This window comes from Syngnathoides biaculeatus, chromosome 16, assembly GCF_019802595.1.
Source record: "Syngnathoides biaculeatus isolate LvHL_M chromosome 16, ASM1980259v1, whole genome shotgun sequence".
NCBI classification, from domain to species: domain Eukaryota; kingdom Metazoa; phylum Chordata; class Actinopteri; order Syngnathiformes; family Syngnathidae; genus Syngnathoides; species Syngnathoides biaculeatus.
Genome location: NC_084655.1, coordinates 20368414 through 20612206, shown reverse-complemented (window position 1 = coordinate 20612206; position 243793 = coordinate 20368414). Strand labels below are relative to the sequence as shown.

Sequence of the window (243793 nt, the reverse complement as noted above, 5' to 3'; positions counted from 1 at the left end):
AGTGTTTCTGGTTTTTAGGAATAGAAAGAAGCTAAATGTTTCGCTTTGAAAAAAATATTGAAAAAGCAAAAAATGTTCATCTTATCATCATAATGTAAATCTTGCAGACAGTGCCAATCCATTCTTTTATAGTTGCGGATTCTGCTTTGGACCGTTTTCATGTGTAGGACTTCCTACTTGTTGCCAAATGTATATGAATCATTACGTCATCATTAACATTCTACTTCTGATGTAGTGAATAGACAAAATACATAAACACATTCCTTTAACGTTTTTTTAAGTCTTGGGTGGGTGGAATATATCCCATTGAGTTCCTCGCGGGGGGGGGGTTCCAGGCCGGGACAACGAGGCACTCCAAAGTGGTGACGCAAGTGCGAAGCCCCGGTCTCCACACTGGCTCAATAGCTGGAAAATTAAAATGCTGGGAAACAGTTTAACACTATATCTCTACAACTGAGTACTAAATACTTTTCAGTTTTATCAAGTCTTTTCTGGAGGTATCTATCTTCCCAAAAAAAAAGTCTCTCAATTCACGGTACAGGTTCACTATAATTGGAAACAGCTCGATTCCAACAGATAGATCACTTGTAACATTCCTAGGAAATGACAATGTCCCATCACTGATGGCTATTATTAGATCAGGCGTGGAGGCGATTCATGTGGTCGACGGCGCTGTTTTGGTGACATTTTTTTTTTTTTTTATCAGTGTAAGGATCTTTGTCCGCCGAGGTCTACTAACCTGGCAACACCAAACGGTGCCTTGACACCATTCATCCCTGAGTCCTCAGGTACAGTTTTTCGGTCTCGGAATGTTGCGACGGCACCGGCGGTGACTCACTCGCGAAACACAAACAAGATGTCGCCGCGGGCCTTCCTGAGCAGTCTGACGACTCCCAGGGTATCCCTTCCATGGGAACAGCCCTGAGCTCATGTTCTGGAAATAGCGGCGAGGGAAGGTGGGAGGGGTCCTCATAGAGGAGGTATATTGGCTGAGAGGCGACCGCACGAGCCAGAAGAACAAGCCCAAGTAGACGTGCGTCCAAGTTCGGTTTCCCGTCCACAAGGTCAGCCTGATGTCCCGACACGCGGCGCTGAGCAGCCTCTTTGGCGACGACCCCTTCTTCACCCAGGGGGGGCTCCTGTGGCCCCTTTCCTCGCTTCGCCAGGACCTCCTCAAGCGCAAGGCGGAGCTGGCCGACACTTTCTTCAAGGACGGACCTCGACTCTTGAACTCACCTCTCATGGGCTCCGCTTTCCTCAGGTACGTGGTGGACGGACAGACGTAGACGTCAATAGGATGGGCGGACTAAAAGATGATTGATGAATAAATTGGATGGGATGGGGAGAGGAATGTCTGGGTGGATAGACAGATGATGGACTGATAGAAAAAAGGATAGATAGATGAATGGATTGGTCTGATTTATATGCCTACACGTCTGATCTAGACAGATTGTGATGTACCAGACAAGAACAGAACCAGCTAAGTGAAGTTACTTTGAATTTCTTGTCAATGGTCATCAGAATGAACGACCAAGAAGACGCCGAAGAAGAGGAGACGCAGCGGGAGGTCCAGAGGGCCTCGGCGCACGACGACCTCTTGGTGACCCTGGACGCCCGCGGCTACGCCCCTGGCGACATCAGTGTCAAACTGGACGGACGCAACCTGCTGGTGATGGCCACCAAGCAGGCGGGCGCCCAGGAAGCTCACTCCTGCTCCTCGGCGTCCTCCCGAGCCTCCTTCGCCTCCTCAGCTGCCTCCCGCGTTGGCTTCGAGCAGAAGATCCACCTGTCGCCACACCTGGACCTGTCCGGTCTGTCCTGCTCCCTGATGGAGGACGGACAGCTGCGTATCCACGCCCCGGTCGCTAGACGGCCAATCACGGAGGACCGCAAAGAGCCACTGGAGGCCCCCAAAGAGCCAATCACGGAGGAGGCCCCCAAAGAGCCACTGGAGGCCCCCAAGGAGCCAATGACGGAGGAGCGAGAGGAGGCCCCTCCTCTTTTCAGGACTTCCCTGGAATTCCCTGTCACTAAGGAGCAGATTGAGGCCTAGCACACAAATACACACACACACAGCCTTAAGTCAATGAAAGACCGAAAACTCCACTCTAAAAACGTCATTAGAGTTGCACTACGTTTCTTTTGCATGTCTTGTATTACGGTACTTTTCTTACATCCAAGTCCTGAAAAGACTTCATGTAAGATTTAGAGACATTTTTGTATTCATTGACAAAGTGTTGTCCCACCCCGCCCCCTCCCCGCCTTTTTTTTTTTATGTACAGCACAAAAGTGTCCACTAGAGGGTAGTATAGTTTAAGAAATTTGAAGTCAACCGGCCACTAGGGTAAAGTCAACAGGGAGTGGCTCAGCTCGTCCAACCATAGCAAAAGTGCATTTCCATCCATCCATTTTCATCACAGTTTCTCAAACTGGAGTCAAGGCACCCTTGGCGATCCTGGAGCTTTTTGATTTTCTTACATTTTTTTAAAAAGTGCATACCCGTATATGGGGACCAGCACACTCATAAAACAGGTCGAATCGAAAGCTCTTATATGAGTGTGACGTATCACATAAATGTAACATATCCTTATTATTGCGAGGATAAAACTGTTACTTTCAAGAATAAAACATTAAATATTCTGAGTAATAAAACTTAAGGTAGAGGTGGGACTGCATCAGGGATCCGCTCTGAGCCCCTTCCTGTTTGCGGTAGTAATGGATAGGCTGATTGATGAGGTTAGACTGGATTCCTCCTTGGTCCATTATGTTCGCAGATGATATTGTGATATGCAGTGACAGCAGGGAGCAGGCGGAGGAACAATTTGAAAGATGGAGGCACGCGCTGGAAAGGAGAGGAATGAAGATCAGCCAAAGTAAAACAGAATGTATGTAAATGTTTTGGAGACAAGGTTCGAGAGAGCAGACTCCGATGGTTTAGACATGTCGGGAGGCGAGAGAGTGATTATATTAGTAGGAGGAGGCACCAGATGGGCTTAGACGGACGCTGTGGTGACCCCTAATCGGGACAAGCCGAAAGGCAAAGAACAAGAAAACTGTATTTTTTAAAAAAATGGGCAAGGTAACTTATGACCCCCGCCACCTTGTCAAAGTCTTTTTCTTGGAGCAATGCAATTTTATTCAATTTTATGAAGATTACTTTGAGTTTTAGTTACATGATGGCTTCATTTCTCAAAGCTTTGCAAAGTTTTGTTTGCGTTTTAACGTTTATTTCGGGGTACACGTGGTGATTGTGTTAAACAGAGCGTGACGTTATTCATTTTCCCAATGAATAAAGTTTACATTCATTCTTAATAAATACAAATATTGGAATCAATTATTGTTGTTTTTGCCAGTGCGCGAAGAAGTGCGTTTGCTGCCTCGAGAGGAGAGTTAAATTCTTATCAGATTTACGTTTTTTTTTTTTTTTTAAAGTCTCGTGCGTGTAAGCTGATAAGACATTGCGGCGCGCCTCCCAAGTGTTTGTGTACTCGACCCGCTGCGTTGACGTTCTAGGTCGAAACTCAGAATTGTGAGGCAAACATCCTAATTGCCCGGCTGCTGTGATGCCGAACCGTTTTTTAAAATAATTTATTGAGACGAAAAAAATAGTGGGTTGTATATTGCACCTTAAATCCTATTTTGACATTTGAGAGCAAAATATTTCCTTCACCCTGAAATTTAATAACCCGAAGCAATAGTTGTCAATTTTATTTTTCATTTATTTATTTATCTATTTTTTGCAGTGCCCTCCTTTTTTGGAGATGAAATTTCAACCAACAAAAATATGAACAACAATTGGGTGTTAACTTAATAATAAAAATTGTTTTCCCTTTCCCTTCCAACATTTTTCACTTTTTTTTTTATATATTAAGGATATTTAAAATAAAAAACCTTAATCCATCAGGGAAAAAAAATATGAGGACAATTTTTTGGCCAGGTACAAATTGACATATATTTATGCTTAGTCTTGGTATGACTTTTTTTTTTTTTTTTTAATTTTGCTGATTTGGTGGGAGTGGACTGCATCGCCTTCAGGCGGCACCGTTTGGATGCCATCCAGCAGGCACGCATCATATCTGAGATGTGCCCATGCGCACGTGCCACACGATATATAAAGGGTCGATTTCGCCCAAGTAGCAGCACTGAACCCTCAGGCTAACCATCAAGATGAGTCTCACCGACAAGGACAAGGACACAGTCAAGACCTTCTGGAAGCTAGCTTCCGGAAAGGCCGACATTATCGGGAGCGAAGCTCTGACCAGGTAAAATACGAGAACGGCAAAGACGAGGCACGCGTCACTTGACTCTTCCTTGACGAAGTCTTTGTTTTTTGGGTTTGTTTTTTTTTTTTTTGCATTGGCAGGATGATCTTCGTGTACCCCCAGACCAAGACCTACTTCGCCCACTGGAAGGACTTGAGCCTCGGTTCGGCTCCGGTCAAGAAGCACGGCAAGGTGATCATGGGCGGCGTCAACGAAGCCATCGGCAAAATCGACAACCTGACCGCGGGTCTGCTGAGCCTCAGCGAGCTGCACGCCTTCACCTTGAGGGTGGACCCCGCCAACTTCAAGGTGAACGCTCTGTCTGTGCACACCATTAAGCCGGCGTTAGCGCGACACCGCCCCTCGACCGAAGGAAATATGTATCCTAAAACAAGAATTGAGGAATAAAACGCCTTTTCGTGACTGTGTTGATAGTCACAGTTCACGGTTCTGAAAAATACTTCAGAACCACAAACAGTTTCAGATGGGTACTCCAAGAATGACTGAAGCTTAGAAGTGCCTTTTCGATGTACAAAGAAAATAACCCAGATTGAAGATCTCAGCCTTGTTTCTTCTTTCCGGAGCTTATATTCAAGAAATTGAAACGTGAACAAATGAACAACGCAACTAAAAACGTATTTTCATCCCCGACCCAGATTCTGTCCCACTGCATCCTCGTGGTGATGGCCATGCTGTTCCCGAAGGACTTCACCCCGGAGGTCCACGTGAGCATGGACAAGTTCCTGGCCGCCCTGACCCTCGCCATCAGCGAGAAGTACAGATAAACGACATCAAGCGTGCCCACACAATTCGATTCCTTTCTCTCACTCCGTGTTGGGCTCACCTTCAATAAATGATCAAATGCATTGATGAACGTCTCATGTTTTTGTTTTTTTTTTTTTTAGATTTGCATGATTGTGTTAGCTGGTGGACCTTCTGTAGCAAAGAGTGAAAAAAATAGATAACTTTTGATCGACAATGTCCTTCAGTTTCGAGCGGAGCGTGTTTTACAAGACAATATGAAGACAATATTGTATTTCCATCCGTGTTACAAAATGTTTCACTTGAATTGCCGCAGTGCACGATGGGACGGATTGACCATCGGTCGTTCACGATCTTCAAAAGTTGATTCTGAGATACAATTTGAGCGCGATACGTACTGCAGGAGATACAACACATTGCGACAGCACGACAAAATGGCAAACCCGCGATATCGAGGATACGTAACGCACTTGTGATTTCAACGCTCTCGTGTTATTTTCGGCGTCTCGCATTAGCGGAGCTGCAACGTTGGAATCATAGTCACATCACGGATGTACAAAGTGGCTTTCAAGAGCCACGCTGACGCTTCAGGATGGTGGGAGTGTGCTGTATCTTCTGCGGGCCGCATCATTTGGGTCCCATCCAACGACGGTGGCACACATCGTATCAGGGGTGTGCCTCGGTGTCATTGCTCCACTGTATAAAAAGGCTTCATTTTGACTGCTTTGAGGCATTTGGTTCTCAGCCGAAGCATCGAGATGAGTCTCTCCAGCAAGGACAAGGACACAGTCAAGACCTTCTGGTCTCTGGCGTCCAAAAGGGCAGACCTCATCGGAAGCGAAGCTCTGACCAGGTAAACACGAGTACGGCAAAAACGAGGCGCTCTTCGCTTGACTCTTCCTTGACGACAGGTTTGTTTTTGCCCTGGCAGGATGATCTTCGTGTACCCCCAGACCAAGACCTACTTCGCCCACTGGAAGGACTTGAGCCTCGGTTCGGCTCCGGTCAAGAAGCACGGCAAGGTGATCATGGGCGGCGTCAACGAAGCCATCGGCAAAATCGACAACCTGACCGCGGGTCTGCTGAGCCTCAGCGAGCTGCACGCCTTCACCTTGAGGGTGGACCCCGCCAACTTCAAGGTGGGCCCACTCTTCACTCTTGTTGCTTTCGTTAGCCATACCAACTCTGACTGATGGGTTGCCACGTTTGCACGTACCGTACTACGCAAAAAGCGTTTTTTTCCCTGGGACAAAAAAAGTTGCACTCTCTTGTCAACGACAACAAAAATGTTTCCATCAAGGCTCACAAATAAATAGTCAAATTGAGTCTTTTTAGCAGGTCTCAATTCCTAAAATTGGAGACCGAATTCTGACAAAAATCAAGTCAAGAGACTCAAGACTCAGATTTATATATATTTGATATAATATTATATTCATATTTATTTGTTTGTTTGTTTATGTATTTATTATACTGTCCCAATCATTTGTATTATATACCATATTACTGCAGGATTTGTCATTACAATATATTGAAGATGGCCATATCTCTACTAATATAGAAATACAAATAAATTTGGGTGTGCGTATATGTGTATATATATATGCGTATATACACACACCTACATAAAATTAATTAATTAGTTTTGATTGATTGATTGATTACAAATTACATTTGTGTTGTGGCTAAAAGCAACATTTACTGGAAAACTATTAAAATATTTTGGGGGATATGACCACACAAGAATGTTTGTAATCCTGTATTTTTATGACACTTGCAGTTACTAAACTAATTAGGACGAGACATTTGACATAATCCGTTGAGTATTTTCCACACCCAGATCCTGGCCCACTGCATCCTGGTGGTGATGGCCATCCTGTTCCCCAAGGAGTTCACCCCAGAGGTCCACGTGAGCATGGACAAGTTCTTGGCCGCCCTGACCCTGGCCATTAGTGACAAGTACAGATGAACGGCGAGAATCCCACCAAAGGCGCAACCATGGCGACAGAATGGCATTCAACTACCTCAATCTCTGTCAGGCTCAAAATGCAATAAATGATCAAAAGCTATTTGTTTTGTGTCTTTTCTCAAATTATTTAGGGTATCTTTCGGCCTGCTGCAAGGGAATGGGAAGTCTGGGGGTCCCTGCAAAGGCTAGATGGATGGATGGATGGATGGATGGATGGATGGTGGATGGATGGATGGATGGATGGATGGATGGATGGATGGATGGATGGATGGATGGATGGAGGATGGATGGATGGAGGTGGCGAGGTGGACATTGGAGTACACCACCATTGAGCAACCAACAATACAGAAATAGATCATTCCTCTCTAGAAAGTAACGACGCTGGATTTAGTTGATCCATCCATCCATTTTCTTCGCAGCTTATCGTCACTAGCATTGCGGGGGTGCTGGAGCCTATTATCCCAGGCCGGGTACACCCTGAGCTGGTTGCCAGCCAATCGCGGTGGATTTAGTTTATTAAAATTTCATTAATATACGGTTTACCGAAACACAGGCGGCGTGTTTGCGAGTTCTTGTGAAATGAAGTATCCAGATGGGTTATCTATGATGAGTGGTACAGTTTATAGCCAGACAACCAACTACTTATCCAAAAATTACCGAATTTGTATATATATATATATTTTTTTTTTTTTACAAAGTTCCGATTTGTGCGCATGCGTAATGTTGCTCTTGTCCCTGTTTCGAGCCGGAGGTTTTATGGGGCACACTAAACAATCGTTAAGGCGGTTATTCTCAACCAGTGTGCCGCAGGAATGAATCAAATTTCACTTAATTGGTAAGAAATAAAATGTATTTATGAAGCGTAATGGATGTTTGTTGAGCTAACAATGAATGAATGAATGAACAAGGAAATGCTGTTCTCTTAGATGTGATAAAGGGGTATCATTTTTTTTTTTTTATAGCGTTTTAGTTTCTTGGTGTGCTGTGAGGTTTTTCCAAATACAAAAATAACGCCTTGGCCCAACAAAGGTTCCAAAATCACTGCGTCAAGGAAACGTGACAATTAATGAGTTTTAGAAACCTATGTCGAAGCAGCGTTTAGTAAGTATCGTGAAAGGCTTAACTCAAAAACGATAAAATTGTTTTATTTTGTTTTTCTTCGTGGCGACAGGTGTCGATAGTGTCTCAGCTATGCTCGCTCCAATGCAAGCACGATGCTCAACCCATCCGCAGGTAACCAACGAAAATCGTCAATCGTGCAGCCGAGAATCGGCTTGTTTGGAGACCAAAAATGGGGACACAAGACCAGTCCCATAAGTGTCGTCTTGGTGAGCTCTGGCAGCCATGGGAACAAGCTGCTCTGGCTTCTGCTTCCCTTTCCAACGAGCTGCCGAGTGTGCGTCTTCGCACGCAGGTAAACATTTGCACAACATCTCAACAAACAACAAAAGAAGTCCTTGGGTGACGGCATAAATCTTTGACACTGTCCACAAGTAGCAAAAAGTTAAGGTGAAATGTGAAGATGAGCAACAAATGCACCTTTGCTTATGTTAAACTTGTAAACGCCCATGTGAAAAGATAAGTGGTTACTGTGATATTTGAAGATGAACATCAAATGTAATGCCAAACAAAACTCAGTGACAGTTGAGACTGACTTCAAATTATGGAAACATGGCCCTATCCAGAAACATCTGCATTTATATTTTAAATCCTTTGAGGGTTTGCATGTTCTCCCTGTGCCTTCGTGAGTTTTCTCCAGGCACTCCGGTTTCCTCCCACATCCCAAAAACATGCAACATTAATTGTACACTCTAAATTGCCCTTAGGTGCGATTGTGAGTGCGGTTGTTTGTCTCAAGGTGCCCTGCGATTGGCTGGCAACCAGTTGAGGGTGTACCCCGCCTCCTCCCCGTTGACAGCTGGGGTAGGCTCCAGCACCCAGACCCAGAAAATGGATGGCTGGATGGAAATCCTTCAGCGATAAATACTTTGGCATTTAGAAATACTTTATGTAACGTGCAATTGGCCATTGTGTTACCATGTTTGTTTGCTTGCTTGTCCTCTTGTTTTGTTTACGCCGCCATTCCCGTTCCAGAGAGCCATCCTCACTCACTGATGAACAGTTGGTAGCGGGGTAAAACTTTGGAACTCTCCCAAAGCACCTTTTCCTTTTCTTCCATCATTCGCAATCTTTGCTTACATTCCTGAGTGGTGTGTCACTGATTGATTTGTTAATTTTTAACTTTGTAACGCGTGACATCGTTCTTGTGCATATGTCCGAGGTGGAAACGCGTGTTGATGAACTGCCCAATGTTACGACTGTACTCTGCTTTGTTGTTTAAAATTCGAGTGGACTCAATACACATGCAGCATCTCCACCTTTCCACAGTGTTCTGATGTTGTCTTGAATCGCCGTGGGGTAAACCTGGCCTTTCCATCTTACAGGGTTCTCCGACAGCATTCTGGCCACCATCCTGGCCACCATGTCGGACATGTGCGGCATGAAGTTTGAGCTGAAGATCGACAATGTTTGCTTTGTGGGACACCCGACTCTGCTGCAACACCCTCCCGTCGTTCAGGTCAGCGAGGAGTTGCCCTCCTGTGCTTCTTGTGTCCATGCAAATGTACAAAAACGGTCTGATTTAGCTATAATAAGATACTGTCTGCTTCAAATTGTATTTTTGGGTCCTGTGAAACCAGTGAAAACTGAATTTTAAGAAAAATCCTTATTTACAACGGGTTTCCTTTAAGAATAAACACTATAATATAAATAATTACATTTAAATGAAATGAAAAACAACATTTTGTATATTTTCCTCCTGTTGACACCATTTTCCAATTTGGGGTCAAGCAAGCAATTTCTTGCTGAATAAGTGGCTACGAACATGGATGCATGAATTCTGAGTTTCTGAAAGTGATGATCATTTGCATATTGCATTCCAGTTGAGCAAATTATTGTTTCTCTTTTTCTCATTTTTTGTTTTTTGATTAAAACAGAAAATTAATGGCACATCAGTTATACTGAAACAGAGTTACAATTTCAAGTTTTTTGAAAATGTTTTTATTGCACAATTACTGTATATAAAAAAAAAACAAAACCAATAAAAAGTAGAAACACTGCATTTATCGTGACCAGGTACAAAAAATGTGTGTGTGGCGTACAGTATATATATATATATATATATATATATATTATATATATATATATATAGAGAGAGAGAGAGAGAGAGAGAGAGAGAGAGAGATAGAGAGAGAGAGAGAGCTCTCTCTCTCTCGCTCTCTCTCTCTCTCTCGCTCTCTCTCTCTCTCTCTCTCGCTCTCTCTCTCTCCTCTCTCTCTCTCTTCTCTCTCTCGCTCTCTCTCTCTCTCTCTTCGAAGAGACTCTTAATGATGTGAATTTTTCACGTTATGGGTGGGACAAAAATGTGCGTTTGTTTGTATATATGTTTGTGTGTGTATATACATATGATTGTGAATTTTTCATGTTATGGCCAGGACAGAAAAATGTGTGAGTGTTTGTATGTGTGTTAGTTTGTGTGTGAATGTATACATATATATAGATATATATATATATGTGTGTGTGTGTGTGCACGCGCACACAGGTTACACTATTTTAAAACGAATGTGAATTTCCAATATTAATAGCATTTGTAATGAGTCTCCTTATGGGTGGGGGAAAATAAGGGAGGGGTGAGGGTGAGCTGTGTTTGGAAGAGATAAAATCCCGGCGCTCGCTATCTGTGGCAGCATGGGGGGGGGGGGATCAGTTTTGCATGTTACTTCGTCTCGGCTGACGAAGCACGCTGCCTGTTCCTTGCCCTTGCTGAGTCACGGTCAGCTGTTCAGGGGGTGGGGGTGGCTGAAAGAGGCTGAGTCATGTTTTGGGTGGCACATGGGATATTTCCACTCCTTCTCTGTGAATAAACATTATTATTTATAGTATCAGTAGATGGGCAAGACGAGATCACCACCGTCAGTGAAAGTGAGACCCCGCCGCCCCTGTCAACACGAGAAAAAAAATCTGGGGTGGGGAAATTCCATTTTGCATGTTTCATCGTCTTGGCTGACAAGGCACACCGCCTGTCGCTTGCCCTTGCTGAGTCACGGTTAGAGGTCCCCTCAGCTGTTTATGGGGTCAGGGGAGCTAAAAGAAAGCCATCTTTTGGGCGAGAACTAGGATGTTTGCACCCCATCGCTGTGAACAAACTTTATTATTATTATCATCATCATTCATAGTATCAGGAGTGTTACTGTACTATAACTTAATAAAGACCACTGGAAAAAAAAGTAGGTGTAGTAACAATTGCATTTGAAGTTTAAGATGGGGTCGATTCTGAATTGGTCACCATCCCATCCCAGGAGAAAAATGTAAAATATGAAGAGAAAAAAAAATCTATAGCAAAAATATTTGAGAAAATAATCCAAGATACTGGACAAAAACGACACAAATATTTTCAAAAAATATTGTAAAATCAGAGGAAAATTATTGTATTGCAAATGAACGTATTTTGGAAAAAAAATCACAATCAAATCCCTAAATATGGAAAACATAACATAATTGGGACACAAAATATACACATGTTGTAAAGTAATAGAAGAAAACAGTTGCAAATATTACAAATGCAAATTTTGAAAGAAGACAAACCAAAAACAATTTGCACATCACTCCCCTCAGTTACGGTGATGAGCCGTGCGTATTACTTGTACTACTAATTGTACTACTGAAATGGGGCAGGAATCTGTTTGTAGGGCAATACCCTCATCTAGTGGTGTTTTGTAGATATCGCCAGAATTAATAAAGCCTTGGGTCAAAACAGAGCTGGGCGAAAGGAATCCTGATACAGGTAACCTTTAAAGATAGATAGATAGATGGATAAATAAAAGATTTTTGTTGTTGGTGAGCTAGTTGGGTGTTAGCTAGCTAGATAAGGGGATAGGCTGACCTTTAGCATATGGCTTTGAGTACACTATATTCCTCTACTCAAAAAATGAGGTTACATATTAGATGAGAGGCTATTCTTAGTGCCAACCAAATCCCTGATGGCTGTGAATACCCAGGACCTGGTTCTTTGGAACATTAGCATGCCAAATGTCAACCTGCTGAGCTCATGGCTGGAGATGGCGGCAACGAGGCCTTGTAAACAAAATTAGTTGTGCTAAAGTTGTGTTTGGAGGCTATTAGTCACTTTTGACAGGTGCTCTCCTCACATTTCTTTTAAAATTAATATTAAGATGTCAATGGAGTGAGGAGAGTGTTTGTTTTTTATGAATAGAAAGAAGCAAAATATTTCGCTTGACATGACGCAATTAAAACTACACTGCTTTGCTTTTTTTTTTTTTTTTTTTGAAAGTTTCCATTTAAATTGCTTCATTTATTTTGGGAGAAAACAAAATGAGTTATCAGACGTTCTTTGTCATTCCGACGACATGAAAGGAGATGGGAGTGAATTCATGTTAATGGCATTTCAATTCAATTCAGATTTGATTGTATAGAATTTAAGTTAAAATCATTTTCAGTCAAAATGTTCCGCATTTCCATTGTGTAAATCCCGTCGAGCACAAGAGTCAAACTCACGCCCCGGGGGCCAGATCCGTTCCTTCACTTGATTTTTATGTGGCCCACGAAGGGAAATCAAGTGTTTCAACTTTCATGATTCTTGTTAAAATTTGGACAAAAATTTCAAATTGTCATACCATAAATGTAAACATTGAGCTATTGCAAGTATTTACCAAACATCTACAATTGTTGAATCACCCATTACCCTTGATTTCTGATTCCAAAACAAGTTCATAAATTTGATATGGAATTTTCAGTCATAACGGTCGTCTGAGGGAAACCGTAACTACAACGTGGCCGACGACAAGAATGAAACAAAATCTGTTCTTATCAAAGTGCTGAATGAAATACTATTGAATACTTCAAAGCTTCAAACAAGTGCTACTTTACTGCACTTGTTTTTAGTCTTTGGCTATTGCTGCCCACTTTGCTGTTCCTTTGTCACGTTATACTCCTTGAATGTGGACATGAGCAGTTTTGCAACAGGGCACGACTGCCAAAAAACGCTAGTTCTGTTTTCCAGTTGCACTCTTACCCATATTTAGTGTAATATATGGTGACTTTGGCATTTTGTAGTGTTGTTGGAAAGTGGTGTAAGTATAGGTTGTCTCCAACACTCTATAATGGACTCAAAAAGTATCTCAGAATGTATGTTTGAAAGATCGTGAACAACTGATGGTCAATATAGTAGCAATTTAACTGAAAAAAACAAAAACATGAATGGAAATCCAATGTTGTCTTTGTATTGTTTTTTTAAAACATGCTCTGATCAAAAGTGGAACGCATGTGTATCTACCTATGTGTGCTTGTCCTCGATAATGACGTAGGCACATCACATTTGTTCCCGCAAGTAAACCCACAAGCTAGCGACGATATCTGAAAAACAGACGGCATTGGACAGATTTTTACGGATAAAGGGCTACCTAACCAGGGGAGCAGCCTACTACCTCGAAGAAAACATCTTTTTGTCGCAACTTTTGCGCTTTGCATAATATTGTAACCAAAAGCTCGCAAATGAGGCAATGAAGTCTTCAAAGCTGTTTTGCCACATAGAGGCTAAGAAGCCTGGAATAAAAGATAAGCCGTTGGAATTTTCTTGAAAGAAAAAAGCACGAGCACGAAGGACAGAGACAATTACTGAGGGCCACCACATTCACAAATGCACCGAGAGCATCATACCTCGCGGCGAACCGGCTTGCTAAGGCCAAGAAACTATTCACGGTTGGAGAAGAACTTATTATGCCTGCGACCAAGGATATTTGCCGTGAAGTTTTAGGAGAGGCCGCTGTTAAAAGGGTTGCAAAGGTGCTTCTTTCCGCATGCACCGTCACAAGGCGGATTGATGATTTAGCGGAGGATGGAGGAGCAATTGCTGGAGAGAATGAAGAGGTCACCGTTGTACGCAATTCAGGCGGATGAGAGTCATCATCGATGCACGTGCGCTCTACTCCCGTGTGTTCGAGCAGCTTTGTGAGGAGATGGACACACAATGCACAAAGGCCTTCTTTTGGACACAGAAGTAAGATGGCTATCCAGAAGGAGATCACAGGCCAGAGTGTTTGAGTTTACGAGAGCCGCCGCAGTGATTTCTCACCAAAAAAAAAAAAAACAACAAACAAAAAACTCGCCACTGGCGGCTGATTTCTGTGACAAGGAATGGGTCATCAAACTCGCTTACCTGTGCGACATATTTAATCTGCTCGATGAACTCTGTTTGTCACGTCAGGGGAAAATGACAACAGATAAAATAGCCGCATTTCAAGCCAAAGTGGAATTGTGAGAGCGCCGAGTGAACGGAGGGATAGTTGACATGTTTCAGACATCACCTTGACGAGCCTTCTCCCAGCTGGTTCGCAATCACCTATTTCTGCTTTTACAAGCGTTTGCGCGCTACTTCCCAATCACGAACCGCAAAGGAGTGGATTCGTGACCGGTTTTTGTGACTAAATCGAGCGAATCGAGCACGTCTGTGCAGCAAGAGGTTAAGCTAGTAGGAATCGTAAATGGCGGCAACCTTAAAGGTATAATTTAGGGGAAATGTATTTTCTTTGTCTATCATACAAATGCAGCTCAAATTTCATTTAAAAAAACATTTTAAAAAATTCTCAACACAACAGAAATAAAATAAATTAGCGTCAAAGTCAGTCTGAAGATTATGTTCGAAATGTCACTTAGAATCGGCAAGTTCCGTAACTCCCCGGAATGTGATGTCACGTGACGACAACAATTAGCCAGAGAGAGAAAAAGCTAGCAAAAATGGTGAGGAAGTGTGTCGCGTACGGCTGTTCTGCGTCAAACGCCGATGGAGTAAGCTTACACGAATGGCCGAAAGATGAACGGATAGGCAGGTTATGGACCAGGTTTATGAAGACAAAGCAGGCCCATTGGACTTCCAAATCAAAGCGGACAGCAATATGTTCCAAGCATTTCACTGAGGACTGCTTTGAAAACCCGGTGCAGCGTTCACTTGCCTTCGGTAGCAAGTAAGTACATGCGTGTTCACTTGTTTAGTATTGACAAGTATCAAGTACCTCGTTTTAACTGACATATATATATGTCAGCTAATATCTATATCCATGTGATGTTTAGGAGGTGACGAAATTTGGACACTATAAAGATAGTGTGCTCTTGACGCTGAGTTCTTCCCGAAATTCGACTACGGCGGTGTGTGCTCTCAAGCGTTAGGTGCATTATTTAAAATACGGGCTAAATGCATGTGAATAATGCGAAGAATGGGTTATAACCTGTGATCTTTAAACGCAGAACGATCCCGAAGGTTTTGATTTTTGTTTTACGCCGACTCAGTCGCTAGTACAACAACAAACGACTCACTGTTGTGTGCAAGCAGCATCAGACGTTTAAAAGTGTTTGAATTAGATGATTTCGTCTACAAGATGTACGTAAATTTCTTGAGGCACTTACCGGTCTGTGCTTTGGGTGCGAAGTTCCACGTCAACTTCGTCAGGTCTCGCCGAATCCCGTCCTTGTGTTGCATGCGTCAACTCCGGTACCAACGTATATGGTTGAATTCCAACCGCAACTGCATGGGATGTTTTTCGAACACGGGAAGAATAAGAAAATTTCTCCTCTTCAGAGGATTCCATAAAAACGTCTTCACGTCTTATCTCCTCGAGGTGCCACTCACAGCGTGTATGATTGTCTGTGTAGGAAGCCATTTTCTTTTCTGGGGTCGTCTCGGCGTGACGTCACACAGCTTCAACAGAGCCTCGGTTTCAAACCAATGTGCACATTGGCGCTAATTTATTTCATTTCTGTTGTGTTGAGAATTTTTTAAATCCTTTTTTTTATAATGAAAAATTAGCTACGTTTGTGTGATATATAAATAAAATATCAGTCCTCTGGATTTGACCTTTAAAAAAAATACGTTTGAGACAGCAACCCTGCTGAGGTTCTGGATTAAAATCATTCCGGAATATGATGGCATCACCACGAGAGCTCTGAAAACCCTGCTACCATTTCCAACGTCCTATCTGTGTGAAGTGGGCTTTTCTGGAATGACAGCAAGCAGGACAAAATTCCGGCGCAGACTGGACACACTACGGCTCTCGCCGTCTCCCATCAAATTTAGATTGAACCATGTGGTCTCATCGAAACAAGCTCAGGTCTCCCAACCGATTCAGCGTATGGTGAATTACATTTTCTCTGCACTTAACATTCGTTTTTAAGCCCCGTCATGTTATTTTATATTTGCTGCAGTTTTTCTCCCACACAATGCCAGTCCGAGAAACAAAGGCCCACACGACACCGGTCCGAGGGGCAGAAGAGATTTGGGACCTGTGAGCTACAGGCAAAAAAAAAAACAAACCAAAAAACAAAGCTGATTTGTTTATTTTCTTTGTACATTTAAAAGGTCATTACATGCTTCAGTCAATCTGGGAGTACTCATCTGAAAATGTAAAACCTGTTCATGGTACTGGAGGACAGCTACATGGTGAAAAGTATTTTTCAGAACCACTATCAATACACTCTCGAAAATGTGTTTATCCTTCAAAATTGCCCTTTTAGAATGCATATGTCCAAATCTTTTTTTATTTGGTTGAGTGGGGGTGTCGTGCTACGCTGGCGTGACTCGTGTGTAGCTAATGTTACGAATGAGCGCGTCGATGGCGCCCACCAGTCAGATTCCGGAAGGCCTTGACCTTGTCCTTATCCTTTTCGGAGAGACTCAACTTGGTGCTTTGACTGACAAAATCAATCCTTCGTATATGGTGTGGTGAGTGGCCACAGGCGTTCCCCCATATGTGATGTGTCCTTGCAGCACCCTCCCTCCCACCTCATCAGCAAAACAAGTGGGTGGGGAAAGGGGTCATATGAGGACCCGGCCCAAGAATAACCTCATATTTTTCACAGATGTTTTTCTTTTAAACGTGCTGCACAGTAAAAAAAAAAAAAAAAAAATAGAATAAACTGTGCAAATGTGGTTGCAAAACAGACTATTTGGGACTACTCCGAGATCTTTCTTCATTATTATACTGTCGTTCCCCCCCCCCCCTAAAAAAATACACACATTTGTGGCATGTGCAGTTTCAATATTTCAACTGTTTCCTTGATTCAACGCACACTTTAATTCCCCAGTCGAATTTGAGCCACAATAGCCTGAAGTTTACGCATCTTTTGGTGCATTTGTACATAATGTTTCATTTTTGTGTATTTTGGGTCACTTTAGGCTATTAGATTTCCGGGTGAATGATTTTGCGCTCATATGTCAAAGTACGATTTAAGGTTCAATACAAAACGCACTATTGTTTGTCGAAATTATTTCAAAATAGTTCAGCAGCACAGGAGACTAGTGGTTAGGGCGTCTGCCTCACAGTTCTGAGTTTCGCCGTTCGACTCAAGACTTTTGGCCCTGTTTGGAGTGGGCAGCTGATGATGACGACACAGTAGATCTTTACTCTGTAAAGCTGCAATTTATGGCTTTCGCGTGCAGCGGAATATTGATCTTTACAAAAAAATATATCCAATTTACTGAATTTAGCATGTTGGTTGAAATTTTGTTACGTGCCGCGGAAGTCAAAACCTGGAGCGTCAATGCAGTGGCCCGAGGACACAAACACTTGGCAGACGCACAGCAATTTCTTATCAGCTCAAATGCACAAGACTTTATCACAAAAAATGCACATCTGATAAGCAATTGTGTTTCTCTTGAGGCGGAAAACATTTTTTTAATGCACCCAGAAAAGCAACAATAATTCATTGCAATACTTTGATTTAATATGAATGAATGTAAACTTTCATTCATTGTGGAAATGTGCATTTTATTCAGATTCCAACCAGCCACTCCCTTGTGACTGCTCGCACAAAGTCACAAAATCCATTATAAGAGCTGTTTCAGTGGAAAATCTTGAAACTGGACATGCCACAAATTGTTTTTTTTTTTTTTTTTTTGAGACAGTAATATTAATATTGAAGAGGGATCTTGAAGTCGTCCCAAATAGTCTGTGATGCCACCACATTTGCAGTTTTCATTTATTTTTAAAATTGTATTTATTATTATTGTACAGCACATATAAAATAAAAAGCTCAACTAATCTGTCAAAAATATGAGGCTATTTTTGGGGCCATGTCCTTATATGACCCTTTTTCCCTCCCACTTATTTTGTTCGTATGGTGGGAGGGTACTGCAAGCCCACATCATGTCTGGTGCACGCCTGTGGCCACTCGCGACACCATATATAAAGGATCAACTTCTCCCTAATAGAAGCATTAAACTCTCACCCAAAGCAGCAAGATGAGTCTCACCGACAAGGACAAGACCACAGTCAGGGCCTTCTGGAATCTGGCTTCTGGAAAGGCAGACTTATTCGGAGGCGAAGCCCTGACCAGGTAAATGCAAGAACGGCAAAGACGAGGCGTGCATCACTTGACTCTTTCTTGAGCGCGGCTTTGTTTTTGTCTTGGCAGGATGATCTTACTGTACCCGGGGACCAGGGCCTACTTCCCCGACTGGAAGGACTTCACCCCCAAATCCGCTCCGGTCAAGAAGCACGTCAAGGAGCTCATAACTGGCATCAATACGGCCATCGCCCAAATTGACAACCTGAGTGAGGCCATGGCGGATCTCGGCAACTTACACGCCAAAGTCTTAAAAGTGGACTTCGTATACATCAAGGTGGGCGCTCTCGCCACATTCCTTTGCGACGTTATCTGCACACGAGTTGCGTCAGCGTAGCACGACACCGCCACGCAGCCAAATTAATGATTGGGTATATGTATTCTCAACAAATGTAGTAAAATGCATTTTCTCCCTGACCCAGAATATGAGTGACTGCCTCCTCCTGGGGTTGGCCGTCGTGTTCCCGAAGGAGTTCACCCCTGAGGTCAACATGAGCATGTTCAAGTTCCTGGAAGCGATGAATGCCGCCATCGGCGAGAAATATACATAAAAAAAAACATCAAGCATGCCCACAGGATTCAAATCATTTCTCTCTCTCTCTCTCTCTCTCTCTCTCTCTGCTGGCTCAGTCTCAATAAATGATCAAAAGCAATGGTGGATGTGTCATGTTTTTGTTTTTGAAATGTGTAATCGTTCACAACTCCCTGGGTTTTCACATCAAATTTACAGTCCATCCGTTAGCCAAATGACCAAAAATGTCCTGGATTTGGAAGATGACAACATTAGCTCTCGTAAATACTGAACAAATAATTTAGCATACACAGTTGTGATCACAGCTTGTTTTACAAATAATACAAAGACAACATTCTATTTCCATCCATCCATTTTCATTGCCGCTTATCCTCAGGAGGGTCTCGGGGAGTGCTGGAGCCTATCCCAGCTGCCAACGAGCAGGGGGTGGGGTACACCCTGAACTGGTTACCAGCCAATTGCAGGGCACATAAGAGACAAACAATCCCACTCACAATCACACCCGGGGGCAATTTAGAGTGTCCTATTAATGTTGCCTGTTTTGGGGATGTGGGAGGAAACCGCAGTGCTCGGAGAAAACATGCGAACTCCACACAGACGGGCCAGAATCGAACCCGGGTTCTCAGAACTGTGAAGCCAACGGTTTACCAGCTGAGACACCGTGCAGCCTCTATTTCCGTCCATGTTAGAAAATGTTGCTCTCGTATTGTGTTTTTTTTTTTATATATATATATATATATATATATATATAATTCGCGCACTGCATCATGGGACATATTGGCCATCAGTCCACAATCTATTAAAGATGCATTCTGAGAGCTTTATTAGGAGGTAACCTCTACTTACAATACTACAAACTACCAAACTCATTATATAGTGCACTAAATAATGGTAAGAGTGCAACTGGAAAACTGACCCAGCCTCTTCTGGCAATCGCGCCCTGTTCGAAAAAACTGCTGATGTCCATATTCAAGGAGACAGAATAGCGTGACGAAGGAACAGTAAAGTGGGCGGCGATAGCCCAAGCTCCAAACAACGTAGCAGTTGTCTGAAGTTTTAGAATTGGCCTATAACTTTTTTTGCGGTTTACCTTTGCAAGTGAATAAGAAGAAGTGAAAAAGGTAGAAAATGAATTTGTAGTGCAAGAATAAGAAAATGATGTGCTGGATAAAAAAAAAAAATGTACAAAATGTGATCATTAAATAAAACAAGAAACAACATTCACTCGTGATGTACATGAACAGATGTAACTGAAGCATTTTGACTGACATGAATTGAGAGGAGCTGGACCCAAGAGCAGGCAGAGGCACATGTAGTATGAGAAACAATTTATCGATGACAGTTAAGGATGTGATCCAGGATGTGTTGGCAGCCGGCGGAGTGGACAGAACAGGCGGCTGGCTTGTTGGCAAGAATGACACGGGACGGGAACACCAGGGAGTACTGAGAATGAGGAGACTCAAAGGAACGTGGAAGAGTGAGGCTAACTTGAGTCCGCCGGGCAGTAGTACCACTCGGAGAGGCTGCGATACTTTGGCGTCGTACCAGGCAACATTAATAGTGATGGTTGATGGAGAACAGGTGCTGGGAGAGAGACGGGAGGGGGAGGGAGAGCACAAGCATACTGTGGGCCAGTACATGAGACTGACAGCAATCCATCCATTATCTGAGCCGCTTATCCTCATAAGAGTCGCGCAAGTGTTGGAGCCTATCCCAGCTGTCGACGGGCAGGAGAGGCGGGGTACACCCTGAACTGGTTGCCAGACAATCGCAGGGCACAGAAGAGACAAACAACCGCACTCACAATCACACTTAGGGGCAATTTAGAGTGACCAATTAATGTTGCAGGATTTTGGGATGTGGGAGGAAACCCACGCAGGCACGGGGAGAACATGCAAACTCCGCAGCGGAGGGGGGGCTGGGATTGAACCCAGGTCCTCAGAACTGTGAGGCTAACGCTTTCCAGCTATTTGTCACTTCAGGGGAAAATGACAACAGATAAAAATAGCTGCATTTGAAGCAAAAATGGAATTGTGGGAGCGGCGAGTGAGCCGACGGATACTTGACGTGTTTCAGACATCACCTTGACCAGCGTTCTCCAGCTGGTTGGCATATTTCTGTCAGGTGTGTGCCCTGGGACACAACTGCATTGTATTGACACTAATTCGGCGAGGCTTGTAAGCCTTGTGTTTGTCATTCTCAGTTGCCGGTTTGTTGTGCATTCTGTATTCTGTGTGATTATACGAGCCTCTCGTTTTGCTTTCGCCTCATTGTTACGACCAGCGTTCCTGTTCCACCACAGCAAATTCAAGTCTTTTTTTTTTTGACTAAAAGTAATCCGACCTCGTTTTCATGTTTTTGGACCTTGCCCGTTGACACGTGTTTTTGTGCCTCTGCCTTTTTTGGACCGCTTATCTGTGGATGACCTCTGCCTGGAATAAAACCACCTTCAACATCATGTCCCTGCCTCGGAGTCCTGCATTTAGGTCCTAACTCGTGTCGTATGCCTATGACAGAACAAACTGGCCATACGTGGACCCGGCGGACTCAGACACCAAAAACGCAAAACCTCAAGCTCAACGGGATAAAGAATTTGCTGTCTTCAATCTCCGTTTCAAGGATTGGTGTGAGCAGAGGAATACAATGATGAATGAGTTGGTCTCATTGGTTGCCGTTCTTGTGGACGTTCGCCATGAGTTGCACCGTAGTGACCCCGGTGCTTGGCGTCCTAGCCGACCTCCTGAAGTACTTAGCCGACTCACTTTGGGTGCCCCTCGACTGACACGAGACAGACCGGGGCGGGGGTTTGGGTGCGTGTCTTTGCAGCACCCTCCCACCTCATCAGCAAAAAAGGTGGGTGGGGAAAGGGGTCATATGAGGACCCGGCCCAAGAATAGCCTCATATTTTTCACAGATTAGTTGAGCTTTTTCTTTGAAATGTGCTCTACAAAAACATAAAATGGATAAACTTTGCAAATGTGGTTGCAAGACAGATTATGTGGGAATATTTCAAGATCTTTCTTCAATATTATACTGTCCTTCCCCCCTAAAAAGTACACATTTGTGGTGTGTGCAATTTCAATATTTCATCTGTTTACTTGATTCCACACACTTGTTCATTTAAAATCCATTTTAATTCACAAGTCAAATTAGACTCACAACAGTTCAAGTTGACCCAACCTTTGGTGCATCTGTACAATGTTTCATTTTTGTACATTTTGGGTCACTTTAGGCGATTTAAATTTACAGGTGAATGATTTTGCTCTCATGTCGAAATATGACTTAAGGTGCAATACAAAACACAAATTATTTCAAAAAAATTGTTCTGAGTTTCGCCATTCCACTCAACACTTTTATCCCTGTTTGGAGTTGGCAACTGATGATGGTGACGACACACTAGCTGTTTACTCTGTAAAGCTGCAATTGATGAATTTTGCACGCCCCGAAACATTGATCTTACTGAATTTAGCATGTGGGTTGACATTTTAAGTGCCACGGGAGTCAAAACCTTTTAGTGCCCATGTTATATCAGCTCAAACGCACAAGACTTTATCAGAAAAAATCCATATCTGATGAGCATTTACGTTTCTCTTGAGGCGGAAAACATTTTTTCATGCAACAATCATTCATTCCAATGCTTTTATTTAATAAGAATGAATGTAAACTTTCATTCATTGTGGAAATGGACATTTCATTAGGATACCAACCAGCCACTCCATTGTGACTGCTCGCAAAAAGTCACGAAATCCAGTATAAGATCTGTTTCAGTGGAAATCTTGAAACTGCACTTGCCCCAAATAGTATTTTTTTTTGAGACAGTAATATTAATATTGAAGAGGGATCTTGAAGTCGTCCCAAATAGTCTGCGTTACCACCACATTTGCAGTTTTCATTTATTTTTACAAATTGTATTTATTATTATTATTATTGTTGTACAGCATATATAAAATACAACCCTCCACTAATCTGTCAAAAAATATGAGGCTATTTTTGGGCCACATGCTCAAATGACCCTGTTCCCCTCCCACTTATTTTTCTGGGATGGTGGGAGGGTACTGCAAGCCCACATCATGTCTGGTGCACGCTTGTGGCCACTCGCGACACCATATATAAAGGATCAACTTCTCCCTAATAGAAGCATTAAACTCTCACCCAAAGCAGCAAGATGAGTCTCACCGACCAGGACAAGACCACAGTCAGGGCCTTCTGGAATCTGGCTTCTGGAAAGGCAGACTTATTCGGAGGCGAAGCCCTGACCAGGTAAATGCAAGAACGGCAAAGACGAGGCGTGCATCACTTGACTCTTTCTTGAGCGCGGCTTTGTTTTTGTCTTGGCAGGATGATCTTACTGTACCCGGGGACCAGGGCCTACTTCCCCGACTGGAAGGACTTCACCCCCAAATCCGCTCCGGTCAAGAAGCACGTCAAGGAGCTCATAACTGGCATCAATACGGCCATCGCCCAAATTGACAACCTGAGTGAGGCCATGGCGGATCTCGGCAACTTACACGCCAAAGTCTTAAAAGTGGACTTCGTATACATGAAGGTGGGCGCTCTCGCCACATTCCTTTGCGACGTTATCTGCACACGAGTTGCGTCAGCGTAGCACGACACCGCCACGCAGCCAAATTAATGATTGGGTATATGTATTCTCAACAAATGTAGTAAAATGCATTTTCTCCCTGACCCAGAATATGAGTGACTGCCTCCTCCTGGGGTTGGCCGTCGTGTTCCCGAAGGAGTTCACCCCTGAGGTCAACATGAGCATGTTCAAGTTCCTGGAAGCGATGAATGCCGCCATCGGCGAGAAATATACATAAAAAAAACATCAAGCATGCCCACAGGATTCAAATCATTTCTCTCGCTCTCTGCTGGGCTCAGTTTCAATAAAGGATCAAAGGGAATGGTGGATGTGTCATGTTTTTTTTTTTAAAATGCGGAAATGTTCACAACTCACTGGGTTTTTACATCAAATTTACAGTACATATCGTTGGCCAAATGACAAAAATGGATTTGGATGATTACATCATGAGCTGGTGGACCATCTATAGCTCGGGTCTCAAACTTGTGGCACGCGAGATGATATTTCGTGTCCCCCACCTCAATATGAAAGTATAATGGGTTTTGTACGGATGGCACTTTTACAGTGTTGTGTGCGGAGCAGACGAGCCGACCAATCACAGTGGGGTAGAATGCTCTCACGGGTGTGACATCGACCAGGCTTGACGCGAGCAGAGAGACCATTTTCAATGAGAGAAATTTACAGCAGCGTTGCCAAGTGCAACTGCAAAGTAGCAGTTGTTTGAAGGTTTAGAATTAGCCTCTGACATTTTGCATTTTAACTTTGCAAGTGAATAAGTAGAAGTGAACACAGATTAGAAGAGGAGGCTGCGATACTCTGGCGTCGTACCCGGCAACATTAATAGTGATAGTTGATGGAGAACAGGTGCTGGAAGGGGGGGGGGGAAGAGCACAGGCATACTGTGGGCCAGTACATGAGACTGACAACAATCCATCCAGCCATTATCTGAGCCGCTTATCCTCACAAGAGTCGCAGGAGTGCTGGAGCTTATCTCGACGAGAGGGGGGGTACACCCTGGACTGGTTGCGAGCCGATCGGAGAGCACATGGAGACAGACAATAATTGCACTCACATTCACACCTGTGCTAATTTGGGACTCCACCTTTTGATGGTTCTTCCGGGGGATGTGGGAGGACACCAGCGTGCCTCGAGAAAACCCACGCAGACACAGGGAGAAGATGCAAACGTCACAGTGGCGGGGCCGGGATTTGAAGTCCGGACCTCAGAACTGGGAGGCCAACGGCGGCCGTGCTGCCGTCGAAAAATTCCCATCTCATCAATTATGGGATGCAACCCGGACTGCCCGGAGAAAACCCACGCAGGCACGGGGAGCAAATGTAAACTCCACACACAGGCGGGTCCGGGATTGGACCAGCCGATCCACCGTGCCGCCCCGGAAAATACAGTAAAAGCGTAATTTTACAAAGTGGCTTTCAAGAAAACCAAGGATGGTTTTTCTTTCAGTCAGGGTGGTGGGAGTGTGCTGTATCTTCTGCAGGTTGCATCATTTGGGTGCCGACCAACATGCGGGCACACATCATATCTGGGGGTGTGTCGGTGGCCCATTGCCAAGCTGCATATAAAGGCTTAATTTTAACTTTATCGGGGCATTGAGCTTTCAGCCAAAGCATCAAGATGAGTCCCTCCGACATGGACAAGGACGCAGTCAAGACATTCTGGTCTCTGGCGTCCAAAATGGCAGACCTCATCGGAAGCGAAGCTCTGACCAGGTAACCCTAAAGCTCGACAGCTAATGTTTTTTTGCCTTGGTAGGATGATCTTCATGTTCCCCCAGACTAAAACCTAGTTCTCCCAGGACTGGAGAGGACTTGAGCCTCGGTTTGGCTGCGGTCAAGAAGCCCGGCAAGGTCATCATGCGCTTGTGCGCTGTTGAACCCAGGTTAGGCAGCGATCACTGATCGTCAAGTCGAGTCTTAATAGGTAACATCATCCCCGGTAAAACTGGAGGAAGGGAAGGTGAAAATAAAACTGCGAGAGAGCAGAAATCAGAATCTAGAGCAAGGAGGACCGAAGCGTCGCTGGAACACAGGAAAAGTGAGAGGTGATTTTGCAAAAGTGAGTGAGCGCTCTCACTTTATTTATTTCTTTATTATTATTTTTTTTTGATGTGCCCACAATAATAATTTTACGCCCCACAATATTATTTTTGCCTCTTCAGTTTTTTCCCCCCGCTTGTTTCTACGTACAGGTGAAGTGAGGTGTCGTGTTGCTGATAATGACATGATGCCGTAGGAGACCCCTGCTCTAAACGCATAAGATGTGGAATGACCGGGAAGACGAATATGCCTTCATGTGGCACGATCCCCATTTAAAATGGGTTTCATTTTAGACTCAACACTTTTCAATAATTACATTTAAATATAATGAAAAACGTTTTGTCAACTTTTTTTTTTTTTTACTGGATGACACCATTTTTAAATTTTAGGTCAAGAAAGCAATTTCATGCAAAATAAGTGGCTAAGAACGCGCGTGCACGAATTCTGAGTTTTTGAAAGTGCTGTTTATTTGCTTGTTGCATTCCAGTGGAGCAAGTTGGGGTTTTTTTCTTTTTTCTTATTTTTTTTCTTTTGATGAAAACAAAATTAATTGCACATCAGCTATACTAAAACAGAGTGACAATTTCAGTTTTCAAAAAAACGTATTTATTGCACAACAATTACTCTATAGAAGTAATAAAAACAAAAGTAGAAACATGCCGTATGTATCATGACTAGGTCAAAAAAATATATATGTGTGTGTGTGTGGTGTGTGTGTGTGTGTGTGTGTGTGTGTGGTGTGTGTGTGAGTGTACATTTGTGTATTTGAAAACAAATGATTGTGAAATTTTCATTTTATGGATGGGACAAAAAGAAGGGAGGGGTGAGGTTGAGCTGTGTTCACAAGCGATAAATCCTGGTGTTCGCTATCTGTGACGGGGGGGGGGGGGGTATCAGTTTTGCATATTTCATCGTCTTGCCTAACAAGGCACACCGCCTCTTCCTTGCCCTTGCTGAGTCACGGTCAGCTGTCCAGGCGGTGGGGGTGGCTGAAAGAGGCTGAGTCATGTTTTGGGCATTTCCACTCCTCCTCCGTGAACAAACTATGATTATTATTCAAAGTGAATGTCAAGTGAATTGAGTTGTTACTGTCATAAAACTTAAATGTACAAGCTATGTTTTTTTGGTAACATTTTTCTTTACATTAAAAATATATATTTGCACGATTGGCTTTACATTGCACTGACTCAAAAGTGTCTAAATAAGTCAATTATGGTATCATGAAACTAATAGAGCAGGAATCTGTAGGGCAATACCCTCACCTAGTGGTGTTTCGTAGATATCGCCAGAATTGATAAAGCCTTTGAACAAAACAGAGCTGGGCGGAAGGATTCTTGATCCAGTATATATAAAACCATCACTTTTAGAAAACCTTGAAAGAATGAAAGATAGATAGATAGATAGATAGATAGATAGATAGATAGATAGATAGATAGATAGATAGATAGATAGATAGATAGATAGATAGATAGATAGATAGATAGATAGATAGATAGATAGATAGATAAAAGATATTTGTTGTTGTTGTTGGGTGGTTAGCTAGCTAGCTAAGGTGGATAGACTGAGCTTTACCATATGGGTTTGAGTATACTATATTCTTGTACTCAAAAACTGAGGCAAAAAAATGATGTTACATATTAGATGAGAGGCTATATTTAGTGCCAGCCAAATCCCTGATGGCTGTGAATAGCCACGACCTGGTTCTTTGGAACATTAGCATGCCATATGTCAACCTGCTGAGCTCATGCCTGGAGATGGCGGCAACGAGGCCTTGTAAACAAAATTAGTTGGGCTAAAGTTGTGGTTAGGGGCTGCCGGCTATTAGTCACTTTTGACAGGTGCTCTCCTCACATTTCTTTTAAAATTAATATTAAGATGTGAATGGAGTGAGGAGAGTGTTTGTTTTTTATGAATAGAAAGAAGAAAAATATTTCATTTGACATGGAGAGAGAGAGAGAGAGAGAGAGAGAGAGAGAGAGAGAGAGAGACTGTGGTACTGCAAGTCCAGTGTGGCAGAGAAATACTGTATGTTAGAATAGTACAGATTATCTATGAGGGCAGCAGAACAGCGGTGAGATGGGCCGTAGGCATGACTGCATCAGGGATCCGCTCTGAGCCCCTTCCTGTTTGTTGTAGTAATGGATAGGCTGACAGATCAGGTTAGACCGGAATGGATTGAGCAGGTTGGATAGGATTATAAATGAGCTCATTAGAGGGACAGCCAAAGTTGGATGTTTTGGAGACAAGGTTAGAGAGAGCAGACGTCGATGGTTTGGACATGTTCAGAGATGAGCGAGTGAGTATATTGGTAGAAGGGTGCCGAGGATGGAGCTGCCAGGCAAACGAGCGAGAGGAAGACCAAAGAAAAGGTGGGTGGATGTTGTGAGGGAGGGCAGTGGGTGTTAGAGAGGAAGATGCACGAGATAGGCTTCGATGGAAAAAGATGACACGCTGTGGCGACCTCTAACGGGACAAGCCGAAAGGGAAAGAAGAAGAGGTGAAGTCCTTTGGGAACAGCATGGCCAACACCAGGACTATGCCGTCAGTCATACCCCAAATCAAGGATAAAATACATATTAGCACAAAGGAGCCGGAAGACGAGAACCTCGAAGAAAACGTCTTTCAACAGACAATACAAAATATTGGTTTGTCGCAACTCTCACACTTTGCATATATGGCCAAAAGCGCGGGTTCGCCATCACCTATTCCTGCTTTGACAAGAGTTTGAGTGCGACTTCCCAATCACGAACTGCAAAGGAGTGAATTTGTGACCTCTTTGTGACTAAACCAAGCGAATCGAACATGTCTGTGCAACAAGAATAGAACTCGTAAATGACGGCAACCTTAAAACGTACATTTGAGACATCATTAAAATCATTCCGGGATATCCCAAAAGTGGTTGGAATACAGACTATTGGGGACTACTTCAAGATCCTTCCTCAAAATTATACTGCCCCCCCCCCAAAAAAAAAAAAAAACATACACACACTTGTAACGTGCTTGTAAATTAAAAATCCATTTCAATGCACAAGTCAAATTTGAGCCACAATAGTCTAAGCTTACACAACGTTTGGTGCATCTGTACAAAATGTTTAATTTTTGTGTGTTTTGGGTCACTTTAGGCGATGACATTTACGGCTTTTACTCTCAAATGTCAAAATGTGATTTCAGGCGCTATACAAAACACACTATTGCTTGTCAAAATTATCCATCCATCCATCCATCTATTTTCTTTGCCGCTTATCCTCACAAGGGTCGCAGGAGTGCTGGAGCCTATACCAGCTGTCAACGGCAGGAGGCGGGGCACATCAAGACAAACAGCCACACTCACAATCACACCTAGGGGCAATTTAGAGTGTCCAATTGATGTTGCATGTTTTGGAGATGTGGGAGGAAACCGCAGTGCTCGGAGAAAACCCACATAGGCACGGGGAGAACATGCAAACTCCACACAGGGAGGCCTGGGATTGAACCCTGGCTCCTCAGAACTATGACGGCAATGCTTTCCGGCTGCACCACTGTTCCACAATGTAAAAATGAATTATTTCAAAAATAGTTCTGCAGCACAGTAGACTAGTGGTTAGAACGTCCGCCTCAAGGTTCTGAGTTTTGCCTTTTGACTCTCAAGACTTTTATCCCTGTTTGTAGTTGGCACTGGATGATGACTACACAGTAGATGTTTACTCTGTAAAGCTGCAATTTATGGCTTTCAGAAAAGTATATACAATTTACTGAATTTAGCATGTGGGTTGAAATTTTGTTACGTGCCGCGGAAGTCAAAACCTGGAGCGTCAATGCAGTGGCCCGAGGACACAAACACTTGACAGACGTTTTCACAAAAAAATGCATATCTGAGAAGCACTTGTGTTTCTCTTGAGGCGGAAAACATTTTTTTCATGCACCAACAAAAGCAACAATAATTCATTGCAATACTTTGATTTAATAAGAATGAATGTAAACTTTCATTCATTGTGGAAATGGGCATTTTATTTGGATTCCAACCAGCCGCTCCAATTAATCTGTCAAAAGATGAGTAAATTTTTTTCCCACGTCCTCATATGACCCTTTCCCCTCCCACGTATGTTGCTGGTATGGTAGGAGGGTTCTGTAAGCACACACCCACTCACCACACCATATAAAAAGCATCAACTTTTCCCAAATAGAAGCATTAAACTCTCACCCAAAGCAACAAGATGAGTCTCACCGACAAGGACAAGACCACAGTCAGGGCCTTCTGGAATCTGGCTTCTGGAAAGGCAGACTTATTCGGAGGCGAAGCCCTGACCAGGTAAATGCAAGAACGGCAAAGACGAGGCGTGCATCACTTGACTCTTTCTTGAGCGCGGCTTTGTTTTTGTCTTGGCAGGATGATCTTACTGTACCCGGGGACCAGGGCCTACTTCCCCGACTGGAAGGACTTCACCCCCAAATCCGCTCCGGTCAAGAAGCACGTCAAGGAGCTCATAACTGGCATCAATACGGCCATCGCCCAAATTGACAACCTGAGTGAGGCCATGGCGGATCTCGGCAACTTACACGCCAAAGTCTTAAAAGTGGACTTCGTATACATCAAGGTGGGCGCTCTCGCCACATTCCTTTGCGACGTTATCTGCACACGAGTTGCGTCAGCGTAGCACGACACCGCCACGCAGCCAAATTAATGATTGGGTATATGTATTCTCAACAAATGTAGTAAAATGCATTTTCTCCCTGACCCAGAATATGAGTGACTGCCTCCTCCTGGGGTTGGCCGTCGTGTTCCCGAAGGAGTTCACCCCTGAGGTCAACATGAGCATGTTCAAGTTCCTGGAAGCGATGAATGCCGCCATCGGCGAGAAATATACATAAAAAAAACATCAAGCATGCCCACAGGATTCAAATCATTTCTCTCTCTCTCGCTCTCTGCTGGGCTCAGTTTCAATAAAGGATCAAAGGGAATGGTGAATGTGTCATGTTTTTTTTTAAATGCGGAATCTTTCACTTGTTTACAACTCACTGGATTTTATCTTAAAATTACAGTACATCCATCAGCCAAATGATTAAAAAAAAGTACTGGATTTCGGTGATTACAACATTAACTGGTGGACCATCTAAAGTAAATCGTGAACAAATAAATAATTTAGGATACACAGTAATGATCACAGCTTGTTTTACAAATAATACAAAGACAACATTCTATTTCCATCCATGTTATAAAATATTGCTGTTGTATTACTGGTACGTTTTTCTGTTGTTGTTGAATTAGTGCACTGCATGATGGGGCATATCAGTATCATGGAACAGTGAGGCTTACTTGTGTCTGCCAGGGAGTTATACAACTCAGAGAGGCTGCAATACTCTGGCGTTGTACCAGGCAACTTTAATAGTGCTGGTCATGGGTGATTTAGAACAGATGCTGAAAGAGAGGACAAGCATACTGTGGGCCAGTACAGGACACTGACAACAATCCACCCATCGATAATCAAAATCCGAATTAGCTTTAATGGCAAAGTGTGTAAAAACACACAAGGAATTTTTCTCCGGCAGTCTATGGCTCCCCTGGTACAACATTCAGAACAAAGAACAAGGAACAACATAGCAACAAGAACAAAGAACAAGAGACATATTTGAGCCGCTAATCCTTACAAAAGTCACGGGAGTGCTGCAGCCTTTTGGCGATCTTCGGGCAGGAGGGCACAGTCCATCCTGAACTGGTTGCTAGCCAATCGCAGGGCACTTGGGGTGACAGACGACAGTCACACACTCACAATCACACCCAAGGCCAATTTGGACTCCCCGATTGGTGGTTGTTTTTGGGGATGCGGAAGGACACCGATGTGCCCGGAGAAAACCCACGCAGGCAAGAGGAGAAACGTGCAAACTTCACTCAGGCGGGGTCAAGATTTGAACTCCGGACCTCAGAACAATGAGGCCAATGGTCTAACCCGGGCGTGTCAAACTGAGTTTGGCTCTGGGGCCGGATCGGGACTTTCTGTTCCCAGGTGGGCCGGATCAGTAAAAGAATGTCAACTCCCAATACTTAGCTTTGTCCTTCAGTACTATGCTTTAACATTCAGCGTACATTTGGAGCCTAGCCTACATATTATCATCACGGATGATCTAAGCACTACACATTTATTCACAAACAATGGGAAAAAAATGATTTTCATGTTTGGCGGTGAATGTGTTCGCAACTGGTTTAATTTTAACAGTTGGGTGAATGCAGTTTTACCCCTGAACCAACTCACCAGACTGAACAAACTCAAACTCAAGAGCTATGAAGAAAATATTTTCGCATTTCATCTAACTTGGACTCCAACCAGTTGCGCCGACGCCATGCGATTTACCGATCCGACCTTCGATCACTGGACTGAGCGTCCCGGCTCTCATCGGTCGTCCGTCGTGCCGCTTGCGACAACGATGGTTCATGCAAAAAGAAAGATTGTTGAATAGTTCCACAACCGTGAATAGTTAGTTATGTTGTGCAAAAGCTTATTCGTCGAGAAAAACAATAATACTGAAAATAAAGACACCCAAACATTGTACTGTGTTTATCTTACTCTGTTTTTCACGTTATATTGTACCGCGCACCAAGGAGCTATGTTGACATGAGGGAAGGAGCTTCAATTTATATCAGCTATTGGCCTGTCAAATCGAAAAATTGTGGCATGTTGTTTGTTGTCATTTGAGGGGAATTAATTTTTCTCTTTTGATGAATGTTAATGTTCGTATGGTCAAACGGCACAACTAGACGCGTGCAAATATCCCATCCAACCACCAACACAAGCTCCTCAAATGTAACTCAATTATGTTTCCATTGTTCTTGTGTTATTTTCATTGTCTCCCAGCAGCAGAGCTGCAGTGTTATAATCACAGTACCATATGCTCCAAAACTAGCGTGCACCGGATTAATCATCGCATCCACTCTGCATAGTTTTTCCCAAAACCGAGCCGCACCCGACTATACGCCGTGGATATATACGTACGTTGCGAAATTAGATATTCGCACAGAAAGAATTTGCAAATGTTTATTTAAAATAACTCCTTCACAAATAGTGACACAGCAAGAAAAAGGCTAAAACGTAACAGAAAAGTCGGAGTTTTTATTCATCGATCTCTTGTTCTTCGAAATCACTGAAGTCGTCGTCTTCAGCATCGGAGTTGAAGAGCCTCAGAAAGTCTCCGCTGACTTCGCAGTGCTGCTTTGAAAGCACGATTCACATGACAATCAGTGGCTGCAAAAACTTGATTGGACCTTTCGGGCATCAGGGCTGAAATTGAGTTTGATATCTTGATGTCTGTTTTTACGTAATCAAAACAAAAACTGTTACGAGATCAACTTCCCACATTATGTAAAGCTTGTACAGTCCCTTTACCCGTTTGCGGTTCCCGTAATAGACCAGTGCAATGACAATAGTGGAAAGGGAGCAGATTAAAGTGACGAATCGTGCGACAGTCTACAAAAATGAATTCACAATACTGTTATTGATTGGATCAGCAGAATGTGAGTGTGCCAACAATGCCACAAGGCAGGAAATAGTAAATTTGCTGATTGAGAATGTAACAAGTTCATTGCCAGAGGGAAAAAAAACAGTTTGAATGCCTGCCAGTTTTGACTTGCATCGATCTGTAGAGCTTTGCTGACAGAAGGAGCTGTTGGAGCTGGTGTCAGGATGTGGAGGATCTGAAAGAATCCTGACCGAGTTCACGTTGCATGCAAGTCCTCAATAGTGGGTGGAGTGGTGCCAATAATCTGTTTAGCTGCTTTGATTGTTCGTTGGAGTCGTAGTTTGTCCTTTTTTGTGGCGGCCCCAAACCAGACTGTGATGGAGGCACACAGTACGGATTAGATAACCGCTGTGCAGAACTGAGTCAGCAGCTTGCGTGACAAACCGTGCTTCCTCAGAAGTCGCGAGAAATACATCCTTTGCTGGGCTTTTTTGAGGATGGAGTTGATGTACGTCTCCCACCTCAGGTCCTTTGAGACTGTAATTCCCAAGAACTTGAAGGTCTCGACAGTTGCCACAAGACAGTTGGACACTGTCAGGGGCAGCTGTGGTGAAGGTTGCCTGTCCACAATCGTCCAGACATTTATACTTTTTAGACATTTAGACTGTCAATGGCTGATTTTTGGGGGACAGACATGCGTGTTGCAGATTTCAGGCAGGAGGGAATGGTTGATTGTTGTGGAGAAGTGTTGAAGATTTTTGTAAAAACACTGGTCAGCTGATCAGCACAGGCTTTCAGTACCTTCCTCGGCACTCCATCTGGGCCAGCAGCATTCCTGTTGTTTACAGTCCTGAGGACACGTCTTACTTCATGTTCCTGAAGTGTCGTGTGTACTGCTGATGGGAGGTGGTGAGACTGAATTTGGTCTGTCGGTCTCAAAACAGGCAAAGAAATGGTTTAGTTCCTCTGTCTGCATTTCCATCACACATTTGGTCATTTTTGTTGTAGTTTGTGATGTGTCGCAATCCCTCCCACATCTTTTTTGAGTTATTTGCCGTGAAGCACGAGGGTCAACAATCCAGAGCAATGGAGAGTGTGGTCAGGAAGTGAAGAAACGGCTCCAAGCAGGTTGGAACGGCTGGCGGAAGGTGTCTGGTGTTCTATGTGACAGAAGAATCTCTGCTAGGATGAAAGGCAAAGTTTATAAATTTAGATTAGAGACGGTGGCGCTGATGTGACAACCGGAAGCAGAACTGGAGGTGGCAGAAATGAAGGTGTTGAGGTTCTCGCTAGGAGTGAGCAGGATGGATAGGATTAGAAATGAGCTCATTAGAGGGACAGCCAAAGTTGGAGGTTTTGGAGACAAGGTTAGAGAGAGCAGACATCGACGCTTTGGACATGTCCAAAAGGCGGGAGTGAATATATTGGTAGAAGGGTGCTGCGGATGGAGCTGCCAGGCAAGAGGAAGACCAAAGAAAAGGTTGATGGATGTGGTGAGGGAAAACATGAGGGCAGCGGGTGTTTGAGAGGAAGATACGCGAGATGGGCTGAGATGGAAAAAGATGACACGCTGTGGTGACCCCTAAAGGGACAAGCCGAAAGGAAAAGAAGAACTCCTATATATTCTTCCTGTAGATTGCCTTGGCCACTTTGATGCCTTTCTTCAAGTCAGCTCTAGCAGCGCTGCACTGTGTCTTGCCCCGACTTGGGAGGAGTGCCTCAGTCCAAGGTTTTTGGATGGGGAAAACCTGGATCCATCTAATAACAGTCACAGTGTCGATGCAGATTTTGATTTCAGAAAGAACTGGAGGTTCTGGTGTTCAGATAATTCCCAAACAGTGCATGAAAAACAGTCCTCTAGCTGACAGCGTGCATTCTCAAGCTACGTTATAATTGTCATTGTGACCTTGTTCTTTTTGAGGAATGTGTGTGAGGGTTGCACAAACATGATTGGATCCAGCAAGATGGGTTGGGGGGGGTGGGGGGGGCTGGCCCTGTATGCATGTTAATGTTGGCGTAAACATGATCCAGGGTTTTGTCTCCTCTGGCGAGACACTCCAGATACTTGACGAATTTGGATAGTGCAATCTTTAAACACACTTGATTGAAGCGCTGAAAAAAAAAAAAAAACTTTTGCCAGAGCCACAAAATGTGCAAGCCCTTGCTGGAGAGAACGATATACTCACATGGCTTGTGAGTGGTGAGGCCTACAGTCAAAACAGCAACTCTATTGCCCCCCCCCCCCCCCCAAAAAAAAACATTGCGGAACAAAGAAGTGAGTTGAAAAGTTTCTACGCATGCGTACTATTGCTCTGTTCTTTGTTCCGAGTCGGACACTTACTGGGTTACACAAAACAATCGTTGAATTACGAAGGTTAAGACAACGTGACGACTAGGCCTGACATTAAGGAATTTGATAAAACTATACCAGCTTTTAGTAAGTATCGTTAAAGGCTTAATTTGACACTATAAAAGTATTATTTTGTTTTTCTTCGTGGCGACAGGTGTCGATAGTGTCGCAGCTATGCTAGCTGCAATGCTAATATGATGATGCTCAACCCATCCGGCGACGGCGGCTCCGCAGATGACCAACGAAAATCGGCGATCGTGCAGCCGAGAATCGGCTTGTTCAGAGCCCAAAATTGCGGACACAAGACCAATCCCATAAGTGTCGTGTTGGTGAGCTCCGGCAGCCGTGGGAACAAACTGCTTTTCCGCTACCCTTTCCAACGAGCTGCCGAGTGTGCGTCTTCGCACGCAGGTAAACATTTGCACATCTCAACAAACAACAAAAGAAGTCCTTGGGTGACGGCATAAATCTTTGACACTGTCCACAAGTAGCAAAAAGTTAAGGTGAAATGTGAAGATGAGCAACAAATGCACCTTTGCTTATGTTAAACTTGTAAACGCCCATGTGAAAAGATAAGTGGTTAACAAAACAGACGGATACTTAATTCTGAAGCGTTGAAAGTTCAATATGTTCAGTTTAAAAATGCGCAATAAACCCACTTTTAAATGTTATCGTGCATTTGGGCATCATCGTAAAGTTTCACTTGAAAGCCTGTTACCCTGAAAGTTTTGTGCATTGTTATATTTCAAAAAAAGGATTTAATACAAACCCTGTATCTTCTCCCCACAAGCAAAGCAGCGCAATCGCTACGCTGTGTATACAACTGGAGAAGTTGAAGATCAGGATGGAGATTCCAGGTATTTTCTTCGAGTTCTGAATAATGTTAGGGCTTCATATGCTCAAATGTTTGGACAATCCTGCAAGGCTACAGACCACACATGAGTTCCTTCTTCCATTGTCAACACGTATTTTTCCATTTGATCCGCGCCAATCAACATAAGACATAAAGCAGCCTTTCCGTTTATGTGAGCAAAAGGGAAATGCATTTCACTGGCAAATTCTCAGCAGAGCTGCAGCGTTATCATGCCGATCAAGACTGACTTCAAATTATGGAAAGCTTGTGAATTTTTAATGTATATTCATGGCGGGGGGTACATTAAAAAAAATTCAAATTGAAAATACGTGATGTAACGTGCAGTTGGGCATTGTATTGGCATTTTTGTTTGCTTGCTTGTCCTCTTTTTGTTTTGTTTACGGCCCCATTCCCGTTCCAGAGAGCCATCCTCACTAACTGACGAACAGTTGGTCGCGGGGTAAGACTTTGGAACCCTCCGCAAGCGCCTTTTCCTTTGCTTCCGTCACTCGCTGTCTTTGCTTACATTCGTTGGTGATGTGTCACTGATTGATTTGTTAATTTTTAACTTTGTAACACGTGACAAAGTTCTTGTGCATATTTCCGAGGTGGAAACGCGTGTTGACGAACTGCCCAATGTTACGACTGTACTCTGCTTTGTTGTTTAAAACTGTGATTCAAGTGGACTCAAATCAACCTGCAGCATGTTGCACGTGTGGAATTTGGCTGTCTTGTAATCTTTTGCAGAATGTGTAGCCACACACAAACAAGGATAAATGTGATTTCTGTGACATATAGCCCAGATCACTAGAAGTGGACGCTGTAATTAAGTCTTTCTTTTCCCCGCTAGAAAAATCGTCCTTTCCAAAGTGTTCTGATATTATTTTGAATCACCTTGGGATAAACCTGGCCTTTCCATCTCACAGGTTCTCTGACAGCATCTTGGCCACCATCCTGGCCACCAAGTCGGACATGTGCGGCAAGAAGTTTGAGCTGAAGATCGACAATGTTTGCTTTGTGGGACACCCGACTCTGCTGCAACATCCTCCCATCGTTCAGGTCAGTGAGGAGTTTGCCCTCCATTTCTTTCCACAGTGCTTCCTTTTTTTTTAGAACTAGTTATACTTGTGTACAAAAAATGTACAAAAACTGATTTAGCTATAATTACAAAAATAAGTGGCGAGGCCCTGTAGCTCAGTGGTTAGAGCACTGGTTTGGTAAACCAGGGGTTGTGGGTTCGTATCCCACTGGGGCCTCCACTCCCTGAGAAGGGTTGCGTCAGGAAGGGCATCCGGCGTAAAAATTGTGCCAAACATATGTGCGTTCATCTGAGATGACACGCTGTGGCGACCCCGAAAGGGACAAGCCGAAAGAAACTTACTTACTTACAAAAATAAGTGGCGACGAACACGGATGCATGAATTCTGGGTTTCTGAAAGTGATGATTTGCTTATTGCATTCCATTTGAGCAATTATTTTTCTCTCATTTCATTTTTTTACTTTTGATTAATCGCACATCAGTTATACTAAAACAGTAATAATTTAACGTTTTTAAAATATATATATTTAATGCATCATTACTGTGAGTGTGTCTCCTTACAAGGTATTTTCCAAAATGTATAGATTTGTTCGCATTTTTATTTTACATGCGTACAACTGGGTTGTTGTGGTGCCTCTTAATAGAGTGTCAAATCATTTCCATTTTTTTTTACGTTTGATTTCAGATGTCTAAAACGGATCCTTCGCCAAAGAGGGAGATGCCCACCATGATTCTATTCAACATCGTCTTTGCTCTGAGGGTATGAAAATTCTTGCATGTACTGGACACTTCATCAATTCAAATGTGCACAATGGACATTTGGTAATAATTTCAATTTTTATGTGTTAGATTACATACACTACTGAGAGCTATTTTAAATATTCTCTCCCTCAATGTCTCCAAGATAATATACCTTAATTTCTCGAAAATAATGCACAATTTTTTTCCAAAATTTAAGTTCATAGAGCGTATTATATTTAGGGATGAATGAAAAATAAAAAATACAATTGCGTAGTTAGTATAGTTCTATACATTTAGGTAGAGTGGTAAAAAAAAAAAGGTATACATATACATTTCGATATGATATTTGATGTCTTATGCTACACATTTATATTTATTTCGGTATTCTGCGCCCCCAACCTGAGCTCTCAGAGCTCCTCCGGGAGCTTGCATTTTACGATTGTTAGCGTAGCATGTTTGTTGCTACTGCACCACCACTGCCCGTGAGTTTGTTTTACCTTAAACCAAGATAAAAAATGTCGACTACAACGGCTAGTTGTGCAGCTGCTTTTAAAAGAAATGTATCATCTCTTGTGCCGGTGACGCTGCCAACCCGAAAGTAGCGTCCCAGTCCGAAACAACGATAGCTCGCCTCAATGGCTTCAGGTAGGTATAAAAACAACGTGAGCTCAAAGTACGTAACACGAGCATCATGGGCACAAAAAAACGGGAGCGCACACATTTGAAATGGTCGCTTTTTTTTTTCTTTTTATTTTAATGTGCCCATTACCCTCATTTCTACGTAGTTTGAGCTCACGTTGCTATGATAGCCACTCGACGCCATAGGAAAGCGATGGCGTCCGGTGGGCGAGAGGCTGCGGTGCGGAATCAAAGCAAAAAAAAAAATGTTTCCCCACAAACGCCATGGATGGCACAGAGGACGACATGCTGCGCGAGCAAAATAGGATCACTGTTCATGAATTCAGGAGGCACCAGAACTGGACCAAGTTACCAAAGGTAGCTACGATGGGTATTTTTCAGATTGGAGATGAGCCAGATGTTGCTTTTGAAGTCTTGGCCAAGGATGTGTAATGTAGGTGATAAACTGCACTCTGCACAAACGTTTTAAGCACGAATATTTCGTGCAAAACATGTTTACGTCAAACAGTGTTACATATTTATTTAAGACTGTAATATGTGTTATCAACAGTATTAATAAAATGTTATATTTATTTTAGTTGGTAGAGGGATTGCGTTCTGACAATTGCAGGGACCAAGACAAGCGTCTCCTGTAACCTGTCCCGAGATTATATTGCAGCTACATCACCACGTGCACAATGATGATTATTATTAATGATTGTTGTACAATCCTAACAATATATAATATAATTCCCAATATTTTGAGCAAATGGGTAAAAACAAATTGGTGGTGTACATTGGTAGAAGGGTTTTCCAGATTTTTTTTTAGGTCAACTTTGAAGGTGCGCATTATACTTCAGGACGCATTATACTCGAGAAATTATGAGAAATATCTCTACATAAAAGCATTGACTTCTCTCTCACTCGCTCTTTCTCTCTCGCTGTGTATATATATATATTTACATGTGTGTGCGTGTATATGTTACGCCATTTCAAAGCAAATGAATGGGAACTTTTAATGTTTATATCAGCATATGTAATGAAAGAGGCTAAGTCATGTTTTGGGCGGGAACTGGGATATTTCTAATCCTTCTCCATGAACAAACATTATTATTATTTATAATATAATAGATAGGCAGGACAAGATCAGCACGGTCAACGAAAATGAGACCCCGCGGTCCCTGTCAACACAAAAAAAACGTGGGGTGGGGAAATTTCATTTTGCATTTACATGTTTCATCGTCTTGGCCGACAAGGTTCACCACCTGTCCCTTGCCCTTACCGATTTACTGTCAGCGGTCCCTTCAACAGTTTGAGGGGGAAGGGGGGTGGGCAGCTGAAAGAGGCTGAGTCATGTTTTAGGCGGCAACTGGGATATTTCAACTCCTTCTCCGTGAACAAACATTATTTTTATTATTATTACTGTTATTCATAGTATCAGAAAACAGGGAGGACGAGATCAGCACCGTCAGCGAAAGTGGGACCAACCGCGCCTGTCAACACGAAACAAAAAAATCTTTGTGCTGGCAGTGGAGATTCAGTTTGGCACGTTTCAACGTCTTTCCTGGCAAGGCACAGCCCCTGTTCCCTGCATTTGCTGAGTCACGGTCAGAGGTCCCCTCCAGCTTTTCAGGGGGAGGGAGAGGCCGAAAGATGCCGAGTCATGTTTTGAGTGGCAACTGGCATATTTCCACTCCTTCTCCGTGAACAAACATTATTTTTATTATTATTATTGTTATTCATAGTATCAGAAAACAGGGAGGACGAGATCAGCACCGTCAGCGAAAGTGGGACCAACCGCGCCTGTCAACACGAAACAAAAAAATCGTTGTGCTGGGAGTGGAGATTCAGTTTGGCACGTTTCAACGTCTTTCCTGGCAAGGCACAGCCCCTGTTCCCTGCATTTGCTGAGTCACGGTCAGAGGTCCCCTCCAGCTTTTCAGGGGGAGGGAGAGGCCGAAAGATGCCGAGTCATGTTTTGAGTGGCAACTGGGATATTTCCACTCCTTCTCCGTGAACAAACGTTATTTTTATTGTTATACAACGAATTAGGAGTATTACTGTGCTATAACCGAATGAAGACAACTGGGAGAAAGTAGAAGTACAGTCATAACAATTGCATTTGAAGTTTAAGCCATGCGTTTAGTCATTGAAAAATACCAAACCGACCTTGAACTTGAAGCGTCACTGACCTGAAGTCGCCCTGCCCGGCTGAATTTCAGGCAGCAAATTGTAGTCGGTTCAATCTCGGGAGAGTGAAAATATTGCATTTGAGTTTTCAAGGTTGAATGTTTTTGTATGGCTAATGTGTTAACATTGTAAAGTTAAATTCTTATACCGCTCTTGAGAATGTGATCACTATGAAATAACAGTGAATTTTAAAACGTGAAATTTTCAGTGGCATTATTAATTCAAATCCTGGTGGCACATATTTACTTCCATGGGCACGTCCTCTTCAAGTATTTTGATATACGGAAACCGATCCTTGATCCCTGGTATGCGATGAATAGGCCCAACAGTCCACAAAACGACCCTCCATTTCTCTTGAGCTCAGTTGATGTGTTCTTTGGCAAATTGCAGCGTCTTCTGCGCATTCCTTTATTTTTTTAACAGGGGGGGCTTTGTGGAAAATTATTGGAAACAGATTACCCTCAGACAGACGTCTTCTCACGGTCACAGTACCAGTAACTCCACACTGTTTTTCGATCATCCTTGAGCTGATCATTGGCCGAGCCTTTGCCATTATGGTTTTCCTGCGACCCACATCGACCATTTCTTCCATTTTCTGCCTTGTGTCTCTGGTTTTGCTTTGCTTTGCTGGTTTTTGGGATTAGAGATCATTTTAGCTGATCAGCCTATAATTTTGTGCACGCCTTTGTCAAGTTTCCCTTCTCCAATCACACTTATAATAAAAGTACACTGTTCTTTGGAGTAATGTGTTGAACGGCCCATTTTCCTCAGGCTTTCAAGGAGAAATGCATGTTCAACAGGTGCTGCTTCATCCTTAAAGGTCTACGAACTCGTATGCCACGATTTTTAGGATGTTTTTAATTTTAAAAAAAAGGCAGCTGGAATGGACCCATAGGTTTTTTCATCACACGTCAGAATGGATTCACTCTTTACACATTTCCAAAACACCCAGTTCGTCGTGAAAAATGGATTGCACAGGTGCAAAGGGCGAGAGCTCCGTGGGTTCCAAATGACAGGTAGGTGTGTATAGAGCTATTAAAAAGAAATTTTAGTTGAGGGGGGGGGCAATGTAATCCTCTCAGAAGTAACAAAAGACATCGTCATAATAACTTAAAGTACGTAAACCAGGGGTGCTAAATGTGTTGATGTGCGCGGCTGCGGCGTTGTCGCCCCCGCGTAAGCGGATTGGGCAGGGAGGTGGTTTGGCCGCGTGCGGGAGGAGAAAGGAGGCCCCCCTCCACCGGCCAGTGACTTCGCCCGGTATGGATCTTCCTGAGTATGCTAAATACTGTCATACGTACTGTTGGGGAGTCTGTTACAAGTGGTCCGCATATCATCGAAATATGGCTCGAAATGATTCCCAATGCCCTATTGCACAACCTAAGAGTGTCCGTGTCTATCATGAGTGCCAGGTCTTTTTGGTTTTCCGAGAATCTACTACACCTACTGGTAACTCGTTTGACATCTACCAATGGAAACGATCCTGGAAACATGGATTAATCTGGTTAGTCACATTAAAATAATAGCAGTCCTATTATTTTGTACGTTTGTACAGGCCAACGCGGACCCTTCGGTTATCAGCTGCATGCAAAACCTGTCGCGCCGCATCGCCATCGCGCTGCAACACGAGGAGCGGCGTTGCCAGTACCTGACCAGGGAGGCCAAGCTCATGCTGGCCGTACAGGACGAAATCACCACCGTCAGCGAAAGTGAGACCCAGCCGCCCCCGTCCAAAAAAATACAAAATCTGTGTGTCACTCACTCTTTATGTTGTCAGCGAGCCCACAGTCGCCATTTAGACAAATTCTGCCCAAATGTAAGCTGGCCAAGGACCTCAAGGAGGCATACGAGAGGTGAGCGAATGTCAATATTCATTGCCTCAGACTGTTTTACCAACCATGCGTTTGTCCAGCCTGTGCACCACTGGCGTGCTGCGGCTGCACATCAACAACTGGCTGGAGGTGAGCTTCTGCCTCCCGCACAAGATCCACCGCGTCGGCGGCAACTACATCCCCCCCGAGGCCTTAGAACGCAGCCTGAAGGCCATCAGGTGCGCCCTCCTTGCCTTGTGTACCATTAAGTACTCCCGCTGAGCGTCTCCAAGATCTTCTTATTGGAGTTAGCATAATTTGGCTTGCTTCAGATATTGCACAAGTCTACGCATTAGGTACACTTTCATACTGTGTGTGTTTTTGTGTCTGTGTAAATAAATTGGAGAATACAATACAAAATAACATACCGTAATTAATCCGCACAGTTTAGAAGCAAATTCTACTTACCTAAACATACACAACGATGGTTTAATAAAAGAAAAAAAATATATGACTGGGGCTAAACATTTAAAGAAAACTGCAGAGTCAGGATCTACTCTGACCTGGTCGCCACCCAATCCCAGTAGAAAATCGTAAAAATAGATAGAAAATAATCCAAGATACAGGATGAAAAACTACACAAATATTGGAAAAAAAGTATTTTATTATAAATGCATATATTTTTTGGGGGAAAATGACAGTCAAATCCAAAAATAAACAAATAACATTAAGTATAACATGATTGGATGAAAAGTATATAAATAATGCAAAAAATCCAAAATACCAAAAACAGAATACACAAGTACAGTGGTACATCTACTTATGAACATCTTTAATAACAAAAAATTCGGGTTACGAAACGTCTCCTCGGAAAAATAGTGCCTCTGGCTACGAAGGAAAATTCAGGATACGAACAGCAAACACAGGCGCTGAATTCCCCAAATCCCACCGAACGTAAACAACCTGTATCTTGATTAGATAGAGGCACGGTCGAGCAGCTCTCCCATTGGCTATCGCTGTAGCATCTTCCTGCTATCCCATTGGCTAGAAGGGATGCCAATCTTTGCCCATGATGGTTTTCGTTTAACTTGGACACTCAAGTGTCACGCAATCAGACGCTGTCACAAACTAGCACACACTGGTAAAGTTTATCTTATTTATTTGTTTTTTTCTTCGTTTGTGTTTTTGGCAAGTTTATTAATCTTTCGTCACCATGTACCCCAAGAAACTTAAGAGGAATTAAATTGTGTGCGTGCGTACGGATGTTTTCTCTCAGCACTCAAACTTTTGCCTCCTCTGTTCCCTTTGTTACGTTTTGCTTTTCACTCTCCCTTCTCTTCACATAGTCACCCGCTGTCAAAGGTAAATGAACATGTTTTATTTATTATTTTTTACATCATGTACTTTGAATGCTTATTTTTTGCCAGGGGTGGGGCGGGCCGTGTTCTTGGAACAGGATTAGCCCAGGCACGTCAAACTCAAGTGTGGCCCGAGGGCCGGATACAAACTTTGTGTTCTCAGGTGGGCCGGATCAGTAAAAGAATGTTAACACCAAATAGCTGGATTTGTTTTTCAATACTGTACTTTATCTTTCAGCCTTCCCAACATATTGTAATTACGGATGACAAGGGATCTTTTCTAAGCACAACACATTTATTAACAAACAGTGGGGGGAAAAATGATTTTCATGCTTGGTGGTGAATGTTTTCACAACCGATTTATTTTAACAGTTGGGCGAATGCCGTTTTTAGACCTGAACCAACTCACCGCAATAAACAAACTCAAGTGGGAGTTGTGAAAAAAGCATTTTCGCATGAATTGTCATACCGCTTTGAAATAAATAAAAGAAATACAAAATAAAATAAAAAGTGAGAACAGTGCATGGGCAGTAAGATTAGACTACTGTACATCAGATCAAACAACTAGGCTGGTCCTTTTGAAGCTGAGAATATCCATCCATCCATTTTCCTATCCGCTTATCCTCACAAGGGTCGCGGGAGCGCTGGAGCCTATCCCAGGTGTCACCGGGCAGGAGGCGGGGTACAACCTGAACTGGCTGCCAGCCAATCGCAGGGCACATGGAGACAAACAGCCACACTCACAATCACACCTACGGGCAATTTAGAGTGTCTAATTAATAATGCATCTTTTTGCACGTTTTTTCTCTCTCTCACTGCACTCTTGCAGTCTAGTTGCTGTTGCTGACTCCTGAAACTTTTTTTTTTTTTTTTAACCTTCACAAGCGCGTCGATATTAGGTGTGAAATCCTGAGTAGGTGCACATTTAACAATGTCATTCAAGTGTTTATTTGTTGGCCTCGAGCGCTGCTTTGTTTTATTGTTGTTCGTTACAGAAGATAAGTAGTCCCAAGCATGGATAGCAAATTTGCAGCCACGGCTGTTAGTTTGGGGTAACCTGGCATGAGATATTGATAAAACGTACCCAATACCACGGACCCAAATTTATCTTTCATAGCAGAATCACACTGCAAGTCAATAGAGCTCGTGCACCGATGTCATAAAATCAGGTAACTTTTGTTTACGTCGCCATATTGCCGGTCAAGTTAAGCATTGCTCAATGCTAAACCGGTTGGAGACGACACGGAAATATGTCTTGTAGCACGACGCCCAGAGTCTTGTCCGATACCGTCAGTCATTTAGGTGAAAATAAACGACGGTACATGGAAAAATTAGATAAACTCGGCATAGAGGACCCGTTTTCAATGCCGAAGTCGATGTTTTCGCCGATAAGAAATTGGACTGTTAACTTCCGCTTGTCTTGGACTACTGGATCTACACATGGATCTGGTGAGTAAGTTGTCGAGATTTACACAGAAAACTTTGAAAGCGTATAAAAGTTTACTTGGTTGCTGGATCTGTTCTCATCAGGAATTAATCCCACATAGTGACAGTTTTGAGGGCTCGTGAACTTGGAAGTGTGTTCAGCGACATGTTAACTTTTGCCGGAATCCATCGATCTTTTCAGCGAGTAATAAATACAAATACCAATATTTAAATAAATGACCCTTTTTTTTTTTTTTTTGCACAAACTCGCATTCATTAACTCGGATTGGGGGGGGTCGGAGTCGTCTCCACGGAACGTACACGGAAGCGATTGCGGCCAGACTTAACTTCTGTAAACCTCTGCGACAGTTTTTTTTATACGCATTGTTCTCAAATAAGCCAACTTGGCATTATAAATACTTTTTGGTAATTTAAGATTGAGAAGCATAATTCCTACCAGAAATGAAACGATCGCAACACAGGGGTGTGTCTATTTTGGTTGGGCGCCATCCATCACGTTTAATTGCCGAAATCCATCGATCTTTTCTGGTCTTTTCCGCTGGTATTCCATAGAACAACCTCTTTAAATATCTGTCTCGTCTGTTGTGACAACCAACAGCACAACAGGTCTCGGGTATTGTAAATTTTCTCCTCCGGTTCAATGTCAAGCAGCAAATCTGTTCTGTTGTATTTATATATTTCGTACGCACACCTTTAAGACGAGAGAAATGCGAGGTGTCACCGTTGGGATAGCTGCGACTCCCACTGTGACATTTTCGTCTTGAACGCACTTATGCTGTCGTAATATTGAGTGATGACTGTTACGGGCCTGCAATGTAGTGTGGCGCCGAACACTGCAACTTGCTGATTACATACCAGGCACAATGGTTTTGCATTCGCTATTGTGAATAAATACTTCTCAGTCCATTTTTTTTTTTTTTTTTTTTTTTTTTCCTGGAAAACCACACTCCGTGTCCACATATCCTTTTTATTGACAGTGCCATTTTGGGAAGTGTGTTGACCTTGTTTTGTAGCAGTGAACGGTGAACCAAGATTGCTGGTTTTATTTTTACTTGAACATGTTTATTTCCTGTGACTAAGTTATGTCAGTGCCGCAGGCTGGACGTGAACGCTTTTACACATTTACTGCCCTCTAGCGGCCGCAGGAAGCATTTGATTTGTATTTAAAAAAAAAAAAAATCTTAATTATTGATAGAATTGAGCAAGAGACTTGCTTCTTTCTTTGACATACTCGGAAATTTATGCCAGGCCAGATTAAATCACCCAATGGTCTGTGTCCGGCCCATGAGCCATATGTTTTACACGCTGTATCAGCGTATTTACATGTAAAAGGCGATTCTACTTACAAAAAAAATTCACGTTACAAAACGATTTCCAGAACCGATTAATTTTGAAAGTAGAGGTACCACTGCATTGTAAAATAATACAAGATAACGGTAAAAATATTACAGATGCACATTTTGAAAAAAACGACAAACATAAAAATATTATAGAAGGCAAACCAAAAACTAGAGATCAATATTAGGACATATTGTTGTGGAGAAAAATATAAAAATAAAACAACCACATCACACAAAGAAATACAAAAAAAATCTTACATTTTTAGGAAAAAATCTAGAGAGACAAAAATGGGTATAAAAATAAAATTTTTAAATATTAGAAAATAATAGAGACAAACATAAAAATATGACTACAAATACTGAACAACTCCAAATATTTTTTAATGATGGGATAGTAGCGTTTACAGGTCTACCTAATGTTGTGTCCAGTCCACTTTAAGGACGAATTCATTGACTTATTTTCTAGTCTTTTATTTCATGCCTGTGGTCTCTATAGCTTGTCTGCGCTGAACTGATAACAAGCACTCATTTAAGGACAACGGGTGTTGCGTGGGATACACCGCCCCCTGGTGTTCGTCCTGAATCATTCTGACCTGAAATGCCCCCAAGGCCCAACGCTGTTGTTTGCTCAGAATTCATTTTTTTTATATAACGAAGGCCTTCATTTTCTGGATGTGTGCTTTCGTCCAGGCCATATCACGCACTGCTGCTCCTGGAAAGCGAGAAGGTGCTCCTGGGCCAACTTCCTGTGGACTGCTCGCCTGCCATGATCCGCCTCATCAAGACGTGCTCGGCGGTGAAAAACCTCCAGCAGCTCGCTCAGGACACTGACCTGGCCCTGCTTCAGGTGAGGCTGCTGCTGTTTCCTCGACTTCGTGACGGATAGATCGATTTACCCAGAAAATGATCAGCACGAGGCAGTCCCAGTTCTCTTATTTCTATGTTTAATTGGAAGTGAAAAGAAGAGCAACGTGGCGCTCAGAGAATCTCGACCCCTGCCAAGGTTGGAAAATGTGGGTCAGATTTGAATTCCACTCATATGCGCTATGATGATCGGATCCAGATGAAAGTTGATCGACCTCGAAGCTTCACAAAGTCTACATTGGCCTCAAAAATTGTTGAAGCTCTAAATGTTGACTCAAATCATCATTTCAGCTTTTATTCCCAGTGTGAACATCTTGATGTAATGTCAACAATGTGAACAGATAGCAGCTATTGTTTGAAGCAGCCCATTTATTCGGAACAGATGTGACATTAATAATGATGATTTTCAACAATGAATAATTTTGAATTTAACTTGTGTAAAGTACGTGTACACAAGTGTAACATTATGAAACGGTGCAGCTCGGTCAGCTTTCTGTGAACCCAAAATTCGGCACCATGACCCCCCCGTCCAGTTTGAGAAAGCGTTTACGATCATTTCTTCCGGTCAGTGGTTCTTAACCGGGGTTCGATCGAAACCGAGGGGATTGGTGAGTCCGTCTCGGGGTTCGGTGGAGCCTTTTCCGTGGAGATCGAGACATCTATACGAGTATATACGTGATGACATGCCCCGCTTGGTCATCACTGGCTGCAGATGATCACGTGACATCGTGCAAAAGTATGGCGCTGGTGGGCCTTGACCTATCCAAGGCGTTCGACGTCGTCAGCATTGCCCAAATTACCAACGATCTTCTCGGCCTTTTGCTACCAAACCAGGTCAAGCCGTGGTTGGCGTCATACCTACGCGAACGGTTGTCTTTCGTGGAACTCAGAAACTGTCGCTCACGCTGCCGGCAGATGCGAATGGGCGTGCCTCAGGGTGGTGTTCTATCCCCACTCCTGTTCAATCTATATATGTCAAAAATCGCCACGTCGCCCGCCGATGTCGCTCTCACGTCGTATGCCGACGACCTCTCGATCTACGCGTCCGACAGCAACATTAATGCCACCAGTGAGCGTGTGAACTACCTCGACACTGTACATCAATTCCTGGTCGAACGTGAACTCAGTCTGTCCGTCGAAAAAAGTACGACCTCTCTGTTCACCACTTTCACGGCCGAATTTCGGACGAACCTAACCTGCCGATCTTAACTGTCAACTGCCCAAAAATCCTGGGCATTGTACTTGACGCCATGCTCCCCTTCGGTCCTCACGCTGAGTACACGGTCAAACGTGCCAACCAACAAACCAACAGACTCAAAGCCATCTCCGGCTCAAACTGGGGCCCGAGTGCCGAGACGCTCACCGTGACGGGCGAAGGTCCGTCCTCAACTACGGCGCTCCGGTGTGGTCTCCCTCGCTCAAGCCATCGCACTGGCAAAAGCTCGAGACTTGGCAGAACGCCGCACTCAAGTGTCATCACCCGCTGCCTGGCCATGGCTGGTTTAATTGCTGAAATCCAGCGATCTTTTCTGGTCTTTTCAGCTGGTATTCTGGAGAATGATCTCTTTGAAGAACTGTGTCATCTATTGTGACAACCAACAGCACAACAGGTCTCGGCCAATTTGAAAAATCTGCTCTGGTTCAACGGCTCCCACACTGCAGAGCAGCTTGGCTTGACCACCAAACTGAGTCACGTGGATGAGCTCTATACCATGTAATTGCTTCATATTTTAATCCATGCTAACTATATCGAGGAAAAAAAGACAGTGGTCGGACGAATATGAATATGGATTCTCATTTATCACGGAACGGGATGTGAGTCAGCATCCTATTTGCATGATTTGCAATGCCAAGTGGAGAAACTCAAGCCTCGCACTGACAAAACTAAAGGAATACTGCATTTAGATGGGGAATATAAGAACACAACAATTATTGAATTCAAGGTGTAGAGAGCCAGATTCGATGATAAGGCCACTGTACCTGCTCTCCGAGGACCATTTTCTTCCTAACATTAACTTTTCCAAGCGCACACTACTGACAACCAGTATTGCGAAACACTTGTAAAACCAGCTGCGGTAAAGATGGCGAATCTTATACTTGGAACAGCGGCCAAAGGTAGATTATCCCAAATTCCTCTTTAACATTACACAATTAGCAAGAGGCCGTGAGTGAAGACATCTTGGCTCAAGTCGTCGCACATCTGAGTTCTGCCCGGAAAAAATCCGCATTCAATTCGACAAAACCAAAGACGTTCCTAATCTAAGACAGCTGGCTGTTTTTGTGCGGTATGTGGAAAAACAACAGGATGAAAGAAGAGTTTTGATGTTGTAAGCCTCTTACAACAACAACAACAACAATTAAGGCAGCCGATGTGAAGAAGCTTGTGGATGAGAAATTGTTTCTGCAGTTTGTATGGACGCAGCTCCAGTCGTGCCGGGAAGAAAGTCTGGTTTTAGTCCGCGAGTAAAAATACAAGCCGATGCACCACACATCATTTTTACGCATTGTATTCTACACAGACATACGTAGGCTACAAAAGCCTTGCCCCCCATGAGAGAAGTATTAAAAACTGTAGTGGAATATGTGAACTATGTGCAAAATTTGAATCTTCAGAGAGCTGTGTAAAGAAGCGTGCGCTGGGTTCGAAGTACAGCGAAAACTCGATTCTCGGACGTCCCAGACTTCGAACAAATCGGAGTTTGAATGAAAATTTGGAGATTTATTTTTTTTCTTTTTTGCTTCGGATTTCGAACGAAAATCCGGATCTCGAACGCCCCCGAAGAAAGTCGGAAATAATAAAAGTGCTTAAAAGACGGCAGAAACAAGTGACACGAGATAAGTTCTTTGAGTAAAGAAAAGAACTACTTGGGGCTAGTCACCCCCACCGAAGAGATTTGATAATTGGTAGTTTTGCATTGCTTTTTTTCTTATGAACTTTAATAATGCTCTATTCCATTAACATTTCTGCATTTTTGTTTTGTTTTGAAGATTTCGTTAAATCGAGTTACGAGTTAATGTTTTTGTACGTTATTTTTTTTGTAAAAATAAAACATTTTCTTTGCTTTTTTCCCCCTCACTATTGCGTGTTTAAAGTTATTCTGCACTTTTGTTAATTAAAAAAAAAAAGTTTACAAGGCTGGGAGCTGAATTGCTACAAATACGGCAATGCACTCCCAGTCTAGCCTACTACTAAAGCTTACATTTTAACCAAAACATAAGTATATTTCTTAAATGATTGCCTTAAATTAATCATTTAAACTATACATGTATTTCTACTATGCAGTTTATGATCAGGAAAAGCTAAAAAAAAAAAAAAAAAAAAAACATGCTTTAAAAAGTCTTTTTTTTTTCAGGCTTGGGACGCATTATTCCTTTTTCCATTAATTGCAATGGGAAATATGGATTTGAATTTCGAACAAAACACTTCTCAAGCCACCCTTCTGAAAGTTGTTGTGGACGAGAACCGAAGCATTTCTGTACTTATGTACCATTCTAATGTTTGAAATGTAAAGTGATCTCATTTTCAATTGTTAGATTTCAGTGTAACTTTTCAATGTTAACAATTCGCTGTCTGAAATTCACAGTCTGTGCCACCACTCGGGGTTACTTTAGGTCTGACCCGAAAAGCCAGCCAATTGCAGTTACGCTTTCCGAGTATGTGATGTCACGTGACTATGAAAGCGTAACTGTGATTGGCTGGCTGTTCAGTTCTGACCTGAAGTCACCCCGCCTGGTGGCACAGACCGTGAATTTCAGACAGCGAATTGTAGCTAGTTGAATTGTTAACATTGGAAAGTTACACTGAAAGACAACTATTAAAAATGTGATCAATTTACATTTCAAACAGTTGTAGGCTCTGTGCATTCCTCTTTTTCTTCTGACGACGAATCCAGTTTCCTCCTCTTTTTTGTCATTTTTTCTCTCAGATCTTCCAAATTGCAGCCCACCTGGTTTACTGGGGCAAGGCCATCATCATTTTCCCTCTGTGCGAGAACAACGTCTACATGCTGTCACCTCACGCCAACATCTACATGTGAGTCCCACGTTTGGTCATCGCCACGGATACGCCACTGCGTATGTCCAATTAAAGCGCGACCTCCGTCTCTTTCTCTTTTTCTTTCTCTACTCACTGGACAGACACTCGCCTCACGCCGAACAGTTTACACAGCAGTTTCCGGGTCATGACCTTCCTTCTATGTTGGCCAAGTTCTCGCTGCCCGTCTCGCTGGCCGAGTTCAGGCACCCCCTGGAAGCTCCTGCGCAGGAGGTGCGACTCCGTCACTAAGACATTTTCCATTCTTTGCCTTTTTGTTTCATTGCAGGTTGGCTTTATTACGTTTTCCTCTGTGATTACAGTTTTAGTGTTTATTTTACCTTAGAAAAAAAAACAAAACCGACCTAACCAAAAATGTCCTTAATGATCTGTACATATGTACACTGATGTAAAGCTCATTTCAGAGGACATTTATTATATTCAGTGTGTAGTGGATAAAAACTTGTACCGTAATTCCCAGCCTACAGAGCGCATCTGGTTACAAGGGTCATTTGTAAAGGAAATACCATTTGGTACATACATAAGCCGCGCCTGTGTAAAAGCCGCAAGTGCCCACATTGAAACACGAGATATTTACAAAGAAAGACGGTACACAGAGTTTAACGCTAGCGCCGCCACGCTAATGATAACACTGCGCTAACAGGGCCGGACCGGTAAAAGTCACTTCCTCGGCACATATATTCCACCGGTCTCACTCTTACCTTTTCCGCTCGAGTGTCCCCTTGTGGCCTTTATGGCCTAATTGACTTTTACCTGTTCAGCCCTGTTCGTGCAGCGTTAACAGGGCCGGTTTTAAAAAAAAAAAATACTGGTAAAAATCATTGAGACATGGCAGTAATACTGCCGCTACACGCTAGCGTGGCGCTAATGCTAGTGCGGCATGAACAGGGCCAGTGAAAAAAAACAAAAAACATACCGGTAAAAATCACTGAGACATGGCAGTAACACAGCCGCTACACACTAGTGTGGCGCTAATGCTCGCGTGGTGTTAACAGGACCGGTTAAAAAAAAAAACATACCAGTAAAAATCACTGAGACACGGCAGTAACACAGCCGCTACATCCTCGCGTGGGGCTAATGCGAGCGCGGAGCGACCTGGGCTGGTTAAAAAAAAAAAAAAACATACCAGTAAAAATCACAGAGACACGGCATTAATACAGAATCACCGCGCTAACGTGGCGATAATGCTAGCGCGGCGGGAACAGGACCAGTAAAAAACAAACAAACAAGCATACCGGTAAAAATCACCGAGACACGCCAGTAACAGAGCAACAACACGCTAGCACAGCGCTAAGAGGGCCGGTTAAAAAACAAACACACCGGTAAAACTCACTTCCTCCGCTCGAGTGCCCCCTTGCGGCCATTAGAAAAAAATAGCACAAATTAGCCGTATCACCGCAGTGTTGAAAGCGTGTGGAAAAAAATTGCGGTTTAATAGGCCTGGAATAACGGTACCAACATTTAACAACAGTTGAAGTATTATTTGCTTGACTCCGGGGAAAAATGTTTCAATGGAACGAGTTGGCCTATTAGGGAAATATTACATCATAACAAGCCATGTTGAGAACATGATGACATGTTGGCAAAATGTCCATACCGCACACAAGGGTCGAGTCTGTTTTCACCACATATGGCTGACAGTCTTAAGGTTCTGGGTTTGAATCTCGGCACAAAGCTTCTTGCGTGGCGGTTCGCACGCTCGGCCCATACTGGCGAGCGTTTTTCCCTCTCCGTCTCGTCATATTTGCCCAGTGACCGACTCTTCCCTCACCTGCCCCCGCCGAGCAGGCTCAGCTGATCCAGATGGTGGTGTGGATGCTGCAGCGCCGCCTGCTCATCCAGCTGCACACGTACGTCTGCCTCATGGTACCGCCCGCAGAGGACGAGCCCGCTTACAGGGACGACGAGCTGGCGCCGGCCGCTCGGGTCGCCGGCGGGAACGGACGCGGTCTGAGCACCCCGAGCGCCCTCAGCTTCGGATCCCCAAGTATGCCACCGAGTGCGCTTGTGTGACAGAATGAGAGAAACAGAAAAACCGATCATGTGACCTTGCACGTGCCCCCCCCGACCCCACCTTCACACCTCGCCGTGCAGCCAGCAGCGACGACATGACCCTGACCAGCCCCAGTATGGACAACTCCAGCGCAGAGCTGGCACCCGGCGGAGACGACTCCCCCCTCAACAAGAGGATCTTGTTGACCGAGACCCTCCTGGCCAGCCTGTCGGACCACGAGAGGCAGTTCATCCTCAACGTCCCCGCCGCGCAGAACCCGGAGGACCTTCGGATGTTTGCCAGGTCAGTTGCTCACATCACGGCGCTTTACACTACAACTACCTCACGCCAGTTTTTTTTTTTTTTTTTTTTTTTACATTTTTGCACCCAATAATAGTCATGTAAAAATGATAGTTTCCAGCAGTGGCGTCACATACTTAACCGGTATAGATTTATCATCTTCTAATCTTACTGCAGGTTTAAAGGTCAAGTGTCATCCCTATAAACATTTTAAAATAGATGTTGAAATGAAAAGTAAATATAACATTAGTCACTTCAATGTCCATATGAAAAAATAAATGAGCGGAGAGCGCGTCATCCGTGCTCAAAGTTGCGGAAGTGTCATTCGACATCCAAGCGGCCGCCATATTGGTTGCATCTTCTGTCCGTGACGTCACGCTGGGACATTCGCCGTTGAAAACACGCTGTGGCCCCCACTGTGGGAGAAAACACGCCCCTTCTGACACGGAAGCTCTTTTCGAAGAAGAGAACATCTCACAATCGAGTGAAGTGACCGGGGCAATATTACCCTAATGTTTCGAGCTATATTTAGATGATATGCGGATTACGTCTAACAACAGACTCCCAGACAGTATGTATGACAGTATTGAGCACCCCTGTCATACGTACACGGATGTTTTGTTACATTATGAGAGATGGATTACGTGGTCCCCCCACCCCCAAACTATTTTTTTTTTAGTAGCCGTATACACACCTAGCTGTCATTTGGAACCCACGAAGCTCTCGTCCTGTGCACCCGTGCAATCCATTTTTCACGACGAACCGGGTCTCTTGGAAACTTACAAAGGGTAAATCCATCCTCCCGAGTGTTCGAGCAATGTCCAGCGACGCAACGAACCGGCATTTTGGCCAACACGAAGGAACAACGAGTTACCATCCCGCAGGTAAAACTAATAGAAATAAACGAGTCGGCTTGAGGGCGCACCTGCCTCCAACGTCACTTCCTGCTTCTTGTCGAAAACAAATCCCTCGAGAGGGTTTTCATGGCGGGAGTTACAAAAAGCCATATACGTCAAAATCAGGTTTTGTGGTGAAAATACGGATGGGTCCATTCCGGCTGCCTTTTTTTCATTATTATTAAAAACATACTAAAAATCATCCTTTTTGTGTCATTGGACCTTTAATTAAAGTGCAACACAACTGTTATTAGAGCGATTCATTACCAGAATTTTCACAGACATCATTGTATGTATGACTTCCGGTAACAAAGTGAGGACTTAAGAGTTATTTCCTCTCATTTTACAAAATAGGGATGCACTGAAAAATTCACTTTTTTGATTTCAGATCATTACTATTGCGATTGAATTCGATTCAATATTGATTTAAATGCTCTGGTAATTCACCTATTATTAAAAATACAAAGAGTATTTTGACATTTAAACAAAATGCCACGTAAGAATGTCACCAGATATTCGGCTGTAGTTTTTTTCATTAATGACATCCTAAAAAAAAAAAAAATCATCCATTTCATGACACTTGACCTTTAAGGAGTCACAGTAGTCATGAAAGTTTTTTGTCTTCATGACTTTGGTTATACTGCCCCCGAGTGGCGACGTCGCGCAACGTTGTACTTAACATGATGGCAAAAACATGCAACCTCTGAATTTACCCCTTGGGGATCATCATCCATCCATGCATTTTCTTTGCCGCTTATCCTCACGAGGGTCACGGGAAGTGCTGAAGCCTATCCCAGCTGTCAACGGGCAGGAGGCGGGGTACACCCTCAACTGGTCGCCAGCCAATCACAGGGCACATTTGAGACAAACAGTCCCACTCACAACCACACCGAGGGGCAATTTAGTGTCCGGTTAATGTTGCATGTTTTTGGGATGTGGGAGGAAACCGGAGTGCCCGGAGAAAACCCACGCAGGCACGGGGAGAACATGTAAACTCCACACAGGCGGGACTGGGATTGAACCCGGGATTTCAGAACTGTGAGGACAACGCTTTACCAGCCCCGGGGGGATCATAATGAGATTATGTAATTGCATTTTTTCCAATATATTTTTTTTTTGTACCAAACACAAAACATTTCCCCTCCATTTAAAAACGAAAAAAAAAACCCCTCTCAGGTTGCTGCAGTACTTCCGGGGCCACCACCACTTGGAGGAGATCATGTACAACGAGAACATGCGGCGCTCTCAGCTCAAGACGCTCTTGGACAAGTTCCGCTGCGTCCTGGTGGTGACCAATCACGAAGATCCCATCATTTCCATCTTTCAGTCTCCCACAGAGTAGAAGTATCGCCAGCACCGGTCGGAGACGCCGTGTTGCCGAAACCCTAAAGATAGAAAAATGGTTTATTTATGTTGCTTTACAACATGGAGAAAAATTTATTTGTGATCGCTGATGACCCAATTTTTTTAAATAAATTATTTTGTGCATACTAGAGAGAGGCCCGGAGTTTTTCGATCAGGGGAAATGACGGGGGCGGCGCTCGCCGAGCAACGAGCTTTCCAGACGGATCCCGGAGGCGGGAAGACGACCGAGGACATCGGGCGGGCCGCTTTTTGCGCTTTGAAGGGGGAGGCGAGGGCGGTCCGAACATCTGCGGATTCAATGAGAGCCCGGCCAGAGTCGATCGCCACCACCAAAACACCGATATATATATATATATATATTTTTTTTTTAAACTTGCACTTCCATGTTTTTTGTTTTTTTTTTTTCGGGGACAAAACTAAAAAGTCAAATAACAAAATACGGCGTTGCTACCCCAGAATTCCCTATTTTGATGCTGGACAAAAGTCAACCAGGACTTTCTCTTTCCGTGTGACGGACTTCTTCTACCGCCTTCACCCGACCGAGAACATCCTGTATGTGCCCATTTCTGAAAAATGTATTAATAATTTCTATTCTTACCCACTGTTAACATTTTTTGTGAGAGTTATTTCCACAGTAATCATCCCCGCAACATTTCTACGTCTGAGGACCTCGAAGCTCACCCGGTGAAGATCCCGAGTCACTTTCAAGATTGGCGGCACGGCAAAGGTATCGACACGGTGGTGGGAAGTTCGTGTGTTCGGTGACCTGAACGTGCGCCACATACACACAGTAGAGTGTATGAAATGTGAAGTCCGTCTGTCCTTCCGTCCGCCCACACATACACACACATTGGTCTGTCCTCCAAGTTGAAGCCTTTGCCTGCTCAGTCTCTCAAATCCACTCATGGTCGTCATGGTAACAAAATTCTGAGTCTATTGGCCCGTGGTTGACAGTTGCTCAAAGGCTTCAGATGTGTGCTTTGTATTATTTTGCTCACATTTTAATTAAGTTATGTACCATGTTGACAACAATGTTACAGTGGCTTACAGTGTACTTTTTAGGATAAGAGTTGCACTTTTTGATGAACATTTAGGCATACTATGCTGCTGTACTTTGTTGGCATTTTACAAAAATGTGTTGATGCCAACATATTTCAGTGACAGGCAGAACAATTCAATGCGCTGCCACTAGATGGCGGAAGGTACAAGTAATGTGTTGCCACCTGGAGCCGTCACTGGATAGCGCATACACATCGAGCGGTAAGTCGATTGGTTGAAGCCATTGGTCGCCATCTTGGTACTCCTAAAACGTCCGAAGGGCATGGTTTACAGTGGGGTTTTCCTCAAAGTTTGGCATGTAGAATTAAAACTGGTCGTGTGAACTTTACATTTTTTTCAGTTCTGGTAACAAAAAAGGCTAAGTGCAAAAGAAAGAAAACACCGTGACGACCAAGAAACCTTGCATATTACCTCGGGCCCGATTTCCGTGACATTTTAACTTTTCCCAAAATACGCTGTGAAGCACTATCATCATAACATAGCAAAAAGCTAAGCATTTTTTTTTCGTCATAAAAACGTTACATTTTAAGTCAATCAGTTCAATATGTTTTTGGAAATAAGGATTCGCAATGTGAAAATATGTTCATTTGTTGTCTGTGCGACGTCCTATTTCAGACAGAAAATTTTAATTTGTTTCCTCGCATTTGAAAATCAAACTCAATTTGCAGAGTTATGTATTATGATATTAATCAAAAATTTCACAGAAAATTTTGTTTTCTTGCTGATCCACTGATGAAGTTTGGGAAAATACATCGCTTTTCCGCTAAAAAAAACATTACCCTATAAAGGTGAAGCAGAGTGAACAACAAGAACCGTAAACACAACTTTGTTCAAGTGAATTAAGTTCATCAGAAAGAAAAAAAAAACTTTATAACCAAATTTTAAGTGTCAAAAGTTAATCTTTCTAATTTACCTGTGGAATGTTTTCTCACATCCACAAAACTGGCGATTAACGCTGTCGCTGCACAGGTCGGCATGGTTGTTTTGGGAGTATCAAGATGGCGGATGGCGACTTCAGTTTCGGTGGCCAATCAGCCATACATTTATTTTTTTTTAGATCCGTGGTTGCCGTTTATACAACTGAAAAAGGCTTTATGTGCAACTAAACAGGCCCTTTTTTCCTCACACTATGTCAATTTGGGAGCAGATTGATTGAAATAGATATATAATACTTTGTGAAATTAATGTTTTTTTTAATTATTTTTTACCAGGATGTAATAGAGCAAGCTCAAAGGTTGGAAATTCAGGTTTAAAGTGACCCTCACCAGAAAAATTGAATGAATTGATTCAGCATCTGCGTCTCAGTACTTTAATCCTTTTGTGTACGGTTACATAAAGTTTGACAGCGTAGGTTGGACGGATTCTCTCGTCTTTCCGCCGCTTTATCCAGCACGCTAACGCAGGCGTTCCCACGGATATAAAAGCGCAGCGGCTTCTTGGCCCACTCCCCGTGGGACTCGACGCCGACACGCGGCGCCTCCACCACGATCCCTTCGCGGGCGGCGACATCCGCGTCCTCTAGCCACACCTCCGGGTCGGACGCCAGGTCCCGCCGGTCGAAGTGGCGCGGGACGTCCAGGGCCTGGCACAGTTTCGAGGGGCCGTTGCAGAGCTCCTTGTCCTTGAGGGCCCGGGCCCCGTCTTTGCGTCTGGCGGCCCTCAGCTGCCTCATGACGGCGTGGCCCTGCAGCGGCTCCAGCGAGCGCAGCAGCACGGCGGCGCCATCGCCTACGTGAGAGACACGAGACCGTACGTTAGGACTGACGGCTCCACTCCGTCTCCTTCCGCTTGGCCTTTACCGTACAACACGTTACATCAAGGGATTTTTTTTTTTTTTTTTTTTGCTTCTGGAAGCCGAGGAGTTTTTTCCCTTCGTAATCCTAACGCCAATTAAACATAACTATGGTGAAAATGCCACAGGAATTATAAAGTGGACAAAAATACATAAAGGTCCGACAATGAATGGATTTATCTAACGTGTAACTATTTTGAGATTAATGGACTTAAAATTGTCATAATCCTCAGAAATGGAGTTTCTCAACAGTAAATATTCTGAGATTGCTGTAGTCCTACATGGAAGTACGTAATCAAAATACTGCATTTACAAACGTCTTATTTTAATTTGGAAAATGATGAGCAACGTTTTTTGCTCATTTTGTAAAATGTTACGGACCAAAGCAGCAACTGAGTCAATATTAGTTCCTTTTGATTGATTCAGTCATAATTAATTGAAATTAAAAATGTGCTCATTGCGGCCCGGCGGCACAGTGGATGAGCTGGTAAAGCGTTGGGCTCACAGTTCTGAGGACACGGGTTTGATCCCGGCTCCACATGTGTGGAGTTTGCATGTGCTCCCCGTGCATGCGTGGATTTTCTCCGGCCACTCCCGTTTCCACCCACATCCCGAAAACTGGGATACTGCTGGGATACGATCTAAGAATAATTTTGGCAAAGGAATTTCATAAATTCAACTTCACTCTTATTCATACTATTTTGTCTTTTATACAGGAAGGACCGCTCTATTCCCAAAGGTACTGAAGTGAACCCCAACTATTTGCGTGGTTGAAATCCGTGACTGGCGCCCTCCACAAAAGGTTTGTAATTGCATCTCTGCACCACAAGGTGTCGGTAATGCACTTTTTCGTATTAGCCAAAGCTGTGGCCTGACAAATTGAAACTCCTCCGTTCAGTTCAACAAAATGCTAACGGCTATTTTGCCACAGCAGATTTTTTTTTTTTTTTTTTTAGCCTGGGGGCCCTCAATTACTCACAGATTTTCATGACTCAGGGCAGGTCCCGATCCAGCACAAATAGCGGCGGTTCACCGTATATGGAAGCTTTACAGCGACCTTCACTGGACACGTTCATGCAGAGGTACACGCCGTAGATGGGGTACACGTAAATGGTGCCGGGCTTCATGAACATGGCCGCGTTCCTCTCCGTGCGCTTGCCACCCGCCGAGTGCGACGCCTCGTCCTCCCCGCCCAGGTAGGCTTCGGTCTCCACCACGCGGCCTCTCAGCTCCGTGCCGTCCTCGCGCCGCCGCACCAGCACCTGAAAACGAGGACGCAGCAGAGACGGCACAAGTAGGTGAAATTCTTTGTATCTATTCTGAGCCGAAACATTAAATTAAAAAAAAAATAAAGTGACAAATTTCTACTCTTAACATCTCATTAGGCACAACTGGAACAATGTAATGCGATCCAATTATATCCAAAATATTATGAAGGAAAAAACCCTTCTGGTTTAGTCTGACATTGCAACATTATCCTTAAATTATATGGTAATATTCACAATGTGATTTTGTTGTGCGGTGGAATAAAAACTCTGATGCACAATTTATGGTGTCAGAGATTTCAACATGTGCTTGAGATCCCAAATTTCATGTGGTACTTTGCAGAAGTTACGACCCAATTACCGTAATTTCTCAAGTATAACGCGTCCTGAAGTATAATGTGCACCACCAAAGTTGACCTAAAAAAAAAAAAAGAATTAGGTAAACCCTTCTACCAATGTACAATACCCACCACCAATTTGGTGCTAATCCATATGCTCAAAATATTAGCAATTATCTGTAATTCTATTTTGCAAGGTTTGCACTTTTATTCTTTGTATTTGTATTGGTTTTCAAAAAATCGTCTGTACAACAATCATTAATAATAATAACAATCTTTGTGCATGCACTGATGCAGCTGTATTATATATCTTGGAGGGAAAGAGGAGGTCAGAGTTCAGGTTGGTGGCATACATTACTGTAATAACTATAACTGTGTAACATGAGACATTGAATATGATATCGAAATTTAAATGCATACCTTTTTTTTACCACTTGATGTACCTGTATACGACTATACAGTGTGATTGTATTTTTAATTTATACTCGGAATATTAGCAATTATCTGTATTTCTATTTTGCTAGGTTTTTACTTTTATTGTTTGTACTTGTATCACTTTTCCCAAAAATTACATGTACAACAATCATTATTAATAATTTTTGTGCATGTACTGATGCAACGGTAATATATATCTTGGAGGGCGAGAGGAGGTCAGAGTTCAGTTTGGTGGCGCACATTACCATAATAAATATAAATGCATAACATGAGATCTAATATGATAATGAAATTTATATGTATACCTTTTTTAACCGCTCTATGTACCTGTATACGACTATACAGTGTACACTGTATTTTTAATTTTTTTTCCCATACCTATATATAATGCGCTCTATTGGGTTTTTGAAAATATTTTTGCGCATTATTTTTGAGAAATTACAGTACGCTTTTATGGTGAATCAAAAGACATACGTTGGGATATATTTCGGTCATGCATTCATTTATTTTAGGAGGTAAATATGCACTTTAATACGAAACCCATTATACTGTACATGTAATGGTCTTCATTATAGATTGTCGAATAGTGTAGAAAAAAATTACAGCACATTTAAAAATGCTGCACCGCTGTCTCGATAGTTCCAGCCAGCAGGTGACACCGAAGTTACCTTGCCGAGGAAAGCTTTGGCCAAAGCGACGCAAGGTTGTGTGAAGAAATCCTCCCCGAGTCTCCTGCTGGGCTCAGCATTGCGACCGCCACCGAAACAAACGCTTAGCACCGCCGTCCGCTCGTCCTGCTTCCGTTGTTTGGGCTCAACGGCAAGCTCGCCTTCACTCGCGCGTTGATTTGCTTTCCGCGACGGCACTTTTCTTTTATTCTCTGTCATTGTGCGTCGCATAGACGTGACATTTTCCTTGTTTGGGGAAAAGTAAAGCGTTATTTCCCTGCTGATCTGTTACGATTAAGGATAATTGAACGAGGTGGTTCAAACCCGGAAGTACATACAGGAAGTATGACAAAAACGGTTTGCTCTTAAAGGGACCGCGCACCATTTCACCGGTTGTGCACTACCAATAAAGTGAAAGTGATCTTTGGTCGTGTTTTTAGGGCGACGACGTTATAGAGCTCGTGCACCTGACGTCATCATTTTCACGGCGCCATATTGCCGGTCAAAAAGAGCTGCTCGATAGTGTGGGGGACGTTGAACCGGAGCAGAATATTCACAATGCCCGAGACTTGTTGTGCTGTCGGTTGTTACAACAGATGAGACAGATATTCAAAGAGATTATTCTATAGAATACTAGCTGAAAAGACGGGAACAGATCGATGGATTTCGGCAATTAAACGTGATGGCTGGTGCCCAACCAAAATATGCACATGCCTGTGTAGCGATCGCGTAATTTCAGGTATGAATGATTCTTGTCAATCTTGAATTCCCAAGAAGTATTTATTATTATTTTAGAACAATGCTTTAAAAAAAAAAAAAAAAAAAAAAAAAAAAAACGACAGGACGTACACGGAAGCGTGTGTCGGCCACACGTTAAACTTCGGTAAACCTCTCCCCGAGAGATGTTTTTTTTTCTTTTTGTAAATATGCATTGTTCTCCAATGTGCATTTAAAAAAGAAAATGAACCGTCGGTCATACAGAGATTTACGTAGGTTAACGTGTGGCTTCAAGACGCTTCCGTGTACGGGGGCTGAAGTCTATCCAGCGGTTTATTTTCTTTTTTTGAATACGCATTGGACTCATTTGAGAACAATGCATATTTTTTTAAAAAAAAATTCTGTCACAGTTATTTTTCCCCAATCATAGTTAATGAATGCGAGTTTGTGTAAAAGCAGGGGTCATTTATTGAAATATTGGTATTTGTTGTTGAAAAAATCCGAGCGGCTCCATCACTATGTGGGATTTATTCTTGATTGAGAACCGATCCAGCGACGAAGTATTTGCACGCGACCGGACTTTTCTCCGCTTTCAAACTCTTCCGTGTAAATCTCGACTTCCTCACCAGATCCATGCGTAGATCCGGTTGTCCAAGACGAGCAATTTTTTATCGGCATTAAATATGGGTCCTCTATGCTGACTGTCTCTAAATGTTTAATCGGACAAAACTCTGGGCGTCGTGCTACGAGGGGGATTTTCGCGTCGTCTCCAACCGACTTAGCATTGAGCAACGCTTTGTTTGACCGGCATTTCCGCCCAGTCACGTGACTTTGCTGACGTGGGTGCACGAGCTCAATAGTGACAGGGGGATTATTAAATATTTTTCCACGAGATGGAAGAAGGTCCAGTTGACCCGTGGATCTCTCTGGTGCTATTCAAACCACAGATAGAACACGCGCAGTGAATTTGCGAGTAAATTGACAAGAAGAGATCATCATTATTTCAGATTTCAGGTGTTGTTGTTGTTTTTTTTTTTTTTTTTTTTGCATTCTCCATGATTTAAAAAAAATGGACCAAAAACAACAACCCATTTTATTCCGGGCAATAAAAGTGCCTTTTTTTTTTCTTTTTTTTTTGAGCCTGCAGCGTGGCAGCCAGATAGAAATGTGCTGACCGCGTCCAGTCGAGCGGCGCCTCGCGTGGATTGTTGACTTTTTTCCGAGGCGGCTGTTTGCTTTGCGCCTCTCGGCAGCCTCCGATCGCCCGCGGAGTGAAGTCCGAGCCGGGCTCGTCGTCGTGATCGCAACCGAGTTGCGCTTTGCGTCATCTCAGAGATGCTTTTGGAAAAGAAAAATGTCTGGCAAGGCACCCGGACTCTACCCGGTTTCAACGCCAACGTATGAAGTCCGTTACCGTGAGGACTCAGCGTTTGATGCTTTTAATGATTCATGGCGTGCGATTAATGATTCATGCGGATCGCTAATGGCCTGCGAAGGTGTGGCGTGCGATGCGCAGGTGGTCTGCCTCTCATTGGGGTCAAACTGCCATGTTTTGAAAATGTTTTTAGCCCACGTCCTTGACACCGACACGAAGCAAAAGAGGGTGAGAAAAAAAACCTTCTTTTTGCACCTTGAATGGGGTCCACTCCTTTGGGAAGACTTCGTACGAAATATCTACGTCCGCGGGGAACTATTTACTTTGTCATAAAGGTTTCACGCCGCACGGTGGAAAAGCTGGTAAAACGTTGGCCTCACAGTTCTGAGGACCCCGGGTTCAATCCCGGCCCCGCCTGTGTGGAGTTTGCATGTTCTCCCCGTGCCTGCGTGAGTTTTCTCCGGGCACTCCGGTTCCCTCCCACATCCCAAAAACATGCAACATTAATCCAACACTCTAAATTGTCCATAGGTGTGATTGTGAGTGCGACTGTTTATCGTTTGTCTCGATGTGCCCTGCGATCAGGTGGCGACCAGTTCAGGGTGTACCCCGCCTCCTGCCCGTTGACAGCTGAGATAGGCTCCAGCACTCCCCGCGACCCTCGTGGGGATAAGCGGCAAAGAAAATGGATGGATGGATAAAGCTTTCAAATGTTTGACCATAGTCAGGGAGCATTTTTTTTTATTGTTTTCCAGGCCTGTCCAAAACTGTCATTTGGTGTCCTCTTTGATTTTTGTTTTGTTTTTTTCCAAACATGGACACTCATTGAAGCATGCGATGACCGAAAATTCGCTCTGTGCTCCTCCAAGACGTGATCTCTCTTCCACTTTGGTGCTCGGTCAGAGGAAAGAGGAAAAACGTCTCTTAATTCTCGTTTTCTTTATGTGCCGCTCTACCCCGACGCTCAAGCCCGTTTCTCAGCGTATGATAGGTGAGGCTCCAGGCGGGCCTTGAGTGCCGCTTAAGGTTCCCGAGTCGCTTCCTAAGTGCAGCTTTTACCTCGGTGGCCGTTAATTTGCCCCACCGCCTTCATGCTTTTTATCAAACGCGGACTCGCGGGCAGTCAACGCGCCTTACGTGGCTCAGCGCATGTGAAGTCGATTGTCCGGTCAAGTCTAATTAATGGAACCCCCGTGGTAGATGTGCGGCACTTAGTGGCTCATTTCGTCGGATATCCTCACATTTAGGTTAACGTTAGCCACGTAGATGGATACATTTGTTGAAAATGCTCCATTTTTATTCTAATATTTGTGGGGGAAAGGGAATTTTTCATGCATAACAATAATAGCTGAGTATAATTGTACACGATGTCCAAGTAAACATCCATCCATCTATTTTCCTTAGCCGGTGCGACGGTCTGAGCGCTCCTTGTGCGGGAAAGTCTCTTTGTGAGTAACGTATATTTTGTAAACTTCCGGCCAGTCTGAAACATCCCCATCCACGCTGCAACGTGTGCCGTCGCAGAGTGTTCATGTCCGCTGTGGACGTCTCAGAAAGACGAACACAGCGAACGTACATATATGTGTATATCTTTTTTTATCAACTTTTTTCTGGTTAGGATATAACGTATGTTAGCTCCCTCTTTGTAGAAGAAGCGGAGCAATGAGACCGGGGGATTTCCCAGTATGCGTCGGCTACGTACTCAGAGTTCCCCTGATAGTAACGCATGGGCATTAATCACAAGGACACTTTTCAGCACGGGGGGAGCGCTCAGACCGTCGCACCGGCCCTCCCTGTGTGGAATTTGTATGTTCCCCTCATGCCTGTGTGGGTTTTCTCCGGGTGGCCACTCCGGTTTCCTCCCACATCCCAAAAACATGACACATTAATTGGACACTCTAAATTGCCCCTGTTGTTGGACTTTGGGCAGGATCAGCGTAACTGACGTAAAATGCCGCAAAACGTCCGACCGATAAACTGTCATCATGATGTATTGTAGTTGACATCGCCGGGTCATATTTGTTCATAAATTTTGCATGGGCCGCAGAGGGTGTGAAAAAAGTTGTCCACCCTCCATTCGTCATCGCGCATCATTATTCACAAGTCGGGGAGAAGTTCGGCAGTGTGTTTGTTTTCTCCGCCATCTGTCAAGTTGGTTCAGGCTACAAAATATAAGCTATGATCAGATGTTACTGGCAAATAATATTTTCTTTTGAATATATGATTCCAGGATGCATTCTTGATTGCAGACAGACCATGCGGCATATATATATATATATATATTTTTTTTTTTTTTGGCAATTTGCTTATAAGTCCAGCTTTACGCACCAATCCCAGTGAATTAGCCGTCCAATGCAGGAAATCACAATTATATTTCTATATGCATGATTTGTCTCGTGACCATTCTATTTCCTTCTTTTCATTTTGTTTGCTTCTGCAAATTCAATAATCCGCTCAAAAAAAAAAACAATCAACGAGAGGCTGCTGATTTGCGAATGTGCGGCAGACTGATTGTGGCGTCCATTCACGAGAAAATGATTGACATTGATATATCGGGTCGCGCCTTCTGCATAAACAGCATATGATGGGCTCCTCCTGTCATTTTAAGGCATTATGGGCACAAGGTGGGGCCAGAGAGGGATAATTTTTCAAAAGATCGTTGAAATAATATTCTTCTATCAGGTCATACGAACACGTTCAATGTGACTCTTTGGCGGTTGCAAAAAAAAAAAAAAAAAATAGGACAAAATATGTAGTATGAACACAAAATCCAAGAGGTCAACGTTTTAAATTTTGTTTGATTCTCTTCGACATTAGCAGATTAAAAAAAATCATCACAAACGCAAATTTGGGTGAAAATTGACATTTGAATGTTGAATGTTGAAATTGACATTTGAATGTTGACACAATGTTCGAGTTAGAATAAGAAATAAATTATATATATATAAATATATAGATTTTATATATATATATATAAAATTTAAATATATATATTATTTATATTATAAATTATATATATATATATATATATTTCTTATTCTAACAAACATTGCGTCAACATTCAAATGTCAATTTTCACCCAAATGTTCTTGTATTTTATATATATATATATTTGTTTGCAGTACGATCCCAGTGGAAACGTGTCTCAGCATTCAGTATTTATTTATTTTTGTAAGTATTATTGCTCCACTGGAGCTGGGTGAGAGCGGCGTTGCGGTTCGTCACCCGTGTCAGTGGGACGGAAGCCAGTTTCGGTGGCGTCCACTCCGGATGAGGACGTCGCTTAGTCACCGGCGTGGAGAACGCAGAGGGACGGAGGGAGGGAGGGAGGGAGGGAGGGGGGAGGGAGCGCCTCCCCGCTCACGCGCCCATTGGCTGCCGCTAATCGAAGGCTCGCCCCCCCCCCCCCCCCCCCCCCGCCCTTCCCCACAGACGGTCTCCGAGCCCAGGGCGGGGCTCACGCGCTCAAACCCGGCTCGAGAAAAACTTGGGCCCGGGTCGACGCATGGAGCAGTGTGGGAAGCCTGTGTCCGTCGGTGGGGAGCTGAGACGCGGACGGCCGGGTTCCTTCCTCCAGGAACGCCGGTGCGGTTGAGAAACGCGGCCGGATTTTGGCAAGGCGGCGCTCGGGGAAGGATTTGGTGGCGAAGCCGGAGGAGGAAGGAAGGAAGGAAGGAAGGAGCCTGGTGGTGCTCGGTGGTGGTGGTGGTGGGGGGGGGTCGCATACGCCACCGAGAAGAAGCGTTCGTTTCCTGCGAGTACTTGTCAGGATGATGTGACAAGTCCCGAGGGAGAACGCGGAAACCAGATTTATTCCCCCGCCGCCGGAGCGCACCCGTGCCGCCGTTTTTGAAGGGTGAGTCGCGGCTACCGTTCCGCCGTCGCTGGTGCTCACGCGTGCGGAAGGTCGCGGAAGAGGAGCGAGTCTCCTCCTGCTCCTCCTCAGCCTCTTCCAGCCCGATGGTTTGTTTATTTATTTCTCCGGTGTGGGATGTGTGGACTTTTTCCACAGTGGAAGTAGTTGCTTTAATTGACTTATGATTATTTTGTTTTACTTCGTGTTGGAAAAGTGTTATTTCATGATGAGTCAGTTTTGGAACTTTTTTCTTGGGGGGGGGGGGGAGATGAGGGGAATGTTGTGTAAAGGAATGAGGAATGCTGCTGAATAATCATCACGGGGTGAAGTCACGCCATCATCATCATCGTCGTCGTCCTTTCCCTCCCACTCCACCATCACCTTCCTCCTTCTTCATCTTCCTCATCATCCTTTTAATGTCAAACTCATTTTTTGTCAAGGGCCACACCGTAGTACGGTTTCCCCTCAGAGGGCCGTTACATTAGATTGCCTCGAACCGTAATATTGAATTGCCTCGTCGTATTTACACGGGAAATTCGTGAACTAGTTTTGAAATCAGAAATCGGGGGTGGTTCGTTTTTCAGCTACTGGCGATGTTTTTGGCAACACAAAAATCCTTGTAACATCTCGACGTTATCATTTATGACGTATGGCGATTAGAGATTTTGGTACAGATATCCACAAGAATCACGGAAGCTGACACTGTGTTGGCTTTCATGGGCCACATAAAATCATGTGGCGGCCCGGATCTGGGCCCCGGGCTTTGACTTTGACACCTGCGCCTTTATTTACATGCGGGACCCTGGCTAAAGATTTTCTATTGAATTTGCACAGAACAACTTCTTCTACAGAACTTTGGCTTTTATTTTCTATAAAATTTCTACAGAACAATAGAATTTCTATGAGACTTGGGTCCTAAAGTTCTACAGTTCTTTAGAAATTCTTTAGAAATGTTCTATAGAATTTTTTTTTAGCAGAGGAAATTTAAAAAAAAAAATGCATCTATCCGTCTCAAAACAGAAAAAATGGATAGCCGGGTCAATTAAGATTATTTTGCGGGTAAATGTTTGGACCGGTGACGTGACCTCGGATCATTTCCCGCGGCCCACCTGACGATCGCTCACGCCGCAAAAACCGCCGGCTGGCATGTGAAGAAAAAGCGGCCATGTGCTTCCCAGATTGCCGACCCGCCTGAAAACTTTTTTTTTTTTTTTTTTATCCCTGCTTCGTTTTTTTCGAATTATGCTTCCAGGTGGGTCACGCCCCCCAGCCCAAACGGCCCCCCTCCCTCGCGGCCGCCGTTTATTAGAAACTGCTGAGTTATTTTGGCAGACGTGACACAGGAGCACATGGGGCTGAAACCTTATCACACGCAGGAAGGGGTGGGCGCTCATAGCTGGGCATGATGTAACCCCACCGATAAAGCCGAGCGAGTCCTGGACCGCTGCGCTTGAGGTCGGGGGGGAGGGAGGTGGGGTCTACGTTGATGGCGGGGCGTCCGGGCCTTATGTTGACTGCCTGGAATGTGGGTGTTGTTGTTTTGTTCCGGGGTTCTAGCTTGCGAGTCGCGCCCGCATGGCTGCTTGGCACGCCGTCCGTCACGCCAAGTTCAGCCGACAATTTTCACCACGTACAGTGTGGGCTGGTTCAGTTCACTTTGGTGCGGAACACGATTGTTTCTGTCAGAAGCGTTTTGTACCGTACAAAAAGTTTTGGTTTTTGTTCGTGTTACTGTTGTGTCCAAACAAGAGTGTTACGGAATGGTCACTTGTTGCCGTCTTCCAAGTATTTTCTCCGTCAGGTGCCTAATTTTCTGATTGCGTGCATTTCTAATCCTATCCAACCTGCTCACTCCGAGCGAGAACCTCAATAGTGTCATTTCTGCCACCTCCAGTTCTGCTTCCTGTTGTCTCTTCAGTGCCGCCGTCTCTAATCCGTTCATCATGGCCGACCTCACCGCCGTTTTATGGACTTTGCCCTTCATCCTAGCGTAGACTCTTCTGTCACATAGAACACCAGACACCTCGGACCCGTTTCTTCACTTCCTTACTAGCCAAAGTTGGACGTTTTGTTTTAAATGCCGGGTTATTGCTGTAATGCGGCAACTTTGCCCGATTTCTGCGTGAAAGCGGCTTCTCTTTTGCTCCCAACCTGAAGGTCGAATGCCTGGTCTGGTTCGGTTCGCGGTGCTCCGTCGGACGCTTGAGTAAGATTTGTTACCGTGAGGCGGCAATTTTGTGGGATTCATGTGCGAAAAGAAGCTTGTTGTTTGGTACCAACTAGTCTGTCTGTCTGTCTATCCCCGGTGTCTGGTCCGGTTCAGTTGGCTTTGTCACAGTACACAGATGTTTTCATTTCCATTGTATAAGCTTTGAAGGGTATTTCAAAGTAGCAATTATCCCAGATTTATGTACAAAAAAGGGCTTCTTTTTGTCAGTACCAACCATATTCTGCTTTTCTCTTTGAACGTCTGGTCTGCTTCAGTTTATTCTGTTTTATTGTTTTTTGTATTTGACGCGAAGGTGACTTTGGGTCATCAATGGCGCCATTTTTTTTTTCTTCCAGTCATCACAAGCTGGCGCATTTTCTCTCGCCGCAATTCTCGGTTGCACAGGCCACGCCCACCAACATGTTCATCCAATCACAGTCCGATACCTTCACATCCTCGCAGATTGTCGGAACCTTTAGAATTCGACGGCGAGTTCGTGTAAAGCAACTGCAAAGTCTGAACTCGGCACAGTGCAGTATGTACAGTATGAATAGTATTTTTATTTTAAGGGACAGAAGGAGGAGATTTTCTTGAGCAATGTGTTGTAGCAAATCTGAAGTTATGTTACGTGGCTTGTTGGATAAGTTTTATGAGATAATTTCTGTGATTGTGATTGGATGATTGACTTGACGGTAGGTTGTTGGTGGACAAGGTTTGCAAGCGTGCGTTTGTTTGTGGGATGACGGCTGACTCTCGACTGACTATGAGAGTCGAAGAGTCATTTTCTGGTGCCGTTGTTATATCTGAGGATAAACTTGCATATTTTGCTGGTGAGCCTGTGTTACATTTTTTGGGTTGTCAAAATATTGCAACACACTTGAAGTACCGCAGCTAGTCGGCCGGGTGAACCCGCCAGCTGTTGATTTCAGAGAAGCGCAATTGGTTGTTGCCAAAACCCCTGATTGGGGATTAATCGACTTTAAGCGAAATGATTAATTTCAGATTGGTCGACTAGCGAGTTCAACCCCTACTAAATGTAATCTGCCGGTCTTGGCGAGGTTTTTTTCACATTTCTTGACATGATGTAATAATCTGGTTGAGTTCGCTTTGGTGCACATTAAAAAAAAAAAAAAAAAAATTAAAATAATAATAATAATTTTAAAAATAATGCGCAATTTTTTCCAAAAATATTTTCAAAAAGTCAGTAGAGCGCATTATATTTACTGGCTGGAACTATTGAGACAGCAGTGCAGCAAATTTATGCAGTATATTTAAATGTACTGTAAATACTGTATTTTCTAGATTATCCAATAATCTATAATGGAGACACTATTACTTGTACAGTGTAATGTATTTTGTATTAAAGTGCATATTTTACCCCCCAAAATAAATGAATGCATGACCGAAATATGTCCCACCATATGTCTTTTCTCAACACAAGAGCGTACCGTAATTTCTCAAAAATAATTTGCAATTTTTTTTCAAAAATATTTTCAAAAAGTCAATAGCACATTATATTTAGGTATGGATGAAAAATGAAAAAAATATAGTCACACTGTATAGTCGTACACAGGTACATAGAGCGGTTAAAAAAGGTATACATATATTTTTCGATATCATATTCGATATCTCATGTTACACAATTATATTCATTATAGTAACGTGCGCCACCAAACTGAACTCTGACCTCCTCTCTCCCTCCAAGATATATATTACGGTTGCATCAGTACATGCACAAAAATTATTATTATTATTATTAATGATTGTTGTACACTGAATTTTTTGGAAAAGTAATACGAGTACAAACAAAAGTAAAAACCTAGCAAAATAGAAATACAGATAATTGCTAATATTCTGAGTATATGGATCGCACCAAATTGGTGGTGCGTATTGTACATTGGTAGAAGCGTTTTCCTGGTTGTTTTAAAAAAAAAAATTAGGTCAACTTTGGTGGTGCGCATTATACTTCAAGACGCATTATACTCTGGGAAATTACGGTAATTGTCTGCATGTCACCATTTGAAAATGCACTCACAGTTACACGTGTACACACACGCAAAAAAAAACCCCGGCAACATCCATCCATGATCTTTATCCACCGCTTAACGTTCTTGACTTTCGGCAGTGCACGTCGTTACGTGGCACTGCGGACCACATCCGAAAGTGATTTTGTTGCTCAAGAAGATCCACCTCGGTGCATGCTGATAGGCGACCTAATGTCTTCAAGATGACGACTCGCCGGAATTGTCGGGCTTTGGCGCGCAGGTCGCGATATGACGCAGTCGTCATTATTGCAAATGGGATTCCGGGAATTAGCTCTTGGAGGTCCTTCTCCAGAAACAGTTGTGTGATTGCCGGTTCTGGATCAGAACCGTCGCATGTGTGCTACACGTGCATCAAAAATAAGCTTAGACCGCGTTCCCGGTTTGTTTTTCCCGTGGTATTCATCCATACATTCACTACTCAAAATATGTATACTGTAGGTGCCACTTAGAGTTGTTGGAAGAAACTCCAGGCTACCAATTTTATGCACACTTCTGGAATTTGGCGACCAGTTCGGGGTGTTCCCCGCCTCCTGCCCGTTGACAGCTGGGATAGGCTCCAGCACTCCCCGCGAGCGACCGTCGTGAGGATAAGCGGTAAAGAAAATGGATGGGTGGATGGATTTAAATGTCTTTATTTTATTTTATTTTTTTAGACCACTCAAGTCAGCTCGCTTTGTTTTTGTGATAAAAATCACAAAATTGCCTGCACATTTTAGTGCCATATTAATAGTAGCATCTACACTAACGTGGATACTGGCTGTTCCACCAATAATAATTTTTTTTGAGTGGCGGGGTGTGGGCATTACATAAATCATCCGGGATTGCCTTGGCAACAACAGAAATGCCCGTACCGTGTATAGAATCAACACAGTTTTGAAGCCGCTATTTGAATGCCAAACTATTCCATTCCGATGCTTTCATGAGCGTTCAAATATCTCTTCGCACATTTTCGATCACTGCACATTTCATTCATATTCCCAACTGAGACTCGATTGCAATTGTGAGTCGCGTGCGCGAGTTCTTCTCATTGTCGTTTTTGTGATGTCACAATTCGCAAATGCGCGCGCGTGCGGAGAAGTCAGACATGTGCACCAACTTGTTCTGCCGCCTACTACTGCTTTTCCCACGTCTCCACAGCTTTTTACGCTGCCTTCATCGCAAGCGAGCGAATTATCAGCGTGTGCTGAAGGTCCAAGTGCCAAATTGTGATTTAATGACTATTTGTGATGGAACTCTTCATTTATTTTTCCCTCTTCTATTTCCATGATTATGTCATATAAGATATTTGTGCTTCTTGGAACCGTGTTTACACTGATGCCTGGCACGAAACAAAGCGTGAAAATAACTCAACACCAGGAAGTAAACAATAATACGTAGATAAATGTAAATCATAACATTACATAACATTTAATTGACCTATACTGCCACCCCCATCCCACCCCACCGCCCACTTATTTAAAGGGGAATAACAACCAAATTTCTCCTCTGACTACACTCAGCAATTATTTTTCTTATGAAATGATGGACACGCCTCTATTGTATCATATTTTCAACACATTGATGAATGTTTTCCCTCTAGATCAGATTAATCCTTTTTTTTTTTTAAAGTGTTTATTTATATTTACTGGGCAGCAAGTGTCAAGGTCCACTGTATTCTTTTTATTACCATATGATTCCGTATAACACTGCGGCTTACTGAGTTACATAGTTGTGAAACTCATCTTTGCTGTTTTCTGTCTGTATTATACTGCCCCTGGTGGTCAAGCAATGCACACCAGAAGGAGCATAATTAGGGTGCAAACTTTTTTTATTCTATTATCATCTGTTTAGATCCATCTATTTTCTTTTGCCGCTTATCCTCATGAGGGCCGCGGGGAGTGCTGGAGCCTATCTCAGCTGTCAACGGGCAACAGGCTGGGTACACCCTGAAGTGGTCGCCACCCAATCGCAGGGCACATAGAGACAAACAGCCGCACTCACAATCACACCTAGCGGCAATTTAGAGTGTCCAGTTAATGTTGCATGTTTTTGGGAGGCGCGAGGAAACCGGAGTGCCCGGAAAAACCCACGCAAGCGGGGCCGGGATCGAACCTTGGGTCCTCAGAAGTGTGAGGCCAACACTTTACCAGCTGAGCCCACCGTGCTGCCCTGTTTACGTTAAATAAAAATATTTTGACAGTATGTTTTTATCAAGAAAATTGTGTGTTTGTAAAAGCTAGCGACTGAGTCATAGTTGAACATTTCTTTTTTTTAATTTTCCACCCTTAATTGATAAAATTTTCATCCCCATTTATCTGGAAGATCCCTGATTCTGATCGGACGACGTCCAATTCCGTGCGTTGGTTTCTTTACGCTGTACCACTTGAAAGCAAAAAAATCGGAATTGTGTCACTCGCGGCGTCGGTCCGGATCCTGCCAAAGTTTGGAACAAATTGGCGGAACAATAGCGTGCGACCGCTGCGTGTGTGCTACTCAATGAGGAATGTAAACAGATGCTTTTTGCCTTGTCCTCGCCTCTTTTAATTGCACGGAGAGGCTTTTCCTTTTCCTTTTGAAGCCAGTGCGCATTAGCATTCTACGGCTGCCACCGGCTCTTCCCGGAATTACACTTGGCTCGGCCCAAGTGTCCCTCTCGCGGGTTTGTGACTCACAGGCGGCGGCGGCGGCGGCGGCGGCGGCGGCAGCGGCGGTGACGGCAGCCGCGACAGTGGCTGTGATGTAATGCGGGCCGAAGCGTGGCTATTTTCAGGTCCACCTCTACCACCTGCAGCTTGCGCTCCGCGGGCAGTTCCTAGCTAACTTTGCCGTGATCGCTTATTTGATTTTTAAGGAGACATTTTATGCATTTTCAGAAATGGGCGGAAAACGATTGACTCGGTTGCGAGCAGGCACGCCGTTGACCCCGCTATTCGGACACAAGACAAGTCAATTTTCCGGAATGTGTCCTTTTTAAGCTAACGTTTGCGGAGAGGAAGGCATGTCATTACGGTGGTTGGGCCGCCGGGAGTTTTGGGTGCCGGCGAACTGACAGGGTTGACGTCTGCAGTCGTTTAACCTCGGGGCACAGCTCGGTTTCGGGCTTGTGGGAAGGCTTTGTGTTTTTTTTTTCCCCAGAAGGAGGCGACGACTCCTTCAACTTTGACAGCCGAGCGGCGAGGGCGTGTGGGCTGTAGATTAGCTTTATTAGCTGCCTTTTACCTGACACCTTGGGACAGAAATATAAATGTAGGCCATGTTGCAACTGCACATGCCGTACGTGGCTGAAATCCCTTTGACGCGGGCTCGCGTTACGGGGTTCACACAAGCCTCCGTTACGCCAGCGTAACTTGAGGGTGAACTTGTAAACAAATCGCTGTGGTAAAACCGCTTTACTAGCACCGCTCAGGAAAGTTATGCAGGGGCAGGAGATGCGGAGCATTGCTCATTTCTGTTCATAGTATCATGTTCTCGTGAGAATTTTCCATGGAAATTTGAGCAATTTTATAGAAAGAAGCATTTATTTTAAATATGTTAAAGGACAAAGATCCGTATCATATTAGCGTAATTCCCGGCCTGCAGAGCGCACCCGGTTATAAGCCTCACCTAGTACATTTGTAAAGGAAATACCATTTGGTACATGCATACGCCGCACGTGTGTAAAAGCCGCAAGTGCCCACATTGAAACACAAGATATTTACAAAGACGGTACACAGAGAGTTTACCACTACCGCCGCTGTGCTAACTCTAGCGCTGTGCTAACACTAACGCTAGCGCCGCGCTAATACTAATGCTAGCACTGCGCTAACAGGGCTGGTTAAAAAAAAAAACATACCAGTAAAAATAACTGAGAGACGGCAGTAACACTTGTGTTTCAATGTCGGCACTTGCGGCTTTTACACACGCGCGGCTTATGTATGTACCAAATGGTATTTCCTTTACAAATGTACTGGGGGAGGCTTATACTCAGGTGCACTCTGTAGCCAGGAATTACGGTGTAGGAATAAAAGCGTGGCAAATGAGTGTTATCTGTCTGTTGAGTTCTAGGCCATCCTTCTTGTGTACATACATGCTTTGGCTACCAGGTAGCGGTTTAATTTACACGTTCATGTACAAACGAAGAAGACGGTCACATCTTTTCAGTAAGCTGCATTAATATTCAATCATTTTTCGCAGAGCATACGAAACGTATGCCTGTGAGTATTGTTAAATGTTGCCTGTGTGCATTTATGTTCAAAAACCGTTTCAAGGTTTCTACCAACCGTATAGCGATGCTGGTTCTGATAGCACGTCTACGATATTTTGCATTGTGTTAACTTTAAGCTAGCTGACGTTCGTAAGACAGTTTTGGCTCGGCAAATACAGTCCTCTTTGTTCACATTTTGAATTTGACAGTAACTTTGAACTGTGAGTGGCAAGAAGCAGATTCATTTGGCCCCGATTTAAAGAAAATTTCTCAACCTGCCAAACTTCACTCGGACCCTTAATGACATCAGACACGGGGTCGTATTAGAAAGGCTGGGTCGGAATTAGGCACGGATAGGCACAGTGCGGATTAATAAGCCTCAGCGGAGCAACGGCAGCGCACGCAAAGCCGTCTGGTCCTACCCTAGCGTCTCGTCTCCTCTGTTAATGGCATCCATGTGTGTTGTCTGAACGGAGCAGCAGTACACAGGAGTTATATCTGGACCGCTCCAGCGGCCCCACCAGCATCGCATACCACGCACCGCACTCACTCCGGCGGCCTTCCCAGAAACCAGGGTGTGTTTTGGACCCTCGCCGCTCCGTCTTTAAAACACACGAGCGGGCCGCACGCTTGGAATACTGCGCTTTTTTGCCACTGTCAGTTAATCCGTCGGAGTGTGATGAATGTTTTGTCAGTCAAGACGCGGCGAGGTGGCCTCGGGCCAGGCGCTGCCGGCGGATTTTAACAAGCACCTGAGCCCGGAATCCAACTTTCCCTTTCCCCGCCCCCCTCCTCCTTCTTGTGGTGCCAGTTTTTTTTTTTTTTTTGATCTCCTTCTCGCACTTTGACAGGCAGGGTGGAAAATGATGTCAAGTCTCTGTTTTATGGTGCCCTCCTCAGTCAGAAAGGCGTCGCTGTGAATATGGGATGAAAATAAACAAAAGTTGTAATGTCAGGAGTTGTCCTCCCACTTGACGAGCACAGAAAAGTCTTTTTGTTCGCGTCTTCCCTCCCGTCCCCTTGCTGACGCCGTCTTTCCCGACTGCTCGGTGCCCCCGCCGCACGACGACGATTGCTCGGCTGCCTTACCGAGTCGCTCTTCAAGGGGGCCCTACCCCCGTCCTCGCGTTTTGCCCCGTGGCGGTCCCAGAGGACCTGCTCGGGTCTTCCCGGTCTTCCTGTGGTTTCCTCGTAGACTTTTCCACAGTCTATCTCTCGGTCCAGCTGTGCGCCTTCACCCCGCCTCCCCCTCCATCCTTCCTTTGTACGTGACCTCTCTGGACTTCATCTTGGTGACACCAGCGAGCCGAAATGTCGGGGACTTCCGTCTACAAAAAAAAAAAAAAAAGTTTTCCCATACATCACATTCTGTCTGTGCAGATTTAGCATTTTTTTCTCATGCTGAGAATATTTTAATGATCTGAAATGACAAAATAAAAGTAAATCATTGATCTAGCTTTTGAATGACCCGCTAGTTGTAAAACAAGCTCATAAACAAAAGAACTTTATAATTGATTTTAAAAATTTGATTTATTGGCAAAATATATCAATTATATATAATGTAGGCTATGCACATAATGTGAAATTATTTAAAAATTGAAATATTCAGATCAGAGGTGGCACGTTGGTTCAGCTGGTAAAGCGTTGGCCTCACAGTTCTGAGGACCCGGGTTCAATCCCGGACCCGCCTGTGGGGAGTTTGCATGTTCTCCCCGTGCCTGCGTGGGTTTTCTCCGGGCACTCCGGTTTCCTCCCATATCCCAAAAACATGCAACATTAATCGAACACTCTAAATTGCCCGTAGGTGTGATGGTGAGTGCGGCTGTTTGTGCCCTGCGGTTGCCTGGCGACCAGTTCAGGGTGTATCCCGCCTCCTGTCCGCTGACAGCTGGGATAGGCTCCAGCACTCCCCACGACCGACCCTCGTGAGGATAAGCGGCAAAGGAAATGGATGGATGGATGGATGGATGTACAAAATAAAAGTAAATTATTGATCTGGCTTTTGAATGGCCCGCGAGTTGTAAATGTCTTCAACAAGCTCATAAATAAAAACATAAAAACTTGACAATTGATTTTAAAAATAGTAACATTTGATTGATTAGCAAAATATATCATTTATGTAATGTTGGATATCCAAAGTTGGCTATCACACATTCTGTGAAATTAATTAAAAATTGAAATGTTAAGACAATTGAAAAATAATATCAAATACGGAATCGCTTTGGAGGAAAAAATGTCATTCATCTAATGTGCATATATTGAATCTAAGTATATGTAGTTTCATAATATGAATTTTTGATTGTAAAAGTAGGATGAAATATGTATGTATATAAGTTTGTTTTAGTCGGTTTGGACGCAGAAATAATGTAAAAACAAAGTGACTTAACGTTAGCAGATGTGTTACATCATCGTAGAGCTGGCCCCGCCCCCCGATTGACTTTCGCTCATGATTGGTCCGCAATCCAAGTTCTCCAACCACCACGAAATGTTACATCACAAATATTCCGTACAGTTTCTGGCGTTATTGCTCTTGCTTGGTCGCACGACATCAAGAGTGGCCTGCGCGCTCGTCAGACGGCGATTACGATCGGCGCGCTTCCTCCCTCCAGAGGTCATGTGGATGCTCAACCCTTCTTCATTTAAAAACCGCTTCCTCTCTCGTTTGCTTGCGTAGCACATAAAATGGATCCAAATGGCGGTGGCGCATGAATCACATGACTTAGTTTGAATCAGATGACCCGGTTGTTGCAAAGGAGGAACGGAAACCTGAAGATGAGATGATTTGAAGACAAACAAGCCGAAAAGTAAGTACTGGACTCTTCGTTTAGGCTTGTCTTTCCAGCACATAATCGCACTCATGTGTGACTTTGGACGTGTTCCTTTCCACTTAATTGCTAAAGGCTGTGCACACCAACGTGTACGGTTGAGGTGTGCGTGTGTGTGTCCTTGTGTTGAACATCAATGGAGCCGATCAATGCGTTGCCTGGGATGCAAATCCGGCAAGATGTTTTTACTATTCTTGGAAAAAGCGCATGATTGGTTTAAAAAAAAAAAAATGAAGATGATAGAAACCTTTGTGTGGCTGTAAAGTGGTCTAATCTAGGAATGCCAAATGCTCGGGATGCATAATTATCTTTATTTGTTCCATTCAGCTATCCATTTTTTTATGGCGTTTGTTAGATGTGGCTGCGCAGCGTGGAGTCGTTTTGAGATCAACACAGCTTTTGAGTAGAAGATAAAGATTAGGCGGCAAACCTCTGCTTGTCCACGTTGATCACGAGGAAGAGGAATGCTAACGTGTCGAAAGTCAGGCAAATCGTGGCGCATGTTAGGGTAAAAAGCAGAAAGTGTGTGGCGTGATGGAGTAAATGATGAACGCCGTGTAAAAACGTCGGTGACGGACTCGAGGCGTGCGTCGTTCGTGGCGCGTTTCATAGTTGCATATCTGTGAATTAAATTTAATCTCATTTTGGTTTTATACAGTGGTGCCTCGGTTCTTGACTACAATCCGTTCCAGAAGGCCGGTTGAAAATTGAAAACCGAACTGCGTTTTCCCATTACAATGAATGGAAAATGAAATAATGCGTTCCAAGCCTAAAAAATAGATATTTTTTTTAGCTTTTCCTGATAATAAACTGCATAGTAGAAATAGGTGTATCGTTTAAATACTTTTATATAATTAAATCATTGAAGAAATATATTTATTTTTTGCTTAAAATGTATGCTTTAGTAGTAAAGTATGCTCGGCTGGGAGTGCATTGCCGTATCTGTAGCGACTCCGCCCCCAGCCTTGTAAACCTTTTTTATTAACAAAAGTGCAGGATAACTTTGAGCAAGCAGCAACAAGCAGACAATTTGTTTTTTATTTGCACAGAAAGTATGTAACATGTACAAAAATGTTTACTTGCAAACAGAGGTAGGGTTAATCGAGCAAAAGAAAAAAAGCAATGCAAAACTGTTTCAAATGTCTTCGGTGGGGGTGACTCGCCCCTTTTTGACAGAGAATCTAGCGTAGACTGTTTCTGCCATCTTTTGAGCACCTTCCTGATGTGGCTCATAACGTCATTATAATTTTGTAGTGTTCTGCAACATTCTGCTTCGTTAGGGTGATGGAGTTCGACAAAATTATGGATGTCGTTCCATTTGGCGCAGATAACTTTTATATCGGCACGTGAGACATCCTTCCTGCCATCATCCTCATCAGAATACGAAGCAACTTTTCGACTTCCTACACGATCTGTGGCCTCCGCTTGCCCAACACGGTTGCACCTTTAGCGACATCGCTTGCTTTGAGGGCATCCTTTTGTTTCAGGATGGTGCTGATCGTCAATTTCGCCGCGCCGTACTTCTTCGATAGCTCAGAAACACGCACACCAGATTCCATGCGGCTAACAAATCCTTCTTGAAGTCGACAGTTTTACGCACCACTTTTCTTTTTTCAGCACCAGGAGTTTCACCTGCCTTCTTTGGAGCCATGATTGGGGGTCAATTGGGGGGAAGAAAAAGTCACTACCGGGACACATCCGCGTCATGGGCGCGTTCGAAAGCACAATTACAAGTCGTCGTGGGTCAGCTGGTCGGGGCGTTCGAATACCGATTTTCGGTCAAAAACCAAAGCAAAAACAATCTTGAAATTTACGTTCGAAAACCAATTTTGTACGAAAACAGAGACATTCGAAAACGCCGTACTTTGCTGCATCAGATGAACCAAAAATATTTGCATTAAAGTCGCCATTCTGCTTAACGTAAAAAAGATGGTTTCTCTACTTTTTGATTGGAAACTGATGTTTTTGGTAAAAACCAATCCGTGTCCAAGTGCGGATTACTAAAGAACGGAAAAAGCTAAAAAAATGATTTTTTTTTTTTTTCTGGTGAGAGAAGAGGGTCTATTCTTTCATTTTGGTAGGCTCGGTGTTTGTGTTGTCACGGAATTCAATATTCTGTGGTTCTTGTAAATTGAGTCAAAAGTGCTCTAAGATGAGTGGCGGTCCAGGGAGCTCAGCTTTGAAAAGATTAGTCTGTCCGCCACGAATAAAAAAGCCCGCCCCTCGAAGCTTTCCAAAAAAGTTGTGAGCGTAATCGTCGCGACGACACCAATTCCTAATTGATGAGCGCTCTGATTGACGGGCGAGCCCCAGCGAGCGGATCTGAAGTTGTCATATTAAATCCGAGTTGCCCTCTAAAACTCCTCTCGCGCGTTGACTTTGGCGGGCCCTTCTCTCTCGGCCGCGCTCGGCTAATTCCTCTCCGCGAGCGGTCGCACGGCGGCACGGGATATGCGTGCGCGTCGTTTCCGCCGTCGTGTGGACCGGACGTGTTGAACGCATCCCGTCCTGCTTACGTGTTTACGTGTGTCTTTCCTGCACCCCCCCCCCCGCCCCCCTTCCAACCGTGCCCCCTCAACCTTTGCTTCCTTCCCTCCAGTACTCCCAGTAACCCGAGCTCCTCTTGTTGGTGGTCTCCCAGGGAGGAAGCGAGATGACAGAGCCGACGACTCCTTTTGTGGTGTATTTTTATTCCCGTTGAGCGATTTGAACGCGAAGCCGAGCCAGAACGGCGTGTGTTGACGCTCTGGATGCAATAATCTCGTTGTACGCTAACAAATAAAACAATAACCGCAGTGGGAATTTACTCGGCGCGCCCTTTCCAATAATCGGAAGCTCTGCAGCTCACGCGTCATTTTGTTTTTTATTTTTTCATTTTTTTTTTCTCCCCGCCGCCGTCTTCCAATCACGAAGCACAATGAGCGTTGTTGAGCGTCAGGCGGCACAATGCGGGCTTTTGTGGCCTTGATTCAGGCTGATATCATGCTGGAAACTATTCCGATGGCTATCACATGCTGTTTCTCCTCTTACTCGCTTTAACGAGAGAATGTCAAACCTCTTCCAGACAATCACCCGCCTGTTTCGGCCCAATTTAAGGTGCAGAAAGTCCTGGTTTTTTTTGAGTTATGTCTTTTTAGCAGGGTGTGTAGACTTTCGGGACAGGTCAGCCCTGTACTTTATTGCCGGATTCCCCCCCACCCCCTTACATCGGTCTTTGGGGAGAAATTGACCCTGCAAATTTTGTCACAATGATCCCTTTCGACACAAATGACCTGCCCGACTAACGAGTTTTTTGAGAAACTAGACGCATTGTTCTGATTTGACTTGCGAGCAAAAAAAAAAAAAAAAAAATCAAGATACTAGTGCTACTTGGTGGCACTAAACTCTGTCACAACTCCCACACTTGATAAAAATCAGTGCCGAAAATCTAGGCAGATATTTATTTTTTGTTATTCTCGCCGGCAGGATACTCTGCCCTGTCGTGACCGTTCCATGCGAATGCTGCAAACAGACTTTCATCTTTTGCTTTCATTGTCTTTGTTGTCAACTTCCGCACTTCTGCATAGTCGTCGCCTTGAGTCTGAAGCAAAACACTCCAAACATCGCTTTATCTCCTGCTTTCGCTGTCCTTTCGAATTCCTCATATCAAGCCGCATGACATACTTTGTTGTGACCTTTCTGTCATGTTTTTTTTTTCATCTTGGCCTTTATTTGTTTGTACATTTGGACCAAAAAAAATACATGTTGACAATTTAAGCAGAGTTGTCTTTTAATATGTCAGTGAGCAGTATACAGAAGTGAAATGTGCTGTAGGTGTGTCAGAATAATTTAAGGTGGAGGTGGGACTGCATCAGGGATCCACCCTGAGCCCCTGCCTGTTTGCGGTAGTAATGGATGGGCTGACAGATGAGGCTAGACTGGATTCCCCTTGGACTATGATGTTTGCAGATGATATTGTGATCTGCAGTGAAAGCGGGGAGCAGGGGGAGGAACAATTAGAAAGATGGATGCACACACTGGAAAGGAGAATAATGAAGATTACCCGAAGTAAAACAGAATATATGCGCGTGAATGAGATGTGTGAAGGGGGAAGAGTGAGGCAACAGGGGGAAGAGATGGCGAGGGTGGAGGACTTCAAATACTTGGGGTCAACAATCCAGAGCGATGGTGAGTGTGATAAGGAAGTGAAGAAACGGGTCCAAGTGGGGTGGAACAGTTGGCGGAAGGTGTCTGGTGTTCCATGTGACAGAAGAGTCTCAGCTAGGATGAAGGGGAAAGCTTATACAACAGTGGGACGGATTAGAGACGGTGGCACTGATGAGACAACAGGAAGTAGAATGGAAGTTGGCGGAAATGAAGATGTTGAGGTTCTCGCTTGGAGTGAGCAGATTGGATAGCATTAGAAATGAGCTCATTAGAGGGAGAGCCAAAGTTGGATGCTTTGGAGAGAGCAGACGTTGATGGTTTGGACATGTCCAGAGCCGAGAGAGTGACTATGTTGGTAGAAGGGTGACGAGGATGGAGCTGCAAGAGGAAGACCAAAGAAAAGGTTGATGGATGTGGTGAGGGAGGACATGAAGACTGTGGGTGTTAGAGAGGAAGATGCACGAGATGGGCTTAGATGGAAAAAGATGACACACTGTGGCGACCCCTAATTGGGACAAGCCGAAAGGAAAAGAAGAAGAAAAGGCGAGCAGTATAACATGCACAGAGGTTACTGTATTACCATTTTGAGTCAAAATGAAACCGAGTAGCTTGAATAAATTGAAGCACTTCTCTTTTCTGTTCCATCGTCATGCCCGCATGACGCCTGTTCATCTTCTGGTGTTTTTTGTCCTTGTCACCGCTGGATGCATTTGACGTATTACGCATGACAGGTCCAGTGATGAATCGTAACATTTGGCTCCACATTATAGCGCAGCTTCGTTGCCGGTTTCAAAGCGCTGCCAACGGCTGTCCGTTCACATCTGGCCTGAGGTCAGTTCTTGGGGAGTGTCACGGTCCTGTTGAATTTCATGAATCGCCCTGAACAGTCAGCCCCGGGCGGGCTCGGGTACTTTTCTCCCGCTGTATGCTCGCGGTGCATAAACTCTCTGTGACCCTCTGGGTGCGCGGTCCCGCAAGACCCCGGACACGGAGTGCAGGTGGAGATCCAGGCGCCGTAAGATAAGCCTTCGCTGCAAACAAAGCGCTTTCAGGTGGCTCAGCTGGAGTCGCCGGGGTAAAATTAGCCGTTTTATCAGCGGCTCGAATTCACAGAGCACGCCGGGCTGATTTAACGGGGTGTTCCCTCATCTCAAGTGTCTCACTCGCAACGTTTCCAGCCTGCGGTCATCTGCTTCCTCGAGATTACAGAAACAAACAAGGATCGCGACAGAGAGGGAGAGATGATGAAGATTCACTAAGTGACTCGTGTTTTCCCGCTGATGCGGCGTGAAATTGTGCCCTGCAAGGGTGCTCTCAATAGACGGCTTCTTTTCGCAGTGCCGTAATGACCGTTTGCAACTGATTTTTCAAAAATGGGAATGAAAAAAATCTCATTATATGCATCATAGAAGGAAATATTTTATATTAATGCACTATATAATGGAAGAAACATTAAAGATGTAATTGTTTATATTCATTATGCATCCATTTTGTAATATGTAATTCGTACACTATAGTGTAAATATAGCCTTTTACATACCGTAATTTCCGGCCTACAGAGCGCACCTGATTATAAGCCTCACCCAGTACATTTGTAAAGGAAATACCATTTGGTACATACATAGGCAGCAGCAGTGTAAAAGGCGCAAGTGCCCACATTAAAACACGAGATATTTTCAAAGACGGTACACAGAGGGTTTAACTCTAGCGTTGCCGCGCTAACAGGGCCGGTTAAAAAAAAAAAAAAAAAAAACTGTAAAAATCACTGCGACACTGCAGTAACACGCTAGTGCAGCGCTAACAGGGCCGGATAGGTAAAAGTCACTTCCTCGGCGCATATTTTCCACCGGTCTCACTCTTCCCTTTTCCGCTCGAGTGCCCCCTTGCGGCTGGTTAAAACATCTGCCCCACAGTTCTAAGGACCCGGGTTCAAATCCTGGCGTTTTCATGCCGTCCCTGTATCTGCGTCGGTTTTCTCCAGGTACTCCGGTTCCCTTCCGCATCCCCAAAACATGCGTGCTAGCTTAATTGAAGACCCTAAATTGCCCGTAGGTGTGAAAGCGAGTCCGAATGTTGTTGTTTTTTTTTCTTCTTTTCTGTTTTAATTTGCCCTGCGATTTGCTGGCGACCAGTTCAGGGCGTACCACGCTTTCTCCCATAGGCTCTGGCACGCCTGCGACCCACATGAGGATAAGCAGGGTAGAAAATGGATGGATGGATAGTAAACCCCACATCAAAATAAAACAAAGTGAAATAAAAACAATACAATAATATCATCGAGTATTTAGTTCAGCCTTCCCATTTTGCTACATTTGTGTGATTCATGCAAGTTAAGAACAAAAAATAAAATGGGAATAAAAGCTGTCTGTGCCCTCCTATGATGTACGCGGTGTCAAAGCGACCTGTGTGCAAAGGGTCATTAAAACAACAAAGCTAGTGCAGTGGCCTTTTTGCACGCTCGCGTTCACACTTATCTGCACTCGAAACAAAAGTGAGATTATATAGCTCCGTGTTGCCAGTCGCAGCGGGTAAATAATTAACCCGCGCAGTTTAAATATTTCAAACCACTGAGTCAGCTTCGCGTATAATCATTTGTGTCACCCAAATGCACTTTCATGTTTGATTTCCTGCGCAGAATATCGACCGCTCCTCGGTACCGAAATACTGCAACGCAAAATTTCCTGCCGTTCCCCCGTTGCTATCTCGATTTTGGGAGCAGCGAGGTAGCCAAAATGTCAAACACGATCAGATTTTAGAGGGAAACAAAGTGGCATCGTGGGCCTGTTGCTCGTTTTCCCTGCAAGCCGCCGCCTTTTTTTTTTTTTTTACAACCGCACTAAGCAGCACATTTGAAATTCACATCTATAAATACACTGCATGCCGAAGGCCCGCTTTGAGAATGCCATTTATACTTTCAGGAGCTATTCATATCTCGAGCGCGAGCCACGCTGTCATTTGGTAAACACTCTTGTGAGCGCGAGGCAGTCCGGGAAAGAGTAAGTAACCCCCCTCCCGTCAGTCGGGAGGGTTAAAGGTGGATTCTGTCGGAAACCAAGCGCTGATCTGTGGGAAAACGGTTGAAACAAAATGTGGCGTACGCGGCGGATGTCTGGCCTGGGCCGTGCCCGGCCGCGATGCCCCGCCGTCGAGCCCCTCTGCTCGCCGTGACACTTGATCTCGTCTCGGGGTCAGCTGCGCGGGATATTTCTGCTGCGTGTGTGTTTTAATGTCGTAAAAGGCTGGACGGCCACGACGGCCTGTCACATATCACCACGGCCCTTCCCGATGACAGCAGCTCCGCTGGAACGCGGCAGCCACCCCCGTCGCCCAAAGGTTCGGGGGTGGGGGAGGACAGTTTCATCTGATTTCATGAAATCATATGTTTTTGATTTAGAATCATGCTTTCATTGCAGCTATCTAGCAACATCTTCTGTTGAGCTTTTTAGTTATCCATGGTTCTATCAAGCAATGAATGTATCATACTCCAGAGAGTCCTCGGGTTAAGACGGTCTCGACCGAAGACGTTTCGACTTTACAACGCCCGTCCCCCGTCCGCCATTTTGTCCGGCTAATGCTTGTGCACCGAGAGTATTTTCGCATTTTTCGCCCTCCTTTTTAGACATTATCGCCCCAAATAAGAGAGCTGTGTCTTCGAGCAATGCTTCTGCAGCCAAAAGAAAATCCATTACCATGGAAACAAAGCTCAAGATCATAAAAACATTGGAGAAAAGAGAGACACCAACAAGGTTTCAATCGGTCGATCGTGGTGACTATTAAAGACAATGGTGGAGTCCGACTCGAGTCGAAATTCGAGTTAAGTCGCGACTGTAGGAAGGGATCTCAGTAGTAGACCGAGGACTCTGTGTTGCAATATCAGCGATGAAGCTTAAGTATCTATCAAGCCACCTATTAAGCTATCTGCTGAGCTACAATATTGAAGCTAGCTGTTGATTTATTTTTATGCTATCTATCGATCTCTTGACCTATTCATACCATCAGTTCTTAGTGGTACAGGGAAGCTAGCTAGCTTACTTGGAAGCTAGGATGTGCTTAGCTAATATCGATTTGAGTAATTTTATCTTATAAGGTTTTAGCTTCCAAGCCGCAAAGTAGCTCCTCAGCCACCCATCACTAATAAGGTAGGCAGGTGTTTAGATACATCGTGGTACAGAAGCAGTATTTACTACTACTGTAATGAAAAAAAAAATTGCTAGCTCATAAGCTAGGTCATGTATTGGAAGCGAGCTTTAAAAAATGTGGACGTTAGGACCTTTTAAGTTGACACTATTTCTATTTGTCTAAGTATGTATCCAAAAGAAGGAGAATAGTGTAAAGAGGAAGGATTGATTTTATGAGCGTTACTTCTTTATCTGTATTTGTGGGCATTGTCTGGGTTTGTTTATGTGTGATTATGGAAAAATAGATAATAATAAAACAAAAATGTAGCCCTTTCCCATGAACTTTGCGTAGTGCGTTCCAAGAAAGAAACCATGCCAGGGTTTTATTTTAATCATCACTGTGAGCTCGTTTAGGGAGATAGTGGGTTCTCAAGTCGTCGGGCAGTTGTCCATAACGTGAGTGAAATATAAAAAAAACAAAAAAAGCAGTTTTTTTTCCTATATACCAAGGTCCTTTATATAGTATCTTTTCAGTTGTAGGCAGACGAGGGGGAAAACCAAAGTCTGAATTGTGTCATTTCCTTGTATTGTTCCCAGCATCAAGCCCAGAATCCAACACAGAAGACAAAACAATGGCTCATAGGTGCATGTGTAGTAAATGACTGCTTTCAACGCGCTGGCCTTTCCATGCCTGTTAAGGTCAGACATGTTGTTGTTTCCAAGTTGTACAGTAGTACGATGTGAGGCTAAAATGGTGCACAAGAATAGCAAGTGCATAACGGAACAAGCAGAGGCACGGAGGCCCGAGGCCCTGCAGCGTTGCAGCTCTCGCCAGTGAGCTAGCCGGACTTCTCACTCGCCACATTAATGAGGTCGTACATCAGAGGAACCACTTCCTGCTTCCGACTGTCCGCGGATGCCGCCTCTGCTAAGCCTTCCCTTCAGCTCCCCCCCCCACCCCCCCACCCCACCCCCGCGCTAGTGCGGCCGCAGCTGGAATACACGCTGTGTCCGGAAACCAGACCGCTCCTGTCCATGTAGCGTAGATTTGATGTGGTTTTTCTGCTAAAGGCATTTTCTTTTTCTTTCTTTTTTAATTATACTTTTGTTTTTTTCGCTGCATGCTAAACTTGTGGAATGTGAGAATGGCATGCGTCATAACCAGGGCCATTTGGAAAAGGATTTTCAGCAGACCATCCTAAACATTCACACTACCTCACTGTATTGTGCACAAATATCGAAGGGTATTATAGTCGTTCAACCTCACAATATACATCGTTATTTCTTTCAGGACTGCAATGTTTACAAAACAGCTGCTTTAGCTCTGGAATTGTGGCAGGATCTCCGTAATTTCCGGGCTATAACCCGCGACTTTTTTCCACACAGGTTCAACCCTGCGGTTTGTGCGGTGATGCGGCTAATTTGTGCATTTTTTTCTAGCGGCCGCGAGGGGGCACTCGATTGGAGTAGGTAAGAGTGAGACCGGTGTCGAGGAATTGACTTTTACCGGTCTGGCCCTGTTAGCGCTGCGCTCGTGTGTAACTGCCGTGATTTTTATCGATATGATTTTTTTTTTTTTTTTTTTTTTCCGGCCCTGTTACCGCGGCGCTAGCGTTAGCATTAAACTCTCTGTGTACCATCTTTTTTTGTAAATATCTCGTGTTTCAATGTGGGCACTTGCGGTTTTTACACAGCTGCGGCGTATGTATGTACCAAATGGTATTTCCTTTACAAATGTACTGGGTGAGGCTTATAACCAGGTGCGCTCTGAATTAGGATATTATTATTTTTTTAATATTAGACAATTGTTGCAGAATGATCATGATCTAATTGGTTAATTACATATAAACACATAGGTTATACCTTTAATGACAGAAGCAGACTCTGACTATACAATATTCCGATTTTAGTGTGGTAACAGATGTCCTGGTTACATTTTATTCCACCTGAATCCAACTCAAGTCACATGATTGTAAGTGTCGCCTGAGTCAGAGTCCGATATCTTCGCATTGCATTACATTAAGACGTATGTCGGGATGTATTTGTCATACCGTTTCCTCCTGCGGTCGGTGCGGCTTTTTAGATTTACTTTAGTTTTGTTTGGTTTTTTTTTTTTTGGTCTTTCGACATGCCGTGCAAGCAAAATGTTTCCAGATCTGAGTCTGGCTCTCTTTACTTAATGAACTGCAGACGAGCACCTAGTTTAGGTTTCGGTGGCAGAGGCGCCCCCCACTCCAGAGCATTGTGGCTGCAGCGCAGACGTACGGACAGCTGCATGTAAACAAATAATAAACGGGGACATTTACAGATTTTCAACAAATCTCACCCAAAAAGATGTCCTGTCTTCAAAATAAGTTAACCACTCCTAGTCGTCAAACGTCCATCGTCCCGTGATCTGTAGCGTTTTTATGCTCTGATCACAGATGAGTGAAATTGGGGTCCATAATTTCCCACGTTTATTGAATGCGGCAAAAGTTGTCCCTCATTCCTTTTCCTGTGGCGAGGACTTTTTACTGTAAGTGAATTGAAACGTTCAAGTTGGTTTTGCGCTTGGCTGACTCCAAGGTTGTTTCAAGGGCTCCACCTGTGACACACAACAGTGCCTTTTTGCGCTTGACTGGATCACGATTTCTTTGAAAAGATTCTGTGGTCTGTGCGCGCTCAATAATAACAATAGCTCACGTCCAGGCAATTTGTTCTGCCTGTCAGGCTTCGTCGGACCGGGCCCGTTGGACATTTGTGCACCTGGAGAGATGTCGGCTGCGTGTTTTCTCTATGTTCTCCCGGTGCCTAATAGGTGCTACATTTCAAACGAGCCACGCAAAGCCCCCTTCAGTGTCCGGATTCAGGAGGAAGTGCGGTTTTTGGCTTAAAAGCGTGTCCCTGTGAAGTCAAAACAAATCCTAACTTGATGAAATCATGGCGCTGTGAAGAATGCGACGAGGAACGCAAACACGCCGCCTATCAGTCGTATAAAACGCACCTCGCCTTGAAAATGAGATTACGACTCCAGCGGGGCAATTGAGTGAAATCATCGGCGGGGTGGAAGCAGCAAGGCGGTTTTAAGAGTTTTTCTGGTGTGTGAATGTGGCCGTGAGATAGCAGATAGTGCACCCTCGCTGATGAAAGAGGCTAATCCTCCAGCTTGAGCGAGTGCCAAACCCGTTCATCTGCGGCTCTCCTCCACAGCAAGGACATCGCTGCCGCTGGGGGGGGGGGGGGGGGGGGGCGGGGCCGGCCTTGAGGGCCACCGATTTCAATTTCTACCATAAACGGACGGAGAAACAAGGAGAATGATTTGCAGGCTGGTGCCAGTTGATCCGAGATGTTGAGGAGGACAAGATCGAGTCAGCAAATTGGGTCGTTTATCAGAAATGTTTACTGTACCAGCAGTACCAGTACCACATATGCATTATTTGCCTTGAGGATGCTTGTGGAAAAGTACAGAGAAGGTCAGAAGGAGCTACATTATGTCTTTGTAGACCTAGAGAAAGCCTATGACAGAGTACCAAGAGGGGAACTGTGGTACTGCATGCGCAAGTCCGGTGTGGCGGAGAAATATGTTAGAATAGTTCAGGACATGTATGAGGGCAGCAGAACAGCGGTGAGATGTGCCGTAGGTGTGTCAGAAGAATTTAAGGTGGAGGCGGGACTGCATCAGGGATCCCCTCTGAGCCCCTTCCTGTTTGCGATAATAATGGATAGGCTGACAGATGAGGTCAGACTGGATTCCTCCTCGGTCCATGATGTTCACAGATGATATTGTGATGTGCAGTTAGAAAGATGGAGACACACACCGGAAAGGAGAATAATGAAGATGAGCAAGTAAAATAGAATATATGTGCGTGAATGAGAGAGGTGGAGGGGGAAGAGTGTGACGCTCTGGGGAGAAGACATAGCAAGGGTGGACGACTTCAAAGACTTGGGGTCAACAATACAGAGCAATGGAGAATGTGGTAAGGAAACGGGTCCAAGCGGGGTGGAACAGTTGGCGGAAGGTGTCTGGTGTTTTATGTGACAGAAGAGTCTCCGCTAGGATGAAGGGCAACGTTTATAAAACAGTGGTGAGGTTTCAGTTTTATAGGTTTTATTTTAATTGCGAGGAACTGTTTCCACAAAACGGGAGCAAGTCTGACTTTTTGATCTCGATCGTTGCATACCGAGTGAAGCGGCCTAACGCCTCTGAAGTAGACCCCCAAAAACACTATTTTTCAATGTGTACGAAGCAATTTGGCACCACATCTTAAGGTGAGCTCGGGTTTTAAGAGTCCCCATATTACAATGAATGTAGTGGATAATTTTTTTGATTGAACCATAAAAACTAATTATCAAGAAGCGCATTGCCACAGAGTGCACGTGGCGATAATAACGGAGAGTAAGGAAATTTTTAGAGGACGTCGACTGCGATCGGCTGCCCCATTCGCCGACTGCCTCTCCCCGTGGTGTACGTTGCCCCCCCTTCAACAGAGATGGGGGTGAGCCCAGTTAAATGACTTGACTCACGTTGACTTAAGTTGCCAGTTTTACGACTGGCTAACAAAAGACTTGAGTTTAGACTTCGTACACGAGAGACTTGGCGTTAACTTGAACTACGTACATATTATCCGACAGGAAACATTTTGGGTTGATCCTGGGGGGGGGGGGGCATGTCTTGCCAACCTGGCAACACAGTCTGCATTGTTGCGCACTTTCCTGTGTGAAGCAGCCGCCCGCATGGCCAACAATGGAAGGAGCTCCAAAAATAATGATCCGGATTCACTTAATTGGATGATTAAACATTTGTTTGGCTTCCCAAAACGTTTTACTCATGAGGAGAAGTGGTGTGTAGTACAGAGTAACAACTAAAATATAATCCCAAGCGCTGAATCCAGAAGAAGTGACGTGGCTTTGCTAGCACCCAGTTGCGCAGATTGAAAATTAAAAAGGGGAGTGGCTAAAGTTGCGGGCATGACGAAAGAGCCGGAGGGACATCATGGTTCGGCTGTGTTGGATCGCTTTGCAATACGATCACGGCGTTAAAAAAATTGTGTGAATATAATTTTCATACCACTGAACGTGTTTATTGATGTGTCACGGTTTGAATGTCAATCGTTGTGTGGGCTCCGTGGGGAAATATTTCAGCACTATTTTTTTTTTTTTTTTTGGAGACCACAGCATATGAAATATCACCTTTAGATCTAATGATAATCAGATTCCGTGCTTAAAAAAAAGACTTCAGTGTCTTAATTAAAGCAGTGAACACGGGGATTTTTATGTTGTGAATTATTCCCTGAATTATTAATCTTAATTCTCCATTAGTCCGTTGATGTACAAATCAAATTGTATTTTTCTCATTATAAGAAAGGGCTGCACAGTGGATAAGATGGAAAGCGTTGGCCTCACAGTTCTGAGGTCCCGGGTTCAATCCCGGACCCGCCTGTGTGGAGTTTGCATGTTCTCTCCGTTGCCTGAGTGGGTTTTCTCCGGGTGGCCACTCCGGTTTCCTCCCACACCCCAAAAACATGCAACATTAATTGGACACTCTAAATTGCCCATAGGTGTCATTGTCAGTGCGGCTGTTTGTCGCTTATGTGCCCTGCGATTGGCTGGCAACCAGTTCAGGGTGAGTCCCGCCTACTGCCCGTTGACAGCTGGGATAGGCTCCAGCCCTCCCGCGACCCTCGTGAGGATAAGCAGCTAAGAAAATGGATGGATGGATAATTGTAAGAATGAATTTTTTAATGGTGTTCTCTAAAGAACCGTAGGAATTACAAAACTCTCACCACAAAGTAAGCATCATAGCGTTTCCAAAAAAACAACTTTAATCATCGTTGTTGTTCATTTCACTTTTAAATGTGTGAATATTAATCTTTCCACTCCAAGATTCTGTGACTTGACTTGCGACTTGGTTAATCAAGCGATGACCCGACCCGACACGCTTGATTCTTTTCCCGCCGTGAACCGAGGACTCGTCGGAGATTCGAAGCTCACGACTTGAGACTTGCTTGTGACTTGCAGACTTGTGACTGACTCCCACCCCTGCCCCCCCCCTGACACCCCCCCCCCCCCCACCCGCCCACCCCCCACCCCCAATGCCGCATGCAGATTTACACAAGACGTCCCGGCCCAGGACAGTGAAGTCGAGGAGAAAAGCCGCTAAACTCTCACGAAAGAGTGCCGCGCTCAGGCCGCCGCAAATCAACTTCATTGTTGTTGTCTGGGATTTAATCGTCCTACATGAGGTGCACACAAAGAGGCACAAATGGCAGTTATTCCTGGCAGAGTGGAATACCGGAGCCCGGGTTGCGGGAGGGGATGGCTTAAGGGGAAGAAGCCTGACACAAAAAGCACAAGAGTGAGTGCAGAAGAAGAAGAAGAAGAAAAAAAAACGAGAAAAAGAACCACCCAGTTTTGCCAGGAGGCAACACCGATCATTTAAAACGGCAAATCCTGAGCGGCCAAACTTATCTATTATGGAGGGAAAGCATCAGGATGCGCCTGCGGAACCTTTTTAGCTCGGCCCAGATCCGATTTGCCCAATCAGTCAACTCTTGTTTGCGTGAATGATGAAATCAAATTAAACGGCGGGCAGGCTGCGTCACAGCTGCGTGACAGTGACGCCAGAGCGAGCATTACTATATTATTAACTACCAAAGAAGACACGGGCGATGAGGCTGCAAAATTAATCGACCTTTGTAAAGATAATAAAGTTGTTTAGACTGATACTGAGCAAGCAGGATACATAGAACTCTGATTTTTTTTTTTTTTTTTTAACAAATCTTTTAAATTTATTTTTAAAAACCCAATTAAACAGTGATCAACATTTGAATTTCTCCCAATAAAATCCAAACGCAGCGGCACGGTGGATCAGCTGGTAAAGCGTTGGCCTCACGGTTCTGAGGACCCGGGTTCGATCCCGACCCCGCCTCTGTGTAGTTTGCATGTTCTCCCCGTGCCTGCGTGGGTTTCCTCCCACATCCCAAAAACATGCAATATTAATTGGTGTGGGTTGCGTTAAAAATATTTTTGTCCCCTCCTCAAAATGTTAAAAAAAAAAAAAAACAAAGTCTGGCTGACAATTACAAATGTTAAACCTGACTCAAGGACGCGGGTGGAGATATTCTTGTGTGCGCGGCTTGCGGTCTCGCCCATATCGAGAACCGGACTGTGTTTGCGCACCTTTAAAAAGTGCGTAGAATATTAAAAATCGGTTCGCCAAAACTCAGTTTGGCAACAAGTTCATAACACACATCAACCGCAGCTGCTAATGTAGGAGGTCAGGAATGGACCGGTGCAACATTTTGTGGCCTCGGCTAATTTAACAATGGGTTTTATTATTTTGATTGCCCGGGCGTCACGGTGGATCGGCTGGAAAGCGTTGGCCTCGCAGTCTTGAGGTCCCGGGTTCGATCCCGACCCCGCCTCTGTGGAGTTTGCATGTTCTCCCCGTGCCTGCGTGGGTTTTCTCCGGGCACTCTGGTTTTCCTCCCACATCCCAAAAACATGCACCATTAATTGGACACTCGAAATTGCACCTAGGTGTGATTGTGAGTGTGACTATTTGGCTCTATGTGCCCTGCGATTGGCTGGCAACCAGTCCAGGGTGTACACGACCTCCTGCCCGTTAAAAGCTGGGTTAGGCTCCAGCACTCCCCACTACCCTCGTGAGGATAAGCTGCTAAGAAGATGGCTGGATGGATTTTGATTGCCCTTAGAAGTGGCTGCATCATGTACTATGATGTAATAAACATATTTTTAAATATGTTAAAGGTCAATCAGGAATGGGCACTTTTCTTTTGTATTCGATTTTGTGTGTGTAGTTATGTAGGTTAGTCCGAGGACGTGAGAAGTATCGTACTTTTTAGTCTTTGGTTTCACTTTTGCCGCTTGTGTGACATCCACCCGATTGTCACTCGGTCGAAAAGAGAAGTTCAGAAGCTTGCGGTGAGTCTGAATAATAGCGGAAAAGCAGATGTGGTCTAAATGAGGGACACGTAGCGTAGCGAGGACGTGACCGACTCCGCAAGCCGCGCCGCGATGTCGCCGACTTGAAGGACGAGTCCATCCATCCGCTTGTTGTCATCGGGCGATATTGAAACGTTATCCTGGCTTCATTTGGGGCAAAAACTGCAGGGACGCTCTGGACTGGCTGCCAGGAGCGTTCATGCCATCTTTTTGTCAATTTCAGAGGGACGTCAACGTCTTTGTCATGCCAATGTTGTGCCGTAGTTCCTCCTTTTCACATCCCAAACTATACAGTGTGTAGTGAGGCACACTTACTAACCACTTCCACATCTGCTGCTGAAATATTTCCATCTCAAACTTTTTTCTTTTCTTTTCTCACTACACATGTACACATTTTTCCATAAATAAAAAAACACACGCGGAGTATTTTTGCGTCTTTCTCCGCTGTGCCAATGAGAGGACCGTTTTTGCAGACGTTTACGAGTAGGCGACAGGAAGTAAAACATGCAGTAAAAAGGAGGCCATGAGCTTTTATTGCGCACCTCCTGTTGTCAACAGGCCTGCGGGGGGGGGGGGGGGGGTGTACTCACACTTGTTGTGAGGCTCTGGAAGTTGTCCAACATTTAGTCTGGAGCGGAAGATGTTACATTTGCAAAAAGGCGCTCTGTTTTTCTTCTATTTCCACTTCCTGTGCGCGGAACGGGGGTGGGTCCACGAGAACATTCCCAGGAACTAAATTTCGGTCCACACGAGCAATTTCTAATTTCTGCGGCTTGCAAAAATCCTGCACAGCGTCCGCAGCACCTTCTTGTGGACTCAATCTCTTCTGCAAGCCGCACCGTTGGCCCTCTTTGAGATTTGATGCTTGCAATGACGCATTACGTAACGTTCTGCTGTCTCTCTCCTCTGGTGTGCGTGTGCGTGTGCATGTGTGTGTGCAGCTGGCAGGCCTGTGGTGGAGACACACAACATGGCAGAAGCCCGGCGGGAGAGCACCAGCAGCCTGCAGAGGAAGAAGCCTCCGTGGCTGCGATTGGACATTCCCGCAGTTCAGACGTCGCTGGACGAGCCGCCCACTTTTGTTCAGGTGAATCCTAGGATCCCTAATAATAATAATAATATGACAATAATATGCAGTTATGATGAATTTGACTGGGGCACAAGCGGACTGATAACAGAAGCTCCGTGTACACGCGGTGGAAGTCGGGCATTTTCTCGTTATAAATATGTGAGCAAAACCCACGGAATCATGAGGAAAATCAAATGAACCTTTGAGTCTTGGTAACTCAAATCATCGTTATTATTTTTTTAAATCATCCAACGTGGCTGGCATACAGTGTTATATTTTTCAAAACAATACTGTTATCGCTGGCTTGTTCTAAAAGATTTCAACTATACTCCGATGGTTGACGACTTGAAAATTATGACGAATGTCACCAATATTTAGGAAAACCAGAGAGGAATATTCATCCATCCATCCATTTTCTTTTGCCGCTTATCCTCACGAGGATCGCGGGGAGTGCTGGAGCCTATCCCAGCTGTCACCGGGCAGGAGGCGGGGGACACCCTGAACCGGTCGCCAGCCAATCGCAGGGCACATGGAGACAAACAGCCGCACTCACAATCACACCTTGGGGCAATTTTGAGCGTCCAATTGATGTTGCGTGTTTTTGGGGTGTGGGAGGAAACTGGAGTGCCCGGAGAAAACCCACGCAGGCACGGGGGAAAACATGCAAACTCCACACAGGCGGGGCCGGGATTGAACCCGGGTCCTCAGAACTGTGAGGCCAACACTTTCCAGCTAAATCCACCGTGCCGCCCAGAGAGGAACATGATTTGTATAATCATTTGGTAAGCAAATGTTCGCCAGTCATAAAGGTCATAGTAACTGTTAAAATTGGAAAATGCATCCAAAAATGTTCACTCCCGCTGACCATGTTCAAGTCCGTGGAAAGCTGGAGTCTAAATCCAGCCGAAGGGAGCCTGCACCCTGGAATGTTCCCGGGCCAATCGCGAGGCAAAATTTGGAAAACGTGAACGACGTACAGTATTTTGACATATAATATTGTCCCCTCTCGCAGCCGATAAAGAGGCAGGGCTTCCTGCGCAGCATCAGCATGCCGGTGGAAACGTCGCACCTCCAGTCGCCGCCCCGGGACTTCTTTGACAGCCGGCGGCCGGCCTTGCAGCGCCAGTCTTCCATCACGCAGACCATCAAGAGGTGAGACCGCCATCTTTCATTTTTACGCCTCCGTAAGAAGAACCTTTTACCTTTTCCCGTTTCCTTCTTTTTATGCAAAATCGCATGGCTGGTTTCGATTGACCTTACCTGCGTGCTAACGCGGTCGATATGTGGCTTGCTTAAGCGGGGTAACACGTTTCCCGGCGATCGGCACCCCCGCCCCTCGTGCTCAAAGTCGGCAAATGAAATAATCGTATCAGATCCTGTCCTTGAAAGATGATCCTATTTATCCCTACGGCTGCTAGTTACAATGAGTTGCACTTCCTCTGCAAGAGGTCAAGTACAAATGATGACAAACAAATGCATAAAAAAAAAAAAAAAATTGGTACGCTAATTGCTACGACTACAATTGGTACTCAAAGCGCAGACTGGCTAGCATGAGCTAACAACAGCCTCCGACCACACTCTCATTCGTTGAGGCGCACGTCACTCACCACGACAGACCCCGCCTTTTAAACACGCGCGTTCAAAGTCACACATAATACAGTGTAGACTGCATGGCAGGGGTGTCAAACTCTTTTTTTGTCACGGGCCACATTCTAGTTACGATGTCCCTCAGAGGGCCGTCATCATATTTACGCATGAAATTTTATGAACTAGTTTTGGAATCAGAAATCGAGCGTAATGGGTCACTTCTGGTGACGCAAAAATGCTTATAATACCTCAACGTTATCATTTATGGTATATGACACTTTGAAATGTTGGGACACGTTTTCACAAGAATCATGGATTTTGACACCGGTGATTTGCCTTCGCGGGCCACATAACATTATTTGGCCGGCCAGTTCTGGCCCCCGGGCCTCGTGTTTGACACCAGTGCTGTAGAATATGCGGATTGAAAAAAAAATTAGAAATGTGTCTGTGTATGTATACCTGCACCATGCATGCTTAATTTTCTTCTAAGTATTGCGCATAAAGTTTGAAAATGTAGATGTTTGTCGATATATCAGGAAACCAAGTACTGCTGTATTTGACCCCCCCCCCCCCCCCCCCGGATTAAATCAGCTTTAAGCCATTTATTTTGGACATCCAAGAATTTGGCCTGTCCTTACTCGCATCACACGGGAGGCGAAACGCTCGCGTCCGGCCCCCATCGTCGGTACCCCGCTCTAACAGTCTGCTTGCATGGCGCCTCCCACCACTCGCACTCTTGCTTCTCACTTTCTGTTCTTTCTGTTTCCCTCCTTCTCCTCCTCCTTCTCTCTGCACCCTCCTCCGCCCACCCGCCCCGGCGACAGCAGCAGGAGGGTTCACTTTGAGCGGATTAACACGGTGCCCGTCAAGGGCCAGCGAGCTGCCCGCCGCAGCGCCAGGAAGCACCACTCGCTTTCCAGAACCCTGCTCAGGTATGCAGGGCGGACCCCACTTGTCGGAGGCGCACTTTTGTCCCCGCTGGGTTCGTTTTTAAACTCTCACTTGTGCACATCCGGGGTCATATATTTTTTTTTTTTCTATCTTAAGAAAAATGAGTTAGTTAGTGTTTGAGAAAGCGGGCGTATAAAGCAGTAAGTTTTGGCCGGTGAGTTGGTTTTCACATACATCATCCGTTGTCTGTGGTTGACTGGGTCAATGTGGGTGTGTCAGTCAGACTCTTTTTGTGTTTCTGCACACAAACGTGCCCGGACTTGTTCCCTCACACGACAATTCCGGCATGCAGGAAAAGTGTCGTCCTCTTATCATCACGTCTTACCACGCGTGGCGTCGTAGTTTGCGACTGTGACCTGACCGCCGGCCGCTTGTGGCGTCAGGGGCACCGCCGACTGGTTCGGGGTGAGCAAGGACGGAGACGCCACCCAGAAATGGCAGCGCAAGAGCCTCCGCCACTGCAGCCTGCGCTACGGGAAGCTCAAGCCGCAGGTGATCCGCGAGATGGACCTGCCCAGCCAGGACAACATCTCTTTAGCCAGCACCGAGACGCCACCGCCGCTGTATGTGCCCTCCTCGTCGCATGGCATGCAGAAGGTAAACAAAATGCGTCGCTGCGTCACTTTGGCACATCGTCAAAGTCAAACACAATCCAGGTGATAGTTGCTCATTTTAACCCTCGGGAAATCATATCAATTGAATTAAAGGTCAAAGGTGGGTAGTAATGCACACTTTTCAATATCGTACAGTATACAGTTGAAGCCAGAAGTTTACATACACTGCAAAAACACACATTTAATTTTTTTTGTCTCACTGTCTGAAGTGAAATCAGATGAAACCGCTCCTGTTTCTGGTCACTCAGCTTCACAAAAATTATTTAATTTTGTTTCATGCCACAATAATGAGTGAGGTAATTTTAGATTATTATTCTTCAAGGTCAAAAGATTATATACATAAAAAGTACTGTCTTTAAAGAACACGGGGAAGGAATCGATGCTCCTCTATTTTTTTTTTTTTTTTTTTTTTATTAAATCATGTTTAATGTTAATGTGACTTGAGTCAAATTAAATTAAGGTAATATGAAATGTACGTTTAGGAATAATATTTCGCTGAACACTTCGGCCTTATGTATTTTTGAGGCGGTGCTCGGTCTAAAAAGTTTTAGAACCACTGGCAAAGAGGCTGCACAGTACTTAACGTTACGCTCGACAGTTTAAACTAATTCTTGCCCCAGATCGTCGACCCGCTGGCCCGCGGCCGAGCCTTCCGCGCGGTGGAGGAGGTTGACGGCTACAGCGTGCCGCAGACGCCGATCACGCCCGGGGCGGCGTCGCTCTGCTCCTTCACCAGCTCGCGCTCGGGCCTCAACCGGATACCCCGTCGGCGCAAGAGGGAGTCCGTGGCCAAGATGAGCTTCCGGGCGGCGGCGGCGCTGGTCAAGGTGAGCTGGCCGTTTTGCACTTTTTATCAAAAGAACACCTTTCAACCTCGACTCGAAATGGCTGATCGGTTCTGCCAATGAGGTCTACTCATCGCGAGGCTAAAGCAGGTGTTGCAAATGTTCTGCAGCGAACCCTTTTTAAGTCAGTTGTGCGTTCTTTGTGTCAGGGGCGGTCCATACGGGACGGCACCCTGCGGCGGACCCACAGACGCAGCTTTACTCCAGCCAGCTTCATGGAGGAAGACATGGACTTTCCCGACGAGCTGGACACGTCCTTCTTTGCCCGGGTAAGCCAGTCCGGAGGACGCCGGCAGCGCCTTCACGGGTCGGATATTTCCACACGTGCGCGTATTTTCTTCCGTCAGGACGTTCTGATGCACGAAGAGCTGTCCACGTACGCCGACGAGGTGTTCGAGACGCCGTCGGAGGCGGCCGCGAAAGAGGCCGAGCGCGGCGACAAGGACGAGCTGGAGCTGACGGGGAGCGCGCTGGACAAAACGGCTCTGGAGAGGAGTCACCTGATGCTGTGAGTGCACCTCCAATAGGTGGCGCTGTGCAAAAGGAATTCTCAAACAAAGTTTCAGTTTATAAAACTAATTTCATTTTTTGGTGTGTGTGTGTGTGGTTTTTATAAATCAGATTTTCAAAGGTAGGCATTCTTAAATAATAGTTAATCATTTAATTTAATAATGAATTACATTTTTAATAATATTTTTTTCTTTTAGGCCTAAGAATTATGTCATTGAGATTTTTTTTAATTAACATTTCATTCATTAAAAACAGCTTTTCAATCACATAGTAAGAAGTGTTTTTTAAAATCTGTTTTTCAAAGGTACTAGCATTTTTAAATAATAATAAATAATTTAATAAATATTTTTTTAAATAATTTTAATTCAATATTTTTTTCTTTTAAATTCAAGAATAATGCCATTGAGTTTTTTTGGTTTATTAACATTTCATTCATTAAAAACAGCTTATTCAGTTGGCTTTTTTGAATTTATTAGAATTTCATTCATTAAAAAAAAATGTCAGTTGTCAGAATAATCCTTATTCCTTTTATTACTATGTACTGTATTATTCATGTAAAAATGATAATAGCAAGTAAAATAATCTGTAATAAATTTGGGGATTGTAATAAAAACGATCACATCACATGTGTTTGTTTCTCTGCATGGGCACGACTATATACAACATTTATTTTTGTTATCCTTTATGTATTTTGGACATGTACTGTCTATGTACACAGCTAATGTTGGATTGAAGATGAAAAATTGTTCTTTTTAAGAGCACGTAATAAACAATGGCAGCTGAAACAATATGCTATGCATAAACAAAAGTAAACATAAAACGGGACTATTGAATATATATAGTTTTTTTTATTTGTTATGTTAAAGTCAAATATAGATATAATTTTTTTCTCTGTCTTCCCTGTGATCCCGGGCAGACCTTTGGAGCGAGGTTGGCGTAAAGCCAAAGAGGGCACGCCGGGGCCGCCCAAGGTGCCGCTGCGCCAGGAGGTGGTGAGCGTCAACGGGCAGCGGCGCGGCCAGCGCATCGCGGTGCCCGTCAAGAAGCTTTTCGCCCGCGAGAAGCGGCCTTACGGGCTGGGCATGGTGGGCAAGCTGACCAACCGCACGTACCGCAAGCGCATCGACAGCTACGTCAAGCGGCAGATCGAGGACATGGACGACCACAGGTACGCTCCGTGGCACCCATGGCGGTAGCAGTTGTATTCACATTGTTATTACCATAATTTCCGGCCGATAAACCGCAACTTTTTTCACACGCTTTCAACCCTGCGGTTTATGCGGTGATGCGGCTAATTTGTGCATTTTTTTTTTCCAACGGCCGCAAGGGGGCACTCGAGGGGGAAAGGTAAGAGTGAGACCGGTGGAATACATGTGCCGAGGAAGTGACTTTTACCGGTCCGGCCCTGTTAGCGCTGCGCAAGAGTGTTACTGGCGTGTCTCAGTGATTTTACCGGTATGTTTTTTTGACCGGCCCTGTTAGTGCGGCGCTAGTGTTCAACTCCCTGTCTACCGTCTTTCTTTGTTAATATCTCATGTTTTGAATGTGGGTTTTTACACAGCTGCGTATTGGTATTTCCTTTACAAAATGTACTGGGTGAGGTTTACAACCAGGTGCGCTCTGCAGGCCGGGAATTACGGTATCATTATTTTGTTATCTCCTGCCCGCAGGCCTTTTTTTACATACTGGATCACCTTTGTCCACTTGCTGATCACCATCCTGGCCGTGTGCATCTACGGCATCGCGCCGGTGGGCTTCTCCCAGCACGAGACGGTCGATTCTGTGAGTGGGCGCCGGGCATCTTCACGACCGCGCTGTAAATTTTTTTTTTTTTTGCCCGCGACGGTCACGTCTCGTTTGTGTGTCCGGCAGGTTTTAAGAAACAAAGGCGTGTACGAAAATGTCAAGTATGTGCAGCAGGAGAACTTCTGGATCGGGCCGGGCTCGGTAAGTGCACAAGCAAGGTGGGGGGGAAAACACGGCATATATACATTGATTGTTTAACAAATTTAACACTTGAACACTCTTAACGTATTTGTAGTCTTTTAACGAGGGAAAAATATAGTTTAGTAGTATAATATAATATAGAAGCCTAACTCCTTACAGCTCATCAGTACAGCAGTAATATTAGTTTTTATTTGCAGATAATGACATTATATGACAAAGTACTTTTACTGTCTTTGGTCTTTAAAGGATTACAGCAGCTAATTAGCATTAAATAGATGTGTAATTTTAAAAATAAAAATAAACAATACAAAGTCAAGTACTACAGCGGAACAGTGGTAAAGCCTTGGCCTCACAGTTCTGAGGACCCGGATTCGATCCCACCCCCGCCTGTGTGGAGTTTGCAACACGCCTCCTGCCCATTGACAGCTGGGGTGGGCTCCAGCACTACCTGTGATCCTTGTGAGGATAAGCGGCAAAGAAAATGGATGGATGAAGTAAAGTACTGTAGTTGTACCTGGGTGTTGTGATAACGTGAAGCTCCGATCGTTCCCCACAGGAGGCGCTGATCCACCTGGGGGCCAAATACTCTCCATGCATGCGGCAGGACAAGCAAGTGCACGAGTTCATCAGGGAAAAACGAGCCATCGAGCGCAACTCGGCGTGCTGCGTGCGCAACGACCGCTCCGGCTGCGTCCAAACCTCCGAAGAGGAGTGCTCGGTCCGTCGCTGTATCGATCAGTCGTTTGACTCGATAAGCGCGAGCGGTTCTGACGCACCCTTTTTTTTTTTTTTTTTTTAAACGTCCAGAGCACTCTGGCCGTGTGGGTGAAGTGGCCGCAGCATTCCAGCACGCCAAAGTTAAAAGGGAAAGACAGACAGTACGGCTCCGTCTGCCATCAGGACCCCAGGTAATACGCTAAGCACACCCCTTCGCCTCCGAGCCCACGCACGCTAGCTACTAACGGTGCGTTTGCCGTCAGCATATGTCTGGAGCCCGGTTCGGTCTCGCCGCACGAGTGGCCCGACGACATCACCAAGTGGCCGGTGAGTGCAAATGTTTTCCAAAAAAAACCAAATTCTGTTGTCAGAGCTGGAACAAGATTTCTTTTTGATTATAAAATACAGTAAAGCCTCGGTTTTCGAACGTCCCCATTTTCGAACAAATCGGTTTTCGTACGAAAATTTCGAGATTTTTTTTGGATTGTTTTTTAACAAAAATCGGTCCTCGAACGTTGCTGAAAAAACCCGGAAATAAGAATGTGCGCGGCGCAAGCAGCTGACCCACGCACAATGCTTTTTGTTATTGTCTAGTCGAACGCACCCCGAAAAAAAAAAACCAAAAAAAACAAACTCGGAAATGAAATAACGCGCGCGGCGCAATCAGCGCACTTTTATTTTGTTTATTTTCCCCCTCATTATTGTTTGTTTAAAGTTATTCTGCACTTTTGTTAATAAAAAAGTTTCCGAGTCGCTACAGATTCGGCAATGCACTCCCAGCCTAGCGTACTTTACAACTAAAGCATACATTTTAAGCAAAAATTAAATACATTTGTGAAATTATTTTATTATATGAATTATTTAAACTATACATGTATTTCTACTATGCAGTTTATAATCAGGAAAAGGGAAAAAAATGCCTTAAAAACCCCAATTTTTTAGGCTTGGAACGCATTATTTGTTTTTCTATGCATTGTAATGGGAAACATCGATTCGGTTTTTTGAACAATTCACTTTTCGAACCGTTTTCTGGATTTCTGGATTGTGGTTGACAACCGAGGCGTGACTCTATATGACCCAAAGTTTCACAGTTCGAACCAAATGTCTTTTTCCTTCTTTGTCATCCCAAGTGATTTTTAAGGGGAGCTGACACAAAGCCGAGTTCAAACTTCCGGTATTTGTATCGCATATTCTGAACCACGCGTTCTCAGACGTGTTCCCGCGCGCAACTTTTTACGCCACCCACGGACGGAAGCGTCAGCCTGTGGTCGCGGCGTTCTTTTCCCCCGAGCGTGCCACTGAAAAGGCGCGTGTGCCGTTAGATTTGCACCAGGACCACGGGGAACCACACCAACATGCCTCACATTGACTGCACCATCACGGGCCGACCCTGCTGCATTGGAACCAAAGGAAGGTCAGCAAACTTTTGTTGTTTTTTTAATTAAAATAAAAAAAAAAAAAATGTATTCACTATTTATTTATGATGGCTTTTTGTCGTTGAAGGTGTGAAATCACATCCCGGGAATATTGTGACTTCATGAATGGTTACTTTCATGAGGAAGCGACACTCTGCTCCCAAGTAAGATCCACATTTGTAACATTTTTTTATTTTTTTACATTTTTCTTTTTCATCTGACTGTTCCTCCACCTTGCAGGTGCATTGCATGGATGACGTGTGCGGACTGCTGCCTTTCCTTAACCCCGAGATCCCGGATCAGTTTTACAGACTCTGGCTCTCGCTCTTCTTGCACGCGGGGTGAGTCCGTGACAAAGTTTAAAATGCACCGTGTTGGTTTTTCGTCGGCTTTTTGCAGCACTTTGCCTCCTTCCCAAAAAAAAAAAGCCTCCCACCCGTTAATGAAAGGATAAATTAAATTATTTGATGGGGAAGATTTTTACAAGACTAAAGCCACCAAAACTAAAATAATAATAATAAATAAATAATCAAATCAAATAATAAATAAATATTAAGTAATAATACCTTCCCTAGTTTTTTATGATCTAAATTTGACTTTAAAATATTTTCTACTGCTTGTTCTATACCAGCAATTTAAAGAAATATGTATAATCAGGAAGTAGCACTTAAAAAAAAAAAATACTTGCGTACCAAATGCTACCATCATGATCATCATTAAAATACAGTAGCAAAGTAGGCGTACGTGTTCATCAAAAATGCTGCAGATGTTTATTCTGAAAAAGCACATTACTTAATATTAGGTATTAGTTTGAACATTAAGAATGTCTTTAATATAGTAAAACAAAACTTGGTAATTCATTTAGTGTTCGATAATAATGAAAATGTAGCCTAAATAAGTGAAAAGCGGAATAGAAGATGAATGAATCCAATGTTTAAAAATGAATAGTTCTAAATGATTAGATGCAAATGTTATATACATAAAAGCTAAACATAACTTAACTGTACCTGACAAATGTACTATATATAATTTAGAAAAAAAACCTAAGTATCTTCACGTACAGTTTCAGCATTTACTTTAGTGATTTGTTTGCTCACCAATAGAGGGAGCCCGTGTGCCACGAGCGGTATCACACTGAGAATCTACACCAGGGGGGTCAAACTCATTGTTGTCGTGGGCCACATTGTAGTTCTGGTTTTCCCTCAGAGGGCCGTTATGACTATGAAACCATAAAAATCGTTTCTCGCCTCATCCTATTTACACGTGAAATTTATGAATTACTTTTGGAATCAGAAATCAAAGATAATGGGTTTTTCAACTAATCTTCATGTTTGGTAATGTAAAAACGCTTGCAATACCTCAACATTATGATATATGATATGACAATTTGGAATTTTGGTACAGATTTGAACAAGAATCACGGAAATTGACATACGCGATTTGCCTTCGCGGGCCACATAAAATCATGTGGCGGGCCAGATATGGCCCCCGGGCCTTGAGTTTGACACCTGTGATCTACGCTACGTATGCATTCACTGGCCACAACATTAGGTACACGAGATGGATGGATCCTCCTCAACTCACTTCAACATAGGTAGTTCCTCGCCACCAAGATTATTCGTGCTCAGTTTTTGAGTTTTATTTTTTAAATCAATTTTGTTAGCATTCAGGTGTACCTAATATTGAGGCTGCCGAATGGGGGGGGGGGGGGGACACGGCCGACGCTCCCAGCTGCCCAATCACAGCCCACGCGAAGAGCTGACCTCATGGAAGTGGCGCTTTGGTTCATCTCGACGCTTTCGGCGTCCCGGTTAATTAAAGAAAGTACCTCCGCAAAACGAGCTGAGTCACGTTGGCCTAAGCGGATCAAGTCCCTGGCACGTGCCGTGCGTGCGTCGTCGGACAATGTCACGCGTCACGTGTCATATTTGCCGCCTCCGGTGCCGTCCTCCCAGGATCCTTCACTGCATGGTGTCGGTGGCATTCCAGATGACCATCCTGAGGGACTTGGAGAAGCTGGCGGGGTGGCTGCGCATCTCCATCATTTACATCGTCAGCGGCATCACCGGCAACCTGGCGTCGGCCATCTTCCTGCCGTACAGAGCCGAGGTGAAGTGCCCGCGTTGACGCTCATTATAAAAAAAAAAACGTGCATAGCGAAGGGAGAAGCAGCGTTTTAGAATACTTTTCAGACAGTTCGACTATCCAGAAGAGTTAAAAGATTTGTTTTAAAACTGACGTAGTTTCCGACCTATAAGCCGCGACTTTTTTCCACTCGCTTTCAACCCTACGGTTTATGCGGCGATGCGGCTAATTTGTGCGTTTCTAAAGGCCGCAAGTGGGCACTGAAGCAGAAAAGGTAAGAGAGACTGGAATATATGTGCCGAGGAAGTGGCTTTTACCGGCCATGTTAGTGCTGCGCCGGTGTTAGCACTGTGCTAGCGTGTCTCAGTGATTTTTACCGGTAATTTTTTGTTGTTGTTGTTGTTGTTGTTTTTTTGAAACCGGCCCTGTCAGCGCTGTGCTAGTGTTAGCATTAGCACCTTGCTGGCGTTAGAGTTGGAGCCACGCTAGCATTAGCCCCACGCTTGTCTTAGTGCTGCGCCAGCACCGTGCAAGTGTTAAACTCTTTCTCTGTACCGTCTTTCTTTGTCCTTAGAACTGTGGGGCAGATGTTCTAACCATCCATACTTTGTGCTTAATTCTATATACCGTAATTTCCAGCCTGTAAACCTATAAGACTTTTTTCACACCCTTTCTTCCCTGCGGTTTATGCGGTGATGCGGCCAATTTGTGCATTTTTTTTTCCAAACGGCCGCAAGGGGGCACTCGAGCAGAAAAGGTAAGAGTGAGATCGGTGGAATATATGTGCCGAGGAGGTGACTTTTACCGGTCCAGCCCTGTTAGCGCGGCGCTAGCGTCAAACTCTCTGTTTGAACTTGCGGCTTTTGTATGTACGTACCAAATGGTATTTCCTTTACAACCGTACTGGGTGAGGCTTGGTACCAGGTGCGCTCGGTCGGCCGGGAATTGCGCTACATTGACCACTTTCAATTTTGGTCGTAATCGATTTGCAGCCCGAGATTGAAATTGGGTCAATTTGTACAAGGAAGTCTTCATTCCTCGCAGGTGGGACCGGCGGGCTCTCAGTTCGGCATCCTGGCCTGCCTCTTCGTGGAGTTGTTCCAGAGCTGGCAGATCCTGGCGCAGCCTTGGCGCGCCTTCACCAAGCTGCTGTGCGTGGTGCTCTTCCTGTTCGCCTTCGGCCTGCTGCCGTGGATCGACAACTTTGCGCACTTCAGCGGCTTCGTGTCGGGCTTCTTCCTGTCCTTCGCCTTCCTGCCCTACATCAGCTTCGGCCGCATGGACCTGTACCGCAAGCGTTGCCAGATCATCCTCTTCCTGCTGGTTTTCCTGGGCCTCTTCTCGGGCCTGGCCGTGCTCTTCTACGTCTACCCCATCAAGTGCGAGTGGTGCGAGCTGCTCACCTGCATCCCCTTCACGGACAAATTTTGCGAGAAGTACGACCTCAACGCGCACCTCCATTGAGTGCCCCCGTGACCCCCCCGGCCCTCCCCACAACAAATCAGGTCAGAACGGGACTTTTGAAAACCACTTGAACTCCAGATAGTTTGCCTTTTTTCTCTTCTAAGTAAGTATAAAACCCACCCATCACCTTGTTTAATCGCCCCCCCCCCCCCCCACCTCCCCAAGTCCCCCCCCCCCCCCCCCCCCCCCCCCCAGCTCAACCAGCACTGTGCACTCCTTCTGGGGTTCAGCACTTGACCGGGTGGCGGAAGTCCTGATCCCGCCGCTGCCGCTGCTGCTGGTACACATCCTTGTCATTTGGGTTTCACTCTTAATGTGGAGTTTTTTGTAACAGGAGGAGGATCAGGGCCAAATGTCGGGGAGGGGGGTGGAAAAAAAAATTATTTAACACTCAAGATTCTGCGTTTTACACACACCTTTAGCTTCAAATTCAAACCATAAATCAAAACGTTTGACAGTTGTCAACCTCCACGATTGCTTCTTAAAGCAGAATTCTGACTTGATTCCAAAATTTGGGGGATCTGACGGCGCTTAACGAAACACAAAATGCAAAATGAAAGCAGAATTCTGATTCTTAATAATAATTCGAAAGGTAATATTTTTATTTGACTTGACATTAAAAAAAAAAAACCTCATAATTGACATTTTGTGGACACTTCAAAGTTCCTACCTAAAACATTTTCATCTATTTGGACCTTCGGTTGGAGCATAAAAAAATTTTAAAAAGCCAAATAATTCAGTTTTGGGTCCATATCTATACAATAATTTCAAATCTACTTTTTCCACACAAATCAACCTAAAACGTTATATACTTCTTCACGAGCATAAAAAAAAATTGATAATTAACATTTGTAAGTAACTTGCTCACATTTGTGGACAATATAGTTGTAAAATTAACTTGTAATGTATATCCCCCCCCCCCCCGACTCCACGTTTCCCTGAAACACTGAATTTTCACGTTGATATCAATTCATATTTCTTCCTCAGCACTTACAAATGGCCTTTACATTCTGAATTCTCATCATTCCACCCCCAAAACGCGTCACTATGAAATACACTCTTAATACTTTGCTCACGTTTACACCCGAAACTCCTTCTAAGGCACTCACGAATTTATTCTTAATCGTGTTTTACAAAAGAAAAAAAACAATATTTTTACATTTAAAACCAAAAAAACCCCCACATTTTTCCATGTTCAGACATTATACTTTACACACTACTGTTACAACCCTTGTTGTAAAATGCAGAATTGTGAATTTAAAAGCTATTTCGTGACTTCGCACTTGGAAATCAACTTTTTTTTTTTTCCCGTCAATTTTTCGTTTTTTTTTTATCCGACTGCAAAATTGCAAACGTTTTTGAAATTTGAACGTGAAGTGATCCAATTTCCACACTTGGTTCTCATCCTCTTCCGCAGAACTCTTTCAGGCAACCTCAAACAGACAGCAGGGATGACAAAAAGAAAAAACATACATCTAATATCAAAACCTTTGGTGCCTTGTTGAAAGAGAAATGTACCAACTACTACTGCCATATTTTATTTTTTTTTTTTGTTACATCATGCTGAGCACTTGTTTTCCTTTTCCTCGTATTTTTGTGTGTTTATTGCTTCTCCAGAAGTGATAGTCGTCTTCAACACGGCAGCGTTTTAGCTGCCCGTCAACTCACATGTAACTGAAAATGGTAAAAAAAAGAGGCAAAAAAAATGGATAAAATGATCCCACGGTGTGCGTCTTGCTCTTCATTTGTTCACACGGAGATTCTGCAAAATTGCCGACGAGTGATGGAATGCAGAATTTATTTGCGTTTTACACAGAACCAAGTGACGGAGAAATTTGCGGCGTTCCTTCGAGATGGATCCGTGTGCCTGCACCACGCTTCTCCACCACTGGAGTCGCCCAAATTCTCGAACCCCCAAACACAGTGAAGAAAATAAGTATTTGAACACCCTTCTGTAGTTTAGAAATCGTGGAGGTGTGTGAAATTTTCATCGTAAGTGCATGTCCAATGCGAAAGAGATGATCTAAAAAGAAAAATCCAGAAATCACAATGTATGATTTTTTTTTTTTTAATGATTTATTTGTTTGATATAGCTGCAAATAAGTATTTGAACACCTGAGAAAACCACGCAGGTTTCTGGGCTGTCGCTGAGAAATACGATACGCTGTCGCAGTTCTGATCGAAGATCCGCCGTTGGCGCAGCCTTTGAGGGACGGAAATGGCCGCAACCGAGCAATTTCACGCAGAGCGGGTCATCGCGAAAGATTTAACGCGTGTTAGCCTTTTGCGCAGAACCAAGCGAAACAAGGACATTTTACACAGAGTCCGCAGGAAGGGTTTCACACCCGACACGGAAAATTGTTGTGCGATTCTGTTGTCTGCTGATTTATGCGGAACATAGCAAAAAAAAAAAAAAAGAAAAACACTCCAGTTAGTGTATTAAAACTTTTAATAGTGTCACATTACAAAAAGGGCAGCACGGTAAAGTGATTGCCTCACAGTTCTGAGGACCCGGGTTCGATCCCGGCCCCGCCTGTGGCGTGGCTTTTCTCCGGGCACTCCCGGTTTCCTCCCACATCCCAAAAACGCACAACATTAATCGGACACTCTAAAATTGCCCCTAGGTGTGATTGTGAGTGCAGCTGTTTGTCTCTATGTGCCCTCCGATTGGCTGGCGACCAGTTCAGGGTGTACCCCGCCTCCTGCCCCTTTGACAGCTGGGATAGGCTCCGGCACTCCCCCGACCCTCGTGAGGATGAGTGGCAAAGAAAATGGATCGATGTACATTACAAAAATAGAAGAAGACAGCAGATTATAAATCACCCCAAATACGAAAACAGCAAGTCAGGATGCTGAGGTGTACCCAATAAAGTGACCTGCGTGTTTAGAAAGTCTGCATTGGCTCCGCCTTCAAGCGGGCGTCGATATCGGGCGGGCGCTAGCAGCCGCTGTTCCGCCTGGCGTACGCCTGCCCGCCGAGTAAGTACTCCATCTCCCGGAAGCGCAAGTTGGGCACGCTGACGGCCGACGGGCCTTTCTCCTTGAAGCCGGCCCTGAGGTAGAACGGCACCAGGAAGTCCTCGCAGACCAGAAGGGCCCGGCGGAGGCCCGGAATGCGGCGCAGGTACTGCAGGTAGCGCCACAGCAGGATGGAGCCCTTGCCCTGCTGACGGCAGCGGCGGTGCACCGACAGCACGTGGATGTGCACCGTGGGCGAGTCGGCCACGTGCAGGGTCAGGGCCTCCTGTGGGACGCGACGCAAAAAATACCACGCTGTGAATATACTTCGAACGCACCACGTGTGCGGTAACAATCCATCTGAAAGTCATGCACGGAATTACTTGAAATGTGATTTTCGGATCATTCAATGGAAAACACATTTATGAAAATGTGAAACATAGAATTAACGTTGTAACGTTATTTTTATCAATTTGGACCTAAAAAAAAAAAAAAAAACATTTGCAAACAATGTGTAAATTCAAAATGCCATTTTTGTTTTTGTCTGCTTTTTTTAATTATTATATCATATCCCGCTTCACGTCGCGCGATCTGACCTGCGAGAGCCTCTCTCTGTCCCAGCCTGAGCCGATGACGAAGGCGACCAGCTGGCCCTCCTCGAACCAGCCCAGCGACAGCTCGGGGCAGCGACCCGTGAAGTGCAGAACCTCTTCCAGGGTCAGAGGGCACTCGCCGGACACCGAGATGAAAGCTGGAACCGCAGGTGAGCACAGGTCACAACGAGATGTTTGAAACTGTCCGTCCATCCATTTTTTTTTTTTTTTTTTTTGCCGCTTATCCTCACGAGATTCGCAGGAGAGCTGTAGCCTATCCCAGCTATCTTCGGGCAGGAGGCGGGGTACAATCAGCCAATCGCAGGGCACATAGAGACAAACGACCAATCGCACTCACAATCACACCTACGGGCAATTTAGAGTGTCCGATTAATGTTGCATGTTTTTGGGATGTGGGAGAAAACCGGAGTGCCCGGAGAAAACCCACACAGAGGTGGGGCCGGGATCGAACTTGGGTCCTCGGTACTGTGAGGCCAACGCTTAACCAGCCGAGCCCACCGTGCCGCATTCGAAGCTATATAATATAAATCTTGACTTTCGATTTTAATTTTTTTTTTTTTGTAGGGCCCAACCGGACTCTGTGTCATATCAATGTAATGGACTTAAGAATAGTTAGAAATGAACATATTAATGGTAATAATGGGCAAAATATTGGTAGTAATTGGCATACAAAAATAACACCGCATTTGTCATGATGGACTTACTAATACTAGTAATGGACGTCATAAAGGTGATGATGGACATAATAAAGTTAGTACTAGATGTAATAATAGTGTAATTAATGGTCGTAATAGGTAAATAGTGATAGTAATGTACTACCTAAGATGATGGAAAAATGAGACGATCATATTGTACTCAATCATGGTAGTAACATCCTGCAACAGTAGTAGCAATGTACTTAAAAAGATAGAAAATGTACAAGTAGTAGGTAGTAATGTTCTTCTAACCTAAAAAGATGGAAAATTGACCTACATTCACTGCCATTGACGGCTTTAGACGTCAATGGCTGGCATTGATTAATAAATTTGGTCATGGGAATAATGGTAGTATAGATGACTTGAAAATGTCAGTAATTGACTTAATAATGTACTTAATGACATGAGAGCGGTAGTAATGTACTCGGCGGTAGCAAAGGTGGTAGTAGTAAGCGACAGTGCAGACCTTCCCTCTCGATCTCGAAGACGCTGACGGCGTCCTGAGGCGTCAGGTTCCGGAACTCGCTGGCGGGCAGCGTGTGTCGCCTCTTCCGCAGAGGGCCGACCGCCTGGACGGGCGTCTCGAGGAAGGGCGAGGAGCCCGTCGGGTGCCGGCTCATGGTGCGGACTTGCCCTCTCGCAAGGGGAACGCTGAGCCGTGTGCGCGTGGTGAGCTCGGTGTTGGCACAAGAGGCTGGCGAAAGCGTGACGTGGATCCATTTTGTCTTAATCCTCGACACGTCACGCGTGCCTGCTTTGTGCGTCTTCAGCACAAACATATTTACAGCTTTGACAAATAGGGATCCAAACTTTTTTTTTTTTTTTCTCGTTATTGAGAAGTTCACTGTGGCGCTGACAGCATCGTTGTGTCGAATCCGTATGCGTGTACAGTACTCAAAAATATGCACTTACTCACTAGCCTGACTTATACTTTTCCTTTGGAGCCATGTCACCCACGTGGAGGGTACTTAAGACTTAGCCGACTTCTAATTAGACTCCACTCGGGCCAGAGAAGTCTTCTATTTTTTAAATTATAAATATGATATTTTAAATAGGGCGGCACGGTGGTTCAGCTAGTAAAGCGTTGGCCTCGGAGTTCTGAAATCCCGGGTTCAATCCCGGACTCGCCTGTGTGGAGTTTGCGTGTTCTCCCCGTGCCTGCGTGGGGTTTCTCTAGGCAGTCCAGTTTCCTTCCACATCCCCAAAACTTGCAACATTAATTGGACACTCTAAATTGCCCGTAGGTGTCATTGTGAGTGCGATTGGTCGTTTGTCCCCATATGCCCTGTGATTGGCTAGCGATCAGTTCAGGGTGTACCCCGCCTCCTGCCCGTTGACAGCTGGGATAGGCTCCAGCACTCCCCGTGACCCTCGTGAGGATAAGCGGCAAAGAAAATGGATGGATATTTTAAATATAAATATCTTCATATTTTAAACATTTTGCAACACACAAAGGTCACATGGCATTATCGATATGTGCGCACTCACCAGAATCCAACATTCATATTCCTTCTTCGTCTCTTATAGTGCCCTCTAGTGTTAAGCCTGAGAAACCACATAACTGAATTACCTTGTTTTGCGGGCAGATGCACAATACCACCATTGACGTTTTTTTCGTTTAAATTACAATTTTTTGGGTGTAATGTAAACTATATATATATATATATATAGTTTTTTTTTCATGTTCAAACTCAAAACTTCAAAGAAAAAGAGCAAGATGTTCAACAATGATTTTGGCTTTTGGTGTTGTTGCAGCGGGCGCACGTTTTTCGGCGATCGAGGCCACGGGGAGCTCACGGGAGTCGCACGCTGGGAGATTTGCTTGAGTTGGCGTCTGCGTGATTTGAGCACCTCAAAGAGGGTTAAGGCGCGCTCATCAAATGAAGGTAAGCGTGTTTTCGTACGACGCCGTCACGGCTGCCAAAGGGGAGCTCGCACGTGCCAATTGCAAAATGGTGACGCGGAAGGATTGAGGCTAAAAAAAAAAAAAAAAAACCCCTAACCAAATATAATTAAATGACATTATTTTATCCATTCTTGAAGTACAATTACATAAAACATCTTGTGAAGTGTATGGAGCTTTTTAAAATGTTATCACAATATTATTACTATTCAGAATTACTACAAATAGCTGAACATTAATTTTTAATATTTCAAAATAACCACACTGCCTCTCGTAATTAATAATCAACCAGATGTTTTTGCCAGCATTCACGCATTAATTTCCAAAGACCGTTTTGGACGGAACTCCAAATTGTGCAACTTTTAATGAGTTTTACTTCTGAGGTTCCACTCTCTGGTTCCTCAGGTATCCATCCATCCATTTTCTTTTGCCGCTTATCCTCACGAGGGTCACGGGAAGCGCTGGCGCCTATCCCAGCTGTCAACGGGCATGAGACGGGGTACACCCTGAACTGGTCGCCAGCCAATCGCAGGGCACGTGGAGACAAACAGCCGCACTCACAATCACACCTAGGGGCAATTTAGAGTGGCCAATTCATGTTGCATGTTTTTAGGATGTGGGAGGAAACCGGAGTGCCTGGAGAACACCCACGCAGGCACTGGGAGAACATGCAGACTCCACACAGGCGGGGCCGGGATCGAACCCGGGTCCTCCGAACTGTGAGGCCAATGCTTCCCAGCTGATGCGCCGTGCCGCCACTCTATGGTTCCTCATATATATTCACTGCTAATTTGATGACAAAAAAAAAAAATTCTGACCCGAATAATACCCCTCGAGACACATTTGACATTATGATTTCTTTTTATTATTGTTCTATGCGCATGCTGCTATACACACGAGGCTTCTTACAGGGTGGGCGGGGCTTGACACACACACACACACACACACACACACACACACACACACACACACACACACACACACACACACACACACAAACGATCTAGTGTTGCGTTGTCCTGGATACCAGGTCCATATGTAGTCAGAACGAGGGCGCGAAGGCATGGCGTTGACTTGAAATGGGACAGAAAAGCCATAAATATTCATTTTAAAAAATTAAATCACATGTGCAATGCTTACAGGGCTGGAAAATCTGCGTATTGGTTTGATGCATGATTGAAACACCACATAGTCAATTGACACCGATATTTAATATTTCAATAACTGTACATGAACTCTCCAGTTTGGGTGCAGCTGTCGCGTGCTGTGGGCCTTTTTTGAAGGGGGGGGGGGGACGAGCGGGCAAACCGAGCAACGCAAGGCACGAACGTACAGAATGCTCCTTTTTGTTTTTCTCGCAACCGCTTCACAAAAGCAGATCGCGGCGCCGTCGCACGTGCAACTGAAGCGTTCTTTTTGGAGAGTGGGGGGGTGGGGGGGGTTATCCCCCATTTTCGTGTCGGCGCAAGCGACCGAGTCAAAGGGGAGCGGCTTCATTTATTCAGGCCACAGCCTTGTCTGCTATTTCAAAAAGTGCTTTGCTGCCACCCTCTGGCATCTAGAGGCAATTACAAAACTTTTTTTTATGTAGGCGTCAATTCCAATTTTCGCTACTCGGACCCCCACAAATAAATAGCAAGAGCGCACTTTATTACTGTAACTGCATCTAGTTCATTATTTCAGAATCTTATTTTTGCCCCCCTAAATATCGTTACATGAGTATATTTGAAAAGGAACACAATATTTATGAGGAAAAAGCTTTGTATGATTTAAAACAAAAATAAACAAGACATGTTGATGTTTGAAATGATTAAGGTGGATTAGGGCCAAGTTGAAAAGTAATAAAAGTCAAATGGAAAAAACATGTGAAAAAGTCAGAATATTCTACTTCTATGACACTGAAAAAAAACCCCGAACTTTTATGAGTACAATATTGGTACATTGTGAGGAGGAAAAAAACAAGTAATTTCATGATTAGATGTTTTGGTATGAAATTGAATTTAAGTTATCATTTTGACACGTCAGACTATTGCGAGAGTCTGTTTCTTTCGGCTTGTCCCATTAGGGGTCGCCACAGCGGACACGCTCATATTTGTTTGGCATAACTTTTACGCCGGATGCCCTTCCAGACGCGACTCCTCAAGAGGGTTGTGGAAATCCCAGTGGGATACAAACCCACAACCCTTGGTTTACCAAACCACTGCTCTAACCGCTAAGCTACAAGGCGTTCTTAGACTATTATCAGGGTAAAGTTGTGATTTTAAGTGCAAAAACATGAATTAGTCATATTACGACCGACGCATTTTTTGTAAAAATGCAAGCATAAAGTCAAAATGTTCCAAGAACGGAGAAAATTTGAATTTGTACTTTGAGATAAGTGTTGTAGATGAGCTACAAAAAAACCAAACAACTTTTAAAAGTTTCAAACCTTGTCCCCTCGCGACTGGTGGTGAGGAAGGTCTTACCACACGTTACGTTATTAAACAGAAGATGAAAGAGATTGCTTCGTCGCAAAAGATACATGCGTCGAACTCCCACTCATTACGAGTGCTGAGTGTAATAGTGAGCTGGATTTTTTTTTTTTTTTGAGGTGGGGGGGGTTCCTTTAATTTATTTTTTTCAAAAAAATCTACGTGAAACTGGTCTGTGGCGCAAAAACAAACAAACAAACAAAAAAAAAAAATCGCTGTCGTGTACTGATAAAATATTAATGACATCAATTAATCAACAGAGGTTTGTCATTAAAATTATTATGGCCCACAAAAAAAAAAAAATCTCTCTAGTCGTTCAATCACTTGTACACGGTCACAAAAAAATGAATTGCAAATGTCAAGAGAGAAAAAAAAAGTACACATTTTCACACATCAATTTTCATTTTGCCCTAATATACTTTTCCACATAGTAATCTCATGATAAAGTCTGGAATGGATTATAAACTATTTAGTTGAGTGCAAAAAAAAATCAATTTAAAAAAACCACTGAGCATATAACGGCTAGAAAAAATCATCAATGGTGAATTACATATTCAAACAGATGTTTCATATATATATTTATGTCTGAAGGTGGTATTGAGCAGTGGAGTTAGAATAGATTAAGTGTGCTTTGAATCTGAAGAATCGGCATTACGAGCGCATTCATATAGAAAAGTGTTTCCTACGCGGAGGCGGAGGAGGCGAAAAGCGCGGACGTCAGGGGAGGAGGTGCTCGTCTTCTCGGTGGAAGCTGCCGGAGGGGCACAGGAGAGGCTGGCTGGAGCAGTTTGTGCTCTGACTCTTCAGGCTCTCCGTGGACTCGGACGACCCTGGAGGGAGACGCAGGGGCGGCGGAGATGTGAGACGGCGGAAGCGCGTCCGGAAATGCAAGGCGGCGAAGAGCCGGGACAGGAAAAGCCTTACGTACCGCGCTTACTCCTCCATACCAATAGAGCAGGAGTCGGGACCGAGGGCTGGCGAGGAGGTGGAGGAGCGCAAGGAGAGGAAATGTTAGGAAACGAGAGGAGCACAACGCCCACGTGCAAAGCGTCCGGAGTGAATTCCAGGCCACAGACAAAAAAAAAACAAAACCCCAAAAAATAGCAGCGCGGACACTTTGCCCCAAGAAGAGAAGATGCTCACCGGGCACAACATTTGGTACCCCCGCCCAATCCAAAGCAAAAGAGCGGTACCCCCACCCAAAAAAATGTAATAATAATTCTCACTTTTGAGTGACACTGTCTGAGAGCGACGTAAGAATGCAATATCTATACCGGAATTTCCGGCCTATAAGCCCTGACTTTTTTCACATGCTTTCAACCGTGCGGTGATGCGTGCCCCCCTCGCGGCGTGTTTCCCAACAGCCGCGAGGGGGGCACTTGAGCCGAAAAGGTAAGTGAGACCGGTGGAATATATGTGCCAAGGAAGTAAGTTTTACCAATTCGGCCCTGTTAGTATTGCTCTAGTGTGTTACTGCCGTGTCTCGGTCGTTTTTACCAGTATGCTTTTTTAACCGGCCCTGTTAGCGCAGCGCTAGCGTTAAACTCTCTGTCTACTGTTGTTATTTAATCATTTAATCTTTAACTCAATTTTTTTACTTGTATCCCAAAATTGTATTTGGGTAAAAAACAAAAAAATCTTTGAGCGGGAAATTTATTTAAAATGTATTTGACTTTATTTGTAACATTTGGCAAGTTCAGCCTTCAGTCAGGAGGAAAACGAGCAAATTTATTCCACTTTAAAGCCAAAATGAATGTACTGTACTTTTTAAACGTTGTGATGCGAGTTTGACCACTGCAAAATTTCCCCCCAAAAATTGAACTATTGTACCTCTGACAGTGTCAATCAAAATGAGCATAATTATCATTGTGACAGCTTTTGATACCGCTCTCGCTTTGGCTCTTATCCAAAAGCGTACGTGGACCTACTAAAGTGTCCAGCACGTATACTGCAGTCTTCAGCCCTCAACAATTCCCAGGAAACGCAAACTCGACGCGATGTTAGTGACGCATCCGCCGGGGTCCTCACCTGGCAACGACAGCTCGCCCGAGGGGTCGCGCTCCGTTTTGGTCAAGCTGCTGCGTTCGCTGGCGCAGTCCTGGAGGATGTCGCCGGCGTGCATCCTGTCCTCTGGAGCGGAAGACACAAGCGTCACCGAAACGCACCGCGGGCGTTCCCGGTCGGGCGACTCACCCTCATCCGGGGACAGCGAGTCTGCTACGTCCTCGGTGGCTGTGGCCTGGAGCGAAGGAGAACTCGCAATTACTTGCGGCTGACGGTTTTAAAGGTGAGATGGATGGCGGCTTACGTCCGTGGGGGCGGGACTGCTGGACAGGAGCGTGTGCGGCTGAGCGTCCGACATCTCCGACAGCTTCTCTTCGTCCTCTTCCTGGATGGGAGACGACGGGGACCTCAGCGTGCTGCGGGGGGCGGAGTTATGATGGAAAAAATTAGTCCTGACACGCTCCAAAACATATCACCGCTTTCCGTCTTCGGATGACTTTGCTCACCCGTTGTGGGATTTTTCTTTTTACCTGTCAGGTGATTTGCTGACTTTGCCTTTCTGCAGACCGCCGTCGCTGAGATGCTCGGGGGAGCTCAGCTGCCGGCCGCCGTCGCTGCCCGAGAAGTTGACGTCCTCGTAGAGGGGCGCCGAGGGTACGGCGGGCGACACCGAGCGAAGCCCGTTCAGGGCCTCCAACAGAGAGACGGGCTCGAAGCCGGGCGGGACCGAGTCGGTGCCCTGTGAGATAAGCGCCATGCTAAATGTTAGGAATGTTTGTACTACCGATCTTAAAAAAAAAAAAAAAAAGACTGGATGGCTTATTGGCCACCAAAACTGAAGTCGCCATCCGCCATCTTGATACTCCCAAAACAACCATGCTGACTTAATTTCGCAGCTGTGAGAAAACATTCCACAGGTAAGTTAGAAAGATTTACTTTGACACTGTTAAGGTTGGTTTGTGAAGGTTTTTTTTTTTTTTGTTATTTTCTGATGTTTGGTTTTGTTTACGTATGTTGTTGTTCAATCAAAAAAAAAAAGTGAAATTCAGACAAATTGTTCTGGAAGGGAATTTCTCTACATTGGCCGTTCTGGAGTCATACTTAGAAATGGAATTTTAGTATCATAATTTCCGGCCCGCAAGTCGTGAACCCCCCCCCCCCACACACCACACACACACACACGCTTTCAACCCTGTGGTTTATGCGGTGATGTGGCTAATTTGTGCATTCTTTTCTAACAGCCACAAGGGGCACTCGAGCGGAAAAGGTAAGAGTGACACCGGTGGAATATATGTGCCGAGGAAGTGACTTTTACCGGCCCGGTTAGCGCTGCGCTAGCGTGTTGCTGCTGTGCTAATGGCGTGTCTCAGTGATATTTACCAGTAAGTTTTATTTTAACGTCCCTTGTTAGCGTTAACATTAGCTAGCATTAAACTCTTTCTGCGTACCATCTTTCTTTCTGTAAATATCTTGTATTTCAATGTGGGGACTTGCGGCGTATGTATGTACCAAACGGTATTTCCTTTACAAATGTACTCGATGAGGCTTGTAACCAGGTGCGCTCTGTAGGCCAGGAATTACAATAATAGCATCGTAATTTCTTTGTGTTTTGGCATATAGGTTCCTCATTTTTGGCTTCTGCTCTGAATTTTCATCACCACTAAGTACTTGTGGCAGAAAAAAAGTGGTATCGGGCCATTCCTACTAATTATGCAGCAGAATGTTCTGGAAACGTACAGAGTGCTCGTCGTGGTCCATCGTCTGCGCCAGAACAGGACTGAAGGAGACGGGTGAGAGCGCCCCGGGCTTTTTCCGCACAGCTCGGATCTGCAACAAGGCTCTGAAGGCTGCGTCGGGGGAAAGACGGGTTCTGTTAAGATTTTGTCGTCCCCCCAACAAAAAAACCACCTACGCAGTCTGCAGATGGGGCAGTTGTTGGCTTGGTAGCGCAAGGTGTCGGCGCACGAGTTGCAGAGACAGAGATGTCTGCAGGGCAGGATGAGCGTGTCCCGCAGGTCCGACAAACACACCACACACTCGTTGCTGTTGTCGCTGTTCTCGTCGTCGGACGGCTGCGCGGAGGGCGAAAGTGGACACGTTCAAAAGGGCGCTTTTGAAATTTCCGTCTTGCTTGCGTGCCGCTACCTTTGTCTCTTGGTTGTTCTTGTTCTCGATGCCGTAGATCTCCTGCAAGAGGTAGCTCACGCGGTCCACCTGCAAGCAACGGTGTGAAAAGTCATGTTTGCAGCTGCATCGAGAAGAGCTCGGTTTATGTTCTGTTGGCATAAAAGTGTCCGTTCTGGATGTGCAAACACACGATACCTACAATTTGCTTTTGCTTCAGTGGCTTGACGGAGAAACTGCCGTCGACATGCTGCACAAGGGGAAAAGAAAAAAAAGCACAGAAAAAAACGTGTTGGGATCTTTAAATGACAAATGTCGAATAATTACAGTAAAGCCTCGGTTCTCGAACATCCCCATTTTCGAACGAAAATCAGTACTAGCATGTTTTACTATTATAGCATACATTTTAAGCAAAAAAATATTCCTTATTTTATTATATAAAGTATTTAAACTATACATGTATTTCTACAATGCAGTTTATTATCAGGAAAAGCTAAAACAAATGCTTTAAAAAGCAACATTTTTTCAGGCTTGGAACGCATTATTTCTTTTTCCATTCATTGTAATGGGAAGCATCAATTTGGTTTGGAACAACTCACTTTTCGAACGGATTGGGGTCGAGAACCGAGGCATCGCTGTACTTGCTTAAATGTATACGTACTCGTTCAAAGGCTGCCAAAAGAACATGCGCGTGTCCGAGGCAGTCTTGGAAAGAAGGCACAGATTAGTAGTTAACTCGCTGGGCTTTGTGAGCGTGCTGTAATTCGCGGTCGAACACCAGACATCAGCCTACCGTCCCCTTCGTCGACCACGGCTTGGATCACCATGGGGAACACCCCTCGGTCCAGGTCAAAGTTGAGCTTTGTGAGAGGAAGTGAACGCGTATAAATATTGATGTGTACGTTAGACGGATGAACAATGTTGCTGGGTGCAGATACTGACGTCTTCCTCCTTCCACTCGCTGAAGTCGATCTTGAAAGAGGGCATGGAGAACTGCTGGCTGACGCCCCTCTTGTAGTGGACCGTCTCCGATGCCATGGACGCATCCTTCGGACTGTACCTTCATGCAAAATTGGTGAGAAATAAGGCTTAGCAGTGCGCGGTCAACATCAGCATCACATCGATTTTGGGGGTTTTCCCCTCATCATTTCACAACAACCTCCACCATCTTCTTCATTTGAGTCAAATGCGCAGTGTCCATGGCAACTGGCAGTTGCTAAGGATCCACTAAGTCTATTGTACTATCTGAGCTCAGTCATATCACACTGGAGGCACTTTATTATTTATATTACAGCACCTGCATTTACTTGGCTCCTTGGGATAAAATCTCGATCCACACAACTCAATCCCATGAGTAATGTTGTGCTTATATAAGCGATGTAAAACTCTTAAGTTGCCACATCCGAGGTCTTTCCAAATACAGTTGTGCCATTGACTCCGTTTAATTCATTCCCTGACCATCGTCACAACTGAAAACACTCGTATCTGAAAGGAAAGAAAAAGCCCAATAACCCGTTCCAGCTCTTGTACTCCATCTGGTGTGAGCGCCTTTCTTACTGGGGTTGGTGGGGTCAAACAAAGACGAGTTTCAAAATTAAGTGACTCTGTAATATCCACAGAGACTGGCAGAGAAGGATATATGCCTGTTAGCATTGTTACGTTGTCTGTCTATGTGTGCTGCTCCCCCATTTGTGTCCAAATAGCCATTGCTTAAAGTGTCATAACGCTGATACATACATAGATCCAATTACTCGTCCCATATTACATTATTATTATTACGCTATAAACTTCAACTGCGACCCATGAGTGGAGACTTTAGGTTTAATTCAAATGTACAAAAAAATGGATTCATACACAGCCATCCCATTGGAGAATTCCTCGAAGGCCTGACAGTAGAGGGTGATGGCCACGCGAGCGTCTGCGTCAAAGGTGAACTCCACGCCGTACTGAACCTTTGGTTTGCCGCCCTCCTCCACCGGCGTGTCAGAGTCGTCTTTATACCTGTACAACATATTGTTTGACAGCCATCGGGATTTAAGTGACGCTGACGTCAAGTTAGCCTGATCATCCGCACCTGACCAAACGCAACGAGTCCTTCCGAATGTTCACGAGACTCCTGAGCGTTTTCACAGGTTCGTGGGGTGCGGGCGTGACGTAGGGGAACTGAAAAGAGACACGTTATCATCATTGTGCTCGCTATGACGTGCTTCATTTTGATAACTTTCTAGTGCAGTAATGTTTAAAAAATGTAATTCTGAAGTGTGAGGGACGAGATGGGTTCACCTGCACTGGCCTATTTCCTAGGAAATTTAAATCCATATTCTCCCCAAAGAGGTATCCCTCGGGATGTGGCGTGTCAAACTTCTCCCCTCCCATGAAAAAGTGACTGGCAAAATAGTTGCCTGTAGAAAAGTAAATGGTGAAGATACTGTACATGCATACATGTTTACAATCACAATAACAGTAATTGCCATTAAATGAGCATCCTATGCTGTAAAAATCCACATAAAACGGTATGTTACTGATATACTTAAAAAGACGAAATATTCAATCGCGTAGTCTAATATAGCGAGATGTTGACATTTAATTCCCAATTTGTAGAGCTTCAATTTTAGGCCTATATGAACAAAACAGCCAGTTTAACTGCTGTACATCAAGTACTGCGCCTATATTTACATCGGCTGCCACGCAAAGTACTCGAATCATTTGAAGTCATAAAAAGAACCCTAATGGGGGAAAAAACTAAACGATTTACCGGATTTCGGGGGGAAGCGATAAGCCGAATTAGCTTGGATGTCGATGTCCTCAACCCCGGCGATTCTGCGACTCAGGATGGAGCCCATCTTCGTCTTTCTTCGCCGCCTAGCACGACGTTAGCTAGCAAGCAGCCAAGACGGCCAACCGAGCGTCAGCAACTGAGACTCGGTGGTGACAACAAGAACGACGTATTAAACGGTCACGTAATACAACTCGGTTTAATTCGACATCGCCGTTGATTTGCGGACAGCCACGCGCCGAGTCCGACAAGAAAAGCGGACGACGTCTTGTTTTGCCAAAGGGGGATGCTAATTGCTAAAGTTAGCTCACGGACGCCACCTGATTGGCTGCCTCCCCCGGGGCACTTCCCGTGATCGCGAGCGTTCGTTTTGTGGAAGAGCGGCGCCCGTTTGGGGGGCGGTACGAATTAAAGTCAGCGGGACGTCCGGCGGGGAAGTGTACACATTTTTTTTCAATATTCATAATTAGATACTAACGGTAAGGTGTTTTTTCAAAGCATATTAAGCAATACAATATCATCAAATCGAGTATGTGTAAAAATGCAAATCATGAAATTTATTTCGGGATTTAAAACGGTCACCCCCCCCACCAGCCTCGGCCCTCTTACACACGTACAAGCATACACAAGTAATCGTAGCATCAGTGGAATGCCGGGCGATTATAGAATGTAAATTAATAATAATCATAACGAAAATAATTAATATTAAGAATTGCTATGAATGATAAAACAAGTGTGGCCCTTGCGATTTTACGACTTCTGCAGGTGTCAATATCCGGTTGAGCTGACGTCGTCGTAACGTGCAACAACTTCCGAGATCCAGCACTCGCAAAGCTGCCTTTCCGCAATAGGTAATAGCTGGTAAGATCACAGTCACAATATTATATAATAATAACAGTAAGATATTGTTGGCTGTCGTTGCGCTGGTATCTGCGCTTGTGTTTGTCTTTAGTGTGGAGCTCGAATGGCGACGCGGCTAACATTAGCACAACAAGCTAAGCTACACTCAACCGTGGGGGCATTAAAAGGAATATTAAATTTTTGTCATATGCACACACAAGTAAAATAGAGAATAACGATGCCCTCTCGCTGACAGATAGTTTTGAGTCTAATCTGAAGTGATTCTCTTGTCACCTGTCAATTAGCCTAGCATCACTAGCCGCAGTATGTAATACGTCACTAATAACGTTGCAGTCAACATTTGGAGCCCACAACGCGCACTGTTTTCGTTTTATTTTAAATTTATTATTATTTTTGACCTATTTCTCCTCTTGTTTGGATTACGTAACGCAAGTATTCAGGGGGTGCTTGGAAGCTTTGAGCAGGATAATCTCGGGGTTTAACTAAAAAAAATGACCTTGTTTACCTGGTAACCGTGTTCGGCAACTGGAGAAAAAAAAATTCATATATATTAAATGCTTCTTAGCATCATTTTGTTTTCAAAATGTGATAGACACCATTTAGAAACATTAGTGTTGAATCCTCAAATGACAATTGTGGTTATTGTACATATTTATAATAGATTTAAAATGAAAAATACTACTTTTGTGTGTATGCACATTTTTTCATCTTATAATATTAACCCAATTATTATTTCAATGTCGGCAACCACCTCATTCACCTCTCTGAGCATGTTTACAATGCAAACTTTCTGTGATTTGTGTTTCCAGCAGCGTGAAATAAGAGCAAAGAGTTCTCAGAATAGCTTTGCATCCGACGTATTCCCACCTCCCACCGGTTGGTGTCCAGTCTCTCAGGCCAGTATGTCCAGCGATCCTCCTCCGCCATACCCAGGAGGTCCTAGCGCTCCCCTAATTGAGGAGAAAAATGGACAAGCAGGTTAAAAAAACAGGTTAACCAGTGTGTCTTCAGTGCGGCACATTTCTTGATTTCTTGTTCTTCTGTGAAACAGCTCCTGTAAGAACAGGGCCCCCGCAGGGTCAACCTCTACCTCCAGACTACGGCCCACCCCCGTACGAAGGCCCACACCCAGGCTTCCTCCCTCCGCACGTCCCTGGAGAGGGGCCCATGGCCATGCCTATGCCAATGCATATGCCCCCGCCACCCCAAGGTGACACATCCCGTTTCCTCACATAGTGGCTATTGTAGGGGGTCACCCAAAAGGGGCTATATACTCCCTTTTAAGCAATAGTTCCGATTAACAGAATATTTCTTGTTCTTTGTTCGTAGTGACGTGAGGCCATCAACATTTGACAGTTTGTCCTTTGCGGTTTTTGTATGCACACCATTCCCTTACCTGTTGCCTATCAATCGACATTGGACCAGAGTTACAAAATTGTTACGTGGCAAGAAATTTTACTCTCCCCCGACTGCAGTTCGGCATCAATTTGAAAAGCTTCATGGCCGTCACATTCCTCCGACGCATACTTGGATAATTACACTATCCATGCCAGGTTTCTCCAAACAGGTTGTGTTCTTTCCAACCCAGGGAAGCAGAAGACACACTACAATCACCGCCGATGAGGAAAAATGGCTTGTACGTAATATAAAGGGGTGCGACTAAATCACACCTAATTAAATTTTCACCAAAGCTAACAGTGCGCCTTATAATCAGGTGCGCCTTATATATGGATCAATATTGAGCCTTGCATAACGTAACCCCAACCTCTACTGTATCGTCTATTCAATGCGCTTTATAATGCGGTGCGCCTTAGATATGATTTTTTTTTTTTTTTTAAATAGCCCAGTCAATGAAGGTGCGCCTTATAGTGCGGAAAATACGGTAAATTGTGCCACAAATTGCCGCAGCGTGATGGCAGTAAGTCTTTTCAAGCTCGCACTGAACTGCATCTGGGGAGGAAAAAAAACATCCAGGTGGGAATTTTGCAATGCTGCTCAAAGGCTAATTTGCATGATAGGTTTATGCAAATCTGGACTGTGCTAAATTGTCAAATTCTGATGGCCTGCCGTCCGTCCGAACGACTGGAGCCTGTCTATGTTGTGGTGACGTCTGCAGTGACACGTGGCGGTATTGGTCATTGCTGGTTCATTTGAGGTGCAGCAGTTATTTAGTAATGGGTAAACAGCATGTCCTTATTACTTATTATAGGTTACATTTTGAATAGTTATCTTAAGTTAAAAAATGCTGAATAATTATTGGATGTGTTTGTCCTGTTTAGTAAAAGCCTGGAAGTTCATCAACTCGAGGAGGCGCGCCATATCCGAAGCTTTGAATTTATTTTAAACAAGTTTAGTTAGTCATGCATTTTGGATTTCTTGCTTATTTTAATGTATTTTTTAGGGGGGGTTTACCCGCCGCCGCCGCCCGGCCACTTCCCGCACCCCATGCCCGCCCACATGGGCCCCGGCGGTCCCGGCCCCTTTGTGCACATGGGGGGCCACACGGCGACCACCGTCATGGCCCCGCCGGGCGCCGCCACGACCGTGACGGTGCTGCAAGGCGAGATGTTCCAGACGTCGCCGGTGCAGACGGTGTGTCCGCACTGCCAGCAGGCAATCGTCACGCGCATCTCCCACGACGTGGGCCTCATGAACACCCTTTTCTGTCTCTTCTGCTTCTTCGTGGGGTGAGTGGATCGCGCAAGTGGCGCCACTTGATCTTTTCACTTTGCAGGTGCATCTCACTTAATTAGAATACTGTGGAAAAGTTCTTTTTTTTTTTCCAGTCGTAGTAGTCATCTCAGTAAATTTAAACACTGTCAGAGAATACATTGTATGGTGGTACCTCAGTTTTCGGACGAAAATTTTGAGATTTTTTTTGCCTTACTTTTTGAACGAAAATCGGTATTCGAACGCCCCGACCAGCTGACCCACAATGATTTGTTATTTTGAATTCGAATGCACCCCTGAGAAAAAATCTAAAAGACGTGAAGCATGCGACTGCCACAACGCAACCAGTTGACCCACACGCAAAGCTCTTTGTGTATAATCCAGCCTCTCCACTCGGATGTGTCCCGGTAGTGACTTTTTTTTCCAATTGAGGGATATTAACCCCCGATCATGGCTCCTATATTTAAACTATACATTTATTTCTACTATGCAGTTTATTATCAGGGAAAGCTAAAAAAAAAAAAAACACTTTAAAAAAATTTAGGCTTGGAACGCATTTTATATGCCATTAATTGTAATGGGAAAACACGCTTCGGATTGCGAATGTTTCACTTTTCAACCGGCCTTCTGGAACGTATTGTGGTTGAGAAAAAAAACGGCTAATTGAAATGTCCCATCCTCTTCATCTCAGGTGCGATCTGGGCTGCTGCTTGATTCCCTGCCTGATCGACGATCTGAAGGATGTGACGCACACCTGCCCTTACTGTAAGGGCTACATCTACACGTACAAACGTATATGCTAACCACCATTGACGCTCGCTCGCAGTGCCGCCCCCCCCCCCCCCTTACGTGTGCTACTTTTTGACCTCTTAATTTGTCTTTTGGAAAGCAATTATGTTGTAGAGATCCTTCACCGCATTCGGTTCTTAGCAGAAGCTCAACGGGCAGCATTTTCTTTCATGCTTTGTCGGGAAAAGGTGAAGGCTCGTCACAATGTTACGTGTAAATGAAGAAGTCATTTGTTGGGAAAGGCTGTGAAACTGGTCACTTTATTTGAACTGATCTGTAAATCTTGCTATGAAGCAAGATGGGTTTAAATCTTTATTTTCTGTCCTATTTATCTAAAGTATTTTAAGACATGTTTATCCTTGTCCATCTTGAAGACTGTGAACATACGTGTCTGGCCCTTTCGACTTCTTTTCCGATCCATTCTTGAATGTGAATATTCCCATCTTGACGTGTGCACGATTTTTTTTTCTTTTTCTGTTTAAGATTCTTTTTAATTTTTATTCTACCGGGCTTCTTGCAGTATGCTTAAAAGTGATAAACAGTTGAGCTATTTCCCTGTTCATGATGTACTTTTAAGAAGAAAAAAAACAAGACATTTGCACTTTAAAGTTAAATCTATTGCATCGCAAAAACTTAGTCACAAAAGTTGAGGCTTCCTCAGGCGTTATTCCCGGCGAATCCCTCTATAGGTGCACTTCAGTTGAAGTTAACTGTTACCAGTGTGTAAATCTGACCTCGCCAAGATTGTATCGTCGCAGTCGCTGTCGGCCGAATGTTTGCCGTGGCCGACGCCTCAGCGGACGGGTTATGACAGACGAGAGAATGTCGGAGAACAAGTTACGTTACCGTCACGCTCATTTAAACATGATGCTCAAAAAGCATGTTAAAATAGGCTGCCGTAATATGATTATGTCAGAGCCACAAAGTTGCATAGATATGATGTAATCAGATTTTAAACAATTCGTCGGCAGCATGCCCCCATGAGTAGCTCACTTTTCAGATACTGTAATCCACATTTCAATAAAAATGTGAGAAAAAAAACCCGCCATGACTAAATGTGCATTTGAGTTGCATATTTTGCTTTTCCAGACTTGAAAAACTCAAACAAAAAAAAAAGTTTTATTACTCAAACTGTACGCCATTGTTGTTGTAAAGTTGCCAGTCAGCATTGCTCTCGCTCTGTGATCTGTATAATGACGCAAATCAGGCTTGTTTGAAGGTTGTATATAGGTACTATTTTATCAATAAAATAAAGTACATCACTGAAAATGTGTCATTTGGAGAAATTATTTACATGAGAAAAAGCTCAGCAAGTACCGAACAGCTGGGAATCACATGGGAAGACAAAAGTATTTTCACAAAATCTGTTAATCTCTCCATCTGTGTCCACATTGGGCATTGCAGCATTTGTAGAAAGTGGTCATGGGTTCGTCGGCGGATCGGGTCTGAATCTGCATGAAATATGCCCGAGGATGCTCGCACTTTGGACAGGTTTCTGTACAAAAACAAAAGGGAGGCATGATAATGTATTGTCACATGGGATTATTATTGAAGTACGTGTCTCGTCAACTCACCAGCAGTGGAATCCACATTTTCCCAAGCAGCAGCTCCACCCAAAACATCATCCACTTCCTTTAACTTGGGATACTTTCTATAGTTGACCTGCAGACCGTCAAACGTGTCAGAATTCATCCAAAAACAATGAAAGTTGAACGTCTCGTATGTACTACGCGTCTTCCCACCCACCTTTCTCGTGACGTTATGAACATAGGGGCAAGTGTTGCACGCAAACCTCAGGCACTTCTGTCCTTCTTCGACGATCAAAACATTCCCGCAAGTCGGACAAAAAAGAAGCATATTAGCGAAGATTACGCCCTAATAGCAACTGAACAAAAAATGTCAAAAGGAAAAAACAGTATAAGTGCAATAGCAGGGCCCAAAACACGACGGCTCCCTTTGCCAGAATCAAAACAAGAAACGTGACAAGGCGTTACTTTTTTTAGAGCCCGCTAAGAAACAAGGGGTCGGAACCATTTGAAAAACATTTTACGAAAACTGACGGCGAAAAACAAATCCACAATATTGTACTCAACAACATTAAACTACGTTGTTGTAATATTTAAGTTAGTAGTGGCAATTGTATCAATTTATTTAAAAAAAATGTACATATTCTTAATTCATTTCCTTTTAAAATGAACTTTATTTCAAATGCATATTGTATACTACGTGACACGCATTAAAAGTGAGCGGTAACAGTATCAAATTTATATAAAATACACTAACAACTCTTAATTTACGATGTCTTCAATAAAACAATATAAAAACATCTATTTAAAGACAAAAACGCTCCTGTTGTGCGTCATGTCCGGTGCAACTGTGACTTCCGCTCGGGGAGTACAAGATCCGCCCTCTTTACAACTCAGCTGCCCAAGATGGCGGATGCACAAGTATGTACAAGACAACGGCCTAGACGTTTTCAACGACATTTTTACGATTTAAACAAACACGCAGTCCTTATTTTACGTCACATACGTTCTTGCGAGATTCTTGTAGACCGCTTAGGTTGGTTTTTGAAGGTCTAGTCAGTTTAAGATGAGGAATTTTGTTGCCGCTCCGCTCGCCCTCGTGGGACGCTAAAGTAGCCGACTGAATGCTAACGCGATTAGCTTTACCCGTCTCATCTTTACATGTTATTTAATTTCTGTCAATTTTATCACCAAACATTGTCTGGTGTTGACAACATTCATGAACGTAGGGGGAAATTTAGCGAAGCCATGTGCGCAGAATACAGTGCAATTTCCGTTGCTGACCATGGATGCAAGTGTATTGAATGTATTTTTTTTTTTAAATATATTTTCCTTGTGCAGACCGAGAGGGCTTATCAGAAGCAGCCGACCATCTTCCAGAACAAGAAGCGTGTTCTGGTCGCAGAAGGCGCCAAGGAGAGCAAAGAAAAGCTACCCCGTTACCACAAAAGTGTCGGGCTGGGCTTCAAAACCCCAAGAGAGGTACTTTGTTGTGCTCACACCCTCCCCTCGATTGAAGCTGCGCGTGATGTTTATTTCTCACGATGGTCTTCGTAGGCTGCAGGGCTATGACGACAATGCCTTTTTGGCAAAACTGATGCAGCTAACAGATACAAAAATGTTGTATTCCATTGACAAAATGATTGAAGTGATTTGTTTTCCTCTGTGTAGGCTATTGAAGGCACTTACATTGACAAGAAATGCCCATTCACTGGAAACGTCTCCATCCGTGGCCGCATCCTCTCTGGTTAGTTGAACGCGTGACGCTGCGACAGTGATGCGAGTTTAATTTGACTTGTATTTCAAAACAGTTAATGTACCCAACACAACAGTTTCTTGTGCTGTCACGTTTTCTTATACTACCCTTCAAATTATGTTTTCCTCACGATGATCTTTGGAGCCCGTTTTGGCTCTGACAGCAACGCCAGATGGCAAAACTGATGTGGTGTTGCGACGGCGTTTTGATTTTCTGCTCTTTGAGTAGCTGTCATAACTTTGCAGGGGTGGTGACCAAAATGAAGATGCAGAGGACTATCGTCATCAGACGCGACTACCTGCATTACATCCGCAAGTACAACCGCTTTGAGAAGCGGCACAAGAACCTGTCTGTTCATCTGTCGCCATGCTTCAGGTACCGGCCACCTTTTAACGGAAACGCTTGCGCGAGCGCAGCGTTTACCGCTGACTCTGCAAGTGACTCTCCTTGGTTTTATTTATTTTTTGATAAGTGTTTTGTTCTCCTCCCACACCACCACGCAGGGACGTGTCGGTCGGAGACATCGTGACGGTCGGGGAGTGCCGACCGCTCAGCAAGACCGTGAGGTTCAACGTTCTCAAGGTGACAAAGGCGGCCGGAGCCAAGAAGCAGTTCCAAAAGTTTTAGCTGTGCCACGAGAAACAAGTTGCCCTCAAATAAAGAAAGTTGTTAAAATAAACTGGTTTTTTTTCCCAGTTTTTGATTGAGTTGCGTGACTTGTATCAGCCTACTAGCGTGGCACGACAATACACTTGGTTACAACACATTGCAATAAAAGCATTTACAAAATGTGTCACCTGAGCCACAGTGGACAATTTTTTTCATAATGAAAATGTTAATAAAAATGTTAAATATTCAAGAAACTGGAGGCATAAATTTTAACTATTTTACTATTTGCATTTGCTCTTCAGAATGTAGATAGAACTGTATAAGTTTGTGCAGCTCAAAAGTTAGGCATATTAGGCAATTAAGATTATGCTGTGAAAAAGTTATTTGGTTATAATGCTCAATTTACTGCTTGTTTGTATTCACCCCTTAGTTGCTTACCCAATCTAATTTTTGACTTCATCACCATGGTTTTCCTTTGCGACCAATCCAACATGGTCACTGCAAGTTTCACGTGACTCAAAAGCTCACTAAGCAGAAAGTGGTCACGTGGCCCTCCAAAAGCCAATCATAATGCCTCGTTTTAGGGCAGACAAATTTACTGTTAACTTTACAGACTCAGAAAACGAGTTTTGTTATGCATCGCTTTTTGTTATATTGTAAGTGCACAAAATTGATATTTCAGACCACTTCTAAGGTGAGATAACACCTTGGTGGTAAGAGTATCCGTTTATTTAGTTCTATTCCCTTTAAAATTCACGTTATTTAAAAAGCAGATTACATATCACGTGAAACACTATTTTACACAGATTACAAGTGACCTGTAACAGTGCAATAATATGGAATCGTATTGCTGTCACACACAAAAAAATCCTGTTTTTCGGGCTAGTATTTTTCCCTCTCTTGAGTTTTTCGGACTATTTTTTCCGTTTTTCGGACTAATTTTCTCTTCCTGTTTTTCCGGGCTATTTTTCTGTTTTTCGAGCTTATTTATTTCCTACGGAACCATATTATTGTCACCACTAATTTACACCACTTTATTTACAGTGTCAAATAAAAAAAAAGTATAAAAATGTTGTCATGTGTCATTTCCGGTATTTCTGTGAATTTGCGTTCGCAGTGTACAAGTTCCGGCCTCTTTTCAAATCGATGGACCAAGATGGCGGATGCACAGGTACGTACGAGAAAGCAGCCTGGAAGTAAACCATTAAAAGAATGCTCAGGCCCAATTTTACATCATAACAAAGTTCATGATGCTTTAATTATTCGTTTAGCTGGCTTTTTGAAGGCATAGTAAGTGTTTAAAATGAGGAATTTGTTGTAGCTCCGTGCGTCCTCGTGGGTCGCTAATTTTAGCCGACGGAATGCTAACGCGTTTAAATTTTGGCTCTATCTTATTTCTTCAGCCTTTGCCCGTCTCTTTTCCCTGTTTTAATTAACTGCTGTCACATTTATCACCAAACATTACAATTGCTATTGGTTGGTATTCATAACGTGAATTTAGGGGGACATTTAGCGAAGCCACGTGGGCGGATTGCAGTGCAGTCACGTGGCTGACCATGGATGTTTTTTTTTTTTTACTGTATTGTTTTTTTTTTAAACTTGTGCAGACCGAGAGGGCTTATCAGAAGCGGCTTGCCATTTTTCCGAACAAGAAGACTGAAGAAGAAAGGGACGAGAAGAGCAAAAGAGAAGCTCTCCCGTTACCACAAAAGTGTCTGGGTGGGCTTCAAAACACCAAAATGGGTACAATTTACCCCCCCCCCCCCCACCCAGCCCATCTTTTATTCAAGCTGCGCGTGATGTTTATTTCTCACGATGGTCTTCGTAGGCTGCAAGGCCATGACGACAATGCCATTTTGGCAAAACTGATGCAGCAGATACATAAATGTTGTATTCCATTGACAAAATGATTAAAACGATTGCTTTCCTCTGTGTAGGCTATTGACGGAGAGCAAAAGAAAAGCTACCCCGTTACCTTAAAAGTGTCCGGGTGGACTTCAAAACCCCAAGAGAGGTACAGTTTGTTCTGTAATCCCATCACCACACACACTTGAAGCTGCACGTGATGTTTTTTCTCACGATGGTCTTCGTAGGCTGCTGAGCTATGACGCCGACGCCTTTTTGGCATAACTGATGCAGCAAACACATTCGCAAATGTTGTATTCAATTGATGAACTATTATTGAAATGATTCTTTTCCTCTGTGTAGGCTACAGAAGGCCCCCACATTGACAAGAAATGCCCATCACTGGAAACTTCTCCATCAGTGGAGAAACTAATGTGAGTTTTTACAATCAAGATTTTGTTTTTACATTATTAACAGTTCAAGAATTTATCAGTATTTGTTCAAATTCAATGGACATTGTGCTTCTTCTGGTGTGTTTTCATTGGCCGCCACTGGGCACTAATAAAGTAACATGAGAATTAGTTATAGCACTATGTAGAGTGTCATTAATAAAACTCTTGTCATTTAAACTACATTTTTCAATTCACTTGACATTTCTCATTTGGCCGCCAGGGGGCAGTATAACACTGGTTTGAGACAGACTAGTTAATCTGATTTACATCGTGTTGGGATTAAGTTACTAGACTTGTATGGCACATTTTTGCCCTCAACACAAAACTCGTAAGTCAAGGCAACACTGTATTACAAGTTTTGACGCGATACTACTCTTCTACTGATATTTATCTCCCGATTGGTCTTTGGAGCCAGTTGGGCTGATGTGGCGGTTTGACGGCGTTTGGTTTCCCGCACTTAAAGACTGTTTCCTAACTTTGCACGTGTGTTGTGCAGGTGTGGTGACCAAAATGAAGATGAGGAGGACTGTTGGTCATCAGACCCGACTACCTGCAGTACCATCGCTGTCTGTTCATCTCTCGCCACGCTTCAGGTACTAGCCACCTTTGAACTGAAACGCTTTTTAGCTCAGCGTTTAGCGCTGACTCTGTAAGTGACTCTCCTTGGTTTAATGTTTTGGTTCTCGTCCCACACCACCACGCAGGACGTGTCGGTCGGAGACATCGTGACGATCGGGCAGCGCCGACCGCTCAGCAAGACTGTGAGGTTCAACGTTCTCAAGGTGACAAAGGCGGCTGGAGCCAAGAAGCGGTTCCAAAAGTTTTAGCTGTGCCAGAAGAAACAAGTTGCCCTTAAATAAAGAAACTTGTTGAAATAATCCTTTTTTTTTCCAGTTTTTGATTGAGTTGCATGACTTGTATCAGGCTACCACGGTAGCACGACAATACACTTGTTTACAGCACAATGCAATGAAAGATGCTTCAAAATTTATCAAATGAGCCACAATTGACAGGAATTTTTGTTGTGGTGAAAATGTTACTAAAAGGTGTTAAATATTGCACACACAAGAGGCATAAATTTGAACTTTATTTGTATTTCTTCATGAAGTAAATACTTTAAATACTAGCTTAAGTCAATATTTGGAGTGCTTTTACTTGTCATATTCTTAAGCAAGAGCACTCTGAGTACAATATTTGGCTACTCTACACACCTCTGGAAATGAATAAACTTGAACCTTTACAGAGGAACTCATTTTTCAGCGGTGTCACGTTTTACTGGGTTATCTACTCCAACATCAAAATATTGAATATTTACAGTGAATACAGCATTTACACGTTTGAGCTGGATTGTCTGGAAAACGGAGGTGTTGATATTCAAATAGGAGATATTTCCTTTTTGGTAATATACACTTAAGGAAGGTTGAGGAAGTGAAGTTAGGGTGAGCTGTTAGTGCTCTCAAGTGTAACATTAAGTTTTCATCTATTCTCTTGTCGGTATAAAAGAAAATCACTGCGCATGATTGTACTGTAATTACAAGGTTGTGATAGATTTATACTACTTTATCAAAACGAAGTTCCCTGACCGGGAATCGAACCCGGGCCGCGGCGGTGAGAGCGCCGAATCCTAACCACTAGACCACCAGGGATGTGAGGAACTGCGTACATTGTATAACCGATGTACACACGAGATGGTACTGGACGGGAACAATTAATGCGCGCATGTTCGGCATAGTTATCTCAACTCAAACTGTGGTATTTACACTATAGATCCATTTTCTTAGCCGCTTATCCTCACAAGGGTCGCAGGGAGTGCTGGAGCCCATCCCAGCTATCAACAGGCAGGAGGGGGGGTACACCCTGAACTGGTCGCCAGTCAATCGCAGGGCACATAGAGACAAACAGCCGCACTCACAATCACACCTTGGGGCAATTTAGAGAGTCCAATTAATGTTGCATGTTTTTGGGCTGTGGGAGGAAAACCGGAGTGCCTGGAGAAAACCCACACAGCCACGGGGAGAACGTGCAAACTCCACACAGGCGGATCCGGAATCGAACCCGCGACCTCAGAACTGTGAGGCCAACTCTTTCAGACTTTTGCGCTCGGCGGGTTTTCCGACGAACAGAGAACCCAGCGGGCCGCATGAACACGTCCTCCCACTCAGTGTTTGCTGGGGGGCAAAGGTCTGACTGCACCCCCCCCCCCCCCTGAAAAATGTCTTCATAAAATGCAAGCCAGCATTGTTTAAACCCGAGTTTGTTTGCATAGCTGCAGCTTAGCTGCGTGTTTTCGTGAAGTGTTTTTCAGAGAGTCAACACATGATCGCCGCGTTTGCAGCATTACATTCCGCGACCCTCGTGTGGATAAGCGGCTAAGAAAATGGATGGATGTAGCGTTACAATTTTTCAGAATCACATTTACTGAACATTAGTATTAATGGAGCAAAACAAGCATGACACTTATTTGTAGCATTATGATTCATAATATTGTCATAATAACAATAGAAATCAATTCATTCATTTTCTACTGCTCATTCTTGTCAAGATCACAATAAAAAAGTCAAGAAAAATATAATTAATTAGACAAACACGCATAATTTATTATTATTTTTTGACTCCTTGAAATGTTTAAACAAGTAGCCAAATAAATAAATACATATATAAATAAATCATAAAAGTATATCATTACAAAAAGAAAAATAAAGAAATAAAAATAAATATTCCATGACATGTCTACAAGGTATCACATTCAAGGTCACAAAAAGATACATAAAATAAAAACATACAGTTAGAAACAATAATATTAAAAAAAAAATTCAAAAAAATTGATTGTTGGGGCGAAAAAAGATTGTGAAAAAATAACAATAGGAATACAGTAAAAATTAAAACAATGAATATGGGGAAAAGAAATCAGTCCATTCAGCCATGTTCTACTGCGTATCCTGTTTCGGTTCACAAAAATAAAATAAAATAAAAATATAGACAAAGAAAAATATGCAAAATGAAGAGGCAACCCCATATTCTCATTTGCACACGCAGCATGTTAGGACTCTTGCTAAAGCTCTCAGATATAAGCCTGCACACGCCAAATGCAAGGGGGGGGGCGGTGAGCGCTATCAAAACAAGGCCTTCTGTCAGGCGAGCAGGGGTCGGGGGCAAGGGGCATCCGCGTGGTGAGTGGGGTCGTAACCCCTGTACCTCATCCCCACCGTCAGGCCCCCCAACCTTAGCAGCTGCTGAACAGACGCATTCCGCGACGCGAAGCCCCCTGGCGTTCAGTCGCCTGCTCGGCGTGACCCGCTGGTGTCTTTACCGATTTTCACATGAAAGCAGCGATTGTGCTTGACGTCAGCGCCTTGGTTTAAGGATCTTGTGATAATGTTGTGATTGAGTTTGGATTTGTCACGAATGTGTGGAAAAAAAAAAAGAAAAACTGTCTAAGGTGATGGAAACCCACAGAACTTTAATTGAATTAAGTCAGTGTTTATTTTGGATTTGTGGTAAATCCACGTGGGGAAATTCAATGTCTTGAAAGCACACACTTACCGCTGTTAACATTTTAAAATCCATCTATTTTATTCGCCGCTTATCCTCACGAGGGTCGCAGGGAGTGCTGGAGCCTCTGCCAGCTGTCAACGGGCAGGAGGCAGGCTACACCCTGGACTGGTCGCCAGCCAATCGCAGGGCACATAGAGACAAACAGTCGCACTCGCAATCACACCTCGGGGCAATTTAGAGTGTCCAATTATTGTTGCGTGTTTTTGGGGATGTGGGAGGAAATCGGAGCGCCCACCCGGAGAAAGCCCACGCAAGAACGGGGAGAACGTGCAAACTCCACACAGGCGGGGGGCCGGGATCGAACCCGGATCCTCAGAACTGTGAGGCCAACGCTTTACCGGTTGATCCACCGTGCCGCCACATTTTAAAATAGTCAGCCTAATTTCCCAAGTCCTCTTTAACTCAATATCAAAATATCATAAAAAAATAAAATTGTAAAAATAAAATAAAAAAATGCTTGCAATTTTTTTATTTTATCGTTATGTCCTGGTAATCCGAAAAGGTAATTGAATTCCTCTTGTTTTTTTTTATTTTTTTCTTGATTTCATGAACAAATGTCAGGGCGTTCTGCCTTTGGGCTAACGAAATGTAAGCACCAGCAGGAAAAAAAAATCATAAAAATGGAACCTGAAGTTGGGTTGTAGGGCCTTAAAATAAAATACTTTGCTTTGACTTGTGCGCAAAAACTCGAGGTACAAATGTGTTGAAGTCAAATTACTTTGCAAGAAACAGAAGATTGGCAGACGGAAAAAAAAAAGGGGGCTCAAAGCTATTTACTGTCAAACTAAACATACAACAAAGAGAATTACACTATGTGCATTAAAAAAAACAGCAATATACACTGAAGAAAATAAGTATTTGAACACCCTGCGATATTGGGAGTTCTCCCACTTAGAAATCATGGTGGGGTCTGAAATTTTCATCGAAGGTGCATGTCAATGTAATTTCTGGATTTTTCTTTGATGTTAATCTGTGTCATTCACCTACGATGAAAAATTCAGACCCCACCATAATTTCCAATATCGCAGGGTGTTCAAATACTTATTTTCTTCACTGTGGCATAAGTTTGCTAGCTTGATGCTCACACATAATGGGAATTGCCACAGCCACCAGCAAACCGTAGAGTTACGCTCATTACTGGGACGCGCAACAGGACCGCAGTAGACTGCACTACGGTGTCACGGTGGGGGTCAAAACTCCCCATCTGGACCTGTCATCATCGCCTCTCCTTTCCGACCCAAACGAGAGGAAGGCTGCAAATGTTCTCGGCGGCGCAAACGCGCGTGAGCTCAACGAGCGCGTCGAGATCCGTGGCGTCAACGGTCAAAAGGTTTGCCGGTCACAGTTATCGGCGTCCTAACTGATTCAAAGCGCTTCCCCAGATGTCTCCGTGACGCCGCGAGCTCCGATGTCGGACTTGTGAGAGCACGCTGACAAGCGGGCAAAATCATCGAACGGGGAGGATTTATCGTCGTGCGCTACATGACTGCGTATCAATTGCAGTAGCGTCTCTGATTTCCATCATTTGCTAAGTTTGTGTTCCGCTTCCAGTTTCATATGCGCTGCGTTAAATACACGATTGCGCTCCACCGTGAGACGCCAAAAAAAAATTCAATAAAAGCGTCGTTGAACAGATCAAAGCATAGGTCTTCAGATTCTAAATATGGCCGCCGCGGGACCGGAGACCCAGACCTTTCCACAAGAAACGGGTCTCGAGAGCGTACCTGACGAGGGTTTTCAGAACCTTCTGACTGATGCCGCAAGACTGAAGCGGCCATCTGAAATACATTTACGCATGGTGAACACGCACCACAAATACCAAACTAGAACCGAACCTCAACTTTAACACCCGAAAAGACAAATCGGGTTGCTTTTGTACTGAACTTGTACATAGGGATAGGGACTGGGCCAGACTGTGAATAGGAGAAATCTGCAGACAATTGACACCTGTTACAATTGCCAAACAATTTTGGAATAAGCAGCGATAATCCACAAATAAGTGTTTTTTTGTGGTTTCTCAATACATACAAAAAGATAAAGAAAAAAAGGAAAATATTTGAAAATCTGCGTGTGGCGAGGCGCATGTATGCGGGGTCCACTGAATGGACCTTTCCCATGGCGATCTTAAGCTCCGCCCCTCATCCATGTCACACAAGCCTCCAAAATGGCGGTTGAACATAACATGTTTGAAGTGGATTCTCTATCGCGTATTCCAGATAATATTGGGGTATGTTTTTTGCCAAATGCGTCAAGACTTGTCCAAGAGAGTTCTATACAGAGGTCTCAACTATTTCACGCAAGGATATGTACACGGAATTAAGATTTTGGACGGAGCACGAACATACAGCCTTGTGTTTGTTGATATTGTCCACATGAAGTTGTACGTGCGCTCTTCCGCGAGGCTTAATCCATCGTAGACACTTCGTCAACTGGGTTTTGATCTTTGGAAAATGAATCAAGTGGCCCCCTTGTAACCGAGCAGGATGTCTTTCATCAGAATTGCTTGCGCATCTGAGATCCATTTTCTTCGTAACATGAACCTTTCCGTGCGCACACTACTGACAACTGGCATTGCTTGTGGGGCGTGTCAAGACAATGCGGCTATCTGATTGGTTATTTTTGTACGAGTGATTGACGGGTCGGAAAGGTCCATTGTGTGTTAAGCTTCAAAATGTTGTTTCCCAATACGAACACGAGGGGGACACTTTGTCTGTTGCAGCGGGTTCAGGGTCAATTGTCAGGTGTGCGGTTGTGAGTTGCCAACTGCAGTTTTTTTTGTTTTTTTTTCGCGATCGTCCAGAACGGCAGCGTCGCTCAGCGCACGGTGGGCCTTACTCGTCCCCAAACTCAAATAATCTTGGAACCGAGAGGCCTGACCGAACCTTAATAACTCAAAGCTTGAGATTCTTCCACGAAGATTCCATCAAACGAAAAGCTTCCTGCTGAGCTCCCGAATCCCGCCGGTCGCACTTCTTTGTTTTCCCCGACTTTTCTTCTCCGCTCCGGCGTGTGAAAGGTAACGGGAGAAACTCGGAGGAATCGCGCCCGGAGCGACACAGCAACAGTTTGCGTCGCCGCGCTGAGCGGGGAAATTCACCCCGGCAGATGGCGGGGCCGAGGCCCCCCGAGGCAACGCTACACCCTGGGACCCGGACACCTAATCAGAGCCATTGAGTCTCTCACCTGCTGTTGGGGCCGCTCACAATGTTATCTCATCTCCTTGACGTATTGTGGGCTCCCGTCGGCGATAATGACAAGCGGGGGGAGCCGCTAACTGGCTCTCCCCGGAGAGAGGCGGGATCATGGGAAACCTCGCGGTAATCCATCCCCGCGTCTTTCGGCTCCTTTGCGTGATCGTGTTTCCCGTGCGAAGAGCTTCTGCGGGCTTTGATTTGATTTTTTTTTTTTTTACACGTGAACGTTGAAGTGTCGAGACGGGAGACGACGACGGGCCTTCGCGTCGAAACGGAGGAAATCCCGCGAAACAATCTTTTTCGTTTATCCCGGTTTGATGATTTGACGTTTGTCAAACACATCACAAATGCGTTTGATCAAGTGCCTTTAAGAGGCGGGGCCTGGCCTGACGGTGTGGCGTGCGAGCGAGCTGTGGCGGACAGCAGCCCCTGCCTATCAGTTTCTCCCCGCGTTCATTTGAAATACGCATCGGCAATAATGACTCTCCGAAGATGCAGTAAGAATCAATCCGTTATCCGAGCCGCTCATCCTCACAAGGGTCACGGGAAAGCTGGATCCTATCCCAGCTAGCTTCGGGCGAAAGGCGGGACTACACTCCTGAATTGGTCGCCGGTCTATCACAGGGCAGATAATCGACAACTTCACTGAGCGGAGACCGATCCCGCGCTGCCCGTACCGCTACACCACCGTTGTCAAACTCAAGGCCCGGGGGCCAGATCTGGCCCACCGCATGATTTTATGTGGCCCTCAGAGGCAAATCATGTGTATATACTTCCATGATTTTTTTTGTTCAAATCTGTACCAAAATTTCAGTGTCATATCATGAATGATACCGTTGAGCTATTACAAGCATTTTTGTGTTACCAAACAACAATAGCTGGAAAAACCCCTCTTGATTTCTGCATCCAAATCTAGTTAATAAATTTCATGTGTAAATATGATGAGGGAGGTTAAAGATTTTTATCGTTTCACAGCCATAACCCTTGAAAAAAACGAGTTTGACACCCCCCCCCACACTAACAGCGACTCACAAAAATATCACGTTGAAAAAAAAAGGAAAATAAAGACATGAAAAAAATGATGTGACACCATATTGCTGGTGGTGGTGGTGGGGGGGGGGTCTTTTCAAAAATGACAAAAAACATTTGCTCTGAATTGCTCTTTTTGAAGGTCAATGTGGCGGCACGGTGGGTCAGCTGGTAAAGCGTTGGCCTCACAGTTCTGAGGACACGGGTTCAATGCCAGACCCAGCACCATGTTCTCCCCGTGCCTGCGTGGATTTTCTCCGGGTACTCCAGTTTCCTCCCACATCCTAAAAAACATGAAACACTAATTGGACACTCGAAATTGCCCCAAGGTGTGATTGTGAGTGCGGCTGTTTGTCTCTATGTGCCTTGCGATTGGCTGGCGACCAGTTCAGGGTGTACCCCGCCTCCTCTCCGTTGACAGCTGGGATAGGCTCCAGCACTCCCCGCGACCCTCGTGAGGATAGGCGGCAAAGAAAATGGATGGATGGATGGAAGATCAAAGTCTCGAAAGGCTACTTTTAAAACAGGACCAAATACCTTTTAAGCCTTAAAGGCCACCGTAGTCACTCACAGAGTTTCTGGCGCTTTATCCTCGTTGCTGTTCTAGTTCACGTTTCATGTGCCATTGTTAGAGGTTAACAAAGGGAAGGAAGTGAATCGAGACATTCGCAAAGAAAGAAAAAAAAAAGAGGAGACAATCTTCCTGTTTGGCCACAAAGAGAGAACAAAGAGGGACACGCCTGTCCGCTGTCACACGGTTGCCTTTGTAGTCCTCCTATCGTTGGGGATCGTCGTGTTCTGTTGTCCGTCGTCGGGTGGCTGCTCCGGAAAGACGATCAATTAGTAAAATAGCACACATAAAAAATAGCACAAATCCGGCACCAGAATTTCCTCTGACCTGGGAGGAAGCAATTCCCGCCATCTTCCCAAATGGCGCCTTGAGAAAAGCTACCAAAAACGACCCCGAGTGCGACCCCCCCCATAGTACTCCATGGTGGTCACACCCGCCCCCCCCGGGGTGATCCTCGCCGATAATCCCGTTTGTGCCATTGTGCGCCCGGGCGACCGCAACGGTCCTGTTTGTGTCAAACACGATGGCGATAACGGCCGTTCCCAAACATTCCACCAAAAAGAAGAAATAACAAATCATAAATTCCCAGTCGGACGTCACACAAGCAAATCTTATCTTCAGGAGAGATAACATCTTTTAAAGACCAACACCAGTCCAAACCAGAGACTTGTGATGCCTTCAAAAAAAAAAAAAAAAAAAAAAAAGTTTTTTCATCAACAACAATTACTTCATTATTAGATTCAAGGAAACAACTAAAACCTTTGTCTTCCAGTGGATGAATATATTTAATTTGAATTTTAATTTAATTTTACTTTTAGTCTTCTTCAATGGAAACACAACTAAAATTGTATTGATCGATTTAAAAAAACATCTGAAAAAACATTTAACATTCAAAATATATGTCATTATAAATCTGCACACACCAGAAGGATAAGCACAATGTCCATTGAACTGAATTTTTTTAATTACATCATTATTGTATGTTCTAATGAAGTACAATATTAAGGAGTGCTATTTTACATATTTTTTAAAAAAGAAACTTTTTTTGGGGGGTGCAATGGATTTAAGGCCTTTCCATTCATCTCAGTGGTGATTTGAGTTACGAGTGTGCTCACAGAGCACATTTAACTTGTATCTCAAGGCACCACTGTATTCAAAATCTAGTTTTCTTAAATCTAGCTACTTCTTTTAACGTTTTTTTTAAGATGGACACGCTAATGCACAAGCTAGCAGTTTGCAGCTTTGATTTTTGGCTCTAGAAATGCGAAATAAAGAGACTTATTTTTAAATGTTTTTTTTTTTTTTAAAGGGAAGGGGAATTTTACTTTATTAGCGTTTCGCTTGCAGCTATCGGCGTATCAATCGGGTTGAATGCGCATTCGTTTTCGAGCATTCCGTGCGCAGATGTTCCCGACTTACGTTATCACTGCCTTCTTTCATTTCCACAACAGCGCTGCGGGAACGAGTCAACTCGGTTTTAAGCGCGGGTCAATCACGTCTCTTATCGAGGCATCCGCTTGTTTGCTTTTCATTCGCAGTGGAAAAAAACAGTTGGGGGGGGGGTTGATTTAATGAGACACACATGGAATAAAGGAAGAAGAAGGGGGGGGGGCGTGGGGTCGGCGGACGAAAATCAAAGCTGCTCGGCCACATCCTCGCGCCGCATAAACATGACAGCAGAGTCAACTTCCTCTGCTCGCGCCGCTGCGCACACTTCCTGACGGGATCCAGATACGCCGTCACGTTGCACGCCGCCCTAACCCGAAAGCGCCCATCATCGGCAATGTCCTTCGCGATTCTATTCTGGTCACCGACAGGTCGTCGCATCCGTTTTCTTTGCCGCTTATCCTCACGCGTCCTGCAAAGCTGAGCTACGATGAGCTAACAGTTAGCTGGCCACCAGACAGCCTCTAACCTGAGCTCACAGCAGCCAACTGCGCACTTTCATTCGCTGACGCCCGCCTCACTCACCAGACCAGCCCACCGCGCCTTTTGAAGCCACGTGTATTCTTGTAGGATATTGCGACCCCGAGTGGACACCAACCATATCTGTACTTCACGTGACATTTTGTTGCCTAATAATCCATCCATTCATTTTTTTTTTGCTGCTTATCCTCACAAGGGTCGCGAGGAGTGCTGGAGCCTATCCCACCGCCACTGTGCTGCCCAGGTCGTCACTTAGCTGATAAATATACCGTCATACTGGACCGCCGCATATTCGGGGTCCTGCACAAATCTGCCGAGTTGTAATTGTTTTATTATTATATTATTTTGCATCCAAGTGTAATATGCAAGAGCCACACGTGTATTCCTGTGGGCCAGTGATGCTTTGACATATGAGTGACTTGACTTGCGAGTTTTCTTGATCGAGATATCTTTGCTTTGACTTATGAGCGCAAACCCAAGATAAGAGTAATTTATTAATGTCAACGGGAGAGATCCATCCATCGATTTTCTTTTGCCGCTTATTCTCACGAGGGTCACGGAGAGTGCTGGAGCCTATCCCAGCTGTCAACAGGCAGGAGGCGGGGTACACCCTGAACTGGTTGCCAGCAAATCGCAGGGCACGTGGAGACAAACAGCCGCAATCACAAATCACACCTACGGGCAATTTAGAGTGTCCGATTAATGTTGCACGTTTTTGGGATGTGGGAGGAAAGCGGAGTGCCTGGAGGAAACCCACGCAGGCACGGGGAGAACCTGCAAATTCCACACAGGCGGGGCCGGGTTCGAACTTGGATCCTCAGAACTGTGCTTTACCATCTGATTCAATGGAGGAAAAATGATTTGCGATATTGCGATGTTTTCAATTAACAGCATGGACGCATTCCAGGAAATGACTTTCTTCAGGCTTGACTTGGTCGAAATGGGCTTCCACTGAGGAGCGGACGAACACATTCGAACAATCGTCATTTTTTTTCGGATAGCGATCTGAGTGCGCCGCCATCAGGGAGGCTGATGAAAGGCAGCTTTGGCCGGACTCGCGCATAATCTCACAGTCTCAGGATTGTCTAACAAAGGCTCAACCGTCTGAGATTTGCCATCCGCACTAATTCGGTTCGTTCTCCACCTTATTCTCGATTTCCGACCTCGTCGGCGGCAGATTCATATCTTCTGCGGCCAAAGCCCGGCGGCAACAACGCCGCCGGCCTCCGGCATCTGTACTCTCAGTGACCGTGCAGCTTGTGGAAAAATATGGCACTTCGGGCTCTAATTGAAGATGTGAGCGGAGGAGAGGGCCGGAGGGGCTTGGGGGGCTTGGGGTTGAGGGGTCGGGGGGGGGGGGGGTACAGTAGTGACGTGAGAGTTTTCGCAGGCCGCGGCGAGTCCCACCCAGGGAGGCCAGAGAGGAAGCGGTGCAGCTGGAGGTCAAAGTTGGCTGGCTCGCTTCATAGTCGCTGTTTGTCTCCGTATTATTCCAGTCGACGCCAACACGCTGAAAAGAGCTTGACCTTGGATCAAGTCCAAGGACTCTTCTTTTTTTGGCCCCTTAAGGAGTTGCTGACCGCTACAAATCTTGTGCAAAAATAGCTTTCGCGACGCTGCGCGTTTCAATCTGCGGCATGAAGAATCGGCAAGAATTTGCTCGACACGTCGACAACCTGACGACGGCGACGTTCATTTTGCCGGACTGCAATAAAACCCACCCAGATGGTGAGCCACAGTCGTGGTCCTACACGCAAAAGATGAAATTCACCCCCGTTTGGTAGCTTGGCGGGTGTTAATGTCAAGCCGTGGTCGCGGTATTAAAGTCCGGTAAGTAATTGATATTGGAACACCAATGCTGCTTAGACACATGTAGACAGACAATATACTGTAACAATACTCAGGTATATACCGGTATATTTTTTCAATCCTGCTTACTGACTCAGTTACAGTCACTGTGCAACATTTTATTATACTCCCCCGATGGCTAAGTCATGTACGCCAGAATGAGTCATAATTTTTCAGTCATCTCTCTCACTGGATTGTCTGGCTGTACCTAATAAAGTGGCCTGAGAGTGTAGCGGCGTGATGCTGTTTCCACGGCAGGCGAGGCGAGCGTCGGCACACAATAGCTAAAAGGCGCCCGCATTTGATCTATTCAACGCGCGTCTATGAAAGGGAGCAGCTAAATTGAAGTGCTTGGGACTGGACGGGACTAATTACCGGCGTTTCCCGCGATCAAGACCACCCGCCGAGCCGAGTCTCCACCTCGCAGACCGTCAAGGAAGCTTCCCGGAGATGTCCAGGCCCGGTCAGAGACGGTGACCCGGGAAGTCGGGAGCTTTTCCGTCAATACTGCGGAGACAAAGAGGAGTCAGGGAGGACGGTGAACCTTTTTCCTGCTTATGTTATTTTGATACGTGGGCCTACCTGTTTTGTTTGAGGCGTCCATGTTTTTATTGGCTCATGAGCGTACCGCCGTTTTTTTCGTGTGATATTTTTCTTGTAGGCAACTTAGCAGCTTTTGTGGTTTATTTGGTCCACTTGTACGAAAAGGACTCAAGAAGTACATTAGCACTTATAAACCCTTGCAATGCAAACAGTTTATATCCATCCATCGATTTTCTTAGCCACTTATCCTCACAAGGGTCGCGGGGAGTGCTGGAGCCTATCCCAGCTGTCATCAGGCACCTGAACTGGTTTCCAGCCAATCGCAGGGCACATGGAGACAAACAGCCGCAATCGCAATCACACATTGGGGCAATTTAGAGTGTCCAATTAATGTTGCATGTTTTTGGGGATGTGGGAGGAAACCGGGGTGCCCGGAGAAAACCCACGCAGACATGGGGTGAACATGCGGACTCTACACAGGCGGCTCTGGAACCTCAGAACTGTGAGGCTAACGTGTTTCCAGCTGAGCCACCGTGCCGCCCAGTTTATATCCATCCATCCATTCATTTTCTGAGCCCCTTATCCTCACTAGGATCACAAGAACGGCGGAGCCTATACCTGCTCGCGGGGCAGGGATTTGAACCCCAGTCCTCGCAAGTGTGAGGCTGACGCTCCAACCCAGGGGTGTCAAAGTAATTTTTCTCATGCGCCACATTGTAGTTCTGGTTTCCCTCAGAGAGCCGTTATGACTGTGAAACAAAAATATTGAATCGTCTCATCATATTTACATCATTAATTTATGAACCAGGTTTGGAATCTGAAATCAAGGGTAATGTTTTCTTCAACTATTTGGTAACACAAAAATGCTTGTAATATCCCAACATTATCATTTAGGATACATTAAAATTTGAAATTTTGGTTCAGATTTTTTTTTTTTAACAAGAATCATGAAAATCACGCTGTAGATTTGGCTGTGCGGGTCACATAAAATCATGTAGTGGGCCGGATCCGGCCCCTGGGCCTTGAGTTTGACACCTGTGCTCTAACCAGTTGGCCACCGTGCCAGCGACAATTTATAAACTTGAATCATTTTTTTCTATTCGGTTCAAATATCGGCAGAACAGCTGGTAAAGTGTTGGCCTCGCAGTTCTGAGGACCCCGGTTCAATCCCGGTTTGCATGTTCTCCCCGTGCCTGCGTGGGTTTTCTCCGGACACTCCGGTTTCCTCCCGCATCCCAAAAACATGGACACTCTAAATTGCCCCTAGGTGTGATTGTGAGTGTGGCTGTTTGTCTAGCAACCAGTTCAGGGTGTACCCCGCCTCCTGCCCGTTGACAGCTGGGATAGGCTGTAGCACTCCCCGCAACCGTTGTGAGGATAAGCGGCAAAGAAAAATGGATTGAGGGGTTCAAATATCTTGGTATTCCCTGAAGGTTTCCGAGGAATGTTCCCCATCGAATGCGTGTGGAATGTGTTTATTCACGCTCTGTGTGCTCTTCCTTCATCTTCCCCCACAACAGCTCAGCGGAGACGCGATCGTCGGCACGACGCATATCCATAATCACGACCCCGGTGAAGTTCAAAAGGTTTTCCACTTTCTGCCACTCCAGAAAAAACAAAAAACAAAAAGAAAAACCCCTCACATCTTGACCCAGGACTCCGACCCGCCTAATGTTATACAAAGCATCCATCACGGGCCAAGAGGTGAGCCTCTGACCTGCCGGCATTGTCGCAACGCTTCTTTGTGCTTGATCCAAGAACCCCGAGAGGAAGGGACAAAAGGAGCTTCCAGAACAAAAGAAGACTGGGAGCGATTGTGTTTGCAACCTTTGTAAACAAGTCTCCCCGGGCCGTCCTGGATAAATGTCACAATGTGATTGTCTTCTAAGAAGATTAATGCAGTAAAAACGCTAATTAATTAGTAATGACATGGTAAAAAAAAAAAAAAAAAAAAGATCTTTAAAAGGGGACAAATTATTTTAACCATATTCAAAACTTCTCACGTGTTCTGTTTCTTGCATGCTTTTGTTAAAACATCCCAAGGATTAAGAATTACACTAAAGCAATAATAAAAAAAAAAAGCCTAATAAACAGGAAGTTATTTGGGGGTACACTTTACATAGTGGCAGGCTGACTTCCATTTAATATTATTATGATTGTGTTATATGGTTAATTCTGAACACAGCCCCCGTTCTCTTGTATGATGGGTGAGCACACTTGTGCAACCACATTATCTCAAATTTTTATTTTTACTTCCTCTCTCTATAGGTCATAGGCTACATTAATAGTGTAACAAGTTTTGAAATGATTTGTCTTGGTCTCATTTTTCTGATATCACAAAAACCTGCCATTTGAAAGGGGGTGTGTAGACTTTTTATATTGACTGCACAGCCATAAAAAAACGTAACCGACCAATTGATTATGCCACTGCTCAATGGTACGTTGACATGAGCACCTCAAATAATAAATAAAATGCACTCTTAGTGGTACATTGAACAGGGAAAACAGCAAAACACAGAAATAAAAAAATGAAAAACCTTGCAAGGAGCATGAGGAGATGCTAATATTAGACATGAATAATTATGAATAGTTCGTTCTTGGTACTTAAGTACACTGTACATAATTCCTGGAATTCAAAAGCTCCAATTAGTTACTATATGCATGAGCTACCGACTGCAACCAAAAAGTTCCTGGACCTCCCAAAAGTACCCCAGGGCTCCCCCTTGGTCCTCCAAAAGTTTCTAGTTTTACATTCAAAATGTCCTGCACCATAAAAGTTCAGCAAAACAATGCAAACATCACCACAGCCAATTGAAACGACTCACGTGACCGAACAATCACTTTGCACGGCTCAGCGGGCGGCTTGGTGATGCTTCCCGTTGCCGTGGCAACCAGCGCCGTGGGCCGTCGGAGACGTTCCCTTTCGCCGTGACCCCTTCCCACGGCGGCGGTACGCTTTCCCCCAAGGGAGATTTTGCACACAACATCTGCCCAGTCTGACACCCCCCAAGGGCGGATGAAGAGCTTTGTGGGCATCCAGAAAACACCTGCTGACTGAGTCAAAGGTCAGCGTTAGCTTGGAATTTTAACTTTCATTAACTCTTGTATCACAAAAGGCTTACTCACAAAAAAAAATTACTATATATAGTACTTGAATGGTGAGATATAGTATTTTAATACCATGCTACATTCACGCTAAAATATTAATCTTTTACTGAAAGACTTTTGGTTTGTGACATTTTCAAAATAATGACAGAAAATAAACCGCATGTAAATTGATGTGATGTTTAATTAATGTCACCCCGCCCGCCAAAAATATGAGTTAAAATTGAGTGCAGTGTTGCTCATCATTTTTTATCATCTATCCATTTTCTTTGCCGCTTATCCTCACGAGGGTCGCTGGGAGTGCTGTAGCCTATCTCAGCTGTCAACCGGCAGGAAACGGGGTACACCCTGAACTGGTTGCCAGCCAATCGCAGCATTTTTTATCATATCCGATCAAATTCCGTTGACCATGACATGTTGATCACATTTTTTTTTTTTAATTTATGTTTTATACGATTTGGACTGGCGGCACAGTGGATCAGCTGGTAAAGGGTAGGCCTCACACTTCTGAGGACCCGGGTTCGATCCCGGCCCCGCCTGTGTGGCGTTTGCAAGTTCCCCCCGTGCCTGCGTGGGATTTCTCCGGGTGGGCACTCCGATTTCCTCCCACATTCCAAAAACATGCAACATTAATCGGACACTCGAAATTGCCCCTAGATTTGATTGTGATTGTCTCGATGTGCCTTGCGATGGCCGGCAACCAGTTCAGGGTGTACTCCGCCTCCTGCCCGTCGACCGCTGGGATAGGCTCCGGCACTCCCCGCGACCCCTGTGAGGATAAGCGGCAGAGAAAATGGACAGCATTTTCCCAGCTTGTCTTGCGGCCATGCGCAATCAGCCGTGTCCATTCCGAAGGAATCGGCCGGGCCTTCATGGGTCTGCCCCGGCATTCCCCAATAGCACATCCGCAGTGGGACGTTCTCTCTTTTGTCTGCCCCCCGTCACTGTCTTTTTTCCGCGGCAGATGGCTTCGCCTCAGGCCTATTCGAGCTAAGCCCCAATGAACTGTTTGTGCTCCAGGGATCAATGCGAGGGACCTTTGCTTTTCCTCCTTCAGGGGAGGAAAGGTTGTGTCTCACATCTATTCTTTTTCGTTGCGAAACAAAGAATATATATAGCAAAGTGTATAGAAATGATTATTTATTGCCCAGCTGGAACATTGTCTAAATATTAATAGTCCATTAAAAAAACAAAGTTGGGGCAGGGGGGGGCAATAAATTAAATCATGTGGGATATATGCGGGGTTATGACTGATCTATAAAAAAAAAAAAAAAGAAAAGGGCATTCCTGACAGGCGTTTTTAAATTTAAAAATATTAACATTTAAAAAGCAGATCACTTGAAAAAGAAAATATAGTTTTTTAATACGTCAAAATATTTGTTCCACCAGCTAGCTAAATACACAGCGGAATTCACAGCATTAGCATTAGTTAGCCATGTTGGTAGGTAGCTGATACTGATGAATGACACATGATAATAGGTCATAGATAAATGGATATTCATTAAAAGTAAATATACTATGTGTTGGTAGCTAGTTCGAGCCGGTTGGTAAACTCAAAAAGTACATAGCAATCTACCTCAACTAGCAATAGCATCAGCTAGCGAGATAGAAGAAACACGGGGGATTATTTAGAAAAAAGATAGCTTGGTAATGAATTGTATCTACGAGCCAGTATACAGTAATTGTTTATAAAGAAAAAATATACATAATTAATGAGTGAATAAGTTAGTTAAGTTGTTGTAGATGCCAGATGGTGACCTAGATAGCTAGCATAGGCTATTAGCTAGACAGTATATAGCCAGATAATTGATTTGTATGTACTTAGCTAGTCAGTATTATTTGTTTGCATAGCAAATAGGCAAGAATTGACCTCATAGCATTAGCGTCTGCTTTATGATTCGGAACATCAAGCTTTCTCATCATTAGCTTAACGCAACTTGCAGCTCTTTCCGTTGCTTGTCTCGCTGCTGGTGTGTGGTGGTCGGGTCGGGTCGGGGCGCTTTTAACACATCTGTTGCCTCCGTGTGAGCTAGATCCACTCACAGAGATGCTTTCATTGAGCCCAGAAAGGAGGAATAAGCCCCCCCCCCCCCCGATATATAGCCCTTCATTCCGATGGGGAAGGCCGAGCAGGATAATGGGAAGAATGGGGGAAGCCATCAGTCCGGCACACGTCTTTGTTCAGCACTCCTAAACATCCTTTTGAAAGCTTTAAACAAGCCCAAATGGCTTCAGCATGTTTGCTACCTGCGAGGTTGTTGATCCTTCTTCCTTTTACGGTGTCTCGTGATGCACAAAGACAGAATTACCTTGAGTATGTTTTTATATATATGTATCTTATTATCTTATTCAGAAATGTACCAACGACATTTTATCATTTCAAATTCATTCATTGTCGTTAAAAATAAATTGCTGACTGATTATTTCAGTGGAGGGGGGAGGGCGGATGCAAGTGCGAATGTACATTCACATGTGGCTAAGACTCTCTGTGACATCCACTTAACGACCCGGACTAAAGTTAGCTTCTCCGCAACATACAAAACTTGTCCCTCGTCGAGATGAATCACATCGCCATACTTTCTTGACACCAATGCCTGCACTACTCTCCCATTTGTGCATTATTAATTAGATTTATAAAAATTCTTAATCCAGTCAAAACATTTTTTTAAAATAGTTCTCTTAGTAGAAAGAGAAGGGCAAAGAGTGAACCGCAGGCCACGTACTGTATAGGGTTCCGAAATTTAGTCAATTTTACACCTTTTGAAATAAAATGTAAATAAAGGTTTAAAGGTCCCTGGTTTACAACCCGTAAAAATACCAGAGAGTATTACTTTCCCATTAGCCATTTTATTACATTATTGACTCGTTGCCACATCCCCAAAACATGCATTAAACTCTAAATTGCCCTGAGGTGTGATCGTGAGTGTGACTTGTTTGTCTCTACGTGCCCTGCGTTTGGCTGGCGACCAGTTCGGGGCGTACTCCGCCTCCTGCTCGAAGATAGCCGGGATAAGCACCGGAAACTCCCATGAACACAGCGAACGTACATAAATGTGTATATCTTTTTATCAACTTTTGTTTTAAGGTTAGGTTAGGGTCAGGCTATAACATACGTTAGCTCAAAGGGGAACTCTGAGACCGGGAGATTTCCCGTCTGCTACGTACCCAGAGTTCCCCTGTTAGTAACGCATGCGCATTAATCACAAGGAGGCTTTTCAGCACAGGTGGAGCGCTCAGACCTTCACACCGTCTAACAGTATCGCACTGGGAACACGGGAAATGCATGATTCCATGATATCTATATGGGCTATAATGCTATTATGTGCATAAATCCGAGGATTCGAGGTTATCATCCATTTAAGCGATTACCGTGACATCTGCACGGAAGCAAATAGAGGCTGTTACAGCAATTAAAACTGAGATAAAGCTGCAGCTCATGATATATATCCATCCATCGATGCATTTTCTTTGCCGCTTATCCTCACGAGGGTCAAGGGGAGTGCTGGAGCAAATCCCAGCTGTCAACGGGGAGGAGGCGGGGTACACCCTGAACTGCTGCCAGCCAATCACAGGGCACATAGAGAGAAACAACCAATCACACTCACAATCCCACCTCGGGGCAAGTTAGAGTGTCCGATTAATGTTGCATGTTTTTGGGATGTGGGAGGAAAGCGGAGTGCCCACCCGGAGAAAACCCATGCAAGCACGGGGAGAACATGCACACTCCACACAGGTGAGGCCGGGATTGAACCCAGGTCCTCAGAACTGTGAGGCCAATGCTTTAACAGCTGATCCACCGTGCTGCCCCTACTAGACATGTCATGGAATATTTATTTTCATTTCTTTATTTTGTATTTATATACTTAATGATTTATTTACATATGTATTTCATCATTTGGCTATTTTATTTATTTATTACATGAAAAGCAGTAGAAAAAAAATTAATAAGTCATGCGTGTTTGACTAATTAATTATATTTTTTCTTGACTTTTTTTAATTCTGATCTTGAAGAGAATGAGCAGTAGAAAACGAATGGATTGATTTCCATTGTTGTTATTACAATATTACGAATCATAATGCTACAAATAAGTGTCATGACCGGAGAAAAACAACGCAGGCACGGGGAAAACATGCAAATTCTACGCAGGCGGGGCCGAGATCGAACCCGGATCCTAAGAACTGTGAGGCTCCTGCTTTACCGGCTGACCCAGCGCGCCCTATCCTCCTATCTCGTAAATGTCCCGGATGTGTGCGCGCCGTTTCTCCCGAGCTCAAGCACCCCCCCCCCCCCCCATTTAAAATCCAAACAGACACTTGCGGGGCACGCTCACAATGGCCGCCATTGTTCCGGCCCCAAAGGACAGCATGTGCTTTCGCTAATGCCGCACTCTCCGGGACAACCTCGGACATTCGGCCTTTTAATCAAAAGAGCGCCGTCACGCTTGGGCGACTTCCTCCGGGGTACCCTGAGGTTGTGGGAAAAAAAAAAAAAAGGGGTCCACAAGCGAGTGTGGCCTCCATGGTTTGGGGTGGGGGGGCAGATCGTTCTGCGCCAAGGGTGTGGACCGGTTTCATCAAGACAAGAATACGGTGTGGTTTTTAAAGGCGTGCTCGGATGGGTTTGGTGTAGAGCAACAAGTCCAGCAACCACATTTTGGGATGAACTCGAAGGAGTGGAAGGTGGATTTGCACCCCATACGGGTGTCCCGTTCCTTTTACCCGGGTAGCGCGGCGAAATCCCGCCGTTGCCGTCTCCCACGGGAAATCAGAAAAGCTCGTAAGCGGTGTCGCCGCTCGCGCTTTCCCACGACGACTAACGTGGGCTCGGCTGATCCTCGCCGAGGTCAGTCGAGGAACCGCGGGTGCAATTAAAAGGATTTATCGTCAGCTTTCGCAGTTATTCTAAATAAAAAAACAACAAAAAAAAAACCATCTACAACATCTAAATCCATATTTTGTGTGCCGTCGGAACAATGGCTTTGGCTAATCCATTTAATATGAGCGGATCGGCCCAGCTGGACCCACCACATGGGATAAACTGCTGCTCTGCCGGAGCTCCGCCGAGAGCGGATCCAAAGTCAGCGGGGGGAATTAATCCTGGTGACGAAAGTGGGGGTGGGGGGTGTTGATTCCTTGAACGGACCAGGTCGGATCGTATGGGAAGGAGGACGCATAATACTCTCACGGGACACACCAGGAGACACACTACATACAGTAAGTACACCGCCAGATATTCATTTAATATTACGTTTATTACTGTGTTTGTAGTTTGCATTGCCTGTAGCATAATTAAAGCTGTTTCTAATATTTTTGTGACATTATTGAACCAGGCACGGTGGAGCAGCTGGTAAAGCGTTGGCCTCACAGTTCTGAGGACCCGGGTTCGTTCCCGGCCCCGCCTGTGTGGAGTTTGCATGTTCTCCCCGTGCCTGCGTGGGTTTCCTGCGGGCACTCCGGTTTCCTCCCACATCCCCCCCCCCCAAAAAAAAAAAAACATGCATACTTAAACAAACATACTTAAAATTGCCTCTAGGTGTGATTGTGAGTGTGACTGTTTGTGTGTACCCCCGCTTCCTGCCCATTGACACATAGGCTCCAGCACTCCCCGCAACCCTCGTGAGGATAAGTGGCAAAGAAAATGGATGGATGGATTATTGAACCACATAATATGGAATCCAAATTACATTGTCCAAATCCTTTGATCAAAAAAATACGATTTTGATTCACGCGGCGAAATGTACTGATTCAATTATCGTCACTGCCTGCTCACCGTCCATACCACCACCAGCACTCCACGTTCCCCACGTTTTATTAACCTCTTCCTTCCCAAAGTCCGGACTACATCTGGTCGTTCTTCTGTACTGTACACGTTGCTTATACGTCACGCCACGCCTCGCGCTCAAAAACTCCAAGTAACCTTTAAAATGTGCGCGTTTGACCCGCATCGTAATGAGGGTCGAAGATGAGGCCTGCGCGTCCGACAGATTAAGCAGCGTGCGCTCGGCCATTATGCGGCGTTTTACGTGATTGCCCCTCGCTGTTTTTGCACGGCAATAAAGTAATTGAGGTGGCCCTGCAGCCACATCTGCTTTTCATTGCCGCGGCTCCTTCTTTTTGTCTGGCCTCTCATGTTGCCGTATATCACCGTTGCCCACCCCCGCCACGTACGCCCTCGCTAAACAACACGGACGGTTTTCCATAAAATGAACTCAAGTCCATCTGAGTCATTTAAAAAAAAAAAAAAAGAAGTCAGTAAAAATCTGGTTGGCTGTGGAATGGAACCAGCGCGCTATTCATCTTCGCTAGCCCGTAATGGTGCTAAATAGCAACAGATGTGCTTTACATCGCAGATGGATGACCTTGAAATTGTGGCGCCATCTGTCATTGAGCCTTGTGGGATATACAGCGGCATCAGAGGGGAATATTGTGACATAGTCGTCAAGGGGAAGCGGTACCTCCCGACAATATAGGTGAATATTTGATACCCGCACAAACTCCAGCGGCTGCTGATCCTGACACCCAAGGGAGTCCCCGCTAATACCTGTGCTCATATCACCGCAAAGTGTATGAATAGGAAAATAACTCATTCCAAAGAAAGGAACACCACATGTGGAATAATGATTATTGGTTCACATGTCTGCCGTACAGTTATGACATTCTGGGTTCAAGTGGCTGGCGGAGACCTCCGCATCATTTGTGGACAGCGAAAGCGAATGTTTCTTGCTGAAAATTTATTTTATTCCCCATTCTAGCCTGGCCAATGGTCTCTTTTTATAATTCAGACTTCAAAAAACATGAAGGTGAATTGTAGCTTTTCATCTACCGTAATTCTCGGCCTACAGAGCGCACCTGGTTAAAAGCCTCACCGAGTACATTTGTAAAGGAAATACCATTTGGTACATACAAACGCCGCAGCTGTGTAAAAGCCGCAAGTGCCTATGTTGAAACACGTGATATTTACAAAGAAAGACGGTACACAGAAAGAGTTTAATGCTAGTGCTAACGCTAACGCTAGTGCTAACACTAGCCTCGCGCTAACGCTAGCGCCGCACTAGCGCTAACATGGTGGGTTAAAATAAAACTTACCGGTAAATATCTCAGAGACACGCCAGTCACACAGCAGCAACACGCTACCACAGCGCTAACGCTAGCGCAGTGCTAACAGGGCCTGTAAAGGTCACTTCCTCGGCTTATATATTCCACCTCTCATTCTTACCTTTTCAGCTCGAGTTCCCCTTGTGACCGTTAGAAAATATGCACAAATTAACGCATCAGCGCATAAACCGCAGGGTTAAAAGTGAATGAAAAAAGTCGCGGCTTGTAGGCCGGAAATTACGGTCGTTTTAAAAAATGATTTGAGATATAAAAGTTTTGAGTTATAGCGTGTGGTCACGAAGAAAAAATACTCCAGCATTCCAAAAGTGTCGCGATGATCACAGAGCAGAGACGCTGCAGTGATTATTTGCCTTGTCGGCGTGCATCAGATGCAATCAGCTCCACGAAAACAAGAACTAGAAATAGCAGGGCTTCAATTTAAACATCCGACCGAATCCCTCCAAGACCCCCCGAGCCTCCGCGACCGCAACGGTTCACCAGCGGAAGGAAGTGAGTTCGTGTTTGGACGTGGGAGACAAGTCGCGGTTTTGTTTTTCCATCACAACGGAGAAGCCGCGACTACGTTTTGTCACACAAAGAGGCCTTTGGACCCGAGAAAATGAAGGCCACACGGACGACCCCCTCCGCTTGCGTTGTTGTGGTCCCTTTTGGACGCATTCACATGCTCAAACGAGGACAAAAGAGCTTGTCAGGGGCACAAAGACCATTTTGAACTTATGTCCCGCTTGTCCCGCCGTCCGGCACCCGCGACGGAAAAGATGTGATTCCAAAAGTGACCTTCAACGGCATCGCCGTGCGTTGCCGAGGCTCCGAGCAGCTGCCTGTCCCTCCAAACGGGCCTTTGGTTAGCACCGAATGATCGCGAGTGTGCAGGAATGGCCGACTGCTCCCGTGGTCAACGAAGAACAATTGAGGCCATTTCTGTAGCGCAAAAGGCAGGTCACGGTAAAATTTGCCTAAATGGGATAGAAAACACAAAAGCAACAAGCAATGATTTCGGATTTAGATTTACACGGTAAAACTTGACCGGATGGTGAAATAGTGGTTAAAACGTCAGTCTTGCAGTTCTAAGGTATTGGTTTTTGAAACTCGCGATGCAGTTTTGCTTTACAGGTACAACAGCGTCGACCATCTACAAAACACGTTAGACCCATTGAAGATCGACAGCTTCTGAAATTCCCCAAAATGTAATTTGTGTAAATTACCAAAAAAATCCATGCAGGAGGCACGTTTCTGAGGTCCCGGGTAAAGTCGCGGCCCCGCCTGTGTGGAGTTTACATGTTCTCCCCGTGCCTGCGTGGGTTTTCTCCGGGCACTCCGGTTTCCTCCCACATTCCAAAAAACACTCTAAATTGCCCTTAGGTGTGACTGTGAGTGTGACTGTTTGTCTCCACGTGCCCTGTGATTGGCTGGCAACCACTTCAGGGTGTACCCTGCCTCCTGCCCGTTGACACCTCGGGCAGGCTCCAGCACTCCCTGCGACCCTCGTGAGGATAAGCGGCAAAAAAAGATGGATGGATAGAAAATCCATACATACACAAGATGTATATTTTCAATTGATACTTGAGCATTTCCTGTTAGCTCACAACCTTAAGCAAAGTTTTGTGAACATCAAGTTGAGTGAATGCTGCGAGTTTATTTTTATTTTTATATTTAAGTGCTTTTTTCCGCCTCAGTGGTACTGTTTTGTTTTTGTGCATGTACCAAACAACAATCTTGACTCTTCTATTTCGGTACAGAGCGTGAGCACTTTTGCCATCAGAATCCCAAATAGTTGGAGAACTTGCTATAATTAACTTTTCAACTTGAGCAAGTGTGAACGTGCTGCGTTCAAGGACCTCCGGACACCTTGCTGTCATCGACTCCTTTGCTTGAGCAAGCGTGAACGCGCTCGGCTCTGGAAAGCCACGCTACGTTCAAGGACTTCCCCGGGGGCGTGGCCACAATTGATTTCTAATAAATCCGCTCTCGTGACGTCGGAGCCACTCGTCCGTCTGCAATGCACCGCGTAGGACGTCTTCGCAGTTTGAGCTTTTGAGGCAAAAAAAAAAAAAATAAAAATAAAAAAGTTACCGTATGGAATTTGCGTTGGAAATTCGCCGCTTTCGTTGTATTTGTTCAGTTCAGTCATGTTGAAGAACAACGGGAAGAAGACGGCCGTCAGCGTGGGCACCGCGGCGGCTCTCTGCCTGCTGATGTTAGTGGTCGCCGTGCGGCATCACGGAGCTCACGTGGCCGCGGAGAGCACCGGCCCGGAGGAGAGTCGCTCGCTCCCCGGGGATGAGGATGACCCGGCGGCGGAAGGCGCCGGGCGCAAGGCGTTCACGGCGTACTTCGGCAAGCTGAGCCGCGGGCGCAGGGAGGCGGAGAAGCCCGCCACGCGCTCCCCGGGCTCACCCGGCGACCTTGCGACGCCCCCGGCCGAGGACATCGGACCCGACGACCTGTTCATCGCGGTGAAGACCACCAAGAAGTTCCACCAGTCCAGACTCAGTCTGCTCTTGGACACTTGGATCTCCAGGAGCATGCAACAGGTACACGTGAACTCTTTTATGACAATGCATCTAATTTCTGTTATGTGAAAGATTTTCTGCAATATTTTGGAATGGCGACATCAATGTTTCCAGACCGTTATTAATTCAAGAAATACATTTTAGAGCATAAGCATAAAAAAAAAAAAAAGTGATGGAATTGATCTCGGCTCACTTCTGGACCATTTGAAAACAACGCTATTCTGTTGTATGGACGATAACAAGTGGCCGTCCAGGTTTTTTGTACCTTCTGCCATCTAGTGGAAGGGCATGAAATACTTCTGCCTGTCACTTTCTGTCACTAATTTGCACACAGAAAAAAAAAAATAAAAAATAGATCATTGGTTGTTGAAACGTTCGGCTTGGCAGAGTTGTTATACCGAATGCCCTTCCAGGTGCAATCCACTCATTTTTGATTCTTTTAAAATTTGTGTTTGGCGTATCGTAGCGAGGAACTGAACACGAAGCGAAGCTACACCATGAAAGATGGCTGCTTACAATTTTTTTTAATCACCCCCACCCCCCCACTCCCAGAAGTGACAATGAATAGAGTCTGAAGCCTCCCCCCGCCCTTGCATTGTCACTTTCTATCCTCCTCTAAAGTGATGTGCCTGAGAACGACCGAAGAACTTTTAAGTCGGCGGACTCCTCAATGCGGCCCCCCCATCGCCGCTCTATTGTGCATCCTCTCTTTTCGGAGCGTCCCCTTGTGAATGCCCCCGCCGGGTGCAATGGATGCCTCCGCGGACTCAAGCGCCGACTCTCTGAGCGCCCGGTCCCCCCACTTTCGTAGTCCTTGCAGGAACAAAGCTGGTCATTTTGGGGGATGAGCGAGGGGGGGGGGGAGTTTTCCCAGAACCTCGTCTCCCCTCTCCCTTTCCATGGGAACGGGAGAGAGCCCGAGTCAGGGTCAAGCTTTTACAGAGGGACGGGGAAGGGCAGGGTGGGGGGCTTCATTTTCAAGCGGATGTCCGTGGGACAAAAAGGGGCTGCATCTATAGGCAAGTGTTTGAAAATGTGGCCGCACAAAGATTCAAAGTGATTTCATCCGGCAGACAGATTTATTTTCTTTCGCTGACTCCCCAGACCAACCCACCACGCCTCTTGAAGCCACCTGCACTCAAAAAGTCACACATATTGTCGTAGGATATCATATCTGCACTTAACGTGACATTTTGTCGCTTAATAATCCATCCACCCATCCATTTTCTTTGCCGCTTATCCTCACGAGAGTCACGGGAAGTGCTGGAGCCTATCCCCTGGTACACCCTGAAGTGGTTGCTAGCCAATCGCGGGGCACATTGAGACAAACAGTCGCACTCACAATGACACCTACGGCCAATTTTGAGTGTCCAATTAATGTTGCATGTTTTGGGGATGTGGGAGGAAATCGGAGTGCCCGGAGGAAACCCACGCAGGCACGGGGAGAACATACAAAGTCCACACAGGCGGGTCCAGGATTGAACCCGGGACCTCATGCTTAATAATGAAAAATCATTATTTAAAAATCTCATTTTATGATTAATTGATAGCATAGTTAAGTATAAGAGTCAGTTCTAAAAATCTGTGATTTTCATGCAAGTCCCGAGCCGTGCTAAGTAGGTTAGCTAGCTTCTGCTACTGATATGAACTACTGTACCGTATTTAGCGGTTATTGAATTGTTTTGGTCATATTGTACCGAGAAGCCAGATGCTTCCCTATATTGTTTTGATTTTTGGCTCTTTTGGGACGTTCCGCTGGATTTGCCCATTTCAATTTCAAGTGTAAGCACTCGCTGCCCCGCTTTGGATGATTGCACAGATTTCCATTTGGATCTAGGTCCGGTGTTTAGCTCAGATTCTCAAACGAGGCCTCGCCAGCATTTGCGGCCGCGGTGCGTCGGCTAAGTGGCCGAATTGCCGGTAATCGTCGGTAGCGACAAGAGTCAAACGCGTCCTGGAAGGCAGCTGGCGAGTGGCCGCGGCGACAATAAGGGACGGAGCGAGGCCACAATGCGCGAGGGGAGTTTCCAGCGGGGAGAGCGCCAGGTGGTCAGGAGACCCAGAACAAAGGATGCCCCCCCCACCCACCACCCGCCCAGCCCCCAACGGCGGCCATATGATGCTCCCGGTTCCCACCGCATACATATGGCCGCCGCTCATTCTCACGCTCAGCTGATGAACATCTGTGCCGTCGCCGTGGCATCTGCGCCTCTCGAACGCTTGCGGGGATTTATTTGTGTTTACTCCCAGAGTGGGACGTCGTCACCTTTTACTCGCGTGTAGATTGTATTTTCGATTTGACACGGTAGCAACTGTTCTTCGCGTGTTTAAAACGAGGCAAACTGCATCTAGTTAGAATCAGAACCGATAAGCCTTCATTAGCATTTAGTGGCCCAAATGGGTTCAATATTATAACTCATCCAATAACAATCCTATTTTAGGCCTCGGACCTTGATTGTCATCCCGTTTGTTTACATTTGAAATTCTTCATTTTTAAATCTAATTTCATTGTTAAAACTTTAAACGGTATGTTTTATTGAAAAGTATTAAACTATATATATTTTTTAGTTTAAAGCGAACTTTGTCGGTCTCTTTTTATAAATTTTAAAATCCAAAAGATTTTAAACTGAAGTATTTTGATGGAAAATATTTATTTATTTTTACATTTATAAATGTTAAATCTTTCATATTATATTTATATGATTAATGTAATCATAAAAATTAATTTTTTAAAAATATTTAATTAAAAAAATCTAAGACTGAAGTAGATTTATTGCCCATTTTTTTAATCTGTGTCAATCCCATTTTATAGTCCAATACGCATTTTTTATTTTATTTCCTCCAAAAGATTGAATATCATCATTTTTTGTTTTCTTCAAATAAACAATCACAACCAAAATGTGGGCACTTCGGCTTCCTCCCGCATCCCAAAAACATGCAACATTAATTGGACACTCTAAATTGCCCGTAGGTGTGATTTGTGAGTGCGGCTGTTTGTCTCAATGTCCCCTGCTATTGGCTGGCAACCAGTTCAGGGTGTACCCCGCCTCCCGCCCGTTGACAGCTGGGATAGGCTCCGGCACTCTCCGCGACCCTCGTGAGGATAAGCGACAAAGAAAATGGATGGCTGGAACCCAAATGTGGCTGCTAAATATGGTATCGCGGGTCTGATAAGCGAACATTATAACAACGTAGAATAATAATGAGGCAGCGCTCTAACAATGGGCCCTTGGAGTGGAAATGGGTGGACTTCAATAAAAAGGGAGAGTGTGATTATTATCGTTATTTCTGTTCTTTGAAAGAACACTTGCGTCAGCTTTTACAATGGGGTCAGGGCGACATGGGGAGGTGGGCGGCGGTGAATAGCGGGAAGGGTGCCCGCTGGTGTATTTCCTTCCTGTGAAGCTGGAGGCAGCCATGCAGGCACCACACACGTCCAGCTCAGACAGGGGGCATGCCGAGAACTTCCTGTGGTTTCAAGAACCCCCCCCCCCCTTATCTCTGCTGCACACATACTTGATTCGCTTGTAGTGAAAGTAACTGCGTGTCAGTTTAGAAACAAAGACAGTGGGCCGGCGGGGGTGTGGGGTGGGGTGGGGGTTAACTCCTGCAGCTGTATGCAAATGCTGGCAAACATGTTGAGGATTTACCCAGTGGAGAATTTTAACCAGCATGGAAACTCACAGCATTGTTCTCAGAGGAGGGGGGGGGGGGGTGACGTGGTAACGGAGTGAATGAACACAGTTTTTGATTTACTAATCAACACTTGCACCCCCCCGCACCACCTGCCATTAGCTCGCCCATTGCGGCGCCGTCACCTCGCAGTCTGGCCCGTGTGACCGAACAAATAAAAGTCTCACGGCGGCGCGCTGAGTCGGCTTTGCTGCACAAACAGTGCCAGACGTCGGTCATCGTGCGGGGAAGAAGGCCGCAGAAATTGTGTGGGACCCCAAGGTGGGGGTGAAGGTTCAAACTCCACCGAGATTTGGACCCGGGACCTCGGAATTCTGAGCCAGACATGCTGAGTTAGTTTCTTTTGAATCAAAAGTTCCATCACTGGGTATCATTTTGTATTCAAATCACCAAGTAAAAAGACGTAAAAGTCCAGTTTTAGGAATTTCCAAGTACAGTACAACCTCGGTTCTCGACCACAATCCGTTCCAGGAGGTGGTTCGAAAACTGATAAGTTCGAAAACCGAATCAACCGCCGCGCAAGTTATGTTGTTTCCGGGTTTTTTTTTTCGGGGGTTCGTTCGAATTGTCAATAACAAAGTGCGTCGCGGGTGGGTCAGCTGGTCGGGACACTCGTGTTCTGTTATTTCCAGATTTTTTCGGCAGGGGTGGGAATTCACAACAGAGCGCGTCGTGGGTCAGCTGGTCTGGCCGGGCGTGTTTTGTTATTTTTGGGTTTTGTCGGGGGGCGTTCGAGTACCGATTTTCGTTTGAAAAAAAAAAAAAAAAAACATTTTCCGAAATTTTCGTTTGAAAAAAAAAAAAAAAACGATTTGTTCGAGAACGGGGACGTTCGAGAACCGAGGGTGTACTGTACTGTAGTGTCATGACGGTTTAGTGTCAAAGTGTGGTACTAGTACCGTAGTACCATTAGTGGTTTAACATTGAATTATTGCCAAAGTACAGTTTCGTTATATTTCGCCTTTTAGTGCAATATATCTGCATTTAATTGTCACGATCTGTTTATATGAAGGGAATGTCGCAAACCGTGGCGAGTACACCTTTTTGCCGCAATGTAAAACACCCCGAAAAAGGCGTGTGCAGGCACGTGGCGCCAGACAAAGGTGGCGTGCCGCTCGGCAGGTGCGGGCTCACCTGAAGGGTAAACGGCTCGACTGTTGGCCCGCACCTGCCGCCGCGCAACAGTTCTTTGACGGCCGCAGTCACGTCACTCACTTATGAGCTAACACTTGGATTGTGCTTGGGGGCTGCGTGAATGCATGAATGGGATGGATTGGGGGGGGGGGGGGTGAGGATGAAGTCAGATGGTCTGCTTCCCCCCCTTTAGTATTCCGCCGTCTGGGATGCTCCGGGGGCGGCTGGGAGGTTGCCATGGAGAGAGTGGAAAGTGGAACAAAAGGCCCATTTTAACACCGCAATGTGTTTTCCTCCGGCATAAAAGCAACGCTGAATGATGCTAATCACTGCGCTTGTCATAAAGTAAATGAAGCAAGAGCCGTACCGGACTCGACGTACCCAGACAGCGGCATCACATGTTTACAAAGATATAAAAGATAACAATAGATCCACCTGGCTGTTGATTTACCTACGAGCAAACGCTAATGCTATCTAGTTAATTTAGTTACAGGTAGCTAACATACATTCTGCTTGCTAGCCATGTATGCTGTTCGCAAAATAAAAAATAGATCACGAAGTAGATGACTTCATAAAGGTTCTTCAGCAAAATATTTTCTAAACAATCAAGTTGGCTAGGTCTAATTTCGTAACATGTACGCCTGGCTAGTTAATTTCATATATTTTCTTTCAAACAACAACAAATCCATCAATCCAGCTTGCTGTTGTTAATGGTAGCAGAAATAAATTGAGCTAACTAGCTGTGTAACTAACTAGCTATCTAGCTAGCTAGTTGACTTCCTTTTTCCTGTAAAGATATAAAAAAATCGATAAAAACTTATCTTTATCCAGCAAGCTGTTGCTAATAATTGGTGAGGTCAATTTTTATTGTATTAATTATATAAATTATAATCCCTTCAGTGGAAATTGATCTTGGTTAGCTCGGCTATCTTCACTCACTGGTGCTACATTTGAAAGTTAACTAAATATATCTTAGAGTTAGCAGAGAAAAGAACTACGAGGACAATCACAAACATTGCCAAATTAGGAGCACGGGTTCTTTTAAATGCCATTTTTTTAAAAAATTAGACACATCATAGTATGCAAATGTGACTGTTATGGCCTTTTAATGTATGCAATCATTGAATCTAAGAAAATTCCCTTTTTTGTCGACAGACGTACATTTTCACAGACGGCGAGGATGAGGAGCTCAAAAGGAAAATCGGTGAGTTATTCATGAGTTTGGAATTTTTTTTTTTTTTTTTTTTTTTATCCTCGCCTCCCCACAAAGATGCGCATTGTGCCACATGAGGGGAAAAAAATATGGCGGTCTCTCGTCACAAGTCTGGTTCACGTGTGGTCGCAGGGAGTCGCGCCATCAACACGAACTGTTCGGCAGCTCACAGCCGACAGGCCCTGTCGTGCAAGATGGCCGTGGAGTACGACAAGTTCATCGAACTGGGCAAGAAGTGAGTTTCCGACACACGCGGGGACGCGCACGTGTCCGGCCGGGGGGGTCTGACGACGCATTTGCCGCTCAGGTGGTTCTGTCACGTGGACGACGACAACTACGTGAACGTTCGCGCTCTGCTCAAGCAGCTCTCGCAGTACCAGCACACCCAGGACGTGTACATCGGGAAACCCAGCCTGGACCGGCCCATAGAAGCCACCGAGAGGCTGGGCGACAACAAGATGGTGCGTCGACGGCTCCTTTTCAAAATCGCCGTGGTTTTTTTTATCCTGCGCGACGGAATAACAGGACGTTTCTGTGTTTTCCTTTTACAGAAGCCAGTCAACTTCTGGTTTGCCACTGGTGGGGCGGGCTTCTGTGTGAGTCGTGGACTGGCGCTCAAGATGAGCCCGTGGGCCAGGTAAGACGAGAACCGACAACGGCAGCACGGTGGCCTAGTTGCTAGCTTGTCTGCCTCACCGTTCACAGCTTTAAAGTTTGAATCTCGGTCGATTTATTTCATCCTCGTTGCCAGTGCTTTTTTCCTCACCTCCGTTTGGTGTACCCCCCAGCGGCGGCCATTTCATGAACACTGCGGAGAAGATCCGCCTGCCCGACGACTGCACCGTGGGCTACATCATCGAGTCGGTGCTGGGCGTCTCTCTCATCCGCAGCAACTTGTTCCACTCGCACCTGGAGAACCTGCAGCAAGTGTCCAGACCGGACATCCACAAGCAGGTGAGGACTGGATCAAACAGTCAAATAAAAAATGTTATTTGGGGATACCGACCGGTGCCAGAGTCGTTATATTTGAGTGAAACATTTAAGACTATCCATCCATCCATCCATCCATCCATCCATCCACCTGTCCATTTTCTACCGCTTTTCCGGGTCGGGTCGCGGGGGAAATAGCTTCAGCAGGGATCCCCAGACTTCCCTTTCCCTAGCCACTTCGAGGCATTCCCAAGCCAGCCAAGAGACATAGTCTCTCCAGCGTGTCCTGGGTCTCCTCGGGGTCTCTGTGCGGTGGGATATTCCCGGAATACCTCACCAGGAGAGTGTCTGGGAGGGATCCAGATCAGATGCCCCAGCCACCTCATCTGGCTCCTCTCAATGCGGAGGAGCAGCGGCTCGACACTGAGCCTCTCCCGGATGACCGAGCTTCTCACCCGTTCACTAACGGAGAACCCGGACACCCTGCGGAGGAAAGTCATTTCGCTTGTATCCGGGATCTTGTTCTTTCGGTCACGACCCACAGCTCATGCCTATAGGTGAAGGGAGGAACGTAGATCGACTGGTCAATTGAGAGCTTGGCCTTAGCTCCCTCTTCACCACAACAGACCGATACAAAGTCCGCATCACTCCAGACGCTGGATCGATCCGTCTGTCGCTCTCCCGCTCCATTCTTCCCTCACTCGCGAACAAGACCCCGAGATACTTGAACCGTGGTCTCGGATTTGGAGGTGCTGATCCTCATCCCAGCCGCTTCACACTCGGCCGTGAACCGCTGCAGCTATTTAGATATTTAAGACTAGTCTGTGTTTTTTTTATGGTATTTAGTTAAAATAAAACACTTTGATAGTATGTTGATGAATACTCAAATGTAAGTACAGTACTCATACTCTGTCTGAGGTATTGGTGCATACGTAGTGATACTATATTCCATTTTGTTGTCCATTCCTTTTCCTCAGATCACTCTCAGCTACGGGATGTTTGAAGACAAGAGCAATATCATCAACTTGAAAGGACCTTTCACCCTTGAGGAGGATCCATCCAGGTGAGAACCCAAAACACGAGACCTGATCTCGAATGCGACATCCAACGACCAGCTAGCGTTCAGCCTTTACACAGACAACGGGATTTTATCTTTTCCATCCATCCATCCATTTCCTTGGCCACTTATCCTCACGAGGGTCGCGGGGGGTGCCTATCCTGGCTGTCATCTGGCAGGAGGCGGGATACACCCTGAACTGGTCGCCAGCCAATCGCAGGGAACATCGAGACAAACAGTCGCACTCACAATCACACCTAGAGGCAATTTAGACTGTCTAATGAATGTTGCATGTTTTGGGGATGTGGGAGGAAACCGGAGTGCCCACCCGGAGAAAACCCACGCAGCCACGGGGAGAACATGCAAACTCCACACAGGCGGGGCCGGGATCGAACCCGGGTCCTCAGAACTGTGAGGGCAACGCTTTACCAGCCGATCCACCGCACCTGGGAAGCTTTTTGACGTCAAGTTGTGCTCTTGGATCTGAGTGGGGCACTCATTAAAACATTTAAATTCCAAATTATAATAACTATATAATAATAATAATTATATATTTACATCATTATCCAGATATCAATCAATCAATAATGCTAAGCTCCTAAAAAAAAACAAAAAAAACAAACTACTGATAGCATTAAACAAAATGTTTGATATTTGTATTGGATGACATAATTTTGAAGCGCCTGTTTGACCTTTGACCCTTTTTTCTCCCCCCATCCAGGTTCAAGTCCGTCCACTGCCTCCTGTACCCCGACACCCCGTGGTGTCCCCCCCAGGTTGCCTTCTAGGGCGACCGCTCCTCCCTCATCCTCGTCCTCAGTCTCGCCTCGGTATCTGAAAGGCGGGCGAGGACCAATGTATTTTTGATTATTATTTTTTTTTTTTTTTTTGGGTCAAGACCGCGTCAACGCTGGGTTCTTCCAGCGAGCGCTACGCGGCCGTTTTTGTGTAAGTGGGCTGCTGTGCGGCCCGCCGCTTACGGGACTCGCGCGACTTTTTTTTAAAGCTTTGCAGGCAATCATCTTGAGCTTTTTTGTAAATGTTGCTTGTAAATGTATCTTGCAATTCTTATAGAATGTATTTCATATTTTCATGCCAGATTTTTGTCAGCTTTACGCCATCTTTTTTTTTTTTTTCCATGTTAGCTTTTTAAAAAAAGAAATGGAAATGCTACAAAGCATTCAGATGACTCCGGACAAAGGCTCTCACGTGAAGATTTTGTTGTGTTTTTACATAAACAGCGTTATGATTTGACCTCATCTGAAGTTCATCAGGACGAAGCACTTTGACCCCCTTCCAAAAAAAAAAAAAAAAAAAAAGAATTACAAAATGTCCTGGAATGACTTCAGATTTGTGTCAAAAGTAACAAAAACAACCCTGCAAAATCTCAATTCACTTGTATGCTCCCTGCATGTATTACAATCAGGAGGGAAATATTTGGATTGTTATGATTTTGAATTGCACAGCTGAATTAACAAATGAGCTGACGTTTGCCGTCGGAAAAAACGCTCGACCGCGCATCAAAAACACGATTGTTGTATATTTTGCATGCAGTAGTATCATCTGGTTCGCTGAGTACCGCGAGGTGAGGACTCGAACCCGAGCACCGTCAGCGTCGCTGCATGGAGTCGACCCATATTGGGTTATGCCGTACTGTACATGATGATGATGACTACAGTATTGTGTACTGTGCCTTTTGTTAGAAACCGTTATGTACAGGCATGTTTTGGCTGTATTTTTTTAAAAAATTGTCTGAGCCTTTTTATTCTCCAGCATCTGGGGGGGTGGTTGGAACAGCTCATTCCCAATAAAGACGTCTCAGGGATTATGATCTGATTCCTGCTATTTAACTCACACGGGCCCGGTGGCGACAGCCCGAAACGTCAGAAATAAAAGTGCATAACCACTGAGAAACATCTGGACGTGGGAGTGGTTTTTTTTTTTTTTTTTATTTCCCTCTCACAATGTGTGGGGTCGCGCTTTTGACAACTGGTCCGATATGATGAGGGAAAAATATGCATTTAGTTGGATTTAGTTGTAAAACAAATGCACTGCCGCAATGAGTTACAAACGGACTCATCGTCGAGCTGCACATTGGAAGCAAACCGTTTCTGTACATTTTCATACGCTGTTAGCCCGTCTCTGGCATTTCTCACTACTGTCTGCTAGCATTTCAGCTCGAAGAGAAATATTAGCTATCTCTAAAACTGCTCACAAACAAGCTCCACAATCCACTGACACACACAAAAAAAATGTGGTATTACCCTTCTTGACAGTGAATTTTTGCACGACTTATTACAACGGTACATTGTGTTTACATCAATTTATGAACTAATTTTGGAATAAGAAATCAAGGGTACTGTGTTTTTCCAACTATTCACATTTGGTAACACAAAAATTCTTGTCATATCTCAAATTTATCCTTTATGATATATTACAATTTGAAATTTTGGTACAGATATTTTACAAGAATCATGGAAATTGACAGTCTAGATTAGGCTTCACGGGCCATATAAAATCACGTGGTGAGCCAGATTTGGCCCCCCGGGCCTTGAGTTTGACACCCCTGCTCTACGGTACAGGTTTCAAGCATTTTTCTCGCTGGCCACATCGTTGTTCCGGTTTCCCTCGGAGGGCCGTTATGACTGTGGAACCAAAATATTTAATCATCTCATCAATTTATGAACTAGCTTTGGAATCAGAAATCAAGGGTAACGTGTCTTTCAACTATTCACATTTGGTAACACAAAAAATTCTCGTCATATCTCAACTTTATCATTTATGATATATGACAATTTGAAATGTTGGTACAGATTTTTTTTTACAAGAATCATGGAAATTGACACTCTAGATTTGGCTTTGCGGGCCACATAAAATTACGTGGCGGGCCAGATTTGGCTCCCTGGGCCTTGAGTTTGACACCTGTCCCGTAGACCATCAGTTTTCTTGCAGCTGGCGACTCTCCCTGTCCTTTCCTTGGGAAGACTTGAACCGCGAGTTCTCCCGGGATTGACGTGGCCCTGCCGCCATTCCGTACAGCACAGGTGTCGAACTCCAGGCCCGGGGGCCATATCCGGCCCGCCACGTGATTTTATGCGACCCGCAAAGGCATATCCAGTTCGTCAACTCCCATGGTTCTTGTGAAAATCTGGACCAAAATTTCAAATTGTCATATCCGTTGTGATATTACTTGCATTTTTAAGTTACCAAACATGAAAAATAGTCGAAAAACTCATTTCCCTTGATTTCTGATTCCAGAAGCAGTTCACAAATTGATTTAAATATGATGAGGCAGTTAAATATTTTTAGGGTTTCACAGTCACAACGGCCCTCTGTGGGAAATCATAACTACAACGTGGCCCTCGACAAAAATTCGTTTGACACCCCCCGCCGTACAGTACAAGAATTCCACTGACTGTATATTTCGCAGATTAAACTTCTGAAGTCACGGAGGAATTTCAAGGCAGGGCTCTGATGCGGGAGGTCTGATTTTTGCCCTCCCCGTGCTGTGCGTACCCGCCGTCCCCCTTTTGTTCCACAGCGGCGAGCATGGGAACACGCATCGTTGCAGAGGCAAAACTTTGGTCTGACCGCCAAAGACTAGTAATTACATTTAATAACGGGCTGCTCCGCAGATGTGAAAGGCGGCAGTGTGGGAAGCATTATTGTCCAAACATCCCTCAGTTCATGAACCTGCAGTTTGGGGGAAATCGCATCTTTCCATCACTGGAAAAGATCAAACCCCTATCGACAGTAGTCGCACATCTAAGACTCGCCGATCAAATAATCCACGAAGGTCAAAAGTCCCGAGCACGTGGTCGGCGTTCCCACGAGGGGAAAAGCCACTTATTACCTCGCGTCCTCCGGGCGACAAAAGTCGAGAGAGGACGTTTAGTCACCGCATGAAACGGACATAAATGCGGCCCGGTGGATTCCGTGTCATCTGGGAAGATTTACGGCCGACGCGTCTGAGATGATGGATCTCTGTTAGACAAGACAAAGGGACTCCTGCTTGATCCCCATTCCGAATTCCCTGTAAGGCAAAAACTAGGATTATGATTTGCGGTGGGAATGTTTGCGCGGCTCTAGTTGTCTCCCGGGCACGAGTCTATCCTCTTTCAGCGAGTGGGAAAAGTGCATTTCTGCTGATGTTTTCCACACCAACGCAACCAGCGGTCACCAACGCGATGCCTGCGGACGCATGCTTGCTGTTCAGAAAAACTGCAATATTACCACAATAATGCCGGGAAGCTCAAAGCTATACGACGTAGTACTACAGGCGTCGCTGATTCAAAGCCCGGCGTGCTATGCTTTTGTTTCGTCTTTCAGAGTGTGGGAGGAAGTGCGAGTCCAGGGAGAAAACATTCAAACTCGACACAAAACGCTTAGATTTAAAGATACACCCCCCAAAAAAAGAAATAGTTTGTTGGGAAGTACATCATTCTACAAACAGGTGTCAAACTTAAGGATCGGGGGCCAGGCGTGGCCCCCCATGACAGTTCATGCGGCCTGCAAAAGCAAATCTTGTGATTCTTGCTAAACTTTGTACCCAAATTCCAATTTTTCTTCACTTTTAATGACACTATTGCAAACGTTTCTGTTACACCACCACTTTTTTTTTTTTTTTTTTTCATAATTTGAACAACAGTCAAAGACTAGTTTCCTTCCGGACGGTCAGCTGGTAAAGCGTTGGCCTCACAGTTCTGAGGTCTCGGGTTCAATCCCGGCCCCGCCTCTGTGGAGTTTGCATGTTGTCCCCTACCCCGTGCGTGGGTTTCCCCCGGGCACTCTGGTTTCCTCCCACATTCCAAAAACATGCAACATTAATTGAACATTCTAGATTGCCCGTAGGTGTACTTGTGAGTGTGTCTGTTTGTCTCCATGTGCCCTGCGATTGGCTGGCAACCAGTTCAGGGCGTACCCCGCCTCCTCCCCGTTGACAGCTGGTATAGGCTACAGCAATCGCCGCGACCCTTGTGAGGATAAGTGGCAAAGAAAATGGATGCTTGGATGGTTTACTTCCTGATTTATGCATCCATCCATTTTCTCTGGATTTTATGGCAGCCAACGTGGGGCATTCCTCGGATTGCACAGTACGGCTTCCCTCCGTTGCGTCCAATTAAAGAGACGGCGCTGTCCGCGGGAGCGGCCCTCGGCAGACGTCGCACAGCAACTGGAGGAGTTCTCGATCCCTCTCGACGCGGAGACGCGCACAGGAGCGTCTAATCCCAGTCTCACGTGTCACCCTTGGAACTTGAAACGCTGGAGAGTAGAGGACACACTCCAGCAGCAACTCCAAAAGGCCTTGAACGAAGAGCTTTTCTTTTTAGCTAAAGGGAATTCCCGACGGAGGTTGGGCGATGCCCATAAAGGTTGATTTTGTTTGTTTCCATTCCATTTTCCAAGGTGGCATTTATCCTCACAAGGGTCACGGGAATGCTGGAGCCTATCCCAGCTAACTTCAGGCAAAAGGCAGACTACACCTTGAACTGGTCGTTTATTTGTTTGGAGTTTGCATGTTCTCCCCGTGCCCGCGTGGGTTTTCTCCGCGCACTCTGGTTTCCTCCCACATCCCAAAACATGCATTCATTGGAGACCCTAAATTGCCCGTAGGTGTGATTGTGACTCTCGTCTGTCTCTGGGTACCCCGCGATTGTCTGGGAACCAGTTCAGGGTGTGCCCCGCCTCTTGCCCGATGACAGCTGGGATAGGATCCAGCATTCCTGCGACTCTCGTGAGGATAAGCGGCAAAGAAAATGAAAGAATGTGACAAATTAACCTGCGCTGTTAAGCGGTTCACAGAAAAGATGGACGATACAACGCTCTACCGCACAAGTCGATGCAAAGAATCTGCCCAGCGACATGACTTATCACCAGGCAACACTGTAATTACTAGTTTGTACAATATTAGTTAAAAAAAAAATCATCATAAACTCTGATGTTAAGATTATGTGAGGCTGTGAAAAATGTAACAACTGCCAACGGCTACTACCCACTCCCTAATCCTGTTTCCAAAAAGCCATCCAAGGACACAGCTGCCTCCTTGAGAATCCACACAACTCCTCTCCGGTACTCACACAAGCAACAAAGCGACTGGCCTTAAATGTTTCACATGATAGTTATTAACATTTACCGCATTTATGTGAGGCTCTCTATATAACTTCAAATAATAAAACAGTGATGAAATTGTCAACGCAAATTTGTTTAGAAGGCATCATTTCCATAGCGGTGAGCACCACTGATCTATAAAAAAAAAAACAAAAACAAACAAACAAACAAAAAAAAAAAAACTGATGTCGCCATCCGCCATCTTGATACTCCCAAAACAACCATGCCGACCTGTGGAGCGACAGCGTTAATCGCCAACTTTGTGGATGTGAGAAAACATTCCGCAGGTAAGTTAGAAAGATTTACTTTGACACTGTTAAAGTTTGTTTGTAAAGTTTTTTTCTTTTATTTTCTGATGAGCTTAATTCACTTGAACAAACGGTTGTTGTTCTTGTTCGCCCTCTGCTTCACCTTTTATAGGCCGATAATTTTTTTGCGAAAAAGCAATGTAAATATTTTCCCCAACTTCATCAGTGGATAAGCTCGAAAACACATTTTCCGTGAAATTTTTGATGAATTTCACAATACAGAATTCTGCAAATTGAACAAGGTTGTCAAATGCGAGGAATCAAGTTTCAATTTTCTGTCTGAAATGGGACGTCGCAGAGACAACAAATGAACGATGCGTTTAGCGTGTATTTTCCCACCGTTATTTCCAAAAATATATCTGACTGGCTTGAAATGTAATGTTTTTATTACCAAAAAAATGCTTAGTTTTTTGCTATGTTGTGATGATAGTGCTTCACAGCGTATTTTGGGAAACGTTAACATGTCACAGAAATCAGGCCCTGGGTAATATGCAAGGTTTCTTGGTAGTCACGGTGTTCTATGTCTTTCCTTAGCACTTAGCTTTTTTTTTGTCTTACCAAGTCGAATTAAAAATCCTTCATGTCACCAGAACTGAAAAAATATCAAGCTCACGCGACCAGTTTTAATTCTACATGGCATACTTTGAGAAAAACACCGCCACAATCCAACTTGTAAACTATGTCCCCCGCACGTTTTTGGGAGTACCAAGATGGCGACCAACTGGCTTCAACCAATCGACATACCGCTCGATGTGTATGTGCTATCCAGTCTTTTTTTTTTTTTTTTTTGCTTTTTAAGATCAGTGGTGATCACTCAAGCCATCTTTTAAGTCACAGAAAACACTTGAACTGAGTTTAAAAGCCTTGTGATGTTGATTAGCAACACCTACAGTGCTAAAGTGGAACAACATCAGTCTGCATGTCACGGAAACAAGCGTGTGTTTAGGTCATTGGCTTATGCACACAAAAGAAACAACAGCAACACGTAAAAGGAAAAAAAAAAGTGCATTTCTTGATGGATTTGCAATGTAAGGCACGTTTAACTCCCGTGTGGCACAAAAGTACATTGCGGCCCGAGCACTGAACTGGGGTGTCGTTGACTTTTACAATAAAACAAGTCTCGTATTGTTGGCCTTTGTTTTATTCCGTTTTGAATGGTGATGCTGCGCCAAGGAGGGTGGGGGGTGGGCTGGGGTGGGGTCATGACCAGAGTGCTCAATTAGGACGGAACGGGGGTGATGTGATGCTCAGAGCCAAAATGGCTCAGTTGAATAGAAATAGACTTGTCCTTGTGGGCCTCTCAATGCTTTTCACGGTGCAGCTGCCCAGTGCGGCGTCACAAGGAGCTCTGTGCTCCCAAGCAGCTGGCAAAGCGCCTGAACAGGCCCAGGAAGTGCCCAGAGAGGTTGGGGGGGGGGGGGGGTTGCTGGTGTCTGCAACACCTCCCCCTTCAAGCCATTTAGCTCCTCGCCTCAGTGCTTTCATGACGCATTCCTCCAGTCCGGCAACAAGCAAACTAATTTGATTTCCTAGATGGCGAAACCGTGCAAAATGACATTTGCATCTCGACTCGCCGAAATTAAGCCCCCCCTCCCCCACCACCATCCCCCTCCTCGGTTGCCATGCTTTGTTTACAGCCTTGTTTGGCACGACCAGAAAACAATCAGCAGCATGGAAGATTAGGTCATCGCTGCTCCATTTGTAGAACCCCAGGCCCCCCACCCCCACTCCCGCACACAAAAAGTGTGAGGAGAGGAAGGCATAAAAAATTATTCTGCTGTATTAAAAGCAGAGTTTCACTTGGGAAGATGTTTGCAAAAACAAAAAACACAACACTGAGCTTGTCAGAAATATTCAGTTAATCACGCTTTTTTTTGGACAAGTGCACTGGCCCGTTCCAACTTTTTGGAGAATAATAAATGGCTTATAATGACCCCAAATGAGTATTATTATTATTATTATTAATAAGCAGGGATTGTGCGAGAAATTTAAGTTCAGTGAAGAACATGGCCTTCATCTGGTAGGCCCCAAGGGACATTTTCATGTCAAGTGTTTGAGCTTTTTAAGGAAAACCCGACTTTAAAAGTGACGGTGCACTCACCAGATTCTTTTTGTCTCTTTTTTGTAAATTATGCTGGCGTCGTGAGAGACATTTCAAGTCAGCGGGACTCCTGGAAAAAAATTAATAAGTTAACGAAATTGCAACTTGTTGGCAAAATTCTATAGCATACGGTCTAATAATGAGCTGTACAGTGAAAAATTTCTCGTCAAATTGATTTTGTTTTATGAGGCGCCCGTGATAACAGCGCCCTCCTCTGGCTAAATATTATTCTGAAATTGATTTTTTTTTTTCAAGTGCACATCACAATGGACGGAGAAATTTCAAGTCAGTTTGATTTGTTAGTTTTGGCTTATTCAATTTAAGGACTTGACATATTAAAACCTGCCATAATTCCATGGATTCATGCAGTATAACATATAATGCATTCAAGTCCACTCTGTGAGCAATTTCATATGGGACACATTTGCTGAAACCCGTGAAAATTTCAGTCGGTGCTTCATAACAATGTAAAGATATTTCATGCTTCAAATGTATATATGAAAGAAACGAGGACTTGCGTGAAGTTTCAAGTCGAATCAGAGTAACAGTACACTCTTCTGGCGGAGTTTGAATTCCCCCTAAAGTGTTTAAATTATTAAGGATTTGCATGAGGAATTTCAAGTCCATTTCACGTGCACTGCACAACTTTCAAACTGTGCCCGACTAAACTCGAGTGTATTCAATGACGTCACAAAACGTCACCCAAATTACCTCACCAGAGCAGTTCCTCAACTTTTCAGCACCTTGCTGAAATAGTTCCACATTTCTGTTGGACGTCATTTGAACCCGCAGCACATGAGGCGACGATGTTCTGTTGCCATCTAGTGTCTGATATTGGAATACAATCTTATAGGAAACTTAACTTCAGTTAAATGTTTTATTTTTTTTTTAAACACAGCAGTTAAACTCAACATAGCCACGTTTTTTTTGCTCCCATGTAATTGTTGATTTTTTAAAATATAAAACAGATAATAAACCTGATTAAAAATAAAAATGGCTACCAAAGTCACATGAAGCAACACTGTGCTTTGCTTAAGATTCTAAAAATTAACAGGAAATCCAAACCGAAAATGTACAAGTAAGGAATTTTTAAAAGTATGCTTTGACCCTTTTACGATAAATATTCAAAATTCAACAATAACAAAAATTTGACAGTCAACCGAAATCAGACGAGTGCACAGAGGACAAAGCACGATTGAGGGGAAAAAAAAAAAAAAAAAATCAGGCTCGTTTAAGACATTGAAAATGTTCAATTGGCACCGCCTGAAGTTCTCCCGCAAACAAAACCCGACACACGGCTGCTGTAAACTCGTCGCCTTCACCTATTTGTTAGAAATGCTAAAACACATTTGTGAAACGCTGCATCGCCGACGCAAAAACGTTTCAAACGCTACAAAAAAGATCAAAACGACAAAAAAAAAAAAAAACAAAAAAAAAAAAAAACCAACGCAGATTTCACAAGAACCGTAAACGACTGCGTTGTGATTGGAGCCCAAGTCGCCGGTGGGCGGGTTTGGGGGAAAAAGTCACACTTGTGTTCTGTGGCAAGCAGGCAGGTCCTCAAGAACAGTTTTTCCAGTAGTACGTAAAGGTCTCAAGTTTTAGGCAGGGTTTGCTCCATCTGTTGATTCTCCATCTAGCTTCCCGTCAGACGCCATGTTGCCAGCTAATCGAATCCTCCAAATTCACAGCTTCGTAGCTCACGGGTGCTGTCGGACTTATTCCGACAACAACAACAACAACAAAAAAATGCCTCGTCGTAAGCTCGTAAGACATGCAGTTGTGCGGGACGACTGGTCCCAGACGCCAGACTTAAGACAAAAAAAAGGTATCAAAGACTTTGTCTAATGTACAGTCAATATTTGCTTGGGGTCAAATATTAAGACTGAGGTGGTGCTCTGTAGAAGGTCTTCACTTCCGGTATGAAGAAAAAACAAAAAAAATAAAATTTATATTCCTTCCGTCATGTCTCGAGTCTCAATGTGGGGTTGAGTAATGAGTCGGGGCCTCATCAGGTCCAGTGAGATGACTCCTTATTTGACTGACAGAATCGGGAGGTGAGCGCCGAGTGGGAGTGATCCAAAGAGTTTTCCAAGAGACGGTGACAAAAAGCAAAAAAAAAAAAAAAAAAAAAAAAAAAAAATTCAGGTGGAGTGACTTCAAATACTTTTTTTTTTTTTTTTTTTTTTTTTTAAGATGTTGTGGTCCGGTTCCGGCTAGTCTGATGCAGGGGTGTTGGACTCTGGTCGGCTGTTAGCGAGGTACTTTGCCCGCATGCTGGAGGTGTACTGCGTGCAAAAAGCAGATGGAAATATTTTATTAATAGGACACAAAAGAAAAAAAAAAACTGGCATAAAGTCCAAACGATTTTTTTGACAGCAGTCGAAAAATTCTTCGTGACAGGGTAGGGTGAGGACACAAAGGTTGCACATGCACCACCCATCATGGCTGCAAACTTAAAACTAAACACCAGGGCGGAGAGGAAACCAGTTTTTCCCAACCAAGGTGATGTTAAGCGACTTTCATTTGATTTGCTACAAAATACCTTTGCCCTTTTTTCTATGCCAGTGACGTATATTGAAAGTCGAGACAGCTAAATGGTAGAAGGGACAATAAAAATGCCGTTTATATAACAGAGCCAGCATATACGCTGAGTGTTCAAAGAAACAGGCCCAGTAAGTACAACTGTGATCCAGCAGTGACTAGATCGTCGTTATTTAAATATTCATACGGCTCAAAGGTTGGGAAACACTGCAGTAGGAAACTGACCCAAACACAGAAGTACCACCACAAAGGAAACTCAAGTGTGGACCACAATATATTCACTTTAATGGGAATATATTAAACTTGCTTGTATATCCGGTCCCTGGAGTCACTGCAATCCCAGCAACTGTGATATATTAAATAACCACATTAATTTTGCGTTTGCTGATGTGTGTCCAATACGGACTGAGCACCACAGGCCCGCTCCTAAAAACGGGCTAATTCATTTTAATTCCATAATTCTAATTCAGCAAAACGAGAAGGAAAGAGGGTATGCTAGGATTCTTGGCGTATGTTGACGAACACATGTCACATATATGTTATTAGGCTAGCTGGGAACACCTCTAAACTGCGAAAACAATGCATACCGTAATTTCCGGCCTATAAACTGCGACTATTTCACACGCTTTCAACCCTGCGGTTTATGCGGCGATTTGGCTAATTTGTGCATTTTTTTCCCAACGGCCGTGAGGGGCCACTCGAGCGGAAAAAGGTGAGAGTGAGACCGGTGGAATATATGTCCCGAGGAAGTGACTTTTACCTGTCCGGCCCTGTTAGTGCTACTGCCGTGTCTCAGTGATTTTTACCGGGATGTTTTTTTCTTAAACCGGACCTGTTAGCGCGGTGCTAGCGTTAGGCCGGCATGATAGTCTAAGCGCTCCCGGTGCTGAAAAGTTTTCTTGTGATTAAACCGCACGCGCGTATATTAACGCGCATTCGCGTATATTTTGCAAACTTCCAGCCAATCTGAAGCATCCGCATCTATGCTTCTACGTGTGCCATTCGACAACTTGTCGCCGAGTGTTCATATTGGCTATGGACGCCTCAGAAAGACGAACACAGCGAACGTACAGCTATGTGTATACTTTTGTTTTAAGGTTAGGGTTACGGTTAGAATATAAACATATGTTAGCTCGCTCTATGTAGCAGAAGGGATACTATGAGAGTGGGGGATTTCCCAGTGACCGTCTACTTCGTACTCAGAGTTCCCCTGTTAGTAACATGCGCATTAATCACAAGGGGACTTTTCAGCACGGGGGAGCGCTCAGACTGTCACACCGGTGCTAGCGTTCGCGCGGCGGAGCTAGCGTTAAACTCTCTGTGTACCGTCTTTGTAATATCTTGTGTTTCAATGTGGGCACTCGCGGCTTTTACACAGCTGCGGAGTATGTCTGAACCAAATGGTATTTCCTTTACAAATGTACTGGGTGAGGCTTATGATCAGGTGCGCTCAGTTGGCCGAGAATTACGGTAATATGTCTCCTTTAAACGTCACTGTTTTTGTCTATATTTTGGTAAAGAATCTGATCTAAAATTAACACTGCTTTTAATACTTAACCTCGAGTGTTCATCAGAAGTTACAGAACTGACATCTCCCAGTCCTTCACCCCAGTACGTTTAGTGACGACGACGCAATTCTTTCACGCCACTCCTCCTCAAATACTCCCAAGTTCTCGACTAACTACTACTCGCCATGACTATTGATCACATCCTTCGAGTGTGGCTAAATAAATCATCTTGCATTCGGGAGGGAAACATGCAGCCCTGGAGGGGGGTCGGGGGCCACAGGCAACAAACATCAGGTGGGACACTGAGGAGTAGAGCTGGGTCGGAGGACAGGGGCGGTGGGGGCGGGGTACCACTGTGGGGTGGGTTAGGGTAACGTGTACCTGTTAGCATCGCGGGCGAGGTTACCAAAATGATCTGTTGCTGTCCGAAGGCTTTAGCTGCCAGCTGTGGCCGCTGTTAGTGTGGGCGGGAGTCAAATACAACTGGACGGATTGGAAAGGGAGGGGGCCGGGGAGAAAAGACCACAAGAGTGTAGAGAAGAAATGTGAAGCGGTGTCCTGCTCAGACACAGAGGCATCGAAGGGAGGCAATGGGGGAGGGGGGGGGGGGGGGGCTTTTTGAGGTTTTAGATTGGAGGTGTTAGAAAAGGAACTTACAAACTGTTATCTTGTGGCGTCTGTAAATCATATGGATGGAACTATTATAAGATGCAGGATGGATATTTAAGGACGAGGGTTCTAAATTGCCAATCTTCAGACCAAACAACAATGCTCGGATAAGCATCTTTTCCCCCACTTTTCTATCGTGGTAGCCAGATCGGAGTTCTTTTTTAACACTCGGTGGAAACGTAGCTAAAGGCGAACTCACCGAGGGCGGAGGGGACTCTCGGCCGATCAGGGGCGTGTTTTCGCAGCGGGAGTTTGGGAAGTTGGCGTTCTGAGCCCTGCGGGAGAAAAAGCGCAGTGGGGTCAGAACGTCGGGAAGGACGCACACAAAACCTACACAAAGAGACATTTGTGACATTTTGACGTGGATATTGCTGGAGATGATCCCGCCCAATGACACCATCACTCATGAGAGTATGTGGGTTTCACAGCTGGAGAGCAACAGCTGCACGGAATGAGTGGAAGACTTTTTTTTAGTTCCACATTAAACAAGGGACAATAAGATTCTGGCATAGGGAGAATTTTTAGCCTGCTCAAAAAACAAAATAGTTAGAAAATTGATGAAGAAAGATTCATTGTGATAGTTTGCTCCATATTTTGCTTCGTATCGAGGTCCAATTTGGGAAAGATATCACTTTATTGGTCCTTTTTTTGCAAGTGGCCCTCGTAAAAATAATAATAATAAAAAAAAAATTAGACAACCCACTTGGATCCCAAAGCGCTACGTACATGTACTCGGTCACCGGCGCGTTGGTGACTGTGTGCGCCGCGGCAGGGATGGAGGTCTCGCTCCCGTAGCTGCTGCCGCAGCTGTACAGGCTGGGCATGTGGACCCGGTACAGGTTGTCATGGTTCTGCCTCCCGCCCCGACCCAGCGAGCCGTCGTCGCTGTCCTCGTCCGACCTGCCGAGACACGCCACAGGATATTGTGAGTCGCCACCGGAGGGAGCCGCTGCAGCCCCTTTTGAAAATGACAGAGGAAACCCGGGGAGGCGCCACGTGGTCACATTTGTTGCATGTCCTCAGTCATTTACTGTTACTTACTGTACTCGCTCTTCGCTGACTACAGGAGAGAGCTAGCAAACTAATTGTATGTGTCGTTGAAGCAAAATACTGTATTTGAAGACAAAACCTATAAAAGGGTTTTACCGCTAGTGTTTTTCATCTTCCCATTTAGGACTTTCTAACTGTTATGTAAAACTTTATCGAGGTGCTTCACGACAGACAAACCTTCCCAGGGCTCAACATTAACGATTGCCCGACTTGCCCGAAAAGCATCTTCGGGAAAGTAAATGTACGGCACGATTGTGGGAATTTTCACAGAAATATCGTAATTTTGCATTTATTTAAAAATTATTGTGACTGAGTTGATAGTTTTCGCATCGTGTGAAACAACGTGACAACAACAGCTTAACACACGAGTTTCTGATTCGCCGGAGCTCGAATGAACAAGCCAATGAGCTGCCTTCTTCTACGGCATAATGGCCGCCTCGTGCTTTGGTCAAGAATAGCTGAAGATCGACATGCAATCAAGGAAAATCTGAGGTAAGGAAGTCCGATGTAGTTATTATATATTTTTTTTATACAAATGATAAATGCTGTCATCGATGACAATAATATTTTGACATGTCACAATTAGTCATTAGTACATTGGGATGAAACGGCAACACACAAAAGAAAAACCGGCCGACATATTGTCGAAGGCTGCATCCGATTGGTGTTGTAAACAAATACACGTTTTTAATTACACACTGATGGGCAATTCATTGTGCTGAGTAAGATGACATGCTATATTTCCTGATGAATTAAAAATATTTTCAAGTATTTTATTCACTTTTCATTTGCTAAATGTCAGCATTTAGTCATTTTATATGTTAGTCATTTGTTATTGTGCCAACCTTTTTGCCATATTTTTTTTAAATTCACTAGTAATTTAAGTGATTATTTAGAATTTAATCATTTTATTTGTTAGTCATTTTTTATTGTGCCATACTTTTACCATATTTTTTTCAATTTAAATGTATGTTTTAATTATTTATTTTTTTGCCACATGGATGCAATAAACGATAACAAAACCTATAATATATTTTCCATGATGTAGGGATTATCAACAGTTGCTATAAAAGCACATAATATTTATTGAAAGCTCTGGCAAGTGGACTTTCGGATGGGGTAAGTGAGATTTAGATTCAGATGCAAAAGTTAACGTTGAGCCCTGCTTCCACTTCATACTAAACACGCTTAACAGGGACTAAGTGGGGGAACACGTTGCCCCTGCTCTAACAGGAAGCTCCAGCTCCGATCCAAAAGATGCTTCGGCGGGGTCCGTCCGCCATGAGCTTATGTGAACACTTTCCGGTAAAACCTGACCATAACTGAGAGGACTAAGACATCAGAATCATTTCATATTCCTGCTGTGAAAGGCAAAGTTGATTGTGGCAGCGACCACTTCAGATTTAGGCTGACTTGTCACAATTTTAGAGGAGTGGAAAATCGACTATTTGAGGATGTAACTGTCATATACTGGATGTTTGAGGAACACATTATACACAAAATATTCACGGTTCGTTGTTTACAGTATCCGAGTCCTTCCAGTGGCCGTGGCAAAACAAGACCTTGGAATAAATGTTGCCAAGTCATCATTCATTGATGAGCTTGTCCTCATAAATCATTCCTAACTGTACACGGGAGCTTTTGGGGCATAAAAGCTCAGCTCAAAAGCTTTTATGCTGTTTTGACAGCGACAGTTTTAGGGGGAGCTTTACCGCTTGCTGTGCCAGGTGTGAGGCACGCTGCAAACGATGGAGCTGAACATGAGGGCCGTCACGAAGGAGAAGAGCACCAGGTAGATGAGGCCCTCCAGTCCGTCGTAGCACAGCCCCGTCACGGCCTGCACGTAGTCCTGCAAAGATGGAGTTACACCCGTCTCACCGAGGCCTAACAAGAGAATAAAGCGGTCGCCGAAAAAAATTCGCCCAACAGTTTGGATGTTGGTGTTTCTCTTTTCACAGACGTTGGATTCAAACTGGGTCAAAGCACTGAGCTCACAGTTGGCGCGCATGCACACACAGGAAGCAGCACATTTTCTCGCAGACATCCAAAAAGGGACCACAACACTCCCTCCGCATTACACGACGAGTTCCATCCTGCACGCATGGCTTGGTCATGCAGGAGGAGGGTCGAATGTTTCAAGTAGAGCGAGAGGATGCACGTGCGCGCTCGGAACTTGGACGCAACTGAGCGCGGACTCATCATCGGGCCGCTTTCAGTTGGACACGAAGTCCAGTGTGAGGAGTGTTATTTGCAAAGAGAAGCCGAGTCAGCTCCGCGAGCACGGAAGAAAGGTGGCTTTATGTAACTTTAGCTGCGCTGCGCTGATGTCGCAACACATCAGCGCCGGCGCCACGCCAACTTCCCGCAAGACAGTACCCCACCCCCACTCCGAGTTAGTAAGTCTCCGTATCGCGGCTCACTCACCATGTGCAGGCTACGGCAGTCCACCAAGGCTGTGAGCTGATGAAGGCTGATCTCTGTGGTGTTCAGTATCCCCTGGATCTGTTCCAAGCTTCCCTGGAAATTAATGAAGGGGAGGGGGGGACTCTAAATATGCAGAAATGGGCTTAATCGGGGGGACCAAACATAATCTATAACAAAGAAAGACTCCTAAACAAAATAGAGGAGCGGTAAGGTTTCACTTCCAAAATATTATTTCAGTACTACATACTGTAATGACAAATAAAATTTGCACAGCTGCACCGTATCTGTCAATTTTTGCTTGAGGCTGTTAACTCCTTCACACAGATGATGCTAACCTTTAGCTACAGCGTTTCTCATTATGTACAAAAAGAAATAATCTAGCAGACTAAATGCAAAGTAAGGTGGTTGTTTTCAAACAATAAGTAATTCTCTGTTGTAGATTTAGCTCATTACTAACAACTCAGTGGTAATAAACCTGTTGGAAATTCTCAAAAAAACTCAGGTCACTCCTTTCTAAATGCACCAGGATTCGATTTCAACATGTTGCTGTACTCGCAACGGTTCCAGTGTAAAATATATTCACTTGCTCTCACAAACGCTTCCACCAGCTCAGCACATTTCTGTGTGTGGGAATGGAAAGTGAAATGGAGCTCCACTTTCAGCCCGTCAACACACAGTGGGGACAATAACGCAGCGTTGTATTGAGCGAAAGGCTAATGCAGCTAAATGGACATAATGCGAGGCCCCCGCGTTGGCAGTCAGTAAGTGCACCGGACTCCACCGCTCGTCATCACAAATTACAACAATGAGCCACCGAAGACGTACCTGAGCTTGTTTGTATTGCCCGGTGGACGAGCGCAGAAGCTCCAGCACGTCGCCCTGCATCTCGACGAGCGCTTTGTGGCTCCCGGAAAGCTTCTGAAAGAGAACATTAGTTCTACTTTTCCATTTATAGTTTTACTCTCACGTGGCACCTCCATTTCTAGTCTTGTGATAGCATGATGACAGTTTATAGATCAGAATTAGAAAGATACACACTGCAGTCACAATGGCATCTTTTTCTTTACAGCAGCGTTAACAATAGATGCCGCCGAGCACTCAGAAGGCTTTCATTTATTCATACAGTCAAACTATAGATTTGTTGCAGAAGAGATGTTCCACTTGAGCGTATTTATCTTTTCTTATCCTTCCAAAACAAACTCAGTGAACCAAGACAGGAAATGCTGCGAACACAGATTACGGTACTCGTGCATCATGTCTGAGGAACTGGGAATGACTCATTGTGGCCGCTTGCATCAAATTCCCAAATTGTGCAGAAAAATACGTTTTTGATGGCACATCTGCGGGAATGACAAAAAGCGTCAGCGAAAAATCCTAAAAGAGCTCGAGAACCGTAAAACTAAAGCTTTTTTTGTTTGTTAGAACCAACAAACCTGCTGGAAGGGATTGGTTTGCTCCAAACTGCAACTAAGGTAGTACTTGAGGATTTCTGTGGATAAAACACAAATGAAACAGATTTGCATACTTTACAACTCCTAGAAACAAGCGACAAAAAAAAAAAAAAAAAAACTGGAAAAAAAACGCATATGCTAGTACTTCGGATTCTTCCATCAGCATGACAATTGAGGTCACTGAATGGTTACACGTGTATCGTAAATTGTGACGTCACTGAAGTTGACTTGTGACACATTTGAGATGTCGTCCATCGCACACAAGAATATAAAGAACACATTTCTTGACGTTCATTTACTGCAGTCATGAAAACAACATTTATCTGCCGCAAAACCAAAGACCAAAAGTGTCCTCCATTGTTTTGCTGCTTAGAAAAAAGCTTTTGTGATTGATGAGAAGACTTAACAAGCCATCACGAGTGCCCTCCAGTTTTGACACTAATTGAGCGATGCCGTCAATAATGGGGAAAAAAAAATTAATTGCTCATTCCCTGTGGCGGTTCTTAAATGTGTGTGGTTCTTCTTTGAGGCTTTTTTTTTTTTAACAAGAATCTCCTGAGGTTCTTTCAGAATGCAACCACCTACAGCCATGAAGAGGCTTCGCTATTACTCATAAAAATCACAAGCCTGTAAGCGGTCTGACACAATTGCACGGTGGGAGGAAAGCAGAGGAGATGGGAGCGATACTCGAGAAAAATATCTCAGTCATGCTCTGTTCAATGCAGAATAACAACAATGTACCGTAATTTCGCGAGTATAATCCGCCCTGAAGTATAATGTGCAACCCCACAGTTGACTTAATAATATTATCTGGAAAACCCTTCTACCAATGTACAATGCGCACCACCAATTTGCCGCTACCCATATCCTCAGAATATTAGGAATAATCTGCATTTATATTTTGTTGTGTTTGTACTTGTATTGTTTAAAAAAAACCTGTGTGTACAACAATCATTAATAATAATGTGCATGTGCTGATGTAGCAGTTGCATAATCTCGTGACATGCCACAGGACACGCTTGTCCTGGTCCCTGTAACTGTCAGAACAGAATCCCCCAACCCACTAAAATAAATGCTCAATGATGGCACAACATTTTATTAATACTGTAAACACATATTTCAGTCTTGAAAATATAAACTCTTTAACATTGTTTATTAAACACTGCATTAAGTATTTCTGCATAAAACGTTTGTGGATAGTGCAGTTTATCCACTACATTACACATCCTTGGCCAAACCTTTAAAAAGAAGCATCTAACTCATCGCCAATGCGAAAGAGATCAATAGTAGCTTTATTTGGTGCGTTGCTGTGGAACTCATCATTGATGACTTGAAATATTTTTTTAATCCCAAGAGTTTGGGTTGCGCAGTGCAACCTTTCCCCTCCATTCAGCTCCAATTTGTAGCATCTTTCACCATGGCATCAGGTGGCTATCAAATCGACGTGAGCTCAAACTACGTACAAACGAGCGTTATGGGCACGTTTTTTTAAAAAGTGAGCATTTCAATTGTGTGCGCTCTACTGTTTTTTTTTTTTTTTTAATGTCCCCATGACGCTCGTATTACATAGTTGAGCTCATGTTGTTTTGAAGCCATTGAGGCGAGCTATCATCGTTTCGGACTGCAGCGCGACTTCCCTGATGGCGCCATCATTGGCACGAGTGATGACATTTCTTTTAAAAGCAGCTGCACAACTAGCTGCTGTAGTCGACATTTTTTGTCTTCGTTTAAGTTTAAACAAACTCATGGGCAGTCGTTTCTGATCTTTGGTGCAGTAGCAACAAGCATGCTACGCTAACAATCGCAAAATGCAAGCTCCTGGAGGGGCTCTGAGATCTCAGGTTGGGGGCGCACATTACCATAATATACATAAATGTATAACGTAAGACATCAAATTTCATATTGAAATGTATATGCATATGTTTTTTTTTTTTTTTACCACGCTATGTATCTGTTTACAACGATACAATGTGATTGTATTTTTTATTTTTCATCCATACCTAAATATAACGCACTCTATTAACTCTATGAAGATATTTTTGGAAAAATTTGCGGATTGTTTTTGAGAAATTACGGTACTTTCCTGTCAGTCATAGCACAGAAAACGACTGCATTTGTCAGTCAGTGTAGTCATTCAAAACGAAGGAGGGGAAAAAAAAAATACTTAAAATATTAAAAGTGATGCTTGGTGCTGTTGCCCTCACAATCTACTGTGAGTCCGCCTTCCTCAACACCATCCATCTTATTTGCTTCATCCACTCTGCACGGCGCTCTTGATAAAAATCGCCTTTTTACAACCGTGCCATCATTTAAGCAATTATTAAAATGAGCGGTTGTATAGAAGCTCCTATTCATCCTAAAATGGCAGCTCATTGCCCTGTGACACTGCTGGCAGCCGCTTTTAGAGGCTTTTTATAAGTGCGGGGACAAGGCCCGCTCTTTAGAACAATGCACTCTTCACTGCGGCACAATAATCACAGCATTGAAAGCCGAGACTTTGCTATTCACTCGTGTGAGTTTCCCCTTCAGAAATGAGAAGCGGGCACGTTTTAGAGATCACAGTAAAAAACGGAAGAACATCACATAGTGAGTGGCTAATTACCTTGATTGATGACTCCATACCGCTCGGCCACTTGGGTGACGTACGTGTCAGGAGCCGCGCAGAAGTCGCTGGAGCTCTACGAGAGAGAGTGGGGCAAATGGCCAGGACAATTAAAACAACAACAGTCTGCGATGCTCAATTTGGAACTTACCACAGAGACAGCAAACTCCAGCCCGAGCGAGGCCCAACTGACCACCAGAGCCACAACACCAAACAAGCAGACCCTGAGTGTGACGAGGGGAGGAAGAGAACCAAATTATTAAAACTCATTCACCGCCATTGACGTCCGTCGATTTCAAATATCCTTGGCTCCAGGACTTCCGCGGGCCTTGTGAGGATAAGCGCCCTGGACAATGGACATGTTAAAATGAAGGCCTGGCAGTCACTGAGTTTTAAAAGTGTAATTGCCTGTACACATTTGGATCAATTTCGCTATTAATAAATGTAGTCGAAGGTGGGACGGTGGACGACTGGTTAGAGTGTCTGCCTCACAGTTCTGAGGACTTGGGTACAAATCCTGGCCCTGCCTGTGTGGAGTTTGCATGTTCTCCTTGTGGCTGCATAGGTTTTCTCGGGGGACTGCAGTTTCCGACTACGTCCCAAAAATCTGCATTTAATTGGAGACTCTAAATCCCACTTGGGTGTGATTGTGAGCGTGGCTGGGCGTTTGTCTCAATATGCCCCGCGATTGGCTGGCAACCAGTTCAGGGTGTACCCTGCCTCCTGCCCCGTTGACAACTGGGATAGGCTCCAGCACTCCCGCGACCCTTGTGAGGCTAAGCGGCTAGGAAAATGGATGGATGGATATTTTTAAATTTAAATAAATGTTGCACTGACTGGAATAACTTTTAATTTTGCTGTACCCGTGAAAATAACAAAACCAGCAGCAGCTTGCTCAAAAGATAAATGTGCTCGAAGGAGTCTTCAGTTTATCTGCCGCGCCTAGCATGCAGCTTATAGCGCATTGAATCTTTTTGACTTGACTAACGGGAGGTTAGTCAGGGACATTTATGTCTGGTCGTTACGAGTCCTTCCGTGTTCAGTGGTTATTAATCGCTTCTTGTGACCCGGACATTGTGTTGCTAGTGCGCGTCCTCTCGCGGTGCGACTCACCCGATGAGCGTCCCCTTGGAGTTGCGAATGAGGCCAAACAGCACCAGCAGACAAATGAGGACTTCGAAAAGGAGGAGACCGAGATACCCCAGCCACCTTTGAGGACGACACAAGAGGGGGTTGTGAGTACTATTCATCTTAATAACCAGACCAAGTCTTCTAAGCATTACAATTGATCTTTTAAACCTCCAGTTTTGTATTCACACACACAAACTCAGTTTTGCTCCAAAACTATTGTTAATAAATGGAACAGAAGGCAGTCAGGTTAACTGCATCGTAAGTCATGACATTCTAATTTGACATGTCTGCTTTTGTTCTCCTTTCCTCCATCTGTGTCAAAGGACAGACATTACTTAATCTAGCGAGGAAGTGAGACAAACAGATGTGAACGATGGTGAACTAAATGAGTGTCGGGGTGAAAAGCCAGTGGAGAACGAAACCAGGATAGCATCTGCACTCATTACTTCAAGCGCTGTGAAACCTTTACACCCACCCGACTCGAGCTAATGAGATTGAATGCGAGGGATGCCGCGCCAGTGTTGAACTGCCCCGCTTCAAACTGAGATGGATCAATATCGCAATGAAATATTATTCTAAGTGGCCAAGCATTTGCAAACGTACAAATTCAATGTTGGGCTTCTTGAAACATGTTTCCTTCACTTCATTCCACTTATTGTCCACTCCGGCATGTGATTGTGGCATGTTGCACACACAATAGCTTTATCACCTACATTGTGTGTAATAAGCAGTTAAATGACATTTTTTTGGTCATTTCTTACATTTTTATCAAGTCTTTTGAGAATTATATTTCTGTAACAATGTTGAACATTTTTCACGTGCCACAGATATTGCTGTCCGCCCTATTAATTATTTAAGAAACCCTCTGACATTTATAGTGCCAGTTTTAACAACATTTTCAGAAATTAGAAATAGATTTGCTAAACATGACATTGACAGCTTCCTTACTGAATCATCTTGGTCAGTGTCAGTGGGTCCAACGTGTATAACAGCATAATATCTACATAATGGAATAGCTATGGAAAAATGAATAATTTTTTTTTGAGTGAAATGAGGATTTCTCAGAAGCACCGTTTAGTGATTGTGACTCAGATATTTATAACAATTTGTTTGCCTTAATATGGTCCAACATAGAGATGTCTCAATTAGTATCTCCGAAAATGTAATTTATTTATTGACTCGATTGTGACAAAAGAGTCTCCGCTCGGATGAAGGGCAAAGTTTATAAAACAGTGGTGGTCGGCCATGATGTACGGATTAGAGATGGCACTGAACTGGAGGTAGCAGAAATGAAGATGTTGAGGTTCTCGCTTGGCGTGCGCAGGTTGGATAAGATTAGAAATGAGCTCATTAGAGGGACAGCCCAAGTTGGATGTTTTGGAGACAAGGTTCGAGAGAGCAGACTTCGATGGTTTGGACATGTCCAGAGGCGAGAGAGTGAGTATATTTGGTAGAAGGAGGATGGAGCTGCCAGGCAAAAGAGCGAGAGGAAGACCAAAGAAAAGGTTGATGGATGTGCTGAGGGACAACATGAAGACTGGGTGTTAGTGAGGAAGATACACGAGATAGGCTTAGATGGAAAAAGATGACCCCTGATGGGACAAGCCGAAAGGAAAAGAAGAATTTATTTATTGACTCATTGGACTCAAGTGCCTAATGAGCATATGTACGATAAATCTACAGAAAAATAGTGTTTTCACGTTATGTACTAAGTTCCTTTTGTTTTTGAGCACCTCACCTGTACCAGTCATACAGCTCGATTTGGACAGCCAGCTCCTCCAGGGAGATGTCGCTGTTGTCCCAGAAGGGGATCTCCGCCATCTGTTTGACCAGCTCGTCCAACTCGCCCTGGAGCTTTTGGATGATGGACAGGTAGTCCGCGTGCTGGGCGTACTGGCCCTCGAGCTGCTGCAAGTTGCCATCTACCGTCCGGTTCAGCGAGGACGTTCCGTCGGAAGCCTGCACACGACCAGGGTACAATCACGGGGGGTTGAGGGGATGCACGCGGCTCGTGGTGGAAGGGTGAACATTGGGATGGATGAATTATTTAATACTTCAGTCTCACCAGCTTCTGCACACCAGTGATTGTGCGATTTGCGTGGCGCAGGGAATAAGTCAGCCGATTCACTCCGTCGCCAGTCTCGCCGTTCCCATAGAAACCCACAGCAATGCCAGCGCTGCGGGGAGACAAAGGGAATAAGGAAAGGGAGGAGAGATGGGGTGGTGTGGAAGAGGTCTCGGTGCGGGGGATTTGCTTAAAAAGACAAACGGAGGAGACGGGAACGGGCGAGGGAGGTGGCAATCCAGTGAGGGGGTGGCGTGTGAACCGCACATTAACCCTGTCAGTTCACACGCCTGAAACGGCCCACATGGAACCATGGAAACGTGGCAGAACTATGTACGCATGTCCCGAAGGCCTCAGTCCTGACAAAGGCGGCACTCGGCTGGGTTATCAGATCGTATTTGGAATGAAAGGCCTCGGGTGGCGGAAAACGGAGCTCTGGTGGATGGACTGGGATGTTGCTTTCTGTATTTCATCCTGCAACTCATCTATGGGTTGATTTATTGGCGCCGGCTGCGGAGAGGTGCCATTGGTTAAACTCTCTAAAGTTTAAAACAAGCAGCCTCAATGAGAAGAGTGCAGTGTTACACAAATTTTGTGATGTAATATCATTAGACTTAACACAAAATGGCACAAGTCATTATTAATTTAGTGTCACAAAAATCAAACTAAAAAAATCTACCGTGCTTGTAAAAATGTTTGTTTTTTATGTCATTGTAGATTTTCAATTGCCCAGCTTCGGTATGGAATCCAGCTCACCTGTGACAATAATGAGCAATACAAAATGGATGGATTTTGTGGGTACTGGCAGTATGATTTCAGACCATTAAGAATGCCAAATATTATCACATCATATAAAATGCTTGCACATAGAAAAGCCTTGATCAGAACAAGTTAAACCTTCATTACCACATTTTGTCATTTCCTACAGGAAATCTTTCAAAATCAGAACAAATTGAAGGTGCATAAAATATTTCTGAACATGAAGAAGCAGTTTCAAGGGCCTCCAATTACATGCATGAAAATTCTGACATCTTAGTGACATCCATCCAGAGCAGGATAGGTTTTCGAATCAAGAGGTGTGATGACATGAGCACCACTTCAAGCTGCAGTCAGAACAGTCTAGTGGTGTTCAGCCAACAGTGCATCATTGTGTTTTTCCCCCTCTTCCTGGGCCACTAATCTCTTCTTGTCACGCTCTGCGGCGTGAGAGGGATGGACAAGAGTGGTGTCAAAGCAAAAAATAAAAACAAAACAATGTGACAAAAGTATGGACAATTTTTGTAACATCGGAGGAAGCCGCCGTTCTAAAATAGCCATCTTCCCAATTGCCTCTTTTGACGGGTGACGTCCCTGCAAGCCCCAATGCTTCTTTTCTGCAGCTTGTTCGCTATTAATGGAAAAACATGTGCCTTCCGTAGCAACCAGATGCAGGGAGAGAATGATTGTGATGCAATTTGTGGCCTCATCATGGTTCTGAAGCTTTTTTTTTTGGTGTGTGGCACTTAATTAACTGTGATGGCTCTTTCGAGGCCCATCAACATATGGAAGAAAACAGGAAACAAATGCTGAGCAACACAAGCCCAGATGGTCAGGCCTTACGCTTTTGCTGAAATAAAACGCACGAGGCAAAATATGGACGTCAGCGCCCGCGTCGCAACACTACAATTTGAGCTTCACGCCTTTGCGGCCTTGGCCTCACCTGCACACGAGCGTCGCGATGATGACACACCAGGCGGTGCAGCAGCAGTCGGCCGACGGCTGCTCCGGGTTTTTGCTGCGCCGGCAGCATAGCCAAACGGAGTAGAAGAGCAGGAAAAGCAAGTCCAGAGCCAGACAGGCCAGCGCCACACCTCCGAATAACAGGATGGACTGTAGTAAAAAAAAAAAAAAAAAAAGGTTATGGAGCCACGATGGATAGATATCATTGATGGACAATGCGAGGATAATGCACAACCGAACTTAAGTGTTCGAGAGAGAAGCACCACTCAGCGAGTTGGAATGGCCCTGAGCACCAAAAATATGCTCTTATTGGCACACGCTAAATGTATTATTGTGGTCAGTCACATAATTCTCCAAACAGATGCATGAGTTAGTAACTATATAGTTATATAAGAAAATACTATCAATCCCTTGAAAATGTTATCATCAACAGAGGTGGCTAAGTTAAGCAGACAATGTACTCAAGTAAGAGTACTGTTACTTTACAATGTGAGTCGAGGAGAAGTAAAAAAAAAAAAAAGGAGTCCTTCAATAATAACATAACTGTAAGTATTCAGTTTTAAAAGAAAGAGGATTTTGTACCAGGTGAGTAGTCTTTGATTATTTATTTTTCAACATAACAATGTCAAAATAGGCAAAAATATAAAATCAGGAATATCCAAATTGGATTGTGCAAAAACATCACTGACTAAACAATACCAAAATAAAACCTTAAAGCAAATTCAGCCGGAAGAAATGGCCTTACATCAACTTTCTTTGTTACCATTTATAAGACAGCACAATTGGTTCACCAGGCAGAGACTACAGATTACCTATCTGTTACTTGTTTCTGATATGCTTCATGTAAATGAGTCACTTTACTGATTTTGCATCTGTGTGGGGCTGGTGGAGACATTGTGTGTGGTCATGTGACTCCCTGGTTCTTTTGGATAGGTGAAAGGGAGTCAAAACGTCACTAGCGGTTACTTCAGACCGCTACAGAGACTTGACAGCGCTTGAGGGAGAATTCTCTATGCCAAGTCCAAATATATCGTGCAAGCAATGATAAATAGATAAAAACTAGTAAGGAGAATGCGGTTAAATTAGCATTTCCTCTCAATAAAAGTAAAATATCAATTAAAACTATTCTGACAAGAATAATAAACACAAAAAATTACTTCCTTAAAACTGGAACAGTAAATGTAGACCATTACTACTATGGTTACTACAACATTCATAAACTGATCGTGATTTTAATGACACCACAGGCAGTTAAACCACGACAAAGGTGCCAAGTCAGGAAAATGACTTCAAACGCTACTTCCGCTGGAAACCGACAGATGTGTGAAACAAACAAAACCTTTACAGTGTGCCTCTGAGATTACTTATTTCATGATCGTTAGTACAAAGACAATGAGATGATGACGCATGTCAGGGAAGTGTCTTCCTGTTTCAATCACACTATTTTTCCAAGTATAAAAAGAAAGTATCCTTATGGACAACAAACTGTTCAGTTAGGAAACGGCAACCTCCCATCTATATCCCCAAATGTAATCGCAATTTAAGCATTATTTCCCCAGAAATTACAAAAAGTGACCACATTTCCCATAATCCTTAAAACTGTATCGTGGAAATCGGGACAAAATAAAAAACAAGGTCAACTTGTCGGAAAAAAAATGTGGAGAAGGAAAGGAAACAGTCCGTGATTCAAAGCCTAAAAAAACAAGACAAATGTGAAATTTAGCTGCAGATGTAAAATGTGCTCACCGATGTTTGCTGATGAATTTCAAAGGATGTAGCGCTATACTTTCTGCTCACATTCATCCAAATCCCATGGAGCTAATCACTATTCCCAGCCTCCCAAAAACCCCCAAACCTTCACAGACCAGAGGAAAAATATTGTGGCACAGCCCCAATAAAAAAAAAAAGAATTACTAATGAAATAATGATGATCTCAGTTTACTCATAAAGTGACAGCCTGAAATTGATACCTTTGCTTAACCATAAAGCGAAAACTCTCGCAGGAAGTCGTAATTTTTGTATTCACTTACGCTATTGTATGAATGACAACATGTGGATACACAGATCATTGTACCTTTTTCACCAAATGGACGACTTTGATTGTTCTGCCTTATCTTAACCCAATAGAGCATGCCTTTTACTCACCAAAGACAAAAACAGAGGCAAAAAGAACACACACACCCCAGCCACAGCCTCAAAAGAAAAGAACTTCACTATTTGTATCTTTTAATTACAACTCCGTCATTGTGTGCAACTGCTTTGGAGCACCTGAAAATAGACCTACTGGCACATTCTAGACTGTTTTCGTTTTTCTTTACATATGCCAAGGAGACCCCCGCACAAGTCAAAGTTAGCTTTGGCTTGGATTAGACAATACCAGCTGGTCTCAAGGCAGGAATAGGCCGGCTCCGGATATAGCGGGTCGACAGATGGTGCCTGGATCCAAAGGTGAGGAGGGAAAAACAGGTGCTAACAAGTCATCTGTCTCCAAGGAATCCCTTTCATCCTGACAGTCACCACTAAAATTCCATAGCCTACCAAAAAGCAGCGTGTCCGGGGGCTTTTACCTGTTGGTAGGTCCAGTCCTCTGGCTGGAAGTCGCTGCTCGTTTGCTCAAACCTGAAGTTGAAATGTGGAAGTCGGTGCAGCAGGTTGACCCACCACGGTGGCGTGTAACTAACCACAGCCGCCATGGCCAAAAGGCATTCACTTCCCTTCGGCTTTAGTTAGACGAGGATGCAACTGGGTCCTCCTGAGTTTAAAATAAATAGATAAATTTTTTAAAAAAGTATGTTCAAGAAAATGAGGTATCAAAAGAAATCCCTTGCATCAAAGCGATATGACGTTTCAAAAGGAACAAAAAAATGAATGAGTCGGCTACGACCGAGCTCGATTTCGCAACTGACTCAAAATGGCATCCACAACAAATGATGCATTATTTAAAAGCTGCTGATATGTAATTGTTCTCTCACGCTTGGGTAGTAGAGCCCGAAACCACAACTATTAATTCCTAGTACGTACGTACTTGCTAGCGTCACCCAGAAAGTCATGTCACCACTAGTGACTAGTTGACCCGTTCACGTTCCACCATTGTTTAGCTTCTCGTCGACAGAAGTGTATGTTTGACGTGCCCGTACCCCACTGATGAAGTCCCAGTTAAGTCGGTTAACGTTAACCGGTTTAGCTACTGGTTAGTTGAAGACAAGTCTCTTTTGTTCCTCTCGCCATTGCCGCAGCGCTGTTGTGTTTACATCCCGCTTCGTCGAGTCAACGTGAGCCTCCTCCGCGGTTCGTCACTGGCGGTTTCAGTTCCAGCGCGACGGGCTCGAGTAAAAAAAAAAAAAAAAAAAAAACAAACGAGCGGAGCCTCCTTGGATTCGGACTGGAGTCGTGGACGAACGCGCCGGTTGTAGTGTTGACGAACTCGGCCAGCTGACAAATCCTCACGAGCTTGGCTGGCTCACATCCGCCTTCCCCGGAGCCAATCAAACCGGAACGACGCAGGAGCGCCACCACGAGGCGATCTGTAGAACTGCGTGGCGTTGTGATAGATTCAGGAACTGTCGGAGAAAATGTGGGGGCCTTATCTTGCTGAAGTGCTGGAATATTTACGGCAAAATTCCAGAAATATTCCAGGATAATAGAGTATACGTGCGACCAGATTCAGCATTTGTGCTTCCCGGGACGAAACACCTGAAGAGGAGAACTTCAGGTGCTTTGGAATAACGATCTTCAATCGCTACCAAAGATGACTACGGTATATCCAATGGTTAGGGTTTATTCATGTTTACATCCATCCATCCATTTTCTTTGCCGCTTATCCTCACGGAGATCGCGGGGAGTGCAGGAGCCTATCCCAGCTGTCAACAGGCAGGAGGCTGGGTACACCCTGAAATGGTCGCCAGCCAATCGCAGGGGAAATAGAGACAAACAGCCGCACTCACAATCACGCCTCGGGGCAATTTAGAGTGTCCAACTAATGTTGCATGTTTTTGGGGTGTGGGAGGAAACCGGAGTGCCCGGAGAAAACCCACGCAGGCACGGGGGAGAACATGCAAACTCCACACAGGCGGGGCCGGGATTGAACCCTAATCCTCAGAACTGTGAGGCCAATGCTTTACCAGCTGAGTCACCGCCCCGCCTATGTTTACATATATATATTTCAAATACATGATATATCTTATCTATCTTTTTTTTTTTTCAAGGAACCCGAAATGAATACATTTTAGTTTTGGTTCCGACCATCATGGCATAAAGCACGCTAACCTGGAGAGATCCAGCGGAGTTTGGTTCAATCAGTGGGTCAGAAGAGGTGCAAATCGTTGCTGCTTCACCATGACAACGCGCCGGCTGACATTGCCGTGAGAATCCGACAGTTGCTGGCCGAGAACAGGCAACCCCCTCACTCACCCGACTTGATTTTCTTTCTCTTTTCCAAACTGAAAGGGATTGTCAAAGGATGACGCCTTTTTGAAAACATCGATGAAATCAAGATGATTGTGACGACGGAGCTAAGGAAGACCTCGGAAGGCTCCTTCCTTTGTGGCGGTGCATTAGAAGAATCTAGGGGATTACATCAAAGACGATAGCTTGTAGTTTGGGTTTGAAATATCTTTTTTTTTTTTTTTTTTACACATTATATGACTTCTTGCCCACATGCAAAGGAATTATAGTCCATTATTTCCTCCAGTTTTTTTTCACTTCATACATATCTGGAGCTCGCTTGTACCTCTCAGTGTCTGGGGCTGCTTTTCTCCTTCAGGACCTGGACAGCTTGCTGTGATTGTTGCAGCCATAAATTTTTGCCAGAAAATGCTAAAGGTGAATGTTCCGCCGTTGGTGGACAAGAATCCAAAACACACACACAAGTCAACTTTGAAATGTCTTTAAAAAACATTAACAACAAATTAAAGTTTTGAACTGGTCAAGCTAAAGTCCAATCTTTAATCCTTAAACAGGCCATTCATTGTTAGTGAATTAAAACAAGTGCAAGGAAGAGTGGAGTCTCCACAGATATCTGAAATATTCATTGCCAAATATAGAAAATACTTGATTTCAGACAATCTAAATTGCCCCTAGGTGTGATTGTCAGTGCGGCTGCTTGTCTCGATGTGCCCTGCGATTGCCTGGCAACCAGTTCGGTGTGTACCCCGCCTTTTGCCCGTTGACAGCCGGGATAGGCTCCAGCACTCCCCGCAACCCTCGTGAGGATAAGCGTCTAAGGAAATGAACTTGATTTCCACATACACGACAAATTGACGGTTCGCTAGTTTCAAATCAGAAGCCAAATATAATTTGCGTAACTATTCACCGAAATGCTTGCAGTATCTTAACTTTATTATTCAATACAAAAGGCAATTTGAAATTTGGCAGATTAAAAGTATGGAAACTCCTCTAAAAGTGGTGAAAATAAAAAAAGAAGACACCAGAAGTTTGTTGCGGTAACTAACTAACCGGGACCAGTGAAAAATAACACTGCAATGAAGAGAAAAACAAAATAAAAACAGAAATAAAAAACATTTAAATGAAATACTGTATAAATACCCGTTTGAATTAAAATATTAAACGAAGTCCAAGGCACTCTTGTCACGTTATAGATTTCACTTTGTAGTGGCCAGTGGACTTTAAACCCGAAGCAGTGGACTATAACTTTAAGAAACAAGTGGCTTGTTCCCCCCCTTCTGCAGGAAATCACATGGAGGCGCTCTTGCGCTCACATGACAGTCCGAGTCATGGCTGCGGAGATCAATGAAGGTACAGTACGTGCATTTCCCCACTCACAACGTCCTCTCCTGCGCTATTTTGCAAGATAAAAACTTTGTTCTCGAGTTCGCTGCCCGTGTCGATGCACCTACAAGTGAGCTAAAACGATCCGGCTGGCCGCGCGGTCGCCGCTGAAGTGCCGATGAGAACTCGGTGTTTTCAACTTTTGAACTTTATTATTATTTTTTTTTAATGGTTGTTTTTAAAAGTTGCTCCACCTGCGTGTTTCATGCAAAATTGTGTCACTTGGTGACATTTTGATGGACTTTTCTCCATTTAGTGTACTAGTCAAGACCTGAACATTATGCGCAAGAAACTAGTTTATGTTCAAAGCTATTTTGGCTTCAGTTTAATGGCAAAAACAAACAAACAAACAAAAAAAAAAAGGTTAAATTTATGCCGGCATATAGGGAAAAATTGTAAAGCTCGGGGATCTCACCTGTAAGGGTTGATCATAAACTAAGGCACAACAGTCACGTGAGTGAGGTGCAATTAGTGATATGATTTGTGATGATGGCGCAGATTTCGGCAAGATGCTGAGCAATGTTTAACGCGGCTGTGTTTTGTTTCTGAGGTTCTGGCTTGAATCTGGGCTGCGGCCTCTCTGCGTGGACTTTGCATGTCCTCCAGTTTGTGTGGCTCCGGCTTCCTCCAGCATTCCAAAAATCGGCACGATAGGGACATTGGAGACTAAATTGTGAATTTGAATGTGGATCGTCGTTTGCGGGCGCCATCTGCTTACCCAGCTCACCTTTGACCTCTAATGATGGCAGAACATGGATGAATGTCATTTTTTATCTTCCAATTTTTCTAATGTCTAACGATGTTCTTTTTCCTTTTCAGGCTCAGTTCCCACCTATTACAGGGAGGTATACGAGGCCGTCTGCCGCCAGAACGATGAGAAGGTTCAAGTTGAAGTGTTTCAAAGGTTGCTCGAAAGCACCAAACTCTCCAAGGCGGTTCAAGCCCAGGTGATTCACTATTCAATGTTTTATTATTTTTTTTATATGAGAAACTTTTGTTGATGAAATGTTTTGGGGCTTTTGAGTGCTCTCAGGTTTTATTTGTTGGTATAATTGCTTGGCAAGTGCCTCATCGCATCAGTCCATCAAACTTTTGAAGGCTCGCGCGTGTGTGTACGTTTTGTTACATGCTGGCCTTCATGTTGCTCTTGCTAATGAGTGGTTTGCATCCTCTACTCACTGTCGCATCCGTACTTTTCTTCCTGTTTTGTTGCTGCTGTCAAATACCGAAAGTGTTGTTTTGTAGTCATCCTTTACAGCTCTCTTAATGTTGTCGTCATCAACTGCTGCTGTTTTCACCGGTCACCCTGCAGGGCCGCAAGAAATGGCACAAACGTACATCGTGGATCGTTGTTCTCCAAAGTGAAAGCAGATGTTTTGTTTTGATTCGAAACAAAGAGGAGTATGGAAATCTGAGAATATTTATTTGCACAGGTCAGTCAAACGGTGCCTCTTAATGGATAATCAATTATCAAACTAGTTTTGGATTAATTCATTCAGCGTCGCAGCTCTATCGACCATGTCCACGTGTTACTTAGTACACGGTTGTACTGGCTATGACTAGTGACTTTCTTTTGCAATTGCTCGTTTTCCACCCCTATAAAAATCTCTGGTTCGGATGTTGGCTGGCATTAGCTCGTCTTCGCTGGCCAAACCTCTAATATGAAACCGAGCACAGCGTAGAAAACACCTCAGCAACAAACCACACTCGCGAGTCACATGTTCTGGTAATTTCGCACTCCTAAAAATGTGTGTTTCAGAACCAGATGGAAATACCTGCGCATGAAACCCCAAATGTTTATCTTGTTCTTCTCTTCATTTCATCTCCTATCAATCTTTTGAAGGGGGGTGTGAAAATAATTAGAAAGCTTACCAACGACTCAATGTCGAACTTTCAGAACACTTCATGAGAAGGAGGCAGGTGTTAAAAAAATAATAGGAGTGTATGAAATATATTTTTGATGTCATGTAGCTCAAGATGGGTGCAAAGACAAGAAATTTGTAAAAACAGAAGTAGCTTTTTTTTTTTTTTTTTTGGGCCCCCCTCAGATCGCCGAGCACGTGGACGCGGCCGCCGACGGATTCCTGAGCAAGCTGTCGCTCTACAAAGCGCTTGCTTTAATCGCCGTCGCCCAGCAAGGCAAGCAGCCCAGTCCCAAAGTCCTGGAGAACTACATACAAGGTGGATAAGCGAGCCAACATTTCATCCTTCCGGGTGTCAAAGCTCAGTCTGAGCTGTTGCTGTAACGTCTTCGGCGCCTCGTCGGACATACAAAACGGGTGTTAGCTTTTGCCCCCTGTCATCTTTTTATGGGGGAAAAATATCCCAAATACTATGGCAAATGCCCAAAACCGGTATAATTTTGAGTTCAACTGAACTATTTTGTAAAAATATGCCTGATGTTCAAACCATTGAGAATAAGCTGTGAGGATCTAAAGTACAAGTTTAAAGTACCTTTAGTTTTCTCAAAAGCCGACGGTGCGCCTTATAATCAGATGCTCCTTATATATGGATCAATACTGAGCCTTTAGTGCAGCTCCATCTAATGAATGCATCATGTAACCCCAACCTCTACTGAAGCATTTATTCTATGAGCCTTATAATCGGGTGCGCCTTATACATAGAAAAAGTTTTAAAATAGGCCATTCATTGGAGGTGCGCCTTATAATGCGGTGCGCCTTATAGTGCGAAAAATACTGTGTGTGTGTGTGTGTATATATATATATATATACTTTTTTTTTCACAAAGCACCACCTAAAAAAATTCTCCAATATCCACGTACAACTTATTTGACCAATATTAAAATACACTTGTGTATTAGGCCTAACTGTTCAACATAACGAGTGTTTTTATTTCCGAGAATTACACGATCACGCAAATGTTTGGAGACATTTCTCCGTTCAACAGCCGACAAAGTATTTCAAACGTGCCTGGTTGTGTGTAGTTATGATTACAACATATTGTCACGTAAATTAATAATAAAAATTAATATTTTTAGTCCTGTATTTTGCTATAAGAAAAAGCTTTTATTTCAACAAGGACCAAGTTTCCGCTTCCTGTCCCCTCTACACACATGGTGTCAAGATGATAGTACAGGACGTGGATGGTTTTTATGTAGTAAAGGTAGGCATTAGACGGGCTTGCGTCAGATCTTTGTGGAATTAGTTAAGGCCCTCACTGTTAGTTCAGGTGTGACCAGTACAGCCGCCAACTACATAAAACCCTCCGTGCACAAGAACAAGTTTTCCGCATTTGTCACTGATTACATGCAATGGAGTCGGTTTTTCAGGAATGCACTTGGACGGGGGGTGAATGAAAGATCACAGTCCGTCGGCACGTATTCCGGCCAAAATATGAGATAGCTGCTTTCCAAAAGGGACGTTCCGTACGTGAGCCGTTGCTTCACTGCAAGCAGGAGTAGTAGCGCCCATGTGTAAATATTACAAGTCGTGAGGGGGGTGGCTCTGTGCGTTCCAGAGCTTCCGAAGCCTCAGCTGGGGGAGCCGAAGGACTTGCGCACGCTGAGGATGCAGCCAGCTCAGGAGGACCCGCTGACGCTGTCGCTGAACTTGGACCGGCTGCTGGACAGAGATGCGGTCAAGGTGGAGCTCATACCGGAGAAGAAAGGCCTGTTCCTCAAGCATGTGGAGTACCAGATCACCAGCCTGGTAAGGACGCGATTGCACCATTGAAAATGACTTGCTGTCGCTTTTTGGCTAGTAAAATCTTTGTGTTTTAACATAAAGTAGCGAAGGTCAGTGGCTAGCTTTGTTGTATGTACTGTATATTGCCGATGAAAATGATCCATTTTTAGATTTAAAACTCAAGGAATATATACTAAGATTATATTTTCACTCAGGTGTACTTCTCTTTTCTCCATCCTTCTCGTCGTCGTTCTTGTAGTATGGTACATTGCTTCTGTTTATCAATGATATAGATGGGAGAACATCCATAATCGCTGTCGTTGCTGTTTTCATGGGGCTACTACTTGTTGATTATGGCTGTTGTTGTGCCCATTGTTCTCCCATCTGAAGTAGCCTCTATCCTTATCGTCGTCATTCTTGTAGGATGTTATGTTGCTTCTGTTTGTAATCTACGGTATGGTTGGAGAACATATGTATCACTGTCGTTGCTGTTTTCATGGGACTATTACTTGTTGATATGGCTGTTGTTGTGCCCATTGTTCTCCCATCTAAAATAGCCTTTCGCTCCTGGGTTCTTTTGCAGGTTTCTTACTAGGGAGTCCCCCCCCCCTCCCCCTTTATCAGCACTGAAATCAATTTGGCCGCAATCAGATTGCACAAAATCTCCTTTTTATTTTTTTATCCCTCAGCGTTACAAAATGTCAGTTTACCGGCGCTACAGTGACTTTGACGTCTTCCATGAAATCCTGCTCCAGCGATTCGCCTACAGAGTTGTGCCTTCGCTTCCGCCCAAAAGAATGTTAAAAGGAGGTAGTGTGCCAACGCTTCGCATTGCTTTGTTAACAAAACAGGATGTCGAGCTTGGCAGTTTGATTGCTATGTAACCCATTTCCTTTTCATATCCTCAACTGTTTTGGCCACAGAGCCCAAGCACTTAATACCACTTTCCAGATACAGTACTTGTAATGTAATGTAAAGATTTCTGTCGCGGTCCGCAGTCCTGACCTCCGTTTCTGAGCGGGAGTTTATCGAGGGGAGGAGGCGTGCGCTGGGCAGATTCCTCAACCTGGTGGCGCAGCACCCTTTTTTCTCAGAGGATGAGCTGGTCAAGACCTTCTTCACCTTCAGCGGCTCCGTACGTGTTTTCGTTTCTCCAAACATGCTGGCTCTGCAAGCCATGTAGTGATATTGCCATGGCAACTTCCAGCAATTCATTGTCCCTTAACCCCCTCAATCTCCCCGACTTCGACCTACTTTGCAAACAGGATGTCCAGATTAGGCTGCGTGATACTTACAAGAGGACGGGCGACGAGTTCATGACCAACAGAAATGCAGCTCTAGCAAAGGTTTGTTAATCGATTAAACAAACTCGCAACTACCGGGAAAAAAAACTGAGAATGGCTCATTGGGATCTTTGGCCTTTTCCCCAGGAATATCTCCCCGCTGACGTCCAGGTGCAGTTCTCTGCGAGCAGGGAGCTGATCAAGAACGTCCACAACAGTGTTCACAAGCTGCGCGAGCGGGCCGAGAAGATCGCCGAGCGATCCAAGGGGAATGCGAGCGACCTCCTCATGTTTGGCAGGGAGCTCAGGTATTTTGTTATTGCACGAGTGTAATTCCAGAGGCTCGGAAAAACAAATGTTTTTTTTGAGATACAAGCTGTCATTCGGCCAGTTTTTTGTTTTTGTTTTTTTGCTTTGACTTGTGAGTGCTCCATGGTGGCAATTCAACTCACTTTACAGTAGGCAGCAGTTTGGCAGACATTGACAAAATAATCAAACAAGAAGCTGCAAGCCACTTAATACCTCTCCCAGTTCAAGTTTACTTACAAAATAACATAAATCAAAAACAATTCCACATATGCGTATTTAAAACGGCCACATAGCCTTGCCTCAGGAAAGGCCGATTACCTTCATGCTAACAAACAATGCAAAACCCAATTGACATGCTAATGGTTTGCATTGATAGTCACGGTTTTAAAATGGTTGTTCAAATAATGACGGCGGAGCAAGACAGATAGAAAGATAACAATACTCACAGGGATATTATTTATCCTTTTTGAAATATGAATAATATGACAGGATAGTAGTCCAAGTGCTGTTCTTTTTGCGTGAGAACTGCCAAGTTTGGCGCGCCACAAGCAGGAGCACAATGAATTGTATTGTAGAATCAAATTATGATGGACAAATTGATTGATTGTCTATGTTCTGTTTAATTACATTTAAAAAAAATAAAATAAAGTACAGTTGTGCTATTGGTCCTTATTTAACATCACAAATTAATTTCACTTTTTGGGGCGTCGCAGCATTAAAGGACGAATACCATTTCAATAACATTCAATGGCATTTTAATTTATTTCAATCCTCATCTTTCACCCGCAGCACGTTGAGCTCGGACACGTCATCTCTTCCGTCGTTGGCCTCGTCGCAGGGCACATGGGAGCGCCTGTGTCGGTCTCTCAAAAGCCTATCGGTGGAGTTTGCCGTGCTCTCAGACAAAGCGGCTCAGCAGGTACAACGTGCACGTCAAGTATGCTCCACAGCTCGCCGACTCCAAAGTGACAATTGGGAAGTAAACTCGTTTCGGTTCACGACCTCAGGGCAGACGGGAAGAGGATGATGTTGTGGAAAGACTGAATCTTTTCCTGGATTTGCTGCAGTCTTACAGGGTGAGCTTGGCTCTCATGTTGCTGTCGAGACTTCTTCAAGGTGTTAAAATGAATAAATGAACTGACTCCTCCATCTCCAGGACCTGTGCGAGCGCCACGAGAAGGGCATGCTCCACGAGCACCACCGGGCCCTGCTCAAGTACGGCGTGATGAAGAAGCAGATGATGAGCGCCTCTGTGCAGCCCAAAGAGCAAGCCTCCGTGGAGCAGCTCCAAACGCGGATTGTTCAGGTCATACTTTAACACACGGATGAAAAACGTTTACAAACAATGTTCATATATATATATATATATATATATATTTTTTTTTTTTTTCTGCTCCTGTTCTTTGATTCTATTCCTAGCAAGAGAATGCCATACAGATCATGGAGTTGCGCAACTACTTTTCGCTTTTCTGCCTCCACCAAGAGACGCAGCTCATCTTCACCTACCTGCCCATCACGTCCCACGTCCTGGGAGCCTTTGTCAATTCCCAGGTGCAAGGACACAGAGAGGTGATCCTGTTCTTTCTATATATTCTTATTTCTATTTCCTCATATACAAAAATCCCCTGGATATTCGTGGTTCACTATTCACATTTTTTCCCTTGCTACACCAAGCTATTTGTTAAAAAAACTCACTTTTACATTTTGCTTGTTCTAAAACACCCTAAAAAGATGCCGCTAAAGTCCTGTCCTAATATAAAAACTAATACACATAAAACACTCCAAAGAAACGCCTTTATAATTGCCTATGGTGCTCGTGCAACTTCGTCATCAAATCACGTCACTGGCCGGAAGTGTCGGTCAAACAAAGCATTCTTCAATGCTATGTCGGTTGGAGACGACGCGAAAATACATTTTATAGCACGACGCCCAGAGTTTTGTCTGATACCGTTAAACATTTAGAAGGTGGTAATAATCGAAGGTACGTGGAAAAATGAGACATTTGGCATAGAGAACCCATATTTAATGCCAAAGTCGATGTTTTCGCCGATAAGAAAGTGGACTATTAAACCGCTTCCGCTTGCCTTGGACAACTGGACCTACGCATGGATCTGGTGAGGAAGTTGCCGAGATTTACACGGATGAGTTTGAAAGCATAGAAAAGTCTAGAGGCATACAAATACTTCGTTCCTGGATCTGTTCTTAATCAAGAATAAATGCTGCATAGTTCAGTTTTTTTCCAATACAAATTCTTTTGGCTTGTCCCGCACATATATGTTTGGCACAATTTTTACGCCGGATGCCCTTCCTGGCGCAACCCTACCAATATTTAAATGAATGACCCCTGCTTTTACACAAACTCGCATTCATTCATAATTGGAAAAAAATAAAAGGCAGCGAATCGGCTCATCGTACACGGAAGCGCGTTGCGACCACACGTTGAAATTCGGTAAACCTCTCTGTGACAATAAAAACTACAACTAAACTATCATAAAAATTTGCTAAATGAGTAAATCAAACTTAAATGAGTCCAAAGACTCGTTTACTCGTAAATCCCCACCCAGTTTTTTTCTTCTTCCGTTGTTTCAAATTGTAAATTGGAAAGCTTCTTAACAAATAATGGTGAAATAAGGTGTTCCTTTCTTTCCAGATGGGTGCCGTTTGGAATGAACTCCAGCCAAAGCTTGGCTGTCTCTTTGGAGAAAACAACAGCTTGAAACTCTAATAAATGGAATTGCGACGCAAGAGGGGAAACAATCGCAAACTGGAAGAAGGAGCTCTCCCACTGCACACCGCGCATCACATTTAATACAAGTAGCGTTTGCTACCAATCACTGTTTGAATTTATTAGGGTTGGCCTTTTGACGTTTTGGCCGTTGGCTAACGCTTGAACGTCCAAATCAATTTTTACTGCCAACTACGATGGAAATTCTCCAGTCTGTACGGGACCAGTTAGCACGGTGGACATTCCAGCCCTTTATCTTTCTAACTTATTGTGTCAAATGTTGGGGTAGGGATTAAGTCATTTTACTTTATTTAAATCCTGAGAATACTGTTCATTTTTACTCCCAGAGCTCAGATTTTTGATAAGGATGATACACATTTTTATCTGTGTGCTTCATATTTTCTGTCTTGTTTTAAGCAATTGTTTGTTGGCGTGTCTACCGCATGCTAATGGCCCAAAAGCTAATTTCAGAGTGCCTAAACTCAAACCAGCACAATACTGACAACACTAGCTGAACTATTTAATGGCACCACACAAAACACTCCAGCTGTGCAATATGTATTGTAGCAATCAGACAATCCAAGCAACTCCAGTTTCAAAGACGTTTTGGAACACTGTTATTGTTAAAATTTCACATTTAAAAAAAAAATGAAAAAAAATAATTGATTAGCGGCTTACCAAGAGCGCACAAGCATTTATTTGCAAGAACTGTATAGAAAATTAAAGTTGACTGATATATAAATGGAAGTAATTTTGTGTTTTTTGTCAACATCTTAATAATTACATAATTAAACCGACTAGTAATGAACCTTTGTTGTCATGGAGACAACATTGCGACACAGGGAGCTCAAAGCACTTACTAGCCGTCCAATCTGATTGCTTTGATGCCACTAGCAACCGTTAGGGAGCACATTTTCATGCTGTTGTCTTGGGACTGCTTTTAGTCATGACGAATTTGGAACATTTGTGCATGTGCATTGAGTGTTATGAAAATATTTAGCCATGTCAGTGTTGCACTGAGTGTAAGAAAATACACTTGTGACACCCGCACTAAAATATTTTTCCACTCTCTTTAGACGCCACATGATGTGATCAAACCATTTTTTCACGATTAGACAAAGCTATGATCTGAATAAATGAGACGCCTTTCCTCAGTTCAACAGATGCTTGCCCCCATGGTGCCACCAGATGGCGCCAAAGCAAGATTTTTATACGCGAGATGCTTTGGCCTATATGCAAAACAACCAAACAGGTGATGTTTCAGCAAATGGCAAAGATAAGTTCCCCCAAAATAGATTGACAAATAATTATCATGAAGGGGAAATACAAGTATTCACGATAAATGTAAATTACATACAGTTGACCGATGACTAGATTGATTTTTAGGCCCATCGCTAATTGTTTTGGTTATACAGTATACCATTATGTCATTTTAGCAGTATTCAAATTAAATCCCTAAGTAATAGCACATTTTTGCACAGTATAATTTCCACATCAGTATTTCAGAGTCTTTTCTCTGACCAGCAGGCACTGAGGAATGTGACACCTCCTACGCAGTTTCCCGTCACCTTCTTACAACTCCTCCACCTCTTTCAGCGTGTGGCTCAGGATGACGTCGTGGCCCTGGAAGTGAAAGTAGCCCACAAATTTCCTCTTCTGCAGGAGCAGCGGGAACCACATCACGTCGTCAGGCCACATTTGGTCAAAGGGGATTTTGTCAATGTCAAACCACTGCGGTCTCATTTCTACGGCAAGAGAAAGTGAAAAGAGTAAGAGTTTGCATCCTGTTCCCAATTAAGCGCTTCCAGGTACACTGCGGTATTGTGGAAAATGCACCTTCTGTTTCCATCGGCTCTCCATTGTACGAGTCTGACCGGAAAATATGGACGTCGAGCAGCTGCGAGTCACCGACAAACTCAAACTGGATGTTCCCGACCTTTTCCAGCGTGTCCACTGTGAGCCCACTTTCTTCAAGGAGTTCCCTGAAAACAAAAAAATACTACTGTACATTCTTTCCCCCATTGCGAGTGTCAAAAAGTAAGATGAAGCCTCCACCATCCCAAGAATCTGCGAAGCTGACTAGTTAACTTTAGGTACAGTTGGAGCCACAAGTTTGCATACATTGCAAAATTATTTCATTTTTTTTGTCTCGCTGTCTCAGGTCAAATCAGACTAAACCTCTCCTGTTTCAGCTCAGTCAGGATCACCAAAATTAAATTTTGTTAAATTCCACAAGAATGAGAGAGAATTTCATATTGTTTACTTTGAGGTCAAAAGTTTACATCTAAAGTACGATGTCTGGATAGCGGAGTATACATTATATGCATATGTGCTACAGACTTCTGCATTTGGCAAAACAGGCAAAAGCATTTTTTTCTGGCATGGGTAAATAGCTCAACCATATAGTCTAGGGAAAAAGCCAATAAGTAAACACAAATAAAGCCTCGCCATCATTTTACAATAATATTAATGTATTTACCTTTGTCCAAAGACACCAGCCACAAAAACATTTTCATTTTATTTTATTTTTTAAGCAAATTTAACTTCAAACCATCGTCATGGACCCTTACATGTTTGTTGATTGCAGCACACACAGAGTCGGTCGGCTAACTTTGTTTCTTAAACTTGATTGGGTCACGCAACGTTCCGTACAGTTTATTAATCTGTGCATTCATTTTTTGGAGCATGTTTGCAAGTGTAATGAGACCTCAAATGTAAAACGTTATTGTTGCTCAATAAGGTTTGTGAAACACTGCACTAAGCCAGCTTGCTTGCTACCAACATAACATTATTTGTTTGCTCACAAAAAAGTAAGACCCTAAAACATAGGTGTCAAATTGGTAGCCCGGGGGCCCTAATGTGGCCCATAAAAGTGAGTTTACGTCTTGTTTTTTTGCAATATTGATTTGTACTTTTCATGTTGGCACAAGATTTTCTTTTTCATTTTAAACAGTTACACTTCAGCCATCAGAGGAAAACCAGAGCTGCATAATGTCCCATGACTAAGTGAGTGATGTCCTAAAAGTTTCAATTTGATTTCAAGTTCATTTGTTACATACTGAATTATTCAAGTATAAAATTGTTTTTTTCCACTTTAATATTATTGACAAACATGAGTGTTAATTGAATAAATGTAACGTACTCATGCAACAACAAAATACCATGTGCAAAAAAAAAAAAATAATTCTGAGCGTGTGACATTTGCTGTGGTGAGTCTACATGATATGCATGAAACCATGTACAAGTTTATGCAATTATTACTCAGTTTATAAAAAATATTAGTTAAATTATTAAATTGTTATTGTTAAATTATTACTTAAAGACTTTTATGGCTGCTTATTGAGGCAATAATAGCCTCTTCTTAACAAAAAAAAAAAGAAAGAAAGAAAGATACCTTCTTGCTCCTTCCTCAACAGTTTCTCCAAGTTGGACCTTGCCCCCAAAACCGTTCCACCTCCCAGCTCCAAATCCTCGCTTCTTCATGCCCAGTAGCACCTTGTTGGGCTGGAGCACCAGAACCAGGGTTAGCAGCTTGGAACGCAGCATCCCACCTGTCCCCCCCCCCCCCCCAAAAAAAAAAGGACTCGACCACAATTAACATAAACTACGTGTAATTTAATCCAGTTAGGCAAATACACTTAAACCAAGTGCCAACCCTAGAATCGTCACCTTTTCTGTTTCTGCTTAGTAAATATTTTAAAACGAATTGTATGTAAATTAATCAACTAACTCGAGATACATTATTTGGGATTCACCACTCTCGCTCAGGATGTGTCACTCTGAAATAGAGCCGACTGAAAACAAGTATTAGGTTCCTGCATATAAGCGATTTGAGACCTACATTTTACAAGGCATTAGAGGAAAATAAACCTCAGCGGAGGTTGTGTGTTATATTTATTGAAAAGTCAAACTCCTATAACGCAAGCAAACTGTCTTTTTCTATCAAATAAATACAGCAGTCATCATGGGAATAACTCTATGCTTGAGTCGTTTTAAGGGACATACAGAGATGATGGACACCGTTTTGACACACGCGCAGCTAGATATACTTCCTGTTATTCTCCCTTCCCTTACAATGTGACCTTAAAACATGTTTAGTTTAGTCCACCGGAGATTTTTCCATTCTTCAAGTCCTCTACTGAAGAAAAAACGCATTGCGGAGCAGAGGTGGCTCGCCCGGCAGTCGAACGACCCTTACGTTAAAGCTTCGCACGCCCTCAACTTTCGCTGCCGGAGCGCCTTCAAGTTGCTGGAAGTCGACGACAAGTTCCGCCTCCTGCAACCGGGATGCGGCGTGGTGGACTGCGGTGCGGCGCCGGGAGCCTGGAGTCAGGTGGCCGTGCACCGGGTCAACTCAGCGGGGACCGGTGAGTGCAGCGAAAGTGCTTAAGTCAAGCACAGTTTTAGAAAATAAACTGTCCAGTTCAATCCAATTTAGTGTACATCAAAACAATCCAATGATTACTGAGGGGGGTGAAGACCTTGAAAACTGTTCAGTGTACGAAAGGTAGCTAAATCTTTCCATCTAGCCATCTATCGCACTTTTGATAGATCTTAAACGTATTGTGTTTAAACGTTAGATACAACTGAACTTTACTGAGGCACTGATTTTCCCTTACCACTACCCTAAAGGTAGTAGTCAGCATACCACTGGTGTTTGTTGTACTGCAATTTCAGCATGACTACGTAGAGAAAAATGGAAGGACTGACACTTGAGCAAAATTTTTACGTGTTGGAATGTCCATTCCTGCTGTGAATAAAGGTTGATTAATTCACAGAAGTGTGTTTTAACTTAAGATTCAACATTACCCCGGGGTACTGTCGTCGGTATCGACCTCCTAAACATACCGTCTCTGGACGGCGCCCACTTCCTGTCCTGCCACGATGTCACCGACCCCGCCACACACGCCAAGGTGACAGACCTCCTTCCCGGCGGCCGGGCTCACGTCCTCCTGAGTGACATGGCGCCCAACGCCAGCGGCTTCCGGGAGCTGGACCACGAGAAGCTGATCGGGTTGTGCTTGTCTCTGTCGGACTTGGCCGAGAAGATTTTGCGGCCTGGAGGCTCTCTGTTGTGCAAATATTGGGACGGCGCCCTGGCCTCTCATCTCCAGCACAAACTCTGTCTAGTGTTTGGGAGCGTTCAGAGTTTAAAGCCACACGCGAGCCGGAAAGACTCTGCTGAGAGGTATTTCCTTGCCAGAAATTACAAGATACATGTCAAGGGATAGACTTTATTACCTCCACGAAAGACAATATCATTTCAATATGGTTTTGGTATTTATTTGCTTCTGTGCAACTTAATCGCTACAACCTGAATTTTTGTATACATGTTTTCTCTGACGGAAAAACAATGCACACTTGGATGCTTTGTTTTTATAGTCACAAATCACCTGCTATTTAGATCTGGACCAGATTTTGACAATAATTGAAGTCTTTCAACAAAAATTAAATTCAACTTGTTTGGATGTTTCTAGTCTATCTGTTACAATTCATCAGATGAACTTGTCATTTATTGTGTATTTGTAAGGGCTTTTGGTGTCCATAGGTTGTTTTCACTGACGTCGCATGTTTTGCCGAATTACCCATACACCACTTTGCGCCGCCATTTAACCTCTCTAACTAATGCGTACCAAGTGTGGAAGTCTCTTGAATACTCTCGTTACTATTTGTGTTTCACGGTTCTCTCTGGACTCCAGTACACAAGAGAGGACTTGCTAACAACCAGAGAGCCTTCTTCTGATTTTTTTTCCTCTGACTTTTTTTCGACTACTCTCGCCAATTCGCTGAAGCTTTTTCCAGTTACTTGTCGGCGCACTCTTCAAAGCCTCGCAATCCGGTACACAAGTCCGGCTGCCTAAGTGGGGACATCGTCTAACGCTTCTGACGAAAGACTTTGGATGTTCTGCGGCTCTTTGCTTCAGGGTAGACTTGGCTTTGAGGACGATTGCCCAACGCTGCTATCACGCTCAACCGCCATTGTGCTGATATGTCGCCGAGCTAACAAGCTTAATCAATCTTTTCAGAAGGCCAACATTACAGTTAAGATCCTTTTTTTGTTAGTCACTTAAAAGATTAGGGAATTTTGTGAAATACTGGATTTGTTTATTCTTTTGTCTTTCTGCCATTGTCATCAAGTTTGAAACAATAAATATTTTGCTTTGCTTGTGGTGAAGTAATGTACAGGTTATACTTTTTGAAAAAATTGAATAAATGGGAGTTTTCTTATATATTAAAAAATATAATATTCCGCCGCTTTTTGTTTTCCGTGTTAGCATACAGGTAAGTGCTCCTCCTTTGTGATGCAGTCCTGAGTCCCATTATGTGTGTCTGCCAGGTAGCCTAATAGTCAGTCTGGGCTTGATGTGCGGTCGCTCGCGTCTTCAATAAATCCAGTTCGAAACTTAATGTAGTCCACCTTGCCTATGTAGGAGTAACGGAGCTCAGGGATCGGAAATGGCTGCCGTTCTAGGCAGCGCAACGGGTGACGTCACGTGAAAACAACCCATAATCATATTTGGTATACAGAAGACAAACAGGTTGCATCTTTGTTAGTAGAACTGTGCAATTCCTCCTGGTCAGTCAGCAACTAATGATAAATGAATCTCTTCTAATTAACAAAAGACAAGTGTGTTGATTTTTTATTTATTTATTTTTTTTTTTTTTTTTCTCTCTTCTTGTAATTCTTAGAACTATAATTGCAATACTTAGCAAAGTGTTAAATGGGTACTGAACTAAAAACGATTCCGGAATCAGTAGTTTATTTTACCTCATGCTCAGAATAAAACTAAGACACAGTTGAAGCCAGAAGTTTGCATACACTGAAAAAACATTTTATTTTTTCTCTCACTGTCTGAAGACAAATCAGACTAAACCTCCGTTTCAGTTCGGTCAGGACAACCAAAGTTATTAAATTTGGTTAAAAAAAAAAAAGCAACCTACTTGATAGTCAGTACAATAAATTGAAACATTTGAGAGTTGCACAAAACAAAGTAGTAATAAAAAAAACAAACAAACTCATTTTTGGGAAAGGCTAATTTAAACGTGTTGCTTTTGAGGAACATGTAGGTGCACTTTGCCACTGTCTTCGGGAGGTGGCACTGTTGAGGTGGCAGTGAGACTTCCTTCCCGTTGTGTTGCATCCTTGGAAACCAACGAGTGTTGTACCGCAGCCTTAGTAATATGTAAGGCTTTACAGGAAGCAGATGCCTGGAGAGCTCCACGGTGCCCTCCGAGTTGGCCCACAGTGTTTGTCGTACACTTTTTTTTCCTGTTTGGGTTTCGATCGGGAGGGTGCAAGGGGAAAGACATTTACCGGCGCCGCTCATGCTAATAATTAGCACCGGCGGCCTTGTAGAAATGGACCACTCTTGTCATTGAGAACGAGTGATGAGGAACCCTTACATATTGCATGACTAATAGGAAGGAAGGAGAGCACTGGAGGAGCTCGGCACACAGAAAGTGTTGCTGCTCTCAGGCAAAAGTACCCATTAGCAGTCCACTGCACACTTTACCTTTAGACAATGCACATGAACTTGTGCGGTCTCATATTTTTGCTGGTAAATATTCTATTTGGAAACACATTTTGCCCATTGGCGGGAAAAATGGAAATGAAGAGAAATGCGTCTTAAGAAGAAAAAGGGGAATGCACAGAGCCTACAACTGTGTGTAGGGACTATGACAGGAAAAGCTCAGGAATTAGTTGACATGATGATTAGGAGAAAAGTTGATATATTGTGGAAAGGGAGTAAGGCTAGAAGTTTAGGTGCAAGGTTTAAATTATTTTATCATGGAGTAGGGATTATTTTAAAGGAAGAGCTAGCTAAGAATGTCTTGGAGGGGAAAGGAGTATCAGATCGAGTGATGATGATGATGAAAATTGAAATTGGGGGTGTTATGTATAATGTGGTTAGAGGCTATGCCCTACAGATAGAATGTGACTGCGAGTTTAAATAGATATTCTGTAAGGGACTAGACAAAGTAGTCCTGTGCATCCCAGAAACAGAGAGAGTCGTGATTGGTGCAGATTACAATGGACGTGTTGGCGAAGGAAACTGGGGGCGATGAAGAAGTGATGGGTAAGTACGCAATTCAGTAAAGGAACTTTGAGCGGCAGATGGGGGTTGACTTCGCAAAAAGGATGGAATTGGCAGTGGTGAACACTTACTGTATTTCCAGAAGAGACAGGAACATAGAGTGCCCTACAAGACTTGGAAAAAAAAAACACTGAGAAACACCATTAAAGTAATACCTCTCTCACTGTCAATCAAAATTGAGTTGTGTCTTTGTCAAGACAAAATTTGGATTTCATTAGATTGTCTCAGTGTGCACAATAAAGTGTCTCGTGTTTATCTTGCTTTTCCAGTAAGATTTGTAACATACAAAACCTCTTTGAACTTTCTTTAGATAGTTAAATATGGCTTCTATGCATATAAAAACGCCTGTTACATCCCGGTGGCTGCGCACTCGGCATGCTGGATACTGTGATAAAGTCATTAAAATGCAACTTGGGCTTTAATTTCCATCGACGGGATCTCCCATGTGGCAGTGCACTCCTGATGCATTTGACTTACTGAACCGTTCCTTGCAGTCTAATTGAAAAGTCCTTCAAATGAATGCAAAATGGCCAATCATATGGAAATGAGATTATTCCCGAATTGATTTTTGAAAATCTGATCATTCCAACTAAATCAACAGTGGGGCTAATTATGATGGCATTTGCATTTACGGGGCGGCCACGAAAGAGCTGCTGCCGTGCGTGCTCGTGCGTATGTGGGGTGTGTACGTTTGTGTCAAGAGTGCTGAATAATACTGAATGAACAGAATTGAAGGGCGCGCGACCTCCAAAGATGATTGTTTGCGATGAATGGCTGCCGCCCTGCCTGTTCAAGGAGGTGATGGGGAAAAGATGTGAACAAATGACCAATTTTACTTTTCATTATTTGTCAATTATTCACTCCCACTGCTCCCCCCCCCCTCCCATTCAGATTGAAATGATTGGGAAATGAGTGTTGGGTTTTATGTTAATTTGGCCCGATTCGCTCAGGATGGATGCTGATGATTCATCTGCAGGTTAATTCATTCTTCTGTGGCCAGCTGCAGGTCCACGTGCACGTGTGTTATTTGCGAGGGACAAACATAAATATGACATGCGCGTTCAATCCTGGAGATCCATTAATCACTTCAGTGTGAATAATGGATTATTTTTGGTAAACAGTATTCATGGTGGTAAAAGTTGCACTCCTGATTTATTATTATTATTTTTGAATAATGTACAGTGTTTTCTCTGGGCACTCCGGTTTCCTCCCACATCCCAAAAACATGCATTAATTGGAGAATCTAAATTGCTTTTAGCTGTGATTGGTAGGGCGACTGTTGTCGGTCTCCATGTGCCCTTGGATTGGCTGGCAACCAGTTGAGGGCGTATCCCGCCTCCTGCCTGAAGATGGCCCACGACCCTTGTGAGGATAAACGGCTCAGAAACTGGATGGATGGATAATGTACCATATTGCCTTCACGAGAAGTGACCCGATTTGATTTTTTTTGGTGATTCCAATGATCGTCTCTTAGTTTTCCTATGAAACAAGGTGTCACTCAACCAAGCACAAATTTGTGAAATGAGCTCTAATGATTGACAGCGAACTTATAATACATCCAATGAAATATGGGAACCAGCATAAATGGCATCGAGGTACATTTATTAACCCAACAAATGCAAACATGCATGTGTTCATCGGCAAAAACTGACTGTCATTACACTGCAGCTTACTAAGCACGTCTCAGGTGTGTTACCGGTACTTGCCGGACTGGAGTGTCCATCAGTAGATGGATAAAGTGGAGTGGGGATGCTGTGACCTGGTCAGTAGAGAAGGTCTCGGGGACACTGACTCAAGAGTTGGTGGTTCGAATCATGACCCCCAGGTGTCTGTTGTCGGGCAAGACACTGAACCCTAAATTTCGTCCAGGTCGGCATTGTAAATAGAAGGAATTCTTTCACTTGCCTTACATGGTTAAACAGACAAAGGATAAAAAAAAAAAAAAAACTAACCCCAAAGAAGATTTTCAATTCTAAGTGCACATTAATATTCTCTTTGAATTACTATCAGTTTGTGGCAGTTTTAACCACTGATGATTCATATCCATCCATCCATTCATCTTCTTAGCCACATATCCTCACAAGGGTCATCGGGTGTGCTGCAGCCTATCCTACCCGTCAATGGCCAGGAGGCGGTGTACACCCTGAACTAGCTGCCAGCCAATCACAGATTATTCATATACATTTGGATCATGTACATGAAAAATATATCCCATATTTTACAACTTAGTGTTCTTATTAGCCCATCACCTATTCATGTGCCCCCCCTCCTCCCCGCCTCATTGTATTTGTGTACAGTGTGACCCCCTTTTAGTTACTCCACCACCTCTTCAACTTCTTCGACCCTTAATTGCTCAGGCTTTTTCTACTGCCGAACAACCTGAAGTCAGTACGGGTTAAGCTTTATGTGTCTGTGTTTTCATCACTTAATCGCGCTCGGAAGCATCGGCTGAATCGAGCTTTTGTTGATGCCGAATTCCAGTGCAGCCCTCCGGATAGACTTTCCCCGTCTTTCGGCGAACGCCTACTCTAAGAGTTCAGTGTTTTCAGCAGAGTCGGCGGCAGCAGACCTTCCATTGCGTGGTTTAATATTAGATCCTGTCTTGATAAAATTGTTGGGAATAGCGTAAATTGTTCTTCATTATGGAACAGTGTGACAGACAACCACGAAGCTCCTCAAACAGCCGCTTAAATGCTGCGAGGGATAAAAAAAAACACTTGCTCGGCGCCAATTTAACAACGCTACTCCAATATGAATTGGTGAGGCGCAGGCAAACGAACATTATGCTTACTTCTTCTAATTCTTCGTTTCCTTTCGGCTTGTCCCAATCAGGGGTCATCACAGTGTGTCATCTTTTTCCATCCAAACCCATCTCGTGCATCTTCCTCACAAACACCCACAGTCTTCATGTCCTTCCTCACAACATCCATCAACCTTTTCTTTGGTCTTCCTCTCGCTTTTTTGCTTGGCAGCTCTATCCTCAGCACCCTTCTACCAATATATTCAGTCTCTCGCCTCTGGACATGTCCAAACTTTTGAAGTCTGCTCTCTCGAACATTGTCTCCAAAGCATCCAACTTTGGCTGTCCCTCTAATGAGCTAATTTTTAATCCTATCTAACCTGCTCACTCCAAGCGAGAACCTCAATATCTTCATTTCTGCTACCTCAATTTCTACTTTCTGTTGTTTCTTCAGTGCCACCATCTCTAAGCCATACATCATGGCCGGCCTCACCACCATTTTATAGACTTTGCCCTTCATCCCAGTGGAGACTCTTCTGTCACATAGAACACCAGACATCTTCCGCCAGCTGTTCCACCCCGCTTGGACCCGTTTCTTCACTTCTTTACCACACTCTCCATTGCTCTGTATTGTTGACCCCAAGTATTTGAAGTCGTCCACCCTCGCCATCTCTTCCCCTGTAGCCTCACTCTTCTCCCACCCCCCCCTCTCATTCATGGACATATATATTCTGTTTGACTTCGGCTAATCTCCATTCCTCTGCTTTCCAGTGCGTGCCTCCATCTTTCCAATTGTTCCTCCACCTGCTCCTTCCTTTCTGCAGATCACAATATCATCTGCAAAGATCATGTTCCAAGGGAAAAAAAAAAACATTAAAAAGAACTTTATGCTTACAAAACCAACAGTCTTTCAAGGAATTTTCCTAGTCAGAAGTAGATAGCTGATAAAATAGGCAACGCTAAATTGCTAAGCTTTTTTAGTGACGTCATCCATTGTATTGTAGACAAAGGGTAGCATCAAAGTTTAGTGATCATTTCGGGGATTCTCAGAAAGTTTGATAAACTAGCCCGCAGCAGCAGTTTAACCAGAGCATTACAAATTGGTTGGACATGTTTATCACAACAGGATGGGGGAGAAAAAAAAAGTCTCAAGGACCAATCCCCCCGAATTAATATGTAAGTCAGTGATTTTGGTCTGAAGCAGCCATTTTGGGTGAATTCCAGGGCTTGGGACGTACTTCAACTTGCCAAAATTTGCCTCAATTGAAAGCAGGTGCCTTAGACAGATGGCCGGTTTAATTTAATTTATTGATTTAGTTGCCATCTAACGCGAGCAGAAGATGGTGTCAGTCTGATGATCATTTTGAGGCTCCCACCATGGTAAACAGGGTGTGCCGGGCCCCATGCAACGACGCGAGCAGCTCTAATTGGGCTTGTTGTTTCTAAAAATTTGGCACCCCACGGGGCTTTTCCTCACACACTCACCGGTTATTAACATTAACAGCCGCGTGTTGTTTCTGCCTGCGTTTTTGGTGTGACCTTTCGCCGTTCCACCGGCGTCAAAAGCGCTCCAGTTTTCAAATCCAAAATGGTGCCGCTCTTCCACCACCTCCTGACAGCCACAATTGGGATATGCACTTTGCGGTTGGCATTTTTGGACCCAAGTGCTGGAAAACGAAGACAATGATGAGAAAATAGAACAGGACAAAACTCAGTGTAAAGGATCAGAACCTGAAAGGCGTTGAAAGGATTGAAAACTGAACCACAAAACCTTATATAAGCTTGACATGATGCCAAAGGTATACTTGCCTGTAAGCTTTTGCCTTTTTCCAGGCTGTAGGTGTTCGAACTAAAGCGTGCAATTAAAGTATTCAGGCCTGCTCCAACCACAATATTGCAGTCATGGTTCTCATGCTCCCGAGTTGGCCTTTTGCTTGTGCGACTGATCTGCGCGTCTTATTCCAGGAAAACTTTAAAAAGGACTCGTGACAGTGAATAAATTGAGCTATCACCTCTCAATCTCCAAGAAAAAAAAAATGGGGAGCCTCTGATGCACGGTTTTGAGAGGAGGGTTAAAAGATACACAGCAGAGGAGAAGGAAAAAAAAAAGGAGAATAAAATCATTCAAAGCTCGTGTAGCTTCTCCTACAAGCCTGAAATTTATTTGGATGTGACCGCACAAGTTGAGTGGCAGTAATGATGCATGTGTTCATATTGTCGAGCAGAAATACATTCATCCCACTATCAAGCCCAGAAGTAGGAGATAAACACGAAGATATTTACAAATGTATTTATACACCCACGCGCACACGTGCACACTTTATCCTCTCTGTATAAGGTAATGTTCAGTTTTAATGCAACTGCAATATTCCCTGAACCAAAGACATAAACAGACTAATGGTGTTGCCATATACTATCTTCAGGCTTTGTGCAGTTTGATTTCATTTCACAAAAGATGAATGTCGAGTGTATGTTACTGATGCCGCAGTGGTACACACGCCTGACTTTTGTGCAGGCACGGTGGGTTGAGTTCCCGCTCACTGATGGCCTCGATATTTTCCCTGCAACTGACTGGTCACCAATTCAGGGTGCAGTCCCCCTTTCCCCTGAAGTTAGCTGGGATAGCGTCCAGCACTCCTGCGACCCTTATGGGGATAAGTGGCTTGGAAAATGGAAAAAAAAAATGAATGCAGAGTTTTGTCTTTTGTCTTCTTGGATGATTGTTTAGTAATTTATCACTGGACCTTCTGCCTGGTGGAACCATTCTGCATTACAGACAAGGTCCAATACATTTAGTAATGATTTTGGTATCCATCCATCCATCTACAGCTTTTCCGGGTCGGGTTGTGGAGGAAGTAGCTTCAGCAGGGATACCAAGACTTCTCTTTCCCAGCCGCTTCTTCCAGCTCTTCCAGGGGGATCCTGAGCCGTTCCCAACCCAGCCGAGAGACATAGTCTGGCTCCTCTCAATGCAGAGGAGCAGCGGCTCGACACTGAGCCCCTCCCGGATGACCGAGCTTCTCACCCTCTCTCTAAGGGAGAGCCCGGACACCCTGCGGAGGAAACTCATTTCGGCCGCTTGTATTCGGGATCTTGTTGGTTCTGTCAAGACCCACAGCTCATGCCCATAGGTGAGGATAGGAACGTAGATCGCCTGGTAAATTGAGCGCTTCGCCTTTCGATTTAGCCCCCTCTTCACCACAACGGACCGATACAAAGTCCACATCACTGCAGACGCTGCACCGATCCATCTGTCGATCTCCTGCTCCATTCTTCCCTCACTTGCGAACAAGACCCGAAGATACTTGAACTCCTCCACTTGGGGAAGAACCTCATCCCCAACCTGGAGAAGGGACGCGACCCTTTTCCGACCGAGGACCATAATCCCGGATTTGGAGGTACTGATTCTCATCCCAGCCGCTTCACACTCGGCTGCGAATCGCTCCAGTGAGAGCCGGAGATCACGGCTTGATGAAGCCAACAGAACCACATCATCTGCAAAGAGCAGAGATGCGATGCAATGATTTTGGTACGATTCGTCCAATTCTGTACCAATCTTTGGCGGGGCAGATTGACATTGTCAACAGGCTAGATGTGGCAGGCGGGCCATAGTTTTACCACCCCTGGTCTAAATGAATGGAACATAGCCAACGCTGACAATTCCTGTTTGCCTCAAATCTACCTCCAAAGGCCGACGAGCTCATGAATAATAATAGTAATAGTTCTTTCATGTCATGGAGTAGCCTTTGAAACCCCAAAAGACCTCGGCAACCTTTGTGCACATCTCAAGTGTTTATCACAGAACATCGCGTCCCTCCAAGGATTGTCTCATGAATAGGTATGAAGCGGGATTTGCCACGTTTTAGTCCATCGTGTTGTCGCGGCGAACACGTCTACCTCTGCATTGAGGAGCCCCTTTTATGCAACTTTAATATCTTGTAGGATTCCAATTTGACATTTATGAGCGTCACACTGTGGAGTTTTTCATTTGATCATTATCCCAAATTTATCCTCCCCTAAAGAAATCATGTGACCTGGGTAGATATTAGATATTTCTGTCTCTGGTATAAAAGCATAAGAGTAATGATTTTGAATAGAAGCAAACTGGCATCCTTCTTCATTGCTTTTTCTTTCCCAAAACACCTTTGTTGTCTTTTCATGCTGGGTGCTTTGTTTCAATGTACTCTAGCAATTTTGAAGGCTTCATTGCCAGTGATATATAGACATATTTTGAGCAGTTTTAAGTAGGACTACTGACACTGTCAGAGAAGGTCTTCAAAGATGCTTGCAATTGTTCCTTATTCCCTTGTGAGCGCCATCATAAGCTAGCTAGCATACACACTACAGCACTTGTTGGCATACATGCTAGCAGTGTAACCAGTGTGTTTAATTATGCTTTGTTGGACAAGTCACACAACAACATTTACAAATGTCGGAAATCAGTGTGCTCATAAGCTGCACCACATTGCAAGGTGCCATGTTTAATGCGGCGCCTTGTCTATTTAGAAGAGAATTTAAGACCTCTATGATTGTAAAAACAAAACCTCGGAGACCAAAATCCGCGACTATGCAGGGCCGCGAACGGTGAAACTGCGAATGGGCATGGGCACACTGTTAATTTTTTGTTTAGTCTCTCTGTATGGGCCGGTTTCAAATGTGCAATTAAAATAATACAGCAACAATAGAGAGACAGACAACATGAAATATATATTACATTTTTTGGGGTGTGGAAAATCAGTAAGTCAAGGTGACACGGAACACGCGTAGGACTCATTTTGTTGTCTGAAAGACGTGACAACATGAAGTCTTGCGGTCACTTAGAGTTGTGGCAGGCTATCCGCGAAAAGCAGTGATTACTCAAGTGTGCAGATATTGAAATGAAGGGCCGCTTTTAATTGGGGCATTTTCTTTTACCCGTTTAATGAAGTTGTCATTGGGCGCTGCGTTTATGCTCTCGGTCCCGGTTGCCTGTTGGATGGAAGGATTGCATGTTCCGGACAAGGAAGACAACACCGAAGCTGTGGTCTAATTGCCATCATCCATCTACGTAACAAAGAAACGTATCATTATCCACATTCTGACATCGATGTGCGAAAGCGGCTCCAGCTGAGCTCCTTAGTTAATTTGTCCCGCCTATGATAATGTTGAAAGGTCAAAGTCACCAGGGAAACGCTCATCTGTTTCTGCTCCTTGCATCGTCCAACTAAGTCTGTAAATTGTACAAAATACATATTGATCGTGAAAGTCTTGTGAAAACATGAAAGAGCAGGAGAGTCATTCATCTTTTTAAAGACCTGACATGCCGGTACAGCGGCGGGGTCCCCTCCGGGGGTGTCTGGGTGCTGAGTGGTCGGTTTGTTTGATGGCGAGGTTGCGCTGGAGCACTGTCTCCCTCCGGCACCCCGGGGGAACCCGCTGCCTTCTGGAACAACAGCGAGCGGGTCGCCCCAACGTGTATCGTTCCTGGAAGGTGCCCAACTCGTCCGAGCGAGAGGAAATGGCCATTCTACCGGCCGTATTTGGTCAAGCGTCCGACAGTGTTTCGGAGTGGAGCGCCACAGGACGTTGATGCGCCAGGAGGGGCACTCTGTCCTCCACCCTGGAATAGCACTCATCATCGATCGGGGGTGATGATGGTGGAACTCAAGCCGCGACTGTCAATATTTTAAAATCATTAACATTAATTAGAATTTCTCACATCCAGTATGCTTCGGAATGTCAATGGCACGCAAACAGAAGAGAATACACTGTAACTGCTTGTGTTACTCCTGTCTCTCAATATTAAAATCAATCCAGGATCTTGTCTCTGGGAGGGGGGTGGGGGTCATAAAATGACTTGCTCTCTATACAGTAATTGCCTGGAGATGCTTCTTGTTTGCCGTAATTGCCGCAGGAGCTTCCGAAACACTCTTTGGAGGAAGCTAAAAATCTCTGTAGGAGACGATCATCGGAATAATAAAAACCAGTCTACAGCGGAACGCTGCTGAAGTGGAATGATTTGGTGTTCAACCAGATTTCTACAGGAAAATCCACCCTTAAAGTCAAATTAATGTTGAGTGATGTCACATGAGAATACCTGTGACGGAGAAGAGGGGATGCGATTATAGAGTTACAATAGGACCATTTGTGCTTAAATTGTTTGACACGCAAATCTGTCTTAATAATGTGGTCTTACAGTACTTGTTTTTGTCAAAGCTCTGCAAACAAATGCAGAACACTCCCGGAGCGTGTGTGCCCGCAAATAAAGTAGGAGCAGCATTTGAAAAATATGCTAACGTTCACAATGTATTGGCACTAAACAGCAATCAGAACTTTTGCAACAATAACCCAAACCAGTCAGTGTTAATTTTCCGAAATAACAGTGAAAAGGACACTCGTCATTTTTTTTTTTACCCTTGGTTGGTTCAGATACATGTAGTGTGTGTGTGCGTGTGTGTGCGCGTGCGTGTGTGTGTGTGTGTGTGTGTGTGTGTGTGTGTGTGTGCATTCCGACTTGGTCGAGCAGAAAGTGCAAGCGCTTCCTGTTTTTTCCACGGTTTCAGTATTCTTCCTAATCCCTTTGATAATCTGATTTTTATATCTTTCTGTGATTCTGCATGTGCAAATGTGATGTAAATCGATCCTTTCACACACACACACACAACACACACACACACACACACACACACACACACACACACACACACACACACACACACACAGATGCACGCACGCACACACTTCTGCTGGAGTGGTTGAATTGAGACTTGCTCCGGGCGGCATGTTTGCCTCATGCATTTTCTTTCAGTTCCCATGCTAATTTCATGAATTATATTAACTGCAAATGGGTATATGCTGCTATGTTTAGTTTTTACTATGTATTTTACCAATGTGTTCAGTGTTTGCTCATTCTCATATGAGATGATTGCATCTTTGGGGGGCATATGTTTCAAAAATAGAGCAGCCTAAAAGTGCCAAATCAGAGCCTCAGAATGGTTCGAATTGCTTGCGCTTCTGGTCACGGGCTGTTCGCCATCCGCCCATGTGCTCTCATCTTTTGGCGGCCGTGTTTAATTCGATGAAATGTAATCTATTGCTGCAGCCGCTCCCTCCGCGTCTCCTCGAGTCAGATCTCGGCGAGAGGCACCCCTTCTTTTTTTTTAATGAGCTGTCGCGCCTCACTCCACTTTCTTCCTAGTGTTGCGGTCGCCATCTTGTCTCAGAATCTTGTAGTTCCCTCCTGCAGCCGGCTTGGGGGATGATTGAACATTTTTCCCCGTCACACTTCTGCGGTTTTGGGGGAAGCAAAAATGCATTTGTCATTGTATGCTCAGGGCAAAAAGGGCTGAGGGATGATGGCAAAACATGCCAAAGCAAGGGCTTTTAATGCACACTATCGATTTTGAAGGATGTTGGACACGCTGGACGAGGGTGAGGTTCCTTTTTCAGCTCTCAACCATCACACTTCAAAGCTGTAACATTTATAAGATCACAAGGTACATGTTCCCTTTTAGCCCTTGAAACTTTGTACACCCAATCCAGTAACAGTCCCTTTCACAGGTCCATACCAATAACTATCCCTGTATCCATACAGGTCAGTCTTGGAACAACGCAGTGATGTACTACCGTAATTTCTTTTTTCACACGCTTTCAACCCTCCGGTTTATGCGGTGATGCGGCTAATTTGTGCATTTTTTTCTAACGGCTGCAAGGGGGAACTTGTGCGGAAAAGGTTAAGAGTGAGACCGGTGGAATATGTGTGCCGAAGTGACTTTTACCGGTCTGGCTCTGTTAGCTCTGCGGTAGCGTGTTTTTTTTTTTTTTTTTTTTTGGAACAATGCTGTCGTGAGGAGTCATGCTACTAAAACCTCTTTTCTGCATTTTTACATGCTTCTAATTACCGCGTTTTACAGACAACAGAGCGCACCGGTTAATAAGCTGTGCACTCTTTGTATACTGTTTTAAAAAAAATTAAACAATTCCCCATGCCCTAGCTGCTTGACCATATGCTGCGGATATAAGCACCATATGTACTGGTACACCATGAAATCCGATAATCATACAGACTTTGTAAAGGATTGTTTACACAGATTGTAAAAGTACCTTGTGAGTGAAACACTGCAGTTAAACATGGCTCAAGTAGAAGTTATTTTTATTCCACCTCCTTCTCTTCAGTCAAACTCGAAAATTCAAGTGGCTACTACAATTCACTATCTAAAACTCACCGTCTGTGCCACCAGGCAGGGTTACTACAGGTCAGAACCGAACACCCAGCCAATCCAGTTACACTTTCTTAGTATGTGACGTCAGGTGACTAAGAAAGCGTAACTGCGATTAGCTGGGTGTTCTGCCTGGTGGCACAGACGGTGAATTTTAGACAGCGAATTTCAGACAGCGAATTGTCGCAACTATTGAAAATGTGATCACTTTACATTTCAACTTCAAATCCTGGTGGCACTAATCTACTTCCATAGCAGGGTTAGTTCAGGTCACAACACTCACAATTACAGCTATTGACAATTTAGCGTCCAATCATCCTAACATGCACCACATTTTTGGAATTTTTGAGAAAGTTGGAATACCAATAGAAACACATATTTATTTGACCATTTCCCTACCTCTAAAATAAAGTTTGCTTGCCTCTCACCGCAGTTAAACGTTTCTTGTTGTGTGACTACAAATTACCGCCGCCACTTTCGCAGTAATTTGAAAAAGAAGTTGATGAACACAATCTTCTCTTGAGTGAAGGTAAAAAAAGAAAAGAAAAAGAGCTACTCTGACCTCCAGACTCGACCGAAACGCCAAACTTATTGTTGTAATTTTTTTGCTTTTAATAAAGGTCCACAATGCGGGGCAGGCGTCGGAAAGGAGAAGCTCGCTTTGCCCTCCAAGCTTGAGTGGACGTGCTGTTTGTAGGCTGCGCTGAGTTTATCAAACTCAGGTACTCTCTGCATGCCATACACCGGATTACCTGCATTATGTTTGTAATTAATTCTGCTCTTCCATAGCAATGATCCAATGAAAATGAAACGCATAAATCAACTGCTCGGACTCAAAGTGCAGTTGAAAAAAGTTTGCTTATAAAATCACACCGCAAAAACTGGAAACTTAGAAGTATTCATAATTTTGTCTAACTTGGGGGGGAATGCTCCAAAGCATGGTTACCCCACCAGCACGCTTTAATGCAGGTATGGTGTTCCTTTGGCGATAAAATAATCTTGCATTTGCGCCAAACACATCTTCACGAATTATGGACAAAAAGTTTAAATTTAGTCTCATTGGACCTTAGCAGTATCTCCTGAACAGCTGGGAAAAAGTGGGTGTGTAGACTTTTTATATCCACTATACAAGCACATAGTAAGGCCTCTGTAGAGTGGAAATTTGACATACCATAGAAGAGCTTTAATGACCCTACCAAATTTGAATGATTAAAAAAATTGGCCAATTATATTAAATGAGGCTTTAGCATAACTGTAATATTTTTTTACTTATTTTGTGGGGGAAGAGCAACCCCAGCCACATGCCAAAGCATGTCATCATATGCAGTTATAACGTAGCCCCCCAAAAATCAGGAAAACTGAAATGATGGAAAACAGTTCACAGCTTTAGCTCCACAGTTGAGTGCAAAATAGTTCTCGGGTCTTTTCACCTTTTCAGCGAATATATGCAAACATATTTTGAAACAAATCTCTAAATTCACTTTGCAGAAAAGATAAGCCAAAGAAAAAGCGACAAGGTCCATTGAATTCAGGCCTTCAGCTTCAGAGGTTGCACTGTAATTGTCAATAATGCTCAACAGGAGGCACGTTTATGTAATGCATTAGATTAAATACGAAAGGCAACGCGTCGGACCTCCGCCGAGAGGAGCTCGGAGAGATCAATTCTGCACTCTGGCCGGCCACAGCAAATAGACTCCATGTCGTGCCGCTGGAGGCCACGACGTCAATGTCTCGTCAGAGCGATGAAAAGTTTAATCCAATTGCAGGGCCTGGCATATCTGTCTTTGCTGACATACGCTGTCCAATTTGTCTCCATCCTTCTTTTGTCTGTATTCCCACGGCGGCCAAGCCATCCAGGCTCACATTTTGGGGACCAAGTTAAGACAGTGTTTATTATCTGGGGTCCAAATCAAATGACGGTAGCTTGCTGGAGGGGAGCCGAGCGATGGCCGGCCCGCCTCTCGGGCATCCGTCTTTCAATTTAACTGTAACTGACAATCACTGTCAATACCGCCTCTCGATGGTCCCCCCGAGAGCCGGCCAGTCGCCAGAAAAGAACAGAATCGTTATAAAAGTCATGGGAATTGCGGGTCTCGCTTTTCAAAGTAACAGTTCTGTTGTGTGGCGGGGGCATCGGTGCGAGATGAAAAATAAGGGGCTCGGAGAAACCACCGACACTCCAGATACTTGCGCAAACAAACGTTGAGACATGTTCCGCAATGGCTATTTATGAATTTGAACAATAAATATCTTTTGTATGCAATTGAATACAGGTTCAAAAGCATTTGCAAATCATTATATTCTGTTTGGGTGGTACGGTGGAGCAGCTGGAAAACGTTGGCCTCACACTTCTGAGGTCCCGGGTTTGATCCCGGCCCCGCCTGTGTGGGGTTTGCATGTTCTCTCCATGCCTGCGTGGGTTTTCTCTGGGCACTCCGGTTTCCTCCCACATCCCGAAAACATGCAACATTAATTGGACACTCTAAATTAATTGTGAGTGCGGCTGTCTGTCTCGATGTGCCCTGCGATTGGCTGGCGACCACTTCAGGGTGCACTCCGCCTCCTGCCCGTTGACAGCCGGGATAGGCTCCAGCACTCCCCGCGATCCTTGTGAGGATAAGGGGCAAAGAAAAAGGATGGATGGCTGTATATATTCTGTTTTTATTAACATTATTGGAATTGGGGTTTGTACATTTGCTCTATAATCGGTTTTAAAAGCTTGGTATTCAAAGCGTGTACGTGTGCCTGTGTGTGTATGTGTATACATATATCTATATATTTTTTTATATGATTTGATACTATCACACCATGATGTAGCTCGAGTGTGGGGATGCAGCCATATGATGGCTTTGCTCCTTGGGATGAAATGGAGGTCACGTGATTGCTTAACAAATAGAAAAGCCATCGATTGCAGTCGGGATGGAAACAAGCCCCTGAGAGTAGATCGGAATGAAGTGAGTTAATCAACGGTGCAAGTTGAAGACAGCGTGTCAATATTATTGACCTCCCGTAAATATGAAGCGTGCATTTTACCCGTGCCGCGGCTTCCCGGTTACCACGAGACTTAAGCATTCAGGCAAAGTATACCTCAAGTCTGCCGGTGCTTCTTTAAAGTGTAGTTTACCACGCCGTAAATTTCAAGGAACGTGAGCGCGTAACATGTGATTCTTTGAAACTCAAATCGAGGTCATACCAAATGTTCAAATAGGGTCTGCTGCTAAGAACTGCTAAAATGTTGGCAACTCGGGATGAAGAAAATCCTGTAATCAGATTAATTGCAACAGCAACGCGTGCATATCAAAGAATGGTCTAATCTATATTAAAAAAAAAATGTTTCTACTATTCAGATTGTTTTTCTCATTTTTAGTTTATTTTCTGGTTTGTCATTATTTGGATTTGTAATGCTATTTCTATTTTCCTTTTTTTTTAAATCTAAATATAATTGAAAAATATTTCTTTTTTTCACTTCTTCCCATTAATTGCTGATGACTATTTACTTAAATTTATTTACTTATTTTTATTTTCAATTTCTCAATGACAAACTTGGATTACTCAAACCAAGGATGTTACATCCAAAATATTTTTCTGCATTTTGATTTTATGCTCCAGTACCATTTTCAGTTCTCTGTGAATTAATTTACCTGTTCTTTTGCCTTTTTTTTTTTAAACCTCAAAATTTACCTTTTCGCATATTATTAGTATTTTTTGCTGTTTCTGTAATACCCGAAGAGTCCACAAGATGGACACAAAGGCCTGGCTGATAGGAAAGTAGTAATTGGTGTCAAAGAAGTATTTTCTAGGATATAGTATACATCTCGATCTGAGAAGCTAAGCGTAGCCTGGGTTGTTAATGAAAGTTACAGAAGATCTTCACCACACATGCAATATATGGTAGCAAAGGGCCATAAATTTAGTGATAATGACACTACATTATTTGTGGTATTCAGGAAAGGAAGTGCAAATACACGCACAATAAAAAGGTCCATTAGCATTATGAATGTGCAGGCAACAATGCGGCGAATGTGCATTATGCCGCTGCTGCTGACAAAGCGCCATTCAGTCCTTCACTGAGGACATGAAAAGCCTCTCCCGAATGGCGGCTTTTGCCTTTTGTAGGGGGAGTCACGCACATTTGTGGCACAACAAACATAACAGCCTGCTTAATTTGAAGCTTATCCAACTCCAGAGTTCCATTTTTTTGTTTGTTTTTTTGTCTTCTCTGCAGCACACATTGAAATGGGATCGAGCTATGAATGAGGCCACCTCTGCTTCACATTCAGCCGAGGACGAACAATGTTTGCCCACGGGAAGTGACAACAGGCGAGTCAACATTTTATGTTTTGATTTTTTCCACTCTGTAGTCAGTACATTTGAACTGCTTGACCACCCCTCAATTCAACTTTGGGCCAGCCATCAATGACCATCAATCAATTTAAGTTTTTTGTCATAGTATGGTATAGATGGATGAGTTCAGACATGCAAAAAAATCTACCTAGCAACAAGTGACTGTAAAAACTAATGCCTTCAGCAGGAAATACAACACAAGATTGCTTATACACGGAATAATTAAGAAAATAAACACTGGATCATTATTTTAAAGGCGTTGACAAAATCATCATGCTCAGTGTGTATGTGTGCGCATCTGCGTGAATGTTTGTGTGCGTGCATCACCAAATGTGTGAGTCATGCAGCTGGGAGTTGCGTCGCATCACTACGTTTGTACAAATGCACACCCACGACCGCGCACAAGTGAAGTTCATGTAAAGAAGAAAAAAAAAAATGGAATGAAGTGTCATCATTAATTGGAACAAATGCGGGAACTGATAGAAGAGGAAGAGAAAGATGTGGGCGGGCCCAGATTCACTCAGCATCCAGCTGTTATAATACAGTAGGCATTGTCTCAAATAATTGAACATACTGTACTGTAATTTGAAATATGAGAAGTATGTCTTACAAGGCCTAATGAACATGTATTCAAACATACATTGATTTTACAAAGTTTCACAAATCTTTAATACTGTATTTACACAGCCTGCGATAGGGCGGTTAATGTTAATTCTGAGTTTTTGTGTTTTTGAGGTATTTATATTTACCTCCACAAATAAAAGCAAGATGATTTGTGTGACTTACTACTTCAAAATAGTTTCAGGGTGGTCACAAGCATAGCAGAGGCAAGAGAACATTGACACTGGGTTCACCTTCATTTCATTTCCAAAACTTGCAAGACGATGAGCGAATATTTCATTGTATCTATTCTTGTGATACTTATAAGACTTTTTTTTTTTTTTTTTTTTTACCCTCAACTTGAACAATAACGCTCATCCAGATTTGCTACATTCCATCTCTGCTATTCGTGTTCAATCATTGCCAGCCTTTTCCGTGTACTTTGACAAAAAGCCGGTGCGAAAACGGTCCACTGACTGTCTTCGTCTCAGGTCGAGAGCTTGGGCATCAAACGGCTTTATTCAGGTCAGCGGCCGGGCGCTCGGCCATGTTGCTTTGGCAGCGGGAACAAACAATCGCGAGCTTTGTCTTAACGTACAAAAAAACCCCGAACTCTGTGTATGGATCATACATTTCATTTTGTTTTTCCCACTTTGTGGCAGTAAAACCAAAAACAACAGAATATAATCCCTTCATTTTCATTGTTCAGCAAAGATACAACAAAATGGGGCGTTGCACTGTTTAAAATTGCACTTTATAAGAACATACAATAATGACATAACCAACTCAAATGGAAAGATCTAAACCCCTTTTGACACTTTTTGGATTTAATTCAATGGTCATTGCGCTTCTCCCTGCTTCTGCTGTGTGAACCTTAGGCCACCTGGAGGCAGTATAATCCAGCTCTTTCAGTTAAAACCCCATCAATTCATAAAAATGATGTGTTGAGAAACAGTTCAAAGCAATATTTCCACAATTAAGTCCGACATGATCCCACCTTTACACCCAAAAAAATTGAGCTGAAATTATTTGCATTGCATTTATTTGGAAACAACGCCCTGAATTCACTTTACAGGTTTTTTTATGATGTTGAAATTCAGTGCATTTGTACTCCTAAACTCCTATCTCTCCTATTTATTTCAGAAGAAATGATTAATACGTGAAATTGAATGAAATTAGAAACATTGTTATGGATTTGCTCGGTAATTTCCACGGACACACACACAACGCACACACATGATGGCCTGTTTTTTTTTTTTTTTGTTTAAACGTTGAAATGAAAAGTTCTAATGATGAATGGAGCATCGCAGCATGAAACAAAAATTTATGAATCACTGAGTCTAAGTTGCAAATTAGTGCAAATTTGCTTTGTCTGTCCGCATCTACTTGGGATTTGGGGCTCATTAATACCGTCACAATGAAAGTTTTATACGTTTAAAAATGAATTTCATGCGGTGATATAAGATCTGTGTATTTTTCTGGTTATCCAATTAGGATCCAAAACTAAATTATCCAGCGAGGAAGACTAATGATGGTCTTTGCTGCATATTTAGGAGCCAAAAATGAGAGCGGCGTCTCCTTGCCTGATTAGCATGACTTGATTCCTTGAATTCCGAACTCCATCAAGTCATTGACTCGCCGATTTCATTCATTAGCGGCGTCTTACAAATTTCATCCGGTTACTTTGGGAGACATTTGTTCGATAATAGGATGAAAGTCATCTTCGGTGTCACAGGTCCACAGTACATTACCTTACATTTCTTTATTCCTGTTGGAAGGAAATGATGAGTGCTGAGGTCTCGATGTCATATTACGCTTGACGAGCAGTTCAAAGTGACGAATCGTGCGGTCTACTATATCTTACTAAAACTGATTGGACCAGCAGTATGTGAGTGAGTGTCCTAACGTGGTACAAGGCAGAAAAATAGTAGGTTCACCGATCAAGAATTTAATGACTTGATTGCCAGAGGGGAAAAACTGTTCAGATGCCTGCTACTTTTGACTTTCGGCGATCTGTAGCGCTTTACCGACGGAAGGAGCTCAAAGAGCTGTAGGCCAGGATGTAGAGGATCCTAAAGAATCCTGACCTGGTTCGCGTTGCGTGCAAGTCATCGATAGTGGGTAGCGTGGTGCCGACGATCCGTTCAGCGGTTTTAATTGTCCGTTGCAGTCCGAGTTTGTCCTTTTTTGTGGCGGCCCCAAACCAGACTGTGATGGAGCTCCAGAGTACTGATTGGATTACCGCAGTGTAGAACTGTCTCAACGGGCCGTGCAAGTACATCCTTTGCTGGGCTTTTTTGAGGATGGAGTTGATGTTCGTCCCCCACTTCAGGTCCTCTGAGACTGTAATTCCCAAGAACTTGAAGGTCTCGACGGTTGACACAAGACAGTTGGTCAGCGTCAGGGCGAGCTGTGGTGAAGGATGAGAGAGCATTTGGACCCCGCCCTCCCCATCCTCCAAAAAAAAAAACCTAGTTGCAAGTCTATGGAGAGTTTCCGGGATGGTTGCAGCGCTAACAAACGGCCCACTCTTTTAATTTATCCGAACTGGACTAAAGAGACGACAGCTAATGAATCAAAGAGCAATTTATAAGGTAGGGTTGTGGCAAGCGCAGCGACGCCTGAGGGATTTTGTTGCCTTAACTGCCACGTAATGAACGAGCCCACTAAAAAGCATCTGTCTCACGGCAGCTCTGCCCTCTTGATTTGTCCTCCAGCTGAAGCCGAAATTAGTGGCGCAAATATTCACAAGACAAATTACCATTTTTTTTTTTTTTTCCTTCAGCTGAACCTGACGCCCAGTGGCTTCGAACACTTGTGTGCATTAATGTTTATGTTCCTTTGTCCTCTCCAGCTCGCCTTTGTTCTCTATGATTTCTCCATAATCAGCCCTTTTAGCACCGTTTGAGACTCCACTTTGTCTATTTGCAGAAATGCGATAGTTTACATTTATAATTATTTCAATGAGGGCTCTCTCAGGCGTCTGTGTAAATCTGCCTTGGAGGGTTTGATAGCCCTCTTCAACTCGCCACTAATTGGCTCTGTATGGCACTTAGAGAATGTACAGCCGGAGCCTGGTTTCGCGTAATGTGTTGAAGTTTAGTCATGGCCAAGGAGCCTGCTTGAAACCTGCTCCAACTGAAGGTAGAAGCACGGAGAATACGCATCACTCTCATTGTAATATAATGGTGTACAGTATTCTTTTATGCACATTGGCAGTGTGGCTTTCTTACATGTCAGGTCCATTGCAAAAAGCCTTAAAATGCTATCAGTGTCTTGGTAATTGTTAAAAAAAATAAAGCATTGTGCAAGATGATCGTTTCCTCGTGGATCAATGACAAACACAGGCGGAGGTTGGATGGAGACTCAAATCACCTGTTGTGTGACATTTCATCGTTCGTTTCCACTTGCAGGTGGTGTGTTTGTTGTAATTTCTTTCTGTTTCATTTGGAGGTTGCTGGAATTTAGAGTGCTGCTGTTTAAGAGAGCCAACGCGTAGGCGGCGGGTAAAAAAAACATCTCCCGGGCGTACTCAAACGGACCAACAATCCCCAGTCATCTCATGAGGCCGTTTGCTGTCGCCTAGCCGTAACTCTTGATGGGATTGCTTACATCAAAGCGCCGCATTTGCTTGCTGGGGCTACGATCCATAAAGGAGGCTCGTCTCTCCTCTTTGAGAAATGGCCTGGAGATGTTGTGGCTATCAGGCGAAGAATAACAATTCCAAGTGAAGCGACTATCTGTCGGCGTTGGACACCTGGAAAGGGGGAGATCCGGAACGTGTCTTTGGGATTGGACCGCCGAGATGCAAATGGGTCCGACTAATCGCTGCACTTACTGTGCGGCGAGAGCAGTTTGAAGATGATGTAAACTGCAGGTGCAGGAAAAATGAACGATTCGCGAATGGAACCGCGGGGGCTTCCTGTTTGAATGCTGCCATTATCAGTTACAATAATGTACGAATGGCGAATGTCGACCACAATTGTTAAGCTGCTCATAAACTGTGCCAATCAAGCCCTATTATGAGCCTCAATTGTTTTTTTTTTCCTTCCTGCCGTAACACAATTGACTCAGATTTAGGAGTAGAGCCCCAAACTTTGAGTCGTTTTCAATCATGATGACGCAAAAAGCGGGTTTGTCGGTTTCTGGTATATTTGGCACCTTTGTTCAGTTTTACTGAAGGATGGTTTGCATTATCATTATGATTATTTTTCTTTTTTGTTAAACATCATTACATCAACATTACGTATCCGCAGATGGATTGGTCTGTGTCTGCTGCAGTTTGACATGTGTATTACAACTAGTGGGCTTGAAAAAGCAATCACCCAAACATATAATTTGAGCAGTCAAGAGTCCTCTTATAAGGATACCCCAAGAATCCGAATTATGACTCTCTTTTTATTATTTTTTTACTCCATTCCAGCAGAGCAAATGAATGCCAAAATCTAAGCGATATCTGCAGAAACTCTAATTGCCATGGAGACCCTCCCTCTGTCGACTGATTTTATTAAAGAAGTAAAGAAATTTTAAAAAAGTACAGAAAAAAAAAGATGGTACTGTACAGAGAGAGTTGTATAAACAAACTGAAATGTAAAGTGTTGAATAAAAATGAATGGCTATTGTACATTCATGACAAGAACCGATTTTAGTTAAAAACTTCCAATAAAAGAATCACATTTTTGTTAACGGGTGTCATCTGTTTTTGTTTTGATCGCTTTACGTTTGACGTAAAGCACACTGAAGTACCTTTTTGTGGAAATTTGGTGCCTGTCCTGCTGTCACGATAATACGCGTTCTCCGAGAAGACACGCGCAGAATTCCAAGTATATCATTAACTCCCGGCTCCTTCCAGCGGATCATCAGACAGGAGTGTGTGGTGAATAGATTATTCATAGCTTCAGATAATTGTGGAGGACGCGCGTGGGAGAGCGGCGGGGGCGACCAGCAGCTGTCTCCATCACCTCGGCAGCCCCGCGTTGAAGTGGCTGCTTCAGGTGGTCGACGCTTGGTCTCCGAGAGAAAAGTGAAATAAAAGAAGCCCTTATTTCGCTCTCGTCGCCTTCTGAAAGGGGTCTCAATCGATGGTGGCTCAGCTGGAAGAAAAAGGAGAAAAAAAAAAAAACAGCCCACAAACACAAGACAAGTCTCCTTTCATGCAATGAAAATGTTCCGGAATAGCAGTTAAAGAGCGGGAACGCCGCCTGTTCAAATAAAAGGAACATTTTCTCCTCCGACCCGTGCTTTGGAAACACTAATAGGCTGCTGCTCATTACTATTCAGAGGAGGCTCGGTGCGATTTGAGCACCGCTCACGTCTCAAATTAACACAACAATAATGCTCATTCCTGTTTCAGGTAGAGGTGATCACACCGAAAATAGTCGTTATAATGTTCACATACGATTATGTCAACGTTCTGCTACAATCTTTTCTTTGAAAATGGTTTAGCCAACTTTCAAAACAAAATTTCTCTTGGATATTCTTTCTATTTGGAATGTGCTTTTCCATTTGCTAGATCGTGTTTGCTTTCCAATGGTTATTAACTGATTCCTTGTTTACCGGGATGCGAATGTGGGCAGCCACACTCAGAAATGCACGTTTGAGCCATTTATTAGACAGGGAAAACTGTAAAATACACACACGCAGGAGCTTCTACGTGTATGTACTGTAAAACAACAAAACCTTGCAAGAACACCATCCATTGTGACTGATTCCCCTGTAGAAACTGTCATACAATCTTTTTATAGAGCCAAATAAAAGTAATTTGTTCGCCAAAAGGGCAGCCAACGGGAGAGGAACAGTCATCTACAATTATGAACCCCACTTGTTTTTTCATCATACAGTATAGTTATAGTGAAGCCGATTCCTTTATTTAATTAGCACTGAATGTTTACAAAAGGGTTCCTCTTACTTAGACCCTATAGAGCACGCATTTTTCCTAAGGAGGCTAAATGGCATATCCCGGTAAGTTTGTTTTACATCAATTGATTACTTTCTTTCATGATCCTCTAAAAATCCTCTAAGTTGTGCAGCAGACTGTACTGAACATATCTGGAAAAACTGCATAGTCGTCCATGTGTTCACTCGAAACGTCCCGCACTCCAATCACATAAGATCCAGATCAGGCATCTGTTGCTGTTTGATACCACAGGCTGAGGCTCCTGTGAAGCCGAAGGTCGTCGAAGAAGAACAGGAAGTACAAACCATTAGCAAAACCATCTGGTCAGTCCTCCACGTGTCTGACGGAGAACTCCAAAATTGTTTGGGCATACTTTTCACCGGCGTTCTATTCCAACTCTGACTTAAAGGTACCAATGCATCCGGAATGCTAACAGGAAGTGCTAAAATTCAGATTGTGTCCTTGTTAATCATCAAGACTGGCAGTCGGCAGAAGCCCAGCAGGATTTCTATTCACATGCAATATGTTGTGCTTGAGCTTGTTAAAAAATAATGGAAAGGGCTGTGTGTGTGGGGGAGGGGCGGGGAGGTGCATTGTTCCTCCTCCCTTGTTGCCGTTTAGTTAATTGCAAATGCAAACTCTTTCAAGCCGGAATTTGGACAAGGTCCATCAAGCGTCAAGACGATTTGAACTTTGTAGAGCCAACAAAATGGTGTCTGTGGTTAATCCTAATTGAACATATTGTATATTGGCCATGCAGCTTACATTGTCTTTGGCCCTTATTAATATAGAATTCTAATGCGGTTTCTGCAATTGAAATGGGAGATAAACAAGAATCCTGCTCCGGGCGGCCAGCAGTCGGCCGGTAATGCCTGACTTGTCACTGCGGCGCTACTAATTGGCCCCGAGGTGAAGACGGGTGTGGGCTTTCGGCAGCGGCTGCTTTTATTTTTCAGGTTGCAAATCCGCAGGGATTTAATTTTTTCATGGCAATAAAATAAGGACCGGCAGTAATTTTCAGCTCGTGGAAGACCGTCACGCTATTATGCTGAAATGTAATGAAAGGCTTCAAAATGATAATGAAACACAAACTGAGGGGTTCCCTTATTTTTGGCTTTTCCGGTGTTGTTGGTACTCGTGGCTTGTGACAGATAGCTCACAAATCCCGGCCCCTTTGGGGGAAGGGGCGGGGACGGGTCTGGTAGCAAGCCCTGATGCTGACAGCCTCCCCCCCAGGGAGGCCCAGTCATCTTGCGGGGGCCTTGAGTTTGTCAGATGAAGCTCTCTGCCAAAGTTTGGCGGTGAACTCTTCACCCTTCAGCTACAAGTATTTCAATCACGGTTCAGGCAAAAGGTGCGGCGTGAGGTGTTCTCTGTACCAACAACCCTTCTTCTCGTGGGCGTCGGGGCTTAAAAATAGCTCTGAATAAATGCAAGGGCTGTGGCGGTGTGGGCGTAAGGCTACAGGTAGCACATGAAATAAAAATCTCACCAGCCAAGTTTGAGTAATAGATCCCTGAGTGGTGAGGCTTGGATTTAAAAAAAAAAAAAAAAAAAAAGTTCCAGAGAGAGTCCACGGTAAAACTCGGTGAAAGTCACACACACAGAATTGACACTTTGATGGTGAAGAGGAGAATTTATATTGTTTTGGCTGCTTGAAAAAAAAGTGCACTCAGTGTGGAGGTTCACCTAAACTGCCAGATGACCTTCCGCGATGAGGAATAGTCGCGTTCATGTGGGTTAGGAGCCTCTTCGGGCATCGCTGAGATGAATGAGTGAAAAGCTCATATTTATTTTTTGCACAAGGAGAGTCGAGGCTACGATGAAGGCCGTTGCAATCCGATACCGTAATGTGACGTGCGATTCGCTAATGTTACCCCGGTCGAGTGAACCGCTCGCAAGTTAACATTAGCGAAAAAATAGAACATTCCATTCATGTGTGTGTGTACATGTGTGTGTCCTCATCATAAGTAGGCCACAGTGATTGAGATGTTCCTCAAGGATCCCATAAACGCTCTTATTTTGAAACATGCTTCGGACCCTGACACCTCACTGCAGTTATCTTTCATTTTGTTTCTTGATTAAAGAAAATAACTGAATAGATACTGCTTATTTTTCCCCCATCTTTAATAATATTACTAGCTGAGCATGCCTGCTTTTCCTTGTGGTAACAACTGATGTATCTACATTATGTCTGGCCATCTTTTTTTTTTTTTAATCTTGGAATCGCTTTTTAAAATGATTTTTTTTCTCCCGAATAAATCTACGCTGATCAAATTCCAGTTCCATTTAATAAAAATGCTGCTATAACACCAGCTAGGCAGATTTTGGAGGCCACAATATTCCCGAAAACTCACCAACGATTGCAAGACTTTCTACAAGTTTGTGCTCTGTGACAATAATCAAAATAATAAAATAATCTCGAATCTCATGAATGGCGACGCCATCATTGGGTTCCTGCCTCAACGAAAAACAATTTTCGCAATGTTTTTGAAAGAGAAAGATAGCATTCTCTTTTAATGTCATTAAAGAGAATGTTAACAATAGCCATTTTCATCACACGTTTTGCTTCACTTCAGTGGACAGTCTTCTGCGCCATCTGGTGTTTGCTTCTTGTCCACCTGGGAGCAGTATCATAAGGTATACATAAATTAGACTCGTTATTCCTCTGTAAGCCACACCAATATGTTATTCACGAATGGTAATGAATATATGACTGTGCATATTGTCCGTCTACATGTGTTGCTTCACCACCAGCTAACACCGCCTCCATCCATCCATCCATCCATCCATCCATCCATCCATCCATCCATCCATCCATCCATCCATCCATTTTATGAGCCGCATATCATCACAAGGGTTGTGGGAGTGCTGGAGCCTATCCTAGCCATCTAGATGCTATTTGTTAGCCCATTCTCTATGGCCTTTCCCATTATGTTAGCATAACGCAAATACACAGTTTCATGACTGTTTATACTGCTCTGTCTCCATTAAAAACCAATTAAACCCCAACCGCCGTAGGAAGCAGTACTAAACCCGGCTTATTACTGGACATATTCTTATGACAATTTTTGCCCCTTGACTGAACATTCTCCTCCTCTGCCTCATTTTCCAAAGTGGCGTTAATTGTTTCATGTCTTTTGTTGGTAGCAGTCGCAAAGCTCTGAGGGACAGCAGTGCCAAAAGTAATATATTTGTAAAACACCAGAGGGGAAAGTGTTTTTCTACGGGGGTAGTAAGATTGCTTGTTTACTTTAAGTTTGAGAATTGGCACACAGTATCATAGCTAATCTTTGCTAGTGTGTCAGGATGCTAGTCGGGTGGGAACAGGGTACACGTAGCCTCAAGCAAGAAATGTACATTGGTTGTTGAAGTTCCTGTCAAATGTAACAAAAACAAAGAGAGTTACACAGAATTTAATACAAGCACATAGCTTAATATTTGTTCTGCAATCTTAATGCTCAGGCTAACATGTAAGAAACTCATAGGTAATCATTTAATAAACTGATATCTGAACACAAGGGGATATAAGTAAAGAGTCATTTTGACAGTTCTTGTATTGTGTCGGTGTTTTTGCGTTTACATTTTTCTTTTGTTTTCGTTTGGCAAACACTCGAGGCCGACAAAAGGCAGAAGGAATCATTCAAAAGTGCCTTTGAGCGTCTCACAGATCTCGAGCTGCTCTGTGGGCAACGTGGCGGGAATTTGTCGGTACAGACAACAAGCACAAGCGAGTATTTTGGACTACCGCGCGCTTTGGCATCAAACACACCTTTGACCTTTCGCACAAAAGACGGAGAGTAAACATGTCGCAATCCTGCGTGGATCTATTTTAGGCACAGACGCCGTCATGTGTTAATCACATTTCATTAGGTGTCATGATGAATGTGTGGTAGAGGGGGGGGGGTGGCTCTTGTGTCATGCGATGTTGTCCGGTTCCTCCCCTTAATGCGGAATATTGAATAATTCAGTAGAATTATGACAGATGCGCTTGCAATTCACTCAAAGACTTTGGCCTCTGAAGTCACTTCATCGTGCTCGTCAAGGCTCATAACGCAAGCGTTCGATACTTCTGACAAATGTAAAAGTCTCTTTTCTGGAGGCCTGCTGCAATCCGGATAACTTTTAGATGCCTAAAGGCCATTAGATTAAATGTTGAATTTGAGGAAAACTTGCAGAGCAGAAACTCCATTGGTCCAAATACAGTCAATTTCATCGTTTTCCACAAATCAACACTGCTGGTCTTTCTGTCCCTGTCTTCTTCTTCTTCTTTTTTTTGTTTGTTTGCATTATTACTAATTTAAAAGTGTTGAACAATAGCTTGAAGAAATCTGTGTGTTTTGAACTGCCGTAGAAGTGCCTCATAACGTTTTTTTAATGTTTTATTTTTCCTTCTCAGTAACAAGTGCCTCCGTTACATGGGAAAAACAAAATCACTGCGAAAACAATTAAACTTAAGAATGTCGAACAGGACGAATCAGTCTGATGGAAGCATGGCTGCCATTCCGCCCCTACGGCCCCTTTGACCGCCACTTCATGTCCAACCACAACAGTGAAAACCCCAATTTGTCGTTTTCTGCAATTGAAATGGGAGATAAACAAGAATCCTGCTTATTTGTCCCCTACCAAACCGATTATCCTCGGCTATTTGTAGAAAAAGTCACAACCTTGGTTCTCTGCGTATTTCTGCACACACTTAGATAATACAAGATTGTTGCACATTAAGTGTGCGTGGTGACAGATTTTCCATTAACAAAAGACTTTTGATACAATGATAGCGGCTCATCCTCACTAGTTAAAAGTGCTGTGGCTCTTCCTTGTATGCGCTTCTTACCAACAGCGAGCTACCTTTCCCCTCCAAAAACAGACCTCTTATACTTATGATATCATACTTCCCTGAATGAAGTCACTGATGGTGGAGTGGTACACACACCTGCCTGTGGTGCGGGCAGCGTGGGATCGATTCCCGCTCAGTGATGGTGTCTATCTGCCCTGTGACTGACTGGCAAACAGTTCAGGGTGTAGTCTGCCTTTCGCCCGAGGCTAGCTGGGATAGGCTCCAGCTTTCCCGCAACCCTTGCAAGGATAAGCGGCTTGGATAATGACATGACATACTTCCTTGACGGCGGCACAGTGACACAGCTGGAAAGTGTTGACCTCACAGTTCTGAGGTCCCGGGTTCAATCCCGGATCCGCCTGCGTGGAGTTTGCATTTTTTCCCCGTCCCTGCGTGGGTTTTCTCCGGGTGGGCACTCCGGTTTCCTCCCACATCCCCAAAACATGCAACATTAATTAGACACTCTAAATTGCCCCTAGGTGTGATTGGAAGTGCGGCTGTTTGTCTCTTCCTTGCAGCTAGTTCAGGGTGTACCCCGCCTCCTGGCCGTTGACAGCTGGGATAGGGTCCAGCACTCCCGCGACCCTTGTGAGGATAAGCGGCTGAGAAAATGGATGAATGGATGGATACTTCCTTGACATCGATACCTCTCACTTCGTTTATTAGTAAAATCCTTGACGAGGCCCCATGTCTTCACAAGGTGGCGCAAACTACAAATGCCAACCATTTTCGGTTCATGATGCGGATAGAAAACCAATTTGTGTTCGGTTTTATTTTACTTTTTTTCCAAGGGGGTGTTGCCAACCCCCGGAAAAAGGCAACATCGCACATACCAGAAACCTCCACTGCATGTACATCCTGATTGAAGACAAAGAGTTCTTGGTCTTAAAAATATGTGATTATTTGGGTCTTACTATTTAGCTGCATGAAAGGAAACTCATATTATGATGATTTTAACACGAAACTGTTGTTTTAGAGCTTTGCAGAGGCAAATAAATGTTGAAGTTCAATTTCAAACTTGAGTGACGTTTAAAGATGGTTTCAGTTTTCTCCTCGCAATCCCCCCGCGGGAATAGAGCTCGGTGGCTGGCAGTTTTATTGCTTCGGCTCACAATCACGCATTCTCTCATGTTTGCCCAAGAGCAACACTTGACTCCAAACCCATCGCAATCTGATAAGCACTTTTCAGAATTAATAAGAACAACGCTGATAATGGTTGATGTCCTGGGAGGAGCACCATTCAGCTCCCATTTCATCACGCGCGTTTGCCGGGGACTAACGGTCGGACTCGGAGGTTCTGGAGTGCGCCTTTCCATCGAGATATGGGATTTCTTTTCAGACGGATTTAAGAAGACTAATTGGTTTTGGGGAGAGGAGACGCCAAACGGGAAATTAAAATTGCCTCGGGGATTGGCTGAGAATGCTGAGGCAAAATGCGAAGACCGTCAGCGAACGACAGCTTGAATGCAAAAAACAACCAAAAACAAAAACAAGTTCAAATTGTAAAAGCATAACTTTTTTTGGGGGATATATATTGATGCGTATGGTGATTGTGTGTATATATATTTTTTACTAAAAACCATTTGTTAATTCTCCTTCATCCGGAATAAAGACGAAAAAAGCCAAAGAAAAAGGAAATGTGTTAGGTTGACATAGTTTGGTATAATTGCCTAACTCTTTTTCTCATCTTCCAAGTCGCTTATCCTCACAAGGTTTTTACCTTTTTATTTTTAAATCCGTCTTCCATTTTCCATACCACTTATCCTCACTAGGGTCAACTTGTTACATACAGTTCAG

General features: G+C 44.1%; 19 protein-coding genes, 4 long non-coding RNA genes and 5 other non-coding genes across 40 annotated transcripts; 21 read left to right on the top strand and 7 right to left on the bottom strand.

Moving 5' to 3' along the window:
* Window positions 1–856: 856 nt before the first annotated feature.
* hspb9 (heat shock protein, alpha-crystallin-related, 9) lies at window positions 857–2053 on the top strand. Its single transcript, XM_061846475.1, has 4 exons — window positions 857–898; window positions 1065–1261; window positions 1522–1864; window positions 1931–2053. Exons 1-4 carry the CDS (start codon window positions 857–859, stop codon window positions 2051–2053), a joined length of 705 nt encoding a protein of 234 aa, XP_061702459.1.
* Window positions 2054–4103: 2050 nt separating this feature from the next.
* LOC133514354 (hemoglobin subunit alpha-1-like) lies at window positions 4104–5128 on the top strand. Its single transcript, XM_061845984.1, has 3 exons — window positions 4104–4262; window positions 4364–4571; window positions 4919–5128. Exons 1-3 carry the CDS (start codon window positions 4168–4170, stop codon window positions 5045–5047), a joined length of 432 nt encoding a protein of 143 aa, XP_061701968.1. The 5' UTR covers window positions 4104–4167; the 3' UTR covers window positions 5048–5128.
* Window positions 5129–5178: 50 nt separating this feature from the next.
* Window positions 5179–7082, top strand: LOC133514353 (hemoglobin embryonic subunit alpha-like). Its single transcript, XM_061845983.1, has 4 exons — window positions 5179–5696; window positions 5770–5877; window positions 5956–6163; window positions 6862–7082. The coding sequence occupies exons 1-4, from the start codon at window positions 5617–5619 to the stop codon at window positions 6988–6990; spliced, it is 525 nt and encodes a 174-aa protein (XP_061701967.1). The 5' UTR covers window positions 5179–5616; the 3' UTR covers window positions 6991–7082.
* Window positions 7083–7705: 623 nt separating this feature from the next.
* LOC133514771 (hemoglobin subunit alpha-1-like) lies at window positions 7706–19011 on the top strand. 3 transcript variants are annotated; one of them, XM_061846717.1, is made up of 4 exons: window positions 7706–7825; window positions 9435–9568; window positions 18472–18679; window positions 18825–19010. In XM_061846717.1, the coding sequence occupies exons 2-4, from the start codon at window positions 9516–9518 to the stop codon at window positions 18951–18953; spliced, it is 390 nt and encodes a 129-aa protein (XP_061702701.1). In that variant the 5' UTR covers window positions 7706–7825; window positions 9435–9515; the 3' UTR covers window positions 18954–19010. The 3 variants fall into 3 exon arrangements, with proteins under 3 accessions (XP_061702701.1, XP_061702702.1, XP_061702700.1); XM_061846718.1 differs by lacking the exon at window positions 7706–7825 and adding an exon at window positions 8174–8404 and having other exon boundaries at window positions 18825–19011; XM_061846716.1 differs by lacking the exons at window positions 7706–7825; window positions 9435–9568 and adding an exon at window positions 18269–18393 and having other exon boundaries at window positions 18825–18995.
* Window positions 19012–23036: 4025 nt separating this feature from the next.
* On the top strand, window positions 23037–23825 carry LOC133514532 (hemoglobin subunit alpha-1-like). The gene is made up of 3 exons (XM_061846302.1): window positions 23037–23194; window positions 23273–23480; window positions 23626–23825. The coding sequence occupies exons 1-3, from the start codon at window positions 23100–23102 to the stop codon at window positions 23752–23754; spliced, it is 432 nt and encodes a 143-aa protein (XP_061702286.1). The 5' UTR covers window positions 23037–23099; the 3' UTR covers window positions 23755–23825.
* Window positions 23826–29730: 5905 nt separating this feature from the next.
* LOC133514770 (hemoglobin subunit alpha-1-like) lies at window positions 29731–30511 on the top strand. Its single transcript, XM_061846715.1, has 3 exons — window positions 29731–29861; window positions 29940–30147; window positions 30293–30511. Exons 1-3 carry the CDS (start codon window positions 29767–29769, stop codon window positions 30419–30421), a joined length of 432 nt encoding a protein of 143 aa, XP_061702699.1. The 5' UTR covers window positions 29731–29766; the 3' UTR covers window positions 30422–30511.
* Window positions 30512–35296: 4785 nt separating this feature from the next.
* Window positions 35297–56341, top strand: nprl3 (NPR3-like, GATOR1 complex subunit). Of its 2 annotated transcripts, XM_061846791.1 has the most exons (14): window positions 35297–35438; window positions 35506–35762; window positions 36142–36208; window positions 37131–37263; window positions 37929–38003; window positions 42348–42501; window positions 42570–42645; window positions 42705–42842; window positions 47438–47594; window positions 51538–51644; window positions 51749–51878; window positions 53454–53652; window positions 53760–53961; window positions 56031–56341. In XM_061846791.1, the coding sequence occupies exons 2-14, from the start codon at window positions 35546–35548 to the stop codon at window positions 56194–56196; spliced, it is 1821 nt and encodes a 606-aa protein (XP_061702775.1). In that variant the 5' UTR covers window positions 35297–35438; window positions 35506–35545; the 3' UTR covers window positions 56197–56341. The 2 variants fall into 2 exon arrangements, with proteins under 2 accessions (XP_061702775.1, XP_061702776.1); XM_061846792.1 differs by lacking the exon at window positions 35297–35438 and having other exon boundaries at window positions 35450–35762.
* A 2213-nt stretch (window positions 56342–58554) lies between these two features.
* On the bottom strand, window positions 58555–62142 carry mpg (N-methylpurine DNA glycosylase). Its single transcript, XM_061846793.1, has 3 exons — window positions 61777–62142; window positions 60128–60332; window positions 58555–59006 (listed from the first exon to the last, which is right to left on the bottom strand). Exons 1-3 carry the CDS (start codon window positions 62005–62007, stop codon window positions 58588–58590), a joined length of 855 nt encoding a protein of 284 aa, XP_061702777.1. The 5' UTR covers window positions 62008–62142; the 3' UTR covers window positions 58555–58587.
* Window positions 60261–108533, top strand: rhbdf1a (rhomboid 5 homolog 1a (Drosophila)). Of its 5 annotated transcripts, none has more exons than XM_061846789.1 (19): window positions 60261–60364; window positions 96115–96260; window positions 97255–97394; window positions 98654–98761; window positions 99164–99377; window positions 100015–100221; window positions 100389–100508; window positions 100587–100747; window positions 101666–101917; window positions 102420–102531; window positions 102622–102696; window positions 103253–103414; window positions 103504–103604; window positions 103677–103740; window positions 104736–104827; window positions 104917–104992; window positions 105069–105169; window positions 106784–106937; window positions 107958–108533. In XM_061846789.1, the coding sequence occupies exons 2-19, from the start codon at window positions 96144–96146 to the stop codon at window positions 108375–108377; spliced, it is 2676 nt and encodes an 891-aa protein (XP_061702773.1). In that variant the 5' UTR covers window positions 60261–60364; window positions 96115–96143; the 3' UTR covers window positions 108378–108533. The 5 variants fall into 5 exon arrangements, with proteins under 5 accessions (XP_061702773.1, XP_061702770.1, XP_061702774.1 ...); XM_061846786.1 differs by lacking the exon at window positions 60261–60364 and adding an exon at window positions 67547–67724; XM_061846787.1 differs by lacking the exon at window positions 60261–60364 and adding an exon at window positions 78640–78944.
* A 50-nt stretch (window positions 108534–108583) lies between these two features.
* Window positions 108584–115838, top strand: LOC133514808 (uncharacterized). Its single transcript, XR_009798857.1, has 4 exons — window positions 108584–108657; window positions 111957–112098; window positions 114400–114530; window positions 114953–115838. It is a non-coding gene; the product is annotated as an uncharacterized LOC133514808 (long non-coding RNA).
* Window positions 110202–113264, bottom strand: aanat2 (arylalkylamine N-acetyltransferase 2). The gene is made up of 3 exons (XM_061846784.1): window positions 113111–113264; window positions 111932–112086; window positions 110202–111621 (listed from the first exon to the last, which is right to left on the bottom strand). The coding sequence occupies exons 1-3, from the start codon at window positions 113262–113264 to the stop codon at window positions 111316–111318; spliced, it is 615 nt and encodes a 204-aa protein (XP_061702768.1). The 3' UTR covers window positions 110202–111315.
* A 135-nt stretch (window positions 115839–115973) lies between the features above and the next one.
* Window positions 115974–124296, bottom strand: mgrn1b (mahogunin, ring finger 1b). 2 transcript variants are annotated; one of them, XM_061846781.1, is made up of 17 exons: window positions 123902–124296; window positions 123430–123548; window positions 123221–123309; window positions 123001–123147; window positions 122089–122206; window positions 121940–122006; window positions 121808–121851; window positions 121349–121396; window positions 121168–121236; window positions 120935–121094; window positions 120760–120869; window positions 119553–119761; window positions 119327–119438; window positions 119212–119257; window positions 119047–119148; window positions 117947–117992; window positions 115974–117848 (listed from the first exon to the last, which is right to left on the bottom strand). In XM_061846781.1, the coding sequence occupies exons 1-16, from the start codon at window positions 123987–123989 to the stop codon at window positions 117952–117954; spliced, it is 1569 nt and encodes a 522-aa protein (XP_061702765.1). In that variant the 5' UTR covers window positions 123990–124296; the 3' UTR covers window positions 115974–117848; window positions 117947–117951. The 2 variants fall into 2 exon arrangements, with proteins under 2 accessions (XP_061702765.1, XP_061702764.1); XM_061846780.1 differs by lacking the exon at window positions 117947–117992.
* Window positions 124297–124520: 224 nt separating this feature from the next.
* On the top strand, window positions 124521–129470 carry cdip1 (cell death-inducing p53 target 1). Its single transcript, XM_061846782.1, has 5 exons — window positions 124521–124783; window positions 125593–125761; window positions 125835–125993; window positions 127185–127470; window positions 128145–129470. The coding sequence occupies exons 2-5, from the start codon at window positions 125686–125688 to the stop codon at window positions 128254–128256; spliced, it is 633 nt and encodes a 210-aa protein (XP_061702766.1). The 5' UTR covers window positions 124521–124783; window positions 125593–125685; the 3' UTR covers window positions 128257–129470.
* Window positions 129471–129515: 45 nt separating this feature from the next.
* Window positions 129516–130263, bottom strand: polr3k (polymerase (RNA) III (DNA directed) polypeptide K). The gene is made up of 3 exons (XM_061846785.1): window positions 129989–130263; window positions 129817–129904; window positions 129516–129737 (listed from the first exon to the last, which is right to left on the bottom strand). The coding sequence occupies exons 1-3, from the start codon at window positions 130097–130099 to the stop codon at window positions 129610–129612; spliced, it is 327 nt and encodes a 108-aa protein (XP_061702769.1). The 5' UTR covers window positions 130100–130263; the 3' UTR covers window positions 129516–129609.
* Window positions 130264–130581: 318 nt separating this feature from the next.
* Window positions 130582–132218, top strand: rps11 (ribosomal protein S11). The gene is made up of 5 exons (XM_061847037.1): window positions 130582–130689; window positions 131110–131250; window positions 131440–131515; window positions 131770–131899; window positions 132028–132218. The coding sequence occupies exons 1-5, from the start codon at window positions 130675–130677 to the stop codon at window positions 132149–132151; spliced, it is 486 nt and encodes a 161-aa protein (XP_061703021.1). The 5' UTR covers window positions 130582–130674; the 3' UTR covers window positions 132152–132218.
* LOC133515153 (small nucleolar RNA SNORD35) lies at window positions 131289–131375 on the top strand. The gene has a single exon (XR_009798971.1). It is a non-coding gene; the product is annotated as a small nucleolar RNA SNORD35 (small nucleolar RNA).
* On the top strand, window positions 131634–131718 carry LOC133515156 (small nucleolar RNA SNORD35). The gene has a single exon (XR_009798973.1). It is a non-coding gene; the product is annotated as a small nucleolar RNA SNORD35 (small nucleolar RNA).
* Window positions 132219–133230: 1012 nt separating the features above from the next.
* Window positions 133231–135308, top strand: LOC133514930 (uncharacterized). 3 transcript variants are annotated; one of them, XR_009798899.1, is made up of 6 exons: window positions 133231–133304; window positions 133741–133852; window positions 134071–134147; window positions 134342–134412; window positions 134927–135023; window positions 135135–135308. It is a non-coding gene; the product is annotated as an uncharacterized LOC133514930 (long non-coding RNA). The 3 variants fall into 3 exon arrangements; XR_009798897.1 differs by having other exon boundaries at window positions 133741–133876; XR_009798898.1 differs by lacking the exon at window positions 133231–133304 and adding an exon at window positions 133312–133423 and having other exon boundaries at window positions 133741–133876.
* On the top strand, window positions 133925–134011 carry LOC133515152 (small nucleolar RNA SNORD35). The gene has a single exon (XR_009798970.1). It is a non-coding gene; the product is annotated as a small nucleolar RNA SNORD35 (small nucleolar RNA).
* Window positions 134191–134276, top strand: LOC133515154 (small nucleolar RNA SNORD35). The gene has a single exon (XR_009798972.1). It is a non-coding gene; the product is annotated as a small nucleolar RNA SNORD35 (small nucleolar RNA).
* A 696-nt stretch (window positions 135309–136004) lies between the features above and the next one.
* Window positions 136005–136076, bottom strand: trnae-cuc (transfer RNA glutamic acid (anticodon CUC)). Its single transcript has one exon. It is a non-coding gene; the product is annotated as a tRNA-Glu (tRNA).
* Window positions 136077–159363: 23287 nt separating this feature from the next.
* lfng (LFNG O-fucosylpeptide 3-beta-N-acetylglucosaminyltransferase) lies at window positions 159364–169782 on the top strand. Its single transcript, XM_061846109.1, has 8 exons — window positions 159364–159851; window positions 165813–165861; window positions 166003–166105; window positions 166178–166331; window positions 166422–166507; window positions 166659–166824; window positions 167778–167863; window positions 168579–169782. Exons 1-8 carry the CDS (start codon window positions 159447–159449, stop codon window positions 168643–168645), a joined length of 1116 nt encoding a protein of 371 aa, XP_061702093.1. The 5' UTR covers window positions 159364–159446; the 3' UTR covers window positions 168646–169782.
* An 8739-nt stretch (window positions 169783–178521) lies between these two features.
* Window positions 178522–197033, bottom strand: ttyh3a (tweety family member 3a). Of its 2 annotated transcripts, none has more exons than XM_061846807.1 (15): window positions 196563–197033; window positions 196105–196289; window positions 193518–193687; window positions 191819–191930; window positions 191492–191712; window positions 189736–189831; window positions 188774–188846; window positions 188623–188698; window positions 186003–186058; window positions 185395–185487; window positions 184570–184662; window positions 183858–183994; window positions 181822–181995; window positions 181295–181370; window positions 178522–178662 (listed from the first exon to the last, which is right to left on the bottom strand). In XM_061846807.1, the coding sequence occupies exons 2-15, from the start codon at window positions 196228–196230 to the stop codon at window positions 178591–178593; spliced, it is 1575 nt and encodes a 524-aa protein (XP_061702791.1). In that variant the 5' UTR covers window positions 196231–196289; window positions 196563–197033; the 3' UTR covers window positions 178522–178590. The 2 variants fall into 2 exon arrangements, with proteins under 2 accessions (XP_061702791.1, XP_061702790.1); XM_061846806.1 differs by having other exon boundaries at window positions 196675–197033.
* On the top strand, window positions 182008–192966 carry LOC133514819 (uncharacterized). Its single transcript, XR_009798860.1, has 3 exons — window positions 182008–182637; window positions 189709–189857; window positions 192536–192966. It is a non-coding gene; the product is annotated as an uncharacterized LOC133514819 (long non-coding RNA).
* Window positions 197034–199195: 2162 nt separating the features above from the next.
* Window positions 199196–207672, top strand: snx8a (sorting nexin 8a). Its single transcript, XM_061846114.1, has 13 exons — window positions 199196–199291; window positions 200144–200271; window positions 201373–201505; window positions 202802–202992; window positions 203658–203778; window positions 203967–204103; window positions 204234–204314; window positions 204399–204559; window positions 205350–205479; window positions 205568–205636; window positions 205717–205866; window positions 205980–206129; window positions 207211–207672. The coding sequence occupies exons 1-13, from the start codon at window positions 199255–199257 to the stop codon at window positions 207283–207285; spliced, it is 1563 nt and encodes a 520-aa protein (XP_061702098.1). The 5' UTR covers window positions 199196–199254; the 3' UTR covers window positions 207286–207672.
* A 155-nt stretch (window positions 207673–207827) lies between these two features.
* On the bottom strand, window positions 207828–211048 carry nudt1 (nudix (nucleoside diphosphate linked moiety X)-type motif 1). The gene is made up of 3 exons (XM_061846116.1): window positions 210680–211048; window positions 209122–209267; window positions 207828–209030 (listed from the first exon to the last, which is right to left on the bottom strand). Exons 1-3 carry the CDS (start codon window positions 210829–210831, stop codon window positions 208858–208860), a joined length of 471 nt encoding a protein of 156 aa, XP_061702100.1. The 5' UTR covers window positions 210832–211048; the 3' UTR covers window positions 207828–208857.
* A 139-nt stretch (window positions 211049–211187) lies between these two features.
* Window positions 211188–213898, top strand: mrm2 (mitochondrial rRNA methyltransferase 2). Its single transcript, XM_061846115.1, has 2 exons — window positions 211188–211652; window positions 212083–213898. Exons 1-2 carry the CDS (start codon window positions 211376–211378, stop codon window positions 212514–212516), a joined length of 711 nt encoding a protein of 236 aa, XP_061702099.1. The 5' UTR covers window positions 211188–211375; the 3' UTR covers window positions 212517–213898.
* An 8007-nt stretch (window positions 213899–221905) lies between these two features.
* LOC133514429 (uncharacterized) lies at window positions 221906–235309 on the top strand. Of its 2 annotated transcripts, none has more exons than XR_009798803.1 (3): window positions 221906–221959; window positions 226940–227041; window positions 230545–235309. It is a non-coding gene; the product is annotated as an uncharacterized LOC133514429 (long non-coding RNA). The 2 variants fall into 2 exon arrangements; XR_009798804.1 differs by lacking the exon at window positions 221906–221959 and adding an exon at window positions 226751–226848.
* Window positions 235310–243793: the final 8484 nt, after the last annotated feature.

What these genes read in the sequence shown, in the direction of transcription:
- hspb9 (XM_061846475.1), top strand. Translation starts at nt 857, where the DNA reads ATGTCGCCGCGGGCCTTCCTGAGCAGTCTGACGACTCCCAGG. An exon ending in ATGGGCTCCGCTTTCCTCAG is followed by an intron (nt 1,262 to 1,521) that starts GTACGTGGTGGA and finishes AATGGTCATCAG; the next exon opens with AATGAACGACCAAGAAGACG. An exon ending in TGCGTATCCACGCCCCGGTC is followed by an intron (nt 1,865 to 1,930) that starts GCTAGACGGCCA and finishes CCAATCACGGAG; the next exon opens with GAGGCCCCCAAAGAGCCACT.
- LOC133514354 (XM_061845984.1), top strand. Translation starts at nt 4,168, where the DNA reads ATGAGTCTCACCGACAAGGACAAGGACACAGTCAAGACCTTCTGGAAG. An exon ending in GGGAGCGAAGCTCTGACCAG is followed by an intron (nt 4,263 to 4,363) that starts GTAAAATACGAG and finishes TTGCATTGGCAG; the next exon opens with GATGATCTTCGTGTACCCCC. An exon ending in TGGACCCCGCCAACTTCAAG is followed by an intron (nt 4,572 to 4,918) that starts GTGAACGCTCTG and finishes TCCCCGACCCAG; the next exon opens with ATTCTGTCCCACTGCATCCT.
- LOC133514353 (XM_061845983.1), top strand. Translation starts at nt 5,617, where the DNA reads ATGGTGGGAGTGTGCTGTATCTTCTGCGGGCCGCATCATTTGGGTCCC. An exon ending in TGGCACACATCGTATCAGGG is followed by an intron (nt 5,697 to 5,769) that starts GTGTGCCTCGGT and finishes TTTGGTTCTCAG; the next exon opens with CCGAAGCATCGAGATGAGTC. An exon ending in TGGACCCCGCCAACTTCAAG is followed by an intron (nt 6,164 to 6,861) that starts GTGGGCCCACTC and finishes TTCCACACCCAG; the next exon opens with ATCCTGGCCCACTGCATCCT.
- LOC133514771 (XM_061846716.1), top strand. Translation starts at nt 18,299, where the DNA reads ATGAGTCTCACCGACAAGGACAAGACCACAGTCAGGGCCTTCTGGAAT. An exon ending in GGAGGCGAAGCCCTGACCAG is followed by an intron (nt 18,394 to 18,471) that starts GTAAATGCAAGA and finishes TTGTCTTGGCAG; the next exon opens with GATGATCTTACTGTACCCGG. An exon ending in TGGACTTCGTATACATCAAG is followed by an intron (nt 18,680 to 18,824) that starts GTGGGCGCTCTC and finishes TCCCTGACCCAG; the next exon opens with AATATGAGTGACTGCCTCCT.
- LOC133514532 (XM_061846302.1), top strand. Translation starts at nt 23,100, where the DNA reads ATGAGTCTCACCGACCAGGACAAGACCACAGTCAGGGCCTTCTGGAAT. An exon ending in GGAGGCGAAGCCCTGACCAG is followed by an intron (nt 23,195 to 23,272) that starts GTAAATGCAAGA and finishes TTGTCTTGGCAG; the next exon opens with GATGATCTTACTGTACCCGG. An exon ending in TGGACTTCGTATACATGAAG is followed by an intron (nt 23,481 to 23,625) that starts GTGGGCGCTCTC and finishes TCCCTGACCCAG; the next exon opens with AATATGAGTGACTGCCTCCT.
- LOC133514770 (XM_061846715.1), top strand. Translation starts at nt 29,767, where the DNA reads ATGAGTCTCACCGACAAGGACAAGACCACAGTCAGGGCCTTCTGGAAT. An exon ending in GGAGGCGAAGCCCTGACCAG is followed by an intron (nt 29,862 to 29,939) that starts GTAAATGCAAGA and finishes TTGTCTTGGCAG; the next exon opens with GATGATCTTACTGTACCCGG. An exon ending in TGGACTTCGTATACATCAAG is followed by an intron (nt 30,148 to 30,292) that starts GTGGGCGCTCTC and finishes TCCCTGACCCAG; the next exon opens with AATATGAGTGACTGCCTCCT.
- nprl3 (XM_061846791.1), top strand. Translation starts at nt 35,546, where the DNA reads ATGATGATGCTCAACCCATCCGGCGACGGCGGCTCCGCAGATGACCAA. An exon ending in ACATCGTCTTTGCTCTGAGG is followed by an intron (nt 38,004 to 42,347) that starts GTATGAAAATTC and finishes ACGTTTGTACAG; the next exon opens with GCCAACGCGGACCCTTCGGT. An exon ending in CTGACCTGGCCCTGCTTCAG is followed by an intron (nt 47,595 to 51,537) that starts GTGAGGCTGCTG and finishes TTTTTCTCTCAG; the next exon opens with ATCTTCCAAATTGCAGCCCA.
- mpg (XM_061846793.1), bottom strand. Translation starts at nt 62,007, where the DNA reads ATGCGACGCACAATGACAGAGAATAAAAGAAAAGTGCCGTCGCGGAAA. An exon ending in CCAAAGCTTTCCTCGGCAAG is followed by an intron (nt 60,333 to 61,776) that starts GTAACTTCGGTG and finishes CCTCGTTTTCAG; the next exon opens with GTGCTGGTGCGGCGGCGCGA. An exon ending in CATGAACGTGTCCAGTGAAG is followed by an intron (nt 59,007 to 60,127) that starts GTCGCTGTAAAG and finishes TCTCTCACGTAG; the next exon opens with GCGATGGCGCCGCCGTGCTG.
- rhbdf1a (XM_061846789.1), top strand. Translation starts at nt 96,144, where the DNA reads ATGGCAGAAGCCCGGCGGGAGAGCACCAGCAGCCTGCAGAGGAAGAAG. An exon ending in GAGGACATGGACGACCACAG is followed by an intron (nt 101,918 to 102,419) that starts GTACGCTCCGTG and finishes TCCTGCCCGCAG; the next exon opens with GCCTTTTTTTACATACTGGA. An exon ending in AAGCGACACTCTGCTCCCAA is followed by an intron (nt 104,993 to 105,068) that starts GTAAGATCCACA and finishes TCCACCTTGCAG; the next exon opens with GTGCATTGCATGGATGACGT.
- aanat2 (XM_061846784.1), bottom strand. Translation starts at nt 113,264, where the DNA reads ATGAGCCGGCACCCGACGGGCTCCTCGCCCTTCCTCGAGACGCCCGTC. An exon ending in CTTCGAGATCGAGAGGGAAG is followed by an intron (nt 112,087 to 113,110) that starts GTCTGCACTGTC and finishes CTGCGGTTCCAG; the next exon opens with CTTTCATCTCGGTGTCCGGC. An exon ending in ACAGAGAGAGGCTCTCGCAG is followed by an intron (nt 111,622 to 111,931) that starts GTCAGATCGCGC and finishes CGCGTCCCACAG; the next exon opens with GAGGCCCTGACCCTGCACGT.
- mgrn1b (XM_061846780.1), bottom strand. Translation starts at nt 123,989, where the DNA reads ATGGGCTCCATCCTGAGTCGCAGAATCGCCGGGGTTGAGGACATCGAC. An exon ending in TCGCTTCCCCCCGAAATCCG is followed by an intron (nt 123,549 to 123,901) that starts GTAAATCGTTTA and finishes ACTTTTCTACAG; the next exon opens with GCAACTATTTTGCCAGTCAC. An exon ending in GACTCGTTGCGTTTGGTCAG is followed by an intron (nt 123,148 to 123,220) that starts GTGCGGATGATC and finishes TATGTTGTACAG; the next exon opens with GTATAAAGACGACTCTGACA.
- cdip1 (XM_061846782.1), top strand. Translation starts at nt 125,686, where the DNA reads ATGTCCAGCGATCCTCCTCCGCCATACCCAGGAGGTCCTAGCGCTCCC. An exon ending in TATGCCCCCGCCACCCCAAG is followed by an intron (nt 125,994 to 127,184) that starts GTGACACATCCC and finishes TGTATTTTTTAG; the next exon opens with GGGGGGTTTACCCGCCGCCG. An exon ending in CTCTTCTGCTTCTTCGTGGG is followed by an intron (nt 127,471 to 128,144) that starts GTGAGTGGATCG and finishes TCTTCATCTCAG; the next exon opens with GTGCGATCTGGGCTGCTGCT.
- polr3k (XM_061846785.1), bottom strand. Translation starts at nt 130,099, where the DNA reads ATGCTTCTTTTTTGTCCGACTTGCGGGAATGTTTTGATCGTCGAAGAA. An exon ending in TTCATAACGTCACGAGAAAG is followed by an intron (nt 129,905 to 129,988) that starts GTGGGTGGGAAG and finishes GACGGTCTGCAG; the next exon opens with GTCAACTATAGAAAGTATCC. An exon ending in AAATGTGGATTCCACTGCTG is followed by an intron (nt 129,738 to 129,816) that starts GTGAGTTGACGA and finishes GTTTTTGTACAG; the next exon opens with AAACCTGTCCAAAGTGCGAG.
- rps11 (XM_061847037.1), top strand. An exon ending in GCTTCAAAACCCCAAGAGAG is followed by an intron (nt 131,251 to 131,439) that starts GTACTTTGTTGT and finishes TCCTCTGTGTAG; the next exon opens with GCTATTGAAGGCACTTACAT. An exon ending in CCGTGGCCGCATCCTCTCTG is followed by an intron (nt 131,516 to 131,769) that starts GTTAGTTGAACG and finishes ATAACTTTGCAG; the next exon opens with GGGTGGTGACCAAAATGAAG.
- lfng (XM_061846109.1), top strand. Translation starts at nt 159,447, where the DNA reads ATGTTGAAGAACAACGGGAAGAAGACGGCCGTCAGCGTGGGCACCGCG. An exon ending in TTCATCGAACTGGGCAAGAA is followed by an intron (nt 166,106 to 166,177) that starts GTGAGTTTCCGA and finishes TTTGCCGCTCAG; the next exon opens with GTGGTTCTGTCACGTGGACG. An exon ending in AAGATGAGCCCGTGGGCCAG is followed by an intron (nt 166,508 to 166,658) that starts GTAAGACGAGAA and finishes TGTACCCCCCAG; the next exon opens with CGGCGGCCATTTCATGAACA.
- ttyh3a (XM_061846807.1), bottom strand. Translation starts at nt 196,230, where the DNA reads ATGGCGGCTGTGGTTAGTTACACGCCACCGTGGTGGGTCAACCTGCTG. An exon ending in ATCGCGACGCTCGTGTGCAG is followed by an intron (nt 191,931 to 193,517) that starts GTGAGGCCAAGG and finishes GTCTCCCCGCAG; the next exon opens with CGCTGGCATTGCTGTGGGTT. An exon ending in ACTGCCGTAGCCTGCACATG is followed by an intron (nt 183,995 to 184,569) that starts GTGAGTGAGCCG and finishes CCATCTTTGCAG; the next exon opens with GACTACGTGCAGGCCGTGAC.
- snx8a (XM_061846114.1), top strand. Translation starts at nt 199,255, where the DNA reads ATGACAGTCCGAGTCATGGCTGCGGAGATCAATGAAG. An exon ending in CAAAAGAATGTTAAAAGGAG is followed by an intron (nt 203,779 to 203,966) that starts GTAGTGTGCCAA and finishes CGCGGTCCGCAG; the next exon opens with TCCTGACCTCCGTTTCTGAG. An exon ending in CAGACAAAGCGGCTCAGCAG is followed by an intron (nt 205,480 to 205,567) that starts GTACAACGTGCA and finishes TCACGACCTCAG; the next exon opens with GGCAGACGGGAAGAGGATGA.
- nudt1 (XM_061846116.1), bottom strand. Translation starts at nt 210,831, where the DNA reads ATGCTGCGTTCCAAGCTGCTAACCCTGGTTCTGGTGCTCCAGCCCAAC. An exon ending in GTTGAGGAAGGAGCAAGAAG is followed by an intron (nt 209,268 to 210,679) that starts GTATCTTTCTTT and finishes TTTTGTTTTCAG; the next exon opens with GGAACTCCTTGAAGAAAGTG. An exon ending in AGAGCCGATGGAAACAGAAG is followed by an intron (nt 209,031 to 209,121) that starts GTGCATTTTCCA and finishes CTCTTGCCGTAG; the next exon opens with AAATGAGACCGCAGTGGTTT.
- mrm2 (XM_061846115.1), top strand. Translation starts at nt 211,376, where the DNA reads ATGTTTAGTTTAGTCCACCGGAGATTTTTCCATTCTTCAAGTCCTCTA. An exon ending in GGTCAACTCAGCGGGGACCG is followed by an intron (nt 211,653 to 212,082) that starts GTGAGTGCAGCG and finishes TTTTAACTTAAG; the next exon opens with ATTCAACATTACCCCGGGGT.